This window comes from Eulemur rufifrons, chromosome 9 (genome assembly GCF_041146395.1).
Source record: "Eulemur rufifrons isolate Redbay chromosome 9, OSU_ERuf_1, whole genome shotgun sequence".
Taxonomy (NCBI): Eukaryota; Metazoa; Chordata; class Mammalia; order Primates; family Lemuridae; genus Eulemur; species Eulemur rufifrons.
Window position 1 is genome coordinate 33,776,334 of NC_090991.1, and position 284,474 is coordinate 34,060,807.

General features: G+C 48.4%; 5 protein-coding genes across 12 annotated transcripts; 3 read left to right on the top strand and 2 right to left on the bottom strand.

The window, feature by feature from the left end:
* Positions 1-19,747: 19,747 nt before the first annotated feature.
* FAM117A (family with sequence similarity 117 member A) lies at positions 19,748-63,446 on the top strand. 3 transcript variants are annotated; one of them, XM_069481238.1, is made up of 8 exons: positions 19,748-19,987; positions 44,767-44,936; positions 53,852-53,947; positions 55,395-55,505; positions 55,910-56,044; positions 57,213-57,414; positions 58,965-59,115; positions 62,206-63,446. In XM_069481238.1, exons 1-8 carry the CDS (start codon positions 19,792-19,794, stop codon positions 62,504-62,506), a joined length of 1,362 nt encoding a protein of 453 aa, XP_069337339.1. In that variant the 5' UTR covers positions 19,748-19,791; the 3' UTR covers positions 62,507-63,446. The 3 variants fall into 3 exon arrangements, with proteins under 3 accessions (XP_069337339.1, XP_069337340.1, XP_069337341.1); XM_069481240.1 differs by lacking the exon at positions 19,748-19,987 and adding an exon at positions 32,786-32,833; XM_069481239.1 differs by lacking the exon at positions 53,852-53,947 and having other exon boundaries at positions 19,800-19,987.
* A 2,695-nt stretch (positions 63,447-66,141) lies between these two features.
* Positions 66,142-73,095, top strand: SLC35B1 (solute carrier family 35 member B1). Of its 2 annotated transcripts, none has more exons than XM_069481241.1 (9): positions 66,142-66,374; positions 67,082-67,185; positions 67,771-67,901; positions 68,183-68,213; positions 68,808-68,965; positions 69,926-70,052; positions 70,787-70,893; positions 71,075-71,228; positions 71,717-73,095. In XM_069481241.1, the coding sequence occupies exons 1-9, from the start codon at positions 66,163-66,165 to the stop codon at positions 71,767-71,769; spliced, it is 1,077 nt and encodes a 358-aa protein (XP_069337342.1). In that variant the 5' UTR covers positions 66,142-66,162; the 3' UTR covers positions 71,770-73,095. The 2 variants fall into 2 exon arrangements, with proteins under 2 accessions (XP_069337342.1, XP_069337343.1); XM_069481242.1 differs by having other exon boundaries at positions 67,796-67,901.
* Positions 73,096-87,596: 14,501 nt separating this feature from the next.
* SPOP (speckle type BTB/POZ protein) lies at positions 87,597-154,317 on the top strand. Of its 5 annotated transcripts, XM_069481244.1 has the most exons (13): positions 87,597-87,822; positions 89,375-89,500; positions 95,600-95,647; positions 101,476-101,478; positions 133,430-133,575; positions 134,214-134,335; positions 136,229-136,380; positions 136,508-136,635; positions 143,844-144,021; positions 146,648-146,703; positions 147,214-147,336; positions 151,171-151,313; positions 152,638-154,317. In XM_069481244.1, the coding sequence occupies exons 5-13, from the start codon at positions 133,498-133,500 to the stop codon at positions 152,780-152,782; spliced, it is 1,125 nt and encodes a 374-aa protein (XP_069337345.1). In that variant the 5' UTR covers positions 87,597-87,822; positions 89,375-89,500; positions 95,600-95,647; positions 101,476-101,478; positions 133,430-133,497; the 3' UTR covers positions 152,783-154,317. The 5 variants fall into 5 exon arrangements, with proteins under 5 accessions (XP_069337345.1, XP_069337347.1, XP_069337348.1 ...); XM_069481246.1 differs by lacking the exon at positions 89,375-89,500; XM_069481247.1 differs by lacking the exons at positions 95,600-95,647; positions 101,476-101,478.
* Positions 154,318-170,486: 16,169 nt separating this feature from the next.
* NXPH3 (neurexophilin 3) lies at positions 170,487-173,600 on the bottom strand. Its single transcript, XM_069481249.1, has 2 exons — positions 173,547-173,600; positions 170,487-171,191 (listed from the first exon to the last, which is right to left on the bottom strand). Exons 1-2 carry the CDS (start codon positions 173,598-173,600, stop codon positions 170,487-170,489), a joined length of 759 nt encoding a protein of 252 aa, XP_069337350.1.
* Positions 173,601-221,001: 47,401 nt separating this feature from the next.
* NGFR (nerve growth factor receptor) lies at positions 221,002-239,429 on the bottom strand. The gene is made up of 6 exons (XM_069481250.1): positions 239,273-239,429; positions 232,720-232,861; positions 229,103-229,462; positions 225,249-225,501; positions 223,903-224,063; positions 221,002-223,240 (listed from the first exon to the last, which is right to left on the bottom strand). Exons 1-6 carry the CDS (start codon positions 239,342-239,344, stop codon positions 222,939-222,941), a joined length of 1,290 nt encoding a protein of 429 aa, XP_069337351.1. The 5' UTR covers positions 239,345-239,429; the 3' UTR covers positions 221,002-222,938.
* Between the last annotated feature and the right edge of the window lie 45,045 nt (positions 239,430-284,474).

Genomic DNA, 284,474 nt, shown 5'->3' on the forward strand with positions numbered 1-284,474 from the left:
AAGTGGTTCACATTTCTTCTTTCTTTGTATCCCCTCACCACTTAAGCATTTAATTTCACACTATTACTCTGTTATTTTGCACTTACTGGTATGTTCCTGAGGTCACTCTTTTTATGTTCTAGATCCCTAACTGGTGGTAAGGATCTCTTATATTATTGAGAGCACATCTCAATTCTTTCATACCATCCTTTCTAATAGTGCCCAGAGCTTGTTCTACCCACAGTAAATGGCTTGCTAGTCAATAAGAATATCATTAACATTTTACAGTCTCTGAATGTACAGCACTCAGAGATGATAAAGTATCCCTCCTTGGAAATTGGTATTTTAGAATAAGGTCTCATCCTGACCTAACCATCCATCATACAAATACCAGCATTACAAATGTTCAACATTAGTTAATCTCTTACACTGGATTCTCTAACACTACAGCTGACATTAAAGAGTTTACAATTTCATTTAGATGTGGTTCTTGTCCTTGGGAAGTGTACACTCTGGCAGAAAGATGAGAAAATTAACACCAGTAGTATAGAAATATGATCCTGAGGAAAAAAATGTTTACAGTACTTGAGATGGGAGTAGACTAGCTAGGTATATTTAGAATGGGGAAGTGGGGAATCTTTTTTTCCCCCCCAAAGACAGGATCTAGCCTACTATTTGCTCAGCTACTCTGGAACTCCTGGGCTCAAGAAATCCTTCCACCTCAGTCTGGAGTAGCTGGGACTACAGGTGTGCCACCATGCCCAGCTGGAAAGGGGGAATCTTAAAAAATTTTTCCCTTTTTCCTTTCTTTTTGTAAACCAAATAAAATCTTTTCTTTGAGGGACATTTTTATCACAACCCAATTAGCTCTCCAAGCAGGAATTCATGTTGGTTTCAAAGCCTTTGACTGGTTGCCCCCGTGCCGATCCAATTCACATAAGCACTCTCCACAGTTCTCCCTGCCTTTACACTTCCTCACAGGCTTTCCTTCCTGTCTGGATGCATCTCCCAACCCTCTCTAAAATTTTCTTTCTTTAGAAAATCTTTCTTGTTTTATTCTTTGTAACATAATAGGGCATAGTAATATATTATCTTGCACTTGCTGCTTATTTATACTTTATACTTATTGCTTATTTATACTCTTCCTTATACAATGTGGTAGATGTTCTGTTCCGTAATCCTCTTCTCAACAGATGATAGGAACATAAATCATATTGGTTTTATTCATCAGCACTATTAGTGTCCAATATGGGGCTTTGATGTCAGATCTGTATTTGAATCTCAGCTCTGCTGCTTTCTACCTGCATTGCTCTTGGACAAGTTTTTAAATTTATCTAGGCCTTCGTTTTTCTCATCTGTGAAGTGGGGACATTAATGGCCACCTCACAAGGTTGTTGTAAGGAACAAAGGAGATGAGTGTTATAAAGCACTTCAAATAATTCCTGACATGGAGTAATTGCTCCATGAATGGCTGCTGTTATTTATATTTCTAGTCACCCTAGTCATGGCTACAACACCTAATTTTGTGAATATATCTTTACATGGTCTCAGTGTCTGTTTGCTTTTGTCTGTTCAACCTCACTTTAACTGAAACGATACAGAGTGACTACCCAGGCATTACATACCAGGCATTGATTCACACCAAGATGGACAAAATGCCATCTTTCCCCTAAAGGAGCTTAGAATCCAGTAGGGAAGACAGGCCAGTAAGCTCACAGTTCCAAAACACTGCAGAGTTTTACATGGCAAAATAGAAGGAAAAGCAAGGTTCAGAAGACAAAGTGCAGTGTTTCATCTGGAAGGTTTAGGAAAGGATTCATAAAAGAGATGAAACAAGAGTGGAATTTGATAGGATAAATGTCAGTGGATAAGGAAAATAGGGGCTTTCCATGCAAAGAGAACAGCATGTGCAAAAGTACAGAGGTGTGGAACAGCATTGTCTATGGGGGTGACTGACTCGGCATGGGAAACTTGAAGTGGTTGCCAAAAGAAGAGGTGGGAATGGTTTGGGGAACCAGTTGATGTAGAGTCTTCAATGCCCTGCTAAGGAGACTGGACTGGAAGTGGTGGGCAATTTTTGAAGGACTTTAAGCAGAGAAGTCCCAAGATCAAATTTGCATTTTAGAGATCTCTCTCTGGCAGCTGTGAGGGGGACTGACCAGAGCGGCAGGGAGACCCAAGACAGGGAGACCAGTTAGAAGGCTGCTGTAACCTTAGCCAGAGATGAAATGGGCAGTGGTGGTGTGGGCAATCTTTTGTGTGTGTCCTTGTGTATTTTCTTACTTGTATTAGTGTCTTGTCTCCTCAGCTGCATTTATAAACTCCCTAAAAGATCCTTCAATTTCCTTTAAAATGTTTCCTTGACAGTAAAATGATAGATACCATATTTCAAATACAAAGTATAGTTGTTGTTTGCTTCTCCTAGAGGTTGGGAGCCTTGCCTAGCTGGCCACAGTGTCTCCAGCTTCTCCCTTACTGCCTGGCACCTAAAAGGGCTCAGTAAATGGGGTGGCACATTCCTGACCCCACTGCCAATTGTGGACTCAGTTGTGAAAGGCTTGCACGAAACCAGTCATCCTCTCTCTAAGCCTCTTTCTGACCAGAGAGTGCCCAGGAGGGGTGGGGGACAGCCATTTCCTCTGTGTGCAGTCTTGTAAGGTGGGGGAAGCATGCTTGGCCTTTTAAAGACAATGCTAATGTAGCCAAGCCAATCTTATAACTTCTGAGTCTAAGTATTGGTGTAGTCTCTATCCCTTTGGGAGAATCTTGGAGGCTGCTGATGTGACCATAATTCATATTAAAATATTTTTATTTACAGCTGCTTTAAAATTAGAGTCAGCACAGTCACTAATGGGCCTTTCTTCCCTACTCTTGCTGGAGATGGCCTGGAGCTTCTCTTACCCTCTGGCCACTTGTTAATTTGGTTCTTGTATCACCCTTAGCCCCCATGCCCAGCCCCACCCTGGGGGAAGTTATTGGACAGATCCCAGCAGGCTCAGGCACAGCTCCCCGCCTCTGCAGCTGGGGTTATAAATAACCACCAAAGCTAAACAGTCAAATAACCACATTTTGAAGATTGCTTAAAAAAATCACTCTGATCCCGATTCAATAGCAGTTCTCCTCCCACCCCTGCCCTTCATCTCCCCCCTTCCTCCACCTCTCTACCTCCGTTGCCTGATCCAGGCTCCCTAGGGAAGGCAATCGGGGCACAAAGCTGTCTTATGATGAAGACATCCTTTTCCATATTTGACGGGGCCAAAGCCCTCCAGGGCTGTAGTTATAGTTACAAGATGTTGTTATGGCAGCAGAGGCCTCAGGGCAACATATGTTCCTCACTGGTAATTGGGTTTTCCTTAACAGATTGTCTCTCCCGGGGCTCTCCATGCCCAAATTCACTTACCAAGAAGACCAGGGAATTGCCCTTATGGATGGGCCTTCATTTTTTGTTTCCAGCAAAAACCAAATTCCTCCTTATTTCGTGGGGTGGAATGTACCCAGTAACCATGGGTACGTTCTATAGACATGCAGCCTATAGACATTTAGACTGCAGGCATTTTCATTTATTCATTCAACAAATATTTATTGAGCACCTGATATGTGCTAGGCATTGGGCTGGAAGCTTAGTGTACACTGAATAAACAGACCTGGTTCTTCCCCTCTGTCAATTTAGGGCAAGTGTGTATAGGAAGGGGCTAGAGGAGTATGACTTTCACCTGCCCTCTACCCCCTCCTCCTTTTCAAAAATGATTAACCCAGTGTAAGAACACTAAAGACATTTTTGAGGAAAATAAAAGACATCCTTAATCTCACAGCTGCCCCAAAGCTATTTTTATCTTTTATATATTGCCTTCCAGTTTTTTCCACATGGATACATTTTATGTTCACTTTATTTATTTATTTATTTTGAGACAGAGTCTCACTCTGTTGCCCTGAGTAGAGTGCTGTGGCGTCAGCCCAGTTCACAGCAACCTCAAACTGCTAGGCTCAAGCAATCCTCTGCCTCAGCCTCTTGAGTAGCTGGGACTACAGGTGCACGCCTTAATGCCCACCTAATTTTTCTATTTTTAATAGAGATGGGGGTCTCACTCTTGCTCAGGCTGGTCTTGAACTCCTGAGCTCAAGTGATCCTCCTGCGTCAGCCTCCCAGAGTGCTAGGATTACAGGTGTGAGCCACCTCGCCCAGCCCACATTTTTTAATTAAAAAAATTTTTTTATATTTATTTATTTATTTATTTATTTTTTTCCGAGACAGAGTCTCACTCTGTTGCCCAGGCTAGAGTGAGTGCCGTGGCGTCAGCCTAGCTCACAGCAACCTCAAACTCCTGGGCTCAAGCAATCCTCCTGCCTCAGCCTCCCGAGTAGCTGGGACTACAGGCATGCGCCACCATGCCTGGCTAATTTTTTCTATATACATATTTAGCTGTCTATATAATTTCTTTCTATTTTTAGTAGAGATGGGGTCTCGCTCTTGCTCAGGCTGGTCTCGAACTCCTGAGCTCAAACGATCTGCCCACCTCGGCCTCCCAGAGTGCTAGGATTACAGGCGTGAGCCACCGCGCCCGGCCTATATTTGTTTATTTTTAAGAGACAGAGTCTCACTCTTTTGCCCAGGCTGGGCTCAAGTGATCCTCCCACCTCAGCCTCCCAAGTAGCTGGAACTACAAGCAGGGGCCACCACACCTGCCTTTTTTTGGTAGAGATGGGGTCTCACTTGTTGCCCAGGCTGGTCTCAAATTCCTGGCCTCAATCTATCCTCCTGCCTTTGCCCATGTGCACATTTTAATATAGATGCACTCATTGTTTACGTGAAATTTTGTATTTTATATATATTCTCAACATTTTCCATGTTTATAGTCTTGATAATTGTAACTGTAATCGCTGTGTAACATTGTATTGTGGTGCTGTGATGTAATGTGCTCTCATTCCCCCTTTGTGGGGTTACTGAAGCTCTTTCATGTCAGATAATGCTGCAGTGAGTGTCTGCATGTATTTAGAGCTCTTCCTGTTTTTATTTCTGCCTCTTGTATATTACTTTACTTCTTTCCCCCAAAGACTTGCACAAATTTACAGCATCACCATCAGCGTGAGGGTGCCACTTTAAGACATTGTTCCCAAAACTTAAGTGTTACCACTTTTTAAAATCTTGCAATCTTAATAAAAATGAAAACAGCACTTCAATGAGCTTTTGATTTAATTTCTAGTGAGAATGGACTTCAGTCTTTCGTGTGTTTATTTAGTAGTTTTATTTCCTCTTCTGTGAAATCCTAATCATTACTAATTTCTCCACTGGGTTTTCAATGATTTCCTTTAAGTTTGAAAGAGAGAGAGAGAGAGATCGATGCTTTATCTGAGCCACATTCAGTTATAGACCAGTGTTGTCAGGAAGGCAGAACGTTTGCTTCATAATTATTTCTTTAGTATTTTCTCTTCACTCTCCCTCTGGCATCCCAATTCCATCTAGTAATGAACGCTGTCAAGTACACGTGCTATTGAGAAAGAGTGAGATTGTAAACAACGTGTAGGTGGCGTGGATGAAAGCAGTGAGGAGGCAGGTTATGTTAAGGGGCCATTTTAGTAGCCATAGTCACTATTACCCACTATAAGAACCTTGAAGATGGTTCTGTAGACACCATTTTCCTGGTGACTGGGAGAAACCAAGACATTTCCCAAACCAGTCAACCTTCAGGAGGATGAAAAATAACCCTGCATTCTGCCATCTGTAAAATGTGGCTCTTTTTGTTTGTTGGGAGATGCTTTCCCAGGAATGGGGGCCAGGAATGGGTCCCTGTGAGTCATTTACACATGCTTACCCAATCTCCCTTGTGACTAACTGTACCCAAATGTGAATCAACTGGCCAGTGTGAGGGATGCGAGCCACAACTAGGAAAAACATTTTCTCTATTTAAGGCAAACCGGCCCATGCATGGCTCAGACCCATAACTTTAGACCTCTTAGTCTTGTTCTAACCAACTGAGGTTACTGACCCCAATCCAATCTCAGGGATTAAGGATGATTTTCTTGCTATTCTGGAAATTACAGGAGGATGAGTGGGCATCTGGTCATTTTATTACATACCTAGCCTTGCCAGCAGATGTCACTACACCAAACTACATTCTCCAAAGATACGCCTGGAAGGAAAGGAAGGGCTTCAGAAAGGCCAAGTCCAACCATTATGACCCTCCTCTCCCACGGCTTCCATTAATATCTCTGGAAAATGATCAAGGATATGTATATATACATGGTTTCCAACAGTACTGAGGCCTAACTCAGCAGGTCAAGACCCAAGACTCAGGGCAGAGTCAGGATTCTTATCCAGGGCCCTTCTCCAGACTGGGTGGGGAGCACAGCTGCTATAGGAAGGGTGGCAGGGTAAACAGACCATTTAAATGGGGGGTAAACATGATAGAGTTATCTAGCAACAAGAGCCATAGTCTTGGGGCTGTTCCAAACATCACTGCGAAGCTGATACTTCAGGCAAAGCACTCGACCCACCCTCCACCCTACCCCTCTGTCTACACTGGCAGCGCCAAGCCCTCTCCTGAGGGCTCTAGGCTGGGACTGATCTATGAGTTTTGGGGCCTTCCCAGTGCCAGCCAGGCATAGCCACACCATGCCAGGGCACTGGGAAAGTTCCTGGCAGTTTAGACCATCATTGCTGTTCTCCTTCAAGACAACTGTAAGCAGGATAAGTAATCTGGGAAAAGGAGCCATTGTTGGCTCTTCTGTCAAGACTTTCATTTCGTGTGCCTATCCACGATGGGATAAAGACCAAAATCCTTGCCTGGCCTGCAGTGGTCTGTCCTCTGGCTAACTCTCCAGGCCCATCCCATACAACTCTGCCTCATTCTCTTTGCTGCAGCCTCACTGGCCTTCCTGTCATTCCTTGGGAGTGCACTGGTTCCTTCTACCTCAGGACCTTTGCATTATTCTATTCTGCCTGGAATGTTCTTCCCTCATACTCTTCTTCACCTATTTCCACTAATCTTTCAATGTCAGCCCAAATGTTATTTCTCAGGAAACCCTTCCCTGAACTCTCCGGACTAGACTAGATCACCCCATCTCCGCCCCCCACCACACTCTTACAGCACCTTGTACTCTTCTTCATAGCACTTCTCTCGGTTTGTACTTAGGCATTTATGTGTGTCATATTTGGATTCTTTACCTTGTATCTTTCCAACACATGACGCCAGCATGTAGATTCCATGAGGGCAGTGTCCATTTTACTTACCATTGCATTCTCAGCACCTAGCAGAGGGCATGGCGCTTAGGCAATCAATAACTATTGGATGTATGAAGGAATGGCAAGTGGATAAATGAAGGAAGCTACAAAACATAGTGTTACTCTTGTACGCACATTTATATAGTATTTGCATATGAAATATAATGTCACTCTACCTGCTAAGGAAGAACATGTCAGAGTCCAGGGAAAGTCATTGAAATTGATCTAACTGGAGATTACCAGATGAGGCAAAGTTAAGAAGATTGTGAAAAGATGGAGGCTGAGTTACGATCCACATATATGAAAATATAAAGACGATAAGTGCAGATTTGTTTACAAGAATCCGAAAGGTCATCACTAAGGGAAATCTTTTGAAAGCTAGACTGTAGATTCCTCAGAGAAGGGACTGTGTGTTACTTATCTGTATATCTCCAGCACCTAGCATGATGCCTGGCACATAGTAAGGGCTCAAGAAATGTGTGTTGAACTATTTTGTTGTTAAAGATTAGAAGGAGACTTGGGGAGGGATAAATAAGGTAGTATGCAATTATTCACTTGGGAAACCCCAGAGCAAAAAAAGAAAAGCATGAATAGGGTCAAGAAGGGAGGATTCCTTTACGTGTATAGACAATAGCTACACAATGGACTGTTTCAGGGACATTAGGGCCATTCAAGGCCCATCCCTTGACCTTTTGAGATCATCCTCATGGAGGGCAATTACCATGCACTCTCACAAAATGCACCTTCTTTCCACCAGTAGGGACCATAATCTAAACCACGTAAGTCATTGCTCTCACCCTCCCCCAGTGCCTCAGTGTTATCTCTTTCAGTGCCCTCCAAACTCTTGGGCATAGGCCCTGTTGGTCCCTTGGGCGTATTCTACTCTGTTTCCCACCAGAGAAGGAAAATCCCAGAAGGTGCTGCCCTGCAATCAGAAGTAAAAAATGGCTGCATCTCTCAGGGCAACCAGTGCCTGGGCCTGGTATTCCTGAGCCCACAGCAGGGAGGCCATTAGCCCAGTGCCAAGAATCCCTGCAACCAGCATCCCTGGCATTTAGCCTTCCATCCCTGGCACTTAACCCCCTGGCCCCATAAGAAGGGACATTTCGCATAGTTTTTCTTGGAGCCATGGAGGGTTCAAAAGAATTCTTGTACATTAAAAAAATAAATCCTCCAAAAACAGCTATTGAGCTGCTTGACCTCACTTATTTCTTCCCTCTCCCAGCAGTGTGGAGCTCAAAGAAAAGGTTGAAGAATTGGACGTGTGTCCATTAGCCTGAGGCCAGCCAGTTTCACTGTTCTCATATGAGGTAGTACCGGAGTCTCGGGCCCCAGGTGGGGTGAAGGCTGCATGCTGTCCCCAAGCTGGGTCGGGAGCATAGGCATCAAGGAAATAGATCCCTTGACTCTTGTCCGTGGTGTGCTGATGCTTCATGGAAACCAGTCTTGGGGCTTCCCCTCTTGGGCTTGCCACCCCTCCCCTTCCAACAGCCTATAAATCACGGAGTATTAAATACTGTCTGGAGGACTGTGCTCCCCCACCCCTGCTCTGAGGCTCCCTGCCAGGCAGAAGGCTGCAAACTAAGCAGGGAGAAAAGAGAGAATGGGCAGCAGGCAGGGGTGCCCATCATTTATCAACCAAACACAGCAGTCAGTCACTCTTCCCAACAGTATTCTGGCAGGTTGGGCAGGCGATACAGCCAGTGTTTTCTGGCAAAGGAGAGCACAGTCCGGCAAGAGTTCCCCTTATTTGGCTGCCCCACCCCAGAAGTGGGGAGCCAGAGTCAAGGAGTGAGTCCTTTTCTCTTTTGGTGTTTGGTGATTTCAGAATTCAAACACACTTCCGGTCCTGTATAGATTCGTACGTCCTCTCCCACTCTCTTCCGCCAAGGCCCCCCAGGTCCTCCTCTTGCAGCTTCCCTTTTGACCCCACCGAGGGCTTTCTCACTTTCCCTGGCACTCTGCTGGAGTTTCTTAGGAGTCCTGGCTCCTTTACTCTGGCAGGCTTTCTGAAAGGCAGCCCCACCCTCCTCCTCCTTTAATCCTTCTCTGGTTTCTCTTTCATGGAAACCTCCCTCCCCCAAATTCCCCGGTCTTCCTCTCCTCCCACAGGTAGGAAGCTTAGGGAAAGGGAATGGATTTGGTCCCAGGCTAGTCCACTGGAGACAGCAAATGACAGTAATGCTTTCACAGAGAAGTTCAACTCCCACACCAGGAGCAGCTAGAGCCCACCAGACTTACCTTCATAATTTCCTAGCAATATTACAAAAATCAGAGTTCCAGAGAGTTTAGGGCTAGGGAAGGTGAAAGGGAGGCTGGGGAATGGGTTATGGCATGACTGGTCTGGCCTGTATTTCTAACTCATCTAAATCTGGGTCCCTCTGACCTAGTCTACTGAGCCCCCCAGTATTGGTTATACACACAGTCTTTGACAGCAGTTGACCTGTCACTTCTAGCTGTCTCAACATGTTTCCCAACGTCTCTGAACCTCAGTTTCCTCACCTGTGAAATGGGGATAGTTACACTAACTATCATGAGGGTAGTCATGAGGATTAAATGAGACCGTGTGTGCAAGTTGCTTAGGCTATAGTAAGCACCCAATAAGTGGAAGCTTTCTTCTATGCTGTGTAGCAGGGGCACGTGGCCTGTAGTATCATGGTTATGTCACTTCTCTGAGCCGTGATGTTACTGTCTCCACAGGTGGGGGGTTTCTTGGGCATTCTGAGAAATGTAGAACCATCACTGGTTCAGAAATCCCAGGGTTGCTAATTGAGGGAAGAATTCAGAATTGGGTATATATAGGGCCAAGAAATTGACAGGGTTGGTATCTAAACCCTGACTTGACATTCTGGGCAAACACCCAGGAGGCCGGAGAACTGGATGGAGCTTTTGGGTGGGACTTCCAGGGAAGGTGCCAACTTGTGTGATACTATCAAAATGGCAAGGAAGAAGCAAGGCCAAGCTGCTTCCTACCCCAGTGGAATACAGGCTACTTTATAGACTCCCAGGCCTTTGCCAAAGTTGAATGGAAGCAAGGGTCACAGAGGCCACTGGTGGAATGTACTGGAACATTCCAGGCCTTTCCACTGCACACCACAACTCCTCGAGGCATTGAGCCATCAGAATGGGGTTCAAGATCCTCACCCTGCACCATGCACAGCAGGAGAAACCACCTGCTCGGAAAGGAGCACTGTTCCAAGTGCCCCCAAGTTACTAAGTGGGAGAAGTGTCAATCAGCCCTCGGGGATTTTTTCATTAGATAGAGAGACTTGGCTGCCAAAGCCATTTTGTTGAGCCAGAGCCATCCTGTGCAATAGATATGTTAGGTACAGGAAATCCACAGGAGAAACCAGGAATAGACACCTAATTCAGTTGGCGCTGAAGAGCTAGGCAGGCCGTAAGCGGGCTTCATTCTTTCAGCCAGATGCAGATTTACAATGACACTAATTAAACTTAGAGCCCCTTCCTTGCACAGACCCCTTCCAAGGCCCTGTACCTAATTCTATGTTTATAATTTTTTTTTACTCTTTTACTTAAAGAGGAACCCCAAAAATGGGGAAAAATAAAAAAGGAAACATCAGGTCTCACAAAACCTGGGGCCTTCCCTACTTTCAGTCAGTAGGGCTTTTATCCTCAACTTTCAGCGGTGGATCAGCAATATTAGCTTGAGAAACAGTCAAATACTTACCCAGCATTGACTCAGCATTGCTGGGAGCAGTGGCTTGCACTAGTTGCTGAAAAGAAACACCAGAGCTAATGGGTCCCTTTGCTCAGAGTTGGGGAGAAAGAACACACATATGTAAAATGACTTAAGAGAAATTATAAAGCTACCTATAAGCTAGTACAAAATTATGGGCTACAAATGGAACCACCAAGCCCTGAAAGAATCAGTGGCTGTTGAGGTCGCTTGAGGAATGTTTGGGGGAAGTAGATCTATTTGGAAGTTTAAGCAAATGATGGTAAAGAAGTTGGAGTTGCAGGGCAGAGGGGAAATCTCATTTACCAAGGCACAGAAAATAAAATTGAATAAGAATCTGTGATCATATTTCGCAGTTATCTATTACAAAAGGCCCTTATAGATAATATTTTTGGCTCTGAAAATAAACTCTGGAGCCTACGCCCTAGGTCTAAAGGAAATCAGACTATAGACTAACTTTCAAATCACTCGTCCCTTCTGTTATACCTTTGAATTGGGTTTTCATGATATTCGATACCCGGCGTGGTGCATGGCGTGAGGGGAAGGGAGAGGGATTGGATGTGGAACCAGATGGAGGATGTCAAAGATACCATAGCTTATTTTTTGTCCAAGGGCAATTGTATTTTTGAGGCAGACCTGAAGAAGGTAAGTGGGAACAACAGTGCAGAAGAGAATAATCTAAAGGGGGGTAATGAAACAAAATAAGTTTTTTGGTTTGTACACAGCCTCCTGGGAATGTACTTAAGCAATATTTCCTATCCAAAGACTTTCATCTCTTTGGGAGGGGGTGGCTGGGAAAGTCAGATGTGGGGGATACAAACTGTTCCCACTAAGGTGCTGCTCTAGAAACCAGCTGGTTCCCCAAGGTACCCATAATCACACGACACTGTGAAACTAGAGTATATTTTAATTCATTTTCTGTGAAGCACCATCTGCACGGTGGTCACCGTGCTACATTTTGTGGGGTGATGCCTAAGACGCACCTGTTCTCTTTAGGAAGCTAATATATTCTAGTGTCAGGGGACATTTTTAAAAATGAGAAATGCCAGCCAGGGTATTACATAGTCTGAAGAGCCACATCTTCTGTCTCTCACAGTGACCCTTTAGGGGTATCATGGGGGCAGGTACATTTGTTTCCTGGGACATTGGCTTAAAAACATTAGCAGAGTGTCCCACACAGCATTGAGCTCTTATCCATAAATTTATCTAAATCCTTTTGTTTTGGGAAATAGCTTGCTTGATTGAGGTATAATTTACACACCATAAAATTTACCTATTGTACGTGTATAATTCTCTGATTTTTAAAGTAAATTTATAGAAGTGCACAAACATCGACACGTTACAGTTTAGGAACATTTCCATCCCCTCGAAACAATCCATTGTGCCTGTTCGCTGGGTAATCCCTGCTCCCCCACTCCCCAGCCCTAGGAAACTGCTTTCTGTCTCTATAAATTTGCCTTTTCTGGACGTTTCTTATAAAGGAATCATATAATACGTAGTCTTTTGTTCTGGCCAGCGTAGCACGTATCAGTGGTTGTTTCTTTTTATTGCTGAATAGTATTCCATCTAAATTCTTTTAGAGGGTATTTATGCTTTTAGGCAACACTGGACAGGATGCAGGAGGCCTGTCTCTCATTTGCTGAATGGTCTCTGGCAAGTCTTGCCCTTGTCTGGACATCTGTTTCCCGATCTGTGTAACATGAGGTGGCTAAATCATATATAGTCTCCAATGTGTCTTCCAATTCTTGTTTTTTTTTTTTTTTTTTTTTTTTTTTTTTTTTTTTTTTTTTTGAGACAGAGTCTCACTCTGTTGCCCAGGCTAGAGTGAGTGCCGTGGCATCAGCCTAGCTCACAGCAACCTCAAACTCCTGGGCTCAAGCGATCCTCCTGTCTCAGCCTCCCGAGTAGCTGGGACTACAGGCATGCGCCACCATGCCCGGCTAATTTTTTCTATATATATTTTTAGTTGTCCATATAATTTGTTTCTATTTTTAGTAGAGACGGGGTCTCGCTCTTGCTCAGGCTGGCCTCGAACTCCTGACCTTGAGCGATCCACCCGCCTCGGCCTCCCAGAGTGCTAGGATTACAGGCGTGAGCCACCGCGCCCGGCCCAATTCTTGTTTTTTAAATCTACTTTGGGCCAGGCGCGGTGGCTCACGCCTGTAATCCTAGCACTCTGGGAGGCCGAGGCGGGTGGATCGCTCGAAGTCAGGAGTTCGAGACCAGCCTGAGCAAGAGCGAGACCCCGTCTCTACTAAAAAAAAAAAATAGAAAGAAATTATCTGGCCAAAACTAAAATATATATAGAAAAAATTAGCCAGGGTTGGTGGCACATGCCTGTAGTCCCAGCTACTTGGGAGGCTCAGGCGGAAGGATTGCTTAAGCCCAGGAGTTTGAGGTTGCTGTGAGCTAGGCTGATGCCACGGCACTCACTCTAGCCTAGCCTGGGCAACACAGTGAGACTCTGTCTCAAAAATAAATAAATAAATAAATAACATTAAAAAATAAATCTACTTTGTACTTTTCATAGAATGCCACTAGGTTCAATATTCTAGAATTTTAATGTCTCTGGATCCCACATTTACCCTTTACCTGTTTGAAAATTTCCACCATACTCTTTATTGTTGAGTAGTCTTCATTTTTATTTTATTATTTATTTATTTATTTATTTTTTTGAGACAAAGTCTCACTCTATTGCCCTGCGTAGAGTGCCGTTGCGTCAGCCTAGCTCACAGCAACCTCAAACACCTGGGCTCAAGCGATCCTTCTGCCTCAGCCTCCCCAGGAGCTGGGACTACAGGCACACACCACCACACCCGGCTAATTTTTCTATTTTTAATAGAGATGGGGGTCTCACTTTTGCTCAGGCTGGTCTCGAACTCCTGAGTTCAGGCGATCCTCCCACCTCGGCCTCCCAGAGTGCTAGGAATACAGGCGCCTGGCCAGGACTTTCATTTTTAAAAGGCTGTGGTTTAGCAAGGAAATTAGAGTCCCACTGAGCACAGAAAGAGCGTAAAGGGGTGAATGTCTTCCAGTCTGAATGAAGAAGGAACGAATGAGAGACCTAAGAAGACAGAATGTGGTGGGCCATAGCAAGGGACTAACTGTGTCAGAGAAAGCACTGAAGGTCAAGATCCAGGCCATCTGGTTGCCCTGGGAGTAAGACGGAAGGGATACAGGGAGAGGGAGGCACCAGGGTGGGAAGAGGGGCTGAGGGATAGGACCCCCTCCCTACTGTGTTCCCATAACCTCATTGATTCCCTCCACCCTCCTTCCCAATCCTTCTTAGGCTGCTTTGCTCCTTCAGCTCTGACCCCATTTCCTCAGGATCTTGTTCCCTGAGGAGCCAGGCCTGACATTTCAGACAGAGGCTGAGTAAAGGAGGTAGGTCGGAAAGAGACACCGTGTATCTGCGTCATCTTATTTTCTGTTTTATTATATTGGAACTTGAGTGGGTGGGGGGTGGCAACAAGTTAGAGTTTACCAGGAAGTTCAGAGATAGTCCTCCAGGTACCAAGGAATATCAAGACCTCTAGTCTCTGCTGAATAATTGCTACCGGGTATCATATTTTGTTTTGTTTTTGTTTTTAGAGATGGGGTCCTGCTCTGTCACCCAGGCTGGAGTGCAGTGGTGTGATCATAGCTCACTGCAGCCTTGAACTCCTGGACTCAAGCAACCCTCCGGCCTCAGTCTCCTAAGTAGCTGGGATTACTCACGTACCACCATGCCTGACTAATTAAAAAAATTTTTTGTTGTTTTTTTAGAAATGGGGACTCGATATGTTGCCCAGCCTGGTCATTGATCTCCAACTCCCCTGGCCTCAAGCGATCCTCCCACTTAAGCCTCCCAAGTTGCTGGGATTACAGGTGTGAGGCAGGTGTCAAATTTTGGAGGGTAAAAATGGCGATTTGCAATTCCTATTCTTGTTGGTTATTGTGACATGAATGGATGCACAGGGTGGAGTTCACAGTGGCCTGGATGGAGGGCCAGAGAGTGCCTTCAGAACTGGAAAGTTCCTCTTGGGTGTGACAACCCCAGCCTTCTCCTGAGTCAGTAGCCACCAGGATAAAGCTTCCGTGCTGATCCTCTCGTCTGCCAAAATTCCCCACAGCCTTTTGTCCTTGGCAGTCTGTCAAACTCCTGCAGCTTTTAAGACCCCAAGCCTTATAGGGACTGCTTGGGGAATGACCACACCATTGATTCACACCTGTAGGGAAAATAACTTCAATTTCTTTCTTTTTTTTTTTTTTTGAGACAGAGTCTCGCTCTGTTGCCCAGGCTAGAGTGCCATGGCGTCAGCCTAGCTCACAGCAACCTCAAACTCCTGAGCTTAAGCAATCCTCCTGCTTCAGCCTCCCGAGTCGCTGGGACTACAGGCATGCGCCACCATGCCTGGCTAATTTTTTTCCATATATATTTTTAGCTGTCCAGGTCATTTCTTTCTATTTTTAGTAGAGACAGGGTCTCACTCTTGCTCAGGCTGGCTCGAACTCCTGAACCCGAGCGATCCTCCCCCCTCGGTCTCCCAGAGTGCTAGGATTACAGATGTGAGGCACCGCGCCCGGCCTAACTTCAATTCCTTGAGTCCTCATTTATTTGTGACAGATGTGGCCATCCCAAGAGGATGCTGGGATCAAAAGTCTAAGCATTTGCTGCCCATAAGGCAAATACGTCTCCTATAGGTGAAAAACAGTTTATTAATATACTTGGTATATATAATCCTCCAATTTTGATGTTTTTGGGTGCCTTCCTCCAACCCAGAGTCCCTGAAAGCGGGAACCAGGTCATGTTTCTCAATTGGAATAGCATCTAGCCCAGTGCTATTTCTGCATACACGCTTCAAGGCCTGCTGGGCTGTGAATTCAAGGTAGAGACCATGTCTCTGAACATTATTGTCATTCCTTAGTGCCTAGCTCGGGGTCTGACACATAATAGTCATTTCAATAATTTTGTGATGGGTGAATTAATCAATGGCAATGATGTTGATAAGAATGACAGTGGAGACAGTGACAAAGGTTTTCTTGCAAGCTACAAGATGCTCTATGATGCAAGGAATCTCCCTTAGCAGCACACAGCCTCCCAAAGCTATGACTTTCTTCATTGGCGGAAACAGACAGATGATCTTCAGATGAAGTCCCTTTCCTCCCACCATGCCCTCACCAGGAGAAGCTATCAGTGATAGCGGAGGGAATAAGAGACAGCTGGTCGGGCATGATACCTAGTAAGGAGAGGAACGAGTTCTATGCATGCCTGCCTTCTCACTTCTGCAGCTAGGATCAACTTTACTGTCTTTCGCCAGCAACTTATCAGGAAAGACCATGACTTTCTGGACTTAGAAGATCCACTTCTTCAGCTGTGCCACCTCCACTGGCTCTTTTTCTACTGTCCATGTCCTGACTTCCTGGTACCTTGGCTTTGGAATCAAGTTTAAACTGTGTGTCTTTGGGACCACACACATGACTCTCCTTTCTCTGAGAGAAGAAAGCATATGTACAATATATCATTTTATCTTTTGAACAAATCTGTGAGGTTGATGGAGCAGGGTTGATTCTGATGCAGAGGTGGGCAGCCAGTTGCCCAAAGTGTTTCAAGATTCTTCATCCCAGGGCTTTACCTCTAACACACGTTATATCACTCAACCAATAAAAAGGACTCATCTTCTAAGACTGAGAATTTACATGTTGAGGGATCCTAAAATAGTGTAAGTTGTCAGGCCAGAACTTATTTCAAAAGACCAACTAGCTCACACTTTTGCTGTCAGGCAGGGCCCATGGTCTAGAATTTGAGTGTTGGTTGAGAAAGTACTTGAATCTGGAGTCAGAAGACCTGGGATGTAAGTCCTGGGTCCACCATTTACTAACTGGATGCTCTTGGGCAAGTCATCTAGCCTCTGTGACTTAACCTCCTGAAAAATGAGGACAGTAATATCTGCATTTTCCCCCTTACATGCCTATGAATTAAATGAGATGATGTATGTGAAAGAAATAAAGCACTAGACAAATGTTAATTTTAACATTTGGTCACTTTTGCATCTTTGGATATTCTTTTCTTTTTTTTTTTTGAGACAGAGTCTGGCTCTGTTGCCCGGGCTAGAGTGCCGTGGCAGCAGCCTAGCTCACAGCAACCTCAAACTCCTGGGCTCAGGCAATCTTCCTGCCTCAGCCTCCCCAGTAGCTGGTATTACAGGCACGTGCCACCACACCCGGCTAATTTTTCTATTTTTAATAGAGATGAGGTCTCGCTTTTGCTCAGGGTGGTCTTGAACTCCTGAGCTCAAGCGCTTCTCTCACCTCTGCCTCCCAGAGTGCTAGGACTACAGGCGTGAACCACTGCGCCCAGCCACTTTGGAGATTCTTTATAGAAGATATAAATAGTAATCTTTCTGTGTTTTTTTTTTTTTTTAGACAGAGTCTTGCTTAGTTGCCCAGGCTAGAGTGAGTGCCGTGGCATTAGCCTAGCTCACAGCAACCTCAAACTCCTGAGCTTAAGCGATCCTACTGCCTCAGCCTCCCGGGTAGCTGGGACTACAGGCATGCGTCACCATGCCCGGCTAATTTTTTCTATATATATTTTAGTTGGCCAGATAGTTTCTTTCTATTTTTAGTAGAGACGGGGTCTCACTCTTGCTCAGGCTGGTCTCGAACCCCTGACCTTGAGCAATCCACCCACCTCGGCCTCCCAGAGTGCTAGGATTACAGGCGTGAGCCACCGCGCCCGGCCTTTTCTGTATTCTTAAGAAAGTTTTAGTATGTAACCTGAAATTCTGTATCCCCCATAATAATAAGATGAAATAAAAAAAAAAAAAAAAGAAAGTTTTACAAGCATAGAGATTAGGAGCTCAGCTCTGGAGTCAGGCTGCCTGAATAACTTTGGGCATGTTACTTCTCTCTGAAACCTCAATGAAGAGGAGATAACACCCATTTCACAAGTGTGATCTTGGGTATTAAATGAGATAATGTACGCACTGTGCTTAACATGTACCTGACATGGAGAAATTAATTCAAAGAATGTTAGTTGCTACCATTACTGATTTTATTAATGAAGATATGAAGCAATATGATGTGATAGAGATCTGAGCTAGGAATCAAAGGACTCACCATTTGGACCTCAGTTTCCCTACCTGCACCACAGTAAGAATCCATATTTTTCTTCTTCTAGATTGTCATGAGGATTTTTTTTAAAGTATATGAAGACTGAACTAGTTGAAATTGAAGAACAATATAAATGCAATACTTTTTCAACTCATTTTCATTTATAAAGACTGAGTTTTTCTTCATTTCTCTCTGCCTTTAATTAGGTTGTTGTCTTGATGGAAAAGAATACAGCATTCCTTTAGTCAATAAAAAAAATGTTCAAATGTCTGATCTTGAAGTAAATCCTTCAAACTCACAACAGTACTTTCTTTGCAAAGAAAACTTCCTTTGAGTATGTTCCATTGCCTCAATTCATTCAGTGTTATGTAGGCTAATTTTAATATTCAACCAACTCTAGAATTTCTACTTTGGGTATTATCTGCTTTCAATATTTAATCCCAGAATGACCTCTCCTTGCCTTGCATGTGCTCCCAGATTACCTCCTTTTCTCTGATTAGCTGTTATGGCTTCAGGGAATATCTTCCTTTTAACATTAAACTGGGCAGAAACAGAAATAGAAAGATAAATCTGCAGCAAGATCAAAAATAGAATTCATAGCTAAATATAAATCTGGAGGGAATTATCTAATTATTTGGATGGCCCCTTATCGCAGGCAATCCAGGGTTGATTGGCGTTTGCTTTTTCCATATATAGAACAAAATGGTTAACAAATACCAAGGGTAATATTTTTTTTCTTTTGAAGAGTAATAATTTTTAGTAGTACCTTAATTTCTTTCCCAAATGGCTTCCTCTATATTATGATATGTGATTTTCACAACTACGTGCATTCTCTTTGGGGACCATCCGGTCTCATTTTGACTTGTAGGTCAGAAAGCATTGAACTGGGAAGACCAGGATTTGCTAATGGAGTCACTGTGCAAACTCGGGCAAGTTTCTCGGCCACTTTGTTCCTTCCACTCTGCTGAGCTAGACTCGAATGGACGACTCTGAAGGGAAATTCCCCGCTCCTTTTCAGAGTCCCAATTTAATTTACAGGCTAGCAGCTGTTTTGTTAAGGTTGGATCCACACCAAGTAGGGACTTGGAAACGTGGAGAAAGACAAATGTGGGTGTCACATGAGGCAAGGTAGCCATTAAGTGCACAAATATAATGCAAATTGCATGCAAATGACATGCAAACTTTGCATTAATTTGTAGGATCTTAGTTTGGAGCTTGCAAGCAGCACTGAGATCCTGTGAGGATTTAAAACTAATGTTTTTAGGTTAAAATAAATGCAATGCTTTTTGAAGTTGTCCCTTTCTCCATACTGCCGAGATTCAACTTCTTAAAGTTTGACACTCCTCCCTACCCCCGTCCCCTATAATGATTTCACTAATGTTTCATTCCAACCTACACCCGGCCCCGCCCCCAGCTCAGCCTGACGTCATGTGACATATTTGCATACTACCTGGGACTGGGTGTGACGCTCCCCTTTTCTGCATCTTGTCATTGGTGGTGCTGGAGAACCAGCCCTCTTTCGGACGAACCAATCAGCGGCTCTTGGGACGTAGGGAAGCAGAAGGGGGCGTTATGAGGGTGGGATCTTGGCTTGGATCGCTAGGCATGCTGACCAATCATCCTCGAGGAAGGGAAGAGTAAGCCGCGGATTGGTTAGGAGGGGAGGTCTGGGTCTCCGTAGGCCAATGACAGTTCTGGGCTGAGGGGCCGGTCTCCGCCCCGTAGGGCAGATAAGCAGCGGCAGCGGGGGTTGGGGGGCTGTGTGGGGCTCGCTGTGGGGCCGAGGCAGGCAGTCGGGCGGGCGATGGCGGGGGCCGCAGCGGGCGGCAGAGGCGGAGGTGCCTGGGGGCCGGGGCGCGGAGGGGCCGGGGGGCTCCGGCGGGGCTGCTCTCCTCCAGCCCCCGCCGGCTCCCCCCGGGCTGGGCTGCAGCCGCTCAGGGCCACGGTCCCCTTCCAGCTGCAGCAGCCGCACCAGCGCCGGGACGGGGGTGGCCGCGCAGGTGAGCCGGGCCTGGAGCGGGTGCCGGGGGAGGAGCCGTTGGGGGAGGGGGGGCGCGTGACGGGGGGAGGGGTACTGGGCAAAGTGTGAGCGGAAAGTGGATGGGGGCGAGGGAAGAGAAAGGGGGGCGCTCAAAGTCTGCGAGGGCGGTGGGAGCGAGACGAGGAGCCGTGAACGTGGGGTGCACCGTCCGGACAGAGTGTGCAGGGAGTCGGGGCCCGGAGGTGAGGGGAGGGACCTGGCAGATGGAGGCTGGCTTTGGGGGCGTAACCGAAAAGTGGGCAGAGGTGTCGTGTGGGGGTGAGTGGAAGATGCAGTGGGTGGGAGCGAGGTGTGAGAAGGAGTGGCGCGTGGTGGGGGCGCCCTCGCGGAGGGCTGGCGCTGGGAGCGAGGAGCCGGTGGGCGCTGGACGCCTGCACCGGAGGGGGAGGGGCATGGAGGAGAGCCCCGTGGAGCCATGTGTTACTTCTCCAGCTTGAGTTTGGCCCCAGCATCCCTCTCTGCAGCTCTGGAGTTCCATTCTCCACCACTTCACGTGCGCTTCCCTTTATGCCACCTCCTGGAGCTGATTTCATTTCAGCTCGTTGGAATAAGTTAGTTTAACGGCTTTTACCGCGGTGCAAACTCTACGCTCCCGATTCCCTACATTCTTCTCTGTGTGGCCCAGAGGTTGTATGTTCCCAGATCATTGACCTGCTTAATATGGCTGTCTCATTCCAGCCATTGCGTGTGTGTATAGGACCTGGGCAGTTTGCCCCCTGCCTTTCCCTCCTCCCCCCACCAAGGCTGTTTTATCCTGTGCATTGCCAGCCAACGTGGCAGTGGGGGTGAGGGCTACAATCGAGTACACTGTGGCAAACACCCCACTTTCTGAACAGCACTGGAACGGTTTCTTAATAACAGCTTGATGTGGTGGGTGTGGGGAAACCAGGGAGGAGCAAGCCTAACCTTGCTTTCACACTCAAAGTTATGACGGATCCCACAAATGCAAGTACTTAGGAACGGAAAAGGAACCTACTTGCATGAGGAGGCTGGCAATAAGTTGAAAGTGAGGCTTGCATTTGATTCACACCAGATGTGAAAAGATCATTGCACACTTCCACAGCCGGAGTCTCTACCAAATGTACAAAAGTCATGGTCCCTGCCATCTTAATGGTTAGTGACATTCTCTAAACTGGAGTCTCTTGAGCTTCTGGTGATTACTAAACTTAGTTGCTGCACATCCCCCTCCGGCTGCTACAGTGCTACTATAGGTCCTTGCTAGGTAGGAATGGGATTAAAAGGCTCTCTGAGGTAGAAAACCCCCATATCTGGACCTCACCATATATGTTAGCCTCACATCTTGGAATACAGAAACTTGGTCAAATCTGGTAGCAAGATGGTGACCAAGTAGTCAAAGTATGTGTAGAAACCAGTGGCGTAGAGTAAGACAATGCCCAAACTCATGCCTATCATGAGGTATAAAGCAAACCACAAGGCTACAAACCTGTTGGTTTTGTTTGGGCTCCCTTGGAACCCAGGGAAGTTAGCAGAACAACAGGCATCAGAACCTTATTACTTTCAGTGGAAATCAACAGAAAGCCTGCCTGTGTAGTAGCAAGAAATTGATCAGTAATCATACTTTAAGAACAATTATTTTGGGTCTACTATAGAACTAATATTAGAAGGACAAACACTGGTAGGGGCTGTGGAAGTGGGGAATGTGGCCTGCTCCTTTTGTAGGGCCAGAGGCCCTAAGGTACTGGTAAAAATGTAGAAAGCTAGAGAGTTCTGTATAACTTGTCGGGTGGTTTAGGGCAAGTTGGGTGGATTATTGCCTATGGAGTGGGCTGATCGATCATTTCTGCACCTACTAATATCCCAGAGGTGTTAATATGGCATTTGCCTAGTGGGCAGTGGGATTATTTGTAGATTTTCAGTCAGGCAGGAAAGAGGAAAAGTGGAAGCAAAGTGACCTGAGTTGTCTGAGCATGTGGCCTTCTTTGTGGCCAAATATTAGTAGAATGTCTCTAGCCTTTGGTTTGGGGGCACATCAGGTCTTCTACATGTTAACTTCAGCCTTCGTATGTGTTCAGATTATTTCCATTCCTTGGCCTTGGGAAGCAGCAGGGGTGGTTTTCCCTAGGACGTAGGGTATATGGCATAGAGGGGAAACCCCTTGCAGTCAGGAACCCTTAAGAGAATGGTGCTGGGAGCCAGAATGCCTGGGTTTTAAATCCAGGTTCTGCCATTTACAGCTGTGTGGCTTAGAGGAAGTTACTTCTGTGCCTCAGTTTCCTCATGTATGGATAAGAATATCTACATTATAAGAATCCAGTGAGTTAATAAAGTGCTTAGAACAGTGCCTGGCACATGGAAGGTGCTATAAAAGTGTTTGCTGCTGCTGCTGATATTGTTGTTATTCCCTCCGCCTAGCCAAGGTGAGAGCACTGTTGGCCAGAGCCCACTGCCTTTTCAGGCTTCAAAGAACAAACCCAGATTGATCTGAAACCAGTACTGCAGGTTTCAGAATTTCAGGGCCTCCTCTTGCATTTTTATTCCCTCATCTTTTAAAATGAGCTTTCTAAACAGGGCTCTGAAACCCAGCTGTTTAAAAACGCATGGGAGGTGGGACTGGGTTTCAGGAACAATTAAGTGTCGTCACTGTTGTTCTTGCCTGTCTCAAAGTGATGTAAGGCTAAGGGCCGTGCAGTTATCTACCCACCACACACCCTGCTGTGTTCTTGACAAGATATAGTAGACCTTGGGAACAGGGTTATGGTGTGAAGAGCGGCATCTACCTTTGGCAACCCTGCATCCTTAAGGATGTCTTCATAAAGCGGGGAACGGCTTCATGTTTATGAGCCTGGACTAAAGAGAGCAGAGAGAAAAATGAAGGTCGACTCTAAGAAAGCTAAGAGCCACTAGTGGGTAGTAGAGGCTGCTAACTTTTATGTTCTTCCAGGACCACTGATGATAGACAAAACAGGACTAGGAGGTGAATTATTCTGGATTCCAGTCTTACCCATCCTGTTTAGTGTCTCTGTCTCCATAGCTCTAGAATGAAGATAATGTTTAATCAAGCTTTGCAAATGACCAGCCCCACTGGGGCCAGCTGAGTACCAGGGAAGCCAGTGCTGCCTCAAACCTCCTCTGCCCACCAGAACTTTCTTAAACCAAGGGTTAGCAATTATGGCCTATAGCCCATATCTGGCCTTCTGCCTGTTTTTGTAAATAAAGTTTTATTGGAACATAGCCACACTCCATTTCGATATTGTCTACGGCTGCTTTTGTGCTGTCAGTGGCAGATTGAGTAGTTGTGATGGAGACCATGTGGCCCACGAAGCCTAAAATATGTACTATGTGGCGCTTTGAAGTTTGCCTACCCTTGTTTTAAACAGTGTGCCTGACCATTATTCCTATAGAAAGATCAGTTTTAAATGTGTGTAATATACACCTCCTCAGAAAATCCTAAGAGAGTAAAGAAAACTAACAAGCCTGCATCCCCACTCATGTTTTAGGGAAAAAGAAAAGAGGTCATCTGCTTCCAGTCAGTTCGCAATCTTTGTGGAAGATCGTCACGTGTGATTCCAGACTCCCCACCCCCACCATTGTCAGGTGACATGTGTTCAGTAGACATAAGCTAATTTGAATTTACATAAAAGCTTAACTGTTAGGCAAATTTGCTCCCCCTCCTCTTATGGTCCCCCATCCCCCAACCTAACAACCCACAAGTACAGTGAACACACTTCAAAATCAGATAGAAATTACTTTAGGTTCATTTCCTGTTTTGAATTTTTCTCATCACCTTTTATTTTTCTGAATAGATCTTTGAGAGCTGACAGTAGTCATGGTTGCCCTAAAATATTGGCTTCCCCACAGGGACATAGGAAAGATAGTTTATATCAAATGTTGATAAGGTTCTCCTGGATGGCTGTTTTATGAATATAAGACAGCATTGTTATTAGCAATGCTATTGAGAATTATTAAACTCCCTGTCCTTGCAATGCTTTGAAAACTTAGTCCTTGGGGGATGGGTATTTAGATAGGTCTGGAACCACATAAAGGAGGTTGCATATTAGAGACCCTGAGAGAAAGCTCTCATCAAACTATGGTCCATGTGGCCCCTGGTGCCAGAAACAGCCTGGAGATTAGAACAGAGTTCCAACCTTTCTATACTAAGGAGCCATCTTGCTATAATGAGGCTTGGGGGTGCAGTTAAAATCCTTTAAGAACTACGGTTGTCCTAAAACCTGCTATTGAGCAGCTTCTGTTTGGGAAACATTAAAACACCAGGCACTTCCTAGTCCAACACTGCTAACTGTTGCTTTGACAGCTTTGCCAGCCTCAGGCACATGGTCAGCAAAATGTACTGCTGAAGCATCTGACTCTTAAATGTTATCACCAGTGATGACATCCTTGAAATTGGGGGCTAGTTGCCTAACTGCTTTATCTCTTTGGTACCCGAAGGAATGTAGGTCCATGTGTTCTTCAGTCTTTTGGCTAGCAAAGGATTATATAGTATGGGAAGGTCACCACGTATGTAACCTAGAGCTAAGAGATCTTAAACCATTCCAGATCAGTGGAGGAGGAGTAAGAACGACAGAGGGCAAGAGGACATTGTTCTCTCTGGTTCCAGACATAGGTCTATAGAAAATTTCAGGAAGGATTGCAAAATTTTTACGGTGATGGTGCTAATTTGGGTGTTGCCTGAGTGGTTGGTGAGCTTTAATAGCCAAGAGAACACCATGGCTGCGTTTTCTGTTGAATTTTGTTTATATGGAATGGCATGATAGGCACCAGGGCCTCACTACTCCTTGATCTTAATAGAACTGTTAGAAGTGTCCTCCTCCAGATTCTTACAAGACTCACGTAGAGCTTTCCTGCCGAAGGATTCAGACTTCAGGCTGTATCATATTCTGGGGGCAGGTCTGGTTTTGAAATTCTTATTGACACTATCACGTATATCAAATGCTATTTGCCGCTAGCTCAAGTGCTCTGACTAGACCTACCTGGGCTTATTCTTACTCCATGGGTGGTTTGGAGCCCTTTTAAGGGGCGAGAGGAGAAAACCTTGTGTTTCTTTCACAGTTCAGAGTGAAGGGGGATGCCCACCAGCAAGTTGGTTTAGTGAGAGTGGACAGTCTCTTCTTGGGTTAATGAAGCTCTGCCATCCTCTGAGATGGGTGTTGCCCTTTGTCACAGAAGAGGGAACAGGGAAGAGTGGAAGCAAAGAAAGGATGAGTGGGAAATCTGGTCAACTTTCCCCTTCTGCCTGAGTTGAATCTTTCCAGAGGGCTCTATAATTTGGTTCTCAGGGTATGAATGAACAAAATATTAGCCAAATCAATTCGCATTGTTAGGTCAAAAACAAATCTCGATCTCAGCAAGGAAAGAGTTGTGGATGATACTTGAAGTTTATGAGTTATCTGTGCTCCAGTTTTTCTCCAGTCGTGCAGAGCTTGTGAAGGGGCCCTTGTTCTTGGGAACAGCTGTATGGTGGGAGGTTCTTGTAACAGCTGGCTGCTAACACCCAGGCTCCAGCTCACTGTCCCCACCGAACCTCCTGGTCTGGAAAGTGCTTCCTGGTACTTTGCTTTCCCCTCAGGGTCACTGCAAAGCTGAGTGCCCAGCTTTGCAGTCATTTTAATGCTTATCCTCAGGCCCAAATAAGCCTCCCTTGACTTTTGCTGTGTGGGAGCACCGTAGCCAATCAAGGGTAGCTTTAATGAACTTAAAAGAATGCTATCAAAGTATTTCATAATAGGAAAACTTCAAGTCCAGCCCCTGGGGGACCTGGAACCAAAGTCTGGGCCATGTACAGACATTTACCCTGCCCTGCTCAGGCACACAGGTTTGTGGGTTTGCTCATGAGCCCCACGCAGCTGACCTGGGGGTGGATGGCACGCCTTCGGCTCAGGCCTGCCTGTGCATTAGCAGTTCGAGCTCCCAGCTCCCCAATAAAGGGGTGGAGGTTGGGGGAGGCCTGGGAAGACTCCTCCCAGGGTTTTGGTTGCTCTGAAGCAGCTGGCCTGTGATCAGGGCTTAAGTTTTCTTTCAGAGGGTGCCTGAATGTGGCTTCTTAGAGGATGGACGGTATTTGGTAGGGCAAAGTTGTAAGTTTGGGGTGTCTCCTCTCTGACCCCTGAGCTCCCTATCCTGCGAATGGCAGGCGCCTTTGCCAGGGGAGCCATGCTCGTTAGGGGACAGCCTGGTCCACCACTGGCTCTACGCTTGCCTCCCTTATCATCTGATCCCAGATGACGAAACACAGGAGAGCACTGAGATATCACCTCCTTAAAGGCCAAGGTAGGATTACGTGTACAACTCTAAAAGCAGATCACTAGCACATCCATATGTGAATAAAATATAAGTTGAAGCTGGAGGAGGCATAGAATGAAGGAATATTCAGTGTTTGGTGAGGCTAGTTAGGGAACTACTGGGATGTTTTGAGTAGGTTTTTTTTTTTTTTTAATCAGCCAATGTATTATTCTCCCTAAAGTTAAATTAAGTTTCTACTCCCTTCTCTCCCTTCCCTTTCAAAAGTGACATTGTTGTAGCCTTGTCTAGTCAGCTATGTTCATTAATTTTCTCAAACCTCATGAGTCCCTCCTGCCCCATTTTGGAAATTGTGTGCCTGCCTTTTTAAGAGGTAGGCACCTCATGTTTCAAGTTCAAGAGCAATGGAACTCACCCTGCAGCTTGAACAGATTTGAGTGTTTTTGCAGAGGGAGGGCCAAGGCAGTTGGGGAGTGTCATGCTCAATAAACACTTGTTGGATTGAGTTGCTGGAAAGGCAGTGGAGTGGGGAGAGTGAGCCGCACCGCCCCTGGGCTCACTCCTAATGGTCTTTCCCACTTCTGGTCCCCACACACTGTTCCCCCTCAAGACAAACCCCCCAAAGTGTTAGTGTTCTCTCTTTCTTTAAATCACTGGTCTCCTATTCATCCTGGTCATTGGGCTTGAAGCCCAGCTGGTGGCAAAGACGTGGCATTTCCATGGATGTCATTGGTAGGCCTGTAGGTTCTCTTCCTAACACACTTAGAGCCAGAGGGTGAGCTTGAGTGGTTCCCAGGTTGATCCATGGAAACCGCCAATGTGTAGGATTTTGTTATGATTTTGTTAAAAAGCCAGACTACCTGGCTTTAGGCTTAGAAGTGGACACGGGTGAGAGGCCAAGGAGACGGAGATGAATGCCGGATGTCTTTTCATTCCATGTTGATTCATACAAACTTCCTAGTAATATTCTACTGTATAGCAAGGGGACAAAGGAAAAAAGAAATGTGGATCAGTGACTTTTCTAGGCCAGGGAGCAGAATTATCTGTTGGCCCTAAGGTGGCCATAGAGGTGCAATCAGGCTGGAAGTCCACCCCGCCCAAGCCAGGCACCATCCTGTGATATCAGGCGCTGCTGTTTGTCCTTCTCCTCCCCCCCTCCGCGAAATGGGGAAATGCAGGAGAGAGATGCTGATTGTCATTCCCCAAGCCCTGGACACTTACACTGTCCCTGCCCTTAGGGTTGCCAAGCACGGGTCTGGTGGCTTAGTGAAAATGGTTTTATTAATCTGCCCGACTAGGTGTAGCTTTGAACAGCGTGAAAATGTGATTGGGAGGATAGGCAGCTTCTCCGACCTCCTTCTCCTTCCTCCTCTTCCCCACCCCACATTCCCTTCCCTAAGAGTTTTCTGTGCTCTGTGCATGTCTGATCGCCCACACAGCTTTGAGAGAACCACTGCTGATAACACGTGCGCTCCCTACCCTTCAGCTGCAGGCTGGCAGAAAACTGCCGCACAGCCCCTTTTGGGGGATTGTCTTTTTTAACTCGTGCCCATCAGATACGACATATAAGCTGGAGGTGGGGTTGGAGTGGGGGTGGATGGCATTTGGCATGGTAGAGGGGATGCACACAGCAGACTTTCACAATATTCTATAGTCTGGATTTAGAGACTGGGGAGAGGAGGGCAGCGTGAGCCACGTCCGCGGGGGATGTGCACATCTTAATGCCGAGAGCAGCACCTGGACTTTTCCCTATTGGGACTGTAACCTGGATAGTTCTGTGTTCATAGGGGAGACTAAAACAGCTGCTTCCATAGAAAGAGTGTGACTCCCAACTCTGGAAGGCCCCCAAATTTATCTGTATTTTTCAGGGAAATTGAGAGTATAGATAGCTTTAGTTTTGACAATGTGTTCCATTTGTTTAGCTCTTTGGTGCTTCTCATCGGAACTTTCAGATGTTTCTCATGCATCCTCACAACAGTCCTGTAGGTGCAGGTGACATTTCCTTGTTTTTGCAGATAAGGAAACTGAGGCCCAGAAAGGAAGTAACTTGCCCAAGACCATGTGACTAATCAAGCCCCTTTGCTTTAATTAGGCAAAGGGCTCTTCCCACATACATATGGAGAATCCATTGTGGATTTCATCCCAGGCTGGCATCTGCTGCTGCCTTCCCAGCATACCTCCAGCCTTTGTTTCCCTTCTATTTATATACCCGTATTCCAGGAGCAAAGACTCCTGTGTTAAATGACCAAAAGAGATTGGAAAATGGGCTGGAAGGAAGTCTGTTTCTTCCTTTAACACCCCCAGAGTGACTGTCCACACCATAGGTACTCACTTGGAAAATGATGGTTAGTTACTACATTATTTTATGTGTGATATGGTGGTAACCTTTGAGTGTTTCCAACAGGTTTAAGATATGCAATTTCCATGTGGATTAAGTAGCTAACCAGGGACAGAGAGGGCACAGGAAGCAGATGGGGTGTCTCTGACCCCACGGGGTCATGGTCATGGTCACTGAGCTCAGGGCCACGTCAGGGAGACATGCTAAGATGGAGAAAAGGATGTCTTTGTTATGTGTGATGTGAAACCCAGAAAAGCATCTGGGAATAAATGTGGGTGGTGCATTCCTATGGCAAGGAGTGGCTATAAGTGGCATTGTACCATCATGACAGTTTAGTCTTCCATATAGAGGACCCCTGGTGTACCCCCTCCCACTTCTGGTGGGAAAGAAGCCTGGGGGGGCATTGTGATCTGTCTGAGCATATCCGTCTCTCTGAGCTTTAGGCTCCTTGGGAGTGGGGTGTTGTGATGTGTGACAGTGCTCTTCTGAGACAGGCATGTGCCAGGAAGGGGAATAGCATGGACTCGAACTCTGACAGAAAGCTCCCTCTAGGGACTTGGTATCATGGAGAATTACCTAGCTTGCTTCTTAGAGATTATCTAATTTTCCCGGGAAGTTTATGTATAGAATTCTTTAATGTTTCAATAACCACATGCTTGTGTGAAGCCTTTTTTTCCCAGTTACTTCCCAACATCATAAGGTAAAATCCCATTATAACAAATACTACAAAAACACTTCTGTATAATAAAGCTTATTTCCATGGTTCCTATAAATGTTTTGTTGTTGTTGTTTTTTTTGTGGGGTTTGTTGTTTAAAAAAAAAAAAAAGAATAACCAACAATCTTGTGTAACCAGTACTTTTTCTGGTCCCTATCTGTGTAATCATTCATCTGTCGAGTAGAACACTTGAGTGTTTGCCGTTTGCATTGTAGACACAGAGAAGGGAACAGAACTGTGGAACCATCACCAAGTGGCAATGCCTCTCGTGCTTTCTGTTCATCTCCAGCCTCCCACTCTCCGATGGTTCCTGTTCTTTTCAAACAGAACACCACACAGAAACCCAACAGAGGAGTGTGGGTCTGTGTATGTATGCATGTATTTGAATGTAATTGTGTGTTTGAGTGTGTCTTGAGTGTGAATGTGTAGGTGTCAAGAAGTGCATGTGAAAGAAAGCAAACAGTAATGCAAATGGGCAAATGTTAATAGGTAATCTGGGTGTAGATTATGTGGGTGTTCTATGTACTATTCTTATTCTCGCATCTATAAATTTGAGATTATTTCCAGATAAAATGCTTAACAAATGAATATATGCTAGACTAATTTGACATACCAGAAGTTCTTTAGAATGGAGGTTTTCTTCTACATCCTCATAACATCTCTTATTCTGCCCCATTTAACAGATGGAACAACTGACATCCAGAGAAGTTAAGTGACCCCTCTGAGTTCACTGAGTCACACACTGGGGTGGAGGCAGGATTTGGGCCCAGGTATTAACCATTATAGTAGGCCACCTCTCAGGAGACTGCAGCTTATCCTTACTACTCGAGCTGGACATGGTTGGCATCAGATTCTGAGAACCGACTGGGTGCCCACTGCCATGTGTCCAAGCCCAGTCCATGCCCTACATTGACCCAGCAGTGGAGTCAGCAGGGTTGCAGCATTCTGCTGAAGCACACTCAGCATATTCAGGATGTCCAGGTACCTTCTAGGTAAATCTACTTCTTCACCCTAAGAAGTGCTCTCTCACTTTGCTCTGCACTCTGCGCTCTTCATTTCTTTTTTCTATTTTTTTTTTGAGACAGGGTCTTGCTCTGTCACCAGGGCTAGAGTGCAGTGGCATCATCATAGCTCACTGCCACCTCAAACTCCTGGGTTCAAGGGATCCTCCTCCTCAGCTTCCCAAGTAACTTGGAACTATAGGTGCACACCACTACGCCTGGCTAATTTTTCTATTTTTTTGTGCAGACGGAGTCTCACTCTTGCTCAAAGTGATCTCGAACTCCTGGCCTCAAGCGATCCTCCTGCCTTGGCCTCCCAGAGTGCTAGGATTACAGGCGTGAGCCACCTTGCTCAGCCCATTTCTTAAAATACACGAAACTGGAAGGCTCTGCTATACCAGAGCCATGGAATACTGTTACTTCGTATGTACATAGTAGAGATCTGAGGGTAAAAGGAGTTGAGTTTGGCTTAGGAAGTGATGGCAGGTATGAGCCTCGGCCAGACTGCTTTCCGCTGCGACTTGCAGTCAGTTGGTTGTGCCCCCCACCGCCTACCTACAGGAGCCTCAGCGGGAAGAGGGAGGTGTTTGTATGGTTTAGCACAGCATATTGTACCAAGTGGGTCTGGAGCTACAATTTCGTGCGCAAAGGGATGGCTCGCTTTTAGTCAGTGAAACCATTCCATTAACCACAGGGCCCAGGGAGGGGCGGATCTGGTAATCATTGCTAAGCAAAGAGTTAGAGGTTCAGACTCTGACATTTGTGTGCCAGCCCTCTCCTCTCACAGCAAGCCACATGTTACACATCTGTCTGTGTTCCTTGAAGGCCCTCGAATTATTCTTGTCATTTTTGCTCACTGATATTTTCCCCCAGCTTGCAGAGCCAGGTTAAGGGAGTGAGCCCTACTCTACTTCTTTTTTGTTTGTTCATTGCAGCCTCTCACATCTTGGCTACTTCTCAACATAGGAAAAATAGTTTTCTGAAAATCAATTTAGTTTTAGCATGTGCCCTTTATCTGAAACCCTTACCTGTAGCTGCCCTAGATTTAATTAGTCCTGACTGTGGTTAACTTGTCATCAAAGGATTTTTTTTTTCATGGGCCCAGCCAGTTTTATAAAATAGATGCATGAGCATTAATTATATTATTACCCCAGCTTTTATACTTAGATTGTTTGCCTTTAGGCAGCTATCAAGTTATACAGACTGCCTCACCATTGTCTGATTCTTCAGGCTCTTTCCTACCCCAAAATAAGTGCTGAGTAGATGACATCCAGAATCAGGGTAAGACGCAGGAGGAAGAGAAAAAGTTGTCCCCAGATTGCTGTTAGGTTGTCTGAAAGTTAGGGCTCTGTGTTGGAGCTGCGATGCAAATGCAGTGCTGTCTGCTTAGAGAGGACTATGACAGCTGAGCCTGGACTTTCCAGTACTTAGAGGCTTGGATAGGACATACCGGCAATTAATGTCTCACAGTTTCCCTGGATCAAATTCTACCTCTGCTTTATGAGGGATAAGCCTTTTCTTTACCTGACTTATAAAAGGAGATAACATTACCATTAAGCAGCTCCTGATTTCAGAGCAGATCCAAAGCCCGTCGTATACAGGGGAAGATGGTGTAACTTACCTTCCGGGGATGTGTGTTGCCGCCCCTCTCCTCTGCCTCTTCCCCTGCCTCTAGAAGCACAGGAGCGGTGACCTGACCAGCATCCTTCTGATGTGAGGCCATCAGTGGTCTCAGGCATATATTGAGGGGAGGCAGGATCTTTCCAAAGGCTCTTCCTTTCTGGAAGGGCCATCTAATCTTGCTTTTCAAACTAGGTTTACGCTGGAGGCACTATATAACCTTCGCGCCTCCCTTAGGAAATCTGAACAATCGGCAAGACCTTCAGAGCAGGGGCTGCCCTGGAATGTTGCCCAGCACACTTTGGGGTTTTTCCACAGCTAGGGCCCAGCAAGGGAATTTGCCACTGATTTCAGATCAGTCCCAGAATGTCATGGCCTAGGTAGGGAACCACTAGATGGGATGTAGTGGATTCTTAGGTATCTCTCCTTTGAAGGTAGGGATGTAGGAGAGCTTGAGTTAGGAGATGGAGATGATCAGGGAAGACTTTCTGCATGTGGGTCAAGATGGTTCACACAGGTTTTTAAGGATGTGGGGGTTGAGGAAAGTAACCCTACTAGGATCTCGGACCCTGAAGGCAGAGCAAACTCTGTGACCTTCCTGGCCCTGAGGAACCTAACTGAAAAATTCTTCCTTATAAGAGCCCTTCCAACCCCGCCCCCTAGCCCAGAGCAGAATGAATCAGCGTCGGGGTTAAGAGCAGAGGGTCCTGACAGAGTCCAACCTAGTGAGCTGTAGCAAGTGAGCAAACCTGCCCTCTGAGCTCTGATGTCTACTTGGTGGTTACTCCCAGTCATGTGACCAGACCTGCTTGTGGCTAGCCGCAGGTAAATTGAGCACTATTTATATTCTGCTTGGGGCAGGAGGTGGGAGAGATCACCTGGGAGCCCACAACACGGCTGTCTGATCAGCCTAGGTAAGGCAAACGCCCTTTGACTTTGTGCCTTTTTTTTTTCCCTCCTTAACTTATCTTGCCCCAGATAATACCATGGGCTCTGAGCTTTCAATTTAGCTGAGTTGGTCGGTAGCCGTCTCTCACCCTTTAATAGTTGGGGAATTCTAGACCTAAAGAAGGCCCAGACTCATGTGGTACAATCTCCTGCCTTCAGGGGTGAATACTGAGACAGCTGGGGGCATGTAATTATCTCTTCCTGGAACTGTTCAGGACTCTGCAGCCTCCTCTTTCAATTCTAATGAGCAAGTTCTTCCTTTTATCTAGCTAGACTCTCTCCTAGTCTAACTTAATCCTTTTTATTGTCCTTCATGTTTGCACCTGCACAGAAGACTACTGATAAATTCTAATTCATTTTACCCTCCTCCTGGGATGGAGCTACCTTTCCTCTAGCCATTTTGACCCCTCTTCCCTGGGATTTCCCTCAGTCTTGCTGGTTTCTCCATTCCTTTTGAAGAGCAATTATGACAAATGGTCATTTGGCCGAGTATTCTGAAGTTATATCCAACTCCAGTTATGTTTCTGGACTATAGGAAGCCCTTAATTCTGCCTGCAGTCTTGGTCTTGCTCCTGGGGTGACATAACACTTCTTTATTTAGTTTGATGTCTCCTTCATTCAGTATCTTGCATTAACTTACATGTTGCGAGTTTCAATTCCTTGACTCAGATTAAGCCTCATGCTGCTTTTAATTCTTGCCACCTTCAATTCCCCAAATTAGAAGTCAAGAGCAGTGACCCAGTTGAATTTGGCTACTACCTGCCAAGGTTCAATGCTGAAGGGTTTAGGTCCTTGTTGAAGAGGAAATTGAATTTCTATCTTCCCAAATGAAGCCAGTTCTTTTTTTCTTACAACTTTACAAACCTACAGAAAAGTTGGAAGCACAATGCATACCCATTTATCTTTCACCTAGACTTGTTGATATCTTTTCGTGACAACTGTCTTATCTCTCTTCTTTCTTTCTGTGTATGTACGTATATGTGTGTCTAGACATGGCCATGTATGTGCACCCATGTACATTTTTTTGGGTACGCTATTTGACAGTAAGTTGCAAATGTACTGGCACTTTTCTCTCTTTTTTTTTTTTTTTTTTTTTTTGAGACAGTCTCACTCTGTTTCCCGGGCTAGAGTGCTGTGGCATCAGCCTGGCTCACAGCAACCTCAAACTCCTGGGCTCAAGCGATCCTCCCGCCTCAGCCTCCTGAATAGCTGGGACTACAGGCATGCGCCACCATGCCTGGCTAATTTTTTCTATATATATTTTTAGTTGTCCATATAATTTCTTTCTGTTTTTAGTAGAGACGGGGTCTCGCTCTTGCTCAGGCTGGTCTCCAACTCCTGAGCTCAAACGATCCACCTGCCTGGGCCTCCCAGAGTGCTAGGATTACAGGCGTGAGCCACCGCGCCCGGCCACTTTTCTCTTTACTTTCGTGGCATCTCCTGAGAATAAGGACATTCTTCTACATAATCATAGTATCATTATTACACCTATTGAAATCAACTATAATTCTGTATGATCTAACATCTAGTCCTTTTTCAAATTTCTCCTTTGATGACTCTTTTGTTTTTGATCCAGGACCTAGTTAAGGTTCTCATCTGGCTATGTCTTTTAAAAAAAATCTCTCAATCTGGAATTACTACCCACTCCCATTTCTTTGCTTGGTTTGGTTTTTATGACTGATGTTTTGAAAAGTGGGTACCAGTTGTCTTCTAGCTGGATTTTTCTGTTCCACATTCTGGATTTTTCTGCTTCTTCACGGTGGCATCTAATTTGTTCCTCTATCCCCTGCATTTCCTATAAATGGAATGTTAGATCTGGGCCTGATTAGATTAAGATTAAACATTTCTAGCAAGAACATTTCATAGGTAAAGTTGTATACTTCATAAAATAACACTTTAGGAGGTACATAATGCCAGAATGTACATTACTAGTCATGCTAACTTTGATCACTTAAGGTGGTAACTGCCAGATTTCCCACTATGAAAGTACGTAATTCTCTTAGTAAGTGGTTTATGGGGTGATACTTTGGTACTATGTAAACCTTCTATTCCCTACAACCTTTGGCCCCGTGGGTTTGGCTTCTATTGATGACTTTTCCTGATTGAGATATTACTTTGGGAGTTACATAAAGCCAGTTCTGAGTTAACACTAATGGACGTGAATTTTGTCATGAGCAATTCAAAAGAGGAATAACAAAAAAATTTTATTTTGGCTTTTGAAATCACTGTGGGGAAGGTGACAAAACGGAACCATGAAATTCTGCCAAAATTTATAGGTATTTAAATTTAGTATTAGTTGCTTAAACATATACAGGTGGCCCTCCGTATCTGTGGATTCCACATCCATGGATTCAACCGAGGATCAAAAATATTTGGAAAAAAATATTGCATGTATAGAATTTGTACAGATTTTTTTTCTTGTCATTATTCTCTAAACATAGTTTAACACCTATTTATATATCATTTGCATTGTAATAGGTATTTTAAGTAATCTAGAGATGACTTAAAATATATAGGAGGATGTGCGTAGGTTATATAAAAATACTATGGTGTTTTATATCAAGGACTTGAGCATCTGTAGATTTTGGTATCCACAGGAGGTCCTGGATGGAACTAATCCCCCAGAGACACTGAAGGACGACTGTATATTGCTGTCTGGCAGTTTGCTTTAAGTCAGGAAGAAGGCAGGCTGGATGGAACTAAAAATAAGTCATAGTTTGTTCACAAAGCAGAAGTTATTTTTATTATTTGAAGGTTATCTGTAATCCTATTCTTATTTCTTTCTTTCACTTGCTTTGTACTTTCTTCACTAGAAAAGGGGTCCATCATTTTTTAATTGTCCTCTTCCTCCCTTGGCCCACCCAGCGCTCCCAGTGAGTAAAAAGTAGTGTTCCTGAGACCCAGGTGTGTGATCATCCTGGTTCCTAGCAAGGGAAGGGATAGAACCCTTTGGACCTATGGAGTAGGTCCTAAAGCAAGGCCGCCAGGTGGTCACCACACAGTCGAGTCTGACCACAAAGCACAAGCGTGGGACATGCACTTTCTCAAGTCTTCTCTTTGGGGAATGAAGGGCCTCAATTTGCTCTGTGACCTTGGAGAAATCAGTTCACCTCTCTATCTGGAGGTTTGTCATGGGCTTCCCCATCTGTAACACCTTGCAAGCTCTGCCCCCTCTTCCATGAGAGAATCCGCAGGTGTGTTGGAGTATACACATTCAAGACAGAAATCGGTGTACAGTCTCAATCACAGTTGTTCTCTTGTAGGATTATTGCAGATGAACTCTCTAATCTCTGGTTCTTCCTTCACCTTACTTATCTTTAAAGGCTACTTCAAAGCTTTCTGGGCATCGTGATTTCTTTTCTACTTGATCGAATCAGATTGCTGTGTGAGGTGAAGACAGGAAGGGTTTATGCCTATCCTTTGAGTTTATAGGCCACCCAGAAATTTATCACTTCCAAATAACCATGAGGTGGAGATTCTTTTAGGGGTACGGGGTGGGGGGGGGGGCTAGGCTCTGTGCTATTTATGCTATTTTTGTAAAGGCCATGTAGATCCCAAAGGAAAGCATGCTCCAATTAGTAACTGCTAGTGTTTTGTTTTAAGAATGTTGAAATCCTACAGAACTCCTCTTCAGAGAATTCAGATAAAAGGTGAAAAGTTCACACCACTTCCTTTTCTTCTAACTGCAGCTTCTTCAGAATTGAACAAATGTCTAAGTGACTGCTGTCTATTCCTTTTTTACACACACATGTACACTTTAGCATTGTTCTTTTTCTCCTTGCTGGTACAAGAGTTAGCATATTCCTTATTTTCCCCCCACAGCGACGTCTCCAGAAGAGTTTCTCTTGGCCCATCTCTCCAGCTGCCTACAGATGTGGTCTGCATCTTGGAAAGTCAGACGCGCAGCCAGAAATGCTCTCAGTGGCTCTCACTGGAGCTGTACACTTCAATATGGAATCAGTAATTAATTGAGGGTTTGACTGAGAAGTTTTTCATGTGTATACAAATATCATTGCTCTTTTTTCAATTGGGGTAATCAGCCTTCTTGGTAGGGGAAACATGTTACTCTTTTTCCTTCTTTCTTTTTAATCTAGTTTCTTTAGTTTCTTCTCCTCGTTAAGGTTGAAGTTAGCTAGTACTTAACGCTGAAAGAAGTGTTCAGAGCTCCAGATTTAATTTTCCCAGCTGGGATGGATGGGGTCTCCTTGGGCTTTCCAAGGAGGGCTTCTAACTCTTGTACAGTCATATTGGGGATTTCAGTTTCACCACAACTTCCTCCAAAACCCACACGTCCCTGAGTTAAGCAGTTAAGCAGCACTGGACCACAGGGAGCTCAGAAGACTGCCTGCACTGTTTAATCCCAACACATGCACCGAAATAGAAAAATAATCCCTGTGAAGCTGCAAGGAGGAACTTCCCCTACTTACTGCAAATCTGTTATTGGGGAAATGTTTAGAAATTCTGAATCCGTGTTTTACTTTGTTCTTCTCCAGATCAACATTTCCCTCCAACAGAAGTGCTGAAAAGGCAGGACCTGCTCCCTCAATATCCAAGCATGCTGCCCTGCCTCAGCCCCCTGGGCTGCCCTGGGCCTGCCTGCTTCTCTTTAAGTGAAGATTGTTATAGAGAAGTATGTGTAATATGACCTCATTTTATTGAAATTGTATGTGCATACATGTGTGCGTGGAGAAAGATCAGGATGGATGTGCACAGTGGTGGTCTCTGGGCACATGCGTAGTTTTTGTTTTTTGGGTTTTGCTCATCTGCATATTCTTATTTCCTCTAACATATGCTCAGCTTCTGTTATAATAAGAGTTATTTTTCTCTTTAAGAGGGGAGGTGAGAAGACTAGTGCTAATAATGCTTCAAAGCCTGACGACATGAGAAAATGACTCATAACTTGTTTGTTGAACCAGCTAGTTGTTGAGTTTTTGCCATGTGTAAGATCTCATTGGCTGTTTGTCTATTTTTCCTTTTGTAGTCCTCCTTGAGTATTTTGGGATGACTAGGATGGGTGGAGAGTAGCCTTGTCTTTATTTCCCAGGCTTCTCTATCCTACGTTGCCCCAAAGACAGTGAACTCGGTGGAGTAGCCCCTCTAGATGCTCAGCCAGAACCCACTGGTAAGGGGCTGGCTTCTCTTTGGAGTTTGCTAAGCCCCTATCTGGCAGTCTATCTCTGGCCATGCTGAGAAAAGTAGCCATCATGACTCAGTTCCTGCATCATCTGCTGCCTTCCTCTGACCCCATTCCTACCTTTCTAAGAGCTGTCACCCTTCTTGAGGTACCTGTGGTGGTGGTGATGTGCTGGTGTGGTCAGCCCTGAGCTGATTTTCAGCAAGGGATGTTGGGAACAGCAGAGACAAATTGGCGGTCCCTCTGAAGAGGCATTTGCTGGGGGGTAACCCCTAGGGCTTGTGCGTGGTAGCCTGGCACTTGTGCATCAATTGCATCAGCCTCCGCACTTCACCCTCAGCAGCAGCGCTTGTCTCACCCCTCCCTGTCACCAGTGTTTATCACAGAGCTGGCTCATAGTGGGCACTCACGATCTGATTACTGAAGGAATTAGTCAGTCTCCTGCCATGTGCCTGGTCCATCTTCCAGCATTGGTTTAGTATCTAGTCTGCTGTCTGTGTGCCCTGTCCACTCTCCCCCAACAGCAGACACTTGACCACTGGCCCTCTCCACTCATGCCCCTCTTGCCCCAAAGCCATGCAAATGGAGCAGTTGGGAGACAGGGCCAAGTGGCTCTGGAAGATAGCACCTAAGGCTTCTTATCTCCGGTGTGTGCTGTTTTGTTTTGTTTTTTCCATTCGCTGTTGCCCAAGAACGAAAGCATCCGCCACTGCTCAGCCGCATGGTGAAATGGCCTGGCCTGGCGCCAGGGTACTTCGCCAGGTGGTTGGGCTGTGGAGGCTGCTGCATGCGATGGGCCGATAATACCCCGTGGTGCTGTAAACAGGACACTCCACCCTCCCGCAGCCACCCAGCCGGTGCCCCAGCAGCCTGCTGCTTTGTCATGGCTTGTCATGATACGGGCTTCTCTTCTCTGATAGGGAAGACTATTGTCCTGTTTCCCTCCCCTATTTCCTAAATCTGAGAGGGGTACTTTCCAGAAATGAAACCAACCACAAGCAACCGTTGTGACTTCTCAACACTTCTTTAACAACAATCATACAAGTGCAAGGCAGAACCCAATGCCCAGATCTTTCCAGTATGCCCATGAGAGACAAGTCCAAGAGCCCCTATCTCAGCTCCACTCACTCGTGAGATTTCTTAGTGGATGTTCTCAACTGGGGTCGGTCTTTTTGGGCAGCAGAACTTGAGTGCTGACCTGCAGCTGCTGATGCCCAAGTCTACAGGCAGCGTTACATCCCCCCGTGTCATTTATTCCAGGTGGTGTCCGTGGCTGAGACAGACTGTCACTAGTAAAGGAAAGGGCTTTGACACTAAAAATGCACACCTTCCCAGGGGACCAGGAGACTGTAGGCCTGTGGATATAGGGGCTAGAACTTATTCTGCATGTTTTTGGGTAGTCTCCTCTTTTCTGACTGCCTCAACCTCATCTTCAATCCTAAAGGACATTAATTGCTTTGACATAATCTCTCTAATGAAGGGCTTAAATTGTATTTGCATCTCTTCTTTTCTTTCCAGCATCCCTAAGAGGTAACTTAGGCAGGGATTGTTTTCCTATTTGCCAGAGGGAGAGCAGGCCCAGGGAGGTTGTGTGGTGTTGGCTGCAGTCCCACCACAGGGAGGGCAGCTGCAATCAGACCTACCCTCCTCGCAGATACCTGGGGGCCGCTCTGTGCCAGCCTGTAGCCCCTTCAGGGATAGCACAAAACATGTCAGCGTCTGATTTTGGCTTTGGTTGTGTTGTGCATTTGGAGGAAATTGATGCCCTGGTTTATCCCTTAATCAGTTTTGGTGTCCAAAGAAGCAGGTGCTCACCAAACCATTTGCAAGGAGGTTTATGAAATAAGTGATAGATTTTTTTTTTCTTATCAAAATCTAATTTGTAAAAAATGCCCCCCCCCTTATTTCCTAGGTATGAACGAAACATGACATTTTAGTCTCCTCAAAAGGGCTGGGACATGCCAAGAATTTGGAGATTTGGGAGGGAGTAGAGCCTTGCTGAGGGCAAGGTAATTCTGTCATCCTGTGGCCAGCTAGCTGTGCCAGCACCCGGCACAAGGAGGTGGCCACTGTGGAAGAAAGGTCGAGGCCAGTTGTCTGTTCATTTAAGAAGAAACTGAGGCAAGCCCAGCCTTTCGACCCAGACGCAGTGAGATCCTTGCAGATCTGCTAGTGGAGAGGGAGTCAGAGGCTGTAGATTCTGCACTGGGATTACTTGGTCTCTCTTCATGCCTTTCCCTTCCTCCCGTTCTTCCTTTTTTATTTCTTTGTTGCTCTTTGTGTTATTTTTGTATATGGAGGAACAAGTCAGGACCCATGGCGTCCACAGAGTCTTAATAACTTTGGTCAGAGGTGGCTGGAAAGAATGTAGAACTGACCAAAATGGGTGGTTGGATTCTCATCCCAAATTCCAGGATTCTGGGTGCTCCGTAGTCCTGTGAGTACTGGGAGCACAGTACCACCTATGATTATTGCCCTTGAGATTGGACTCCTGCTGTAGCTCATTGAATAGGGGGGATGTGAAGGGTGATGTAAAAGGGGTTAAAATTGTCCCTAGGAGGTATTTTTTTTTTTTTTTTTTTTTTTTTTTTTTTTTTTTTTTTTGAGACAGAGTCTCACTCTGTTGCCCAGGCTAGAGTGAGTGCCGTGGCGTCAGCCTAGCTCACAGCAACCTCAAACTCCTGGGCTCAAGCAATCCTCCTGTCTCAGCCTCCCGAGTAGCTGGGACTACAGGCATGCACCACCATGCCCGGCTAATTTTTTTTCTATATATATTTTTAGCTGTCCATATAATTTCTTTCTATTTTTAGTAGAGATGGGGTCTCGCTCTTGCTCAGGCTGGTCTCGAACTCCTGAGCTCAAACGATCCGCCCACCTCGGCCTCCCAGAGTGCTAGGATTACAGGCGTGAGCCACCGCGCCCGGCCCCTAGGAGGTATTATTAATAGAATCCTTTACCCCAAGTTTCGAAGACAAACAAAAGCAAAAAAAATAAAAAATGGTCATTGGAGATGGCAGGGTCAGGCCTGCCATCTCCTATTTACTCCCTATCCCTGAAAAGCAGCTAAAAAAGCAATCCGTCCTCCAGGTGTCTAGGCAGGTGTCCCAGCAACCTCAGGGGATGTTCCCGACGCAGGAGGGAGATGAGCCTCGGTGAATAGTTGCAAGAAGATTGACTTAGGAGGAAGGAGGCTTAGATTTAGATCTAGGGCTGCTGCCGACTTAGAGGGTGGTGGAGTCTAATCAGAGGCTAAGCCTCTTTGTGCTTTAGTCTTCCTTATTGGTCTTTCCCTAACCCCTTTCAGAGCTGACAGCAGCGTAAAAGATTACAGCCACCAAAGTACTTCATGCAATGGGGCGAAACTCGAGAGTACAATATAAACACCACATAGTACTTAAGGGTCTCAGGAGGAAAAACATCTAGAGGGGATTTTTTTTTGGAGGGACTTCAGCGCAAGTGATGGGAGAGGTGGCTCCAAGAAATCTTTCTCCCCATCGCTGAGTTTTCAGGCCTAGAGTCGTAATCCTCTTCCTTCAAACAGCCATGCAGCAGCCTTTAAGGTGATGACATCCTGGCCTTTGTGCCAGTCACTTGCTCATCTGCTTCCCATGTGCCTCCTTGGTTATCTGTCATGTCATTTTCTAAATCTACTTTCCCGAGTCCCTGCCTCATCACTGGACTCAAACAGGCGGCTTTGGAGGCCCACAGGACAGCATTTTGGTGTCTGAGCTGCTGATGTGGGTCAGAAGCTCCCAGAAATACCCGGATGGCCACCTTTTGATCTTAAACCCAGGATAGGAAAATGAGTGTTTGAAGTGCTCATATAGGAGATAAAGTTGGGGTTTGAACCCAGCATGCCTGTCACTAACTTATTAGGGGACAAAGTCACAGGGAAAGTAAAAAAGAGGTTGGGCCTTCCCGAGCCTCAGAGGGAGGAAAACAGACAAGCAGCTATGGGATCTTTCCTCCAGGTGAGTGGGTTCAGTATGGATGCTTAAAGGAAGCCCAGAATCCATGGTATAATTAGTTCACTCCTCTAGTGAGGGTTTTTCAATTTTATCCAAATACTCACGTGCCCACAGGTTGTCAGCCCTGTGTTTTAGGCAGTGTGGGGGATATAAAGAGAAATCAGGGCCAGTCCTTGGCCCCAGGCTGTTTATTATCTAGGAGTTACAGAGCCCATAATCCCGCAGAGAAGGGTGATCAGTACTGGAAGAGTACAAAGTATTGGGGAAACTCAGAATCTAACTCTGAGACGTTGCTTCCAGGGGATTCCGGGGATACAGAAAGCTTGGTGAGGTGGCGGCAGTAAGGCTGGCCCTGACAGATGGGACAGATGTCAACCCCGGGCACATGTGCAAAACCTCAGAGGAGGGAAGGCCTGGGACGTGGGTGGGAAATGTTGCGTAGTGTGGTTTGTCCAGGATCTGGAGACCTTGAGGAGAGTGAGGTGTAAAGGAAAAGGTAAGTGGGACCAGAACATGAAGGCTTTGATTCCCATCTTCGAAAGATGGTTTGAAGCGGTGTAACCTAGAAATGTTAAGATCATTTAAAGTGATATGTTGTAGGTCAATATATATTGATTTGGAAAGATGTTTATGATATAAGGTAAAACATATAGCAAAACAATATGTACAGTATGATCCCATTTTAAATTTTAAAGCGCATATATATAGAAGGTAAGGCCTATGAGAATATATATCTCATAGCATATTAACAGTTATCTCTGGGTGTTGAGAGTTGAGGGTTTTTTCCTTTTTGTTTATATGTTTCTTGACTTTTATATTAATATAATTTGCACTTACTACTTTTGTTAACTATAAATCATTTTCACTTGTTTTAATGAGCATATATTATATGACAGCTGAGGGTGATGACCGAGAAATATGCCAGGGATTAGATAAAAACAGAATAAAAGTTGGCCATGCAGTAACATCTGTGGTATCCAAATTGGAGAGGAATCCCTCAAGTGTCCAATAATGTGGGAATGGCTAAGCTCACTATTGTGCTGGTGGAATATCATATAGTCTTCTAAAATGACAAATATGTAGATTGTTGATACTTGGAAATGGGTATATGAACTGGGTGGAACCAGGCAGAACATAATGTAGTACATTTCACATTGGTTACAACTATGTCGAAATGTATGCAAATACTCAAATGAATTTGGAGAATGGAGCTAGCATTGTTAGTCTTTTTTTTTTATTGTGATAAAATATAAATAATGTAAATTTTACCATTTTAAACATTTTAAGTCTATGTTCAGTGGCATTAAGTACATTCACAATGTCGTGTAAGCATAATCACTATCCATTTCCAGAACTTTTTCATCATCCCAAATAGAAATTCTGTATCCATTAAATAACTACCATTCCCCCTCCTCCTAAGCCCCCCCGGTAACCTCTATTCTACTTTTTGTCCCTATGACTTTGCCTGTTCTAGGAAACCTCATGTGAGTGGAATCACATAATATTTGTCCTTTTGTGTCTGGCTTATTTCATTTAGTGTTATCTGTATTGTAGCATGTGTCAGAATTCCCTTCCTTTTCAAGACTGAATGATAGTCCATCATATGGGTACACCACATGTTATTTATCTATTCATCCCTCCTTGGGTGCTTGGGTTGCCTCCACCTTTTGGCTATCGCGAATGATGCTGCTACAAACGTGGGTGCACAAATGATCTCTTTCAGTCCTGCTTTCGGTGCTTTGGGGGTATATACCTAAAGGTGGAATTGCTGGATCATATGGTAATTCTATGTTCAACTTTTTGAGGAACTGCCAACCTTTGGTGCCTTTCTAATATAAAGCTCTTCAAGTTTATTTATACGTACAGTCCCCAGTTCTTTTTCCTGTGCTTAATATACACACGAATTACCAAGGGATTACTGCAGATGTGAAAGCATTTCGTTCTGTTTAAAGGAAAGAACCTTTATCATCTTAAGATGGTAGAGTGTTTTGAATGTGGCCATGGAAAACGGGGTCAGCTCAGATGATTGCAACTTCCAGATGATTCCAGAACCCTTATAATATTTTATCAACAGTTTCAACTTTTACCTTCTCCCAGAAAGCTTTCACCAGGGTAAAAATAAAATGAATGGATTTATAATTGCTTTTTTTTTATTTTGGTCCCATTTAGATAGAAGTCAGAGATAGGGGACTAAAAGACTTGGGTATTTTCCTCACCTGGATTTCTCAATCCTGGACAGTTGAAAGTAGTTACAGTAAATCATTCTCACGTCTCAGTCACCCAGGTTCCCTGGGCGCTACCCAGCCCTGAAGGAAGTACGTAGAGGCCTTCAGTTAATGGGTTGAATTTGTGCAAGGCCCAGGAGCCTGCAATCGTGCTGGAGGGAGGAAGAGAGACAGGAGATAAAAGATGGAAGAAAACGTGGTTTTTGTCCCCTTAGAGTGCCCTCTTTAATGCTGGGAAGCAGCGCTGCTTTCAGGAAACTCAGTGTGGAAACCTAGGAGTTCACAGTTCATAGTCCATTAGGAACCGGAAAAGGATAGAGGACATTTATAAAGTAATCCCTAAGTCCAAAGTAGAATGGTATAAATTGTTTCCCGTGATAAAGTCTAACTGGTTAAGTCAGGAAAGCTCTCGTTAGACCTATTGTGCTTTTGCAGGCCACTTCAAATTCTTTTAGGAGGGAGGTGGGTCTAAGCGAAGACATGGCAGTTAGGCTCCCTAGAATAGAGAAGACTGGGTCCCATCTCCTTCCTCCATGCTGATGTCAAGGTGTGCGGGCTATGCTCTCTTCCAGCCAGTGTCCCGTGTTCCGTGGCCCCAGAAAAGCCAGTGTGTAGGCCTCAGCCACCCCAGGTCCGACGTACGTTCTCCCTGGACACCATCCTCAGCTCTTACCTTCTGGGCCAGTGGCCACGAGATGCTGATGGGGCCTTCACGTGCTGTACCAATGACAAGGCCACTCAGGTAACGGAGCTCTCTCCTAGTGGGATAAGGGATAAGGGTGGGGTGAGAGGGTTGGCTGAAAGGGCCTCTGGTCTACTTAACTCTGAATCGTTGCAACGATTTGTCCAGGGGTTTGGGTATACATATTCACCATGTAGCGTTTCATCTTCTAATGTTTGCCAGCTTGTTTTTCTTGGTAAACTTATAGGAAAACGAGTTTGCATTGCCCCCGACTAGTGAAAGAGGAGTCAGTCTGGGTCTTTTAGTCTGGCTTTGAGTACTTGGGTGTGGGTAATCAACAGCTGACTTTGGAATTTATTCTAGGTTTTAAAAAATGAGATTTACCTTGCTAAAATTAAACCAAGGCCAACGTTCAAATGACTTTGTGTTCCCCAGACAACTGGAATAAGTGGATAAGTGGCCAAAAAGTGTGCTGAGCAGGATAGGTACCATTGGAACCATAGGAATGGAAAGTTCTTCAGTAATGGAGAGTTATTCCTTGCCAGCAGCCTAGCCTGGGATTTCAGGGGACTCATTCAAATACTGTGGAATCCAGGTTCTTCTTCAGTATTTTTTGTTTGTGGGGTTTTTGTTTGTTTGTTTGTTTTGTTTTGTTTTGTTTTGTTTGTGACAGGGTCTCATTCTGTTGCCCAGGCTAGAGTGCAGTGGCATGATCATAGCTCACTGCAACCTCAAACTCCTGGGCTCAAGTGATCCTCCTGCCTCAGCCTCCCAAGTAGCTGGGACTACAGGCTCACACCACCACGCCCGGCTGATTTTTCTACTTTTAGTAGAGACGGGGTCTTGCTTTTGCTCAGGCTAGTCTCAAACTCCGTAGCTCAAGCCATCCTCCCTCCTCAGCCTCCCAGAGTGCTAGGATTGCAGGCATGAGCCACGGTGCCCGGCCTTCAGTATTTGTCTTTAGGTCTGTCTTTTCATTAATCCCAGTGTTGGAAGGAATCTCTGTGGATCACCCAGTCTGCCGCTTGTCAATTTTTGGACAAGAGAGTGTTAGCCTGAGAAGAAAGTCATCTCAAATGTGAAATTTTCGTATGTTTTAGAGACAGTGTCTCACTCTGTTGCCCAGGTTGGGCTGCAGGCTGCAGTGGTGTGATTGCAGCTCACTGCAACCTTGCACTCCCGGACCTAAGTGACTTCTTACCTCTGGCTCCCAAGTATCTAGGACTACAGGTGTGCCACCACTCCCAGCTAGTGTTTTTATTTTTTGTAGGGATGAGGTCTCGCTATGTTGCCCAGGCTGATCCCAAACTCCTGGACTCAGGTGATCCTCCCGCCTCGGCCTCTCATAATACTGGATTTATGGGCATGAGCTACTGCATCTGGCCCCTCATATGTGAAATTATACAAAGATATTTCTTAATCTGATTCAGTACTTCAACATTCTTAGCAGTTAAATTGCTAAGAGTCAAATCTCCCTTTTGATGTGGTTTAAAGCCATTCATTCCTATTAAACGTCAGAGCAATTGAGTTGTTCCTAGAAAAGTGGAAATAGGCCGGAAAGGACGCTGGGCTCAGAGTCAGCCCGTCTTCACCTCTGTGATGTCGGGCAGGTCAGCTCTTCCTTTGCAAACTGGGTGGACTGTGTCCACTCTGCCTGTTTAGTTGGTGGCATTATGGCCAAATGACACGTGAAAGTGCTCAGTACGGCTCAGTCTGCCGCCTCTTTTGAGTACATCATGTTGATTTCTGTCTTTTTTTTTTTTTTTTTTTTTTTTTTTTTATGAGATCCATTTTCAGATGTTGTTAGTGAATGTTTGAATGCCCAGTACTGCTCTTGGCATGTTGGAATGAAGAATAAGGAAATGAGGACAAGATTTGGCCTCTGTGATTCTGGATTCCAGTTCTGTGAAGCCCAGCGAACAGACAGCCAAGGGATGAGATGGGGCCAAATGTCTGGCAAAGTTTAGAGGAGGGGAATTCTCATGGGAATACCCGACCTTGAACCAACAAGAATTTGCTGCAGTTAACAGGATGGCGCTCTTTAGATCTATGAATAGATCATGAAGGGAGAGTACACTCCAGGTAGCAGACAGAGCAGGCCTCGTTCCTGGGAGCCCTGGGCATTGTTGTTGTTTGGGAAAAGCAAGTATGATAGATTATGCTTCCTCCTCACGGGCCTGGGAGCACACACCCATTGTCTTTTGAAGAGAGTGCTTAGTTCAAATGATGTATCTAGTCAAGGAGGACTTCCTGGAGGAGCAGGACTTGAGGTTGCTTTGAGCATGTAAGCTCATGATTGCATCTGCTTTTGTCAGCCCATCTAGCTCCGTCTTTGTCATTTCCTGCTACCAGCCTTCTAGGAAGTCACCATCCCACTCCTCAGATAGCTTTCTCTTTGTCAACTCAAGGCGGGGTTGGCCTCAGATGTTCCCTGGCCGGGTTTAGAGGCATGGGCTCTAGGCTGTGTGTTTGTGCTGAAGCCCCAGCTGCAGGCCAGATCTTTTATATAACAAGTCTGGGCTTCTTGCCACAGCAAGACAGAGGTCAGTGATGCGCCTCCGTGGGTCTGGCAAGGCCAAGCCATACAGCTTTCCTCTTTCCCTGGGATGGGCTCCAGCCCTCGAGGAACTCTTAGCAACCTGTCAATATTGTGGCTGCAGTCAGGAGGTGGGAGAATTCTGACCTACGTAGGCATCCAAACCAAAATATGCGCTCTGCACATCTTTCATTCCTGGTCCTCTGGGAAGTTTCTGCTTCTAGGTTTTGGGCTCTATTCAAATTCCTGCTTAAGTCCCCGGCCTGGCACAAGCTACTGTCTTCAACACTGGCATTACACTGTGAAGGCCTGAGGCTCTCCTGACATCTCCCTAAGTAACCGTTGTTCCTTCCCTACGGAACACTGGGATATCACTCGGAAAAGACTGGAGGTGGAGGAGAGGTTTTCCTGGGGAGATACGACAGCTTGTGGAGAAGGGGAGAGGGAAGGGAAGGTGGCAGGATCTACCAAAGTCCTTGAAAGCTTTTAAACTGTTAAAAATTGACTGATGCCAGGATCTTTCCCCAGTGGCTTTGAGCTGGAGGAGGGCTATTCACCTCTACGCCCACCTTCTGCCCTCCTTCTCTAGCCACTAGCGTGGTCATTTATTTTCTACTGCATCCACCCTAACTGGCAGGCACTCACAACTGACTGCTCTCCTACCTGCCTAACCTCCACCCCACGCAGAGCCAGCAGTCAGAGTATGTGTCTGGGGCCCTCGGCAGCCCTGGCATTCCCAGGCATTTCTTGCAGTGAGATCCGCGGCCACAGTTACAGTTCAGGCTAAGCAGCTCCTTCCTCTGAACCCCCAAGAGGAGGCCAGGGCCCTGCCCTTCCAAACCAGCTTCAGACCTGGGCAGCAGGCACAGAACACCTGCCGTTTAGGTAGCCAGGCATGCTGCGGACTCGAGGCTTATTTATAGGGCAGAAGATGGAGCTAAAATCTCTCAGTTCTTGAATATATCCCAATATTGCCAGCAATCCCGGTTATTTCCTTCCTGGTTGAGTTTTAAGCTTGTTAGGCAGGTACAAAGGGTAGTCTTGGCAATTTACAGTCTGCTATGGAGAGCTGGGTTGCCAAATATTTGGGGCAAGGGAAGAAGAGGGATGTGGACGGATCTTATTTGGGAAATTGGTTATTTTAGGAAGGATGAGGATGTGTGAATGTGGTAACTGGACAAGAAGTGCTTTGGAGATGCTGCATGTTTTGAGCCAGGAGGAGCAACAGGAGAGAGGGTGACCAGGTCAGTTGGTAAACCAGAGCTGGCCACCACCTGCTCTGGGCTGGCCCCTCCTAGTGGCTGCGCACAGGCCAGGGTGGGTGATGGCAGCACAGGCCAGTGGCTGTGGTCACCCCTCTCCCTTCTTGCTGTGCAAAGCCTTTGAGTTTTCCTGTACTTTTCTGGAGAGGGGAAGTGGTCTCGCTGCAGCTGGAATGACTATTTGGGCAAAGTCCCCCTCCTGGTCTCATCCTGCCTACAGATGGGACCCTGGGTACCTGCCCTGCCCAGCCCAGCTCCCCGTTCTGCTCAGCCCAGCCCAGCCCCATTTCCTCTGCTTCTCCAGGTCCGGTGGGGAAGCTGCCACAATATAATTTTCCTTTTAGCCTTGACTTACCCCTTGGGAAAAAACTAACCTAGGTCCTTAACAAACCGCATGCAGTGTCACGAAGGCCAGAGGCGAAGGTGGGCATACTCGTTGGGCGGACTTCCCTTTCTGTGCCTTTTCTCTCCCTGTGTCATGCTGTGCTCCCCCTTTTCCCAGCCAGTGCCTCAACAGTCAGTGACAGCACACGGTTTAGTCTGACCATCACAGGCCTTTTAAAAATGTTTTCCTTTGTGGGTGTGGGGGCTTGGGCACAGCGCCTACTTTCCAAACTGGCAGTCAGGACCAGTTGTTGGCATGTGGTTTGACAACTGTACCAAATATTTGAAAAGGGAGCCATGATGGAAAATCTGAGCATTGCATAGTCACCATCGGGCCAGAGGTGGTGGCCTTGGCCACCTGCAGCCAGAATTCTCAGGACTGGCTAGTGGACCCCCCTCAGAGCCTTTTCCTGCCTTATTGTTTGGCCAGAGTCCTAAGGGACGGGTTCCCTGCTGAATTTCGGTTGAACGCATAGTCACTGACCGTCCCCACCAGGCCAAGCACCATGCAGCTCTACACTCGCGCACAGGTGCAGCGGGTTACGTTCCCAGGGCCCAGCCCAGCTCTGCATGTGGAGCTTACTCAGGTGCCAAGGACACTGGAGACAGAGAGGACTGGGACTCTTCCTGCCTGTGGTCATGGAGTGCAGGTGGAAACTTATTTCAGCTGCGGTCCAAGAAAGAGACTCCAGTGTGGGGGGTTTTCACCCCCATCCTGCCCCTCCTCCTTAGTATACTGGGTGGCTCTCTGGGAAGCTGTCCTCCACCCCATGCCCAATTGTCCTTCCACATGTTGCCTGGGGATCTCAATCCCAGGCCAGGCTTCCCGAGTCTAGCCACAGCCACTTTTGCATAATCCAGGCATCGGCTGCACAGCTGGCTGATGCCACTCGTGGTTAGCAAGCAGCCCTGCTTCTCCCTCAGCTGCCCCCCAGGCCAGGGTGTCAACTAAGCCCGTTCCAGCACATGTGTCCCCTGGACAAACATGGCCTTGGCCCGTTCGTTGGCTGCTGAGCTCAAGCTTTAACCTGCTTCCAAAGGGTCATCTAGAATGAACACTCACAGTGCTGCCACGCAACATAGCCTGACCCCTGTTGTGGCCAAAGGGTTAGTTCTTAGAAGGGTGGCCTTCCTTACTGTGACTTTTCTGTGCTCTGAGATCTCAGTCTGGACATCTGTGGTGAGACTGAGAAGAGGAAGGTCCTGTCCACCCAGGGGCACTGGGAATAGGGCCATGGTCCCCACTCTTGAAGCCCCCAGTCTGGTGGGGGGGGGACTAAAGCCCACATCCGCATGCGCTCCTGCCTTAAGAACACTCAACGCCAGCGTGTAAACTGCTTCAAGCACAGGATAACCTACCGTATTAGGTTTCTGAGGCTGCTTTAATAAATTACCTCAAACTTAGTGGCTTAAAGCAACAAAAATTGTATTCTTTCACAGTTCTGGAGACAAGAAGTTCATGTTCAGTTTTGCCGGCCGAGATCAAGGTGTTGGCCGGGTCATGCTCCCTCAGGAGACTCTTGGGGAGATTCCACTCCTTGTATCTTCTAGTGGCTGCTGGCATTCCTTGGCTTGTAGCCACGTCACTCCAATCTCTGCCTCTCTGGTTATATTGCCTTATCTTCTGTGTGTGTCTAATCTCCCTCTGCCTCTCTCATGTAAGGACGTTTGTAATGGCATGGAGGGCGCACCCAGATAATCCAGAATAATCCTCCCGTTTCAAGATCCTTAACTTAATCATATCAGCAAAAACTTTACGAAATAAGGTAACATTTATAGGTTCTTTTTTTTTTTTTTTTTTTTTTTTTGAGACAGAGTCTCACTCTGTTGCCCAGGCTAGAGTGAGTGCCGTGGCGTTAGCCTAGCTCACAGCAACCTCAAACTCCTGAGCTCAAGCGATCCTCCTGTCTCAGCCTCCCGAGTAGCTGGGACTATAGGCATGCGCCACCATGCCCGGCTAATTTTTTCTATATATATATTTTAGCTGTCCATATAATTTCTTTCTATTTTTTAGTAGAGATGGGGTCTCGCTCTTGCTCAGGCTGGTCTCGAACTCCTGAGCTCAAACGATCCGCCCACCTCGGCCTCCCAGAGTGCTAGGATTACAGGCGTGAGCCACCACGCCCGGCCACATTTATAGGTTCTTAATGTCTTTGGGGGGCTATTTTTTAACCTGTCACACTTTCCTCATCTCCTACTACTCTGCCCCAGCCACACTGGCCTCATCATTCTCAAATATGCCAAGCTCACTCCTGCCTCAGGGCCTTTGCACTTGTCATTCCCTCTGTCTGGGTATCCACATGACTCACAGCCTGCCCCCGCCCCCGTGTTGTTATTCAGATGTTGCTTTTTCACTGGGGACTTCCCTGGCATTTCTAATCATGTCCTCCCTGCCTGGCATTCCTATCCCCTTTCTTTGCTGTGTTTTTTTTCCTTAACACTTATCAATGTTTAAACTGTCTCCCCAGTTAGAACATAAACTCAGAGGGGACAAGGGTTTTGTTGTTTTGTGCACTGTTGTGTCCCCAGCACCTGGAACAGTACCTGGCACACGGTATGCATTCAGTAACTATTTGTCGAATGCATGAATGATGTACACCCCGAGACCAGGCTTAGAGGTCAGGGATAAAGTAAGAAAAAGGAGATGGGGACGGGTTTGACTGAGTAGGACAGTCAAGTATGGAGAGCCAATGGGATGGAGGGTCAGGTGGTGATCTCTGTGACCGTGTTGTGGGTGTTGGGATCAAGTGATGGCCTTGGTAGCACAGTGCACACAGAGCAGGCACTAATTGGTAAAAGATGTCGCCGAGCAGAGAGACATGGGATCAGATGGGATTGAGAAAGATCATCCTAGCTGTCATGGTTTTCCCAACCTTCCTGAACTCCTGTGCAGCCTACACATCTCCTTCTACCCCTCACATATCCCAGAAGAAAGAAGGGACTTGAGTTTGTATGAGATCTTAGTAGAAGTGGTGGCAGCCTGAGTGTGGCTGTTTTTTCCTCTCTCACTGCCCACCTGTGAGCAGTGTCTTCCTGGAGGGAGGAAAGTGGGCATCATGATCACCTTAGCCTTAATCATCCGTCCTCCAGAGCCTCTGCACCTTTCCGGGGACAGTGGGCTTGCACGGGGCTCCGAGCTCTGATTGGCAGAGCTAGTCACCTGCAGGGTTGGCTTTGGAGCCCTGAGAGGGGAGGACCGTTTTTGTGTCCACTAGGTAGAGGTGGCTGAAGGAGAGATGGACTTTCTCCTCACTTTCCCGTACGAGAAGCAGCCTTTTCTGAGGGTCTGTCCGGTGCCATCGTGGTTTGGACAACACAGGCGTTTGGAAGTAGACCAGCTGCTTAGTTTCCATGTTCTGTCAGAGCCAGCTTCACCTTGAGGGTTTTGCGGGGTGTGCCCGAGACACGGGCCTGAAGGATGTGCTGCCCGCCCTTTTCCTAAAGGGGGGAATGGTGGGGGAAGCGGATCTCTGGGTGCTCTCCCTTGTGCTGCTAGCATGAGGACAAGGCAGCGGGGCGGTTGTCTCACCCTGGCTGTGTCACACAGCCCAGTAAAGGTGCTGATCCGTGGGCAGCTGGGAGAAGGCAGAGCTAGGGAGCCCCAGGCCGCAGCGGCTCTTCTCCCCTGCAGCTGTCACCCGGGGCTGTCTGCTCTCACAGCCCGCGCAGACTCCCCCGCCGGGCTCCTCTCGGCAGCTGTTGGGTGGTGAGTCGTTGAGTTTTTTCCCCTCCATCCTCCCCCTTTTCTGTTTGCAGCAACCTCTCGGGGGAGGTCAGCAGATCTCTTGGAGGAGATGGTTCCCAGGCCCTCATATTTTTGGCAGCATGCGCAGAAGTTAGAGAGGAACTGGTTCCACTGGAGCGCTCCCCCTTGGGCCCCTCCCTTGGAATGGAAGTAGGGATACTGGTGGTGGGGAGGGATCTGGGCCTCTTCAGCTTTGTGCTCAGAGCCACAGCTTCCCCCCTTGGGTGGGGGCCCAGGAGGTAGTTCCACAGCTCCCTGGCCTCCATCTTGGGCACTCTGTCTTCCGTGCAGCTGGGGGACAGGACGGCTGACTGAGAGCCCTGTTCTCACGAGGGGTAGGGCCAGCCCAGGAGGGGAGGAGTGACAGGGCCAAGAGGGGTCAGAAATCAGGGCTGGGCTCAGATCTCTGGGCCCCCCTTTCTGAAAATGTCCCCTCCCTGCTTATTCAGGAGGACTTTGGGGCCTCCAGCACTTATTCAGGGTGCAGAGAAAAAGCAAGGAACAAGCTTGAGGCATCACACTATAGGGCCTCCTGCTTCGGTCAGGGTGACCTACGTTGACCTTTTTCCTGTTTTGCCAATTAATGATTCCTTACTGCACTCTTGTCTATTAACTTGTTTTCATTGGGCTCCCAGGAGCCCGGGCCTGTGCTAGGCACAGAGGGTGATAAAATGAAGAATGCCAGCGATTTGCTGGGCCTGTGTTCTTTCGGAGCTCGTTGGGATAGGAGGGGCAGCACTTGTCCTCACCATTGGGGAGCACCTGGAATAACTGGGGATATATGAGAGAATGCGTCTGTAAAAGTCATAAAAGAGTAAAGGGAAGGTCGGCCCGATTGGATCACCAGGCCCTTTTTGCTGGAGGATGCTGGAAGGAGGCAGTGCAGGTGGAGAAGCCTGCAAGAACAGGCTAGGAGCGTGCAGGAGGTTGATGAGCAGATGAGAGAGAAGCCTTCAAAGGGCCACCGCCTCTACCCAGGAACTATGTGTCTGCTTCCCCAGCGCCTGCCCGAGAAGCTGCTCTGTCTCACTGTGTTTCTCTCCCGCAGACCCCCCTGTCCTGGCAAGAGCTAGAAGGTGAGCGGGCCAGCTCCTGCACACACAAGCGCTCAGCGTCCTGGGGCAGCACAGACCACCGAAAAGAGGTAGCTGCCCCCGTTTACTCCCTGGCTAGGGTAGCTGCCTCTTCTCTATGCCCCAGCACCACACGATGTGTTTGCTCCAAAGTGAAATTACATTTCTAGTCTCACTTGCCTCCACCTATCCTTTTCCTAGTGAGCTGGCTCCTTCATAGCTGACTCCCAGCCTCCTGGTGGCCAGGTCTTAGGGGCCCAGATCTTCCTGCTAGGGAGGGCTTGGCCAGCAAGTGCTGGTGCCAGCAGCAAGCACAGGGCTGGAGCTGCCATGGTTCTCACTCTACTTCGAGGTTGGATCCAGATATGCAGTTCAGAGACTGGAGGAAGGTGGGCAGTGAGTTCCTGGGAACTGGGAACCTCATTTTCTATTTCACTGTTCATTCAGCCTTCTTTTTAAAAGACGAGAAAAACAATTACGTGTTCCCAAGCACCTTTTCCTGGCCCTCCCTCTCCCTCAGGAGGGCTAAAGTCATTGAGGGTGAGTAGAGAAAGCCATAGGCTGGAATGTTCCAGGGCTCCCAAACCAGCTGCTCCTGACATGCTGTGTCCTGAGAGGATCAACTTGCTAAGACTCACCCTCGACCTTTTGCAAGAGGAAGTTGCTTCCGCCCTCCTCGTTGCTGAGAGCAGTGAGAAAATATGAAGTGAATGCACTGTAAGTTTAAGATGAGGGGGAAATAAAAAATACTTAAAGTTTTCAATGATCAGAGGACACAAGTTATTCACACTAAGGGTGGGGACTCATGGTGTGAGTGACCCACAGTAGCAAATCTAAACGGCACTTTCTTCTTGGCTATAGTTGTAAATCTTATGGGTACGGGCAGCAGATCTACTGTCTGAATTCTGTTTAATTTAGGCTCATATTTAAATAGCTCTACATCCCCTGAGCATTTTCCAGCTGAGGGCAGGGAGGTCCAGAATTACACATGTGGTGGGGATGATATTCAAAATCGTTAATAATCATCTATAATTATTACAGGATATGGACATCAAGGTGAAATCTGATATTCCTTCTTGAGAGCCTGGTAGTGTAGTCTACTTTAAAATGGGGGAGAATATTTCCATCCTTCCTGGTCTCAGGGCCTTTGAGATAGTTGTGAACGTACTTTGAGGAGTGAACTGCCGTTGGCACTCAGAAACATCATCTTCCGTTGCTATTAATAGAGTCGTATCCCAGGCCTTTGGAATCTGTGAAAGACAAGATGGTTTCAGTGTTGCATATTTTTAATTTTTTTTGGAAACTGATCCATCTAGTTCGTAAGGTATCCAACTTGTCTGAGGAGCTTATCATCACGGTTTTTAACACCACCACGCTATTTTGGGATGGAAGATTAGCTCCCATCTTCCTTTAACAGATCTTGGTGGGCCTCTGGCAGGAGCCACACCTGGGCGGAGGGACCCAGCGCACTTTTGCTTTGCTTCACCTGCCTCTCCTCTCCCTCTCTCGGGCTGCTAGATTACCAAGTTGAAGCAACAACTGCAGAGGACAAAGCTGAGCCGCAGTGGGAAGGAGAAGGAGCGGGGCTCCCCTCTGCTGGGGGACCACGCCGTGCGGGGAGCACTGAGGGTATGTTTTCTCCCGTGACCCTCCCCTTTGTCTTCCTCCGTGGCAGGTCCTTGTGTGGGCAGAGTTCTCCCGGGACTCCCAGCTACTGAGCCCCCTACCACACTGCATGGTTTTGTGAAGCTTCAGTCCGAACTTGGACTTGCTGGGTGACATTGGAAGGGCTTGGCTTCTCTCACCTCCACCCTCACCACTACACAATCGAGACAATGACTCGAAAGCACACTCCAGACCTCACTAGGCTCTGACTTCTGGAGAAACGCCCCCGAATGGACCTACTGCATGCTGTAACTGTCCCCAAACACTTTATTCACTTGGTTCTGCCATGCAGACGTGACCACTGCCCCTGGTCAGAACTGATGAGTCCGTGGGGCCTCGCGTGATGGCTTCATTTGCCTCCTCCTCAGGCATCCCCTCCCAGCTTCCCCGCAGGGTCCCCCGTCCTGCGACTCAGCCCCTGCCTGCACAGGAGCCTGGAAGGGCTCAATCAGGAGCTGGAGGAGGTGTTCGTGAAGGAGCAAGGTGAAGAGGAGCTGCTGCGGGTGAGTGGCAGCTGCGCCCTGTGTGCAGCGAGCGTGTTGCTGAGCCTGGGTGGGGGGAGCTGGGAGTCTCACTCAATCGGGCCTCATGGGCTGTGGCTCCGTAAACAGCAATTCACAAACACCAGCCTGCGAAAGGAACACACACAGAGTTTATTAGTCTCAGGTGGACTTAGCCATAGGGACAGCAGAGATGGGTGGGTGTCACTGGGGAAGGCTTTGTGGCGGTGAGAAGAAAGAGACGGAGCAAGGACTGGCAGAGAGGAGGGTCCCCAGCTGGCAGGGGTCAGGCTAGGCACCATTCTTCAGCCAGACTGCTGGCGCTCCCTGTTCCCCGCGTGCTCAGCACTGGAACCCACCTACGCCTCAGTTCCCGCCACCCCACAGCCTGTGTGACCATGTCCCTCCCTCCAGCACTACCTGGTGATGTGCCTTCATCCTTCATGCCCAGTTGCCCCTGCTCAGCCTCCTCCCTGCCCCACTCCCAGGCAGAATTCTGTGCCACCTTTTCTGCAGTCTCAGGCACATTTTTATCCTGACACAGTACAACTGGGGAATGCCAATTAGGCAGTATTAATATAATTCTAATGGGCACACTTCTTGGTTTATGATTTACCTACTGGTTGATTTTTAATGTGGATGCATAGAGGATTGTATATACACCCAAACACATGCACACTCTTTGGTGAGCTGCGGGTACAAGTGCCACCGAGTGTTTAAAAAGGCAGGCAGTGAAGCAGGTATTTCATACCTGACAGTCGCCTGCATGAGGGTCCTGCAGTGGCTCACAGCACTTAGGTTTGCCCCCATTGTGCCTCTTGCACGTACTGTTCATCTCTGTGTTCCCAGAGCCCGGCACACAGAAGGCCCCTGCCCTCGTGAGGCTTGCACTGATCAAACCGTACGGATGAACGTGCAGTCCTACGTGGGGCTACAGGCATTGCTGGGAGAAAGAACAAAGTGCTATGGGGAGAGACAAGAGGGAGTTTCTCTTAGATTGAAGGGTGACCAGGGAAATAAATGACCTGAGGAAATGGTGCTCTGCTGTCACTGTATGTTGCGGATAGAGGATGAGAAGAACGGCAGGGGAAGGACCCTTGGGGTCACGGCAGTACCACCAGCCTGGGAAGACTCAGGACTGAGAGTCTTGACCTCCCTTTTCCCCTGTCAGATCCTTGAGATCCCTGATGGGCACCGTGCCCCAGCTCCTCCGCACAATGGCAGCTGCGATCATCCTCTCCTCCTCCTGGAGCCTGGCAACCTTGCCAGCTCTCCCTCCATGCCCCTGGCATCCCCCCAGCCTTGTGGCCGGGCCAGCCATGAGGAACACAAGGGTGCCTTGGAGGACCTGGCATCCACCCCCAACGACAAAGGTAAGCCAGGAGGCCCAGGCAGCAGGGCCAACTCTGGGGTACAAGGGGGTTTCACTTCCTTTTCCACCTCTACTCAATTGCAGGCTCAGCATTATCACTCACTAAAATGACTTTATGAGTCATCTTTATTCTATATGCTGTACCAGTAATAATCATGGCCCTTTACATCACATTCTGATTTATAGTTCATAAAGTCTCTGCACCTATACTTTCATTTCATCCTCACTGGAATCCAGAGAAGCAATCCCTCCCATCCCATTTTTTGGCTGAAGTTCAGCAAGCTGTAGGGGACAGCCAGAGAGTCTCTGCTCAGATGTCCACTGTACTTAGTACCAGCAATAGGTTTCAAGGTGGTTGTGAGTGATATAAAATAAAAGAATGTGGTCTCTTGCCCAAGGTCGCACAGTTTGACCCAGACCCAAACCCCATCTTTTGGACTCCAAATCTCTCCTTCTCCTGTGCTCTGGCTGCTTCATGGAGAGGGTGAGATACAACTTTTGCCTCCTAACATGAGCCTTACATTATAAAGCACCATTGCCTACATCGTCTGACTTGATTCTCACAGCAACCCCATGAGGTAGGCTGGTCGAGGGCATGACCCAACAATACACATAAGTAAACAGAGCATAGAGTAAGAAGGAATAAATGTGAGATAAATTCAGAGAAAGTCAATATTTGCAACCTAGGCAAAGTACATTTGCTGTGTAGAAAGCGAGAGGAATTTTATCCTACAAGTGGGGTTGAGTAAGGACTGCTTCTCCGAGTTGGAGAGGAGCTCTTCCTGGAAACAGGGACAGATTTTCACGACTGTGGACGGGAGGAAGCCGTGGTGTGTTGGCAGGCAGGGGCTTGCAGCCTCGGAGGAAAGCAGAGAGAGACAGCAGTTGGGATTCCTTTAAGTCTGATATTTGGAGTTCCAGTCCCACTTCCTCCTGGGAACACAGACGACTCGATAGGAGACTTTACTTTCCCATCCGTTCGATTGTTTTTTTTTTTGTTCTTTCCTAAGCTCTTTTTTTTTTTTTTTATTTTGAGACAGAGTCTCACTCTGTTGCCCAGGCTAGAGGTGCCGTGGTGTCAGCCTAGCTCACAGCAACCTCAAACTCCTGGGCTCAAGCAATCCTCCTGCCTCAGCCTCCCTAGTAGCTGGGACTACAGGCATGCGCCACTATGCCCGGCTAATTTTTTCTATATACATATATTTTAGTTGTCCATATAATTTCTTTCTATTTTTAGTAGAGATGGGGTCTCGCTCTTGCTCAGGCTGGTCTCAAACTCCTGAGCTCAAACAATCCACCCGCCTCAGCCTCCCAGAGTGCTAGGATTACAGGCGTGAGCCACTGTGCGTGGCCTGTCCTAAGCTCTCTATTTTTGTAAGCTGCTTCAAAGGTTTTATAAGGTGGAAGACAAATAGACTGGATTAGCATAACTCCTGCCACCTTCCTTACCACATGTCACTCAGCCTTGCCCCTTTATACCCAAAGCCTGAGCCAAGAAAAGGGGAGGCCTTTCCTTCGTCTCCCCTGGACTCAGCCTTGCTCTGTTTGCAGCCTCCTCTCCAGGCCACCCAGCCTGCCTTGAAGATGGCAGCCCATCTCCAGTCCTTGCCTTTGCTGCCTCCCCTCGGCCTAATCACAGCTATGTCTTCAAACGGGAGCCCCCGGAAGGCTGTGAGAGAGTGCGTGTGTTTGAAGAGGCCACGTGAGTACATCAAGAGGACAGGGCGTGGGTGGGAGGGACGAGGGTGGAGGGTGAGCCCCACATTATCCCACCTGCCTGGCCCTTCTTCAGTCTTGGACTCTGTCATCACAGAGGCGTTGTCAACTCTAGATTATCAGTATTGCAGTTTTTCCTTGATCAAACTTGTTGACATTACCTACTCTGAGCACTTAAATCTTTGCTTATCATTATCTCCATAGAAACCTGCTCTCTGCCCACATGCCAGCCACAAGCGCAGCAGGAGCTGGAAAGGAAAGATATCTGAAACCTAAGCCCTTTGTTTCTTCTATTTTTTTTCCATCCCCAGGGAAGGTGTGAGAATTTGCTAGACCATAATCAGAGAGAGAGAGAGAGAGATGTGTGGGGAAGGGGAGAACACACTAGGAGTTCTCTTCAGTCAGAGGTTATAAGTGTTTCATCCCACCGGAGTGGAATGGGGACCCTAAACAGCTTTCCAGTTGCTTCTGAGTCAAGTCTTCATCCTGTGGCTGTAGTGGTTCCAGTGTCTTGAACTCCCAAACAGAAATTTCTAGTCCTTGCAAGTAAGGACTAGAACATTCCCAATCATAATTATCAGACTGGATAATCCTGAAGCCATTCTTCTGTTGATTTCTCTACAATTCCCTCCCACTAGCAAAGAGACCTTTCCAGATGTGCACACAGTCCCCCTTCGCCGGCACCAACGAGCTCATTTCATTTCCCCCTGCCAGCTTAATATTCATCGGGGCAGATTCACACTGGAAGTTGCGGTTTCGGTGGCAGTCAGGAAGTTTAGTCATGGTGTGTGAGTGAAGATTTAGCTGGGACTTTGCATCTCAAATAAGGAAGAGGACACCCTAGGGTGGTAGCCAAAGTACACGTATAACCCACAGTAGGTGCTACGGAGAAAAGCATTGACACCAGGGCTTTTGTTACTGTCATCACTGTTGCCTGGTGTCCCTGCAAGACTCCTGGGTCCTCTGATGACCTGTGGAGGGAAGAGGCCAGACATTGTCACTTAAGCAGATTGTAGGCTCTTGTGCCCTCTCTCAGTCCATGTTATAGTTGAGTAACTACAACTCGGAAAGGCAGGTGGAAATTAGGCTGTTGCTTGTCTTCACTCTTCCATAAACCCAGAATGCTAGAAGAGGTCTCAACAGCATCTCATCTAGCGGCCTCTCTCTGCATTAACCCTTTAAGAGAGGTCATGATCCATCATTATTTTCTAAGATATCCTGGGATTGAAATTCTACGGCTTATTGGGGTCTCTTCATTTTATCAACTTTCCTCTTGGGAAGTTCTCGTGTTTAGCTGTTCTTTTGCCACATTTTCCTCTTCCTAACTATTATCCCCTCAAAGGTAGCTTGGATTTTGCAGGCAGGGAATCAAGCTGTTCCGGGTCATGTTAGTTGCCTTTATGTTGGGTGTTGCTTGGTTTCCTCTTGGTTACCTTCCTCACATGTATATGCACACACCCAGAACATTCCTTCTCCAGCCATTCCCCACCCCCTCATAAAGTGGGATTCTTTTAAACCCTTTTCCGTCAAGGGACACCTTGCCACTGTGGAGTCTCAGGCCTTCCCAACCACGAGCAGCATATGGGCCTGTGACTTCCCTCTACCACTTTTTACTCTGCGCCAGATCTCTGCCCTTCTACCCACACCTTGCTCTTCTTCCTGGGCCTTGGAATTATCATCATTCTAGAATTAAAATGGCAACCAATTTATCAGTCTGTACACTGAGTGCATTTTTCTGAGTGTATATATTATACTTCAGTAAAAAAGAAAAAGGTGATTGATGGGAACCACTAGTGACAGAGCTTCATCACTCCCCACACCTTTGTTTTCTTTCCTGGAATCCTAAAACCATTAGGTTCTCGGGGCTGTTTTGCCCTCTGAGCATGGCCAGATACCCTTCTTTTTTTTATCATAAGGATTCCTTACTCAGGAACTCTCTGACCTAATCTCCTTTTATCCTTCCACTTTTCCTAAATGATCAGAAGAGAAGGGATGATTCTTCCCACATTAAAGGGAGACAGAAACGGCCAAGACCACATGGTGAATTAGAACCTGGACCTTCTTTTTTTTTTTTTTGAGACAGAGTCTCACTCTGTTGCCCAGGCCAGAGTGAGTGCCGTGGCGTCAGCCTAGCTCACAGCAACCTCAAACTCCTGAGCTCAAGCGATCCTCCTGTCTCAGCCTCCCAAGTAGCTGGGACTACAGGCATGTGCCACCATGCCCGGCTAATTTTTTCTATATATATTTTTAGCTGTCCATATAATTTCTTTCTATTTTTAGTAGAGATGGGGGTCTCGCTCTTGCTCAGGCTGGTCTCGAACACCTGAGCTCAAACGATCCTTCCACCTCGGCCTCCCAGAGTGCTAGGATTACAGGCGTGAATGGACCTTCTGATAAACTGCCTTTCTCACAGTTGGTGCTGTCCTTTCCTCCTGGCCAAAGTTTTGAAAATCATACCTTTCAAATGTGCTCAAGAATTAGATTCTTTAGGTCCACAGGTTTCAACAGGGGATATTTTTTTACCCCAAGGGGACATTTGGCAATATCAAGAGACATTTTTTAGTTGCTATATTGCGTAGAGGCCAGGGATACTGTTAAATGATCCATAGGACAGTACCCCCATCCCTACCCTGCAACAAAGAATTATCTAGCTCAAAATGTCAATAGTGCTAAGGCTGAGAAACCCTGCTTTAAAGTCACTTTGCCTTGATCTCTGCTTTCGGGCAAGTGGTCTGCCCCCAAAATAGTAATACCCTTCACTGATGAAATCTTTCAAATGAAAAGATCCTTCGTCTCCTGGAATCACATTGTCAGGAAGTTCTCCTTCCTGTCTAGCTTCAATCCTCCCTATTTCTAGCTGAATTGTATTTCCTGTTGTGTAGCCTATTTTTTAAAAAATGGAGAGCTGAGGGGCCTGGAGACTGTAGCCTTTTATTTTTTGGTCAAGTTACTGCCCTGTTTGAACAGAGATCCAGCTCCCCCGCTCCCCTGAGGCCGTGACATCTCTTACCCTCTCTCACCGGCTGTTTCTCTGTGTGTGTACGTGTGTGTCTGTGTGTCTCTCTCCATCTTCCAGGTCCCCAGGTCCTGACCTGGCCTTCCTGACTTCCTGTCCTGACAAGAACAAAGTCCATTTCAACCCGACCGGCTCGGCCTTCTGCCCCGTCAGCTTGATGAAGCCCCTTTTCCCCAGCATGGGCTTCATCTTCCGAAACTGCCCCTCAAGCCCGGGCTCTCCCCTTCCCCCCGCCAGCCCCAGGCCACCACCTCGGAAGGATCCAGAGGCTTCCAAGACCTCCCCGCTGCCATTCGAGCCATGGCAGCGCACCCCACCATCAGAAGAGCCTGTGCTCTTCCAGAGCTCCCTGGTGGTCTGAGGGTACCACCCCCCACACTTAACCATGGAGACCAGTGCCTTGGTGGCAGGCCCCTCCCTAGCTCCCCTGCGATGGGAGATAGGGGAGCCCTTCCCTCTCGGCCTTTGAGCACTTTCAGTTATTGTGTCAAAGCCCCAGGTCCTCTTCTTGATGGGCACCAGCCCCTCGGAATGTGAGGGGACCCGCCTTCTCCACTAGCAGCTGGGCAGCTCACAACTCACACCTGTGTACCTGCCACTTCCCTCACTTGGTGGAACACTCACCCAGAAGGTCCTGAATCTCCCACCCCTGGGTGTGAATCCAAATGACTGTATAGGAGACCCTTGTTTTTGTCGCAGAGTAAGCTGGCCGTGACCAAAGGAGAGGCGGGGGGATGCCACAGATTTCCTTCCCTCTCCTCCTCCACAGTCACAGAAGAGGAGACCAGAAGACAGATCCCCCGTCCTCTCAGCCCCATCCCCATGCCTCCCTCTCACTGGAGGAGCTGACCAAAGCAGCCCTGAAGGGCCATCACACTTGACCAATTCAGCTGCTGGCAGAGGGGGGGAACCAAGCATTTTCCCAAGTGGCATTTTCATCTCGCTTTCACCCTGACTAAAGATTGTCTTAAGCAGCAGCCCAGCCTGCCCAGCCCAGGTGGGTGGTGAGGGGGAGAGCCGGCATTCCTCCAGGTGGCAGATGACAGCTCTGCACCCCCCACCTGCCCCGGGGCCAGGCTGGATTAGAAAAATGCCTATTTTTCTTGTATCGATGTAGAAACTCTATTTTCTCCCAAAGACACTATTTTTGCAGCTGTTTGAAGTTTGTATATTTTCCGTACTGCAGAGCTTACACAAATTGAAGAAGAATGTTAATGTTCGAGTTTTCTTATCTTGTGTTTAGAGGTTGTTTTTTGCAGATCTTGGTGTTAATAGACCAAATAAATAAGTATTCCCAGCAACGTGAGGTTCTGTTAAATATCTGGGGTAGGAGGAGTTGGGTGGAGATTGAGGGGATTATGTTGATCACTTCATCCTTGTCTTCAAGGAGCCTTTAGTTAACACATCTGGTTGTTATATGGATGGACACAGAGTTCCTGTCCTCTGGACACCATGCTTGAACACTTTACATGGGCATATACACAGCAGACTCATGAAAAGGCTGTCCAGAATGAAGAGTGTGGTGTGTCCTGGAGGTAGGATGAGGGAGCCATTGGGGAAGTTACCCATTCTTGTGAGTCTGAGAAAGCTCCCTGGGGAAAGTGGATTTCATCTTATTTATTTATTTTTGAGACAGGTCTTACTCTTTTGCCCAGGCTGGAGTGCACTGGTCCCATCATAGCTTACTGCAACCTCAAACTCCTGTCCCAGCTTAAGTAATCCTCCTGCCTCAACCTCCTGAGTAGCTGGGACTATAGGCATGCGTCACGAGGTCCCACTAATTTTTAAATTTTTTGTAGAGACAGTCTCACTATGTTGCCCAGGCCTCTCTTGAACCCCTGGCCTCAAAGGAGCCTCTGGCTTGGCCTCCCAAAGTGCTGGGATTATAGGCGTGATCTACCATGCCTGGCCCAGAGTGGATTTCAGAGAGGAAAACAGGGTGACCAAAGGGAGACAATTTGACATGGTGGGTGTTCCTTGCTCTGGCAAGGAGAACAAGATCAGGGAATAACATTCAGACTGAACCTCTTTGCACAGTTTTAGGGAAGCTTTGGCTCCTTTTGGATAGTCTTCCCATCTCAGAGAGTACCCACAACAGAGGGTACAGCCTTGGAGGGTACAAAGACACTGTCCTTGTCCTTTTGCAGCCTCTCAGCTTTATAGTGCTCTACCTGTAAGAGCTTTGGGGAAAATGGGAAAAACCATCCCAACATTTTATTCTAATGGTGCTTTGGAATTTCCAAAGCATTTTCACAAAAGACACATTATCCCCATTGTTTGGCAGCACAAACACCCAAACCAGGCTATCCTAACCACCATTCATTGGTTTGGTAAACACCAGATAGGGCATTAAGTGCTTTACATAAAATGTCATTGAAATATGACAGCCACCCAATGAGAGAAATGTGGTAAGTCTCACTGTATAATGAGGGAAGGACAAAAAGGTTGAATAACTTTCCCCAAAAGACACAGATACGAAGTGGGGGGAGCCACAATTGGAAACCTGATCATTTGAATCCAGTGCCCATGTTTCTAACCGCAGCAGTCTCCTTCTTATTGTATTCCCATTAATTTCACATGAGGAAATCCGACTCAGGGGACAAGGGAATTGTCTGAGATCCCAGCTGGTAAAGAGGCAGAGCTGGGACTGGAACCCAGGTCTCTCACCCCAGCTGCTGTTTGGTGCCCTAGCATCACGGGCTGATTCAGTACCGTAAGCCACTGGGCAAGAGAGCAAATGGTGGGGATCCCCTTCCCCACTAATACAAAGGAGACAGTGGGCTGGGGACAGACCCTATCTTCTATCCCTTACCCTTCCCCCTGAAAGATGTCTGGCTTGCCCCCAAAGCCTTAGTGAGTCAGGCCAGGAGTGATGGGTGTGGTGCTGCCCAGAGTTTCCTTCCTTTGCCTGAGGCTGTGCCAAAGCAGCAGGCTGCTGTAAGAGAAAGAGCCTCTACCAAGATAGCAGCCCAGAGTCCACCAGGCGGGCTGAGATTTGGGCCAGTTATTAAGTGGGGGGCTGGGGATGGTAGTGGGAAGACCCAGGCTCAGTCTTGCACTGGCAATTTTGGATGAGTCCAGTGAGGAGCTCACTAACCAGAATGATTCCGGAGAGCTGCCAAAGGCTTGCTCCATTGTCGATGAGTTGTTAAGACCTTGAAGAAAATGCACTTCAATAAATTTCCATTTCCACCTCCAGGATGTGAGGAAATAAGATCAGAGTTGAGAAGGAATAATGACTAAAATATAATACCTTAAACTTGCACAGCACACTTTGCAGTTTATAAAACACTTTCACAAATCTCAGCTCATTTGCTCCTCAAAACAGTCTAGAGGCGACAAAGTGGCTATTACTAATTATCCCTAGTTTACAGACTGGGAAAACTGTGGCTCAGAACGTAGGTGACACGGGAAGGTTACCCTACTACCTTTAAGTGAACTAGCAGAGGCTTACTGTGCCACTCACCCCCTTGAAAGCCTAGTAATGTGCCCTGCTGTCAAAGCCAGGCCTCCAACGCTCTTCTCGTAGAGCAGGTAGAGTCGCTGACGCCGGGCAGTCTCTAGAGGGCGCTGAGGCTGCAGTAGGAGTTTCTCGGCGTTAGGACCCAGCAGAAGCCTGGCCGCCTGCCGGGAAAAAGACTATTTGATTTGCTTTGCCTGTCGCACCGCCTCCTTCCCCGCCCACCTGTCTGTCTTCGTACCGCGCAGCCAATTGGTGACCTCCACATTCTTATACGTCATCACTTTACGCCCGGGCATCTCCTAGGCCACATATCGAGCTCCGGGTTGCAGTCGCCCTCGGAGTTGCCTGACTGGAAAAAATTTCGAGGGCAAGAAATTACCCTTAAGACAGCTGGCTCCTCTCACCCCCAGGGATGGAACCAAGGTCCCAACGTGGGTTTTCTTTCCTAGAAGGGTTGCTGGGTTCTGAGGAGTTTCCCTCTCTGCAGCCCTGAGCTGGCAGTTGTGGCAGAGAACTGCTGGGCTTTGCTGAGCAGCGGTCGCAATGCAGCTCCTATGAGGCCCCTGCCGCCGGTCGGCGATGTCCGGCTGGAGCTGTCTCCTCCGCCGCCGCTGCCGCTGCCGGCTGTGAGCGGGTCTCCAGTCAGCTCGTCCGGTCGTCTCATGGCCTCTAGCAGCTCCCTGGTGCCCGACCGGCTGCGCCTGCCACTCTGCTTCCTGGGCGTCTTTGTCTGCTATTTCTACTATGGGATCCTGCAGGAAAAGATGTGAGCAACCCCCATGGCGGGAACGCACTACCCCCCGCACCCCCAATCCAGTCCTCTTTCCCCATCCTGTGGCACGTTCCTTGGGCCTTCTGCCCCTGGACCTGGGCTTTCATTTTTCTTCCCTCCTGATTCTCTTGCCTTCCCAGAAACCTGCTACCTTTGCCCAGAATTCCAAAACGCCAGAGTTGGTATTTGGATTTTCGGGACCTGGTTGTTTTACTTCCCTTAGCTGGATTTTGTTTGTTTGTTTTTGTTTTTTGTTTTGCCCTGTTGGTTGTAAAGGCCTGGATTTTACAGGCTGAGACTTCTACCACCAGATGGTCCTAAGTTGGCTCTTCTTTGGAAGTTCCAGATGCTTGCAAACAGCCTGTTCTTTCACCCTCAGCCTCTCTGCTGTAACCCAAATACCTTCTTCTCCTCTTGCCTGGGGTATCTCATTTCGCCAACTACTTTATCGTGTTTCCTCTAGCCCCATCCTTTATGGATATTCTCTCTCTAGGCTGTGGGATTAGTAGGCTGGGATGTCTAGTTTCTAGATCCAATAAAATCAGCTCCTCTTTAGATGAGCCTAACGGTCCTTACAGACTCTCCCTACATCCAAAAAGGCAAGATAATTTCCAAGCTTTCAGTGGCTGTGGACATACTAGATAACATTGAGTGAAACACACTAATTTCTCTTTTCTCTTTCTCATGCATTTCATTCTTAGAACAAGAGGAAAGTATGGAGAGGGAGCCAAGCAGGAGACGTTCACTTTTGCCTTAACTTTGGTCTTTATCCAATGTGTGATCAATGCTGTGTTTGCCAAGATCTGTGAGTACCTAGATAATAATTTATTGTATGTACAACCCCCTCTGTATCCTGGATGTTAGGCATTGATTAAAGCTTAAGTTCTAACTTACAGTTTCCATCCCCGTTAGTACTCACACAGCTTCTCTGTGCAGTCTATAAAACTAATGATTTTGAAATAGGATAAAATAATATTTCTTTAAATTATACCAACTTCTGAGTCAGAAATGTGCAGACAATGGGTCTTTGTGTTCCAAATCACCACTGAGAACACTTAAAACATTCTTTTCTTTCCCTTTGATGTTCCTTTATGTGTCAGCTTCAAGCATGCTTTGAGCTTGCTCTCTTTGTTCCCTGGGCACTAGCAGCAGGGCTAACTTTTCCCTTGAACTGATTGAGGCCCCCACTTCCACCCTGCATGTGGTCTAGTGTTAGGCTTAGGTGCAATTGGATAGTTAAATAATTTTCAGAGATTTCCCATTCTAAAAAGACAGAAATAGCTTATGTCTTATTTCATAGACAAGTTCCTTTCATGTGGCTTCATCTTTGCTTAGTGGTCCATCCTAGCCCCACCAGGTTTCTCTTGTATGTTTTTTTGTCTTCTCCCAGTGATCCAGTTTTTTGACACTGCCAGGGTGGATCGAACTCGGAGCTGGCTCTATGCTGCCTGTTCTGTCTCCTATGTGGGTGCCATGGTCTCCAGCAACTCAGCACTACAGTTTGTCAACTACCCAACTCAGGTGAAACCTCAGGGTGGGATGAGGGTTGGCTCAGAAATTATTTAAAAGGACTAAGGGTTTTTTCCTCAGGTCTGTGACTCCTAGGAGAGCGTGTTTGAGAAATTCAGAGTGTTTAGAACCATAGAGCTGGGGTTTAGAGGTTGTGGGTTGGGCCATGATAGGGCTGCTTTCTGAGGCTGAGGTCCCTGGTGTAGACCCTACTCATCTTAATCAAGACAGTACTTAGCACTGTACCTGGCACATCACAGATGCTCAGAAATATTTGCCAAATTTAATTTCAGGTCCTCGGTAAATCCTGCAAGCCAATCCCAGGTAAGCAAAGAAGATGGTCTTCCTCTTCTGTCCTCACTTTTCCTGTAGTAAGCGTACTCTTTTGCTAGAGCTTTGTGTCCCTGTGGGCTTCTTCATCCCATCATAGCTATCTCCAGGGACTTTTATTCCAGCCCTTGCCCCTGTCTGTCCTCTCATCTTTGTCACTTCCTGTGGTGTGCATAGGTTGGTAATCCTTAATGGAAGTTAGAGACTGACCTAGTCTGTGTTACAAGGTCAGTCATTTCATCGTCCCATGTGTTTACAATGTCATTAGACACCCTAAATCCCATTTTGATCATCAATTTCTTTCTCTCAGCCTCTTATCCTTCCTCATTGTTCCCCACCCTTACCCTATTCCTTCCTGGACCTTTCACCTTTGTTCTCTACCTTTTCCCTATCTTACACTCTGTGCTATCCTATTGCCCAATCATTTTTATCTAGTTACCAGCCTGGCACCCTCCTCTTGTCCTCTATAGGCCTTCCTTCTCAGACATTCTTTTCTCCCTGAGTCTTTCCTTAGCTCCTGGGAGAAGGGTATTGGGGTCATCAGTGCCTGTGGGTGCTTAAATTTTCTATTTTGTTTTTTCCCTCCAGTCATGCTCCTTGGGGTGACCCTCTTGAGGAAGAAATACCCACTGGCCAAGTACTTGTGTGTGTTGCTAATTGTGGCTGGAGTGGCCCTTTTCATGTACAAACCCAAGAAAGTAGTTGGGATGGAAGAACGCACAGTCGGCTATGGAGAGCTACTCCTGGTATGTGATCCTGTTGGGGAAGGCAGCCTTTTCCAACAAACTTAGCCAAAGGAGAGTCCATCTAGGCAGGCTGAAGTCTAGTTATATGTCTCGAGGGAGGTTGTGGTGCTCCTTGCCTCCCAATTCTGGTCTTTGCTGCAGGGCCCCTGGCTCTGCTGAGGCCATGGTGGGAAACCCAAAATATTTTAACTATAGCTCAGCTCTTCTTTTGGGGAAGAAATAAGTCTGAGACCTGTGTCTAAATCCTGGTGTGAGGTGACAGAGACCTGAGAGCAAAGAGGGAGGAGCAGTGTATCTCTCACTGTGGCTTCCCAAGAAATCTGGAAGCCAGAGTTAAAAATCATACAGAAGTAGCTACTGCTTATGTCTTAGGCACTGTTCTAAGTGTTTTACATATTATTTGACTAATTTTTACAACCATAATCCCGTAACATGGGTAGTATTATCTCTATTTCACAGATGAAGAACCTGAGGCACAGAGAGGTTAAGTGACTTGCCCACAGTCACAGGGCTATTTAAGTGGCAGTCAGGATTCCAATCCGGACAGTCTGACCACAGAATCCAGTTTCTGGAGTACTGTACTCCAAGCTAGGAAGCTAACCGTCTGGGACTAGCTTTCCCTTCGCCAGCTTTAATGGCAGAATGTGTACAGCTCACCATAGCCTGTTGTGGTGTGGGCCCTTGCACATCAGCTTCAAGTCATTATGTAGGGAAGCAGTAGGCTTTCTGCTCTACTCTGATTACAGACTCATTGTGTGGCTCAGTTAGCCTGTCAGTTCAGTGCCTGGGGGGAGGAGGGAGCTAGCATGGTCTCTCCCCACCCTCTACCAGTGACCAAATGACTCCATCTTAAGGCAACAGCTTTCTGAGGAGCCTGAGAATGAGGCTCCCTGTGTTCTGGGTTAGGAAGGGCCCCGTTGGTCGGCCACCTCACAGCAGGACGCTCCCATTCTTTCCCAGCTGTTGTCTCTGACCCTGGATGGACTAACAGGTGTTTCCCAGGACCACATGCGGGCTCATTACCAAACAGGCTCCAACCACATGATGTTGAACGTCAACCTTTGGTCAACATTGCTGCTGGGCGCCGGTAAGGAGCAGTTCTGCTGTTCTTTCCATGTGTCACCAGAGGGCAAACTTGCCCTCATACAGTTGGTCCCTGTAGCGGCCAGTTGTCCTTCTGTCCAATCCCTGTGAAACCTTCCTGGAAAAACTTGCACCGGCAGGATGTGCTTGCTGCTTATTACTAACACGGTGAGGGGTCGACCTGTGTCAGGGATCATGGGAAGATGCACAGTTGTAAACACATGGGGATACCTGGGAACTTTCCCTCTCATGAGGGAAATGAGACACAGGCATAGCGCTCACTCACAGGAAAGAGACTTGCCTCATACACTGAATACAGCTCAAACATAAATGCATTTGTTTTGAAATCAGCACTTCATAACTTTTCAAATCTGGGCACAGGTAGAAAGTGTTTTTGGTACAGCACACTGGGGTTAATGGAGGAGCTGCTGCTGCCTGGAGGCGATGTTGAGCTGGGGATGTATGCGCCAGCACCTCCACAACATCTGAGGGTCTCTGCTTTCAGTCTCTTTGGTAGAAGTAACTCATTAACTTTCAAGCCTTTCTCCCAAAATTGAGTAGTTTCTCTACTCAGAGAAAAATGAGAAGGCTGTATGATAAGACAATACAAACCCACTCCATATATTTTCCCATGCTCCGCCCTCCTTCACAGTATGTTAACAGGCCGTGTGCTGGAGTGTTTCGGGGATGGTATGGGCACACAAGATGTGCCATTTGTCTCCTGACATTTCTTCTCAGGGATCCTATTCACTGGGGAGTTCTGGGAGTTCTTGAGCTTTGCTGAGCGGTACCCTTCCATCATCTATAACATCCTGCTCTTCGGCCTGACTAGTGCCCTGGGTCAGGTGAGTGCTTGAGAGGGGATGGTTTGGCTTCCCCACTGTGGCAGCTGGTTCCCTAAGAAACACTGACCTGGCTGGAAGAAGCGGGGTGGCAAGATGAACCCTGGTGCCTGTTACAGACTTTAGACCTCATGGCAGTTACCTGAGAACCAGCCTAACTCCACCTTTCTCTGTCTCTCTCTAGAACTTCATCTTCATGACAGTTGTTTATTTCGGTCCCCTGACCTGCTCCATCATCACCACAACTCGAAAGTTCTTCACCATCTTGGCCTCTGTGATCCTCTTCGCCAACCCCATCAGCTCCATGCAGTGGGTGGGCACTGTGCTTGTGTTCCTGGGTAAGTTCCATTCAGAGCAGGTGTCTTTCTGGGCCACACTGGGACACACAGAGAGAGAGAGAGAGAGAGAGAGAGTGCGCGCTTTTGAAAGAGAAAAGGAAGGATTATTTCTAATCCAGCCTTCCTAATGCACATTTCATCTTAGGGATTCCCTTCCAATGACCTGCATTTCCCCAGACTTTGAGCAGGACAGAATTATTATGCTTATTCCCTATGAGCTTATGTGGCTAGAGATGAGTTTTGTATGCGTGTGTGTGTGTGTGTGTGTGTGTGTGTAATAAGCAGTATCTTGGTGGTTTTCTTTTATTTGATCCCATTCTGTTATCTCTGAGGATGCTATATAAAACCACTGTTCTGAAGTTTATTTTATTCAAAGCCTCAGTTTTGGAGAACCAAGCCTGACTACCCCCGTCCCCCACCCTCCACCCCATCATTGGTAGGTTTCATTCCCCCCAATAAAGCTAAGCCCATTTTCTCCCTTGTCATAGGTCTTGGTCTTGATGCCAAGTTTGGGAAAGGAGCCAAGAAGACATCCCACTAGGAAGAGAGAGAGACTACCTCCACCTCGAGAATATTTAAGTTATTGTCTCAAACAGTGACATCTCTTGGGAAAAGGGACTTCTTAGGAGTAAGGATCTGAGTTCCAGTCTTTTTTAAAAAACAACAACAAAAAAAAACAAACAAAAAAAGAAAAACAAAGGAAGAAAAATCACATATTCTTAAAAAAAAAAGCACCAGTTGGATTTTAACAAGACAGAGTTGGCAGTTTTTTTTCTCGATGCCCTGGAGCACAGTCTGTGGCAAATAAAGAGAGAAGGAAGAGGCAGAGCTTGATGCTCAGCACCCAAGCTGCTTCCCTCGCAGGTGTGGTTAACTTGGTTGGGTGGGTAATTCCCCCCAGAGCTTGTGCGGTAGAGGGAGGAACTTCAAGAGGTCATATATTGTGCCAGCAGCCTCCGTTCCAGTGGGCGAGACTCTACATATGCTAAGGCAGGTGGCTGTCGGTCAGAACCAGACAATGTAAAAATCACTTTATTTCTTTAAGCTCTCGTGGGCAAATACTTCATAAAAAACTGAAGATATGTTTTGTCCTTAAATGTTTCTTGAAGTTGGGGTAAAAAGCCAGCGCCTCTGAGCCTGCTCTGTTTTCCCTTTTCCCCACTACCTCTTCTTTAGCCAAGGCTTGAGCAAGACCAGAGTGGAGACCCAGTGCATATCACACGAGCAGCTTTGGAAGGTCTGTGCATGTACTTTTCCCAATCCTCTCCCTCCATCTCCCCGTCTGTTCTCGGTCTACCTCATCCCTTCCTTGGGAGGCTGGATTAATCCCTCCTATTCCCCTGCCTCCTTCAGCTGCTAAAGCGTTGCAGTCTTCTGCCATCCGGCTGTGCCAAAGTGTCACCACGCCAGCCTCTGCTTGTTGAAAGGGATGCTGGCGGAAGACACGGTGGCTGAATCCTGGCACTGCCGCTGTCGAGTTGTCTGGGTGGCAACAGGGGGAAAAGGCGGAGCATGGAGCAGAGCCACCTGCCCATTGCTGCCTTCAGAGTTGGAAATCGCAATCCTCCAAGGACCAAACTTTACACATGAAAGTGCATTTCCACCAGCTGCAACTTTCCCTCCATCTGTTCAGCAGCCCCAGCCCCTTGGCTCTCCAGATGGGAGCCCGGCCTCCTTCCTGAACGGCTGCCTTGCCACCCCCCCTCCCAGCCTTTCAAGCCCTGCCTCACTTGCACTCATCTCGCTCTCTAGGGGCCTAGATGTCACTGCAGCCCTGCCCCCAAAGGCCCCTCTCATTTTGAACTCCTTGAGAGGAGAGGCTTTAAGTACATCTAGCTAAACTTCCTTCCTTTCTCCACCCCCTCCCCTTCTCTTCTCTTTTCATCTTGAAAGTTGTATTAGTTAGCTTCTCTGCTAGATTTACAGTTCTTCCCAACTGTCTTCTGTGGATTGGTTAGGTGATTAGAGCATGTTCCCAGGGCCGGGGACCTACAAGCAATCGTCATCTGGGCCCATTGTTTTAAGAAGAGACATCTTCCCAGCTGTCAGACCAATTTGCTCTACCTCTTCCCCTTGCCGTTCCCAATTGGCTGTCTCAAAAATGCCTAGTACTAGCCATCATGACCTAGACAGAGTTTTCCACAGCTCAGCATGGCTCTCACCTGATACTAGAGAAACGGCTTGTAGAGCAAGCCTACCCTACCAGTAGTGGGCTGGGAGCCCAGTTCTGGTGTATGTGTTCAGTTCCCGGTCCATTCGTCTAACATTTATTTCCTTTTGGGTGCCACATTCTGGAAATGCCGGAAGTTCAAAGTTATGTAGGAGTCGCACTTATCCTTTAGGCGGTTCACAGTCTGGTAGGGAGATGTAACAACAAATCATTGCATCTCAGAAATGCCGGGATCACAACGAAGGAAGGTGTCCGGGCAAGGTGAGGCTTGACCTGGAGAGCGTAGGAAGATGAAAGTAGTAGGAGATGAAGCTTTGGCTCCGCTGCCAAGCAGGAACAGGGGTTTTAAACTGCCTCACTGCTCTCCCTTTCACCGTGTGCTCCTGCTCCGTCAGTTCATTGAGAGCACATGACAGGAGAGCGGCTTTTATGTGTGGTGTTTTGTTCAACTCCAAGATATCGGAAAATGTTTTGTAAGCTGCCAGCGTGTTCGGGGTGGCGTGTGTACCTGCAGGATCAGGATCACAGGGACTGAGAGTGCCAAATTTGACTAAAGTTAGTAACACTGTTAGCTTATAATGGGGCTGATAAATGTGAAATACCAGACAAGTTCAAACACAAGTGGTGTTGAGCACCAACCCTGGGCGGCCTGATGCCTCAGGTTTCTAAAGATCAAAGGACTTTCGTCTGCTGTTAATTCTCAGCTATGTGGAGGAAGGAGGGAACCAGCACGCGAATTTCCCCAGACAGTGTTTTCAGTTTGGGGTGTATCGTACTTATGTCTACTTCGGTCAAAACATCAGGTCCGCCTTGTCTGCTGTTTGTGCGCAGGCTCGTGTTAAAACGAGTTTTCATTTCCTGTGCACCTCTTCATCTACGGCAAGGGTAGTGACCTGCAAATGTTATTTGGGGTACAGTCATAGGGAAAGTTATTCTGGAGTTAAACATTGTTTTTAAAAGGACTTAAAGTGGTAGGAATTAAACGTTAACTGGGTAATCTACCAAGTGTGGTATTTAGGAACGGATGACGTGTTTTCTCACAGCCCTGCAACACCCTTGTGAAAAGTACAAACATCTGTACTTTTTAGAGATGGAAAGACCTAAGTGAGGAAGGTTAGGTGACCTGCAGAAGGTCCCTAGATACGTTTCTGAGACATGAACTAGGACTCAAGGTTCCCTGAGTTCTAGTTGCGTCTTGGACCTGTACCCTCTGAAGGAGGAAAGTGAAGCTCCCCAGGAGGCCCGTTGCTTCTGCCATCTGGCCCTGCTTGTCAGTAGAACAGTTTGCACGTTTTATGAGTAGTACTGGTCATTTTCCCCAGATGCCCTGGCAAAGAAATTGTTCCAGGTCTCTGTGGGATCATTCATCTCTTCCCACCAAAAACACACCAGCTGTCTTTCGGAACAGTAATCTCATGTATTTATAGAGCTCCTTCTTCCCCAGAGCTCTTTAGTACATGGCATTTTATCCTTAGAACGCTCCTAGGAGGAGGTTAGGCTAGAAACCAGTCTCCCCATGTTTGGAATGGGGAGCCTGAAACCCACCAAAGTGCATCAGCTGAAGGTCACACAACTCTGAGAGGGTGGGAGCCAGAAGTGGGCCTCCCATTTCACTTCAACCATCAGAAATCAGGGAGCTCTAACCCTCCGTGAGCTAAGCCAGTGGTTCCCAGCTGTTTGGATTTTCTGGAAATTCCCAGTAGAATTCCCAAATAATTTGAGAGACAGATATGAGTATGCTGACTTAATTATTTCAAGTAAGGACATTTTTAAAAAACCTGTTAAATAATTATCACCATTATGGTTTTAGAAAAGGACATTTGAACCCAAAAAATTTTAGGAAAAGCTATCCACTTCAGAATAAAGGACGCTTCCAAAGAAATTATAATTGGAAATCATACATTGTATTAATAAGGTCAAATAATTTTTTAATGGCAGAAAATGGTCAACATAAAATGTTATTCTATAATACATTATAGGGTATACCACTATAATTGTTTGCCTGACACAACTTGGTCGGTTTGGGGCCTATATTCCACAACGCAGTCCAGTATAGCTGGAATGTCACGTAAGCATGCTGAGAAAAATGGAAGCAAACCACAATGAGATTTTCTATAATTTAGAATGTTCTGGCCGGGCGCGGTGGCTCACACCTGTAATCCTAGCACTCTGGGAGGCCGAGGTGGGCGGATCATTTGAGCTCAGGAGTTCGAGACCAGTCTGAGCAAGAGCGAGACCCCACCTCTACTAAAAATAGAAAGAAATTATATGGACAGCTAAAAATACATATAGAAAAAATTAGCCGGGCATGGTGGCGCATGCCTGTAGTCCCAGCTACTCGGGAGGCTGAGACAGGAGGATCGCTTGAGCTCAGGAGTTTGAGGTTGCTGTGAGCTAGGCTGACGCCACGGCACTCACTCTAGCCTGGGCAACAGAGTGAGACTCTGTCTCAAAAAAAAAAAAAAAAAAAAAAAGAATGTTCTGAGAAAGCCCCAAACCAACATCTCCTGGCCTTGGCCTCTTCTGCCTTCCCTCTATAGGGCTTGGAGGACAGCAGGCTATCAAGGCTCAGAGGGCTTGCTAGAAAGGGCTGCAAGAAGGAGATTCTGGGCACACTGCTGAGACATGTCCCTACCATATTCAGACCATGGCTTTGGTCACCCAGCCGAGAGCATCCAGAATATATTCTGGAGGGTTGCCACCAACCGGTTAAAGTCAGTTCTGCCAGGCATGGCCCTCAGAGTGGGAGCTTAAAAGTGGGAAGGGGAACCGAGGGGCTGGGACAAAGACTGGCTTCATTCTGTGCCTTCCACTCAGCTGAGGCCCAAGTCCACCAGGGCTGCTGGTGGGTTTTTTGTCTGAATAGGCCTGACCCCCTGTGATTTCTGGAAGAGGTGGAAAAGGGAAGTGATTCAAGGCGTTTGCCAAGGGGCAGGATGGTATGTTTCTTCCTGGTCACTTCTGTGTTTTGTCATGGTGTGTGGGTGGCGAGAGCTAACAACAGAAGCACCATGTTTCAGCTTAGGTTCTGACCAGACGCCATTTCCTCCTACTCAGGATCCTAGAACTGCCACGTTCAGACGATAGCCCTACAGGGAATGTGTAACTGTTACATGTAGGCTGGGGACTCCCTGAAATTTTATGTGAAAGTGTGTGTGTGTGTGTGTGTGTGCGCGCGCATACATGTGAGAGAGAGAGAGAGAGAGAGAGAGAGAGAGACGTGAAGCTGGTAGGTTCGTTTTTTTGTAAAAATGGTTCGCAACTCTCTTCAGATTCACAAAGGGATCCATACACAGGATCCACCATAATCTTGGGACTCATTTAATTAAAAGTGATTTCCCAAATAGAGTTGTAGAACTTGGAACCACTACAAAATATGAGAAAGCATCGTTTCCAGCTCTGCTTAGGGGGAGGGATGAGGTCGAGGTTGCACAGATACCCAAGGTGAGTAACCTGTCCAATTTCATTGCTGGTTTTTTCCTAGACCCTCCATACAGTATCTAGAGTTATCAGATTTAACAAATAAAAATACAGGATGCCTGCCTAAATTTGAATTTCAGATAAATAACACATAACTTTTTGGTGTAAGTATATCCCTGGATTCAAATTTAGCCCGCCTTCTGTATTTTATCTGGAAACATGTGGCATTAGACATTATCGCAAATGTTCTCATGGCCTTTCTCGTCCTAGAAAAAGGAAGGCACACTCAGATACATCACTTGCAGTTCTGAGCAGAAGGCTTCCAGGGTTTTTTTTTTTTTCAGGGCCAAAAATTGTATAATTTCCCTGATGGCCCAGGGAAGGTGCAAGCCCAGACTTAGTCAGCAGGGGGCATCATTCTCTTAAAATAGATTCCCAGGCGAGTTTCAGGGGCTTCAGAAAGGGGAAGGGGGGCATTGAATTGAAGGTTGTATTTGCTGCTTCTGTCTTCCCTGTGGAGCTCACTTCTCCCACCCTGCCACCTGCCAGAGCTATTTCAGTGCAACAGGAATCTGATCCTGTCACTCCACTCCTTAAATCACTTCCAAGATTCCACAGTTACCTTCTTAATTCGGCATAAAAAGCCCGTCAGGATCCCACCGGAGCCTATTTTCTCTCCTTCCACTCCTGCGACTTACACCCTACTTGATCCCACCCACCTCACACTCCCAGCACCCCCATTCACCAGGAACTATTTGCGGTTTCCCTGTATGCTATTTACTGTCACGCGTTTGTGCCCAAAGTTCCTTCTGCTTGGAATTCCCTCTTCCATTTGGCACTTGTAGCAACTCTACTCATTCAACATTTTTCACAAATATGTCTTGAGTCTGACCGCATACAAGATGTGCTGGAGATACTGTGGAGAAGGCCAACTAGAGCCCTTCGCCTGTGACTGTCACAATGGGGCAGGGGGCGGGAGGGGCAATAAGCAAGTAAACAAATAAACAAGGCACTTGGGCTAAGTTCAAGGGCTAACTGAGCTGCCTTCCTCAGGTAGAGTTGACGATTCCTTCCTTTGGGTCCTCTGATGGGTTTTCATTTTAAGGGTCCTAAATTCTAAGACCTGCACAATCACTGCAGGGAACACAGATGAATGAAGCATGCTAGTTTAGGTCAATAGGAAGGGGCTTGGGTGCAGCCTGTGAAAAACCGAGAGTGCATGCCCCAGCTAAAGGGTGCCCTGCCTTTTCACCTCCTCTCAATTGTGTGGCCAAATGTGTTACTTCGAGAGAAGGTGGGAATCCTGATTTTTACGTGAACTCTGCCAATTTTCTGAATTCTTTGCCTATTTAAGCATACCTGCAGGTCCAATTTGGCCTAGGGCCACCCATTTACCACTCACCATATTGCAACACTTATATCATTGCTTTGCATCTGATTAGTATTTATTTGTATTTTCTCCCCCCACCCCCAAATGTATCTTTGTATCTTTAGCCCCTAACATAGTGACTGGCATGTGGTAGGTGTCCAATAAATGTTTGTGGAAGGGAGGAAAGGAAGGAGGAAGGGAGGAGACAACAGGGGAACAACAATTTGTTAATGAAAATTCTTATTGCTACAGCTCTGGACATGAGACAGGTGGAACAAGAAAGCCTGACACTGAATTTATTGCTGAGTGTGAGTGCGTGCATGTGAGTGTGAGTTCCATGTTAGCAGGTGTGACAGCCGGGAAATATGTCTAAGAATCATCAGCTCCTTTCTTGGTGGGCTCCCAAGCTATCCCTCCTCATTCTTGGAGGATGAGGGGGAGGAGAAGAATGCAGGGCTCAGGGTGGACTTCCTGGCTTCCTTCCAGGACCTGTAGCTGCTGGCATAGAGATCAGAAAGAGCTTACACAGGCTTTTGGCACCAATGATGCATCCTCAGGGGAAGGTGCCTGGCAGCTGCTGCCACCCACCACCCACCCACCAGAGTGCCCACTGCATAGCAAGCAGTTGTGTGGGTCAGAGTAAAAGCCTTTCTTTTGCTTTTCCAAAATGAAATAATCAAAGTGACTCTTTTGCCCTGCGTTGGGGAAGGAGACTTATGAGAGATCAAAACTCCCAAGCTTAAGAGAAGGGCGGGGGTGACTTAGCCTTCCCATCTTGGGCCCTAGAGGCAGAGCAGGCGCTTACTTGACCGCCAGAGCAGGCTGCTGATTTCTGCTAATGGCATGCTCTCCTTTCATCAGCAGAGGATGCTGCCTCACGCCCACGTGGAGTAACCCGTATGCATTCTTGCTGCCCTAGTGAATAAGGACATATCTTTGGAAAATAAGACATCTCAAACTTAGAAAATATATTTTATCTGATTTTTCAGGAGAAATAACTAGATTATTCAGGAATCAGAGCCTCCATCTTGGCCCTGAAATCTCTTATGAGGCTTGGAAGATGCGATTTTCTGAATGGGACAGAGTAGAGAGTGTAGGGGCAGCCTTAGTGGGTTCCAGTCACTCGTTGAGCTGAACTATGGAAATTTGTGTCCCATGATTCTCTGGTGAGAGGTACCTTGAAAGTCAAAGCCACCCCCAGTGTCCATGGTGCCTTGTGCTCCCTACCCAGCACTTGGCCAGCCAGAAGCTTTGAAGCAAGGCTTTCCAGGAAGCAATCTCTCCCACAGGCAATGCTGACTCAGCCCAGACTCCAACTTCCAAGTCTGGTTCCTATCCCAGAGTGGCTGACAAAGGCAGAGGGACAGAAGGGGGCTGTGATCCTGGACTGCAGGTGTGTGTTTCCAGCAGGGGGAGTATAGGGAGTTGAGTAGACAGCAGGGCATGGACCCTGAGTTGTTTAGGGTCCCTTTTGCTAAGGGAAGAGAGAGAGAAAAATCAATAGTGGCTCAAGTCCCCTAGGTTCCAGCATCCTCTGACAAAACCTATCTTTCCTAAATTTCCAGGAGCAGGGATGGTGGCAAAGTCGGTGCCTGGAATCAGGGAGTGAGAACATTCGTTCAGATCTTTCCCAGCTCTCATTTCTAATCCGCACATCCGGATTTCTAGTCACATCCGAGGGTGTGACTGACCATCTCTCTGGGGACACCACCTGACTCTCTAACGCCCTCTCTCCCCAATTTACCCTACTTGGATTTAAGGGGAAATGTACGCTCCCTCTCTCTTCCCCTTCTCTGAAACCATCTGTGATCCCTTCCATCCCTGCAGGGCTTCCTGCTTCCCTCCCCCGCCACCCTCCCTGCCTGTGGTCCTTTACTGTCTTTTTCTTCTCTCCATATTCCTCCCTCCTTTCTCTCTCTCTTCCTCTCTCCTGCTCTCACTGTCTGTGGAGAATCCTTCTGAATCCTTTCCTCAGCAGAGGCCCTCAACTTGCTCCCTAGCCCTGCTGGGTTACTCTCTTCTTTTTTTGTAGCTTCTGTCCAATTATCTCTCTGGCCAGGCTTGTTGGGAGCCCTCCCCACTGGCCACCCTGCCTCCTTCCTTCCATCCTCCAAGATTAATTTCCACTTGGAGAGGGGGGTGGGAAGCCAGTTTGAATAAACTGGGAGATGTTTGGCAATCCGCTCAGTGTCGTGCTCTGAGGGCCCCAGCAGAGTTAAGAGAGTCCTAGGGAAGATGACACCATTGCACAGACCATTAAGGGCTGCAGGATCTAATTTTAACGAATGTGAGATCAAAAGCTTTTTAGAGTCAGCCAGTCCTTAAAAACAAGGCCCAATGATGGCGAGGAACTGAGGCCCTTGCCACAGAAAAACAAAGCTGTGACTCAAAGGCATCACGAAGATGCTTCCTTGCTCATCCACGTTCCTGAGTTTAATGTCTTTGGCTTGGGAATTAACTTTGAGGCTTTCCAACATAGATAAAAATAGAGCTCATAAATGCCATCACTGGTACTTTCCGATAAGGTGGCCTTTTAAGGGAAGACTGGGCTCCCTGCAGAAGGTCTGAGTCAAGGAGACTGTTGGATGTGTGTTCGGGGTTCTCACAGGCTGCTCACCAGCCTGTGGCCAAACGGGATGCAGGAAGAGGAAGCTGCTGGAGGCTTCTGTGCCTGAAACTCTAGGAACCCAGTTCTTGAAAGGAATGTTTATTTCACTCATTCATTCATTTATTCATTTCACAAGCATTTATCTGAATGCCTATTATGTGCTAGGAATGCTGCTTGGCACTGGGAACACAACAGAGAAAAGGAAAAGGAAATCCCCACCCCCAAGGCTCTTATGGTTTAGTGAGGAGCACAGGGAGGGAGTCAGGCAACTGAGACACAGGGCACAATCCAGGCAGGGTGCGGTGGAAGGGGAAATTTGGGAGGACCTAGCTCAGGGCTGTGAGACACTTGCACAGCTTCCTGGAGGAACATATGGATAAACTGAAGCCTGAAGAATCAGCCGAGAATTAACAAGGGGAAGGAGGGTGGGGGGCAGGGAAAGGTGCAAAGAAGACTGTTCTGGGACCAGGGAACAGCATGTGTGAAAAGAGAATGTGTTTACTCAGGGAGTTGAAAGTACTTCTGCGTATCACTGGAAATCATATTGCCAAGCGGGATGGGGAGGGTGAGACAGCACCTAGAGACAAAAGCACAGGTCACTGGTAAAGGGCCCTTCGCCTCTATTTAGGAGTTTGGACTTTATTTTCCTAAGGGCACTGGGGAGCCATTGAAGGGTTGTATGCAAAGAAGTGACTTGATCCGGTTGGCATTTTAGAAAGGTCACTCTGGCTGCAGAATAGACAATGAAGTGGAAGGGGGAAGACCAGAGGCTGGTGAGGAGGCTGTTGTGATCCAGGGGAGAATTGGGGAAGTGTCAGTGGAGACAGAAGGAAGCAGGCAGAGCTGGAGATAACTGAAGTACGAATTGTCAGAACTCGGTGAATCGGATGTGGGCTGGAGGAGTCAAGGATACTTCCAAGTTCTCAGGCCTGAGCTCTTTGGTGAGATAGACGATCCTGGAGGAGGGGTGCCTTTTAGATCTGCTGACTATTAGGTGCCTATGAGATGGACATCTGACGGAAGATATCACGTAGATAAGTCTGGGGCTCGAGAAAGGCTTGGCTCAAAAGAGATTGGGAATGTTCTCTAGCAGATGGATGGCAGCGGAGCGATCTTGAGGATTCAATCCTGTGAATGAGCGATTCAAGGCAAGTGAGGACAGCGTGAAGAGGAGGGGAACTGACAGGAATCGGAGGAAAGCCGATATGCAAGGGATGGCTAAAAAAGAGCTCATGAAGGAGACAGAGAAGGAACAGCTAGAGGGGCAGAAGGAAAAGCAAGAGTGGTCGTTTCCATCGTTGGCTTCGGCATCCTTGCCCCCTTCTCGCACCAAGAGCACCCTGGCTGTCTTTTGGGGAATTCACCCGTCCCCTGTTCTCAGTCCTGTGGCTTGGATCCCAGGGGAGAAACGCTAGGCAGTTCTGCCTACCCCCAACCGGACCCCCCTCACACAGCCCTCCCACTCTCTGTCCTCCAGCCACGCTAATTTTCATGGCGTTTCTCAAAAACTCTATGTCCCTCTCCGACCTTAGGGTCTTTGCCTGTCTGGACTGGTCCCCCCCATTCCTCTTCTACACCCACTTTGCCTATCAAGCTTCCATTCATGCTTCCAACCTTTGCTCAGGTCTTCTCTGACAATCCAGGCAAGTCCAGGGCTTTCTGTTACCTGATTGTTCATTCAGTCCGTATGTACAGAGCACCTTCTGTCCACGTGTCAACATTGTGCTGGCTGCTGGGACATAATGTGGGCCAAACACAGAGGTCCCTGTCCCCACAGAGCTGACTATCTAGTAGGGGAGACCATAATAAAAAGGTCAATTCACAAAACAATTACAAATTGGCGGTGGTGTTGTAAAGGAAGTAAACAGCACCATGATAGAAAATGATGGAGAGTCCTTGTTTTGGACATGGCGGGTGGTCACAGAAGGCCCTCTGAGGATGCGACGATTACGCTGAGACCTGAAAGAGGCAGAAGCAGGCATGTGAAAAGTGAGGGGGAAAGTGTTCCCAGGCAGAGGGAACAGTAACCACCAAGGCCCCTGGAGGGAAAGGCCTTGATGGGTTCTAGGAATTGACGGATGGCCAGTGTGGCTGGAGTGAGGACAGAAAAGAACGCAACATGAGATGTGATTGAAGATGAGGCTCTGGCAGTGGGTGGTACAACGTTTGGATTTTATTCTTGTTACAATGGGAAGCCATTCAAAGGTTTTAAGGATCATTGCAACATTGCGACATGATCTGACTTAAGTTTTAATTAGATTGCCCTGGTTGTTGAGGGAAGAATGGATTGAGGAACAAGCAGAGAATCAGCCTTCCTAATTAGGAAGACTAATTAGGATCCTCTTTCTAGGGTCCAGGCAAAAGAGGATGGTGGCTAGAACTTCAGTGGAACAGGAGAGATAGAGAGAAAGTGCATGGATTCAAGAGATATTTTGAACCTAGAATTTATAGGAATTCCGATGGATTCAATGTGAGGTGTCAGGGGAATAGAGGAGTCTATAAGGATAATGCCTAATTTCTGAACTGAGTGAGTAGAAAGAGAACCAGGTTTGCTTGGTTTGGCCTGTCTCACCTGGTTTGGTCTCCCCCTTCCTTGGAGCCCCTGGGCTTGAGCTTGAGAAGCAAGCAACACTTGAGAACCACTGGGTTGGAGAATCTCTAAAGTCCCTTCCAGCTATCAAATTCTTTTATTCCAAACTGAAAAGTCTGTGAATAGGGACAATGTTTCCATTTCTTCTGACTCATCCTGGAGTACCCTGGTAGAGCTCTGTACCCAGGGAGCATTTGTAGTGCTGGTTGACTTTTCACTTTGGCACAGATCTTCCATAATTGAATTTTAGATTAAATTCCTTTTTTTTAAAAAAAAAAATAGGATTCTAAAATAAACTTTCAGTTGAAATCAATTCACCTTGATAAAGTAGAGCCATGGCAAGGATAATCTAAAATGGTAAAATCCAAAGTAATTCCTATTTGAATTGAGGTAGAAAAAATTTTGTTTTTGCTAAACTAATTATTTACATTTAGGTAAATGTTATTTTCGGGCAAATGCCAACAGATGGTGGATCAATCCCATTCGAAATAGGACCAAAACACCGTTGAAAATAATTCGTGACAGTGAATACGATCTACTTTTGGTAATATGTTCCTTGTTGAAAACAAATATTAACCTTCGTAAACTTACTTTGAAGTAATGACTTCAGATAATTTTTAGACCCAATTCTGGGAGCCAGCAATATTTCTTCAGTAAATTTTAGTTCTGGTTGATATAGCCAGAGTTAGTGCAGTTCTTGCACCCAGGAACTTTGGCTGATGCATGAGGAAACAAGCTCTGAAGTCAAAGAGCCTGTCCAGGGGTCACAGCTAGCAAGCGGCAGTGTTCTGGCTGGGATGTCTGTGCTGTCGTCTGGATGCCATGTTTCCCGAGGAATTCTAAAGAAGGGCACAGAGTTGGGGAGAGGGCATGCCGCACAGATTAGAATGCGGCTTGAAGACCAGCAGGTATATGAACATGTACCCCAAAATTCATGTTCAGCAGCACATCCATAAATAAGTGGGGTGTACTCTATACCAGGGACTGTGCTATGTTCAAATATCAGTTCAGTTCATTCTCACAACAAAATAAGGTGGGCATTATTTTCTCCACTATGAGAAACTGAGCCTCAGAGAAGTTTATCCAAGCTTATATTACAGTAAGTAAATGTTAGAGCAGGGTTTGAACTTGAGTCTCCAGACAAGGAGGCTGGAGCTCATTCATTAAGCCACAGCTGCCTCACTATGAAATTTAATCAATCAATAACAATTTCTCCACTGCCGATATTTTAACCCCATTGTGGCCCCAGCACAACTTCATCAATGTGTTCTTTCCTTGTGCATGTCCTTATACCTGTGGCCTGGTGTGTGTCATTTGTCTCTTTTTCTTTAGGCTGGGTATCTCTTGAGCACAGGACTGTACCCCTACTAAGGATCCTTCCTGTATATTTGTCTCCAGTGTCCATGAAGGGCTCCACCACAGCAGTCATTTGGTCAGGGACCAACTGACCAACTAAAAAGTTGGTCATTGACTAACCAAATGAACTGTACGGAGATGAGAGAAAGACTTCATCTTCCTACAGTGCTTACAGTCAAACTGGGAGTTTGTACTTGTCTTCTATTCAGTCCTACCTGCCTCCACTTCCCCTACAGGACCTCCCCTGTAGTCTTTTGCTTACTGGACTATGAAATGGAGCCAAAAATCCTTGTTGGCAAAATAAATAAATAAAACATCTCAGGGTCTTTTGGGAAGATTCCTTGCCCAGACCTAGCTCATGACAGCCAATGAACACTTTGTCATTTGTGTTTGGATTAAGAAAATGAGTTCTGCATGTTTCCTACCATCACAAGGAGCAGCGAATTGAATTGATGCCATTGTAAGCTTGATTGTTGTTGCATAGATAAAAGCCTCATTAAGTCCCTCAGGAGGAGAGAAGAATTTTGAGGAAAGAAGAACAAGGGGGGCTTCTTGCTTGTCGTGGTTACAACAACAAAACATTAAGTGGAGGAAATAATTAAATAACTGCACTTTTTTTTTTTTTTCCCAAACCTCAAGAGGCTGGGTGAGTTTTTAATTAGTGCTGCGTTTTCAATAAATCCGTATCTGTACGTGGTGCTGATTCTTTCCTGGATAAGGAAAGATAATAATGAGAATTCTATTTTTCAGTCCCATACTAAAGGGATGCCTGGTATATTTAATCATGCTGTAGAAATCCTGGCAGCTTTCTCTGAGCCCAGCCTCTGCTCTAATTACATTTCTAGATTTTAGTAAATTGAAAGGGAAAATGTAGGAACAAAATAATTAAAACCGAAGAGGAAGTGCATATTAAAAAGGAGAAGCTATTTAAAATTCTTCCACATAGTGCTTCCAAGGACATCTACAATCGTTTAATCAGCTCCACACCAAATCAAAGTCCTTTGTACAGAGGCTGATAGGATCACATCTCAGGTGGGCGGTATGGTCCTCACAGTATAATGGGAGCCTTGTGGCACCAGGTTACAGATGGGGATAGGACCTCTCATATCCTTCTCTAGATCGCTGGGGATTCAGAGCCAGCCTGGACAAGCTGCTGGCATAGACTCACTTGCCCTGAGGAGTCCCCTCCCAGAACCAAGGCAGAGTCCAGCTAAACTGTAATGACTAGACTCAATTGTGAGGTAGCTAAAGTAGGTTGTCCATGGCTCCAGTATTCTCTTTTTGCACGCCCTTTCCCACTGTTGTTTTCCTTCCTCCAAGGAGTACCCCTTTTCTTTCTTACCTGCCTTCTTGTGAAATCTGAAGTCAAGAGACCAGGTAACTGAACAGCCTCAGTGACACCAGGAACCTGTTACTCATAATTGGATACTAGATTATTTCTGGTGCATTCTGAATTTTCACAAGGATCAAAAGCCTTACTGGCTTCAGCTAAAGGAATGAATGTTTGTTGGTGACCCTGCTAAGCGAAACCTAATTGGAAAGTTTCAAGCATCTGCCTAATAGGTGACGAAAACTCTTTTTGTTTTGAAGGGGAGCGGTCACAGAAACCACATCATTGTAGAATTTAGGATCTCCGTTTCTTGATCATTTTGGCTGAAAAATGGGTTGTGCAAATTCTAGGAGTTTGGAGTGTTTTGTCTGTAATTCTTAGGAAGTTTTATGCTTTTGGATTATAGGGTCTACTTCTGTTTTTGAAAGTGGAAGACAGCCTGGTACTGTCAGGGGCTTTTTTTCCAAACCCCTGTGGCTTTGCTCATAGGCTCCCAGCCTTCCCTGCTGAACAGACTCACCAGCCACCTGGCGCCAGGATGCATGTGGCAGGAGACAGTGAGCATCGTCTCCTGGGGACAGTCTCACCCGCCTGGGAGGCAGCAGGGCTCCTGGAAGCAGTTTCCCAAGGCAGGGCTCACACTTTGTCACCCATGACCTATAGGTTCATCAGGTTGCTCTTTTACATCCAACGCTGTGTGCATTTGTGTGTGTGTGTGTGTGTGTGTGTGTCTATGTAATGTTAATATCTCAGTATGAAAAAGAGACAATGCCTGCTCTGAATTATTTGGCACCATTCTGCAAGAATAATTTTTTAAAGTTCAAGCTGATGGAAAGAATCATAGCAATAACAAATATCTCATCAATGACATTATTACCCTAACACTGAGAAGACTTTCTTTCTCCCAGGGCCAAGATGCTCTGAAAGTTGTGTTTTTTTTTTTAGCTCAACTCAGAAATGTCTTATGGCCCGTGGCTAAGATGTGAGGTAGACTGGGGCTCAGGTGTCCAAAACAACAAATTGTCACTGAATCAGCTTCCTTTCAGTTAGGACACCTATATATACCATGTCTTCCCCTAAAAGGATGGTCTTTCCTGTTTTTGTTTCCAAATGCTAAATTTAAAAGTTACTTCAAAGGGTGTCTATCATCATAAAGTCCAAAAAAATATTTCCCTGACAGGGTTGGTTTTAAATAAATGAGATAATGCATGTAAAACTCATTGGTAAGCCATAAACTGATGCCAAATATAAGTTGCTGTTATGAAATGCCTGTATTGTTACGTTGTCCACCCGGGTCTCCGACTGGGTACGCTTCAATGTGGTCCTCGCACCTCGGCGCGGCCTCCCGCACCCTGCACGCGACCCCTTCCGAGTTCCCGCCTCTTTCTACTCAGGCCCCTCCTCCTCAAATCCTCGGGCCCTGGTCAGGCCCCCGGGACGCATGCGCACTAGGGAGAGGAGGTGGAGTCTTGAGTAAGAGGAAGGAGGGGCAGGAGAACCCCGGAGAGGAGGGGCGGGGAGTAGAGGGGAGGAGGACGCGAGGGGTGGGGCTCGGCGGGTACGCGCTCGCTACGTCGACGTGCTGACGCCATGACGCACCGGTCGGTGTGTGTTGGTGTGTGTGTGTGAGTGTGCGCGCTCCGAGTGTGTGTGTATTTGTGTATCGGCGGTCTCGCAGGTCCCGGATGTTGCGGACAGTATGAGGCGAGTGCAGGGGTACGGGGACCAGCAGCCGTCGCCGCCGCTCTCAGGTGAGTGGGGGGAGGAGAGTCGAGGGAGGGGGTTGTCCTGTCGGACTAGGGGGACGCCTCCCTTAAGAGGTGACTGACCCCCCCACTCCCCCCCCCCCCCGCAACCACACACATATACTCTTTTCTGTCCCATTTCCTACACCCGGGTTACGTGGCCTGTCAATGCCAGAGCCTAATGAACCGTCTCTTCTCCCTCCCTCAAGCATTCAGGAAACACAAACGCGCCCCCTGCTTTCAGCACCCCCCATCATTTCCCAGCCCCCTCCCCCTTGCCAAATAGTGAGCTGTCGCCTGCGGCGAGATGGGTGACTGCGCATGCGCGAGTGTGAAGGCGTTCGGGGTGCTTGCTTGCTGCCCTCGGGGCGCATGCGCACCGCTGTGTTGCAGGGACCTGCGGGATAAAGAGCCCCTTGACCACGCGCCTCCCTTCTTCCCAGGCGGAGGGCTAGACGTGCTGCTCCACAATGAGCCTGTTGCTCCTATCCAAAAGGGAGAATTTAAATTATGTGAGGGACTTACGGACAAAGCACTATTCACATCTGGTGTTGCCCTAGAGACTCTCAGGCTACGAACGCCTCCCAGAGCCAGCGTGTCCCACGCTGACCCTTCTTTTGAAACTGTCACTGCAACTTCTAGTTCTAGGATTACTTTTCCTTTCCTTTACTGCTGTCGTCATGCTGTACCTTTAGTACAAACTTCCCCTAAATTTAGAAGTAGGTGCCCCAACCCATTCAATTATGCTGGCAGGGGATTTTGGTAGCCTTGCTAAAGAAGACTAAGGGTCATAAAAAAAAGAAACTAAAAGTGGAGGTCCTTTTAGTAAAATTCTTTAGTTATCACCACAGAACTAGATAAGGTGGAGATAAAGAGCACACGCAGTATAAAATAAAGCTTAGGGTCGTAACTGTAAAGACATCAGGATTCTCATCTACCAGCTCTCCTACTTTGTGTGACCTATTTGCCTCTTTTTTGTCAAAGATCTTCCTTAACACTTTCGTTTTAGCTGTACATTATTGATGTTCTGTGAATATCACATGAAAACAAAGGCATTCTGAAACTATTAGTGGACAATAACTTACTCAGCGGAGGTTTTAATTTTAAGTGATGAGAGTGATGTTTCTTTCACATTGGCAAATAACAAGAAATTAAAAATAATGAACTTTAAAGTACAGTAATATTTCAGTGATTTAGCACTTGGGTTTTCAGCTGGTGGATTGTACGTGGTCCTGTAATTTGCTCCTGTGTTGCCATTCTTTTGGATACTTTGCTGCTTCTACCCCTGCCATCAAAACCCAGGAATAGATAAACTCTTGCTAGCGAAAGGTTTGCTGGATAGCATTGAAATGAATAGCTAAATTGTTACAGGGCAGGAAGCGCGGGGTGTCGAGAGAGGGGGCATTTTTTTTGTGTGTTTTTCAGTTATCCTTACCAACTGTCTCCTAGCTGGATAACTGGGAATGGGACCTATTCGTGAGCTTTATTTTCTGTGCTCTTTCCTTTGTTGTTCTACTTTCTTTGGTATTCTTTTTTTTTTTTTTTTTTTTTTGTTGAGACAGAGTCTCACTTTGTTGCCCAGGCTAGAGTGAGTGCCGTGGCGTCAGCTTAGCTCACAGCAACCTCAGACTCCTGGGCTTAAGCGATCCTCCTGCCTCAGCCTCCCGAGTAGCTGGGACTACAGGCATGTGCCACTATGCCCGGCTAATTTTTTCTATATAGATTTTTAGTTGTCCATATAATTTCTTTCTATTTTTAGTAGAGACGGGGTCTCGCTCTTGCTCAGGCTGGTCTCGAACTCCTGACCTCAAGCCATCCACCCGCCTCGGCCTCCCAGAGAGCTAGGATTACAGGCGTGAGCCACCGCGCCCGGCCTCTTTGGTATTCTTAAGGCTTTTTTGGCTGCCATTCTTAACTGTAGGACCTCAATGTTCTTGGGCCTTAAAGTGTATATAATTTTTTCACTTCTCCATTTAACCCTGGCCCCTTACATGGTTCAGCTGTCTTTTGTGCTGTTTCCTTTTGCCATAGTTACAGTTGGAGCCAAGAGATAACACAGAAAGCGCAAGAATTTGGGGTGCATATATCATTCTGTGTCCTGGGAAGGAGCTAGAGACTCACCTTTTTTTACCTTGTATGAAGACTGAGGAGTAGATGTTATTGTGATAACCCCACATTTAGGGTGAGGGAAGTTGGTTTCCACTTGGTACTTTGGTGACTTCTCCTTTTAGAGCTCTTAATAGTGACTAGTTTGATACTTGAAAATGTTTAATGTTGCCTGTGTCCAGACCAGGTTCCGGTAAAATCTAGAAGTGAAACTATTGAGGTAATAAATGTCCATCTTCTCAGTAGGTTTCTGCCATGTATCTGGAAACATTTCTTCTAGTTAAATTTCCTGAAGCCTCATTTAAAATTTTGACAGTACAAAGGCATGAAATGTTTTTAGGATTAAGATGAATATAATTAAATAATTTGTATTGGTGCAGAGCCTTGTTTAAAAAAATTCTTTAAAATGGGTAACACATGTACATACATATGAAACAAAATTCAGAAGGTGGTACACACATGGTGAGAGAGTGAAAAGTCTTTTTTTCTATGAAAGTCTTTTTTTCTACTATTCTCCTTTCTTCCATCTAGTAACCCTCTCCAGAGGGAACAATCTTGTTTATTTTTCCAGAGATAGTTTATGCTTTTACAAGCATATACACCTAGATATTCTTTGTTGTTTTTGTTTGTTTTATACAAATGGTTACACACTATACCTATTATTCTGCACTTTTTTCCACTTAATTTACCTTGGTGATCATTCCATATGGTAAGTACAGTCCCTCTTCCTTTTCTAAATATGGCAGGTCCATTGTACAGATGTACGATCATTCAGCCAGCTCTTACTATTGGACATTTAGGTTGTTTCCAGCACTACAATTAATTCTTTGTGTGTACATATTATGTACATAGGTGTCTGTTGCATAAAGTTCTTAGTGGAAATGCTGCATCAGTGGGTGTGTGCATTTTTAATGTTGTTAGATGTTACTACATGCTTTCTACAGAGGTTATATGAATTTATATTCCTGCCAGCAGTGTGAGTCTGCTTATTTCCTCACCAAAAATTGTCATCAAAATTTTTGGTCTTTTGTGCAGTCTTTCATCTAAGATTTTAAAGTTCATTATTTATTTTGTTAAGCTCCATTACGCCAGGAGTTGTGTATAAGTACTGTCACTGTTTTGCAGATGGAGGGGGCTTTAGGATATTATTCCATTGAAGAATAAGATCATGAGAATAAAGTCATATGCCTGGATATCACAGCAAATCTATGACAATGCTAGGAAGACATGTAAAACCTGTATTCCAATTTCTTTCTTTAACTCTTAGATGCTAGTTTCTCTATGTGAAATTCTATAAGCCTGTAAATGATGTTTTATGATCTTCTTTTGGTAACTGTGACTTGAAATTGTTTATACAAGTTAACTGCTGTTCAGTTGAGAAATGGAAAAGCTAAGTTAAAATGTTTAACTTAGTTAGTTTAACTAACTAACCCAGTTAGTTAAAATGCTTTACTGAATGCCCATTGCCTCGGCACAGAATATAGGTACTAGCACTTTTTTAAAAGTCTGCTCATGGCAGAATACTTCACTGCCATGAGTTGTGAAGAAATAGAAAATAATTAAAAGATGTCTGTGCCTGAAGGAGCTTACAATCTTGTTGGAAAACGACTATATGCCAACAAATTGGAAAACTTAGAAGAAACGGATAAATTCCTGGACACATACCACCTACCAAGATTGAACCATGATGAAATAGAAAACCTGAACAGACCAGTAACAATGACTAGCAATATTGAAGCAGTAATGAAAAGTCTCCCATCAAAGAAAAGTCCAGGAACTGACAGCTTCCACTGCTGAATTCTGCCAGACATTTAAAGAAGTACTAAAACCAATTCTACTCAAACTATTCCAAAAACTCGTAGAAGAGGGAATACTTCCAAACTCATATAGAGGTCAGCCTTACCCTGATACCAAAACCAGACAAGGACACAACAATCTTGTTGGAAAAGCACATCTGCTGAATATATGAAATAAGAGAACAGTTAGAAAACAGAATGTGAATAATAATAAACTGTGTTCCATGTTGAGAAGACCTTGTAAATGAGTAATTAGGGATTAGAGGAGAGTTCATTTGGGAGGCCTGCCTGGAAGAAGTGCATTTTGAGCCTTTTTTTCTTTTATAACTGTTTAAGGGAAAAATTTTAAACATACAGAAAAATGGAAAGAATGGTACAATTATCACCTTTGTATCCATCACTTAGGTTCAATAGTTGTTTACATTTTACTGTGTTTCCTTTATGTGTATATGTGTTTATATAATATAAATTTTTGTATTGCAGACATCATGATACTTCATTCTTAAATACTTTAAATGTGTCCCCTTAAAATACATTGTTTTAGTTAATTGCACTTGCAATACTTGCCACAGTTAAGGCAATTAACAGTAATTCTCTAACACTAATATCCAGTTCATGTTCAGATTTTCCCAGTTGTCTTAAAGATGACACTTCTTTACCTGTATTTTTTTCTCCAGACATTTCTCTTTAGTCTCTTTTTAAATCTAGAACAGTTTAGAAGCTACATGATATTGGTATTTTGAAGAGACCAGGCCATTTGTCTCGTAGACTATATCACTTCTGGAATTTTCTGGTTGTTTCCTCACCGTTTCACTTAATTTGTTCCTTTATTCCCTGTATTACCTATAAAAAACTGGTATTGAGGTCTCAAGGCTTGATTAGATTCTAGTTAAACATTTTTTGGTAAGAATACTTTGTAGGTATTGCTTTTCTCCTCATTGCATCATGATACGAAAAACATAATGTCATAATATCCCACGATTAGTTATGCTGAGTTTGTTTGATCATTTGTTTAAGGTCTCTCCATTGTAAAGACATTTTTCTCCTTTGTAATTAGTAAGTAACCTGTAGAGTGGTGTCACTTTGGCACCATACTATTATACTTCTTCAGCAACCTTGCACCAAGTGATGATGATCCTTGCCTGAATCAGTTAATTCATTGGTTGTTGCAAAATGGTGACTGTCTAATTCTGCCATTTCTTTTTACATTGATTAGCTTTCAATCTTCTGCAAAGATTTTCCTCACCAGTTAGGAATAAATTGTAATTTCTATTAACAAATTGATGTAAATTCTTAATTTTGCCCCTTAACACTTTCTTTTCTGAATAAGGAGATGGTATCATAGTCATCTCTAATGGTGGTAAATGAATTGGTTTTTTTTCCCCTCTCTTTCTTTTAGTGTCATTATGAACTCATGGATTTTAATTTATTCTGTGTTTTACCAACAATTACAGACATTCTTTTGGTGCTCAAAATGTCCCATATTTGGCCTGTGGGAGCCCTTTTAGCTTGAGGTATGATGAGTGCTTCCTTGCCTCTGGCACAAGAAGTTCCTGGCTCATTTTGTATTTTTCCTGTCTCAGATGTGGAACCCTTACCTTACTTTTATATATATCATATTTTCTTCCCTTTCAGTAAATTAGGTTGTTCGTCTCCCATATGGAGCTTCTGGAACCAAATTCTAAAAACTAAAGGTGCCTTTATTTTAACCCAGCATACCTGGTGTTTGACTCACTTCTGTGCTGCTGCATTGCTGGATTCTAGATCTGAGAACTCACAGCTTCCTTGTCTTGAATATTCTTCAAGAAAGATGGTATTATCTCTGAAAAGAGCACTGACCCCCTCCTCCCTAACCTTAACATCAGGTTAGCTGTAGAAGAGACTGGGGCATTTCTTCTCTCATGAGCAACCTTGCTTTTTTATGAGATGAAAGATACACACAGAATGAAATTTAGAGATAGAAATTGGGTGTTTATAAGCTTTGTTGGGGATATGGGTTTTTATTGTTACATAAAAATATCTTTGCGAGTATATGCACAAGTATATATCTTTCTTCCCTTTTCCTCATCTCCATACAGTTTAGAATGTTATGTAAGATTATGCTGTAATAGCATATTTTTTTATTATCACATTTTCATCATAAAAAGAAGAAAAATTGTTCTTAATTAGGGAAAAAATTCAGATAGGCCATAAACCCTGATATCTAATTGTCTTAACTCGGAGTCTGGAACTGTGCTGAATCCTGTGGATTTCTATCGTGTACGGTAGACTCAGGAGAAATGTCGGTGCATCCGTAGTGTTTTCTGAAAATCCATCATGCTAATGAAGGTTAATACAAATGAAAGATACAGCAGAATTGCATTCTAAAGTGGATTTCAGGGGCTGGACTAATTCCTGCCTGAGCAAAATATGTTTTATTAGACTCCTACCATGAAGTTGTATTTGGTAATCTTACTGATTTCACATTACTCAAAGCTAGATGATAACATTATTCTGATATTTATCTGAAATTCATGTTTTAATTTTCTTTTTACCATCTTGTCATATTTACAAGGTTATTCTCAATCTGGTTTCATAACAATACTGGTCCCATATTAAATTCTGGTTGTGTAGTCAGGGAAGCACACCTATTTTTTGTGTTTGTTTTCAGGCGTGGTGAATCACCCTGAAAGGCTGTGCTGACACTTTTGCTAATAAGATCTAGTAGCTTCTTTTACTTGTGTTTTTGAAACGGTCCTGTTACAAGGAAAAAAAAAAATTCTAAAGTACAGACTCTTCAGGAAATGCTCGGGCTGTCATTCTTACAACTATGGTCATGTTTTAATAGAACTGGCAAGGAGTTTCAGAGGTACCCTGTATGGCAGAGGTGGATATGCAGCTTGGGGAGAACTGGATACAGATCTCACAGTGGGAAGTGAACATTCAACTCAGACAGTAACTCTTGACCACGAAGACCTTTATTCTTGGCTTTTTATTTTCTGAGAAGCTGTTAGCATGAATCTTCCTGCCATGGCATGAGCTACATCAGAAAAGGACTTGCGGTAGTTCTCTGAAAGCCTCTAATTCCTCTTTTTTATATATCTAATTATTTATTTGTAAGGGGAAAAATTTATGTGTAATCATTCATCTTCCTACACTGAGATTTATATACTCTTTTACTTGATATTTGGAAACAGGTAGCCATGTGGAAATTTGCTGTAAGTAAAAAATGACAGTTTTTCAATGTAGAACATCATTTGTGCTGCTTTAATTTTTAAATTATATATAGAAAAATATAAAGAATATGTTTCTCATATACTCATCATTCAGCTTTATCAAACCTTAAAATTTTGTTATATTTGCTCCCAGAAATTTTTTCTAATAAATAAAACATTACAGAAACAGTGAAGCCTTGGTATACTCCTTTCTTTCTTCTCTCCTTAAAGGTAACACTTATCCTGAATTTGGTGTTTATCATTTTCTAACTGTGCTATAATCCAATACGTACCATATAGTACAATATATACCATTTCTTTATCTTAATATTTGTGCTCAGTATGGTTTTTGTGATTAACTTAGATTGATACATGTAACTTGAGTCCATTTTCACTGCTGAATGGTATTTTGTTGTATAAATATACTGTATCTAATATCCATTTCCTGTTAATAGACATTTATGGTATTTCCATTTTTTATTACTACACATAATAGTCTTTTATTTATTTTTTATTGTGGTAAAAAACATATTAAATTTACCATCTTAACCATTTTTAAGTGTACAGTTTAGTAGTGTTTCATATATTCACATTGTTGTACAAAAAGTCTCTAGAACTTTTTCATCTTGTAATACTGAATCCCTGTACCCACTAAACAACAACTTCCTATTTCCCCCCTCCCAGCAGCCTCTGGGAATCACCTTCTACTTTCTGTCTCTGGGAATTTCATTACTGGTGCCTCATATAAGTGGAATCATACAGAATTTTTCTTTTTTGTGACTGGCTTTAGCTTAATGTCTTCAAAGTTCATCTGTGTTTTAGCATGTGCCAGAATTTCCTTCCTTTTTAAGGCTGAATAATATCCCATTGTATGGATCTATCACATTTCATTTATATATTCATCTGTTGATGGACACTTGGTTTGTTTCCACCTTTTGGCTTTTGTGAGTAATGCTGCTGTGAACATGAGTGTACGGATCTCTCTCCGAGATCTTGCTTTGTTGTTTTGGGATAAATACCTAGCAGTAGAATTGCTGGATCATATGGTAATTCTGTTTTTAACTTTTTGAGGAACCTCCATACTGTTTCTTGCACCATTTTACATTCCCAACAGGAATGTAGGTTCCAAGTTCTCTACATCCTCATCAACATTTTCTGAGTTATTTTGATAGTAGTCATACTAATGACTGTGTTTTGGTTTGTTTTTTAACTTTATCTTTTATTGAAACTGAGTTTCAGACTTTAATCAGATTTTTAATGTTCTTCCTTTATGGTTTGTGTTTTTTGTATCTTAATGAAGGAATCCTCCCCTATACTGAGGTAATAGTTACATGCTATACTTTCTACTAAAAGTTTGAAAGTTTTGTTCTTCACATTTAGGTCTCTAATCCACCTGGAATTTTATTTTGATGTTTGGTATGAAGTAGGGATCAATTTTTTTTTTCATAAGGGTAACCCTGAAAAATGGCTCCAGTTTTCTTTCCATAAGGATAACCCAGTGTCCCAGCATCATTTATTGAATAATCCATCTATTCCTTTTCATAATGCCACTTACATGTTTCCATATATAGGAGGGTTTGTATCTGTATTTTCTCTACTCTCTGCCATTGGTCTATTAGCCTGGATTGTGCTGGTACTATACTGATTTAATTATCATAGCTTTATCATAATTGTTCATTTTTGGTAAAGCAAGTCTTACTGCTTTGTTCTTTTTCTGTTCATCAAGCTCCTGAAAAACCCTGTCAGATTGTTACATTTTAATGAAGACATTTGTTGTCTAAAATATATTCACATGATACATGAATATATTATCCAGAAGATGATATATGAATATTCTTTTCCCAAAGGAAAGAAAACTTAGGCCTTCCTTATCTAATACCTGATTACTTGTTCTGAATGAGCCTATAATTTTCATTCAATTTTTAGTTTTGGGCCGGGCGCGGTGGCTCACGCCTATAATCCTAGTACTCTTGGGAGGCCGAGACGGGTGTATTGTTTGAGCTCAGGAGTTCGAGACCAGCCTGAGCACCCCGTCTCTACTAAGAAAATAGAAAGAAATTATATGGACAGCTAAACATATATGTGTATATATATAGAAAAATTAGCTAGGCATGGTGGCGCATGCCTGTAGTCCCAGGTACTTGGGAGGCTAAGGCAGAAGGATTGCTTGAGCCCAGGAGTTTGAGGTTGCTATGATCAAGGCTGACGCCACGGCATTCTAGCCCGGGCAACAGAGCGAGACCCTGTCTCAAAAAAAAAAAAAAAAGAGGAAAGTAGATACTTTAAATGATATATATAAAAAATTTTAGTTTTGTTGGAGTGATTTTTATTTTTATATAGAGATATGATCTTCAAATGGAGGGGAACCTTGTTATATTTTGGTGTTTTGCATGAGGACATCAAATAAAACAGTTTTGATAAAGGCATTGAAGTTTTACCTTGTTAAGGCATTCTTGATCATAAAGAAACGAAACCGGCCGGGCGCGGTGGCTCACGCCTGTAATCCTAGCACTCTGGGAGGCCGAGGTGGGCGGATCGTTTGAGCTCAGGAGTTCGAGACCAGCCTGAGCAAGAGCGAAACCCCATCTCTACTAAAAATAGAAAGAAATTATATGGACAGCTAAAAATATATATAGAAAAAATTAGCCGGGCATGGTGGTGCATGCCTGTAGTCCCAGCTACTCGGGAGGCTGAGACAGGAGGATCGCTTGAGCTCAGGAGTTTGAGGTTGCTGTGAGCTAGGCTGACGCCACGGCACTCACTCTAGACTGGGCAACAGAGTGAGACTCTGTCTCAAAAAAAAAAAAAAAAGAAACGAAACCTATTTAAACCAGCTCATGTAAAAGGAGATTTATCAAAAGGAAATAGCTGTTGTAGAATCCAAGGAAAAGCTGAACAACCAAGCCCTCAGAAAGTGCTGGAACCAAAACAGTTCTAGGGACTTCAGCAATAAGAATTAATGGTCTCTAGTGTTCTGCTATAAATAGACTTCAGTCTCCATGAGGCTTAATTCAGATTCCTAAGGGAGATCTGATTTGGTCAGTCTAAATATCTGCGCCAGGTTCTACTCCATTTGGGGATGGGGAAGGTGGAGATTTGGTACAAACAGAGTACTTTTGGGAATGACTAGAATCAGAAGCAGATTTTCTTAGAGCAGTGATTCTCAAACATTTTGGTCTCAGGATAGTTTACATTCTTAAACATTATTGAGGACTCTTAAGAGCTTTTTTTTTATGTGGGTTGTATCTATTGATATTTACCAAATTAGAAATTAAAATGAAAAATAATTTTAAAATATTACTTTAAAAATAATAAACCTATTTCATATTAATGTAAATAATATATTTTTACCAAAAAATAACTTTAAAAAAAATTAGTGTGAAGAGTGGTATTTAAAAAATTTTTACCAATTACTTAAATATCCAGCTTAATGGAGGATAGCTAGATTTTTCATGTCTGCTTCTATATTCAGTCTGATGTGATAAATTATTTTGATTGAAGTATATGAAGAAAATGTGGCTTCAAAGGATATATAGTTGGAAAAGGAAGAAGTCTTTTATAGCCTTTTCAGACAATTGTGTATATTCTTCTCTGATACTATAGCAAAACTTGACATGTGTTAGTTTTTGATAAGTTAAGTTGGAGTGTGAAATCTGAAATCATATTGATGTTACTGTTACATTAAAATCCATTGGTCTGTCTTGTGCTTGAATAGATCTTTTACCCATACATAATTTTATAATATGCTTTGGTCATTTGGGAAATATTGGTTCATTGAGTTAAACAGGTCTTCCAAGCATTTAAACATTCCATAATGCAATATCAGAAAGCCCGTATTTGTTATTATTACCACCCATTTCATCAGAAAAGTCTGTAAGTATTGGGAAGCTGTCAAGTGGCTACAAGTATTCCAAAATTCTAATTTTTTTCATTAAAAGCTCAATTTTATCATTGACAACAAATACCATCACTTGTTTTCCTTGAAGTAACAGATTCACTTTATTTTCAAGAAAATGTCTATTAAGTATTCATATCTGAATAACCAATTTGTTCTTTGTTCCATATAAATATAGTGTTCCATGAAAAAAGCAGCTAGTTCAGCTCAGGAGTCACAAGTACTCTTCTCCCACCCCAGACAACCATTGTTCTTAAGTATCCTGCAGAAGTGCTTCATGCATACTTCTCATTTCATTGCACAGAAATATGTAAAGGACCTATACTCATTTAATAAAATTAATAATTTCATTGCTTCATCAAGAACATTCTTAAGTGCAAGTGATTTTTTTTTTAAATCACCTATGCACAGTAGAGAAAGATACAATGACTCCAGTACAGTTTGATGCCATTATCCAGATTTATGCTAAGTCAGCAGCAGTTTTACCCATTATTGATGTGCCATCAGTGCAAATATCAACACAATGAAAAAGGCAAACAATTTCCTGTTATTAGGAAAATAGTTTTGACTTCAGAGGCCCCTTGAAAGAGATCTGAGGACCATACTTTGAGAATTACCGCCTTAGAAGAGAGTATGGGTGGGGAAACAAAGGGTCTATACTTAAGGTATACCAGGTGTTTGATGATGGAATTTTACTAGATTGCTAGTACAGTCACTTAACATCACTTAATGTCAGAATGAATGGGGTATTTTAAAAGATCATAAAAAGTTTCAAATTTCTGGTTAAACAGAAATGTTTTCCTAGGAATTATCATTTTCAAAAAGAATTTAAGGTGTTCAGATTTTCAGCCAGATATTCTTTCAAGTTTATGATAATCATAGGATAAACCATTTTACTTAAGTTTATGGAAGTTGTGTCATGTAGTAGTACATACAGCTTAACATTTTTTTCAAGCAGTTGAATATATTTTAAAAATCTGAGCTCTAAAAATTGCACTTGGGAAGGTCCTACCTTTCCAGAAAAGGCATAAAAGGGACAGTTAAGACAGAGAATCCACCATTCCAGCTTTATATATTTTGATCATTAAAGGGTGTCACTAAAGAGGAACAACATTCCCTCCCCCAACTATTTCAAAATGTTTTAAGACAGAGAAGGGAGTAGTAGCATTAACTGACTTCATTTCAACAAATATCTGAGTGACTATAAGCAAAAGGCATTGTAGAAGGTCAGGGAGGGATATGTTCTGAAATGAGTGGGAGATTAAGCCAGTATTAATTTGTTGTTTAGAAGAGGAAGAGATCATTTAGTTGGGGAAGCCGAAGTGAGAATCAGGACTGTTTTTGAAGGTTACATTTGAGCGGGGTTTTGAAGGTTGGAATTTTGATTGGCTGAGATGGTGAAGGGAATTCAGACAGGAGGAGTATCATGTGCAAAAATATGGAGATGGGGAAATGCAGTGTTTGTTAGTATAGGGTGTGTACTGGAAATAGTGTAGTATGGCTGAAGCAAAAGATGGGGTGATGGTAGAGAACATTGGAAATTAAATGGACTCAGAATGTGGAAGGTTTTCTGCCATGGCCAAACAGTTTGGATTTAATGTGGTAAGGCATGGGAGACTTTGAAAGTTATTGATTGAAGAAATAACATGCTTAAAGTATGCTTTCTGAAAATGTATTTGACCTCATCCATTTATTTATTTATTTATTGGCTATTTTTTGAATAGCTACCCTGTGCCATGTAAGTATGAGCTAAGGTGTATGTCAGGGTGAATCAAATAGAAAATAGCTACTCTTACAGAATTTGCGGTCTAGGAAAGGACATTTCAGAAATAAACATGAATAAAAATATAAATTATTACAAATGTAATGAAGGAAAGGAATAAATTTCTATTAGGGAGAATCATGGGGATGTGCCAGATGCTGTTCTAGGTGCTGGGAATATGGTTAAGGAACAAAACATACAAAAATCCCTGTTCTCATGGAGCTCATATTCAGGCAGCAAATAAGATAAAGTATATGGTATGTTAGAAGGTGATAAATCCCTAGGGGAAAAATGAAACCTGAGAAAGGGATGGGGAGTGTTGGGATGGGAGTGAGTGTTGCGATTTTAGATATTAATAGAATGGCCAGGGAAGGCCTCACTAAATCACTACAGAGGTAAAGTTTGAGTAAATGTCTGTAGAAGATGAAGGAGTGAACCAGCACTCCAGAGGGGATAGCAAAAGCCATGAGGCATGTCTGTGCCTGGCATCTCCAAGGAACCAGCAAGGCCAGCATGGCTGGAGTTAAGTGAACAAAACAAGGGAGAAAGTAGTAATAAGGAAGTCAGAGAGGTTAGTGAAGTCCAGATCTTGCAGTGTGGAGCAGTGGTTTCACCCTAAGCTGTTAGAATCACCTGGGCAGCTTTTAAAACTCTGGATGCCTGCTGCACCCATATCACTTAAATCAGAATCTTTGCAGGTGGGACTCAGTGGCAGAGGAGAGGGAGAGAAGTGGATGGATTTGAGAAGTAAGTTAAAGAAAGAATCTATTTAATTATAGATTGAATGTGGGAGTTGAAGGAGAGGAAAGTGTCAAGAATGACTCCCAGGTTTCTGGCTCAAGCAACTGGATGGGTAGAGGTGTCACTTACTGAGATGAGGGTGGGAGATAGAGAGGAGGGGAGGAGTAGGTGTGGAATTTGGAGGGAAGATCAGAAATCAGGAGTTCAATTTTAGACATGTTAAATTTGAGATGCGAATGAGGCTAAGTATAAATATGTTAAGTAGGCAGATATATGAGCGGAGCTTGAAGCAGAATCAGAGCTTGAGGTAATAAATTTTATATCACCTGCTTATTGATGGTCTTAAAAGTGTCTAAGTGACATCATATAGGATAAATTTGAAAGAACTGGAGATGTGGAAACTGTTTAGCCTATTCTAGTAATCCAAACAAGAATTGGTGTTAGTGTGAACTAGGGTAGTGGCAGTGGGACTAGAAAATAAAGAGTAGGTTGGAGATTTGAGGACTCTGGGGCCCATATATAATGAGGGTGGACAGTAGGCAAGGAACCAAAGGTAACTTTGAGATGTAAAGCCTGGATAAATGACTGGTCCATTAGCAGATATAAAGCAGTCAGGAGGAGCTGGTTTGGGAAAAAAGATAGTGTTTGGCTTTGGATATATTGACATTTAGGAGGGGCTGCAGAGCAGGCTGGCAGTTCAGTCTATTGCACTGGGTTTTGGAAGAGCAGATGAGGTTGAAAACAGATCTAGAATTCATTTTTATACATTGAAAATGAAACAGTCTCATTTGTATAAAATTGATTCACCATGGGAGCAGCAAAATTTGTGAAAATAACAACATCCATAGTCTTTATAATGACCTGTTAGGCCTTCTATGATACATGGTCCTTGCCTCATGTTCAAGCTACAGTGCCTTCCTTTCTATTCTTCCAAAATACCCAGCGAGGTTCTCCCTCAGGGCTTTTGTACTTTTTGTTTTCTCATTTTAACTCTTCCCTTCCTCTTGGTAGAGGGATAGGAGGGCAGAGAGAAAAATTCAGAAGTTGGTATCTGGGGAGTGGAGAAAGTTCCAAGAGATCCTTGCTAAGGTGTGAGAGTATTGGTGAACCTCTGAAGTGGAATGTCTGTGGGAGCTTTTGAAGTTGAAATCCTGTTAACACAAAGATACAGAGTACCATGTTGATGTTAGTGTACCCCAGTACTTAAATCTGTTGACCAGAGATGCCAAAGCAGTGGTGGTTTCTCTGTCTTGGTGGTCTGACAGTGGGGTAGTGCTGGTGGCAATGGTCGACTTTTGGAATATAACATGACTTAGCTCATTGCCGTCTATCCTGTCCCCACCTATGGAAACATCTGCATAGGTGAGAAACTCCCTTCAGTGAAAGTTATAGGTAAATTATTTCAGAACTTCTGATTTGAAGAAACATCATGAAAACAGTAGGGAAGTTAGTTACATGTCAACTTTGACACATTGTTAGGGATACTACTCTTTATGAGCTACTGTGTTATTCCTTAAGTGGTGATGATAGGTAGTGAGAGTGAGGTACTCCACACAAGTCCTTAAAAAGAGTTGTAATTTAAAAATCTATATGGCATTTATTTTCAGAATAAAAGCGTTTGCTTTTCTTGATTATAAAATAATTCATAGAAAAAAATAGGAAAGTATAAAGGAAGAAGTAAAAAATTATCCCAAATCCCATCACACAGAGTTAACTATGGTTAACATTATATGAACATCTTATTGGGTATTTCTTTAAATATATCTGTGCATGTAGACATTTATAGCTTTATGAAAGTTGGATAATGTTTGTTTTAAAAATTGCTTTAAAAATTCTATATATTCATAGACCTCTGTTTATGCCAATAAAAAAAGCAATCTCTTAAAGTAACTACATAGAATTATGTTGTATGGATACATTATATTTTATTTGGCCATTTTCCTACTAATGAGCTTTTTTCCTCCAGTTTTTGCTTATAAATTATGCCGTGATGAACATCCTTGTACATAAATCTTTATACACTGATCAGATTGATTCCTTAGGATTGATTCCTGAAATGGAATTGCTGTGTTAAAGGGTGTGCAATGTTACATTTTTTTCCTAATTATTTCTTAAATATTTTTATAATTAAAATGACATTTAAACAGCATTAAAGGATATTTTAATAAAAGAAAAAATCGATTTTATTCTTATAGTTATTATTTGCTTCTTTCCATCTGATAAGTTGTTTCATTTTGTTTTTTAAGTACCTATTCCTAGATCTCACTAGACCTACCAAAAGAGAGCAGGGATAGACATATATATGCAGAAGAACTAAAATTCTGGGCATCTTATGTTACTTGGCAGCTAAGTAACATTTGTTAACTGCCAAGAAAGTGACAATAAGTGTAGGAATTCGGAGTATACTGGGCGGTTAGGAAACACTTCAGGGCAGGGTAGGACTTGACCTGGTTCTGGAAGGATGGTATTCAGATATGAGGTAGGAGAACATTCCTGGCTTTCAGAGTGGTGTGAATAAATTTGAGAAAGGCATATGGTTGTATGTATGAGCTGATGAACAGGCTAGAGTCAGCTAATTGAAGAAGAGAGCTAATATTGTGGTATAGTGGAGAGGCTTATTTGGGAGCTAGGTTATATCCTAGGGGACTGATTTTATTTTTAGTACATCCAAAGTTATGTGTATGGAACTGTAAGAACAGATATATAGATATGGTCCAATGTTAAGCAAACTGCATACATTAAAGTCTCCTTTTATAAGAAATATAGAAGGGTTATTTCTATGTATAAATAATGAGCTTCTTAATATTTATTTTATTACATAGTTTGGCAGACATTTGCAACTTTTGTGGATCTCAGTTTCTTTTATAAACTCAATGGGTTTAGACAAGGTAGTTCTAAAGTCCTTTCAGGCACTGAGATTATCATATAACCTTTTAAGAATACCTTGATTTTTATGAAATAACTTGGCTTATATTCAGGCTGGTACCCATTTGTATCTCCTTAGGCACATGCACCCCCATATCTGTGGGAGCAAAAGTCCTCAATTGGATGATTCTCTAATGGCCTCCCAGATCTAGATTGATTTGCCTTTGGAAATTCAGTTGTTCTTATCTTTTGTTTCTAAATGACATTTAAAGATTTTCATTTGAAAGAATTTTATGGCTAAGACTGAGCTGCAAGAGGATGCTTTGAGGTCAAGAGGAATTACTATAGTTTTAGAATATCCTCATGTAAATTATCCATCAAAATTTATCTCATGCTGGCTTCCTGTTTATCTTGAATTAATTCCCATAATGTCTTTAATGTATGTCCATGCTAGGTAAATGATTATTAGTTCAGCCAAAATCTAATTTTGGATGTAAATCTATAGGAGAAATTACATACTGCATTCTAAAGTAAAAGGTTAAGGATTTCTGTTTTACTGTTTGTTTTAAGTTTTGATTACTTGTATCACTTTTTACCTCCCTTAGTATGGATAACTGAGAATTGACTAGTACTTCTTTAAACTCAGAAACTTTCTTTTTAAAGTACATTATCATGTTCAGAGCTAATCAGTAGCGTACTTTATCGCCCTCTTAGCATCACATTTTTTTCACTAAATTGTACTATTTTGACAAAAATATCACATTTTAGGAAGAACCAAGTAAACTGTCATAAGGTGACCAACTGGCTCTTCTGACAGGCCCTCTCAGGATGCTGTTAACTTGGTGGGGTCTTTAAGATTCAGGACCCATTGCTTAGTTTGATTAGTAAACTCAGTTGCTTCAATGTCACCAGAGTTAATTGGTCTTGGGAAAAGTAGCTAGCCAGATTCACAGAACATTGACAAAATTAACCAAAGTGCCATTTTATTAATGTACATGGTGGTCTTTTCTATGACCTAAAAAACGTATCTATTAGTGTCAAGGCATTATTAAAAAACTAATATAATAGGTAATATTTACTGAGTACTTACTGTGTGTTAGGCATTGCTCTAAGCATTTTATGTATATTTAACTCATTTAATCTTCACAATAACCCATGAGGAAGATATTCTTAACTGTATTTTGCAGATGAGAAATCTGAGGCACAGAGAGGTGTTTTTTTTTTTTTTTTTTTTTGTTGTTGTTGTTGAGACAGAGTCTCACTTTGTTGCCCAGGCTACAGTGAGTGCCGTGGCGTCAGCTTAGCTCACAGCAACCTCAGACTTCTCGGCTTAAGCAATCCTACTGCCTCAGCCTCCCAAGTAGCTGGGACTACAGGCATGCGCCACTATGCCCGGCTAATTTTTTTATATAGATTTTTAGTTGTCCATATAATGTCTTTCTATTTTTAGTAGAGACGGGGGTCTCGCTCAGGCTGGTCTCGAACTCCTGACCTTGAGCGATCCACCCGCCTCGGCCTCCCAGAGTGCTAGGATTACAGGCGTGAGCCACCGCGCCCGGCCCAGAGAGGTTTTTAAGTAACTTGCCTGAGATCATACAGCTAGCAAACATACTGTGCTGTGCTAATCAAAGGATCACTGGATGACTTAGTCCGTTTTATGCTGCTGTAACAGAATACCTGAGACTGTGTAATTTATGAAAAACAAATTTATGTCTTACAGTTTTGGAGGCTGGAAAGTCCAAAGTCAAGGGGCCCTACGTCTGGCAAGGCCCTTCCCGCTGTGTCATCCTATGACTGAAGGTGGAAGGGCTAACACGTGCCTTTGGTGGGAGGGTGGGTGAGGGTGGCCGAACCTTCTGCCAGTAACTGGCCCACTCCAGCAATAACAACATACATTTATTCTTGAGAGTAGAGCCCTCATGATCTTTTATCAGGCCCCCTCTCCCAACGGTGTTGCATTGGGGCTTAAGTTTCCAACACAGGAACTTTGGGGGTCACGTTCAAACCATAGCACTTGGTAAGCATGGAATCAGCAAAGGAAAGTAAAACTCCTTGAGGCCGTTTTATTCAGATCATGATATATTCACTCATTCCTTTTTTTTTTTTTTTTTTTGAGACAGAGTCTCACTCTGTCACCCGGGCTAGAGTGCTGTGGCATCAGCCTAGCTCACAGCAACCTCAAACTCCTGGGCTTAAGCAATGCTACTGCCTCAGCCTCCTGAGTAGTTGGGACTATAGGCATGCCCCACCATGCCCGGCTAATTTTTTCTATATGTTTTTAGTTGTCCAGATAATTTCTTTGTATTTTTTAGTAGAGACGGGGGTCTCGCTCTTGCTCAGGCTGGTCTCGAACTCCTGAGCTCAAACGATCCACCCGGCTCGGCCTCCCAGAGTGCTAGGATTACAGGCGTGAGCCACCATGCCTGGCCACTCATTCCTTTTTGAAACATTTATTAAGCACCTACTATTTGGGTAGGCAGTGCCTAGACACCAAGGTTAATATAACATGGTAAGTGCAGGTCAGGGACTCTGTCTAGTGAGAAAGAAAAGTAATTACAACAGCAAGGGATCTTATACATTGAGAGTGAGGAGGAAGCATTTAATTCTACTTGGAGAGATTAGAGTAGATGTTTACAAAGATGAGGGAAAAGGCATTCTGGGTAGAGGAAATATTATATTCAGCGATGCCATAGCAAAAAATAGCTTACTCTGTTTACAGGAATGGAAGAGGAAAGTATTACAATTAAAATGCTACAGTGTTCTAATGTCCTGGACTAAGCTGGTTGTTGGCTGTGGGGATCAAGAGAAACAGATGAGTTTGAGATGTATTACTGAGGTAAAACTGACAAGATGTGGTGACTGACTGAATTGGGAGTGGGAAGTGGAGGTTGGGGTAGTGAAGGAGAGTGGAGAGTTAAGTTACTGACTCCTAAGTTTCTAGTTTGAGCACCAGGATGCATGGTTGGATCCCTGGAAAACAATCAGGTTTTTGGTGGAAGATGAGCTTCCATTTTGGACCTGTTGAGTTCGAGATGTCTATGAGATCGCCACATGGAGGTGTCTGGTAGCAGGTTTGCAGTACAGAAGAGATAAGCAGGTGTGTAATTGATAACTGAAGCCATGAGAATTGATGAAATGGAGATTGTAGAATGTTTTGGATTGGCTAGAAGGCAGGAGCAAAGTAGAGAGGGACCAGTATTCCTCTATCTTCAGTAAATCTTTAAATTCTTAGGTCCTGCTTTGTCTGCTTTTAACTTGGTAGAAATCTTGTCTTTTGAAGTAAGTACTTTAGATAATTCTTCTTTCATTTATGGTTGTTGTCCTAAAATTCATCTAAAAATTGTTTTGTATCTTGATTGTGGTGGTGACATGACTATAGATATTTGTCAAAATTCACACAACTATATACCAAAAACTAAATTTTACTGTATATAAAAATTATTTTAAAGATACATTCAGAGTTTATTCCCAAGTTCTATGGATGCCGTACTCTTTTTTAATTAAAATTTTTTTGAATGCTCTACTATTGCATCCTTTTTACAGGATGTGATTGGCTCTTTTTACAGTGCAAAAACCTAATTTTAATACATTTTTCTAAACTTCTTCACCAGTTCTTTGACCAAGCTTACAAAAAAGAAAATGGGTGGATTTAAATTTATCTGTTCTTTTTCTCCTACTTGGTTCTCAATAATTAAAGAAAAGCAGACAAGAAAGGACCTGGGAGAGTCCACAAACTGGGTAGCAGGCACTATACTCATGCCAGTCTTTTTTTTCCCCCCAATAAATTAGGAATGATTTTACCATAGATAGCTATGGTTTATTTTAAAATAAATTTTTGAAATTTAATAATTTAGTAAGTTTTTTATCTCCTTCAACTAGGTAGGAATTGAAATAAAGGTCTTAATTTTATTTCAGAATAAAGAATGAGGATAACTCATGACTAGCCTGGGCAGCATGCTGAGGTCTTGTTTCTACAGAAAAAACTAAAACAAAAATTAGCTGGGTGTGGTAGTGCATGCCTGTAGTCCTAGCAACTCAGGCTGAGGTGGGAGGATCACTTGAGTCCAGGATTTGGAGATGACAAAGGGAGATCCTGTCTCAAGGAAGAAAAAAAAAAAAAGAATGAGGCTAACTGCATCATTTTTATTATAGTTGCACCAACTATAATACAAAGATTTTAATTTAAATTAGCTAAATTAACATCAGTTGTAGACGTGTTTATAGACATATCAATAGAAATGACTGGGTTAATTATAAACAATATGAAAGTTTCAAGAATATTGGACATTAGTTTTATTAATAAAACTACTTTTGGAAGTTATTTGCCTTACATGATCTGATTGGACAAACTTTTCTGTGGGCAGTAACCAATAAATATGCACTTTGGTTACCAAACTGTCTACAGCCAATTGTGATCTATTATTTTCTTTTATGTCATAGTAGTTTGTCATTTAACATAGCAACCAAGCAAACAGTGCTTTAGTTTGTTCTTGACAGTAGGAGCAAGCACAGTGTTAAATTGAATGTCTTTGGATTTGATTTTTAGAGTAGTTTGAAGGAGTTAGTAGTTTTTTTCCTACTTGCTCCATTGCCACTTAATACCAATCTAACTCCAAGAAACAGATTCTTATATGTCTTGGCAACTGTAGATTGTATTGAAGGATGTGATTATTTTTTCTCAGTGTAAGGCCTGTTTCTTTAATTGTGAGATTGGAATAGTTGGTTTGGGGGCTTTTTTTGGAGGGGGTGTTAAAATTTGTATTTGAAAACAACCTAAAATTTTTATCCACTAATCTGTGCAATTCAGTCTGATAACTGGGACGTTGAACTCTATTAGATAGAATTTGCCAGCACTTAGAAGACTTTAATTTTTCTTCAGGTGCAACCTATCTTAAAGAGCCTACACAGATCATATGCCTACAGGTAAGAGTTTCTTTATTAGTTATAGAATTTGGGGACCTCCCACATAATTTTTTCATAATATCACAGGCAGAACCTTTGCCAAGTATAATAACTCTTACATTGGACTTTCTGTCCCAGTTAATTCAACTCCCCCTCTCTTTTCCAGTTGATGCCCTGTTGGATACCTGAACTGTCTGCTCTGAGCCCAGTATCTGAAGTTGGGCCCCATAAGTAATCTGTGGTATAGTCAGAGCAATGGCTATTGGAAGAGATATTAGGACTTGTTTTGCTTGGTTACTTTTATGTGGAGGTGTATATAAGGTTGGCCTTGATTCTGAGTGCTTCCTGTTAATGCTTAAAATTGTGAGGCTTGTGGTTTAGTGATCCCTGATAATAGAAGAAACTGGCAGGGAAGGGGTGTGTGTGTGTGTGTGTGTTTTTTTTTTTTTTTTTTTTTTGAGACAGAGTGTCGCTTTGTTGCCCTGGCTAGAATGAGTGCCATGGCGTCAGCCTAGCTCACAGCAACCTCAAACTCCTGGGCTTAAGCGATCCTCCTGCCTCAGCCTCCTGAGTAGCTGGGACTACAGGCATGTGCCACCATGCCCGGCTAATTTTTTTCTATATATATTTTTAGTTGGCCAGATAATTTCTTTCTATTTTTAGTAGAGACGGGGTCTCGCTCTTGCTCAGGCTAGTCTCGAACTTCTGACCTCGAGCGATCCTCCCGCCTCGGCCTCCCAGAGTGCTAGGATTACAGGCGTGAGCCACCGCGCCCGGCCTGTGTGTGTGTTTTTAAGAGATGGGGTTTTACTATGTTGTCCAGGCTGGACTCGAGCCCTGAGGCTCAAGCGATCCTCCAACCTTAGCCTCCTGAGACGTTGACACTATAGGCATGAGCCAACATGCCCGGTAGGGGTCAGTTTTCTTAAGAGATTTAGTGTTGGGTATAATTGGTTTACTTGGATGAGGAGAGGAAAGAATGTGTTGGGAATGGTCTCATAGTGAATGTTCATGAATTGTTATTTTCTTACTTTTCTTATAAAGCTAGAGGGAGCTTCTGCTCAAGATACATATACCACGTTGGACTTTTTTATTTTCTCACTGGCTTTTCTACTTGAAGGTTTATTTGTACCTACTCTTTAGATTCTAAAATATGCATTTTTTTGGTTAACATTTCTTTCTTTCTTTTTTTCTGTCACCCAGGCTTGGAGTACAGTGGCCCAATTATAGCTTACTGTAACCTTGAACTCCCGGGCTCATGCGGATCCTCTTGCCTCAGCCTCCTGAGTAGCTAGGACTACAGATGCATGCTACTACACTGGGCTAATTAAAACATTTTTTTGTAGAGGCAGTGTCTTGCTATGCCCAAGCTGGTCTTAAACTCTTGGCTTCAAGTGATCCTTCCCCCTCCACGTGAGGCAGGAGGATCCCAAAGTGCTGAGATTACAGGCATGAGCCACCATGCCTGGCCTTATGTGCTTTATTAACACATTTATCACTTCTGGAATCATGCACCATCTCATTTAATTTGGGGGTAAACAGCTGAGTTAATGGGTATCCTTTGCCCATGACAAAGACAAGGAACTAAATTCACTTTTCACTGTGCTGATAATCGACTCTGGATGAAATTATATATCTCTGGCCAGATTATATGTGGGGGAATTTAGCCATACATCTTACTAAATCCACATCTTGATCTAAGACAGAACTGGGCCTTCTTGCAGTATAGGTAGCTCGCTTACTCTCCTTGAATAGAAATTTATTTTCTGTCAGTATCTTCTTTCACAAGCACCGCAAGGAAAGAACACAAATCTTATAAACAAACAATGAACCACATACCATGTCTGCTGTATTTTTGGTTGGAGTTTGTCCACTTAAGTATTCATAAAAGACATTTTGCACCCCCCCCCTTTTTTGTTCTAAATCTCACTGGCTCTTCTGCTTAAAGGTTTGTTTGTACCCACTCTTCTATGAATAGCTCTTGCCATCCTGAATGGATTATGTATCAAGAGGGTAGGTGCTAACAGGACATCATGTTGGAAGTACATACTGGTACATTTTGGAGGACAATTTGCCAGTATCTATCAAAATAAACAATGGCAGGCTCTTAGGCCTGCTTGTGCTTATGTTCAAACAATACACTTGTTTGCTACATTGTTTGCAGTAGCAAAAACCTGGAAACCACAGGGCAGAGTACAATGGAATTCTGTGCTACCATTAGAAAGAACGAGGTATATGTGTGCCTACAGCAAATACATAGATTTGCTGGTACTCACCTTTTTTGTTCATTTGTTTGTTTGTTTTTTGAGAATACAAAAAAATAGTGACTGTCTTGAGGCTTTAGCTGGATTTGGGAGTCTAGAAGGAAACTTTTACTTTCAATTATAGCTTCCTATAACTTTTGAATTATTTATGTTTTATATGTACTGCTTTAGTTTTTAAAAGGCATATATGAAGAGAGACAGATATAATTTTAACAGTATTTTCAAAGGGGCATAGAACTTTAACACTGGAAGGAGAGATTCTTACATAGTCACCTTCATTATAAAGATGAGAAAGTTCAGATTTAGGAGAGTATCTGCAAAGCTTGCACTAGAATTCAGGTCCTGAGGATAGCAATAGCTTATGAATGTATTGACTCTTCTATTCTTATTCTAACAGTTTATTCAACGGATGTCCATTTCTCATTGTGAAGAATTGATTTTGGAAGACCCAATAAAATGTTGACCTTTGTAAGACAGTTCTTAAAGTAACTACCTCTGGCAGTGATGAAAAAGTATGATAGTAGTGTTAACTCTACCCCTTATTTTGTAACTTAGAGGGGACCCAATCCCTTAAATTTATTTATGAGTTCCTTAAGTATTATTTGAGTGAAATTTCTATCTAGAGCCCAAAGCTTCCCTTTTTGATTGGAGTACCTAGCTGACTATTCTAGATTTTTAAAATTGATTTTACTTGTGTTTTTGTTCCATCTGATATCTAGGGGTGAATAAATGGGGAGAGAGTCTTTGTGACTTCTAAATGGCTTGCTCTTTAAAGGAAAAATCTACTGTAAGAGGTAATAAGAAATTATCTAAAGGAGAAAATTTTATATACTGAGGAGAAGCTCTCAGTTCTTGAAAATATTCAGATTAGGAAGGGTCAACCTGTACTAGTATAGGTAGGGAAAAGTTACTCTTCCAAAATTTAAATGATCCATATGCCTTCCTCAAAATGGGTACTCTAAATATTTGATAATAATTTGATTAGGCTGATAGGATGAATCTTTGCTTTGAAGGAAAGAGTTTTCAGGAAATAAAGATGACTTTTCACATATTCAGGATCCAAGTCAAATTATCTCTGTGCTGTTTTAATCAGTAAAGATTTGATTAAATTGAAAGGGAGAAAAGGTTATAGGGGTCAAGAACAAATAGAGTTGTAAATTTGTCTTTGTAACCCCTTTTCTTTAGAGAGAATCCACTTTGTATAGCTACTTTAATTGATTTTCTTGTGAATGTAGACTGAGCAGTGGAATTGGGTAGCTTGACAGTTGACTTAATTTGAACAGTAGCATTAGGTAAGACTGGAAAGCTAGGTTGGGGATGTCATTGTTGCATGTGTTTTCTGGTTTGTTTCTAGTATCCTTTCTGGTAATGTAGAGAATTTGGACCCTACATAATAGGTAACTGTAGTGCCTCACCAATGTCTTTGTTGCATTCTTTCTTTTCTTTTCTTTTTTTTTTTTTTTAAATGAGACAGGGTCTCATTCTGTCACCCAGGCTGGAGTATAATGGCCTCATTATATAGCTCCCTGCAACCTTGAACTCCTGGGCTCAAGCAGTCCTCCTGTCTTAGCCTCCTGAGTAGCTGGGACTATAGGTGTGTGCTGCCACACCTGGCTAATTTTTCCATTTTTTGGGGGACAGGCTCTTACTCTTGCTCAGGCTGGTGTCAAACTTCTGGCCTCAGGCAATCCTCCCGCCTGGGCCTCTGAAAGTGCTGGGATTACAGGCGTGAGCCACTGTACCTGGCCACATTATTTCAGTTTATCAATCATCATTCAGCCCAGTGTCCTTAACTATAGTCTGTTTTTCACCAATGTATTATCTTTCTTTTTTTAACCCACATTGAAGTTCTTGAGCCCAGCATCTCCTTTTTCCAACATAACGACGGGGACATCGTATGATAGCCTAGATTCTGGTCTAAGCTCTGCTGCTAGCCTCCTGTATGAAATATATCACTTTGGACAAGCCACTAAGCTACTTTGGGGTTCAGTTTCCTGATATGTAAAACAAAATAATTTGACTGGATATTATTAAGTCTTTTTATATCTGTAGAACTGTTTTATTCCTTTATTCATCAGGCATTTATAAAGAACCTTCTGTGTGCTGGGCACAATACAGGATGCTCTGGGTATAAGTCCCTTGTCCTCAAAGAGTATTCAGAACTCCTTTTACTTTATTTAGATCAGCTTAGTCTTTTACTCTTGAAAAATCAAGTAGTATTAGCAAGTTTTCTCGATTTTTACTATCACCCTATAAGGCATTTGTTAAAATTGTTGGTGTTATTTAGATCTTCATCTCCAAAAATACTCAAATCTCTACGTTTTGTTTTTCTATTTGTAAGCTAATTTCCCATCCTGGAAAACAGATCCCATTTTCCTGATCCTATTATGACCAGTGTTTTCTTTAACTGATAAAAAGTAAACTATGTACTATAGAGTAAGACTTAGTGATCAGGAAAAACTAGTGATTTCTTTAAGGCAAATGAAAAATAAAGGCAGAGTCTAGAGGCATGCTGTAATTTTTGAAAAGAGAGTCCTAAACAATATCATAGGAAAATTTTCTAAGATTAAGTATAGCTTTGTTTAAAAATTTTATACTGAAAGAAAACAGAAAGTTCAATAGAGATTCTGTTGGGCACTAAAAAGAAAAAGACCAGGGGCTGCTTCTGACATTGAAATGGGCATTATCTCACCAGGGACCCCACTGCCCAGGTTCGGAGACTCAGCCCTGCAGGACCAGAATGTCATTATTATAAGTGCACCCAGAAGATGATTAGGCTGTGTAGACTGTAGACAAAGTAGAGGATTAATTCACATGAAACAAATTGATAGAAGGGGTGGACTGGTCAAAGAAGAGCTCTTTTTAAAGAGGAGACTTTTGAGCTGAGACCTAAATTTCAAGAAACAATGGGAAGATCTAGAAGAGTCTTCCAGGCTGAGGGAAGGGTGCAGAGGCCCTGAAATGAAAATTAGCTTGGCTTCTTCTTAGAAAGAAGGCCTGTGTGTTTGGAGTGAAGTTAGTGATAAGAGAGAGGGATAGGTGATGAATTTGGTATAAGGGGCCAGCTCTTATAGGTTCAGATAAAGAGGTTGAATTTTAAGTGTGGTTAAGTAGAGGAGAGACATGATCTGATTTGCATTTAAAAAGCTCACTGTGGCTGCTCTGGAAAATGCATACATTGGGCTACAGAGGAAGCTGGGAGATCATTTAGGAGCTGGTTAATACTGTTCAGGTGAGAGAAAACTGTCACTTAGACAGAAATGGATAAATACGGAATATTGCAAAGCAGGATAGCAGACGAGACTTGCTGATAGAGGGGATATGAAAAGATAAGGTTTTTGGCTTGAGCAACTGGTTAGAAGATGGTGCCAGTTAGTATTTTGGTCATGTTAGACACCTGAAGTGAATATAATTAAGGGATGGTGGAAATTTTTCTTTTTAATTCTGTAAGCTTGCTGCACAGGAGAGAGTTCTTCAGGGAAAGATGCTGGTTTCTTGGAAACTTAGACTAGAAAATTACTCTGGCATATTAAAACAGTAGTCACTGTATTTATTTTTATTTATTTATTTATTTTGGTAGAGATGGGGTCTCGCTCTTGCCCAGGCTGATCTCAAACTCCTGAGCTCAAGCGATCCTCCCATCCCAGCCTCCCAGAGTGCTAGTATTACAGGAATGAGCTGCCACACCTGGCCTGTTTTTAAAAATTAATGATGATTAGGTGCAAAACCTTGAAAAGTCATTCTAAAAGTATTAGGACATAGGATTTGTCCCCAGGATCCAGTCTTGGAAGTAGGCACGAACCCATTAATGATTTGCTGAGGTCTCCATTAATAATAGTGCTTAGAATTCATTAGAACAAAAGAGTATACTTTTCTACAGAGTTACCACTTGAAAATGAAATTGGAATTGAAAGCTGGGAATACAAATGTATCTTTCTGAGGTATTTTTCCAATTCCTACATGTTGAATTAAAAAACCATACCTGATCTAAGAATCACCTAGTTAAAGGAATTAACAAAGTATTAGATTAGGAGTTAAAAGACTTGAGTTCTGAACTCAAGCACCTTAATAGCCATGTGACCATGACAAATGGGAACTCTGAGCTTCTGTTCCCTTATTTGTAAAATACTTGCTCTGCATGTCTCACAGAGCTGTTAAAAATCCCAAATAAGATCATGAATGTCAGAGTGCTTTAAAGACTGTGAAGCATTGAATACTGCTTGTGAGGGAGTGGTTATATAGCCTAAAGCATTTAACTGGAAAGGACTTTGGAAGTCCTTTTAAAGGAGGAGACTAAGAGGGTGAGGGTAGGAGTGCGCAGGTTGTTTCTACTGTGAATCTTTTTTTTTTTTTTTTTCCCCTTCGAGACAGTCTCGCTCTGTTGCCCAGGCTAGAGTGCCGTGGAGTCAGCCTAGCTCACAGCAACCTCAAACTCCTGGGCTCAAGCAATCCTCCTGCCTCAGCCTCCCAGGTAGCTGGGACTACAGGCATGTGCTACCATGCCTGGCTAATTTTTCCTATGTATTTTTAGTTGTCTGGCTAATTTCTTTCCATTTTTAATAGAAACGGGGTCTCGCTCTTGCTCAGGCTGGTTTTGAACTCCTGACCTCGAGCGATCCTCCCGCCTCGGCCTCCCAGAGTGCTAGGATTACAGGCGTGAGCCACCACGCCTGGCCTCTACTATGAATCTTGAGGTTATGGTTTCTACTATTAGCCTATAGTGTTCAACTATACAGACCCATTCTAAGTGGCCTTATGATTCTTAACCAAGGTGACTTGTGGAAACAGAGGATCCTGGATAAATTTAAATGCTGTAAAGATGATAAAATGTACAAGTAAGTTTGATTTTCCTTTTTTATTTGGTAATTAGAACTTTATTCCTAGCCATAATGCTAAAATGAAAGGCAGCAAAATATGGTTAGTATTTTTTACTTTTTGTTTTTTTCCTATTACTTGACCTTTGGGCTGTGGAATGGGATTTTGTTTGGTTTACCTGGGAGTATCTTTTACTTTAAGAAGTGAAAAGTATAAACATGCCAGAGGCTTGCTAGCAGTTGAAAGTAACTGTTGGTCAGTAAGAGAGTGGAAGGAAAAAAAACAGGTTGGGGATGGAAAAAGTAAAGAAAGGGAGGAAAAACGTATTTGAAAGTGGAGAAAAGGCTTAAGTCATTTCAAGGGGAGAAAAAAAATTCTCAGGTGTTCTTTTTAAAATTTTTCTTTGAGTTTTCAAGTACTGAAACTTCAGGTGATTAAAGAAGGAGGGATTGGTCCTTAGAGAGGAATAAATAAAATTAAGGAAAGAGGTAGGACGAGTTTCTTTAGAAGGTTAGAAGGTAGAATGGAGGCCAGCCTGGGCAAACAGAGTGAGACCCTGTCTCTACAAAAAATAAAAAAATTAGCCAAGTTTGGTGGCAGAAGCCTGTAGTCCTAGCTACTTGGGAGGGTGCAACGGGAGGACTGGCTATGTAAGGCTGGTGGTGGGCACCCCTCCCCTCCCTAATGCAAAAAGAAGCAGCCCACGAGACTTGCCAAGGACAATGCCTGCAAGGCTCAGGTAAGTTAAAGGATGACCACACCTGGATGGTTACCCTGATAAGAGTCTCAGTCCTAGAGTCCACACATACCACCGGCCCCTCCTATTTCTCAATACCCGCGCTAAAACTACAAGGGACAATTCCTTGCTCTCCCCACCATAAATCTTCCTGCCAAAGAAACCCCTATCCCCAGCCCTAAAAACATATATAAACCCACTCAGATTTCTGGGCGATTCGACTTTTCGGGTCTCTCTCTCTCTCCCCCCCTCTCTCCGGGGACCCAAAAATCTCACCCCGGTCCCTCTCTTGGGACTCGTTACCCTCACCCAGGAGCGCCCCAATAAAGCCTCTTTACTTATCCCTTTCAACTCTGCTCGTCTTTCTTTCTCTGGCGCCGGCCAATCCAAAAAAACCTTACATTTGGTGCCGAAACCCGGGAGGGTGCTTTAACTTTCGACTGTACTGCCCCTCCCGTGGACTCCGGTCTTAAAACCTTACATGCTAGAGCCCAGGTGTTCAAGGTTACAGTAAGCTATGATTGGGCCACTGTACTCTAGCCTGGGCAGGAAAGCAAGACCCTGTCTTCTAAAAAAAAAAAAAAAAACCAAACAAAAAAGGTAGAATGGTGGAGAGGAAAGAGAAGGTGCTCTATGTAAACATGATTCCTTATAAGGATTGACAGTCTCTATGAAGATAATGTTGGATTACTATGAGCATTATTTTTATTTCAGATGTGCTTTCTTACTAAAGCCAGTAGCCCTAGTGCTGTACAATTCCCATCAACTATAGCAAAAATATTTTACCAACATAGGATTTTTATTAGTAAGATGATCTAGACTGAATTCACTGGCTTTTTAAAAATTTGATTCAGACTACATTATTGTCTATTTAAAATATTGCTTTTCTCTCTTTTTTTTTTTTTTTTTTTTGAGACAGGATCTTGCTCTGTCTCTCAGGCTAGAGTGCAGGCGTCATCATAGCTCACTGCAACCTCAAACTCCTGGACTCGAGCAATTCTCCGCCTCAGCCTCCCAAGTAGCCTGGACTACAGGCCATTTTTCTATTTTTTTGTAGAGATGGGGGTCTCCTTCTTGCTCAGGCTGGTCTCCAACTCCTAGCCTCAAGTGATCCTCCCACCTTGGTCTCCCAAAGTGCTAGGATTACAGGCATGAGCCACCACGCCTGGCCTAGCTTTTCTAATTAAAATTTTTCCTGAATTCATTGGCTTGGAAAAAAAAGCCAAACAAAAAGGGATTGTAAAAAACACTGTCAGCCAAAGTCCTCTTTATTCACTTTCTGAGTTCTATTTCCAACCCTCGCTCCCAGAGACAACCTTTTGCCATTAATGTAGTGTGTATCCTTCCAGTGCAGTGTAGATGTGTATGTGTGTGTGTGTGTACATGAAAATGTATTGCTTAATGTGTTTAAATTTTTAGACAATAAATTATATGTGTATGTGTGAGTAAATATGTATATATATATACATGTACAGCAGCCCTTTTTTTAATTTATTTTTGTTTTCTAAAATCTATCCATGTTGATATATGCAGATCTAGGTCTCATTTTAGCAGTTTTATTTCACAGTATGAATGTTTCAGTTTTCCCACAACCCCATTTGATGGATATTTAAATTGTGTTCCTTTTTTTTTTTTGCCATCACAGAATTCCAGTGAACAATCTTATTCATATCCCTTCTGATCATCATCATCTTCTTCCTTTTCCTTTTTATCCTCCTCTTCTTCATCATCATCTTTTGCTTCAGTGGTTTGATTTTGTCCTAAATATCTCATTATTTGAGTTCTGCCTCTTAGTCCAACACTTTGGTACTTATAGCTGTATTCACGGGAGGGAGAGGGATCAGGGAAACTCTTCATAGTTTGAAATACCGGTCCTCCTTTACCACAGCATGAAAGATTCTGAAGTTTTCTTTCCTTATGGATTATTTTTGGAATTTGGTAAATTTCGCAACTTTGCATTTTAATATTTTGCATTTTTATTGTCTCATAGCCAATAACTGTTTTTCATAAACTTTAGTAACTACTCACCTTTTCTTCTCCTTCTAAGTTTACTACTTTTTAATTCCTAGAATAATTTCTACCCACTAAATGTGGAACCATTTAGTGAACTCCATTCCAGTTCATGCAATTCTTATATTCAGCATGATCCAGACATAGCTGATATTTATAGAAGAGTTTCTTGAAGCATTCTTAGCTAAAGGAAGCATTTTAAAAATATGGCTTCACCTTGCTATTTGATTAGAATTATTACATATAAATTTTGTTAAAGGACCATATGTTTCAATGACCAGTGGTTTTCATTTATAAATTTTTTGTCTGGAGTCTTTAATCCACAGTGCTTTTATTCAGTATTGTGAGGCTGAGTATATTTTTAATTTCTGTGCTCCATGTTTTTTCACCCTTTAAACCTGGATCCTATTCAGAGCTTTGAGCACTTGGAATCTTGAAGTGTTACAAATGAAAACTGTTACTCTTCTCTAATAACACACTCTGCCTGCAGCAAGTGTTTGAGTAGGACTTCCTTTCTTAACAACTAGTTTGGGCAGCCACCTGTCTCATGAATATATCAACTATTTTTAAGAATTTGAGAAGAATTTGTGTGCTGAGCATTTTTTTTAAAACAACCAATAAGACCTTAAAATGGAAATCAGAGTAATAAATATAACTAGAATATCAGATGTCTGTGTATTTTCTCTCAAATCTGTTCTTGCCTTAGGATTTGTTTCAGGTCATAAGTATTGTGGCTAGAAAGTAACCTTTGCATCTGGCTTCCTCTGATTTTAACGTGGATAAAGTGTTCTATCAAAAGTACTAGCACTGTATCTATGCTTAAAAATATTGGTCATGTCACCCAGTTTTGTTTAGTGAATTATCTTCCTTATGTCATTGTAATCACTGTTTGAATGGAGTTGGTTACCTGCTCTTTGCACATCAACCCCACATTTTATGCTGCAGAGAAATGTTTCTGTCTTACATCTTTCTTTAGAAGAAAATTATGCTCTTATACGGAACACTAACACCATGGAGTTTTGTTTTCCCTTCCACTCTGGAAACTCTGCCATAAAACTTTTTTTAGCTCCTAAGTCAAAAATAATTTTTTTTCCATCTATAGTCACCCTCTTGGGATATTTCATCTGTATACATAACAGAAGCCTGTGGGAGTCAAATTATAATATAAAGAACTTTTTTCTTGAAATTATATTTTGTTTACATAATTCTTTTGTTATAAAATACTTTTTCCTGACTATAAAAGTAACATGTTTATTTTTTACAAACTTAAGAAAAAGTATAACGGAAGCAAGCACTCAATTTTAATGCTACATATTGTCAAGTAATTCCCATAATAGTTATGCCATTTTACACCTGCACCAGGGTTCTTGTCTCTTTGTGCCCTCAATAGCATTGTTATTAAAAACAGGTATTACAGATTTCTTAGGGGAAAATATAATTATGTTTGTTTCAACTTTTTAAAAGTCTTAACCGTGACTCAGTAAGAGCATAAACCTGAAACTTGTTAGTAAAATAAACTGTTAATTTGACAGAGGGGAAACACTGAATGTGTATAGTTACTGTGTCATCTTTCAAGGATGGAAATCCAAAAGAAAAGATTAATTCAGTCACTCATTAAATAAGTATTTGTTTCTGGCCTTCCATGTGCCAGACACTGTCTGGGTGCAGCAATGAAACAGACAAGAACCTGCCTTCGTGGAGCTTGTTTTCCAGTTAGAGAAGACAGATTGTAAAAGATGCGGTATGGTAGATGACATTATGTGCTGTAGAAAAAAATAATGAGGCAGGAGTAGGCTTGTGGCTGTGGGTGGAGGGGATTACATTTTTAAGGGTATCTGGGAAGGCTCACAGATATGGTAACGTTTAAGGAAAGACCCAGCAGTGGTGGGGGAGTGCACCCGAGAATATTTAGAGGAAGAGTTATCCGTACAGAGAATAGTGAGTACAAAGCCCTGAGGCAGGAATGAGCCTATTCTGTCTGAAGAACCACCACAAAGAAGGGTGGTAGTATGGCTGGAACATAGTGAGCTCAGGAGAATGTAGTTGGAGATGAGGCCAGAGAGGTAATGGAGTCCAGATTGTGCAGGCATTTTTGGCCGTTGTAAGGTTTTTACTCAGTGAAATGGGAAATTATTGGATATTCCTCAGAGGCCATAATTATACTACTAAAACAAAAAAATACTTGTGTCTTGGCTTTGCTTTTTCAGAAGCTTTTGTTTCTTATAATAATTTGGGTATTAACTGATGGCTCCTACTGAGTAGTCATACATATATTTAAACATTTGTGTTGGTACAGAAAATGTCCCTGAAATAATAGAGCTTAGGTATTGCATTTAAATTCAAAGAAAGGGAGTATATAATAGGAAATCCTGTCTCTAGGCATTCATTCCTGGGTGGGCCCTGCTTTATTACTGAGTTCTCATCCTGAATTGTCTTTTTTTTAAAAAAAGATATATTCTCTGCAGGACATATTGGAAGCTAGCTAGCTAAAAAGATACCTGTTCTATTAGATTATTTTAACTATGCATGTTTTGAACATTTTTATTATGAAATATAACAGAAAAATACATAAAACATAACTCTGTAGTTTAAGGACTATTTGATAAAAGTCAAATACCTAAGTAACCACCAGTTAGACCTAGAAATATGTCATTATCAGCACCTAGAAGAAGCCTGCTGTGTGTCCCTTCTAGACATAAGCTGTACTGTTTGTTGCTCAAAGTAACCACTATTCTGACATTTATGGTAATCATTTGCTTATCTTTCTTTATGATTTTACCACCTAGGATTCATTCCAAACCAATATAGTTTAGTTTTGTCTGATTTAAAACTTTTTGTAAATGGAATAATACAATCTTTTAAATTCTAACACAGATCATCAGGAGCCAGGAAATTCTGTTAAGACAGACATTCTGTCTAACTTTCCCCTGTTTTGTCTGCCTGTGTGGTTTTACTTTTTCCTTTAGTCATGAATTTTGGAATGAACACTTAAAACTAAGAACTTCCTGACCATCCTTTGTTCCATATTTAATTTACTTAGGACCTTAACATTAACATAGAATTTGGCTTATTTTTCATAACTCTAGAAGAGAAGGAATTTATTGTTGGCAGATGGTTTGTAGGTAAGGCATGGTCCACGTAAACAATAGTCAGTTTTCTTCAGCTAAGACCATAAAGGAGAGGATTAAAAACATACATAATACCTTGATCTCTCTTTCATAGTTGGAAGGAAGTTTGGGTGCCTTTCAGAAAGGAAAATGTCTCCCGGGAATACTGAATTCTGTACTGCTACATAGTAATAGTTATTAATGCTGGACACAATTGGTTGTCCTTGTAGTAGACCAAATCCTCTGGAGCAGGTGAGCCTTTTCAGTTTATAAGTTCATGACTTACTCCAAATTGTATGCCCTAAGACTAATTTAGACTTTCTCCTTTGGAATTCATTCCTTGGGCCCTTTTCATAGCCAAATCATGTTAGCAAGAAATATTTTTAAATGGCTGACTAAAGTATAGATGGCCAAAGAGAACTGCCTGTTGAATTTGGCATCTATGAAGGCCACAGGACCCTGTGGGGTTATGCAGCCGCTGCCTATTTGTTTCATGAAATGACTTCTGTGTTTTAATTCCTTGCAGATTGGACACACTCAGTGTTAGGGCCAACCCTTTCATCTGTTTACTATTCAGACTTTATAAAGTTCTTCCTAGTCATAGTTGAGAGGAGAGGGTAAAAGACTATAACCTCCCAAATCTCAAAACAACTTTGGGAATATTAACTGTAAAATGAATAGAATCTTCTTAACCATAGGGTTTTGGCCCTTCTTCTCTTTTTGATTCTTTTTCATCTCTCATTTAGAATAAGTAAATTTTCTCAACCTAGAGAAGAAATCTTTGTGATAACATGTGGGATGTGTTAAAATCATCATCTTTCCCAAGATTGCTCTTTGTGGCCCTAGAGATTTTTTCCCAAGCCATTCAGTGGAATCAACACATGATTCTAATTTGTGAGAATGGAGAAGTCGCTGATTGCTTGCTTTTGCCTTTCTAACTTCATTTCTAAAGATGTTTTCTTTTGGAACTGAGACCCACTTTGAAGTGAAATAGCCCCTTTATAATTAGGTTTGTTTCCTGATTTGGATTCATGTCCTTCCATTGCAGACATCTCCCAGGTGATGGATTTTGAAAGTGATTGTGTGGAGAAGCTTAATCTGAGCTGCCCTATCTGTATGTATTTTGTTTTATGTTTTGTTTTTTCTGTTTAAAAAGCAGTTAGAGGAATTCTTCTTCCTAGCAGGGGTTTTGTAATTAATAACAGCAGCACATCACCTGTGAACCTGTACTTGTGGCAGCCATAGTTTATTCCTCGGGATCCTCCATCCAGGTGGAGGCAGGAGTTTTTTCCTCTGTTGTTCTTATGTATATGTATTTGGCTCAGTAGTTTTCTGTGCCTAAATTAAAGAGCAAAACGAAAGTTTAAGAAGTCTTTTTAAGGTCTAAGGAGTTGCATTCCTTTTCAGGACAAACCTCTGCATTTGGAGCAGAGATGCATTGCATTTTCCCTGGACATATTTTTGGGGGACAGAATAACTTTTACACAATGGATAGTTTTTAGGGAAAGGGAATGATCTCCCAGCCCGTGACTTAAATTGGCAATACATTTTTCTGCTCTTTTGATTTTTTTGCTAACTGGAAAAGTTGCATCAAAAGTGAGAATTATTCCATATTTTAACCTTTGAGCTGGCTGCTAAGGTCTCCTTGGGGACAAGGACAGTTTGTAGTTATTTATAACCTGTAAGAAGGGCATTAAGGCTGGTAAACAGCCAGCTCACACTGAGGCTTGGGAGGCAGTGGGAGCATTCTGTTGTTATCCTACTGTGTTTAGTGACTTGAGAGTCTTTCATGTACTTTCTTGTTTATCTTCAGCTTGACTTTGTCTGGATGAGCCTTACTTGCAAGACATTTCTGTAAAACTATCTTCCAACACTTAGATTGAGTTGAAGAAGGACAAATAGCCTTTTTAAATACAAATACATATCTAATCCTCACAATCATTTCACAATCTATACTTGCCTAAGAAATATCTGTAAATGGGGAAAATTTTAAAGGTACTGACTTTCATGTATAATACTATACTTGTTTCTGAGTTTTTCTTACATACAGCAGGTATAAGAGCAACTCTTAATTAGCAAAATCAGAGAAATATCTGTGCCAGAAATGTGTTCTGTAGCGTAGTCTGGTATAGAAAAAACTTAATTACATGCCTAGACATGTTTTTTTCTTTTTTAAGAGACACGGTCCTGCTCTGCTACCTGGGCTGGAGTGCAGTGGTGATGGGGTCTCGCTATGTTGCCCAGGCTGGTCTCGAACTCCTGGGTTCAAGTGGTCCTCCTGCCTTGGTCTCCCAAAATGCTGAGATTATAGGCATGAGCCACCATGCCCAGCCTAGGCATGTTTTTATGATGTGTTTACACATATACATTTACATTTGTATGTATTTCATGTTAATTATCTTTATATGTCAATTTTAAGAGCATTAAACCCAGTGTCAGATATGAAAATTATAGGTCAAATCTAAGTAAATGCTAACGATCTGCCTCAATTTGATCAATATATTGGAATTTTATTATATAGAATTTAATTTGAAATAACTTAGAGTTTCAGTCTTGGTTCCTGACGACTGCTGTAATGGTACTGTTACCAGGATTGATTATTCTGGGAAATGTGCTTCTCTCACTATTGTCTTGTGGATTCAGGAACTCCTCCCACAGCACTGCAGGTTTCCCTTTTCTTACAAGTTTTCTTGAATTAAAAAAAAAAATGTTTTTAATCAAGGAAGAATGTAAATAGTTTTGGAATGTAGCTAATAAGTTCTTTAAAATTGGAGTGAGATGAACTCATAGTTTTGTTTTTAAAATGTTTTATTATTTTAAAAGTATGCCTGGATTCCTATAGCTCCATTCATTTAGCAACTCCTAAACTTTAACTTATTAATTAAAACTCATTAAGGAAAAATATCCCAGAAGAGAAAGAGGCTAGTTATTCAGCAAAAATTTCATTGAACAAATATTTATTGAGTGCCTGTTACGATACCATTCTAGGCACAGGGGGATGCTGTTCTCTGATTGAACTTAACTTCTAGTGGGGAACACAATGGACAAGTGAAAAAATAAAAGCAAGGTGATTTCAGGTAGTGGTTGTAAAGAAGAAAATAAAATAATGTGATAAGAGGAACAGGCTAGAAGTGGGGGCTGCTTCAGACTGGGTAGTCAGGGAAGACCTCTCTGAAGATATTACATTTGATAGGAGACATAAATGATAAGGAGCCAGATATGAAAAGACGTGAAGGAAGAAAGAACTCTCCAGGCTGAGAAAAGAGCTTCGTGTGCTCATGGAACAGAGTTAAAGGCCTGAGTGACTGAAGCATCGGGATTGAGAAGGGCAAGTGTTAGGGGAAGTCAGGGAGGTGTGCTGAGGCCATGGTGATCCTGATAAGAAGGTCCCTTTTATTCAGATAGCAGTGGAAGCCCCTGAAGATCTCTTTCTGTGTCTCACGGAGTTTTGATTTATAAGTCCTCTCATGACTTGGAAAAACTAATTATAAAGGCTGCTAATTCACTTTTAATTTTTTTAATTTACCAATTGAGTAGGTAATATATTCACATAGTTCAAAATTCAAAAAGCAACAAAGGAATATAATAGAAATTCTCCTTCCCACAAAGATACCCAGTTTCCTTCCATGGAAATAACCAGTATCCCTAGAGTCTTGTGTAGCTTTTCAGAGATATTCTATATATTTTAAAACAAATACATATTTTCTATTTTAAAAAAACAGAGCTTCCCATTCTTTTTTTTTTTTTTTTTTACAGATGCTTATTATGTCATCTGCATCATAATTTAATCAATCCATTTTTGATAGACTTTTAGGTTATTTCCATTTTTTTGTGTTTATAAATAGTGTCACAGTAGAAAACCTGTTATATTTGTCATTTTAAATATATCAGTAGGGATAGATTTCTAGAAGTGGAATTGCTGGATCAAAGGGTATGTGCATTTCTTGCTCTGATAGACATTGCCCTTCACAGAGATTGTAACAATTTATACTCCAGCCAGAAATGTTCTTCTTACCCTGGGCAAGTGTTATCAAACATTTTGATCTTTGCCAATTTAGCGGATGAATCAATGTGTAGCTTGATTTGCATTTTATATTAGTATGAATGAGAGTTGAATATCTTTTCATATACTTAAGAACCATTGGTATTTCCATTTCTGTACATCATTGGTGGTTCTTTGCCTGTTTTTATGTTAGGCTGTTGACTTTTTTCTTCTTGATAACTAGATTCACTTAATATTGCTAAATCCTTCTATAGGTGCAGTGTTTAAGAATTTAAAAAATGAAAACAGAAAAGCAGTCATCTTTAACTTGTAAAATTTTACAAAGCATGAACCTGATAAAAGACTTAAGACATTGCTGATTGAGGTCTTTCTTCATTGCTCTTAGTTTCATTTTAGGAAGTGTCTCTAAACTAAAAAAAAATTAGTATTTTGTTAGACTAGATTGAACTGCAAAAATTTTACTCCTAACAAATACTCAAAAGTCACTCAAACCTTGCAATAGAGGAAGTCAGTATGACCCGTAATAACTGTCTTTGGGATAATGAGAAAGAAGTTACTACCTCCTGGGCTGTATATGACTTAGTACACTGTAACAGAAGACACAAAAAGCTCCTTTTAGGTCACATTAGTTTCTGAAAAATGAGTATACCCAAGTCTTTTATAGTTGTTTTTTTATTCTTATTGTCAACAATCTTTTTGGCATCTCCTGTTTTGGAAAATGCAAACGTCTCTCAGGTTTAAAATAGTTATGACACTGGGATTTTTCTTTACTTGGAAACTGTACAAGGCTTTAAACCAAAAAAAAAAAAAAAGAGTTAGGCTTTTTAAAAGTCCCAAGCAAACCATTCTCTGGCAAGAAGCTACGATCCTAGCCATCTCGCTTGTGCATGCTATGTGTTATGTTGAACCACACAGAATTGCTGATACTCACCTACTTTTGATATACAAAACAACATTTCATGGTTCAATGTAATATCTCCACAGTCTTACTTCTATCATTTTAAAATTGATGGATATAAAAGCTAACTCATAGATATCATGTGTGAGATTCATGCCTCTCTTTGTTAATTGGTTTATTTTATTTTATTTTTTAATTCTCTGGATGGGTAGATTAGATTGATGATGGAGAAATGCTCATGAGGAATAAATGAAAGATTTTAAAAAATGCACAAGCTGTCTATGTAACACTTTTCAGAGAGTGTTCTTGCCTAGCACTATACATACTTGCAAGATAAACTATTGGGACATTTTCCCTTATCGTGCAGGGAGTATCTTGAAAGAATTCTGATTATATAAGACTTTAGTTCAGATTAGTTACTGATTTGTGTTTTCAAAAAAAAAAAAAGGAAATAATAACCAGTCTTTCTCCCCTTGTAGAATGAAGATATACTTGATATTAGATGAAAAACTCATTTTTACCAGAGCTAAGATTTTTGAGGTGCCACAATAGGAGTTTTTGTCTTTGTATATAACTTATCCAAAAGAACAAATAAATGGTTCTCATTACATTGAAATCTGATATACTTAGCATTATTCAAAGAGCTGTTTTAGAGATATGTGGGGGGGAAAAAAACCAGAAAAGTTAATGAACTTGAATGCAACTGGATGAGCATTTCAGTCATCAGAGCATTTTTACTAAATACCTTTGGTTCCACGCAGGCTGTGCTAGGTGGTAAGGGGATAGATACAAAGAACAGTTGCAAGTTCTGTTTCAGAAGCTTAAAGTCTACTGGAGGCCGCAGAAGTGTTCTGCCTCCACTTAAAAGGAGGCAGAAAAGAAGTGCACTGTGTAGGTTCAGTTGAAAGCATTGTCTGTGTATCATGACAGCATTACAGGTTGAGTATCCCTTATCTGAAATGCTTGGGACCCAAAAGTGTTTTCGATTTAGAATTTTTGCAGATTTTGGAATGTTTACATTATTATACTTAGCGGTTCAGGATCCCCAATCTGGAAATCTGAAATGTACCAACAAGCATGTCATGTTGGCATTCAAAAAGTTTTGAATTCTGGAGCATTTTGGATTTCTGATTTTCAGATTAGAGATACTTAACCTGTAATACATTTTCTTTTTCACTTCTGTCTGCTCTCCAAAGTTTACCATTCTAGTTAGAAGTCATATTATATTGGTTGACTTGAATCTCTTGTCAGAATAGTTAATGGCTTCATAATATCTGCTAGGAAGCATTTGTTAGAGGTTGCTCTTAGTTTCTAGATGTACTACCTTCATTGGAATTTAAGCGGTGTTACTGTTGACAGAGATCTATTAAAGTATGGGGTTTTCTATCTTTTTTCTTTTTTTTTTTTTTTTTTTTTTTTGAGACAGAGTCTCACTCTGTTGCCCAGGCTAGAGTGAGTGCCGTGGCGTCAGCCTAGCTCACAGCAACCTCAAACTCCTGGGCTCAAGCGATCCTCCTGTCTCAGCCTCCCGAGTAGCTGGGACTACAGGCATGCGCCACCATGCCCGGCTAATTTTTTCTATATATATTTTTAGCTGTCCATATAATTTCTTTCTATTTTTAGTAGAGATGGGGTCTCGCTCTTGCTCAGGCTGGTCTCGAACTCCTGAGCTCAAACGATCCGCCCACCTCGGCCTCCCAGAGTGCTAGGATTACAGGCGTGAGCCACCGCGCCCGGCCTCTATCTTTTTTCTTTTTTGAAGACAGAGTGTTGTTGTGTCATACGAGGTAGTGTACAGTGGCATCATGGTAGCTCACTGCAACCTCAAACTCCTGGGCTCAAGCGATCCTCTTGTCTCAGCCTCCTGAGCAGCTGGGACTACAGGCACTTACCATGATACCTGGCTAATTTTTCTATTTTTAGTAGAGATGGGATTTAGCTCCTGCTCAGGCTGATCTGGAACTCCTGAGGTCAAGCAATCCTCCCTCCTCGGCCTCCCAGAGTGCTAGGATTCTAGGCATGAGCCACCTCGGCTGGCCTATTAAAGTATATTTTTTGATGAGACTCAGAAGAGGTCTGTCCTCACAAGTCAGAATTTAATAGAGTAAGCAGGAAAATAAATGGTGGTATGTAACAGATATGTTTAGCCTCAGCCTCAGAGTTGTCAGTATACTAGAAAGTTTGCTAAATAAATTTCCCATTAGAGAACTTGGACAGTCTTGTCTTAACTTGTCTAAAGCCAGGAACAATATATTTTGGCTTTAATTGTCTCCTACAAAGTTTTTCAAAGTATGACCCTCAAGTATATCTCTTCTTTTCTAAAATTGTTTTTCTGCTGGCATCTGCAGCAATTGGCATGAAGTGCTACAGAGTTCATGTAGCACCAGGCTACTTTGCTGATGAACGCCGTGCCCAGGGTGCCTGCTATAAGTGAAATTAATTAGACTTGTGCTTTCCTAGTCAATTTCCCTCCCAGCAGGTTGTGTGGTTAGAGCTCCTCAGAGTCTGAGACTGAGTCTCTAGTTCTACTAGCTGCGGGATTGGACATTTTAAAAAATTGGAAGAAAGATGATGTTATTAAAAAAAAAAAAAAAAAAGAACTTGGCTACAAAATAAGTCAGAAGCAAAAAAGATGGGAAAAAATGGCCAAGACCAAAATTTTATTTTTTTCTAGTTGTAATAATGGACCAAGCTTTGGTAGCAACAATTAAGGCATTAAAATAAACTGGGTTTTAAAAATTGGCCTTTCCTAGGTCTTAGAGAATTTGTAAATTGTTAATTGTTAGATAAATTTAAAGTATTTTTCTTGTAACTTCAAAATAAGCTCAAATTAGTATTTTATGATCGCTCAGTGTAGAGCTTTGCCTACAACCCACATCTCCAGAGCCAAATTTTTTGTTCTTAACTGATGTATAGAATGCACATATTCATTGCCACCCTTCTCCAAAGTAGGAATTTTGAAATTTCATTCTTGCCATTAATGGTAACTGGAATTTATAAAACTGGCTAAGTTGTATTTACTGGTTATTGGACAAATAAACAGTTCTGTGAGAATGTGTTTTCCATCAAATGCAAGCCTATCTTGGAGGTAACTACAGTAACATTTGGCCTCTTTTCTTGATGTTATGGAATCATGAATTCCAGGATCCAGGGAGGTCCAAATGCAACTTGCAGTGCTTAAGTTTTGCTACCTTAAGTGAGACAGCATACCATGTGTATAAGACTATTAACTTTATCTGTGATTACATGGTATGTTTTCATTGTAAATTCCTGTAGGATAGTTCTATGACCAATGGAAACAAAATTCCAGTTATTAATATATTACTCTGTGAAGGTGCAACTATACTTATTAACCCCCCTCATGTTTATTATTTCAGTAGTCACTGAATGTTTATTAATTGAACTAGTATTCAGTGTTTTTGTTATTCATTTATATCAATTTGTATAAATAATGTACTACACATGTTATTCCAAAACTTGCTTTTTTTTATTAGCACTGTGTTTGATGCCCATGGTGCTAAAGATCTAGTTCATTAATTTTAAGTCCTAAAATATAGTTTTCCAATATATGGAAATAAAACAATTTAGGTCTCTATTCCTCTGCTAATGGATTTATATTAATAGTTTGTTTCTAGCTTTTCATTGTAATAAGCAATGCCACATTGAAAACCGTTGTCTATATCTTCTTGTACCCATGTATAGAGTTTCTCTAGGGCAATGGTTCTCAAAATGTGGTTCCAGGACCAGCACCTGGGATCACCTGGGAACTTGTTAGAAATGTAAATTCTTGGGCCCATCCCACACCTCTGGATCCGAAACACTGGGGGGTAGGGTCAGCAATCTGTTTTAAATGGTGATTCTGATGCAGTTCTAAACTTGAGAACCACTACTCTAGTGCATCTATTAATACAGTTAAAAGTGGCATTACTTATTGTCTTAGGGTATGTGTATTTTCAGCTTTGCTAGATATAGTCAAATTCTTATCCAAAATATACTACTGATTTATTATCTCAGCAACAGTATATGAGACCTTCTATTTCCCCATACATGGCATGGTTCATTTTTTTTTTTTTTTCTTGCTGATCTGCTAGGTATAAAATGTTTAAGAGCTATTTTATTTCCTTTTTTTGGTGAGCAATATTTTTATAGGATAGTTGACCCTTTTCTTATTTGTAGAAACTCTTTATATATCAACTTTTCTTTTTTCTTGAGACAGGGTCTCATTCTGTTCCACAGGCCAGAGTGCAGTGATGTCAACATAGCTCACTGCAACCTCAAACTCCTAGACTCATGCAGTCCTCCCACCTCTCAGCCTCCCAAGTGGCTGGGACTACAGGCATGCGCCAACACACCCAGCTAAATTTTTTTTTATATTTTGTAGGGATGGGGTCTCACTACATTGCTCAGGCTGGTCTCGAACTCCTGGCCTCAAGCGATCCTCCCACCTAGGCCTTTCAAAGTGCTAGGATCATAGGTTTTAGCCACCACACCCAGCCTTAATTATTATATATTAATAAAAGTGTCCCTTTGTCATGCATTGCAAGCTTTTTTTTTTTTTTTCTAGTTTGTCTTTTGGCTTTGGTGCTGTAAAATTGTGACCAAATTCACCAATTTTAAAAATTGTATATATTTAAGGTATACAACATAATGTTTTGATGTGAATATACATAGTGAGACTAGTACAGTCAAACCAATTAGCATATCCATCATCTCATAGTTACCTTTTGAGTGTGTGTGGGGGGGTAAAAGCATCTAAAATCTACTTGTTTAGCAAATTTCGAGTACATAGTACACTATTATTAACTAATCCTAAATGTTGTATGTTAGATCTCTAGACTTACTGGTCCTGCATATCTACAACTTTGTATACTTTGACCTACATGTCTCCATTCCCACCCTCTCACCCCCAAATTCACTAATTTTTTGAATGGCTTTTGTATTTAGAAAGTCCTTGGAGGGGAGAATTTTGAATTGGATTTGATTTGCTACTGGGATGCCCCGTTGAGATGTATAGTAGTTACTTGCAAACGATCTGAGGCTTATGAGAAAGGTGAGAGTTGTAGAGATTTGGGAAACATTTGTATAAAGTCAGAATTTGACACTGTTGGGATGGGTAAAATTGCCATTAAGAGAAGGGAGACTGAGAAAATAATTGAGGATTAAACCATGAGAAGCAACAGTGGAGGAAGAGAATCCAGTAAAAGAGATTGCGGAATGATCACAAAACACAGAGCAAGGAGAAGAATCTGGAAAATCGAGTGGTGACAGTGTAAGCAGGGAGAGATCTCTAATGTTGCAGAGAAAGGTGTAAAAATGTTGTCTTTCGAGAGAGAAGCTAGCAATGGGCTGAGGAATAGAAGACTATTCAAGTTTGCAGCAAAGTTTGCGAGAAAATGAGGCAAAGTTACAGGGGTAACAAGAGTCATTTTGCTTTGGGAGTGGAATATTTGTGCCCCAAGAGAAGGAGCCCATGGTAAGGTTATGTCTAGTGTTAATTATGTTGTTTCCTTTTCAGGCAGCCTTTTCATAAATGTACTTTTATATACCCTTTGAGTAAATTCATTTGGTAAGATAATATTGAGTATTGTGCAGAGGATTAAAACAGGGTGATACACTTGTGACTAAGAGACTACATTAGGTGGACTTCTCTGAGGTTAACATTTAAATTTGGGACCTGAACACTAAGGAGCCATTTAAATGATAGGGTAAAACAGCGGTCCCCAACTTTTTTGACACCAGAGACTGGTTTCATGGAAGACAGTTTTTCCATGGACAAGTGGGTGGAGTGGGGGCGTTGCCACCTCTGCTCCACCTCAGATCATCAGACGTTGGATTCTCATGGGGAGCGTGCAACCTGGATCCCTCACACGTGCGGTTTGCAGTGGGTTTCCCCCTCCTATGAGGGTCTGATGCCACCTGATCTGATGGGGAGCAGAGCTCGGGCAGTGATGCCAGCAAGGGGTGCGGCTGTGGGTGTAGGTGGGGCTTCACTCGCCTCCTGCTGTGCAGCCCGATTCCTGACAGGCAGTGGCCCATGGCAGGCCTGGCCCTGGGGTTGGGGACTGTGGTCATGGAAGACAATTTTTCCGTGGACAGGGGTTGGGGGGGGATGGTTTTGGGATGATTCAAGCATATTACATTTATTGTGCACTTTATTTCTATTATTACTACATTGTAATGTATAATGAAATAATTACACAACTCACCATAATGCAGAATCAGTGGGAGCCCTCAGCTTGTTTTCCTGTAACTAGATGGTCCCATCTGGGGGTGACGGGAGAGAGTGACTGTAAATACAGGTGAAGCTTTGCTCACTTGCTGGCTGCTCACCTCCTGCTGTGCAACCCTGTTCCTAAAAGGCCACAGACTGGTACCAGTCTGCAGCCCAGGGGTTGAGGACCACAGGGGTAGAGCATTCCAAGCAGGAGACAAAGTTTCCTGTCTCTAGAATGTCAAACAAATAGTAGGATACTGTACCAATAATCTAATAAAGTCTTTTTGCTTCTTGGATCTGAACAGGGTGAAGAGAGAACAGAAGAAGTCTTTGCCCCCAGCTTTGGAAATCTCGTTTAACCTTCAAACTGGCGATGTCAAGGGTTCCAAGTCCTCCACCTCCGGCAGAAATGTCGAGTGGCCCCGTAGCTGAGAGCTGGTGCTACACACAGGTAAGTTCATGTTTTCACCCTGAGGAGGATTTGGTGGACAAAAGGAATAGGATTGCTTTTCTACATTGGATCCTGCTTTCTCTGGGACATAACCTCCAGATAGCAGCTAGATACTTGTCAGCCTTCAATTCCTTGGTTTTCCACACGGAATCTGAATCCATTAGGCTAGTGTTTTTCTTTGGACGTTGAAAGGGGGGGAATCTTTGAAACTAGAGCCTTGCATTCCCCTTGAAGGAATTGTGTTCTATGGTTCTTCTGTTGGGGAAACCAGGTTTGAGATTTGCAGCCCCAGGCAGTGGCATCAACATCAACAGACTCATTTTCGGTATGGTTTTGTTGTATGCTTTCCCAACCCTGTCCATGGTGGGGGTTGTTTTTTCCCTGTCCGTGTTTTTCTTACTTTCTATTCAGTGTTTCTCAGAACCGCCTGCCCAAAAAAAGTTACAAAAGCAGTTTGGTCAGGGTGAGATTTCTTAAAATGTGGGTGAGGGATCTAAGGTGAGAAAAGCTGAAAACAGTGCTATCAATCCTGTGGGGATTATGCAGAGGGAGGGAGGGGAAATGATTATCTGATCTTCCGCCTGTTTTTTCAGCTTGTCCACTTCCTATTTAATTGCTTCCTGGTTTTTTGTCAACAGATCAAGGTAGTGAAATTCTCCTACATGTGGACCATCAATAACTTTAGCTTTTGCCGGGAGGAAATGGGTGAAGTCATTAAAAGTTCAACCTTTTCATCAGGAGCCAATGATAAACTGAAATGGTGAGGAAGAAGACATCTAGCTATAAAAATCTTTCCAAAAGTTGCTGGTTTTGCTTGGTTTTATGGGACACTGACTAGAATGTCCTTGCAGAAACTTTGTTTTGTTCTTACTGTATTCCCCAGTGCCTAGCACAGTGCATGGCACTTAATAAGTGCTCACTGAATATTTGTTAAATTAATTCAATGAGTATATCAGGGATCAGCAAACTCAAGCTATAGGGTAATGTAAATGAGTAAAGAGAGCCAGGGTTATAAATGATATCCATACATGATATGAGTAGTGACTACTTGGCAAACTAGTGAGTGTCCTTCTAAAACCAGTAGTGGCTACTCAGCTCCAGCTAACCATAGCTATGTGTAAATGAGGGCTGACCGTTGCCAGATTTTCAGATTTTTCAAGAAAAGCGAGAAACCTAGATTTTAAGAAAAAATATCTGATTTTTAAATTGCTTGCTTTTAAACAATAAAGGAGATTCATCTGTTTCTGTAACGGGACTAACCAGGATGTGAGATGGTTTGAAGGTAGTTTGATCCAGCGGGGCCAGTGATTAGATTTCTTTCTCTCTGCTCTGTGCCACTGTCCACACTGTTGGACATCTCAAGTCTAGCTTCCCTTGTACTTGAAGGATGACTGGCAGTAGCAATGGCCATAACCTACCTCGTGCCAGCAGAAGTCTTTGAGCTTTCTCTGAACTAACTGCGTGGCCAAGAATATGTTATACATGTACTGACTGGTTTATGTCTGCATTCCCTGATCTATTCCTTGTGGCAAAGGCACCATGATCTGGGAACGGGGGTCAGTCCTATCCAAACCTTGTGTCGTCTTGAGGAGGAGCAACGGGCAGTTAAGGATATAACAATATACCCACCAAAACACATGAGTCTGAACCACCAGTTTTGACCTCTGATAGCCCACTGAAGAGTTGTTTATTCATTCATGTAGTATTTGTCAGCTGTGTACATTTTGCATTGTACTGTTAGGTTTTGAGAAAACTATTTATTCTTAGCCTTTGTATTTAAATCCACATCATTAGCACAGTGTATAGTAATGTATGTGGCATATGCACTCCTAGAGAGGCACTGGATTGGGCCACCTGTTTGAGAGAGGTGCCATAATACTGGCAAGGCCTAAGGATGCATATGGCCTGTGTATTACATGTGGTAGAAGCAGTGTTTGAACCACATACAGTTCAATAATGACCTTTACAACTCACTTGAACCTATTAAATATTTCTGAATTTTGTTTTGATTCATCTGTAACAGATTGGCATCTCTAACTATTTAGAAGTCTAGCTTGGAACTCTACTCTGTGTAATGACAGACTTTTGTCTGTGCTTCCTCTGTACTGCCTCCTTTATTTTTATCTTAGAATATTATTGCCAGTTTGATAAAATACCTGTAAAAGATTGTGTATTATTCACATAGTTTTCTAAAATTCTTCTTTTTTCCCTAAGGTGATATTAAAGGGCTTATTGACATTTTTTTCCATGGTGTTTATAGTCCCACAAAAATTAAGGGCTCCCTTTTCCTGAGATTGAGGATTGGAATAGAGCAAGACTAGGCTGAATTTTAAAATATTTTAGGGAGAAAAAAAGTGAATGATTTGGGAGATGATGAGGAAAAGGGCGGAGAAGTAAGGGATATGTTGTCAGATTCCAGAATGCCCCTTTGTTATTGTTGTTTACTTTGAAAAAGGTGACCCAGGTTGCTCTAGAAACGTGGTTCCCAAACAGTCATTCTACTGAATCATAATCTTCTGGTACAGGACCTGGACTTCTTTTTTTAAACATCTCCCTCTCTTGATTCTGATGTTCCAGTTCCGTCCTGTCACTTCATGAGCCTTTAAACGTGGATGCTTTCAACGCTTTTTTTTCCCTTCTCTGTTTTGGGCAGGTGTTTGCGAGTAAACCCAAAAGGGCTAGATGAAGAAAGCAAAGATTACCTGTCACTTTACCTGTTACTGGTCAGCTGTCCAAAGAGTGAAGTTCGGGCAAAGTTCAAATTCTCCATCCTGAATGCCAAGGGAGAAGAAACCAAAGCTATGGGTAAATGTTTTCCTTTCTTTGACTTTTAACTTTCACGTGTGGCAACTTCAAACTTCACACACTGACAAGTTGTGGATTTGATGTGGTTTTGAGTAATCCTAAATATGACTTTTTTTCCCCACCCCAGAGAGTCAACGGGCATATAGGTTTGTGCAAGGCAAAGACTGGGGATTCAAAAAATTCATCCGTAGAGATTTTCTTTTGGATGAGGCCAACGGGCTTCTCCCTGATGACAAGCTTACCCTCTTCTGTGAGGTGAGTCCTTTTACCCCACTATGAGACTAGCAATTCCCAGACCTGATGGGTATTGGTAGACTTGATATGTTGTGTCAGGGGGTGTAGAATGAGAACAATCCCCAAGTGGAGTGGGTGCTGTGCAAATGTTATTTATATGACTGAACTACTTCATGATTTCAAAGTTGGGCATCTCCGCTTTCTACTTGTTACTGTTCTTAAAAACAAAGATTATGTGCTATCTTGGTATATGTCAGTTTTAAGTTGCTTGGGTCAGGATTCTGGCTTTTTCACTGTGGGCTTTTTTTAGATGGCATTTGGAAGGACTTGGTCATTCAAGCTGAGGTGAATGGCTAGAACTAAATATGTGTATCTGTCCTTTAAACTTTCTGGTTCCTCCTTGAGTGTGAGGTCCATGTGTGTTTGACTATGGCTCACTTACCTTTTCTGCTCTTTGACCTAGATGACACTTAGCAGGAGTTGAGTGCCTGTGGTTTGTATTGCTGAAGTAATTATGAAATAGGAAGGTGAGAACCATTTTCTCTAGGGTGAAGGCTAGGAAAGCTCTCTAGCTCAGAGTTTGCTAGGAGAGTTAGCTATAGTCAGCTAGGAGAATCCTCTCACCTGCAACCTAAGGGCCTTTCCTAGGTTTACAGGAGAAGCCCTGAAGTAAAATTCCCAAACTAAGAGTGAGGTGGAAAGTGGTTTCTTTAATGAATATACTAATTAGTCATTTCTTGCTATTATGAATACATTTATAAATACTCACAAGCTCACAGTGTAATAAATGAACAAAATCTCTAGTCAGCTGGGGCATTAGTGTTCCCTGTGTGTCGTATGGTCGGGGAGCCACTTCCTGAGCGGCACCAGTTGATGATCGTCACCACTGTGTCATCATGGGGCAGGGTGCAGTTGTTCCCCAACTGCCAATTCACTCTGTCAAATAATAGGCTCACACTGTGAGTTAATGACAGTTTCAAAGGCATTTCACCACCTGTGTGGCAGGGAAGGGAGTCCCTTAGGAATCTTGCCCTTTTGCAGAAGAGGCCTGGCCAGCAATAACAGACTTCTGTATTTTAACGGAATAGTTGCTAATGATTAGAAAACTTTGGAAGCATGATTTATTAAAATACCACACTGTATATGTAAAATATGGTTTGCATAATCACTTTCCCTTCTCCTTTTTAATTGCCAAGTAAAAGAAGGAAATACTAGAGTGATAGCATCTATAAAAATACATAATATGTGGCAGTTGTTTTATGTCTGATAAACTTGAAATTTGAATTCTATCTAGGTCCAACTGGTCACAGATCATATTCAGTTGCCTGAATGAAGAAACAAGAACTATTAGGTAGTTTTGTATGAGGATAGGTGTTATTTAAACAGACCGTAGTGTTTTTCTTTTCTTTTGGCGGAGTCTCGCTCTTGGGCTAGAGTGTGCCGTGGCGTCAGCCTAGCTCACAGCAGCCTCCAACTCCTGGGCTCATGCAATCCTCCTGCCTCGGCCTCCCGAGTAGCTGGGATTACAGGTGCGTGCCACAATTCCTGGCTAATTTTTCTATTTTTAGTAGAGGCGGGGTCTCTTGCTCAGGCTGGTGTCAAACTCATGAGCTCAAGCAGTCCTCCTGCCTCGGCCTCCCAGAGTGCTAGGATTACAGGCATGAGCCACAGCTCCCGGCCCAGACCGTAATTTTAATCTTCACTTATCTTAGAGACTTGTATTTCAGAAAAACTTAAAAATAGTAGAAAATTCTAGTTTCTGTTGGAAATGAAAGCCAATCTTGAAACTGTTCTCTGAAGAAAATCTCCTCTAAATATTGCATCTGGCATTTTAGGCCGTGCCATAACCTTTACTGCAGTATTTTCAAGTCCACAGTGGGTCCAGCTTTTTCTTATATGCTCCCCCCTCCCTCCCCAATCCATTCCAGCTGCTCCAACCCCTGTCTTGACGTTCTTGATTTGGAAACCAATTGGCCTGCCCTCACTTGGCAATCTCTTATCCTGTGGTTAAGTCTGAGGCCAAGTTCCAGCTCTCTCTCTCTCTCCCTTCATTTCCCCATATGAAATTCTCTTAGGAGAAATCCTGTGGTTAAGTTTAGATTTGCCTTGACTTAGAAGGGAAGTGAGATGACACTTTGGAAATGAGGAGATGTTGAACAGGGAAACGTCTGCTGGGTTCTGCTGATGCCATCGGTTTCTTACCATCGAACCAGGTGTGCCATCTGTTCCTCTCACACTTCTTTGTTGGCCACAGGTGCTGAGTGTTGCTTCTCATACTTGGGCTTATGCCTAGTGAGACTTGTTTCTGTTCCAAGGCTCTCTGTGGACTTAGTAGCATTCAGCATTGCAAGACGGTTGCGTGGGGGTGTATATTGGATGTGTGGGTTTTAAAGATATCTGCAGCTCATCTAAGTTCTTAGCACTTTTCATAGCTAGATCATTTTCGATGTACTTTCTATCCCTTTGACCTGTTGTTTCCCTTCTATCAATGGAATATTTATAAACAAGTTTATTTTAACTTACATTTTATTTATTATTGGTTTAATTAGTATTTTCTTATTATTTAAAGGCCTTTATGAAGTTGATGTTCACCTAAAAATCTAGGTTCTGAGTACCCCACTGTGCTCCATTCTGCACTTATCCTTGGGCTCAGGTACTTCTCTTCTATCCTGATGGAATAAGTACAGTTGTTTCACAGAGGTTTTGATGCTCCCAGAGGCCATAAGAGGATTGAATCCCAAGGTGAAACACTGAGAATCATACATTTGTGTTTGGCCTTTATTTCAGTGGTATTACTGTTACTGAATGTTTAAATGAAATTAGATTGCAGTCTCTGAAAATGATGAATGAGAGGTCTTGTTTGTAATGTGCCACAGTGAATTTGCTTTCCGACAAGGTTGGGTGTGTTCAGGGTGGTATGGCTGTAGACACTGGGTTCACTTTCAACTCTCAGTGGTGTTTTGTCTATTAGGAAATGTGCTGATTCTTCCAGATTGATACTGCAGAGGTAACTTATTTGAAAGCATTTCCTAAGGCTTTCCTGAATTGTCCCTTATTACAATCCTTTGAGCTAGGTTTAGTTCTGTTTTCTTCATTTTGTGTTACAGAGGAAAGAAGCAGTGCTTAGGAAGGTCAGGTAATTTTTCCTAACATTGTGCAGCAATGTGTCAGGGCCATGTCAGCTCTCCGTTTTCCATCTCTAGTCTGCTATGCTACCCTAAGTGGAGCTGAATGCTGTTCACCCAAGGAAGCACAGGCTCTCCCAAGTTTTCTTGACAGAGGATATTTACTTTGGTAAATAAGACCTGGGTGCAGTGGCATGTACGTATGGTACCAGCTACTTGGGAAGCTGAGGCAGAAGGATTGCTTGAGGCTAGGAGTTTGAGGCTACAGTGCGCTATGATCATGCCTGTGAATGGACACTGCACTCCAGCCTGGGCAATATAGTGAGACCCTGCTCTGAAAAAAATTAAAACATAAAAAAAGAGAGAGAGACAGACATAAAAGCATGTTAAAATTATACTTTTAATTTTCTCTTTAATAATTTGGTCCACAGAAAATCTTCATGAAATGTTTCCGCTTCTATTGACCCATTTCTTCCAGTATTTATATTGAAAACAAATAGCTGTTAGCCATAAAAATACATGTATTCCAACTTCATTATATATGCCTTTGACAGGTAGAAGATCCCAGTGACTGTTTGTGATGTTGCAATTGAAGTTGAAATATGAAATAACATATAAAATATGAAATACCAAATATGAAATATCCAGATAGTAGTTAACTCAAAACATCCGTTTCCTTCTCAAACATCTCTCACAGCCTGGGAATATGTATTTTTTGCCAAACTTTAAATAAGTAGGTCTATTCACTTTTTCTTTTTTTTTTTAATGAATGGATTATTTGGATATATTTAGTTGCAGTATATGAAAATGCCAATATTTGATTGTGCTTGACCTACAAAAATGGTGATTTAATATGTAACATCATTGTAGGTTATGAAGCATGATAATGTAGTAAACCTGCACCACCAATCTAAGAAAATCACCAGTAACTTGGAACTAACATGTATGTGCTTCTCCCCATCCATGAGACTTATCTCCCCACTTAGAGGATGATAAATACTATTTTGAATTTTATGTTATCATTTCCTTGTTTATTATTTATATGCCTGAATAATATATTGTTTAGGTTTGCTTGTTTTTGAGCTTTATAAAAATGGTGTTAGACTGTGTGTAGTCATCTAGACTTGCTTTTTTCACGTTATGTTTCTAAAATTTATCTTTTTTCTTTTTTTTTTTTGAGACAGAGTCTTACTCTGTTGCCCAGGCTAGAGTGCCATGGGTGTCAGCCTAGCTCACAGCAACCTCAGACTCCTGGGCTCAAGCAATCCTGCTTCAGCCTCCCGGGTAGCTGGGACTACAGGCATTTGCCACCATGCCCGGCTAATTTTTTCTATATATTTTTAGTTGTCCAGCTAATTTCTTTCTATTTTTAGTAGAGACAGGGTCTTGCTCTTGCTCAGGCTGGTCTCGAACTCCTGAGCTCAAACGATCTGCCCGCCTCAGCCTCCCAGAGTGCTAGGATTACAGGCGTGAGCCACCGCGCCTGGCCAAGTTTCTAAAATTCATATTGTGGATTTAACTACAGTTCATTCATTTTTAGTGCTGTATAATAGTCTTGTGTGAATGTACAATGTATCCATTCTCTTGTTGATGGACATTTAGGTTGTTGCTAATCTTTTGCTAGTAGAAATAGTGCTGCTGCTATAAATAATTTGTATGCAGTGTCTTTATTTTTCTTGATTGTTTTAATTATAGAGAAGTTTAATGTACTTGCATGGATTTTACTTTTTTATTTGTGTAGATGAAATGTACAAGAATTGGCATAGTCTTTATAGTCTTTTATGAAATTTTCTTAAGAAAAGGAATTGACTTTAAAAGTGAGACCCTTTTACAACTTGAAATTTAGAGGATTATACAGCCTTCCTGAGACATTTTCATGCAGTCATTTATAAGATGACATAAATGTCACAGTCACGTCATCTTCACAGCTGCAATTCTGAATGAGTCTCTGTAGTCAACTTTATAGGCATTAAAAAAAATCTTTAGTTTTTCTAAAAATGGTCTCATTTTAGCATCATCATTTGCAGAGGAAAACAATCCCTTTCTAAGTTAAAAGTTTGGGCTCTGAAGACTCATTTGTGAATGCCATTTAAAATTTATTTTTAATTAAGCGTATTTAATGTTGGTGAGAGGTGCCAGACATTCAGAGCTCTGGAGACTCCAGGCATCTATACATCTACAGAACAAGCCTGGCTCGGATAGTAAAGGCACATTCTCTTTCCTGCTGTGGTCCTGTCTGTGTCCAGAGAGAGAAATTGCCCCTGTGAGAGATGTCACAGACTTGGGGCCCCACTCGTTATCAATTGTGCATCTAACCAGCAGAAGGCCCTCTGGTAACCAGAGTTTGATTATGTGAGATTCAGCTTAGCACTTCTTGCCAATTCATTTTACCCAGTCTACTAAATCGCCATCAAGTGTTAATGACTTTGGGCTCCTATCAACCTGGTTTAATTCAAGCCGGGAACCCAGTGCCAAAAGCATTCTTCATTCCCTTCATTGGCCATCCCAGGAGATTCCTGCCTTTCCCTATGAGGAAGTTGGATTTAATTGGTCTTTTCCTTTTTTTTTTTTTTAAATCAGCATTTTGGAGCTATAACTGGGAACCAGGCAACTTCTACTTTTGGTGTTATTGTTATATCAAAGAAGTGAGGGTATTAATATGAGAAAGTGGCTGACCCAGATTAGAGATCTTAGAACAAGGGAGAATCTCTGTGGGATGGTTTGTGCTGGGTCTTGGGCTATTAAAATAATGTTACAATCTGGCTCTGATAAATGTGCTACTAATGCCAAGCACATTCATAATTGATTAACTTGGCTGCTTCATTGCTCAAGACCATAACAGCTAGTTTTAAACAAATGAATAAATTTCTTGACCTAATAGTAAATATCTCACTCCTGCACAGAAGGGACTACAGGTCATTAACTTTGCCTCTAGGTTTATGACTGCGTTTCAGGGATGACTTGCATCTTGAAGGTTAAAAGAAATCTGGGTCATTAAAGGTGTTCCTAAGCTATCTTTCTCATCTGACTCAGGAACAGCAAGAGTAGAGAGCTAATTCTCAAGGTTTGTGAGTTCTGTTTTGAAATTAACTTTTCTAACCTATTGTGATATAGGAGATGAAGTATTAGAATGATTGTTAGGCAGACAACTGATCTGCAGGGTCTTATCTACGGCTTGGTAACTGACATTTATTTTATAATGTTATGTGATTTATAAATCCTTGTATTTGGTACCCTAACAAATTTATCGTGAGTTTCACTGACCCATCTAGAAGTTAACTTGGTTTTTATCTGGGCTGAACAGTTAATTCAGCTGGTTAAAACATGCCCCTGCTGAAGCCATGGTGGGAAGTTGGATTACTCTACAAACCTATTGTCATCATTCTGTTCCAAAGCTATAATTACATGTGTAGTTACACATCTTGTACGTCATTGTCACAAATGACTGAGTAAGGGTATAAAAGTTGTGGGAACCCACTAGTTTTCCCTACTGGAAAGATCTTCCAAGCCCAGTTCTTACTGGTAGTGGGTTAATGGTGTCATGTTCGGTAAACTAACAGTTTTGAGAAAGTACCAGTTATTTAATAGGCCTCATAGAAGCTGCATTTTATTTGCATGTTCTAGACCTAACTAAAATAAGTAAAGTGCTTTTAGGCTTACGTTACTGGATTTTTTATTTCTAGAGAGTTTAATTTAAATGGTAGTATCTATAGGAGTTGTTTTTAACTTTTTGCTTAAGGCAGAATAAGGTAAATAGTTGAGGTTTATCATTTGTTTCTGTAAGTTTTTTCTCCCTGGCAGCTTTGCACAGATTTGTAGTGCAGGGAATTGGCGCTTATTAGAAATTGGAGGAGAAGGAGATTTGTGGGTCTCTTTCCCCGTTGTCTTGAGATGGTATAGAATAAGTATGCTGTGACAGATAAGTTACATGATGCAGAGGATGAAGCCTTGATTTGTGGAGGTGGTTTCTAGAGAAGATGATTAACATTAGTATCTGAATGTACTGTAGCATGTAGCAATAAGGTAAGAGTCATCTCTCCGCCTGCCAGGAAAAAAATTCCTGGTTAACGAAAGCTTTGGTTTGTGTTTCCTTGTCTTTCACAGGTGAGTGTGGTGCAAGATTCTGTCAACATTTCTGGCCAGAATACTATGAATATGGTGAAGGTTCCTGAGTGCCGGTTGGCAGATGAGTTAGGAGGACTGTGGGAGAATTCTCGGTTCACAGACTGCTGCTTATGTGTTGCTGGCCAGGAATTCCAGGCTCACAAAGCTATCTTAGCAGGTTGGTATTTATTCATGAGGAGCTTGCTTTATAGTTTTGTCGAAACAAGGAAACACAGTGGCTGCATAATCACCTTTTGAACAATTTCAACTTTTTGAACTCAGCTGCAAAAAAAGCCCTGCAACTAAATATATTTTTATATTGCGGTGACATTAGTGCACATAACCAAAAAAGCTGCTCGCCATAAAAATAATATTTCTGTTTTTCCTCTCTGTAGTGGGCTTAGGCCATCATCTTAAAGGAATGGACGATGATGTACAAAGGTATTGAATGCCTTTACCCCTATAGAGTACATGTCAGAGCACTGGTTAAGAGCAGGTGTCAGTCCCTAGACAAGGGCCTAGAATGTAAAGGAGAGGATTCTGGACTCAGGACTAAATACCACCTAGCTAATTCCCCAGCCCTGTAATATAACACACCAAAAGAATGAAACTTATGCCCCTGACATGGAGGATCAGGTCTTGCTCTAATGGGTCCTTGGTCTTTAAGATCAGAGAGAATTGACATCGAGGACAAACTGATGAAGGAGGACTGACTTCACCACGCGGGAAAGGGGGTAACAGCCACAAACTCTTCAGACCATAAGACCTAAGGGAGAGTACATGAAACTCCAGATAACACACTTCCTACCAAGACCCTTGGCTCTATCATTCTAAAATACACACCTGGTAAAACCTCGATCTGCCAGTCTAACCATTTTCCTGTTCCCTCTCTCAATTAGGTGTTACTGGGTAATGCTCAAGGAAGCCATTAACTCTTAGGTTAGTGTCGCCACGCTTAGCTAGGCCCTCAGCACTGCCAGTAAATCTTTCCACAGATGTATATAGTCAGCTCCCTTTCTTTGTCTTAATGATAGCTATTTCAGACCTTAACCACTCCTCTTTAACTTCCAACTCCTAAAAGATGACCTTGCCTACTTCTTCCAAAAGAAAATTGAGGCCCTTTTGTCGGAATTCCCTCAACTCCTGCTCTCATCTCACATGCATTCTCAGAGGAGGAGGTGTTCTTCCTCGTGGACAAAGCAGACTGTTTTTCCTACATCTGCTCTGTTTTATATCCCATCCTGCCTTCTCAGAAACCTTAGTCTACCATTTATACCCTTGCTGTCTGGTATCTTTACCATCTCTGTTTCTCTTATTGTCTCTTCACCCTTAGCCTGTTATTCTCTCTCTCTCTTTTCAAGTTAGCACATTCACTCTCTACTTCTTTCCTCCCACTTATCCTCAGATCACCTCCATGCTACAAAGGCAATTTCCCAAAGTTACATGATCTGCTAGTTCCTAAATTCGAGACACTCTTTTAGTTCATATACTATTTGACTCCTCTCTCCTGGTTCTCTGGCTGCTTCTAATCTGTGGCCTCCCTCCCTCTTCCTCACCCGTCCCTTTAAACATTGGTGAGCCCTAATCGCCTGCCTCAATTCTGTTTTGACTCGCCTGTTCTCTCTGAGTGGTTTTACTTATTCCCATTGTATCAGCTGCTGTATACCTACTGATGACGCTCTGGACATATCTGCTGCTTTGGACCCTCACCCTTTTTCTTAAAAGCACCAGTCCTTTAGCCTTTAATTGCCGTAACATATTTATTTAGTACCCACCCATCTGAGATAAGAACAATGAGAATTAATATTCTTTTGCTATAGATTAAGAGATCGAGGTTCAGAGGTTCAGTGATTTGCCCAAGATTATGTGGTTAGAAAATGGCAGAGCTAAAATTAGTCCTTTCTGACATAAACCATAGGCCAAAAAGTTCCAGCTCTCTGTTAGCTCAAAGCCCTAGTACATAGTCTGTCTGTTCTGTCACTCTCAGGTAATGGTTGGTAGTCTCAACTCTGACCATAACCCCTAATTTATTCGACAACATGAAGAAATTTGAGTTCTTAGCCATTTTATTACTGTTCCTGGTTGAAATTTTTTACTTACTTTTCATGGTGTTCATGGGACTAGAATAGGTATGGGTTAGAGCACTGTTCCCTAATGAGAGAAATTAAGTACTGAGAAAGAAGATTTTATCAGGTAAGGTTCTTTCAAGGGCCATAAATCATAAAAATATCTTAAGATTTTTCTTCTGCCTCGTTGGGGCAATATCATCTTCATTAAGAATGGATAGCTTGGAAGGAAAGACAACCTGCCATAAATGAGCATGCACCTCATCTAGTTAGTAGATGCCATCATGCCCAGTTCTTGACGTTCTTGCTGTGTGGTCCCCAGAGGTGGAGAAGGCATGGGGTCATTGTTCCAGGCAAAACCCCCAGGCATTAGGACACCCTGTTTGGCCATGAAGGACTTTCCATTTGAACCCCAAATCTATACAGAGAATATATTAATAGTATTGTCATCTCACATAGATTACTCGAGTAATTAATTTCCTTAAAGTATGAATAGTTAGAATAGAGCTAATAAGAAATTATTTTGAAAGTAGTGGTTTCTTTTTTTCCTTCATGTATTATACTTCCTCATTATAATAGATGAAGAAAGGAATTTTATAATTCTGGTATAATTTGAGGCTAAGGCCTTTTTGTGTAGCAGTGGGACAGGAAAGAATATGATCTCTTCATTATAACTGGGAAGAACCAAGAGATTTCAATGTGGTAACTTTTTCTGTTTGTTCCTCTTTCACTTTGTAGCTCGTTCTCCAGTTTTTAGTGCCATGTTTGAACATGAAATGGAGGAGAGCAAAAAGGTATGTAACAGGATGAAGACATGGCTTTTTAGCCAGGTGAATAGGGTCAGATAATTTCACAGTTTGGCCACGGATTTGTTTTCCTAATTATTTTTTTCTTACTGTGTCATTAAAATAGAGTACAGGTCCCTGAACAGACATATTCTGAGAACAGAGAGAGGTGGTCTGGAAATATTCTAGATAAACTGGACTCACTCATTCCCCAGGCAGATCATCCAAATAGTTTTGGGTGAGGGTATTTAGACATGTGTTTCTATACAGAAAACTCAGGAAAAGAAAGGTAAAAAATCAAAGATAGAGTTGTTTGCTGCTATGTTTGAGAAAAACAAAGATAGAACATATGATGGGAGAAAAGTCTATTATAATCAAATAAGGCAAAGAGAAATTTTTCATTCATGTTAGATTTTAAATGTTACAAGCTTCTCTCTTCACCAGAGCTTAAAATTATAAAAATAGTTTAGGAATTTTTTTCTGTTGGAAGGTTTCTCATTTTCAGTTTTTCTGGCATAGAATCGAGTTGAAATCAATGATGTGGAGCCTGAAGTTTTTAAGGAAATGATGTGCTTCATTTACACGGGGAAGGCTCCAAACCTCGACAAAATGGCTGATGATTTGCTGGCAGCTGCTGACAAGGTGAGATAAGAATGGAAAAGTAATCAGAAAACTAGGAGTTATTGTGACCTCTTGAGTTTTAGTCCTGGTTTACACGTATTATTCCAACACGATTGTTCATTGTCCTGCTTTGAATAGTAAACTACATATGCTTACCCTAACTATGGAAAAAAGGATGAGTTTGATGTCTACCTCTCTTCTTTTCTTGATCTCAACTTTAACTATAGTGATAGTAAAAATTCAGGTAATACTAATGTTTGGATTGTGCTTTATAATTTGCAAAATGTTTGAGTTTATTAATTTATTTAAACTCTGTCAGTAAGAGAATATAGTCAGCCCTCTGTATCCACGTGGATTCAGCCAACCTTGGATTAAAAATATTTGAGAAAAAAGAAACAATATAACAATAAAAAACAATACAAATAAAAAACCAATATAGTATAACAACTGCATAGCATTTGCATTGTATTAGGTATTATAGATAATCTAGAGATAATGTAAAGTATGCCGATTATATACAAATACTACACCATTTTATGTAAGAGACTAGAGCATCCGTAGATTTTGGTATTTGTGGGCGCTCTGGAACCAATACCCCAAGGATACTGAAGGATGACTGTAATTTTTTACCTAATGTCCTGGTTAGCATTTTCAACTTTTACCCAAGTAGTTTTTGAAATACACAGTGTTTTTTCAAAATTATAAGATGATTATTAACTCTTTGAGTGCTACTGCAGTAAATGTATACTTTGTAAGACACATTTGTATTTGAGAGATGTTAAAGTGTAGAAATAAAAATGTGGCTCTTAGAATCAAAAAAATATGGTGATTACCTAAAACAACAGGTCAGTAATTCCAAAAATTAGGTGAAATATCATCAGATATTAGGTTGAGAGGGAAAGGTCTGTGAAACACTGAGTTTAAACAAGACAAACGGTTGCTGTTTTCCTGCAAGATTTCTCACTGTCGCATGTTAGTGTGCACTGTGAGTTTTCTAAAGGGGAGTATGATAGACAGCATCTCTCCAATTTAGTTAACCCTGGAATCCTTTTCTTCAAGGATCACCTGGAGGATTAGTGGTCCCCAAAACACACTCTGGGACACTGACTTCCATTGTGTAGGTGCATCAGAGAGAGCGCAGTGGCCTGCCCTCCCAGGCCCTGTGGTCTATGGAAACATCACCTGCAGAGGGAGGGATGAAAGGATTGGTATTTACCCTGGGGAAGCTTTTCTTGTGTTGGGGGGCAGGGGGGATTGGTGTGAGGGTGTTAGAAGGGCTTAAATCCTTGCCAGCAACAGACCCTGTGAGAAAGAAGGTTCTCTGCTGGAAGTGCTTTCTTCCTGCCAAGATGCTGCAACATCCATCTGAGGGAAAAGCGGATTCGGGTCTAAAGGCACCAAGAGCCTTCCCAGGATCGTCTCCTGGGAATGGTCTCCTTCTACCTGCCTTTGTGCCTCAGGACAGTGCCTGTGTTTATAGTGGAGGTTTTATCTTTATTGTTTAGCTTTTTGGAGTATTTGTAGAGGATGGGGCATGTAAACCCAATTAATGCTATTGATGAAGATTGGAATAATAACTGTATCCTTCTTATCACCTTTCAAGGCTTTATTAGTACAGTTAAGCAATGTGAAAATCCCATACCCTTTCAGTCCACCTCAATTCTGGCCAAGGAAAACTTGCTTTTAATGGAGACCGTAAGAAAATCTTCACTGCAAGCTCTGGCAAAGTTGAAGACATAGCCTAATGCCTGCCTTTTATAAAGTTAATATGATTCTGGCTGACCTGCCCTCTGGTTTTCAGTGAAGTGGTCCCTTATGCTTACACACATCAGGTGTTAACCCCCTCATCTTCTAGATCCCAGAAGGATAAGTAGAAGTATTGCAAGGCCCACCTTTAGACAGAAATACTAAGACTCAGAGTTGTGCATTTATAGAGCCAAGGTTAAACTTCTGTGTCCCTGGGTTTTCATTCTTGCTCCTCAGCCCGTGAACCTACTGCCAGCGGATTGTGAGTGCACAGGGCATGGGATGATCAGCCTGAATCACCATGCCAAGGATGGAGCGTTCAGAACAACATCTTAAGTTTTTAACAGTTAAAGGTGTTGAATCACAGCAGTGCTTTAAATTTATGAATGAGAAGTAACTGAAGGGTGCATTTTCAAATTCCATTCAGACATTCCCATTAGACAGTCTTTGCTCCAAGCCTATTTTATTTGAAAACATTTTTACCTTTACTCCTCTTTGTGAGTTTTAGGAAAACAGAATAAGATTTCTTTCATGGGAGGATCTAAACACCTAGAATTTACCCAAGAGGCTAAAACAGCTTCTTCTGAGCTTTTCCAGTCTCCTGGGGACATGTGTAATTAGACCAAAAACAAAACAAAACACGTTGGCCAGGCCTGGGAGACAAAATTTCAATCTCTCGGGTAAGTACTGCCATTAGGCAGGTTTTTCAGAAACATAATTAAGAAAAAAAACTTTGTCCCCAAGGGACAAGAATGGCTACTTTTGTCTAATTATGCAGTAGAGATCAGGGCTATTCACAGTAAAAATCTGTTTAAAAGAATGTATTGAGCAAGGATAAGAGGAATAGTCTGGGCAGCACTGTATAAGACTGAACATTTACTCAACCTTTTCCAGCCTTTTAAAACAAAAACAGCAACCTCATTTCTTGCTTGTCTGTTGTCATTCCTGTTTTCCGTTGAAACTGTTTTCCAGTTACTCAAATGTAAAAAATTAAAGCTGCACCAAAACCAATAAAAGTCTCTTTTTGCTGCAGGAGATCACAGTGCCAGCAGATATGCCTCCTCACCCAGAATTCATAACATTGAAATTGTCCTAGTTTGATTGCCATGATTCAGCCTGGAGGGGCCTTGTGTCATTGAGTTCTGGGGCCCTCAAGATGGGGCCTATAGGGAGACTGTGCATAGCCTCAAAGCAAACCTTCCTCCTGTGAACTGATTAAAGACATTTTATTTTGTGCCTCTTTCTATTTCCTTCCTCTTTCTTATCCCTGAAGTTCCTTAGTAAGTTCATAATCTCATATTAGAGAGCATGTAGTGGAGTTGCAACAAAACCAATCAGCTAGATCCAGTGTGCCCAGCATTAACCTAGGCCTTCTATTTTCAAGAACATTTATGCCCTTTACTTAGAAAATAGAGATTTTTAAAGTGAATCGGATTCAGGGTCTCTGCTGCTTTGTCCTTTTACCCCAAGAATCTTAACCTCAACCCCAAAAAAATAGGATTCCATTTATCCTTTTCTATTTAAAAGGAGACCTTTGGTTGACCCTCATTCAGGAACAACTAGTGGCAGAGATGTTGGTGAAAGTCACCACAGGGCTCCTTTTCACAGCCTGATGGGCCAGTTGGGATATCCTGCTGGGCTAGTGACAATGGTTAAGTAGAAAGGGCTGTGCTTCACTCTAGTCTGGCTGTAAATAAAAGGATTGCAGAAATTTTAAATGTAATGTCTTGTTGACTTGAGGCAGTCTAATGCCTCATTGTAAGGGTAGGTGGTAATGGTTTAAGAAAGACTTTAATCACAACCAGGAGGTAGAATAAACTTTAGGATGTGGGTCTGCTCTGTAGTTGCCATTTTTCTAATAGGTAGGCTGTAGAACTTGAATGGCAGCTCCCCAGGTTATTTTAGCTGTCTTCATTTCAAGCTTAAATACCTAACCTTCGGAGTATGGTTATGTTTTATAATTGCAGTAGTAGCTTTTCATCGTCGGTGCAGTTCTGTTCAGGTAATGCAGTTACATGATGGTACAGCTAAAGAAAACAACTTCAGTAGTGCTCAGCCCCTGAGCCGAGTGGTTGCTGCTCTGACTACAGCAGTGCTTGTGTTTTACAGTACGCCCTGGAGCGTTTAAAAGTCATGTGTGAGGATGCCCTCTGCAGTAACCTGTCCGTGGAGAACGCCGCAGAGATTCTCATCCTGGCTGACCTCCACAGTGCAGATCAGTTGAAAACTCAGGCAGTGGATTTCATCAACTAGTGAGTTGGCATCTTCAAAGTTCTTCTTTCAAAGTAGTTGGATAGCTAAAGAAATGAAAAAGACTTTGAATTAGTAAGTAAAACAGACAAAGTAGCTTCATTAACCTTTGGATAGTAAGTATAGAGTTTTTATCTTTTCCTTCACTTGACAGTATGGAAAATGGTTTTGCTTTCATGGGTTGAATACTGTCGGTGAGCAAAATGTTTTACTTCCTTATAGTGATCAGGACTGATGAAAATGATAACTTGCTGGCCTGAAAAAGCTGTGTGCTTTTGGTAGCATCTTTAGTTCACACTCAGTGACTTAATAAAAGACATAAAGATTTCTAGGAGAATAGAAGTGTTTCTATGAGTTACTAAAATGTATCTAATGTTCAACTGTGAAATTGGAAAAAGAGAAGGAATAATCAGTAGCTGCGGTTGTTTTGAGAAAGAAACATTCATTCCACGAGGTCTGTTCCTTCATCTTAAGTGACAGATGACCTGGCCATACTACTTTCTGAACTAATTGGAAGGGGCCAAGACGAGTTGTGACTACAACCCCATCTTCTCAGTGGGGCACGTTCGTCTCCCTTTCCTAATAGGGAAGAAAAGTTGGAAAAGACCCAAGGAAGCAAAGCCCTCACAGTAGCAGTTCTGGGGTAAGATAGGTCTAAGACATTCCAGGTAGATGAGTGAACAATATTCAATGCAGAAAATGCCCAAGGACAGGAAATAATGTCCTCTGGGTCTAGTTGTAAAATTGTTTCTGAGGAGTTACCGACTGAAGCAGAAGTGGGAAGGATGAGACCAGTAAATGTTAGTTCTATTGAGTGTTCACAATGGGCTGGACACTTGCTTGGTGCTTTTTAGATATTAACTCAACCATTGAAGAAGTGTAGTTATTATCTCCTCTTTTTTGATAATCAAATAGGCCGCAGGCTATGATCAGTTCTGTGGTGACAAGACTGGTAATGGCAAAGCCAGGTGGAAGCTCAGAGCTGTCTCACCAGGGGAACCCTTGCACCTTCTCTTTACTGGCCTCACCTGTGACTACAAAGAACATTGACAATGTTGACAAGAGCCTGAGGAACATTCCATTTTTTGTTTTTGGGAGTATAGTGGCTCAAAATCCTGGTTTTCTGAATTAAAACAGCCATAACTCAGTCACGAGTCTTCACATTGTCTAACAAGCAAATTCTCACGCGTATTAAGGGTTCTGTTTGAGTGTTTCTTGCATCCATACACTTTACACCAAACACTAGAAAATTAGGCTATCTAGGTAGCTGTGCAGTCCATCTTTTGCTCACTCCCTTGGTAACCCTTCTCTCCACATTTCTCCTAGTCATGCTTCGGATGTCTTGGAGACCTCTGGGTGGAAGTCAATGGTGGTGTCACATCCCCACTTGGTGGCTGAGGCATACCGCTCTCTGGCTTCAGCACAGTGCCCTTTCCTGGGACCCCCACGCAAACGCCTGAAGCAATCCTAAGATCCTGCCTGTTGTAAGACTCCGTTTATTTTCCAGAAGCAGCAGCCACTGTTGCTGCCACTGACCACCAGGTAGACAGCGCAATCTTTGGAGCTTTTACTCTGTTGCGAGGGGAAAAGACTGCATTGTGGCCCCAGACTTTTAAAACAGCACTAAATAACTCGGGGGAAACGGGGGTGGGGGGAGGGAAGGACCCAGGACTCGGGGCTATTCAACCTAATGAAAATCCTGTCGCTGCGTCACTGTGTTCCCTTTGGCCTGGCCGAGTTTGGTACTGTGGGGATTCAGTTTAGGCGCTGGCCCCGAGGACATCCAGCTGGTGGTACTTCGGAGAAACCTGTCTGCATCTGACTGAGCAGAAGAAATTGTCAGGTGCCTGGAGCAAAAAGAAAAAAAAAAAAAAAAAAGAAAGGACATTGAGTTTTAAGAGAAGGAAAAAGGAAAGAAGAAAGGACTTTTGCAGAATTTCTCAAAAATCAGTTTGCGGATTCCAGTGGTATTTATATTGAGAGAAACAAATTTTAGTCCTTCCAACTGTGCTAAAACTTGGATATTTGTGAAAATTTCTCACCACCATACAAGTATCAGAAGAGCTCTCTTGTTGTGTTAGCACTTATTGTTTGCAAGAACAGAATACATCCTTTTATCCTTTTATGAAAAATGACAAGTGAAGGCAAAAGGGGAAGGAGGTTATTTGATCTGAAAGATGAGTGTTTTGATGTGGTGGCTTTTGCAAAGATCTTTATGGTGTTGAAAACTGGAAAAAATAATTCATCCAGAATTCATACTGTCTTGACAAGAACCATGATTCTCTGTTTTTAGATATTGTGGAAAATGTTTTTTGGCATTTTTCTCTGATTTTATTTCTCCTCCTGCCCCCCTCCCTTTTTCTAAAAAAATGAAAACAAAAAACATACAAAACAAAAACAGAACGAGAAGAGAAGAGAAAAGGAAATTTTATTACTAATGCTGTGTGAAAAAAATCCCAGCCCAGATTGCTCAGCTGTTCATACCTGACTTGCCGCCTGCATAGGAGCCAGTTCTGTTCCTTCTGACTAGCCCCTCTTCCGACAGGGGAGAACTTCCAAATGTTAATTTTTTCTTTTTGAAAATATAAATAATTACTATTTTGTACTGTGTGGTATCTCTGGTCTTTTGTTTCACTCACCTGCCTTATCTCTTGGGTCTGCGTTCCTTAGGGGATTTTGAAGTCCTGGTTTGATCCTTCAGCTTGCAGAGATTGTGTTTGAAATGTCCCGTAAGTAGTAGGGATTTAGTGAGTCTCCGTAACCTCGCGCTTCCTCTGTAAGCTATCAGCATCTGCCAGTCTGTGTCCTTCTTGAGTATCTCACAGTCCACATCCTGCTGAGGGATCAAGCCCCTACCTCTGCCAAGGCAAGTAATGGTCGTGGGCTTTTTCTGCACCCTGTATGTTTAAAGACCTACCCCATCTCCCTTCTCTTAACCAAATATTAAAAAAAAAAGCAGGGGACTTGAATTTGGAGATTTAAATAAAGGGAAATTATTGTCTCTAACTGGTTGGTTCTGTCATTGACTTGGTATGTTTCCAGAAAAGTTAATGTCTGAACTCCAGTGAGTGCATAAGAATGCTCTGGGGCTCCCTATCTGCCTTTTCATAGCACTGTTAGGACAGTGGGGTACACTGAAGATTCTTTATTATTCTTTATTCTTTATTATTTCTTCTTTATTTCTTCTTTATTCTTTATTTCTTATTTATTATTCTTTATTATTCTCTATATTATTTGACCTTAGATGGAGCTTAAATTTCACCTTCCATTTTCCTTCAATGGACTTTAGCCTTTGCACAATTTCCAATTTTCATTTATCTTACCACTTCTAGAATGGATAGATACCATCTGTTATTAATATACTCAAAGGCAGGATTTGTTTATTAGAAACCACTCCATTGTACTTCCTGGTTTCCTAAGTGTCACCTATATGAGGAAGTGCCCAGTTCTCCATGTGCTGGCTGCTGTCCTGTGCCTCCTTGATCCTGGCATTCCAGATCAGCCACAGATCCAGGGGTGGGGGCAGACACAGGTCTTCTCGGCCCGTATTGTCTTTCAGGTAACTGCGTTTGCTCTGCAATTCTCAGTTTTCAGTTAACTTTCATATACAGTATTTCATTTGAACTTCCCAACAACTTGATGAGTTTGGTAGAACAGGTGAGAGATAGCATCTTCCCATTTCACAGATGAGAGAAATTGAAACCCAGAGAAAAGACATGCTTGAGATCATGCAACTATTGAGTGCCAGATTTTCTAATGTAGTATCCTGCAGATTGTGAAATGAGCTGGAGGGAAGTTCCATTTCTGAAATGTTTAGGTATAAAACTGGAAGCAAACCTTCCTTCCTGTGGGAATAGTAAGAAGCTCTGGAAAGGTGCCTCTGCTGGCCTGTTCTTCAGAGGTTCCAGGAGGACAAACTAAAGATTTGCTTTCCTCTTCATTCACAGAAAGCTGTGGGTTGGGGGCTGGGTGGGTTCGGGGAATATGCCCTGAGGAGAGTAGCAGTCTGGGCACCTGGCTCCTAGCAGGATGAAATGAAGGTCTCTTCTGGGATTTTCAATATTTACGGAATTTCCAACGTGGGCTTTACTGTGGGCACAAAACCATTAGAATTTCAGGTTCAGGTGAAGCTGCTCGCTGCTTCTCCTGTCATTATTTTATTATTTCTGGACATGTTTGTTTTTGTTTTAAATGATACAGTTGAAGCCATCTGGTTAGGACAACATCAGAGCCCCAGCATACTGTTCATAAACCTCCCACTGCCGCAACCCCCTCCCTTAGCTCCCCCACATCTGAAATTTAATTCAAGTTAACTCCACAATCTGGGGCATGTGCTGTCACTGCAGAGATGTCCGTGCCAGTGGAACAGTTGGAGATTTCAATTCCACAAGGATATGGCTTATTTATCAAAACAATATTTCAGGCAAGTAGTTTCACAGAACCTTTGAGGGGTTGCAGTTTCGATCCAAATGGATTATCTGGCATCATCGCTGTCTCCCCTTGTCCCCTGTTGTCAGTCCCCCTATACATCTGGCCACCCATGGAAAATTTTCCCCATCCCTGTGTAAAGATTAAACCTCTGCATTGTCATTAGGCATCTCAAACACCTTTATGGGTTTTTAAAAATGTGGGTAAGATACGGCCCTCTTTTCTTTTTCACTGGTAAGGAAGGCTACTGGCCTTTTAAATCTTAAAGAGCTTCCTTTTTTTGTTGTTGTTTTTGGTTTTGTTTTTTTTTTTTCCTTTTTTAAATTACAGCCAGGAACATCAAGATCTTTCTTAGGCCAGAAGATCTCTGGCTTGACCACAGCTCTGCGCATTCATTTGTAAATCTGGTTTAAATCTATTGTGGGATCTCCATATTGTATGAGTCTGTGCAGATGAAAGGAAACAGCTTGTATGTTTATGAGCAGAACAACAAACAGAGAGGGAGTTGAGCTGCACTTTGAAACTGACTGTTGCTTTGTTCTGGCTCTTCAACTCCTATAAAAGAACATCTAAATCCCCCCAACATGACTATATTGGATCCTTTGGTTTCTCTTTGTCAAAGACAAATTCTTGGCTGGAGCTCAACCTTATTTTCCACAACTAATTATCTTTTTAATCAGTCTGAGCCCTGTGTGTTTCCTTTATCTCATGACTTTTCACTGAACTCTGCCCTACATCATTTAGATTCATTTCTAATGGTTTGCTGACTAATCTAACATTCAGGTGAGTATCATTGGACTGCTTTTTATGTACATATATGCACAAGGCGGAGGTGTTTTCCCCCTTTTAATTTCAGAGGTGACCGTGCCATGTTGGGGCCTTTGACCCAATAGGTGGACACCTCATGGAGACAGTAGCAAGAAAGCCAATGTAGGACGATCCGTATTTGGGATAATGAGCTGGAAGGACCAGAAGCTTTGACCTCCAGATGAGAGCAGAAACTTGAATGTTGTTGACTGATGGGATCTTTATGCCGCTAAGCCATTAACAAAATGATTGCTCCCCCTCAGTAAATCCTAGAATGCGGGAGTAGAAAGTAGCATCTGGAATACCGTTTGGTTCTGATTTTTGCAGCTCTAGGAAAAAAAGAATTTTAGACCTGAGGGAATTCAGTACAAGCAACAGAAATGATTAAGGAGTTGAAAGGGGATCAACTTCAGTGGAAAAATGTTATGAAGATAAAATATTAGTAACTCAAGTATGGGAATGTAGCACCAGTACCTGCAGTTTACGGATCTCACAGGAGTTCCGAACATTAGCTGGCTTATCTTGCACAACTCTTGTTCGTTCCAATTCTGTATCTTGGGAAGGTGGTGATATAACTTCCTCAAGGTCACTCAGCCTGGCTCTGAGCCAAGAAACAACAGAAGGCCAAGGAATAGCTTTGGGGTTTAGGCCCAGAGACCAAAGAGAAGGCAAAAATGCCTGGTAGAAAAGTGGCCACATCCATGCGAAATGCTCACTTGAAATGCGGAGAGCTTTAGCCCTTGCAAGACCCTTAAAGGTTGAGCTCTTGACAGATTGAAAGAAAAAAGAAGGGACTCCACATATTTCACCTTCTTTTCCTGTCTGAGAAAACAGACATCCAGGGATGTGAAGTGATATGCTAAAGGTCACAGAGATTACATTCCAGACCACTGATTGAGCAAACAGTTGCTGAGCACCTAGGAGGCCCCAGACATTGTGCTCGGCTAGGCCTAGAGTGGAGGGTGGGGTTTTTGCTCTACTAGCTCAGTCTAATGGAGAAGGCAGAAACAAATAAACAGGCCATAGAACTGAGGACTGAAAAGAAGCTACTGAATTTCGCAGTAAGGAGGTCAGGGGTTACCTTAGAGCAGTTTCAGTCAAATGGTGGAGGTAGAAGCCAAGACTGATGAGGAGGTAAGCAAACATAGATTGAGCACTTTGCAGAGTTAGGCAGAGAGGGAGGAAGGGACTCTCTTCCACTCTTAAGAACTTATATCTCAATCTTGTCAACACATTTGTTTTCTTTCTAGAAGTAATGGTGTACAGGATTTTCCGTAAAGTATGGATACTGTAGTAACTGATGTTTGTAATGAAAGTCATGTTCATAGAAAAATTATAGCTTTCAATTGAGAAAAGAAAACAAGTACCCTCAGTCCTTACACAGTTTTGAGAATGATTTCCACAGACATGTTTCTAGGAAACTTGTTCAGCCTATCCATCTTCCAAGTGAAAGTTGCTTCACACCTTAAAATGTTTTCATGGGCCAGTGGTTTGGTTCAGTGGTGTGCTACTAAAGGTATAACGTTCAGTTCCCAAATATGTAAGCCCTGAATGGTAGCATGTGCCAGTTTTCATGGTGTAACTACTCTAGCCGTGACTGATTTCAAATTACCAAGGTTACTGAACTTGTAGGTGGGAAGAGATGCGCAGCACAGCATCATCTCTATCTCCACGGTGGAGATACAATAGATGGAAACAGCCTCAAGAGCATAGATGCTAGTAAAATGTAAAATAATTAGGAAGAGATGGATTTTAACCACTTACTACCTTTACTAATTGTATGCTAATACAATTTCATTTTTAATAATAGATGTTTAACAACCAGCTCTCAAAATACATGAAAATTGTACCGATTGACTCTAGAGAGCCTGTTTGAACCATCTCCATCCAGCACACCATGGGTATGGTTTCAAATTTGTCCTCTGACACTTGTGTGCCTCATTATTTCCTGTTACCCCATAGCACCTTAAAATGCATTTGTGTAGTTTAAAGGCAAAATGAAATACTGGCTTTTCAGAAATCTAAAGATACATTGACATTGATACATGAACCAATAGCCATGTTATGTATTTTATTCTCTCTGGTTAAATCAACAGACTTTTATTTCTATTTCTTAGCTTTATTGGAAGTGTGTATTGTATGGAAACACTAATGAAAAATAGGCATCCCAACTGACAAGTTATCCAACATAATCTTCAGTAATTCCAGGGGGTTGTGGTCCCCATAGTGCATCCTTCCTACTGCATTACTCTGAACAAAAGTTTTTTTAAAAGAGAAAGAAAAGGGCATCTGAGAGTGGTCAGCGTGCCTGCCAATGGTTGATCCCCAAGGTCTTCCACTTCAACCAGCACTTGAGAATCTTTGCCTTGGTTTGGCTGTTTAAGAATGAGTTTCTACAGCCCTTTCAATAGTTCATTTATACATTCAATATACAATGTGCCAAGACCGTGCTGGTTTCTAGGGGTACAACAGAGAGTAAAACTAATGCTCTCTGCCCTAGTTAGAGCTTGGAGTCTAATGGGGAGAGAGTATCCTTAATAATTCCACAAATAAACAATGTCAAGGCATGGTAAGTGCTCTGAAGGAAATATGCAGGGTATGATGAGAGCCTGTTAGTGGGACCAATCTCATCCGGGGTATCTGGAAAAGCTCACCCAAGAAAGCAGCTTTTAACGTGAGAGCTGAAGAACAAGGAGAATGTCAACTTGGGGAGGCACATTCTACAGAGAATTTGCATCCATAAAGCCTGTAGGCAGGAGGGAGTTTGGTATGTTGTTCTAGGAGTCCAGGGAAGGCTGAGTGGCTGGAGTGGGCAGAGGAGTGACAGCAAGGTGGAAGCCACCCGGGGCAGGAGCTGCTTCTTAGGTACATTAGGAATAAGGTACGTAGACCAAGTGCAATGGGAAACCCATAGAGGAGCTTTAGGCAGGAGGGGATGATAAGATTTGCATTTTAGTAAGATCTCTGGCTGGAGTATAAGAAAGTTAATATTGGGCTTGGGGGTGGAAGAGGCAAGAGATAATGGCACTTGAAGTAGGAAGGTGGCAGAGCTGGAGAAAAGTAGATGAGAGAGATTTCAGAGGCAAATTTGGCAGAACTTGATGATGAATTGGAAAGAGTGAGGATGAAGAGGTTTCCGGTTCGTGTGACTAGATGAATTCACCAGAATAAAGTCCCATGGGAAGACAGACAGGCTCAAGGGCAGTTAGGTCATTGGTTTTATTTTACCTGTTAATTAGGAGATGCCTTGAGAAATCCAAATGGAGGTATCACGTGACTGTCGAATTTATGAGCTTAGAACTCAGAAGAGAGGTTGGGACAGGAGATGGTTTGGGGAGATACAGGTTTATAGCTGTCACTGAAACAGTGAAGTGTTAGGTCACCGAGGAGGAGTATGGAGAGGAGAGAAGGAGCCTAGGACTAAATCTTAAGGAATGCTTAAAGGCTGATAAAGGAAGATATGCCAAAAAGGAGGAGAAGTGGCCAGGGATCTATAGGAAGAAAATAAAAAAATTAAGAGAACCAAGACCAAAAAAAAGTGTTAAGAGTGTCAAATGCTGTCAAATAAGAGAAAAAAAAAAAAATCTCCATTGGAGTTAGCAACATGGAATTCATTGGTGACCTTAGCCAGGGCCATTTCAGGGAAGGGACCCCAACTGGGGTGAGGTGAGGAGTAGGTGGGAGGTGAGGAGCTGGAGACAGGGAGTGTAGGTGTAGACAAGTTCTTGAGGTATGGCTGTGAAGGGAAGGAGAGAGTCAGGACAGTCGCTGGAGGAGGAAAATGAGCAGAGGGGAGAGTTTTGGTTCTTTCTATAGGATGAAAGAGAGGTGGGCATCTTTAAAGCCGATGGGAAGGATCCAGTAGAGAGGAAGCATTTAAAGCTCCAAGGTCCAGTAGAGAGGAATAATCTATACTGTGAGGTTCTGGGAGTGCTGGAGGAGAAAGGGCTTAGGTAGGGACAATTCCTCTCTGGGCATGAGGGGAGTCCCACAGAAACAGGTGTGTCTGATACTGGGAAGTTGAGTAAGTTCACATCTGGTGACTTGCATGTTTTTTAGTACTAAGTAGAAACAAGGTCAGTGGCTGAGAACTCCTGGGAAAGGGTCGGGGGTTGGAGGCGTGCTGTGAACTAGCTGCTGAGGAGGGGTTGGTAAGAGCGCAGACAGCACTGAGGGCCAGCCCAGGCCGGTGTCTGGTGAGCACAGCATCTGGAGTCCAGGAGCCTGGCTCTCATCTCCCGCCACCACTTGCGATCCTGGCCAAAGCTCTGGCCTGGGTAAGCCTTGGTTTTCTCATTTGTAAAATGGGTATATCTCATAGATTTCTTGTGGGGAATTAGTGAGAATATACGTGTTACATCTTTAACACAGCACCTGGCATTGAACAATGGCTCCAGAAAGTAAACTGCTACTAATGTTATAGTTATTGCTACGTCATTATTGTTGTTTTTCTAAACTAAGCTATATATGGCTTTTTGAGTCCATTTCCTGTTAGGATTTCTTGGATTGGAATATAAATCTATGATGTGACATTGAAATGGGCACCTTTGGGAGTGTGGGAATCTCCTGAATCAGGATTCACTCTGCAAAAAGCATCCTGAGTAGATTGGCTAGCCTGGCGTCCTGCAAGCCCAGGTGTCTCACCTGTTGTAATATGTGGAGGAGAGAGTCCACAGGAGTCCCAGGAAGGAGTCAGCCTACACCAAATCTTTTGGTCACCTGGCAATTGCTCTTTCATTCTTTATTTATGATCTTCGCTCTCATCATTGTTATGATCTCCAAAAGTTAGGAGATCAGGCATTCTAGAAAGGAAGGTAAGAAGCAGGGCAGAAGCACTTTGGCTTGTAGGTGTAAAAATGAGGGTTGGGGCCGGGCACAGTGACCTGAGCCTGTAGTCCCAGCTACTGGGAAGGCCAAGGTGGGAGGATCGCTTGAGCCCAGGAATTCAAGACCAGCCTGGGCAACATAGTGAGACTCTGTTATAAAAAAAATAAAATTTTTTTTAAAAAAAGTGTTTGGGAGAGGAAGTCACCTGGGCCCCAGGAGCCCTGTTTCTTGAGCTGTTGCTGCCTTCTGAGTGGCCAGAGAATGCTGGATGCCTCCCTGCTAAACCAAGGCCACCTTCTCTACACCATCTTCCTCCCTTTGCTTCTCTTTCCTTTCCTTTCCTTCCTACTTCCCCCTGTGCTTCCCTCCTGGAACATGAAAGCATCCGTTTACTTCTCCCGTTTTCCCAGACATTTCTCTCCCAATCTCCAATCCTGCTCACCAGAGTGACATCTTGAGCCTGATCCTGCTGAATTTAGGAAAAAAACAAAACCTGCCTACAACTCACCCTCCAGTTCTTTCTTTTTTTTTTTTTTTTCCGCCCTCCAGTTCTGATCTCTGCTGAGATGTGGCAGATGGCAGAGCCTGACTGAGCGGCAGCAGGCCCCTCCCCTCCCAGGCCTGAGCGCTGCCCGGACTGGTAAATGGGGCATTTACATACCTTTCCACACTCTTGTATACCCCTTTCACCCCCTATTTACCCAAACCACAATCGTTCTCTTCTCCTGCGAGTGCAGCCTGGCAGAGTTTAGCTGCCTCTTCACCTGCGTCTCTTCCCTTCTCTTTCTCCCTGTCCCCGGGAAAGACTCCCGCAAAAGAAATTGAGTCCAGTCCAACTGTGAGTCAACAAGACTTACTGACCAGGCCCTGTGCACGTGGCCCTTCTCACAGTGTGGGAGAAATGGGTCACACAAAGCCCTGTCTCAGGGAATTCACCATGTGGCAGAACAGACACGGTCCTCATCATCGAGGGTACAGTCCAAGATAGGGACATGTTTCACACTCCCATTCACAGAGGGTACCAGCAAGGGACCGTGGGGCCTCCGAGCTGATGAGAAACCGGTCCACCAGCTGGAGGTGATGAGGAGGGGTGAGGAGAGAGGGGGGAGCTGGGCTTGAGCAGTGCAGGGTTCGGGGGCAGTGGGGCCAGGACCCAGGACTCCAGGCAAGGTAAGGCAGAAGGGTGCCTTTGGCCCGGAGAGTCCACTTGGCAGGCTGCTTTCTGGGTGTTCCACTGTGTGCTTCTAAATAAAGACCCTTTGGCTGCTCGTATTCTCTGAGCCTTGTGTTATGTTTACGGGTGCAGGACCAGAGGTGAGTCCACAGGTGAAACCGCTCGATGCGCCGTAAGGGGCCTCTGGAGTGCCCGCACCAGTGGGATTCTGGGCCCAGGGAGTAGTAGGAATACAACCAAGTGCCCCATTCTTGGCCAGAGTCAAGGAAAACCAAAGTGGATTCCTTTTTATAAGTGTATCTTTTCTAGACATTATAGACTTCTGACCTCCCCTAGGGGTTTTCTTCCTGTACATTCATCCTGCAGCAAGGAATGATAGAGCCCATGGCCACTCTCTCTGCCACCCACCCAGGCTTGGCAGGAGCAGGGCGGGCTACACCGTGGGGCTGCGATCCCAGCAGTTCGTCCTGAGCACCGCCCCTGTGCCTAAACGTGGTCCCGACTGCTTTACATGCTCCAACTCTCAACAGCCCCCTGAGGGGGGCATCCCCACTTTCCAGGTGGGGAAATTGGAATGCACGGATTTGAATGTAGGCAACCAGGCTCCAGAATTGGTGGCCTCAACCACTGTGCTACACAGCCCGCCCTGAAGAAAGAGAAACCAGCCCTCTCCTGCTCCACGATGCCCGGGCGCCCCAGTGGTTGGGCAGATGGCCATGATCTGACACTGACATGGTACTCACCGTTGACTGGGCCAGTTTGTCCCTCACAGCGATCATGTGAGCAGGTGGTGGGAAGAATTGCCATCTAAGGCCCAGAGAAGCAAGGCCGCTGGATTAAGTTTACACAGCAAGTAAGATCAGACAAGCTCTCTTCAGACACGTTGGAGCTGGGCATGGCCTTGCCTTCACCCCAACGCGAGGGCAGCCCAGGCTCCCGGGACACAGTAGGCCATTCTCTCCCAAGCCGTGAAGGGGCTCTGGGGAGAGGAAGCCTGGTATCGTGGAAAGAGAAGTTACTGGCTTGGGAGCCAGTCCTATGACTGAGTAATGCAGGGTGAGACCTGCCCCCCACTGTGCCCCAGCAGCTAACCTGGGTCTCTGAAGACCTTTCTAGAGGAGACAAAATACAGTAGCAGGGACAGGTGGGCAGAGGGGTGCGCCAGCGCTGACAGGCCTCCATCCTCTCCCGCCTTCACCCTTCCTGCCCTACCCGCTCTTCCAGCCCGGAGGACCCGGGAATGTTGGAGTGCAAACCGTGCAGCAGCTTGTCTTCCTGTTGCCACTTCCTCTCCCACGCTGGCGGAGAGCAGGCTGTGATCACGCCTCAGCGCGGCGTCCAGCGAGGCTCGGCAGGGACGACCTCCCATGTGCAGTTGGATGTGCCAGGACACCTGCGCCCAGGTGGCTTATTAATGACACCTCAGAGGACCTCAGAGGAAGAGCCGTCCTGCCTTGGGGAGACTCCAGACCAGTGCACGGGGGGCACACAGCCCCGGCCCTCAAGGAGTCTCCAGTCTGGGGGCAGACAGCGCCTGGTCCCAGGCTCAGAGGGGACATCCGCATTTCCCACTCTGAGAGTCCCCGCGTTGGCGGGTACACAGCTCCAGAGGCACCCCGGTCCACACATGGGGGCAGGCCCTTTAGAGGCTGTGGATATTAGGGGATAACAGAGGAGGCAAGATGGCACGGGGAGTTGAAGCAGGATTCTGGAAAAGAGGAAGTGGGTGGGAAGGGTGGGAGAGCAAAGGCCAGGTATTGGGGGGGGGGCGCTTATTCAATAATGTAAAATACAGGAGAAGCTTTGAGGTGTGGAATGGCGGCAGAGCCTAGTGGGTCCAGCTCTTTCCCTTGGGTTTCTCCTTTCTCTGGGGACTTATTTCAACGCCAGCCACTGATATCACACCTGCTCCCATAGAGCATTTCTCTTCCTTTAAGGCCATGGCTCAAATGTGAATCAAAACATCTTCACCTGGATCTCCTGGCCCAATGGAGACCAGCTGGAACTTTCAGAGGCTTTATTAAACAGTATGTATTGAATGAACAAGTACTAAGGCAGAACAGAAGGCGTGCTAACGTATTATGTCCACAAAACAGCCCAGCTCATAAGTCTGGGTTTCTGAGTCTGCAAGGCTTGGCAGGCTGTGGCCCAGCCTTGGTGCCTTCCTTCCACCTCCACAGGGAGAAGCCAGCTGAGGCCCAGCACCATGGCGGGGGTGGGGTGGGGCTGTCCTTGCTAGACCCTAAAAAACCGCAGGGGTACAACTTTCCTTTGGTGGATACAGGGGTACTCTTGTTTCTTAAGCCAGGCCATTCAGGAGATGTCAGAACCATGCCTGCTCCTCCCCAGAGGGTCCCGGGCAGGGGCAGGGTCTGGAGAGGGCTCAGACCTGCCCCTAACGTGCTGTGCTGGTCTCAGTGTAAGCACAAAACCAACACTGACGGCTTCAGGCCAAGAGCCTGGCACTCTGCTCCCAAGGACCTCACTTGCTCCCCTCCCCTGTTTGGCTGTACCCTACAGACAAAGCCAGAAGCCCGGGCCGCGCTGTCTATTCCATGATGCTTGTGCCCATCACGGTAGGAGAAATGCCTCCAACCCTGGATTCGCTGAGTGCTGAAAGGGCAGCCCCTACTCTACCCTGTCAACAAGCGTCCCTCCCGTCACAGGCCCCTTTTGCATTGGACTTCCAAAGCTGTGTTGTTGCAGGTAATTAAAGGGTTTTAATTAAATTAGGATCCCATCTGGCTGGGATCAGTCAGGCCCTTAACAAGGATTGTGTGTCACCAACATCAGAATGTAGATGGGGACTAGACGTGTGGGGGATGAATTTGAGGACGGGAGGCCTTTCCGACAGGGGTAGAGAATCCTTCTGAGCCCCTCGGGGGCTCCCTGCAATGGACCAGCGACTTGTTCCACCTCCAGAATGGCGGCTGTGTGCCTGGACGCAGCCTTTCCCCAGGAGGAGGACTACTCTGGTGTGTGGCAAGATACGTGAGCATGCTCAGTTCTACCGTCGAGGAAGCTGAGGCCCACGGGAGTGAAGTGATCAAACACATCCGTTGAATCAGGCAGAGCTAGAAGTAACTGCAAGAACTGGAGACCCAAAGAACAGTGGCTTAAATAAGGAAGGTATTTTATTTTTCTCATAAAATCTGAAGGTAGGTAGCCTAGGGCTGGTATGGTATTTCTATTCCACAAAGACCAAGACTTCTTCCGGGTCCCTGCTCTGCCACTGCTAGGGTGTGGCTCTTATCCCCATGGTTGATGATGGCAGCTAGAGCTCCAGCAGTCACATTCATATTCCAGGCAGCAGGATGGAGGGTGGAACAAAGAAGGGGCAGGGGGTGTATATCAACTGTCTTAAGATTTCTGGAAGTTGCCATATAATCCTTTGGTTTAAATGTCACTGGCCAGATCTTAGTCATATGACCATATCTAGGTGCAAGGGAGGCAGAGAAATGTATTTATTTCAGGCAACCATATGCCCAGCTAAAAACTGAGGATCCCGTTACTAGGGAGAAAGGGGAAATGGATATTATGGGACAATTAGTGGTCTCTGCCACACGCATCATGGGGCAGAAGCAGGACAGGACCCAGGTCTACCTCCAGCCTGGGGCCCTTCCAGCTCTCCATACCAGGAGAAAGGCTGAAGTCCACGTAAATTCATCTCCAAAGACAAAGGAAGGAAGAGGTAACATTTTGGCGGCAACTCATTTCATTTTCCCAACAATGCACCAAGGTAGGTAGAGCCCTAGTTTTTCACATAAGGAGGCTCTGGGAGATTATGTCGTTTGTCCAAAGCCACCCATCTAATAAATTACAGACCCAGGACGAGGACTCAGAGAGACCTTCCTGCAGCACCCATGTTGCCAGTTCGTTGGCAGCCTCTGTGGTTCAGGAGGAGCCAGCTTGTCCCTTGGGGCCACCTAGCCAGGTGGCACTGTGATGAGGAACTGGGAGGCCTTGAACTAGACATGCTTCACTTGAATTATTATCAGGTCAGCCTTTGAGCTTGGCAGGCCAACAGCAAACAGGATCCCTGTGGAACCAGAACCCAGCCCCCAAGTGGTGAGTGCCAGGTCTCCTCTGGCATTTGTGCCTTGGTGATGTCAGCTGCCACTCCAGGACTTTGACATAATCAGCAGGTGCCGCCCCCACCCCATCTTGCCTCTGCCTGGTGGGGCTGGTGGTGCCTCTCCTCAGCTGTCCCCCCAGCCCTCGGTTCTCCTGGCAGGACCGCAGGACTCAGAGTCTCCGGAAGTAACATTTCTCTCTCCCACTCCCAGCCATGACATTGGATCACTTCCCAACACAGAGCAACCGGTTCATCGTGTCTCCCACAGCCCCGCTACCCACTCGATGAGCCAGGTCCCCGGTCACCCCCTGCCTTCAGCTGCCTCCGCCCCCACAAACACACCCCCCAGCTTCCCTACCCACCCGCCCACCTTGTGCAGCTCTGAGCCACGGGCCTCGCTGCCCGAGTCTGCCGCACGCAAGGTCACTGGCATTGCTGCCAAGGATGGGGAAGGGGGTGACTCAGTTCCCGCTTGCTCATCCCAGGGAAGGAGAATAGTGGGGGGCGGGGACCTGGACTCCTGTTCGATTCAGCCTTCAGCTTCACCGAAAGGCTGAGTCAGCACTGCTGCCAGCTGCCCTAACCTGTGTCCCTCCTAGTAACGTCACAGACTGCGAGGAAGGTTCACCCCATCGGAGACGGGAACACTGACGCCCAGACAGCACCTTCCTGTAAAGCCGAAGGGCAGAGCAGCCTTCCCCCTTCTCTGTCCTCAGAGACCCCCGGTCTGAGGGGCCATCCAGCCCCTGCCCTCAGGGAGTCCTCCGTCTGATGAGGGAGCCCCAGGTGCTCCTCAGAGAGTCCCCAGCCTGGTAGGCTTGTCCCAGAGGCTCCACTCTGAGGGAGGGGACAAGGCCCCTGCCCAGGGGGCAGCCCCCCAGCTGGGCTGAATGGATGGGCCTGAGGAGATTTCTGGCTGCCCTGAAGGGCGGTGGAGGAGGGTGGGGGGCAGGAGGTTGCAGTGTAGACCCGGACCTTCCCTGGGGTGGGGGTGGGGGTGCTCCTTCCTGAGGAATCTGCTCTCCTGTGAGTGTTTGCGTGGTGGCAAGGGTGGGAGGTCAGAGCACAGGGTGGTGACTGGGGGTCCCTCTCCACAAGGGACACCTGAGCACATTGCCAAGGGGGCAGAGGTGGGTGTCTTCCTAGCCAGAGGAAGTCGGATGGGCCCCTTACCCTTGGCACAGGAAGTATCTGGCAAGGATAGCAGGGACCAGAGGCTATTCCTAAGAATTAATATTTGGGAGGAAATCTGTTAGCAAAATCCGAGCTGAGGAGAGCAGTCGGGTTACTGCGGAAGGCAGAAGAGGAGGGATGAGGCGGCAGAGTGTGCATGAGGGTGAAATGAAGTTATTAAAATGAACCCACCCCCTGTGCAGGCAGAACTGTGTGCCAGGCAGGCTGGGCCCTCCAGCTGTCGGCAGCATCTGGCTCTCCACAGGAGGACAGGGGCAGGAGGGGGTGGGTCAGAGCGCCCCCAGGCCCTGCTGAGAGTTCAGCCAGGCCAGGGAGGGGAGGGTGCCCAGGGCCACCAGCCCCACTGTTCCCCCCTCCTTCGCTGCAGTCCCCTCGCTGGGTGGCGGTGCTCCTGGATGTGTCCGGTGGGCGTCCACAGGTGGAGAACACTCCAGATTCCAGCAGCTTCAGGCCTCCCATGGCAGAGCCCAAGTTCCTGGGCCTCCTTGGACTTCCCGGCATCTGTCTCCAGGGTGGAGGGGGTGGGTGTGTCTCCAGTCTGTGCCCAGGACAGCTGCTCCGGGAAGCACGGTGCAGGGAAAGAAGCTGGGAGGGGAGCGTGAGCATGAGTCATTCGCCCTGTCTGGGTCACTTCATACAAGGTGGGGCTGCCACAAGGTGGCCTCTAAGCCCCGCTGAGCTCTGCACTGCACTATGTGAGGGGACTGTCCCTGATGAGCGCTGGTAGAAAGGGGTGAAAGGCTAGGAGCGGCAAGACCATCTTACCCTCACGCCAGGACTCTCCCCTCTGTCCAAGAGAGCAGACCTAGAATGAGCGACCTCCAGAGAGGCACAGTGACCTTGGTAGTGGGCGCTTCCGCCCTCCCTTCACTGCGGCCCAAAGGGCCCAGCTAACTCCCAGACCAGGTGGCCGGGCGGCCGTCCTGGGGCCATCCTCCCGCCTGGGGGCAGGGAAGGGCTGCCCCACTGCCCCCCAGCCTGTGCCTTCAACTGGCTCGTTTTCAGACTGAAAACCCAGTACCGCGTATTCTCTGCAAGGACTCTTCCCCAGGAGAAGGAGATGGAAATGGCAGCAGGCAGAGAGCATCAGAGCTGTCCCCGCATCCTGCGGAGCCAGAGCCAGAAAGGAACTTAGAAGTCATGTGAGTGGTTCTCAAAGTGTGTTCCTGCGGCAGCGGTGCAGACATGGGCACTCACTAGAATTTCAAAATCTTAGGCCCCACCCAGACCTTCGGAATCAGCAACTCTGAGGCAGGACCCAGAAATCTGTTTGAACAACCCCTCTAGGTGGTTCAGATGCTCACTCACCTTTGAGAACCACCAGGCCGGGCAAGGCCCGAGTATCACAGAGGAAGACACGGAAAGAAAGCCAGAGGAGGATGGACGTGGCCAAGGCCACATAGGAAAATAATGACAGAGCTAGGACCCCACTGGGCACCAAGGGACACCCTCATCTGGCCTGTCCCACCCACTAGCTCCTCCTCCCTGAGCTGCTATGGCAGATGCCACCCCCTGATCCCCCCACACCAAGCACTCGGGTCTCCGGTGCTGATCAGAGAGCCTGGACACGGGGCTGGAGAGGGACGTGCTGAGGTCTTCACTGAGCCCTGGCTGGCTCCAAGGGCCACCAGAGTCCTGCTGCTCCAGGCCCCAGCAAATGTCCTACAGCCATCTGAGGAATGCTGGCTGGACCGAGGGGTGCCGGGGCCCTTTCCCTGGACAAGTCGGAATCCGGCGCCAGGGGCAAGATTTATTTCCTGCTCCGAGAACAAGATTCTGCACACAGAAGTCGGCAATCAGGTGATTTCACAAGACTTCCCGCCCCTCCCCCCACCCCCAGACAGACACACGGAACAGACAAGCCTTGCCCTGCCCCCTGCTGCTGGCCCTTCCCTCTCCAGGAGAGCCCCAGGCTCCCAGGTGACGCTGACTGTGGAGGGACCACCCTGTGGGACAAAGAAGCTCCCAGAGGAGCCAGCAGGAGGGTGGGGTGGAAGAGGGACACACGGCACACAGATGGGCTTCCACTTGTGGCCTTAACGCTGAGGACCCCACCGTCCTGCCTCAGCGTAAGGACAGGCGTGCCATCAGCAAGGGGGTGGGCGCAGTGGGGAGTGCTGCCAGGAGAGGGAATTTTGGAAAGGGGTGGCCTAGCTGGAGACACGTGGTCTATTTGCCAAGACATCAAAGACCCCGAGGGTCACCACTCATGCTGTGCTCAGTGCAGGGCAAGGGGCTCCAGGCTGCCCACTGGGCTGGGCTGGACAGCTCCCAGGAAGCCCTGTCTCAGCTAGCCGTCCTAAGGTGACAGGGTGTCCACACTGATGAAATCCCCCTGCTGCCTGTTAATGTCCTCTCTCAGGATGGCAGGAGCCAAGGGTGTAGGCTCCTCCCATGACTTGATCTGGGGCCACACAGGTCTGCCTGCCCTGGGAGGCCGCACAGAGAACCTACTCCTCCTCCAGCGCGCCTGTGTTCCTGTCGCTCCACAGCCTCAGGTTGGGGCCAGCACTTGGGACCCCCTTCCCTGCCACTTGAGACTTGGTCCTGGACCCACTTGGCATCTCCTCCTCTCCACCCCCCTCCCTGCCCAGTGTCCAGACAGATGGCCTTCTGCATGGGCAGGCCTGTCCTTCCAGCCCTGGTCTGGCCTCCGTGGCCTGCCCGGGGTCACCCAGAAGGGTAGTAGGGGGTCTCGCTATGGTAGTTGTAATCTGGGCACACCTTCTGGACCAGCCGATAGTCTGTGCTGTAGAAGGCGATGTAGACACAGACGACTTTGAAGGGCTGGGAGCAGCTCCAGGTGGCTGAGCTCTGAGCGTGGTCTCGGGAGCAGATCTTGGCTGGGTCGTGGGTGCATAGCGAGGTCCGGCGGCCCCGTTCTACCTTCTCCCACTCCATCCGGCAGTTGAAGATTTTGGAGGCCTTGGCTTCGATGAAGATCTGCTGTTCCTGGTGGAACTCTACAGCTTTACTGGGGGGCACGAGGCTGATGGAGATGTTGCCCTGGCCTGTGGCATTGTGTCGGAAGTGGACTCTGAAGGTCCCGTTGCCATGGTCCACAATCTTCCCTGTGACGAGCAGGTTCAGGGCCACCGTCTTGATGTTGGAGTAGAAGTCGCCCCAGCCAAAGATTTTCTTCACCTTGGCCGAGGGTGAGGGGCTGTGGTTTGGGCGGTTGGGGGGCTGCCCAAGGACCCCCCAAGACTCCCCAGGTGGAGCCAGCAGCCCTAGGAGAGTGGAATTGGCCATGGGGCGGGACTTAGGTGAGATGTGGCCCCGCTTCCGAGGCACCCGAGGCCGGGGCTGGCCCTCATGGTCGTCATGCTCAGGGTCCTCTGAGCCGGGGGGACCGTCATCCTGGCCACAGATGACCTACAGAAGGAGTTGGAAGGACAGTGAGAGCCCTGTCCCCAGAGAACCCAGGAGCTCTGGCCCCCCGCCCACCACCACCAGCATCACCTCTGTCCCGGTCCCTTCCACTCTGACTTGGGGCAGAGGGACCCCTGAATGTTGTCCACTTATGCTGGGGGTCATGTGTACACTCTAGCTTGTGTCATGGTCCCATCTCATGTTTTGACTCTCAGGTGAGCCCTGTGTCCTCTCTTCACTGTTCTGTCTCTGGCCATTATTCAAAGTATGAAGGATAGTCAAGAATTCTGTCCAGTGGACTGTGGCACCCGGGACAATGCCCCTAACCCTATGGGGTCCCCAATCTGGTGGGGGAAGCCCAGCTCCTGATTGTGTAAGAGCCCCCATCTGGTAGCCAAAGCATCAACCCTGTGCCGACAAGAGCCCCCCTTCTGACAGGGGAGGTAGAGTCCCTGGCTCTGTGAAACGGGGAGACATAATCTCTGTCCTCAAAGAGCCCTGAGTCAGATAGGGGAGCTTGGTTCCTATCCTGGGAGAGTCCCCAGTTTGACAGGAGAGGCCAGCCCCTGCCTTTGGGGACTTCCTAGTCTGTGGGGTGAGACACCATCCCTACCCTAGGATCATTTCTACCCTCAGATGCAAAGAGAACCAACAGGCAATGGAACAAGAAAACAGAACCCAGTGAAATTCTCAAGTACAAATGCGGTTTAGGTTTTGCAGGAGGACTAGAGAAGACCTGGAGTGAATGCCACACCCGGGATGGCCAAGGCTATGGAAAACCAAACGCTTCTCTGGGGAACACTGATGATGACATGCCAAGGCATTACTTGCATTAGGAGGTGGGAATTATTATTCCCATTTCACAGATAAGGACACAAGGGCTCAGAGGTTACAATGCTACAAGGCTAAGGTCACGTAGGGTCAGCCCTCCCATTACACCCCACACTCCCAACCTCACAGACCAGATGTGCATTTTTTAAAGGATTTCATCCAGGCCCCGTCCCCCTGGGAATCTGCCAAGGCTTGTCCTGCCTCTGCTGGATCAGCTATGGCGACAGGCCACACCTGGGGGAGGCTTGCCGGAGGTGCTGCGCAGAGAGGGACAGCGCTGAGGTGGGGGGGGGGACGGTATCTATGGGGCATTAAGGGAGTTTACAAGGCTTCCTCTGGGCAGGGACTGGGCCTGTGTGTGCTCTGCTTTTGGAACAGAGTTCACCAAATCATCTGGATTTGGTGGTGACCCTGGGTTGGGGAGGGGAGGGCTCCAAGGGGTTTTGGGATCCTCATGTCCCCTGTTCTTGGCGGTGCCTGCAACTGTGTGCTGTGGCCAAGCCCATCCCTGCCCCACAGTCAAGCCTGGCCCTGCCTGGCCCCAGGGGTTCGGTAGAGGGACAGCCGGGAGGGGAGGCTCCTGGGGGCTGGGTTCAGGGCTGCAGACCTGTGTGCACTTGGTGCTGGGGGTCACAGCTGAGTGGCAGAGGATAGAGAACAGGGCCACAGGTGTGGCCGCGAGAAGGGAAGGGCTCTTCCAGCCGTGGAATAAGGGTGGTGGCAGGGGGGTTGTGGATGTGAGGGAAGGGGCAGATCCAGATGTGGGGCCGAGGCTTCTCCACGGCAGAATTGGGGCGAGGGCCGGCAACAGCGCTTGGCCGGAGAGGAGTCGAGCCCTGGGCTGGGGTCGGGGTTGGGGTCCGCCGGCGTCCTGGGCCTCCGGGAAGCCCTGAGCCGCGCACGGGGAGCGGGCTCTGGGCGCTCCGCTCAGCTGCCGCGAGCGCCCGGGGCGGGAGCCGCCTGCCCAGGTCCTGTGGGGCTCGGGCTGCGCGCAGCCGGGAGAGGAGAGGAAAACAACAGGCGGGAGGGAGGGAGCGGGAGGGAGCGGGAAGGAGGGACGCGGGGGCCGCCCCCCGCCTGGACCGGCTCCGCGTGCTGGGGACCCAGAGCCCGGGGCTCTGTGGGTCCAGGGGGTCAGGGGGAAAGCCCACGCCTGCTGACCTGGCAGGTCACCAGCTCCACAACCCACTCCCCACCCCCCACCCCCCTCTGCGGTCCCGGGGCGCCGGGAAGGGGTCGGGTAACCCTTGGCCACCCGGCTCCCGGCCTTTTCCCCAGTGCTGGTCGCACCTCCCGCCACTCGCCGCGGAGTGGGTGGGCCAGCCCAGCACCCTCTTCCCGCCCCTATTAACCCTTTCTGTCCGGTCTCCGGCCTCGGACCCGCCCTCTCCCCCAGCCTCCAGTCTTCCCCTCCATCCCTGGGATGTCAGGGGAAGGGAGAAAGTTTCAGGGCTCGGAAGCTTCCCGCGCTCTCCCCGGATCCTGCGGGCCCCCGCCCCTCTGCGCAGCTCCCCGCGGACCACTCACCAGATAGAGGCTGCCCTGTACCAGGAACACGAAGCAGCAGCGAGTCAGTTGCATCTTCCTCCTCTGCTCACGTCCCCTTTCTCGCCTCTTTTCCTTTCGGGGTCCCAGGCCCCTTCCTCCCCGTCTGCTCCTTCAGGCGCGCCGTCCCATGCTCCAGTCCTCGGCGGCTCGCGGCCCTCCCCTCAGCCAGTTGTCCAAGACCGACCCCGCCCCCTTCGGTCCAGCTGTGCAGCCGCCGCCCCCCTCCCCTGGTCCAGCTGCGCGCGGCGCGGCCCCCACTCGAGGTCCCAGATGTGCGCCCCGAGCGCCTCGAAGGGGCCCAGCTGCGCCGTAGCTCCGCTGCTCCAGTTACGCGCTCGGCGCCCCCTTGGTTCCAGCGGCGCCGTTCTCTTCCAGATGTGCCGGGGACCTGCGCGCGCGCCCGACCTTGGTGCTAATTCCCCAGACCAGGCTGCCCCTCCCGCCCCTTCGCGGCGCGCCCCCTGGCGGACGCCCCGGGCCACTCTGAGCCCGGCCGCCCGCTCCCCGCGCTGCACCCCGCCAGACTGGAGCGCTCCTGGCGCCCAGGCGGCTCCTGCTTCCTTGTCCCTCCCACCCGCGGCGGCGGCGGCGGCAGCAGGTACAGTGAGCCCAGCCGGTACCTCCGGAGTTAACTCCTCCCCTGCCGGCCCGCAGCCCGGGGACCTTGGACGCTGGATCTCCGGCCCGAACGGGGTAGAACGCCGGGGCAGAGTAACTCCTGGAGAGGAAGGGACAGGGTGATGGCCAGGGGATAGAGACCCTACCCTTTCCACCCCTCTGGCAGGATGCCTGTTCCCACGTAGCGAGAATCTGCTGCCCTACCCCCAACCTCAGGAGTCCTGGAGATCGTTTTTTTCCAAACTCATTCCAAGGGCCAAAAAAGGACATATCCCTTATTGTAACCTATCCCCACGGTTGCGAGTCCATTGTCTCTCTGCAAGACTTGTTTCTGTGCTGAGGGAAGTTCTTCTAGGTGTCTAGCCTGAACTCCTTTTGTTATCGTGTCCATTCCTTTACTCTTCTACTTTCCTCAGAGGGGCTAGGATAATCCCTGAACCTGGTCAGTCCAGTAACTGTGACAGGAATCTTTGGCTGGGGCTTTGGACTGACAAGGCTGCTATGGCCAGGCTGGACTTTGGGGCTGGGGACGCAGGTAAGCCCCTGAGAAATTGGGGAGTGAGGTGGGCAGGTCTCCCTGGAGGCTGTCCCTTCATTCTTCACTACTACCCTCCCTGTGACACAGAGGGTCACCAGGCTAAGAGGGGCTCCTGTCCCAGTGTGGTCCCTGGTTACCTCTGGTCTCTGCAACAAAACTCCAGGGCAAGGAGGAAGAACAAGACCCTGATCTGAGATTCCCAAAGATGGGGGCCCATCCTCCATCACCCCCACTCTGTGCCTCCAGGTCTCCTTCCTGGAATTCCAGGGCCCTTTTAGTCTTTAGAAAAATAAAAGGTCAAGTTCTAGCACTCCTTGGAGGCTGTGAAGGTGAGGAGGTACCCCAGTATTTGGAGGTACCCCAGCCCGGGGCTGGGCCCACGGTGGGTGGACACTCTGCTCTTTGGCCCTCCAAGGCCCGGCTTGGTCCCTGGCTGCAACCCCAGCACGCACCCAGCCTCCTCCCCCACCATCTGCCAGGCGGGTGCTCGGGGAATGCAGATGAATCTTAATATCAGTCTGGGCCAAGTGCAATGAGGGAGACAGATTCTGCAGAGTCCAGACAGCATCACAGAGCCCCCTACATCCCCGGGCACCCTGGCCCACACCAAGGTGCAGCAGGTCTTCCCTGGTGGTGGTGGTGGTGGGGGGGTGTGCATGTCTAGTCAAAGACCCCCAGAGCCAGAGAAGGAAAGAGCAGGTAAATCTTTGGCTGGCCTCTGAGCCTCCGGCCCGGCTGGGAGGGAGAAGCTGTTGGCCTGAGCGTGGGCAGCTGGTTCCAGTGCCCAGCTAGGCAGAGGCATAGCTGGGCCCACTCTTTGTCCATTTCCAGAAGGTCCTGTCCCCAGGAGAGCAGTGTGGTCCAACAGAAAGAGCACAGGTTTTCAGGCCAGACAGTCCTAGATCCTACTCCAGACCTGGCTGTGTGACCTTGGGCAGGTTAGTTTGGTTCTCTGATGCCCGTTTCCTGATCTGCTGTTGCAAGAACGAAAGGAGACAAAATGTGCAAACAAAGCGCAGGCACAATGGCTGGCGGGCAGTCGTAGGAGTGCAATAAATGGAAGTTCTCGCTTTCCCACTTCCCACACATTTGCTCCGGCTGCCTGGCTTGCCCTCGCTCCCCTCTTGGCCATTCCTGGCTCTCACTTCCTTCCTTCAAGTTTCCCCTCTGCATTTATCCATCAACCACTGTCCGAGCCTGTCCTCAGTGCCAGGCGCCAGGCCAGGGGCTGAGATAGAGATGAATGGGACACCGTCCCTGCCCTCAAGGATCTCATCGGCTAGTGTGGAACAGAGACATGAAAATCGATAATTATAACTCAGTGTGGTGAGTGGAATAACAGATCCCTGAACAAGGCATTATGGATGCACCAAAGAAGCTGGGGGCAGGGGGAGGGTCAGAGGTGGCTTCCTGGAGGAGGTGATGACAAGCTCGTGAGTAAGAGTGTTCCTGGCAGGGGGCACTGAATGACCAGAGGTCCAGAGGCTACAACTGGCAGCAGTTTGCTGTTCTGAGCACAGAGGGGAGGAGGGGCGGCTGGGGCCAGATGATGGAAGGTCTTGTGTGTCAGCTGGTGGGGTTGGGACCCGTGTTATGAGGAACCTTTGAAGGGTTTTAAGGGGGCTGGTGAGTACAGTCAGATTTGCATTTTAAAAGCTTTTGCAAAATTCACAGGAAAGAGGGAGATTAGAGGGAGGGAGAGAGGAAGGAACCAGTTAGGAAACAGATGCGATGGTTTGGGGGGACAGGGAGCCTGAAGACATCTTTAGGAGGCAAAATGACCAGGATTTGGTTGTTGCTGAGGTGAGGCAGAAGGGAGAGAGGGAGTCAATCGAGACACGGGTGTCTGGCTGGGGCCACAGGCTGGATCAGTGAGGCAGCACCACGGGCAGGGGAGGAGGATGGGGTCTGCGGTGCGGGCGGAGGGGTCAGCTTTGGCCATGTCAAGTCTGGGTGCTGTTGGCCACGCAAGGGCAGGCGAAAGTCTAACCTGGGGTGCTGGAAATGTGTGTGTGGGGTTGCAGAGTAGCAGCAAGCATGGGTGGAGGAGCCCTGGGCATCCTGGCATTTAAAGGGTGGGCAGAAGAAAAGAACCCCCCCCCCAAAGGATCTCAGGGAGGAGCAGGCAGCCGGGGCCAAGGAGGAGGGATGGGCTCTCCCACACTGGAGTGTGCCAAGCAGAGTGGGCACAGTGCATGTTGTACACCCTGCAGATTCCAGAGTCCCACCTCCAGGGAGCCTTAGTCAGTAGATGGGAGCTCAGGACTAAGTGTTTTTTAAGCCCATGCCTTCCCCCAGGTGATGCTGATGGAGGTGGCCTCTGGACCCTACTTTGATCCACTGAGTGTGGGGACTGTCAGGAAAGAGGGCATGAGCGACAGGGCAAAGGAGCAGAGAGACCCGGCAAGGGAGAGACAGAAGAGTGACCACTGGGTTTGGCTGAGATTCCCCTAGCAGCTGTACCCAACCTTGGCCCCTCCAGCTGCTCCCAGGGTGGGAAGACAGACCACAGACACAATAAACTGTGTGCCCCAAGCACACTGACAGCCAGGCTGGAGCCGACATCCAGGATGTGTCTGCCATTAAGGTTCACTTCTCTGTATCCCCCAGCCCCTCCCCCACCGTGCCCTGCCCTCAGCAGATGCTCCAGTGAAGGGGGCAGAAGTGAACGCACTCGTCCCACCCCTGTGCCCCCAGCGCCTCTGTGCCTGTTCGCACCCGGGATAGGGGCTGTCGGGGCAGTTGCTTAGCACCTCTGATGCTTCCACCTGCTTCTGTCTCACTCTCGGAAGAACCCTGTCTGTACCGCTCCCCTCCTCCCTGCCTCCCCGGTGCTGCTGGAAAGAAAACACACAGTGGGCACTTGAGCGGGCTTAGCCAGAGAATGGGAAATGGGGCTCCTAATGGTTTGAAAGGCAGAGAGTGGATGCCCTTGAGCGAGCTGCAGTAGAGAGGTCGGAGAGAGGCAGAGGAGATCATTATTGTTAATAATCTCTCCTGTTTAGCTGGCAATGTGCAATTTTAAAGTGTTAGGAAGAGTGTTATGTATAGGATACTAACGGGGCCCCCTGAGGGAAACCCTAATTCAAATGAGGGGGCCAAGGATGGATTCCAGAGAGATTAATCTTAAGTGATGTGTGGATCAGCCTAGGTGGGAGGGGAAGGAAAGAGCCTTCCAGGAAGAGGAAGCAACTCATGCAAAGGCCAGAGATGAAAGAAAGCTTGGGAGTGGGGCTATGATGAAGACGAGATGAAAGACTCATTTGTTCCACAAATACTTGTCAAGTGTCTACTTTTATGTCTGGTCCAGGGCTGGGTGTGGGGTGCAGCCATGGACAGGAGAGACTGCAGTCCTTATTCACATGGAGAATTTGGGCTCTGGGAGAGGCGGAGGTTAAATAACTCAGCACAGGAAAGAAAACACAAGCTCTGAGATGTTGGCAGGTGGTAGGAAGGGAGAAGAACAGCACGTTCTGAGCCAGAGACACTAAGGAGGGGTCCCGAGTTACCTGGGAGGGGTTGGGAACGCCTCTGCAAGGATGTGACATTTCAGTCGGAATCTAAGGGATGAGGAGGCCTGGACAAAGGGAGTGGCACATGCCGAGACCCTGAGCCTAGGAAGAGCTCAGTGCTCTGGAGGAGCTGAAAGGAGCCGAGCTAGTGAAGGCGGGAGAGGGACGCCAGACAGCCAGCGAGGTGGGCAGGGGCCAGATCTCCCAGCGCGTCCTGGGTCTAGTTCAGGGTTTGGGGTTTCATCCTGTGATTAAGGTGTCTTGGTTTTTGTTTTGATTACGAGGTTTAAACAGGGGTCAGTTTGCACTTTGGGAGCATCACTAGAAAGATCATTCTGGCAGCGGCATGGAGGGTGGATCTGGAGGGTGGGTGAAGCTGGAGGCTGGCAGGTGGCTGGAATGAAGGCAGAGGCAGCGGGGAGGGGAAGGAGGGGAAGGCCTTGAAAGATGTCTAAGGGGGTGGAAGGGAGAGGAGTTGGACTCTAGGGCATGGAGTTGAGGAGTCAGAGCAGGCCCCCAGCTTTCTGGCCTAGGGAACACAGGTTTGCAGGAGATGTGGCACCCCTGGACAGGTGGCCTGTAAGGGGCTTGAAGGTGCTCCGTGCTGTGACTAGCAGGGTGCAGAGTGGGGGTCAGACGGGAGGGCCCAGACTGGAGACACGTGAGCCTGGAGAACCATCCAAGGAGAGTAGGAGGGGCTTGCAAAGGGCAGGCACTGGGAAGGCGGTATAGGCAGGAGTGGGGAAGGAGAGGGAGGACGGAGCTGGGGCCAAGCGACCCAGGGGACCTGGAAACCTCTGGCCCCAAAGACCCCGAGGGAAGCTGCGGCTGACATCCCAAACCGTGCATGTCCCAGGCCTGCAAGGTACTGAGAGGACCTGCTGTCTATCATCTGGCCTCTCATGGGACCTCACCAGCCAGAAGGGACCTTCTCCTGGCTGCCAGGGCTCCTGCACGTGCTCTGGTAGAGTGGGAAGGGGATGTGCAGGGATCAGGGGACTGGCTCTGAGATCTGCTGCCTGGGTGATCGGGGCAGTCTTTCCTCTTCTTGGGCCTCGGCGTCCCCATCTACAAACGGAGAACATCGTGCCCATCTCCTGGGGTGAGGACACGGTTAGCGTGAGAGCCTCTGGCTTCCCCTGGGCACGTGGTACTGAGTCTGGCTGGTGGGAAGTGCTTTGTAAACAGTGAAGCACTGAACAAAAGGAGTGTGCCAGGCTCCTTCCCGCTACATTTCAGGATCTTCGGAGGTGAGAAGCCGGGGAGAAAACAGGGCCTGAGCGGGCCGCTAGACAGCAGGACATCTGGCAGGGAGCCGACACCTGGCACCAGGTCACTGGCTGCCCCCTCGGCCACCTGTCGGCTGGACACAAGTCACTGCAGTCAACGCCGGCTCCGCAGGGGGCGGTGGGGAGACAGCGGGGGTGTGGCGCGTGGGAGGCCGGCGGGCTCCGCGCGCCACCTGGTGGGCACTTAGGCGCCTCCCGTGGTCGCGCCGCGGGGGAGAGGAAGGCCAGGCCCGCGCGCTCGCAGCTCTGTGCACCGGCCCGCCCGCTGGTTCGCACCTTTTCTGCTCACCGGTGCCCGGTGCACAAAGGCACTTAATAAAGACAAAAAAAAAAAGAATCCAGCCTGGACAACATAGTGAGATCCTATCTAAAAAAAAAAAAAAGAAAAAAAAAAGAAAAGAAAAGAAAGAAAGAAAAAGAAAAAAAGGGCCGGGCACGGTGGCTCACGCCTGTAATCCTAGCACTCTGGGAGGCCGAGGTGGGTGGATCGTTTGAGCTCAGGAGTTCGAGACCAGCCTGAGCAAGAGCGAGACCCCATCTCTACTAAAAATAGAAAGAAATTATATAGACAGCTAAAAATATATATAGAAAAAATTAGCCGGGCATGGTGGCACATGCCTGTAGTCCCATCTACTCAGGAGGCTGAGACAGGAGGATCCCTTGAGCTCAGGAGTTTGAGGTTGCTGTGAGCTAGGCTGACGCCACGGCACTCACTCTAGCCTGGGCAACAGAGTGAGACTCTGTCTCAAAAAAAAAAAAAAAAAAAAAGAAAAGAAAAAGAAAAAAAGGCCTGTGTTGTGATGTTCTTGAGCTCTGGAGCCAGATCGTCTGGGTCTTAGATTTGCGACCGTGTCTTCTGTGAATTACTTCACCTCTCTGTTCCTGTTTCTTCATGGGGATAGTGACAGTATCCACATATAAATAAGACTGCTGAGAACAGGCTCTGGCACATAAGTGCTCAGTAAGTGCTGGCTATTGTTATATTCGCATTCATTTACTCATTCAGCCCCGGATTTCCAAGTGACGATGTGCTAGGTGATCGTAGGGAGGGAGACAGCTTTGTCGGTGGAAATAACGCCGACCACAGGGGGACAGGGGTTGGTGCAACTGGGGTCATGAAACTGAGCCTCGGCTTCTTTATCTGTGAAATGGGTCAATACAACGTCTGCGGCAAGAAGTTCCCGCTCCCTTTGCGCGGAGAGAGCGCCCCAGGCCTGCACCCCTGGTTTGTCTCGTGAGTAGGGGCCCAAATTCAAGGGCGCGTGCTTCTCTGGACTCCCGACGGACACGGAGGCCAGGGCGCCGAGTGGCAGCCACCTCTGGAAGTCGAGGCTTCCATCTGGGAGCGCCCCGGCCACTGAGCCCAGGCCCGCCCCGGCGCTTCAGCCCGTCGCGGGCTGACAGCCCCAGGGCCCAGACGCGCCTGGCTGCGCCTTTCATTTACAGGCCGGTGGTGACGCCTGGCGGCGGAGGGAGGGATAACCGCGACCTCCACTGGACCGCGCACCTCCGACCCCCCACTGAGAAGCTCGTCTCCGTCTGGCCCTGGTGAGGGGATGGTCGAGGGGAGCCGCAGGCGCCGTCGTGGGGTCCAGGAGGTAGAGGTGAGCACTGACCTGCGCTTCTACTGGAAAGGTGGAATCTAGCATCATCCAGTTCCAAATCGGATCAGAGATGGGGGCGCGGGAGTGGAGGGGCAGAGCAGGGGGCAGGGTTAGGGATGGTACCCGCAGAGATGTTAGGGAGCTCAGAGGACGGCTTCGCTGGTTTTCTCTGTCCACCTCATTTGGGGTCCTCATCGTTCCTTGGTGCCCCAGCCCCTAAAGATTTCAGTGGGGCAATGTAGGGTAGTACCTCGAGGGAAATGGGCCTGGGAGTGACCTCAGCCTGCAAGTGGCCCCAGTTCAGGTGCTCTCTGGAGGGGTCCGCTGCAGCCACAAGGCCTAAGGGACCAGCAGAAAACGGCGAGGCAGCAGGAAGGATGCCTCCTGGAAAACACTTTTCTGACCCCTTCTCACCGCTGGACCACTATGGGGGTGTGGCTGCCACGTCCACTTCATGCAAATCTGGCATCTTCGGATTCCAAGGACCTGCGGGCTGGTGGGGGGTGGGGTGGGGGCTGACCTCAGCCCAAGAGCATAGCCCTCTCTCCTGAACCAGGCCTGTGTTCGCGTCCCTCCCAGCACCCTGACTCCCCCAACTCAAGATATAATATACAAAATCGGGTCCTCGGCACAGCCTGTCCCCACCCCTGCGTTCCCCTGTGTTCATTAGAATCTCGGTGCCAGATTTGCCTCTGGCCTCTCTTCCCCTGGTATCCAATCGCATCTTCTCCTCCACCCCGTTGTGAGCTTCAGGGCTCCATCATTGCTTCTTGGGACCACAGCATCCCCTGACGGGTCTCCTCCGGCCCTTCCTTGCCCTACAGCCAGAGGGGAGACCTAGTTGTAAGATGCAGCCTAGCTGGTGTCCCTCTTGGAGGGCTTTGCATCACTCCAAACTAGCCAAGGCATATTCACTAAACATTACTCACATCTCTCACTGAATTGCACAACCCGATGAGGTAGGTCTTATTGTTGCCACATTTTACAATGAGAGAACTGAGCTTAAAATGATGAGATGATGTCCCCAAGGACCCATAGCTAGTGTTCTTCAGAGCTGGGATTTGGACCTGGCAGCCTGGCTCTCAGAGCCCAAGCTTTTACCGTGCCAGTGTTTCCTGAGGTAAGCGCATGTTGGATGGGAGAGTCCTTTCTCTCTCTCTTTTTTAATAGTACAAATGAACATTTTAAATTTTAATAGAAATGTGTTTCTTTTTAAAGGCTTTTCTTCTATCTTATTTCTGGCAAGGGATACTGGTTTCTCATTTATGGGAGTGATACAAAATGTTCCTTTAAATTTATTTTGGGGGTAAAAAAAGTAGTTAATTGAAAGAAAAGTACTAGGAATGCGATAGCGCAGGTGGAACGTGGATGCGGAGAAACGCATGCTTGTCGCAACATACTGCTGCTCAGGAGGGAGTCCAAACTCGTCAGCACGACTACGCCCACCAGTGCCTCGGGGCTCACCCCGCCAGCCCCCTGCTCTCTCCTGTCCCCCGCTCCCCTCCTCCCTCTGCTGTGGCCTCTGACCATTTGCAGCTCCCCAGAGCAACGGGCTTTCTGTGCCTTTGAACGCGCTCTTCCCTCCACCTGCCCTCTCCTTCCTTCTTGGCTGTCTGGCAAACACCCACTCACCATTTGAGGCTTAACCTCGCTCAGACATCACTTCCTCCTCCAAGCTTCTCTGAAATGGAATTGACACCTCTCCCACTATTGTGCCCCAGTCACCTGTCCTCAAACACAATTATACTTCGTTCTCCTCCCTCCTGTCACCCGCTCCCACCCCCACCCCCACGACTGTGAACTCCTAGAAGACAGGGACCGTCTTTTTCTTTGGCCCAGCACCTGACACTCAGAGGAGCTCGATAAATGCACGTGCAATGCATGAATTCCACGGGAGGCCGGGTGGAGGGAAGGTGGGTTTCAGATGGGAGAATGGGGGCAGGTGGGTACAGCCTTTGAGGAGAAGGTGGGAGTTGACTTCTGAGCTGGATGTTGAGGGAGGATTGGGGAAGATAGTCTCCCGGAAGCAGATCCAGAGATCTTTATGGGAGTTTATTATTGGCCAAAGGGGAAATGTCAATTTAGGGCAAAAGTCAATTTATTTAATAAGTGATGATGCCATATCAGTGATCCATCTGGAAGAAAATAAAGCCAAATCCTCCCCTCCCAGCTGACACTATCTACAAACTAGATCCCAGATGGATTAAAGCCTTAAAGTAAAAAACTAAATATATTAGAAGAAACTAAAACTATTTGAAGAAATTTAGAAGATGAATTCTTTCACCTTGGGGGTGAGGGAGTTGTTAGGTAAGACAGGAAACTGAGAAGCCATAAAAAGGAGAGAAAGGGTGTGAGAAAGACTGGTTATGAAAAAATTATTCCTGAGTGACATAAGTTTCTGTAAACAAAATAAAAAGGTAAATGATAGACTGAAAAAAATTTGCAACATGGCTAACAGTAGAATAGACTTTTTACGAAAAAACTAAAAACCAATAAGAAAGAGACAAAAACATAAAATATAGGCAGAGGGGGAGGCCGAGGCAGGAGGATTGCTTGAGCTCAGGAGTTCGAGACCAGCCTGAGCAAGAGTAAGACCCCGTCTCTACAAAAAATAGAAAAATTAGCTGCGTGTGGTGGCTCACACCTGTATTCCCAGCTACTCGGGAGGTTGAGCCCAGGAATTTGAGGCTACAGTGAGCTATGATGACACCACTGCATTCTAGTCAGGATGACAGAGCGAGAACCTGTCTCAAAAAAAAAAGAAAAAAAAAATAGGCAGAGGTCTAGACAAGCAGTTACGGAACGTTCAGGCAGAGCTCAGAGATGCTGCAGATTTGGTTCCGGCCCACCTCAATAGAGTGGAATATTGTCAGAAAGCAAGCCACACACATTTTTTGTTTCCCATGCATGTAAAAGTTATGTTTACATTATACTGTACTCTATTAAGTATGAAATAGCATTATGTCTAAAAGAAACAATGTATGTACCTTAGTTTAAAAATACTTTATTGCAAAAAAATGCTAAGGATCATCTGAGCCTTCAGTGAGTGGTAATGGTTTTGCTGGCGGAGGGTCTTGCCTCACTGTTGCTGCTGCTGGCGGATCAGGGTGGTGGTTGCTGAAGACTGGGGTGGCCGTGGTAATTTTTTAATTTCTTAAAATAAGACAACAATGAAGTTTGCTGCATCAACTGACTCTTTTCACAAAATATTTCTCTGTAGCATGTGATGCTGTTTAATAGCATTTTAAAAATTTTTAATTTTTATTTTTTTAGAGACAGGGTCTTGCTCTATCAGCAATGCTGGAGTGCAGCGGTGTGATTATAGCTCACTGTAACCTCAAACTCCTGGGCTCAAGTGATCTTCCTGCCTCAGCCTCCCGAGTAGCTGGGATTACAGATGTGCACTACCATGCCCAGCTAATTTTTTCTATTTTTAGTAGAGACAGGGTCTCGCTCTTGCCCAGGCTGATCTCGAACTCCTAAGCTCAAGTGATCCTCCTGACTTGGCCTCCCAGAGTGCTAGGATTACAGGCATGAGCCACCGCGCCCGGCCTCACCCAGCCTGTTTGATAGCATTTTACCCACAACAGAACTTCTTTCAGAATTGGAGTCAGTCCTCTCAAACCCTGCCACTGCTTTATCAGCGAAGTTTATGTAATATTCTAAATCCTTTGTTGACATTTCAACAATGTTCACAGTATCGTCACCAGGAGTAGATTACCTCTCAAGAAACCACCTTATGGTGGTTACGGTTTCTCATCCGTGAGAAGTAACTCTTCATCTGTTCAAGTTTTATGGTGAGGTTACAGCAATTCAGTCTTCAGACTCTACTTCTACTTCGAGTTCTTTTTGCCGTTTCTGCACATCTGCAGTTACTTCCTCCACTGAAGTCGTAACTCCTGAAAGTTATCCATGCGGGTTAGAGTCAACTTCCCCAAACTCCTGTTAATGTTAATATTTTGACCTCTTCCCATGAATCACAAATGTCCTTAGTGGCATCTAGAATGATTAATCCTTTCCAGAAGGTTTTCAATTGACTTTGCCCAGATCTATCAGATAAATCATTCTCTATGGCAGCTATAGCCTTACAAAATGTATTTCTTAAATAATAAGACTTGAAAGTCAAAATGACTCCTTGATCCATGGCTACAGAATGGATGTTGTGTTAGCAGGCAAGAAAACAACATTAATCTCCTTGTACGTCTCCCTCAGAGCTCTTAGGTGGGTGCATTGTCAATGAGCAGTAATATTTTGAAAAGAATCTTTTTTTCTGACTAGTTGGGCTCAATGTGGGCTTAAAATATTCAGTAAACCCTCCTGTAAACAGATGTGCTGTCACCCAGGCTTTGTTGTTCCATTTATACAGCACAGGCAGAGTCGATTTAACATAATTCTGAAGAGCCCTAGGATGTTTGGAATGGTAAGTGAGCTTTGGCTTCAACTTAAAGTTACCAGCTGCATTAGCCCCTAACAAGAGAGTCAGCCTGTCCTTTGAAGCTTTGAAGTCAGGCATTGACTTCTCCACTCCCGCTATGAAAGTCCTAGATGGCATCTTCTTCCAATATAAGTCTGTTTCATCTACACTGGAAATCTGTTGTTTAGTGTAACCACCTTCATCAATGATCTTGGCTAGATCTTGTGGAACAACTTGCTACAGCTTCTCCATCCGCACTTGCTGCTTCACCTTGCATTTTTATGTTAGGGAGACAGCTTCTTTCCTTGAACCTCATGAACCAACCTCTGCTAGCTTCCAGCTTTGCTTCTGCAGCTTCCTCACCTCTCTCAGCTTTCATAGGACTGCAGAGACTTAGGACCTCACTCTGGATTAGGCTTTGGCTTAAGGGAATGTTGTGGCTGGTTTGATCTTCTGTCCAGAACACTGAAACTTTCTCTGTGTCAGCAATAAGGCTGTTTTGCTTTCTTGTTATTTGTGTGTTCACTGGAGTAGCACTTCTAATTCCCTTCAAGAACTTTTCTTTTACGTTCGTAGCTTGGCTAACTGGTGCAAGAGGCCTAGCTTTCCATCCATCTCAGCTTTCAACATGCCTCCCTCACTAAGCTTAACCATTGCTGGCTTTTGATTTACAGGGAGAGACTCGAATACTTACAGGCCATTGTAGAGTTATTAATTGGCCTAATTTTAATACTATGCCTAAAGGAATAAGGAGGCCCAAGGAGAGGGAGGGATGGGAGGACAGCTAGTCGGTGGGGCCTCAGAACACACATGACATTGATTCATCAAGTTCGCCATCTTACACGGACGAGGTTCATGGTGCCCTAAAGCAATTACAATTGTAACATCAAAGATCACTGATCACAGATCACCATAACTGACACAATAGTAATGAAAAAGTTTGAAATACTTTGAGAATTATCACAACGTGACACAGAGGCATGAAGTGAGCATGTGCTGTTGGAGAAATGGCACCAATAGCCTTGCTCAATGGAGGGTTGCCACGAACCTTCACTTTGCAAAAAACGCAATATCTGCAAAGCACAATAAAGCAAAGTGCAATAAAACAAGGTGTGCCTGTATATATGGAGAGATTCAGCCTCAGAAGGAGTCAGGGAAGTGCAATTTAAAACAATGAGATGTGTTGTTTTTTAAGTGAATTGACTTTATATTTTAGAATGGTTTAACACTTACAGAAAAAAATTGAGCAGATAGTACAGACATTTCCCATATACACCCCCCTGGATTCTCCCAGTTTCCCCTATTATTAACAACTTACCTTGGTATTATGCATTTCTTATAATTAATAAACCAATATTAATACATTAGTCTATAGTTTATTCAAAATTTCTCTTTTTTTACCTAGTGTCCTTTTTCTGTCCCAGGATTCATTCTAGGATGCCTGATTACGTTTACTCATCATTTCTCTTGAGGCTCTTCTTGGCTGTGACTGTTTCTCAGACAGGCCTTGTTTTCGATGACTTTGACAGTTTGAGGAGTACTGGTCAAGTGTGTTGCCGGGTGCTGGGCTACTGGAATTCATCTGATGTTTTTCTCATAGACTGGGGCTGTGGGTTTTTAAAAGGAAGACCACAGAGGTAAAGTGCCATTTTCGTCACACCGTATCAATGGTCTACGCCATCAACGTGATTACTGACTGTTGACGTTAACTGTGATCATCCGGCTGAAGTGGCTTGTCAGACGTCTCCACTGCAGAGTCACTGTCCCTTTCCATACCGCACTCTTTGGAAAGATGTCATGTGCAGCCACAGTTACGGAGTTGAGAGTTACGTTCTCCCTCTTTTAGGGGGAAGTATCTACATAATTTATTTGAAATCCTGCGTAGGATATTTGTCTCTTCTCCAACATTAATTTATTCAATCCTTTGTGCATATTAGTGTGGAGTCATGAATATTCATTTTATACTTTGGCTTACAATCCAATACGACTTTATTTTTGTTGCTCAAATTTTTATGCTGCATCTTTCCCCACTCAGATTGGAAAAATGAAAACATTGATTAACAACCAGGGCGGTGGCAGCTGTGTGGCTGCCCAGAGTGTGAACTGCTGTCCCTTTGGACTGGGAGCTGCATGGTCTGACCTGGACATTCTGGAAAGAAAAAGAGCAACAACAGACCAATGGGTGTTGTTGAGCCCATTTTTATTTTAAAAAAAGGACTCTGTCTATCTAGCTATTGATCATCTATCTATCCATCCACTATCTATCTATTGATTTATCTATCGACTATCTACTTACTGATCAATCTATATCCATCTATTGATCTATCAATTATCTATCTATTTATTGGTTGGTCCATCTCTATTTATTGATCAATTGGTTATCCTTATTTATCTCTCTATCTGACTTTCTCCTGGCATCCGCACTGCCCGACCCTCAATCCTCCACCTTGTGGACACCCGAGGGGTCCTTGGGCAACACACATCAGATCAAATCAGATTCCCTCCCTGCCCTCAGTGGCTTTTTGATACCCTTAGAATGACATTCAAACTCCTTCTGGTGGCCTACAGCGCCCTCTATTGGAGCTCCACTCAAATGTCCCTCCTCGGAGAGTCCTGCCCTGGCAATTGCACCTGGGGCAGCCTGGTCCCTGACCCAGGCCACATCACTCCTAGCCCATCACCCCGCCATCCCACCTCCCGCTGAGGATTCATCACTATTTGAAACATCCTCCTCCTCCCACTAGAATCTAAGCCCCATGAGGGCACTGGGCACCTTGGCTTGTTTGCTCCTGGAGCCCCGGCTTAGCCCAGGGCCCGAGGCGCAGTAGGTCCCAATACTTCTTACTCATTGGGCGAGTGCGGAACAACACGCTCTCAGCCACGTTAGTGACCTCCCGGTGTTGCGGGGGAAGGGGAGAGAGGAGATTATTAACTTTTTCTTCAGATACCTTTGGTTTGCTTAAGCTGTTACAAAGAACATGTAGTACTATGGTTTATAATTAAAAAGAAAATCCAATAAAGTTAATAAAAAAAAAGAAAAGAAATAAATTAAAGTTTTCATTTCCTGGGGACAAAATGAGAAAGCAGCAGAGGCTTTAGGAGGGAATGGTCGGTGCCTTGGGAGCGCAGGTGGCCTCCGGAGGCTGCGGCGGAGGGGGCGCAGAGGGCTGGAGGGTAGGATGGGAGAGGAGGTGGGAGGTTCTAGAATTGTTACGGACTGCGGGGCTTGCAGTCTGGGTGGGAGGGGAGGGAGGCCTGGCTGGGAGCTGTGTTTGCGCAGTCGGCTCAGTGTGGGTGGGGAGCACGGCTGGCGGGGTGCACTAGGGAGCCCCGGCCATGCCATGGCCCTGCCACTGCGACTTGGACAGCCCCACAGTTCAGGCCCCGGGCCCAGCCCCTTTTGGGCCAGTCTGCCCGCCTCTCTTGGCTTCAGTTTTCCCAGCAATAGAACAGGGGTTGACACAGGAGTCTCCAGGGGTTTCCCAGCTCGGATGACCTCCCCAACGGGCGCTGATTCCTGGCACCCTTGAGAACTTGGGCTGCGCCAGAGTCCTGCGGGCAGCCCAGGGCCCCACGCCCGCTACGCGCCTCCGGCCGGCAGAGGGCGCTGCGGCGCCGCCGTCCGCGCCGTTCCCGCAGCCCGGGCCGCGTCCACGGCCTCCCCGTCCGCGGGTCCTGCTGCGCCCAGCCCCGTTCAGGCCGGAAGGTGCGCAGGACTCCGGGGTCCGGTTCCGCGGGCCTGGGCCGAAGAAGGCAGGCTGGATCCGGAGCCTGCCCGGGAAGTCATTCCTTCCACGCCCCTGCCTCTGGGCAGTCTCACAGCCGGTGCTGCCTCTGGGCAGGGGAGGCTGCTCCTCTGGTGCCGCCCTCGCCCTACGCAGCCTGTACCCCTGGTGCCAGTTCTTGGCGTCCAACTCAATCCTCTCACTGCAGCTAAAAGCAACGTGGGCTGTTTTCAGAGCTGAGGGGAGCCACAGGTGAAGAAGCCAGGAGAGGGGGCCGGCCACTCTCGCAGGACCCCGAGGGGTTCCCTGGGACATCCCAATAATAAATCCTGCCGTCCTCTCCCCCAGCACAGCCCTCCTCCCTCTCCTCTCGGTGGTGGGCAACAGCTAGGGTGGGAGCAGGTGAATTGGGAGGCTTCTAACACACTCTCCCCAGAAATCTGGAAATGGCAAGGGGGCTGGGAGTGGCCGGCCTCCTGGTGCATGCCCAGGGCAGGTGACCCCGAGGCTAGAACACCCCTGGACAGCCCTCCCCAGTACGCTGCAGCCTCAGTCACAGGCTTTCCTGGGTCTCCTCTCCCCAGTTCCCTAGTACCCCCCTTCCCACTCCCCCCATAACTCTCCCCAGGCCCAGAGCTGGCTGGGCCCCCAGGGCAGGATCAGCCCCAAACTCAGGACTCTTACTCCCAGTCTTGCTTCATCTCATCCTGAGAAAGTTCCCGCTTCCCAATTTCATGCCTCATTGGCACTGGCGTCCCAGGCCTGGCAGGCTCTTGGGTGTGTGTTTTGTCCCAAGATCAGAGGAAGCTCCGCAGCCCCTCAGACGCCCAAATCCCAGGAGAGCTACCTCCCTGGAGCAGACTGACACATGGGTGGGACCAGGCCCACAGCAGAACATCTGGGGACCCTGGCCACCTGATGGCCGAGCCCCCAGCAGGGCCAGGGAAAGGGGGCTCCCACTGACTCTGGGGGCCAGGCCGGCCCAGACTTGCTGTGGGATATGGAGGGACCACTCTCTGGCCTGTTACCCGGATGTCACAGGGGAAACCCACGTGCCCCTTTCTCTCTCACCCGCCACTGTCTCCATGGCTCTCCCAGGCAGGACTGAGGGCCCCCATTGTCTGTAGGAGCGAGGTCTGGCCAGTGGGGCTGCCTGGAAGCGCATTCTAGGGCACGCTTCCCACAGGGGTGCCGGGCTCTCACTGTAAGGCACGTAGAGTGGAAAATGTCCCTCCAGCCGGGCCATCGGGGCTGGGATGCTGAGTGTTGGAATGGCTGAATGACCAGCACCCTGGGCCAGTGTGGACAAACGCCCGTCCCCAGGCCCTCACGCTGTCTCCCCCTCCCCATGTGGGATCCTCTTCTCAGGGTGGTACTGGTGAGCCCCTGCTGGCCATGGCAATGGGGCCAATGGGAAGCTCCTTCTCAGGATTTCCCTCGCTGCCATCCGTTGCAGAATCCAGATGGAGCACAGGCCTATGTGCTACAGAGACACAGTGTGGGGCATGGACACAGACAAAGGGCTGTATCAGGAGGCACTGGGCTGGACATGCGATCAGTTTGCCCAGAATTGTCACAGCCAGATCCCTGACTGGACGACAGGAGGGCATAGTGGTTAAGACTCTGCCAGATCCAGGTTCAAATCTGGGTTCTGATCCTTGCTTACTGGGAGACCTGGGCAAGGGAGCCCCTAAACCTTCTGAGCCTTGCTTTCCTACCTGCGCGTTGGGGTAACAGTATCTCCAACAACATGAGGTTGTGGTAAGAATTAAATGACAGAGTATACGAAAATAATTAGAATAGCAAACAGGGAGGCAGTCGCGGGGAGCTCTTCTAAGCACACTATGTGAGTTAACTTCTCTCCTCACTGTAAACCTGTCCTGTTATTATCCCCGATTTGCGGGTACAAAGGACATAGCCCTCGCCCTGAAGGAATATCCAGTCCACTGGGGAGACAGAGAAGTGAGCACAAATCCTTTGAGTCAAGTTAGTCTTCACTGTTGAGTGAAATGAGAATTCAGGTCACACATGTTCCGGTTCTAATTGGGTTCTCGCTACCCCCCACAGTGAGATACAGATAAGGAGACTGAGGCTCTGAGAGGCTGTGACACTCGCCCGAAGGTGCACAGCAGAAAAGAGCAGAAGCAGCATTGTCTGACTCTGGTGCTCATGGTCTTCCCCCCAAAATAAACACAAAATATTACCCAGTGCTTGCCATGTAATTGCAGTTTCCAAAAGAGTCTCCTGGTTCCTCCTCACAAGTGGAGGATTGCAGCCCACGAGCCCCTATGAAGACAGGCCAGGCCTGTCTTTCCACCACACTGTTCTGCCGTTGGGTGCAGAGAATGAGGAACGATTACTTCTGTCTGGTAGGATTGGAGAAGAGTTCACCCAGGGAGGTGACACTTGAAATGGGATTTGAAGTATGCATAGGAGTTCGCCAGGTAGGCAGGGAGGGAAGCCCATCCAGGAAGAGAGAAGAGCATGAGCAAAGGCTGAGGCGTGAGTGTTTATGGTGGAGGAAGGCGGGGGGTTGTTCTTGACGGGGAATAAGGTGAACAAAGGCAGAAGGCAGGGCCACCCAAAGAAACTGTATTTAGGGATCAATGAGGGTAGGGGACTTGAGCAGGTAGGGGGACAATGGCGATAAGACAGCAAATGCAGGTTGAATAGACACTTCCCAAAAGAAGACATTCAAATGGTAACAGGTATGTAAAAAAAACACTCAATATCATATTTATCAGAGAAATGCAAAGCAAAACTACAATAAAATCTCATCTCACCCCAGAAAAAATGGCTTTTATCAAAAAGACAGGCAATAATGAACGCTGGCAAGGATATGGAGAAGGGGGAGCCCTGGTCCACTGTGGGTGGGAATGGAAATTAGTGTAACTGCTATGGAGAACAGCATGGAGGTTCCTCAAAAAACTAAAAATAGAACTACCTCATGACCCAGCAATCCCACCACTGGGTATATATCCAAAGGAAGGGGATTCAGTATATCAAAAATATATCTGCACTCCCATGTTTATTGCGGCACTAGTCACAATAGCCAAGATTTGGAATCCACCTCAGTGTCCATCAACGGATGAATGGAGAGAGAAATTGTGGTACATATGCACGATGGAATATTACATAGCCACAGAAAAGCATGACATCCTGCCATTTGCAACAACATGGATAGAACCGGAGGATATCATGTTAAGTGAAACAAGCCAAGCCCAGAAAGACAAATCTCATGTGTTCTCTTATGTGGGAGCTAAATATTAAAAACAATTGCTCTCCTGGAGACAGAGAGTAGAATGACAGTTCCCAGAGGCTGGGAAGGGTGGAAGGGAAGGGGTGATAACATGCGATGGTTAATGGGTACCAAAATGTAGTTAGCTAGAGTGAACAGTATTTGATAGCACAGCAGAGTGACTATAGTCAACTATAAGTTAAGGCATACTTTAAAATAACTAAAAGTGTGGAATTGGAATGTTCCTAACACAAAAAAATGATAAATGTCTGAGGTGCTGAATACCCCAATTACCCTGATTTGATTAATTCATATCGTATACCTGCATCAAAACATTACAGGTACCTATAAAGATATACAACTATTATGTACTTATAATAATTAAAAATAAAAGAAAGAAAAAGAAAATGCAGGATGGGGCCATATTTCAGTGGAGAAAAGGCTCTGACTGACACTGACTGTGGGATTCCAGGGACCTACTTGTGAAAAAGCTACTGAAATAGCAATTCCTCGATCAGTGAGTCACACAGGGCGGTCATTGCCAATCCTGCCCGAGTGGGGGTCTGGGAGGGGTCTGGTGCTTAGAGCACCTCACGGGCAGCCAGGCCCGGCCCTGGGCCCCTATGTGAGGCTGCGTTGTGTGTGCTTATGCATCAATTGCGTGTGTAGAATGTGCTGGAGGCTACGGGGGTGTGTGTGTATAGAAGTGTAGACAAATGTGGGTGAATTTTGGGTGTGTGTGAAGACACATAACCGTAGGTGTCTGTGCAAGGGTATACGAGTGTGCATCAGTGTAGATCTCCATGGGGCGTGGGTGAGTGTGGACAGGGGCAGGCACCCAGGACTCTGTTTTTGCACGTGCAGGGAGGTGGGGACACTTTCGTGCATGTGTGCAAGTGCAGGTTTATAAATGTAGCTGTATGTAGGGACGGGACTCTGTGTGTGTGTGTGTGTGTGTGTGTGTGTGGGCTGTCTCTTAGGAGGTGTCTGGGTCAAGGGGGGATGGAGAGAAGAAAGCCCCAAGAAAAGATGTGAGAAAAGGCTCAGCATCCTGTGACATCAGAATTTTGGAGTTGCTTAGAAATGACCAACGAGGGGCACATGCAAATCAGATGTAAGGGACATGCAAATGAGAAGACCTCTTTCTGTCCTGCTCTGGGGCCCCAGGAATCCCCCTGGAGTCCTAGGGGCAGTGGAAAGTGGGGCTGTGGCAGTGCTGGGAGAGAGCTCCTTGTCACCTTGGTCCCCTTCAGCTCGTGGGTTAAGGCTCAAACCCGGCAAGACCCCATGTCTTCAGGAGACCCCATGGGAGGCTTCCAGCTGCCACGAGGTCTAGTTCCCGGCTGTGGGGTAAGGGTGGGGGAAAGCTGGGGGAGCTGGGGGAGAGCTCCCAGACCCCACCGCGGAGAATGGATGTCACAGTGACAGCTGGCCTGGCCTGCATTCACTGGCCTGTCCCAGTTGTTGGGGCGCCAGGGTGAGGGATCAAGGGCAGACAGAAGGCCTAGAGATGGGTGTGTAGGGCGCCTGGCGTTTTCCCTGGCGCTCAGAGCACAGACTCTGAGCTGGAGGAGCCTCCCACAGTCCTGTGACCCATGTCTGACATGCAGGGGACCCACGATCACTCAGCACGGCATCATCAGGCTGAGACGAGCCCAGGCTGGCGCTTGTGCCCCTGCCCGGGAGTATGCACCTGACTCATGCACACGTGCTGCACGCGCAGTGCACACGCCAACCGCTCACACCCCCAGGCCTTCCGCAGAGTGCGCAGGGCGTGATCACGAGCGCCGAGGACCACGCGCCCAGCTACCAGAACACCTGCGCAGGTGTGCTCACCCCTCTCCCCCATACCCATGCACGTGTCACAGACGGGCCCGGGGCAGGGGGATGCGTGGCTTCCTCGCTCCCACGTGCTCCCCCGGCTACCAGGCTCGCTGCTGGGCAGGCTGCCACCTCTGCTCCCCGTAGCTCCTGATCCAGTTTCAGATCCACATGCAGTTGGGGCACCAGCTGCCTCCAGAGCTGCGAGTTCGGTGTTTGCCTGACTCACGGGTTGTTTCTTCATGTGACAGGTCTCTTCCCTGAGGCAGAGGCCGCGGCTCCTTCCTTGACTGGGGCCCCTGAAGGCAGGAGCTGGGCTGGCGTATCCCCCGTCAGATTAGAGAGAGCTCGGAGGGACGCAAGACGGTCAGGGGTGTGTCTGCCTCTGCCCCAGCGGACACACCACCCGCCCCTCCCAGAGCCTGGCCCCGGGCTCTGCCTAGTCCTAGTGGTCTGGAACCAGTGGGCAGAAAAACGGCCCCACCCCTAGCCAAAAGTCAAAGGTCAAACCCCATAAATGCCAGGAAGGGAACCCAGCCCAAGCCTCTGGAGCCTGGCTGGAGGGCCAGAGCAGCCCAGGACAAAACCCTGCCATCCAGCTACACAGGGCAGAGGCATCGCCCTGTGCTGTCTTGGCCACAGGTCCCTCCCACTATACAGCCAGATAGAGCCCTGGAAAGCAAAAACACAGGGCCCATACCCCTTTCTTCTGGGAAGTCCTTCTGAGTGTCAGCCTCAAATTTCTCATGCTGTGGCATTTCCTCTCATTTGGCTTCATGGGGCTCTCACATGGGGTAACTCCTGACCTTTCAACTTTCCAAGATGTATTGTCCCTACTGAAATAAAAAAAAAATGTAAGGGCCAGAAGGGACTGCAATGACTGCCCCAGGCCTGTCGCCTCATGGGTCAACTGAGGCTGACAGAACGGAAGGGGCTTGCCAAAGGCCCCCAGGAGTCGAGGACAGAGGGTGGGGAACATGTCTCCCAGCCCTTGCTTGTTCCTAGACACTTTCTGCAGCCGTCCTTCCTGTCCCTGCCCTCGGTGGGGCGGGGGGGGGGGGCCGGGGCAAGAGTGACCCTTGTCTCTGCCCGGTGCCCCACCCTGCTACCCGCCCCACTCAGCACTTACCCCTGGCTTCAGCAGCTGAGTGAGCTCGGGGCGAGGGGAGTTATGGCAGTGGGGACTGAGAGCCTATAGGGACCCTCTGTGGGGTGGTCATCCGGCCCCGCCCCCGAGAGGTGCTTCTGAGGGAAAGCAGGTGGCCCTGGGTCCCGGAGCAGGGGGCTCGGTGCAGGAGATGGTGGGCGGCTGGTGAGTGTTCAGGATGACACGAACCACTCCCCTCTGTCCTGGCCCCTCGGGAGGTGTGGAGAGCAGGGGGGGCCGGTGCACAGCCCCAGCCCCAGCCGGGGCAGGAAACAGAGCCTCTCTGGGGGAGGCTCCAGCCTCACGGAGGACACGTTGCTCTGACCTCGGGCACCTCCAGAGTGGAGGGGGAGACGCAGGCTGCCCTCAGGGAGCTCGGGTGGAGAGCAGACAGCCCGACCCACTTTCCTTTAATAATTCATATGCCATCATCACTCCTGCTGCGGGTTGGTTAATGTCTGCTTGTCCCCACCGCGGGATCTCCGTGGAGTCCTCATCTGGCCTGTTCCTGCCTGTCTCTTGCACCCAGCACGAGCCTGGCCTGGCGCAGACTCTCGCTGAGGTGTGTCAGATTGAGCAGTGCGGAGTCACAGTCCAATTCCCAGGGAGAATCCAGTTCTTTCCTCTCTGCACATCCAGTCGGTCACCAGGAGCTACCGATCTTCCTCCTAAACACAGAGTTGGCCCCTACCTGGGTTCCTGGGCTCCTGGCTCCCCGTGGGCCAGCCCTTCCAACCCCCTCTCCCCCCAGCAGCCAGAGTAGTCCTTCCCAAACCCACAGGTGAGCAGTTGCTTCCTCAAGCCTTGCGTAGCTCCCCACTGCCCGGGGAAAATGCCCCAACTCCTTGCCTGGCATTCAGAGCCTTGCAGCCCTGGCCCCACAGGGCTGCCCAACCTCACCCCAAACTTTCTCTCCAATAGCCCCAAGCCTCTCCCTCTGCCTGCCCCGGTGAGGAAGGACCCTTCCTCTGTGCTCCTGTCACCTCGTGTGTCCCTCAGCATTTGTCAAGACTTCAAGGTCTTGGGGCAGGGCCTGGTGCCCACTCACCTTTGAATCTCTGTCTCCCAGCACACACCAGGACACAGCCCCCCGAGAGCTGCTCTCTAAACCCCAGCCCCCCTCCCCCCACGGCTGCCTCTTCCTCCTCCACCCAGGCCCCTGCTCACCCCCACTTTTGATTTCCTTCCTATGACTTGTCACATCTGGGATGACCCTTTTGCTGAATTGCTTATGTATTCAATGTCTGCCTTGCCCACTAGAGTGTGGGTTCAAGATGGCTTGGACTTCGTCACTACCTGGAGCATGCTCAGCACGTGCTATTGTCACAGCGATAGCTAGTAGCACCCGTGGAGCAGGTACTGTGTGCCACCAGGTATTACCTCCTTTCGTGCTCTGCGTAGCCCATGTGGGCACTTCTGTGCTCACTGCCATCTTGCAAACAGGAAGCAGGGACCGCAGTAACTTGTCCAGGCTTAGTTAGTGGGGAGGGAGCTGTGACGGGGCCAGCTTCGCTCCTGGCGCAGGTGCTGCCCCTGCCCCCCCAGCAGAGGCAATGCCCTTGGCACATGATGGCACTGGAGCTTCCTGCAGACCCTGCCACAGCTACTTTTCCCGCTGCTATTATTCCTAGACAGTGTTCCTGGTTGTCTACCTGGAGGTTGATCAGAGCTGGAGATCGGAGGGGAGGAGCCACCGGCCAGAGGGGGGCAGTCAGTAGCTGCCACAGTGGAGGGACAGCAGTGACCCTGCCAGAGTGGGAGCAAGGTCAGGAGAGCAGAGTCAGATACCCTGCGGGCAGTTAGGGCAGGGGTCAGAGGGGAAGGCCAACGGGATAAGAAAGTCGCAAAGATGTGAACATGCTCAGCTAAGGTAAGTGTAACCACTAGGGACCCTTCAGTTGTTTTACTTTAGCCATGACATCTTTATCTAAGGCAAAAGGGGGAATTCCTTAAATTGGGGCAAGTGCCCAGTTGAGGCCACAGTGTCCCTTAATGAAGTACCATTGTTAAGAAAGTAAAAATCACACCTACCAGCGCCATGACAGTTTACAAACGCCATGGCAACTCCCAGAAGTTACCCTAGAAGGTCAAGAAAAGGGAGGGTTCCTGGGTCTAAAACTCTCTACCCCTTTCCCAGAAAACCATGAATATTCCACCCTCAGCTTAGCATATTATTAGGGATTAGCATGAAAGGACCCACCCTAACCCTGGGGTGGCACTGCTCCTCCTTGGGCCAGTCCACTCTACCATCTTGGAGAGGGTACTGTGCTTCCTGTGCTCCAGCTTTAATAAATGATCTTGCTTTGCCTGTGACCCTGTGTTTGAATTCTTTCTCTAGCGAAGGTCAAGAACCCTCTGTGCCGTCGTGGGTGGCGGTCCAGTCCGTACTGGTACCAGTCAGACCCTGGCGCCTTGGAGGAAAAGCCTGTGTCTTACTTGTTTCTGTAAAAATGAGTGAACGAATGAACTTGTTGCTTGGCAAGCAGGGAAGGGGGAGAGTGTGGCCGGAGGCAAGGGAGTGGCAGCGAGGAGTTCATAGGAGGCTCCTTATGGCTGGGCTGGAAGAGAAGGGGTTAAGCCACCCCTGGCCAGCCCGCGTGCTGGGGCCTCTGCCCGGTGTATGCTTTGGCTCAGGGAGTCCTCGGATCTGTTTGTTGGAGGTGTCCCCTCTTTGCCCTCCTTCCCAGGGCTGTTGGCAGGCCCGTCATCCCACAGGCCAGCCAGCCAGCTGTGCAGCTGTCTGGAGCTGTGTCTGGGGCGACGGGGCGTGAGAACATCTGGGGCTGGGTGTGCAGGACATCGAGGCAGTGAGGCAGAGGTCCCTGGGCCAGCTGAGGTCGGCACAGAGGGACGAGCTGCCCCCGGGAGCTCCCACAGCCTTGGGAACACGCGGCTGGCTGAGGGCCTCTGCGCCCGTGCGGAGGGTCAGCACTCACTGCTTTTCCTTCACAGCGTGTGAGGTCAGGCGGAGGGCGCTGGCTCAGACTTGGGCACACAGGAGTACGTGGTGGTGGCCCTTGTTTTGAGAGAGGATGAGAATGAGAGAGGAGGAGTTTGTTTCAGACTGAATTTGCATGCATGAGAGCCCGGAGGGGCACCCTGTTCTTTCTGTTTTCTCTGCTGTGTGTCCCGTGATATATTGGGCACCACCGGGGCTTAGCTGACTCCTCCCGTCACACCCCCTCCCCCCAGCCCCAGGCCTCTGTAGACTTGCCGGACTAGGTCAGATCTCTGGTTCTTTGCTCCTATGATACCCGGTTCTTTAGTTCCTATTCCAGATGTAACTGATGATTTGGTTAATGTCTGTGTCCCGACTCATCTCTACGCTCCCTGAGGTCCCCTCTCTGCTGTTTCAATACTGCCTTCCCAGTGCCAAACACAGTGTCTGGCTCGTAGTGGGAGCCCAGCACAGGGAAGGAAGCGGGATTCTCAGGGGTGTCCCTGACAAGGTATCATCATGTCCTTCCCCGCCCACAAACGTGCATGGCTCCCCGTCTCCCCGCAGCCTGCGGCTCTCCCCCAGAGTGCTTTCCGCTCTGATCTCTCAGTCTAAACGCCTGCAGTCAACAGCCACGCTGCTGCCCAGATCCACTCTGCTCAAGCCACCCCTTAGCGGGCGCTGTCTTTCCCCTCACCACCGCCCATCCTGGCTGCCTTCGGAATCCCCCCAGGCCCAGTACAAAACATCCCTCCCCCAGAGGCTTTTCTGACTCCTCTAAGGATCTAAAGTGGCCTCTTTATGTGGGGTCAGCCTCCTCCATGATGAGGGGGCACCCAGAGCCCAGGGTCAAAGCCTCACCAACCCGCATACCCCCAGCTTGCCACGTGCACCGTCAATGGCGTTTGTGGAGTCAAAGTAGAAGAAGACAGGCCCCTCCCTGGGCTGGTGACGGGCCCGTTGTTATGGAGGGTGAGATGGCAGGAGACATAGGGATGTCACAAAGACCTCCAGCGGGATGGCATGGCAGAGGGAACCTAAGGGGACTCCCAAGGAGTCACACCTGACAGAATCCCTGCCCCCTAAGCGCAGGCAGGAAGTGTGACTTGCTTCCAGCCAATAGAATATGTCAAAGTTGAAGGGGTTTTGCAGATGTAATTAAGGTTCCAAATCAGTTGATTTGAGTTACGGAAGGGGAGGTTGCTCTGGTGGGCCTGACTTAATCAGGTGAATGTGCTTAAAAGACGGGTGGAGGCCGTCCCTGAGGTCAGCGCAAGTCTCCTGCTGGCCCAAGTCTGTGACCTGCCTGCAGTGAGAGGGCCGTGTGGCGGGGGACTGTGGGTGGCCTCTAGCAGCTGAGAGTGGCCCCGGGCTGGCAGTCAGTGAGAAAGCTGGAACCTCAGCCCTAGCGCCGCTAGAACTGAAGCCTGTCAACAACCGTGTGACCTCGGAAGAGAACCCTGAACTCCAGGAAGGAACGCAGCCCAGCTGTCACCTCGACTGCTGCCCTGCGCGACCCCGAGCAGAGGACCTGCACCCAGGCTCCTGACCCACAGAAGCTGTGAGATAATGCACTGTATTGCTTTAAGCTGTTAAATTTGTGGTTGTTACTCAACAGTGGATACAGGTGGGCTTGAGAGCAACCGGCCTCAGGGAGGGATGGTGGGGGAGGGTCGTGGACTGTGAGAGAGTCCCAGAGAGTGGGAGGCCGAACTCGGGTCTTCACACAGCCACCTGTCCCTGGGTCCCCCTGAGAGACCACCAGACCTGGCCTGGTGCGTTGGGTGCTTGGCTCCATGAGCCCATGTGGCCCAACTGGTCTCAGTGGGCGACTTGGGAGGTACAAGGTTTACAAGTCCCAGCCTCTGGGTTTCCTTGGGATAACACGAACCCTATCCCGAACGCACACCCCAACCCTAACGCCAACTGTGAGGCCCCGAATTACCATAGAGGCAGGTGAGGCACGGATCCCCCGCCTCCCCACCCCACCTCCAGAGCCCAGGCGTCCGCTGGTGGCCCAGACAGACAGCCCTGAGCAGACAGCTGCTGCTCTCCGGGCCCTTCTCCCGCTGCTGTGACCGCGCAGGCTGCGGCGAAGAGTTCACAGCCTCCACGGCGGGTCAGCAGCTGGGGCTCCAGATGTGGGGAGCCCAGAGCCCGGGATAGTGTTACGCCCAAGCGGCTGCTCCGCCTTCCCAGGGGGACGGGGGTGTTGGGGGTGTCTGGGAACGGAGACTCTGGGTGGGCTCTTTCCTACTCCCCCCTTACCCCCAGCTCTGCTCCTGGGCATCCCCCTGGGTGTGGGTAACCTGGACTCAACCGAAAGGGGGTCTTGGCGAGTGGACCTGGGTCCTCAACCAATAGGGTACAAACTGCCCCTCCCTTTGGGTCTTTCCAACCTCTGAAGAGAACTCGACCCAGATGTCCCAAGACCTTGCCGGAAGCCTCCAGCCAGAGCAGCTGGTGAGAGGAGCCTGACCCCCTCTCCGGCCCCTTCCTTTTGTCCACAGTGAATACACCAGGATTTGGTTTCTCTACTGTCCCCCCCCACCCGCCAGCCCCTGGCCCAGGGCTCCCATCCATCCTGTCCCAGCCCAGGCCTCTCCAGGGTGCAGACAAAGAAGGCATCTCAGGTTCCCTTGTCTGGGCGCCTGCCCTTTGATCTGCCCCCTCCTCCTGCCCGGGGGTCCTGGGGGTGCCCTGGGGGAAGCTCCATCCAGGGACAGGCACCCAGAGATAAGATCTGGGATGGAAAGGAGTCCATGGCACAAGGGACTTTAAAGAGGTGCCGACAGACCGCCTTTCCCCAAGCTCACCTCTGCCGGCCTACCCAGGCTCCTCCCCGCACCACCTGCCTGTCCTTCTCTCTGCAGGCCCTAGACTGCCATCAGGACCCTGACTGGCCACGTGTCCACTGTGAGCTGCCTCCCTACCCAGCCCCTGGCACCACATGGTGACAGAGTGGGAGCTCCAGACTTCTGTGGGACCTCAGGGCTGAACGCCTCATGTTGCAGGGGGCTCCCTCAACCTCCTGGAGGGACACGACCCCTCTGGGGCCAGGAAAACTCAGGTCCACCCTCCTTTTCTGCTCCCCTGGGTGCCGTGAGCCTCAGGCAGGGTTCTCTCTCCTTCCTTCACCTTTCTTGCCAGATTCTCAGAGCAGGTAGCGCTACGAGCAGGCTGGAGTTTGAGCTCCAGGGTCAAGCAGAGCTGGGGTCAGCCCCAGCTTTACCATGCACTGGCTTGTTTCCTGGGGTGACTCCCTGCACCCCTTGGCCTCTCCTCAGCTCCTCATGGAATCCCACCCACCCCTCTGCCATCTCATCTGCTCCCCTCTGGCCGTGGGACTTTCTCTTCCCTGAGCTCACTTTCTTCTCTTCTGTCTCCTACTTCCCTGTCCCGCACACACCCCGCCCTGCAGTCACCTCCTCCATGCCCTGCACACCCTGCCTGGCACACACTTGCCTTCCTGCACCCTGGCAGTCAAACTTCAAGCGAGATCTGTGTGGAGCAGGGAGATCGGCCAGAAGTCTTAATTAACTTTAAGACCTAAAGCTGGAAGAGAGTTCAAAAACCTTTAGTTGTAGGCTTTTGCCCAGGATGAAGTAACAGGGATTGAATTTGCCCTCCACTTCAAAGCAATCGGAGACAGCCAGAGAGACTATATATTAAATAAAACAATGCTTTCAAGATACTGGGCGTCAGGCACTGAAGGACAGGAATTCCTGAGAGAGAGGAAACAAAGGAGCCGAGCTCTAGGATGCCCCTGGCTCACTGCTTGGAGAGTTTGCAGGCTGTGGCGCAGGGAGAGAGGACTGAGGCAGAGCCCTAGGGACTCCTGGAGAGGAAGGGACGAAGAGGCGTGAGTCCAGGGAGACCAAGGTGACTCAGAGCACCAGGGAGGAGAGGCCTGTGCAGAGGGCAAGCCACAGGTCTGTGCAGTGGCCCTGGGTATTGGGCAGAGTGATCAGTGTGAGGACACTACTCCAGGCTGGGAAAAACTGACCCAAAAGGATTAAAGAACGGAGCCCGATACTCACCCAAGGCTGGGAATAGTGCCTGTTTCCACCAGCCAGACTGGGAAAACTCCTAGTCATGCGGTAGAATACTCAGGAATGTCTTACTTCAGCAATGGGGCACAATTAGCCCTAGACTAAGCACTGCTCTGGGCCTGCTTTTGAAAAAGAACCAAGTTGGAGGGCTAACAATACCTGATTTCGAGACTTATACAACTATAATAATCAAGGCAGCATGGGGCTAGTGTGAATGCAGACAAATACATCAATGGAACAGAGGAGAGAATCCAGAAATAGATCCACATGTACAGGCAACTGTACCTTTGACAAAGGTACAAAGGCAATTCCAATGGGGAAGGATAGTCTTTCCAAAAAATGGTGCTCGAACCATTGAATGTCCACGTTTAAAAAAAAAAGAACCTGATCCCTATATCTCACCACATATAAAGATTAACTCAAAATTTGTCATAGACCCAAATGTAAAACTTAAAATTATAAAACTTCTAGCGAAAACATAAGAGCAAATATCTATGACCTCAGGCTAGGCAAAGATTTCTTCACTTTATGGAGTGAATCACAGTGTATGCAAACTTTAAAAATCATTTAAGGCCAGGCGCGGTGGCTCACGCCTGTAATCCTAGCACTCTGGGAGGCCGAGGCAGGAGGATCGATCGAGGTCAGGAGTTTGAGACCAGACTGAGCAAGAGCGAGACCCCATCTCTACTAAAAATAGAAAGAAATGATCCGGACAGCTAAAATTTAAAAAAAAAAGAGTTTAAAAATCATTTAGAAGGTCGGGGGATCTCAGGAAAGAGTGCAGAATGTGGCAGTGCAATCTAACTATCACAAATGGAGGCAACAACCTCGCTAAGGGAGGTGGAGGTAAAAGATGCTGACCTAAGTAACTTTGGAAATGAGTGGAGTCTGTAAGACTAACATCAAAAGAAACTGTACCTAAGCACTGTACTCTGGTTGATAAAGTCATTTCCCAGAGGGGTACAGGTTAGCAATTCTAATACTGCCACTTACGTGCACTGGAATTAAACAATTAAGAAAATGGGTGGTGGATGGTAGGAGGCAGGTTTCTCACTGTGTAGTGGGAAGTCACAGGTAAGCAAAGAGAGGAGGCGACAATGGTAGAATCATCTATGGATTAGAATCGGAGATGTCCATATAAACTCATGTTTAGTTTAATATAAAGATGGTTACATGTAGAAACATTTATAGACACATCTGTATACATGTGTTAGCACACATATATTACTTCCTTGTCCTGTCAGCTGAGAAGGCCTAGATGCCCACATCCCATCACAAATGATCACGATCACACCTGTGCCCAGGTCTTCGTTTCTAATAGTAATTGCAACAAAAGAAACCAGGAATTTTTGGAGAAATGGCTGATTTTAGGATCTGGGCAGGAAACACACAAGATGAGCCTGGAGCGTGTTGTAGTGCCAGAGGTAAGCAAGTGCTCAGACAACAACAAAACCCCCACAATGATAGGGATATGTTAGAGAAACACAGGAACTAACTGAAAGAGCTCCCAATGGCCAAAGCTGAAATAATTTGAGCAAGAAAATAAATAAAGTAGTGTTCGATTATAACCCAACGTATAAAATAAATATCCATGAGTCCACACCGATATAAAAAATGATTGAATAAATAAATAAATGGGGGAGAAGAGACAAATCTCCCATGCAGAAGAGCTCCAAATAATTTATGTATACAGTTGTTCCCTTTATCTGGAATTTAGCTTTCCAAGGTTTCAGTTACCCGTGATCAACCGAGGTCTAAAAGTATTAAATGGAAAATTCCAGCAGTAAGCAATTTATAAGTTTTAAATTGCATGCCGCTCTGAGTAGCATGATGAAATCTCATGCCGTCCTGCTCCATCCCTCCTGGGAAGTGAATCCTGCCTTTGTCCAGTGTATCCACACCGTATGTGCTACCCACACGTGAGTCGAGTAGCAGCTGTCTTGGTTATCAGATTGAAAAACGTGTATATATAGGGTCTGGCACTTTCTGTGGTTTCAGACAATCAGTGGGGGTCTTGGAACGTATCCCTCGAGGATGGGGGGGGGACTACTGTATATTCTACTCCTCAGGTGAGCATAATTTTCCACTCCTTAAGTTTGGGCTCCTTCCAAAGAGTACAATATGGAAAGGGGGAAAAAAGAAATAACCTTACAGTGGAAACACTTGACCAACGCCTCAGCCAGGTGATCAAGGTTGACATCACCAGGGATAAGTCATGTTAATAGTATGTACCTTTGATCTAATGTGATAAAAACGGCACCTCTAAACCAAATCTAATTACGAGGAAAACATCAGACAAATCCCAATGGATGGACAATCTAAAAATACCTGACCAGTACCCCTCAAAATGGTCAAGGTCACCACCAACAAAAAAAGTCTGAGAAATTGTCATAGCCAAGAAGAGCCTGTGGAGACATGGCTGTGAACTGGGGTATCCTGGATGGAATAGAAAAAAATAGTAGATAAAAACTAAGGAAATATGAACAAAGTATGGGCTTTAGTTAATATTAATGTATCAATATTAGTTCATAAATTGTAAAACAATATTTCATATTAATGTAAGATGTTAGTAATAGGAAAAACTGGGTATGGGCTGTATGGAAACTCTGTGTACTGTCTTCACAATTTTTCTGTAAATCTAACACTTATCTAAGATAGAAAGCTTATTTTTTAAAAAGAGACAAGCTACAGACTGAGAAAAAATATTTAAAAAGCACATATCTCATAAAGGACTTATATCTAGAAATATATAAAGAACTCCCCAAACTCAACAATAAGAAAACAACTCAGGCTGGGCACGGTGGCTCACGCCTGCAATCCTAGCACTCTGGGAGGCCGAGGTGGGCGGATCCTTTGAACTCAGGAGTTTGAGACCAGCCTGAGCGAGAGTGAGACCCCGTCTCTACTAAAAATAGAAAGAAATTATATGGACAGCTAAAAATATATATAGAAAAAATTAGCCGGGCATGGTGGTGCATGCCTGTAGCCCCAGCTACTCGGGAGGCTGAGGCAGGAGGATCGCTTGAGTCCCAGAGTTTGAGGTTGCTGTGAGCTAGGCTGACACCACGGCATTCACTTTAGCCAGGGCAAAAGAGCGAGACTCTGTCTCAAAAAAAAAAAAAGGAAACAACTCATATTTTAATTAATCATTTCATGATGGATATATATATCAAAACATCTCATTGTACACACTAAATATGTATTAGTACAATTTTTATTTGTCAGTAAGACCCTAATAAAGCTAAAATAAAATAAAATAAAAATTCAGACATACACAAAAAAATTTTCAAAAGAAAAACAATGCAATAAAAAGTGGGCAAAAGATCTGAACAGACATTTTACGAAGGAAGGTACATAGATGGCAAATAAGTACATGAAAAGATGCTCGACAACATTACTCATCAGGGAAATACAAACTAAAACTACAACGAGATGCCACTACACACCTATTAATGGCTAAAGTAAAAAAGAAACTGATCATACTAAGTGTTGGCAAGAGTGTGGAGGAACTGAGGCTCTCATGCATTGTTGGAGGAAATGTGAAATGGTACAACCACTTTGGAAAACAGTTTGACAGTTTCTTAAAAGTTAAACATATACCTACTCTATGATCCAGGCATTCCCCTCCTAAGTGTTTATCCAAAAAAGAAAACATATGTTCATACAGAGACTTACACATGAATGTTTACATCAACTTTATTCGTAATAGCCAAAATCTGGAGACAATACCAACATTCATCCAGTGAATGGGCAAACTTTGGCACACCATGCAGTACTACTCAGCAATAAAAAGGAATGAACTACTGATAAAGGCAATGACATGGCGCATTTCAAAATAATTAAGCAGGTGAAAGAAGCCAGACCAAAAAAGAGTACATGCTAGATGATTCCATTCATATAAAACTCTAGAAAATAGAAACTAACGTATAGTCACAGATCAGTGGTTGTAGGGGGAGGGGAGGAATTACCAAGCACATGAGGAAACTTTTGGGGGTAATGAATATATTTACTATTCTGATTGTGGTGAGTTTCACAAGTGTATATCCATGCCAAAACTATCAAATTGTATACTTTAAATATGTGCAGTTTATTATATGTCAAATGTACCTTAATAAAGAAAAAAATCTTAAAAGAAAACTTAAAAATATCCTTCAGTTGAAACTTCTAATTAAAACAATTTACTTGGACATTTTTGTTTTAACTAAGTAATAAATGCATATAATTAGAAAATTAAATAGCCCAAAAGGGATTAAAGTGAAAAACAACTTCTCCCTATCCCATCTGGGGTTCTGCTCCCGAGGAAAAGCTTTTAATCATTTTTATTTTTAGGTATTCTGATGATTGCCTTCTTATCTCTAATTTTTATACTGTTATTTTTAAATAATTTATTAACTTCTCTTCCTTGACTCGTCAACTTTGGACATTACTGATTTAGACATCATTATCAAAATATGAATTTAGCTCTCAACTTCCCAATTCCTCTTCTCCTCTCAAATATAGTTACATTCCACTGTTCTCAGACCCTCTGCTTCTCACTCCTGCACCATCGGGCATAACATATCAGAACCTTCATTTCTTGTTCAGCCTGCCATAGACGGTATCTCGTGATTCTTCGCTTTGGAGGTGAGGACATTGGTTATCATGTCCCTTCTCTTGCTTCTACCTCCCAGACACTGTGAGCTGTACTTTTGACATCAAGTCATTAACATTTACCTTCTAGGATGTAACCATAGGCAAGTCTTCTGTGATTTGTCTGAAAGTTGATTGCTGTTTAAAAAAAAAAAAAAAATAAAGAAAGCATTTGACCATGTAAATATTGCTCACTGCAGAGCCACATGGTGTACTATGATTATAACATGACTGTGACAGCCAATTTTCATCATTTTTTGGATGGGGAAACTGAGATCAGAGAGGTTCTGTATCTTGCTGAAGGTCACATCGCTGGTGAGTGGTGGGGATGGAACAACCATTTTAGTTTCCCAGAACCCAGCTTCCAAATCCTCAGTTACCCTGGAGGGAGGGAGACCTGAACCAAGGTTTTTGTCACTTGGTTTGCAGTTACGGGTGGGGGAGAGGTGTGGTCATTGATAACCAAGATTTCAAGCCTGTGAAGATTTCAACCTAGATATAGACCCACATAAATATGGTAACCTTCTCTTTGACAAAGGAGCAAAGCCAATACAATAGAGCAAAGATAGTATTTTTAACAAACGATGCTGGAACAACCGGACATCAACATGTAAAAAAATGACCCTAGACACAGATCTTATACCCTTCACAAAAATTAACTCAAAACTGTAAAACTCCTAGATGATAACATAGAAAAAAACCGAATTGGCTTTGGGTATGGCAATGACTTTTTAGATATAATGCCAAAGGGTTATATCCATGCAAGAAATAATCAATAAACTGGACTTTACTAAAATTAAAGCCTTCTGCTCTGTGAAAGACAATGTCAAGAGAATGAGAAGAGACAAGCCCAGGCTGAAAGAAAATATTTGTAAAAGACACATCTGATAAGGGATGTGTCTTTTACACACATGATGAGTTGAAAACTTATGTCTACACGAAAACTGCAATATTTATAGCAGCTTTATTCTTGATTGTCAAAACTTGGACTATACAAAGAACTCTAAAATTCAGCAGTAAGAAAATGAGCAACCTGATTTAAAAAATGGGTAAAAGAGCTAAACAGACACCTCACCAAAGATGATATTCATATGGCAAGTAAGCTTATGAAAGATGTTCAACATCATGTGTCATTAGAGAATTGCAAATTAAAACAACAATGACATGCCATTACACACTTAATAGAATGGCTAAAATCCAAAGCACTGACCACAAAAAGTGCCAGCACGGTTGTGGAGCAACAGGAAGGCTCATTCACTGCCGGTGGGAACACTTTGGAAGACAGTTTGGTGGTTTCTTACAAAACTAAACATGCTTTTACCACATAATCCGGCAACAGTGCTCCCTGGTATTTACCCAAATGAGTTGAAAACTTATGTCTACACGAAAACCTGCAATATTTATAGCAGCTTTATTCTTGATTGTCAAAACTTGGAAGCAAGTGTAGGTGGGGAAGCTGAGGCCTTGGGGCCACAAGTGGCCTTCTGGATCCTTGAGTGTGACCTTTTGACTGAATCCAGATTTTACAGAACAAATCCTTTTAATAAAGGATAATACAGCTCATTATACATTTGTCAAAATCCATGGACTATACAACACCCAGAATGAACCTCAATGTAAACTACGGACTTCAGGTGATAATGATGCATCAATGTAGGCTGATCAAGTGTAATAGATGCACCACTGTGGTGCGGAACGTCAATAGTGGGGGTGGTTGTGTGTGTTTGGGGGGGCAGGCAGAACATGAGAACTTTCCGTACTTTCTGCTCAATTTTGCTGTTAACCTAAAACTGCTCTAAAAAATAGTTTATTAAAAAACAACAAAAACAACAGAGCACTGAGAGAAGAACTTTTATTATTGCTGTGTTTTTAGAGGCCTGATGCAGATAGGAAATGAATTCTCATTGCATTTTGAGCACGTTGAGTTTGGGGTGTTGGTAGAACATACAAACCGCAGTATCGAACAGGCAGCCAGAAAACCAGGTCTAGGAGAGAGACGGTGCCAAGCTAACAGACTTGGGAGCCATTTAGGGTGGGGTGGGGCCACCGTGGCAGTGGGTATCTTACCCAGGAAGACGATATGGCCCAGAGAGTAAAAGGCCAAGACGGGGACCTAGGAGCTCTGGCCTCCAGGCAGCGGGCACGGGAGCAGGCAGAGAGGTAATTCTGTGTCCTGGTCATGCAAGAAAGATGAGGCCTGGGCATCTAGACCTGGGCATGCAGGGAGGCTGGGGAGGCGAGGCTTGGGGGCCTCAATTGGACTCCACAAGGATGGAAACCAGCTTGGGGCCAGAGAGGAGGAAGGTGCTGAGTTGGAGGGGAGTGAGGTGCTGTCGGTTTCGGGTGGGAGAGATGAGGGGATGAACATTTTCCCCCAGAATCTGGAGTTTGGCAGGGAAGGCAGGAGGACGGATGTTTGAGAGGGTGGCAGAGCTCCGGGAAGGTGTTTATAGGGTGAGGGAAGTGGGAGAGTGTTTATAGACTTGGGAGAGACAGAGTCTTCAGAGAAAACCCAGGGCACAGGTGGAAGGAATAAGGGAATTTTTTGTGAGTTGCTTCAATTTATTATAGAAAAAGTACCACATTAACTCTTTAAAAAGGAAGAAAGAATGAAATACGCCCATAATTTCATCTCTCAACCTGCCTGATCTCTTCTGATGTCAGGAAGTTTTTCCTGGTGGAGAGACGGAGGGAATCCAAGGAGGGCCCATCCCAAGACCTCGGCCTGCCCTGGGAAGAGAAGACAGGGATGGGCAGGGTGCTGGGCTGGGCGCTGAGGGCTTGGAACAGCCGCGAGGGGATTTAAGAAGGAATCCATCAGAAATGAGTAAAAACATTGTTGCCCCAGCCCCCTCCCCTCTCCTCTCCCTCTCTTCCCTCCGTCCACCCCTTCTCGGGGACCCACCCCTGACCCCCACGAGTGGAGGAGGCGGGAAGGCCGGCCACAAGTTGGGGGTGGGGGTGCTGGCAGTAATTGAATCCAGGGGCCCCGAGACAGGCAGAGGCCGATGGTTTTTCCCGGCCTAATTAGAGCGATTTTTTTAAAACCCAGGAAACAAATCCATATGGTCTGCGATTCTTTTCTCAGGCTCTTTACCCTCCTGAAGTCGTAAATGTCGTGGGCTTTTTAGCACAGGGGGGATTGGGCAAGGGGAGGGGCCACAGGCTAAGGTTTCTCTCCCGGTCTAGGATCTGGGGCCTCCAGCGCCAGGGTCCTGCCCTCCCCCCTGCCCCCCAAGCCCCCTGGGTTCCCTCTGCTAGTGCTGGCAGGCAGCCTCCATCCCCCACCCACGCAAGCCTCCCCTTCTCCCCAGGCCTCCCTCCTGCCAAAACTCTCCCCCACCCACCCTGTCCGTTCCTGTTGACTTCCCTCTGCCCCCAACCCCCGCCTGCACTGATGCCCGCTGCTCTTTGTCTCTTTGCAGTCCCCCACGTGTGACCTGTTCTTGCCATCAGAGCGGGCAGACGTGGGTATGACCTGTTCCCACCATCAGATTGGTTGCTGACCAGAGGCACACAAATCATGCCATCAGTCTGGGGGGCTTCTTAAAGGTTGGGCCAAGCAATTTACAGCTGCCGTAATTTACAGCAATTTACAGCAGAAGGCACTGAGGTTAGACCTCAGGCAGGCAGAAGGGAGAGCGCAGAGCTCTGTTTTGCCTACAGACGGGAGCCTGGGAGCCGGAGCCCTGAGCCACCTTCCGGCTGCCTCGCTGGCACCGCCAGGGCCTCGGTTCCTCCTCTGTAGGGTCAGGGCAGCAAGGAGAGACGGGAGAGACAGGGATTTCTGGTAACACCAGGAGACAGGGACGTTCTGGTCAGCAGCTGAGTGACCTTGCTCAGGGCCTTCTAAGCAAGGAGGCCACTGTGGGGGTGTATGGTCGGAGGAAGTGGTCTGCTTTCTGCTCCTGAGTCCCCTAGAACCAGCTGAGCTTTGGGAGTTTGTTTGCAGAGAGTATCTTGCCCATGAGACTGCCTGCCCCCTTAAGGGGATTGTGGGAAGAGTCCAGAGTATTTGGAGGCACAGGGTCAATGGGTCCCCACCTCTGCTGTGTGACCTTGGGAGAGTCACTGTGCCTCTCTGAGCCTCCATTTCCTCATCTGTACAGGGGGTGATTGTACCAATAGCTGTCCATCAGGCACCGCACTCGGGTGGAGGATGAGTTACCAGGAGCCAGTCCCTCGTTCTCACGGAGCTCATGGTTCAGGGGAAATGAAAAGCGACTTGACTAGGGATCTCAGCGGGGCTGGCGCAGAGATTGTGCGGGAGGGCGGCCCAGGAGGTAGACAGGAGCCTGATGCATGAGGCTCCAGCCCTGTGTCAGCTGCAGCCAAGCCCGGAGATCGGAGATCGTTCCCATCACGGCCCCCCACCCCACAGTCTTCCTCCAGCTCTTGCCCGGAGGCCTAGGCTGTGTCTGTCTCACAAATCGGTGCCTGTGGGTGGCTTCTCCTTCTCGTAGTAGTCATTGTCCTGGGCCAAGAATGGGGGAGGCACAAGCTGCTGGCCTGGCTGGAATGGCTGGAAAAACTGTGAATGGCTTTTGCCAAAAGGTGTCAGGCTGGATTAAGTCACAGGCTGGCCCCTGTGGATAGCCCCCCCCCCTCTCTGCTCCCCAGCTTTCTTGCTCTGTCTGTCCGAGTCCAGCTGGGTCCCGGATTCTCCTCGAATGGCCAGCTCCAGCTCCGTCCTCACTGGCTGATGAGGCCCGCATGGTGCCAAGGCTCTGAGTGGGAGTGACTCTGAGCAGGCAGGAGGGGGTGAGCTGAACTCGCTGTCTGTGAGAGTGGACCCCAGGCAGCACCCACTGTACACGGGCCCTGGGGGAGGCGGTGGGGAGGAGGAGGCTGCAGAGATGGATCAGCTTATAATTTCATAAAAGATACAAAGTCCCCAAGTGGAGGAGAGTCCTTTCTAAGCAAAGTTCTGAGGAGGTCCCAGAGGGGGCGTGATGGGGAGATCCGGAGCGTCTGCAGGCTGGGCAGGGGGGCCCGGGTGGGAAGGTGTGGGCTGTGCCCAGGGAGCACACATTGCAGGGAGGGGGTTAGGGAGGGCAGGGAGGGAGACAGGCTGGGGCTCCTCTGGGGGCCTCTAATGCCAGGGTAGGGGCGATGATGACTCAGGTGTCCACTGTGACCCAGGATCGTGTTGGATCCCACCCCACACATATTAGCTTTAAGTCTCACAGCGAATCTCCAGGGTGGTGACTATCCCCTTTTCCAGCTGAGGAAACAAAGGCTCAGAGAGGATACGTGATCATCTTGCCCAAGATCCCAGAGCTAGTAGGTGGCAGGGCCCGGGTTTGAGCCCAGGACTGTGTGACTCCAAAGCCCACATTCTTTCCCCTTGTGTCCCTTGGAGGAGGGGCCAAAATAACCCACAGCGGAGGTGGGAAGAGTGTTCTGGCACGTGGGCCTGACGCACTTCATTTCAGGGACCTGGGGAGGCCCCCGTGGGGCTATTCAGTGGGACCCAGCAGGGCCCAAGGTAGGCAGGGGTGGGGTGTCCTGGGAAGGCAGACTTTTCTGAACTCCAAACTGAGGTCTCAGGCCCCAGGGAAGCTGGGTGGATGGGCAGAGTGGTGGGCATTTGGGGATGGTGCCGGGGTCCAGGCAGGGGCCTTCAGGGTGGGAGTCGGGGCTGCAGCGTGGCCATGCTGGCCCGGCCCTCTCCCCCAGGTCTGGCCCATGTGGCTCTGTGCCAGGCTCCTGGTGGCGCCAGGCTCCTGCAGCCCGGCTAGGGGGGCCGGGAATAGAGGGGAGGGGGTGCTGGTGGCGGCACCAAGGTTAAGACGCCAGGCTCTGCACTGGGATCCCCTTTCTTCTTCCCCTTGTGGGCTCCAGCTGTCCCTGCCACTCCTTGTGGAAGGGGGCAGGGGACCCTGGAAGGGGAATGAGCCTTTGGCAAAATCGAAATGGGGTCAGTTTATCTTCCACCGCCATCCCCCTCTTTGAATTCCAGTCCCACCCTGCAGACCTCCACCCCCCCCGCAAAGGCACCTCCACCTCCACCCTCAGCCTCTCGGCCGCAGAGTCAGCCTGGCACGGGGGGAGGCGGGAGGTGAGGGCGCTGGGGGCAGACCTGGCTCCCAGGTGGTCTCGGGCGAACCTCTGGGTTGCAGTTGTCTCATCTATAAAGGGGACCCAATAATGCCTCTCGGGCAGGACTAAGGAGATGATAACCTGAAATTGTGGCTGGGAAAGTGCTTTGTAAACTTTAAAATGCTGGGCAAATGTCATCTGTTGTCATTAAGCCGGGTCTCCAGAGGCCCCAGTGAGCAGCAGCTGTGTCGCTTGGCCCGGCCGCTGCAGTGGCTCTGGTGAGCTCCCCGTGCCCGAGCGTCCCCTGGGTTCTCCAGGGCCTTTTCCCCACCTCGAGGCCAGACTCTTCGCCCACAGTGCAGGAATCAGGCTACGAACCCACGGTACCCTCTGCCTGCTCCCTGCTGCCAGCCTGGACGGTGGCTGCTTTTGCCCTCGGTGGGGGCTCTCCGCTGATGGAGGGCTGCCTGGCATCGGGGCAGCCACTCTGACTTTGGGCCTGCCTGAGACAGCTTCTATGCCCATCTGCCAAGCAGACTGTCCTCCTGCCAAGGAGTGGCATTGCCACGCCCCCAGACAGGGGAACCAACCCCCGCTGCCCGGGCACTGCCAACCCTCCATGCCCCCACCCTGTCCCTTGGCTAGCCAGGCACCTGGTTGGAGGAGGGGGGCCCGCAATCTGGCTTGGATTGCGGCCCCCCCTCCCCAGCCTCCACCCCTCACCTGAGTCACTGTTTGGGTTTGCCCAGCCCTGGGGCTTCTGGCCGCCTCCCTGGAGAGGCGTGAGGCAGGCCCCAGCCTGACAGGCATGTGCGCAGCCCATGTGTTGCCCCAGGAAGAGGGGGGCTGGGTGCCCAGAGCTGTCAGGGTGGCTTCTGCATGAACCTAATGTGATTCTGGCAGCTTCTTCAGTCCTGCTCTGGCTTTCAGCCAACCGTTGCCCAGAAAGGGATGGCATAGGGGTCTCAGGGCTGTTCATTACAGTCTCAGAGAAGTAGCTTTTTTTTTTTTTTTTTTTTGGTGACAGAGTCTTGCTCTGTTGCCTGGGCTAGAGTGCTGTGGCGTCAGCCTAGCTCACAGCAACCTCAAATTCCTGGGCTCAAGCGATCCTCCTGCCTCAGCCTTCCGAGTAGCTAGGACTACAGATGTGCACCACCATGGCCGGCTAATTTTTTCTATTTTTGGTAGAGACAGGGTCTGGCTCCTGCTGAAGCTGGTCTCGAACTCCTGACCTCAAAAAATCCTCCCATCTTGGCCTCCCAGAGTGCTAGGATTATAGGCGTGAGCCACCGTGCCCTGCCAAGTAGTAGCATTCTGACAGATCTAGGTTGTGGTTCTCTTGGCACAACCCAATCCCATTTTGATTTTTAGACAATTTCCCTTCTTGTTTTACCTGAATTTTGAGCTCCTTGAGACAAGGCGGGGGCTCTTGCTAACTAGCGCCCACACCAGTGGCTGGGAGGGGACCTGAAGCAAGGGGTCTAGGACCTGAGGACCAGAGCTGGCCCCCTCAACTGGCCTGGACCTTCGAGCCTGTGGCATTTCACACAGAGGCACGGAGCTGGAGGGACTAGGCTCAGAGCCTGAGGAGAGAGGGGCTGGCTCAAGGTGGCCCAGCTTTAAAACCTAAAGCCTCCTGAAAGTAGAGATGCCGTCCTCCCTCCCAGTGCCCCCCAGCAAAGCCCCTCCTCACCCCGGGGAAAGCCCTTTCTCTCTCCCCTTCTCAGCAAAGCTTCTAGAAGGAGAGTTATACAGGGGTGTCTCCACCGTCTCACCTGCCACCCTCCCCTCTGGCCACTGCCATCGGTCCCCACAGCCTTCTCTCATTCCAGGCCGGAGGCTCGCGTAGCTCCCTCCCGCCTGGGCTCCCCACACGTTCTGCACAGGGATCTCCCGATGCCTCCCGGGAAGCTCAATCCTTTCTTAGGCTTCCCTGATGCGATGCGGCAAGATGCAGGCCTCCCGACTCACTGACCAACCCGTCTTGGTCATCTGCCTCCTCCTTTTTCTCTGGTCACCTAAGCAAGGCCTATCCCAAAGGCTCTGCTCCTTGTCCCATGGGGACCTCACTCAGAGGCTGGCAGATGGGTCGGAAGCCTTCCACTCTAACCCTGGAATCTCCCTGACCTCCTGACACATACAGCAGCCCCCTTATCCACGGGGGATGGGTTCCAAGAACCCCAGTGGATGCCTGAAACCGCGGTAGTACCCAACCCTATATTTATTATGTTTTTTCCATCCGATAACCAAGATGGCTACTCAGTGACTGAGGCCTGGGTGGTGTAGACAACACAGATATGCTGGACAAAGGGAAGATTCACGTACCAGGCGGACTGGAGCCAGATGGCGTGAGATTTCATCAAGCTACTGAGAACGACGTGCAATTTAAAACTTATGAATGGTTTCTTTCTGGAATTTTCCACTTAATATTTTTGGACAGCCATTGACCATCGGTAACTAAAACCAGAGAAAGCGAAACCTCAGATAAGGTGGGACCTCTGTGTGACCAAATAAATGCCTCCTGACCTCTCCCCTGATGTCCCACAGTCTTCTCCAGCTCAACATGGAGTTCTTGATCTTCCAGAAAGCCTGCTCCCCTCACCAGCTCCCCGTTTCTGTGAACAGCTCTATCGTCCCTTCGGTTGCCAAGGCTTGAGCCTGGGCGTCGATAGTCCTCTCCGCCACGCTGTCTTCCCATCTGATCTGGTGCCAAGGCTAGTTCATCCTCCCGCCTTAATATTTCCTGAATTGTTTCCCTGTTTCCCTCCCTGCTGCTGGTTCCCCCAGACCAGAAGCATCTTCCTGCCTCCAGTTCCTTCCTCTTTCCAGAACATTCTCTCGCTCAGCCAACCTCAACAGCTTCCTGTTCAGTCCACATTCCTCAGCCTGGCATTCGAGCCCCTGCTAGCTCCGGCCCCGTTTCTCATTCGTGCCCATCTTTATTTATGCCGGCCAACATTAACCCCTCCCTGCTCGCATTCTCTTGCCTTCGCTCTAGCTGTTTCCTCTCCCTGAAATATTCTCCCAGCTCTTTCCATCCCCAGTGTCCACATCTTGTCCATCCTTCCAGCCTCGATATAAGTGCCTCCCTTGCAGGACCATTCGGGTTCCTGCAGCCATGAAGACTTTCTCCCTCTTCGGGACCCTCTTCCACCACAATATCCATGTGGTTTCATTGTGATTCTTACTAGAAATTCACACTTTGGTCTGGGACTGGAGTCTCACTCAGTTGCCTGGTGCAAAGCAAGGAGCTCAAGTGTTGATATAGGATGGAGGCTACATTGGTTGTTTTGGAGGGGCCTGCTTTTGGGGACTGTGCCTCAATTTCCCCTACTCTCAGCTCCCATAGTTCAGGTAGGACGATATCCCTGCCCTGGGGACAGAGCATGTGACCTCCACCTTAGCCAGCTGGTGATGGCATTCCCAAGCCACAGGGGTGGGCCAGTCACAACCAAGGATACCTGGAGACTTTTGCTGGGATCAATAGGACTGAGGTGCTCTCTTCCCCATGACCTTGAACTTGAAGCTGTGCAGCCCTCTTGCCGCCACAAGGAAGGAGCCTATCCGAGGAAATGGAAATAAGGGTGGAAAGAGAGAAACTGGGTTCTGAGGATGTTGTTTGAGCCTGAGTCAAGCTGTGCCTAGAACCAGCCCTACCCATTTTCGCTTCTGATGGACATACGTTCCCTCAAACTACCCTGGGTTGGGTTTTCTCCCTCTTGCAACACAAGGAATCCTAACTGGTGTTCAGGGCGTGGAGCAAGGAGTGCCTAGTGGCTGGCTTATGGGCTCCTGGTGTCATCTTCTAGGAGGTCACGGTGTGGCTTCCCCTGGCTCTAATGTTGAGTGAGGAAGACTGGCTGTCCTGTGCCCATTCCCGCACATCCTGTGCTTAGCGCTGGCACCCCAAGGTCTGTAGGGGTACGATGAAAACCATCTGGACTCCTGATGGAAGCTCAGGCCCTGGGCTAGGGCTGGGGCTCTAGAATGTGAACGTGGAGCCCCGGCCCAAGGGCTTCTCAGGGTGGTCTTCAGCCTCCGGGTGGATGACTCAGAAGAACCCCCAAATCCTGTGACTCACTAGAATATGGGAGGGGGATGGGAACATTCCTAGACTTTTCCAAAGGGAGCAGTCTCAGCCCAGGGAGGAGACCCAAACCCACCTCTCCCAGGAGCCCTTTGGGAGTGTAGCTGGAAACAGCTGGAGCAGGGATTGCCGGGAAGGGACCACAGGGATGGGGAAGTTCCCGGATACTGTGGGAAGAGGGCAGGACTGAGTGCCCTGGGAGGGATGGGGGGTGAGAGTTGGAATGTTCCTGAATGTTCTTCCATGATGGAGCCTTTGGGAAATGTTCCTGGCCTCACCTCTGAGATGGTTGGGGGCTGGAAAAGGTGGATGCCCCACCAGGGCATCATGGGAAATGGGAATCATTGTGGAAAACCCCAACTTCCAGTCGCCCCTGGGAGGAATCACCCCGAGTGTGGGGATGAGGAGAGCTGCTAGGGTCTGAATGGGGGTCCCCTCGCGCCAGAGCCCCTGAGGGTGTGTGCTGAGAATGCCTAGCCCTGCTTCAGTGGAGCTGGAGCCCAGCGTGGCTCAGGGCAAGAGGATTACCCGGGGGCCTGGCGTAGCTGGGAAGGGTCAGCATGAGGGCCGGGGTGTTGGGAGGAGCATGGGGCAGGGCAGGCGACCAAGGGAGCCCTCCTTGCCTCAGCTCTTCTGTACCCAGATGCCTGCGGGCTCAGCCTTGTCCCCTGGCCTTCTGCCCACCAGCTGCCACAAAGCTGGGGAGGAATCTGCTTTGCATTATCAGAGAAGCCGCCTCCCCCAGGCATATGGTCAGCAGATCCCCAGCCTGGAGCATCATGGGAATGTCTTCTCTTGACCCCGGCGTGGGTCCCATCCCTTCTTCCTTAGAGCTCTAGGTTGCAGGCTTGGTGGCTCCCCCACGCCCCTCCCCATGGCACGAAGAGTTCTTGCACATTGCTCCAAGTCTTGTCTCAGCTTCACTGCCCTGGGTGAAAGAGGAGAGGGAGGCTAGGGGAAGAGACAGGGCCCTGATGGGCCGGCAAAGATGAAGGGTCTCTTCCTCCAGCCTAGAAAAGGAGAGAGATAGAGGGGCCCCGTGCCTGAGCCAAGGGGAGGAGGAGGAGGAGGAGGGAGAGCTACAGGCTTCAGGCCCGGTGACTGCTGGGTGACACAGGAGGAAGCAAGGGAGTCTCCCTCTGTCCACTGAGGTCACAGAATGAGTCCTACCCTGCAAGGTACGAATCTCCAGAGCTGAGCTACCCAGGAGTTGTGGCCACCAGCTCCATGGGCTATCGAGCACTTGAAACGGGGCTAGTCCAAATTGAGATGTGCTGTAGGACTAAAATACACACTGGATTTTGACAACTTGGGATGGAAAATATAAAATATTTTATTAATAATTTTTAAATATTGATTATATGTCAAAATGATAGTTTGGCTTTATTGGGCTAAATCAAATATATTATTAAGTTCGCCTGTTTCTTTTTACTTGTGTAATGTGGGTACTAAAACTTTTAAATTACATATATGTCAGTTGCATTATATTTTTGTTGGACAGAGTCGCCTCAGACCACACTCAGACATTTATTCAACGTAATTTTATTGAGTGCCAACTATATGCCAGGCAAGGTGCTAAGGATTAGAAGGTGAGCAAAACCAGACCCTGTCTCTGGTTTCTTGGAGTTTACAGTAATCAAATAATCACTCAGACAGGGGCCTAATTACAAAGAGAGATTAAGTGGCCTAAAGAAAGGGAGTGAACATGGTGTCCTCTGAAACTGGTGTGGGCCCAGAGTTGAGCGAGAGCTTCCCCAAGGAAGCACACACCTGGGAAAAAAGGGGACAGAGTGTTTCAGACAGAAGGGACAGCATGTGCAAAGGCCCTGTGGCAAGGGGGAGCAGCAAAGCTCGAAGAATTCTAAGGAGGCTGGTAGTGGGGGAGCACAGAGAGTGATGAGGAGGATGGGTGGAGCAAGGCAAGAGTCTGGGGTAGCTGTCAGGGGCCTCATGAAGCCCTCTGAGGCCACATGAGGATGGGAAGTCAACAAAGCATTTTAGCTGTTGAGAGAAAATCGGATGAGGGATGGAAGGAGGGCAAAGAGGGTTTCTCTACAATGTGGTGAGTGGGGGGGCTACAGAGGGGATCTCTTAAGGGAATCCCCCCAAAGGAGCCCTGAGCCCATGTCAGCCACTTCCCCACCCCCACGGCTCCCACTTGCTCCAAGGAGCTCTCTAAAACCCCTCTTCTCACCACCCCTATGCTCCCTCCTTGACTTCAGGCCACCACTGACTCCCACTCCCTGCCTGGCCTGCCCCGCCCCCCCTCCACTCTGCAGCCAGAGCTAGTGCTTTCTGAAATGTAGGTCTGTCCGTGGAAACCCACTGCTTAAGCCCCCCCATGGCTCCCCAGTGTTCCAAGAATGTAGTCCAGGACCCTCAGCATGTTTCGCAAGCCCTTTCCCTGGGCCCCACCGACCTTACTTCCCGTTCACTCTCTGGGCTCCAGGCCCCAGAGCCTCCCCAGGCCCTGGGTGCTCCGTGCTCTTCCCCCCCCAGGGCCTGTGCTGGGCTGATTCCTCTGCCAGAAGCGCTCGCTCTCCTCTCCCCGGTTGTCAACTGCTCATCCTGAAGGGCTCAGCGTCCACAGCCCTTCTCTGACAATCTGTCCCCGACCCCTGGGGTGGGTGGGTCTCTGCTGGGACCACTGTTACGGCAGCACACATCAGACGAGAAGCTGGCAAGGAGTATATTCCCCCATCAGGACGAGGCCCCCTTAGGAAGGAGCTGTGCCTCCCTCATCAGGCTAGAAGGATCCTCACGTCCGGGACTATCTCCTCCATCAGCCAGGAGGCTCCCCCAAGAAGGAGACTGTCTTCGCCAGCTGGAGGATTTCCGGAGTACCGGGATTATTTCTCTTACCTACACAGAATCCCTCCAGCCACACCCACCTTCTTCCTCACAATTCTTACAGTCTGGGGGTGAAGGGGAAGAGGAAGATGAAGAGCCCCTCTGGCCCCGACCCCATGTCTAACCCTTGGCCAGGGCTCCCCCCCCACCCCCAGATCCAGAAGTCAGGAAGGCTTGTTTGCTGTTTACTGGAAGCGCAAGCCTTCCCAGGCCTCCCCCAGTGACCACAAGCCAGTCCCACCAGAGGACCTGGCCAAGCCACCAGTAGGAGCTGAGAAGCTCTGACCACCTACCTGGCCAGACTTGGAGAGGGCACAGGCCTGGGGCTGGGAACCCTGCAGCCCTGGGAGCTCCCAGGCCTGGCCAGGTGGGGCTCAAAGCCAGGCTGGCAGAAGCCAGGGTTAGGACCTACCCACGCAAGGCTCGAGGGAGGAGCCTGCTCGCCTAACTGCAGGCCGGGCCAGCCAGCCTCCCGCCAGGCCATCTGGAGCCAGCTCCTGTGCATGTGCTTGTGTGTGTGTGTGTGTGTGTGTGTGTGTGTGTTGTCTCCCAGGCCATGTGGGTGGCTGGAAGCTGCGAGGTTGTGACCTGGCCCTCCTAGCAAGCCTCTGGCTCCCCTGTGGTCAGTTTCACTTCTGACATCTGGTCAAGTTCACAGCTGGCCAGCTTCCTGCATGGTCATTTTCACTTTCCCTGTCCAAGACCTGGGGGCAAAGGGCCCCCACTCCTTCCCTACCCCACTTAAATTAACTCCTCGTCTACACAAGTGAACTTTCTGGATTTTTGTTACAACTTCCCCATTTGGTGGAGGAAAAAATAGCACAAAAACTCACTGGGTTGGAAATTATACCTGGGTCCCTGCCACACACCCAGTCCCAGCCGACTTAATCCACATGCATTTCCAGAAAATCTCTTTGCACCATTTTTCTTTCTTTGCTATTTAATGTTCATCACTTATGTTTTATGTGAAGGTTTCAGGAGGGCCCAAGAAATGATTACACAGGATGCAAGGGAGAGGTGACAGGGAGGGTTACAGGGGGTCCACAGCTTGTAGGTCCCAGCTGGGGGGCCAAAAATGTTCCACCTCAGCCCAAGGGGGGGGCAGGAGGGGCCCCAGAACCAAACACATGCTAAAACATACTTGCGACCCCCCCAGCCCCCTCCCCCACTGCTGGGGAGGAAAATAAATACACTCGGACTCTGTCCCACTCGCCAGGTGCACAGGTGAGGGGCCAGCATGTGAGTTTCCTCCTCTCATCACAGACTGAGGTCCAAGAAATGCCATCTACATACAATGCTCCTAGTCCCTTCCACAGGGTCGGGAGAACCCTGGGTGGGGAGGGGGTGGCTGTCAGCGCACAGCCTGCCTGGGGCTCGTTCATGCTAAATAGAGGGAGAGCCACACTCATTCCAACATCAAGCAAAACAGAACAGACCAGGGGGGGCATGGAAAGGCCACTGAGACCTCAGGGCCCCTTTCTGGCCAAGCTAAGGAAAAAACAGTCCTTTGCAGGGCCCTCTAAGCTTGGGAAGCCCCTGGGGCCGCAGTCTATCTCAGTTCCTTCTTGCTGCGTTCCCACACTGGCCCACTTTTCACTTTTCTTCATCACAACCTCTGGGTCCAGCCAAACCCCTGCTTGCAGGGAAGGGGAGGATGGGGTGCATTCCGCATTCCTCCACGTGCACGCCCTTGAAGACAGACGCCAGCTCAAGCCTCAGCCATCCTCGGCCCGCCAAACCCAGGGGCGCGGGAAGACAGCCTCAATTCCCTCGGATGCTTCTCTGGCAGCTGCCCCGGGAGCTTATGGAGAAAAGCGAGATTTCTCATCCGGTGCCTGTGTGTGTGTGTGTGTGTGTGTGTGTGTGTTTTGCAGGGTGAGGGGTCTTTAGTCCCCGACCCCTAGGGCTGATTCTAGGGGCCAGTGTTGGCTCCGGGGCTGTGCCAGGACAGAGGGCAACCAACTGAGGCCACGCCACAGATGCCACACTGACACGCCTGGGGGGGACAGGCAGAGGGAAGCAGCACCCCTTTCTACAAAACCCAAACCTGACTCCGCCACGATGACCAATGGACCAGGCCTTGGGCAAGCATCCCATCTCCACAGAGCGGGGACGGGCGCCTGGAGATGGCAGAAGGCAGAGCGACAGCTTCAGGACACTTCCCAGAAGGCCACCTTCCCCCTCTCTCCCTTCCCTCAAGCAAGCCTGAGGCCCCTCATTTAGAGAGGAGGGTGCCAGCCTACACGTGGCCTCTCCATTGCTGTGTGACTTTGGGCAAGTCACTGCCTCTCTCTGGGCCTCACTGTCCTGAATGTAAAATGAGGGGGTGGACTGGGTTTCTGACAGTCCTCCGCTCCTCTTCACCTGAGGCCGGAGGGGAGGGGTAAGGGGGCCGAGGGAGGGTTTGGGCCACTGGGATGCTCCCTCATTCCCCAAGTTCACAGTGTAGAGTCCATGGCTCTGGTTCCTCAGTACCCCTCTCTGAGTCTCTAGGGCCTTGTCACTGCCCCCAACACCATCCTTGGTGTCAGCCCCCACCCAGCCACGACACCTGCTAAGTGGGCTGGCCCCCTTAGCAGCGTGGGAGGAAGGGGACAGTGGCCTGAGATGGTGACGGGGCAGGCAGGGTGGGGCAGGCAGCAGGGGGACTTCTCTCGCTGGACAGGGAGCGTGATCAGAAGTGAAGGGCCACTCGGGGTGCAGCGACAGGGCTGTGGTTTGGGGGCCTGGACTCCGAAGCCCTGCCCAGAGGAGAGGAGTTCAGCCCTGACGGGCTGGCCCACCCCAGCGGGGACAGGCTCCATGGGGCTTGGCTGGAGCATCAGTTGTCGGAATGTTGGGGTGGGGCAGGGGCTCCCCAGGTGGGCTCACACCGGGGACGTGGCCGTGGACTCGCTGCACAGGCTCTCGACGATGTCGGCGCGCTGGATGCGGCGCAGGGCGGCCAGGAGGGCATCGAGCGTGGCGCTGTCCTGGGCGGCCCAGCTGGCGAGCAGGGCGCGGGCAGGGCAGGCCTCGTGGGTGAAGGAGTCTATGTGCTCGGGCTGGTAGCCCAGCTCGCCGGCCAGGTGCCGCCAGGTGTCCCCTGCAGAGCCGTTGAGCAGCTTCTCCACCTCCTCCCGCTTGGCTGGGGGCAGGCTGCTGTAGAGGCCTCCGTCACCCTTGAGGGCTGCTGAGAACCCAGAGGGGCATCAGGTCCCACCCCCGCATCACCTTCCCCCACAGGGGGCACAAGGGCCTACGGGGAGACCCGAGAAGGGCCAGAGCATCTCTCCCCCGTTTCTGGGGGCCTAGAGGCAGAGGGATGGTCAAGATGAGGTCCTGGACAGGGCACGTGGCAGTGGAGGGGCCTGGGGGACGCTGACTCACTGTCCCTTCCTCACTGGTGGCTCCAGCAAGATCCGCACCACCTACTCCTCCTCCCCTTCCCCCAGCCATTAATCAAGGCAGAGGAGGTGACTGGACTTCCCAGTTCCAGACAACTGCCGTGAGTGTCCTGGTGCCGGGGCTCTGGGCCACTAATTAGGGTACACGCTTAACTACTTGTTCCCCAGAAGTCCAGGGCAGGAGGCTAATTGCAGCTACTTTGGAAAGTAATTAGCCCCCAGGGGGGACAATTAGCTTGATGAGTCTGGATGCTCCAACTTATAAAAGCCTCTGTTTCCCAGGTCCTTCCACTAGAAAACCTCTCCTACCCCTTCCCCCCAGCCAGCCTCTCCCAGCCTTCTGCAGAGGCCCTGTTCAGCCCAGCCCTCTGACAGTCCTTCCCGGAGTCTAATCTTAATCACGTCTGTCCTCCCGTCTGAGCTCCGCTGCCTGCCCGCTGCTCACCCTGGCCCGAGGCCGTCTGTGTGTGCGGCTGCTGGTCGTGCAGGCTCTGGCTGTCCACAGAGATGCCACTGTCACTGTGGAGCTTTTCTCCCTCCGGTGGGGGCGTCTGGTTCACCGGCCGGCTGTTGGCCCCTTGCTTGTTCTGTTTGCAGCTGTTCCACCTGGAGCCGGAGGACAGGCTGGTGTCAGGGTGACAGGCTGTAGTGGCCGATGGGCTGAGGAATCTGTGCTCTGACACCCGGGGGCCAGGGCAGGGTAGTTGCCCCGATCCATCCCCCCATAGTACCTGAGGTTCTTGTTCCTTTACATAACTGCCCCCAGCACCCCGGCCTACAACGAAAGCTCCATGAGGGTAGAGTGGCATAAATAAATGACTGCCTGGGACTTCCACTTTCCCCATCTACTCTTCTAAAATACTCCCACACGTGGGTAGTGATATAGAAAAAGATTTCCTCTGCAATTATAAGCAATAACAAAAAACTGACAACAAACCAAATGTCCATCAATAGGGGACTGGCTAAATAAATTACAATCCATCCATATTATTGAATGAGTGGTTACAAATGATCAGATAATGTGTATGTCCTGAGGAAAGCTCTCCTGATGGAGATTAAGTGAAAAAGTAAGTTACAGAATACTTATAGTATGACCCCACGGATCCTTAAAAATAAACCCTGCATGTTTACATATAATTATAAAAGTTTTATATACATGTTTATATAAAATACACACAGAAAATAATTGGGAAGGATCCATTGCAAACAGATTCCCATGAGGGGAGGAGCAGGATTCGGGGAGATAAAAGGGGGCTTTTACTTTTTGCTTTGAAAGCTATTGGTCTTGTTTGCATTTTCCTAAACAAGCATGTATTACTTTGATGATTTTTTTTTAAAAGAAAAATGGAAAATGTATTTAAAACTGTAAAATGCATTCCAGGAGTTCTAGCACATTCCAGATTCCCTGGTGAGGGATCCCGACTGTGATGAGGGAAGGGGAAGAGACACATGCGCACACGGTGACCGGTGACCGTGGGGCCAATGGGGCGGGGGGCTGAGGGCACAAGCAGTTGGGGGTGAGGGGAATCAGGGCGGAAAGCAGCAAGGGAGTGGGGAGGGCTGGAGCCAGGCTAGGCCGGCACAGGACAGGGGGCCCATCCTGTCCCCTCCCCTCCTGCTGCCCCGCCCTGCCCTGCCCTGCCCTGGAGCAGCGCAGCAGATAGTGAGTGAGGATGAGCTTGGTTTGGGGTTGAGTTAAAAGGGTGTGTGTGTTTTCAGGTCAAGGTCAGAACAAAGCCCTCCTTGAGGACAAACGTCCCCACTCTCTGTCCCCACCATGCCCCCTCTCACCTCTTGAAGGCGATGTAGGCCACGAGGCCCACAACCACGGCGGCCAGGATGGAACAATAGACAGGGATGAGGTTGTCGGCGGTGCCCCGGGTCACCACAGGCTGGGAGCTTCCCATCACTGTGGTCGCCACATCTGCCACTGTGCTGGCTATGAGGTCTTGTTCTGGAGGTGCCTCGGGCTCCTGGGTGCTGGGGGCTGTGCTTTCCGAACCCTCCGGGGGCGTGGACCGTGTAATCCAACGGCCAGGGATCTCTGGGAGAAAGGGCCACAGGAGTGAGGGCCCAGTCCCCAAAGGACCCTCCTCTTATGTCCTGACCCACTCCATGCTTCTTCCTGAGCCCCCATCCCTGGCTCCGGGTGCTCCTGTGCCCAGCCGTTATGCACGGGGTAGGGGCTGGGGCCATGTGCATGATGTCTCCATGCTACAGAGCAAGAGCCTTGCAGCCCAGAGACCTGCGTCTGCTGCAGCTCTGTCTCTGACTTGCTGTGTGAGTCTGGGCCAGCCCCTTTTTCTCATGAGACCTCAGTTTCCCCATCTCTAAGTCTCTAAGCTCCCTTCCATCTTGGGCTGTGGTCCTAAAATTCTATTCCACCTCCCCTGGGTACCAGAACCCTGGATGGGGACAAACACACGAGACTGAGCCACAGGGAAGCCTCAAGCCAGAGTCACTCTGCGGAAATGTGTCTCTGGCCCCTGGTTGTCCCAGATGACCCCAGTCTCCCCTGTCATAAGGAAAAATGGGGGTACCCAGGTCTGGTCAGAGAGGAGCTTCCCCCGCGCCACCTCCCTGAGAGCCCCTCGTCCTGTCTCTAATGTCCTAGGCTCTAGGCTTGGGTGGGGTTCGGGGGCGGGGCTGGATGGCTTCCCTCCCCCGTCCTTGGACAGTGGCCAGCCTTTGCCTCCTGCCCCGCTCGTCCCCGCACAGCCTCATCCTGCCGCCCAGAGAAGACAGTGTCAGGTAGCACGAGCCCTCCTCGGGCAGGAAGCACAGTGCCGGTGGAGAGGGCCGACAAGGCAGGTACTGCCCACTGCGTCGGGGGAGAGAAACTGTGCCTTGCCACCCACCTAGGCCCTCTCATGCCAGCTGGGCACTGCCAGCCTCCCTGGCAGGGCACCCAGCACTTCCTGGCACTGGTGGGTGGGATTTTCCATTCTGCCACACAGCGGGGCAGTGCGAGGGGTTGTGGGTTCTGGATGGCCTGGGGGGACTTGTCTGGGCAAAGTCGCCTACCCCATCCATCCTCGCTTCCCACGCCCAGGGCAGGCAGGGAAAGCAGACGGGATATGCTAAGGGGGTGAAGGGGAGGGCACCTTGCTCCCCAGTCTGCCCACCCAAGGAGGAGTTGAAGCTGCCCACTGGTCTTCTGGGCCTTCTCAACTCAAGACGCCATGCTTCAAAGGCCCCTGTTTTCAACACCTTCTGAGGGGTGAGGCCCCCACATGTGAATCTGGAATCCATCTGGCTGGCATTGGTGAGGGGGCTTCCCTCTGCCTCCCCCTCCTCCCCTTGCCCTGGCTTAGTCCTGAGACGGGGTGGAAGGAGTGGGGTGGGGAGTGGAGGAGACACCGCCCTGTCTCCTGGCAGCCTTAGATGGATCCCGGTACCAGGAAGGGTCTTCTCTTGGCCCCCTGCAGGACTGGGCGAGCCAGGGGGACAGCTCCAGCCCAGAGGTTGACGATATAGCTCAGCTCAGACCGGCCCCAACCCGGAGGCTGAAGGTGTGCGAAAGCGGTGGGAGGGTGGTGATCAGCCCATTACGGAGATGAGAGCCCGGTGGGGAGCGGCGAGGGACAGGCCAGACTGGAGACGGTGCCGACTGTCCAGGGCGCTTCCCTCCCTCTCCAGTCCCCTCTGACGGGGGTGGGGATGAGATCCAGATGTGGCCATGTCCACTAGCATTCCAACCCGCTAAGCCCTTGGCAGGTCCTGACAGCCATTTCCGGAATGGGGGCTGTCAGACTTGGGGGTGGAAGGACGGACCTGGTTACTCCTCCTAAGCCCAAACTTCACCAGGGCAAGGGGGGGCCCTTCTGCCCCAGGGTGGGTGAGTCACCATGTTGACACCTGAAATATATATGCAGCTAAGTATGGTCCACTGGAGGGGAGGGGGGCAACCAAACCAAGAATCAAATTCCATTTCCTGAAATGGTCCCTCTGTCCTGGAGCTGACACTTAACCCTTCAGAGGCTGGATCTGAAAGGGGAACAGGGGCAGGGATAAACACAGCACCCCCCTCCTTCAGGGTGGCTGGGAAAGTGGGGTGGTATCTGGGAGAACTCTGTGAACGCCCCAAAAGGTAGAGCCCGCCCTCCTCCAGCCACCACCTTTCTTTGCTCTAACCGCGCCCCGGACCGAGTCCCCCCACTGGCTGGTCTGGACTTGCCCGAAGAACCCTGCTGCCCGCCTGCCGGCTGCCTGGCTGCTGAAACTCCCTCCCTGTTCTGCCTGGCGCCTGATGCCATTTGCCTGTCTGCTGGCCCAGGGCAATCGCCACGGGCACTACCATGTCCTGTGCCCCGTTCCTCCTCTACCCTCCTCCGCAGTGCAGGAAACTTCAAACACATACCTGGCCTCAGCCTAGCTAACAGCCCTCTCTGCCCGGAGTTGCGTGGGCCAGAGATCACTGGAAAGGCAGGCATGGGTTGTCGGAGCCCCTGTCAGACTGGGGGGTCCCCAGGGGCGGGGGATCTATCTCTCCCATCTGAGGCAGAGGCTGTGCTGCCTCCATCAGAATGGGGATCTCCAAAGTTGGGGCTGTCTTCTCCCCCACCTGGGAGCTGGTTGTTTCTCTCTTGTGACACTGGGGGCTGCCTGCGGGAGGCGCTGTGTTGCCTGCTCAGAGTAAGGGCAACCTAAGGGTTAGGTCTCAAAGAGAAATAGCTCAGTGGGTGCACAGCCACAGGATGGACAGAATGTAAAGGCATTGACAGCCTCTCCTTGCTCTGGAAAAGCCCACTCACCTCCCCTGAGATGGATGTCACCAACCAGAGACCAAGACAGTTCTGTCCTCGCTCCCACGGTACCCCCTTCTTCCATCCGGGGAATTGCCCCACTTCCTTGGGGCCAGCTCCCACCCACTTGGGAGCCCACGTGCCTACCTGCCTTGGCCTCGGGCTTTGGGGACCCAGGCCTGTCCCTCCCATGGCCTTAGTGTTCCCTGCACCCAATCTCATCCTTCAATAAACTGCAACAGTGACTGCTGACCCCTACCCCAGATACCACAGTTGAAGTGGCCAGCCCCACTGTGTCCCCTAACCCACAACAACCCTGGTAACCGCATGCCCAGTGAGGAAACTGAGGTCCATAGACAGGAGTGATCACTCTAATGTCACTCAGATAGTGACAGGGTGGATTCCATCTCAGGTCCTGGAGCCCAAAGTGCCATGGACCTAGACCAGCCCTCAGAGCCAAAGGGGCCCAACTGCGGAGGGTCTGCAAGCCCCTTTTCCAGTTCAGAAAGCCTGTCTCAAGGATCAAATACGTCTGTCCTGCTCTGTCCTCCAGCCATGGGGGCCACCTTGGAGCCCTGGCATCCAATTGCTAGCTGGCAGCCATGGATGAACGTGAGCTGCAAGGTAGTAACTGCGGTCTGGGACCATGGTAATATTAGCTTTCCAAACACTTCGCCCGAAGAAGGAAATAGTGAAAGGGGTCCTTTGGTGAGATAGGTTAGGGAATGACATCCTCCCTCAGGTTACCAGGAATGCACTGAGGCTCAGGGAAGGTGTCTGCTGGCTCCAGGTCGCAGAGCTAACCCTGGCAGGCCAGGCGAGGCCCTTGTCCACCCCCAGGGACGCCCTTCCTCACGCTCCAGCCCTGCACCCGGCCCCTGCACGGGGCCCCGCGCTCACCCTCGCACTCGGCGTCCGCCCAGCGCGTGCACTCGCGCAGCTGGCGCTCTGTGTCCTCGCACACGGTGCAGGGCAGGCACGGGTCCACGTGGTTGGCCTCGTCGGAGTACGTGCCGTCGGGGCACTCCTCGCACACGGTGTTCTGCCTGTCCTGGCACGAGAACACGAGGCCCGAGCCCGCCTCGCACACGCGGCACGCCTCGCAGCGGCCCGTCGTCTCGTCCTGGTAGTAGCCGTAGGCGCAGCGACACACGGCGTCGTCGGCCTCCACGCACGGCGCCGACATGCTCTGCAGGCCCACACACTCTGTGCACGGCTTGCACGGCTCGGTGGCGCTCACCACGTCGGAGAACGTCACGCCTGAGCGAAGAGGGATGGGCAGGGAAGCAGCGGGCACAGAATTTAATCGCCTGCTTTTACGGCACTGCGGATACGGGAGGTGGGGGTTCCCCCCCCACTGCCTACCAGGACGCGCCCCTGGTTCAGCCTCGCCCCTCACTGACTTCCCACCCTCTTCCCAGGGACCCTGACCCCCAGCCTGTGAAAGCTGGTGGTGGCCGATTGCAAAGGGGGAAAGGAGCCAGGACCCCCAGCTTCCATGCCCCAGAAACGCTGGCCCTGAGGCTTCACGGGTAACCGGTGAATTTCTTGGCAAATTCTCTCAGCGAGTTCCCAGCCCTGTACCTTTGTTCCCAACAAGATTAAGGAATAATCTGAGCCTGGTTCCCACCCAACCCTGCCCGCAGGCCAGAGCTGGGCTGTGAACCCAGCCCAGGCGAGGCCGGCCTTCCCTAGGAAGCCTCCCTCCTGCCTCAGCGGCCTTCTGCTCCTCTCTGCACAGGTGGAGGTTCAGGTGCGGCCTGCATGGGGTGAGGAGGGTTAGACAGCAGAATTTCCCACCATGGCGCTTCCCCACGCTGCTGGAGGGCTTGGCTCCCGAGGGCGGGGACAGGACTGCAGGCAAGAGAGTGCACGTAGAGCAGGGGCCACTTAAGCTAGAAAGCAAGTAGGACCTGCATGTGCAGTCCTCTGCCCTTTCACCTGGCGTAAAGGGGAGATGTCCAAGCTCACGCTTGACTCATGGGCTCCTAAGTAATGGACGTGCACTCCAGAATAAGGGACACGTCAGGGTCCTCGCCTCCTTGTGCAGGGAGGGGGAAGGTGCAGAGCCCGATCGTCTTCACTCCCTCTAGCCCGGGGTGGGGACTCTGTGCTGCTGGATCTGGGAGGACCCATCCTTGCTGCACAGGCAGGCAGAGCATGGATTTAGGAACCTAAGAGCCAGGGGAGGCGGGATTGTTCAGAATGTGGGAGCGGGAATAAAGACTGGCTCCCTCAGAGGGAAACTGAGCCCTGCTGTGGGGTCTGGACATTATCTAAAGGCATCAAGAGACAAGATGGAGCACAGGGTCATTATCTTGGGGGAGAGAGGAGGCAAGGAAGGAACAGCCAGAGAGAAGTGAGAGGGGCAGAAGTTGGGGCCGGGAGAGAAGATAAGACAGACAGAGAGGGACCTGGAGGGAGCCTTCAGTTTCCAGTCAGTTCCCACAGAGGGACCCTGTGTTTCTCCTTCTAGGGAGCAGGCAGACCTGGATAACAAACCTGCTTCCATCACTTATTCGCTGTGTGACTCTGGGTATTCTACTTAACCTCTCTGAGCTATTTCTTTCTTTGTAAAATAGGGAATAATGTCTCCACTCACAGAGTTGTGATGAGGAATAAATGAAATTCAGCCGTAAAGCACTTGGCACGTAGCAGGGATCCTTTAGAGGTTGGGCCCCATGGGGGTGGGCGGCGATAAGTACAGTAAACTTTGGTGGTAGGGATATGGTCAGACAGCAGAAAGGACTTCCAAATATAAACAGCTGAGGCAGGATGTCCAATCTATGTGAACAAGAGGGTCCTATCTGGCTGGTGTGTGGCAAGGGAGTGGGTCAAGTCACACTGGAGGGGAGGGGGGGAGCCCTGCTCTTGGGAAAACAAAGAAAATTAGCAGAAAACTCCTGGGAGAGGGTTTTAGGTGGTGTGAAAAATGTGGTCGTTTTTGGCAGAGAATGAAGGCAGGAGCTTAATAGGTTTCCTTGTGGAAACGTTTTGAGGATAGAGGGAAAGTCCGCTGGGGTCGCCATCCCATAAAGTGGGCTTGTAAAGGCAGCCTGTTAACACAGCTGGAGGCGGGGGATGGGGAGAGGGGGAAGGAGAGGAAGGGAGGGGAGGAAGTGGGAGGGAAGATTCTCAAAGCTGCCTCTGAGCCTCCCCTCCCCTTCCCCAGAGATTCCAGAACTTCCTTCTCCTGGGCTACTGCACCCCACCTCCTCCTGAAGAGTCTTCCACTGAAGGGAGTGGGCTCCCATCCCAGGAGATTTAGGCCCAAGGAGGAGAGCCCTGGGCTTCAGTCGAGGAGGTGAGAAAGGCAGACACTGGAGGTTCCAGGATGTCAGATGGTTTGGCCAACCCTGCCCTGGGATGGAAACCCTGTTAGGCCAGGGCCAGGGCAGGTGGCCAGACATTGCCGCCCAGGCCCGGGCATCCTTCTGCTGGGAATGGGGTTACAGCACCCGCAAGCACAGAGATGGGAAGACTGTGTCTGGGGAACACGAAGGAGCTGGGGTGGCCTGAAGGAGGCAGGCTGGGGAGGGAAGCTTCCAGAGGTAAGACGAGGTCAGCAGGTGGGTTCAGAGTTCCCAGCCCTATGCCTTATTCCAAGCAGGATTAAACAATAATCTGAGTATGGTTCCCACCGGCCCTCCCAGTGGGCATTGAAGGCCAGGTAGAAGGCAGGATCTGATTGGCAGTAGTCAGGAAAGGGCACCAAGCCCGTGCCCTGAAGGCAGCAACCGAGGGCTGGGGCCTGGGGGCGTTAGCACAGACTGAGACTCCTGAATCAAAAGTGCACAAAATTCAGACCCTGGACAAGACTGGGGCCAAGGGGCCCAGAGCCCCCATCCCTCTGCCTCCCTCCTCCACCAGCCCTTAGGTTTTCTCCCCTCCTGAAGGAGATCCCAGAAAGGAATGGCCACAGCTCCTCCCCTCCTCCCCCACCCCACAGTAAAGACATCACCCCACAGTAAAGATGGCCTTATAGTGCTCCAACGCCATCCCTGCTGCTTGGGGAAGCTCTGCTTCCTGGCCAAAGCTGGAGAAGAGTTGGCCTTGGGGGAGGGGTGGCCACACCCTCCCAGGATCCCCCAAGGTCAGTCTCCAGGGCAGCCAGGATTTGATCCTCCTCTCCCTTCCCCCAGACACAGGAGGGTAAGTGGCAGCCATTGATTTTGCAGTGCAGATATTTTTAGCTGGTCTTAGCATCAGCTACTCCTCTCCACCTGGCCACCCTCTTCTACCAGGCCTCTCTGCTTGGGAGCTGGGAAGGGGGCACCCCTGGGAATCCCCCATCGGGTCCCCTCCTCCCTCTGCACACTTCCCTCCTCCATTCTCAGCTTCTCCTGTCGGCTCCCTATACTGGGTCAGACCCACTTCTGGCGACCATACGGTGGCGGACTGGGGACCCTGCTAGGAGGCAGAGCACTTATAAGGCCTCTATTGGGCATGCTCCTCCGAAGTCCCCTCTCCTCCCTCCTAGCCCTCTGCCCTCACCCTGCCTGCCACGGGATACTTACTGTCCAGGCAGGGCTCACACACGGTCTGGTTGGCTCCGCAAGGCTGGGCCACACCCTCGCCCAGGTTGCAGGCTTTGCAGCACTCCCCGCTGTGGGTGTACAGGTCTGTGGGGCATGCCTCCTTGGCACCTCCGAGGGACACCTGGGTGAGGGGAGATCAGAAGGTCAGACTGGCAAGAGAAGGGGGGGCTGTCTTCCGGGGGATCAACCGCCCCCCTGCTTAATGCCTTCTATTGGAACCACCTGGGCTGGGATGAGCTCACCAGGGAGGCATTAGGCACATCAAAGGTGGCAGGGAGAGGCAGTGGGGCACAGTGTGCCCCTGCAGGCTGCTGCATGTGGGAGGCCACAGCCTCAGCTGCTGACCTTCGGGAAAGTTCACCTTGGGGTTAGAGCAAGTCCTGGAATCCTGAGGTTACACCACATGGCGAAGGAGGACTGAGGCCCAGCAGAGGGCCTGCCGGCAGGGACGTCCTGAATGATTGGACAGGTTGCAGCTTGCACAGGGCTCCCAGCCAAGGGGGCAAGTAGGGCTGAAATCTAGCCCAAGCTCCACTCACTAGGCTTCGCACCTGCATGGCTGTGTGTATTCAAGGAGGGCCTTTTTCTAACAGAGGCCAGCAGAGCCCTATTCCAGATCCTTATTTCCACATATTAAATAACAAGTGGGAGGTGTCTGTGCCCAGGAGCACAGGGCACAGGCCTAGGGTCTTGGGCTGGAATCGTGACTCCGCATTGGGGGTCTGGCCTGCCCTGTCTTCCTGCTCCGAGTCTTCATGTCCCTACACAGATAGAGATAGCTCAGTGCCAGGGCAAAGGACCAGCCGACCGGCAAGAGTCTGGCGCCAAGGCAGGGAAACAGGGATGCTTGTTGTCAATGATGAGACGGTGGCTGCCCTCACCCTGCCCCATCAGGGTTTCATTACCAGCCACAACACCCCCCAGCCATGTGGCCACTGGCAACAGTGCTGGGACCAGGGAAAAGGGGAGTCAGATTCCTGCCACTGAAGCATCTTTGCTCATGGATGGAACGATTTAACACCAGATTCCCTAGAGGGAGGGGCTGCTGGAGGCTTGCTTTATATTTCTGTTCCTTAAAAAACAATCTTAATGTCTAATAAAACTCCAAAGCCTGCTTCACTGCCTCCAGACCATGCAGCCCCCATTTGATGTTGAGAAGTCTGAGCTCTTGGGTCATGGGACCAGGGCGGGGAGGGGGGGCGGAGGGGGGGAGCTTTACAAGGTTGTTTGGGGCATTCCTCTGCTTCCACATTGGCCAGATCATGGCCAAGACACTCCCTTCCCTCTAGTCTTTTAAAATATCCTGTGGTCTCACCAGGGTTTGGTGGGGGAAAAAGCAGAAGAGACAGGGGGATGGATACGTTGGACCAACCAAGGAGGCAACCTGCGGTCCCCACGGGACTAGCAGGGAGGACACAGGCATCAGAGGAGGGGAAACCTTGGGTGTTGCCACCATCTCTTCCTAGGTGACAGCAACACAGAGTGCTGGGAACATGTGCAGACCAGGAGCCTGGGAGGGTGATGTAAGGGGGGCCAGATGCAGGCTTCCCCCCAGGAGGAGAGATTCCAGAAGGATCTGTTCTGATTTCTTTTCATCCTTTAGGGCTCTGCTGAAATGTTACTTCCTCGTGGAAATGGTCCTGTTGCCCCCACCCCACCCAGATGAGGTGGAGCTGCCTCATTACACGTCCTCCCTGCTCTTAAGTTCTCTCCGTTCTGGTCTGGCCTGATACTTTATAGAGCCCTTACTAGCTGTCAGCTCCCTGAAGGAGCTGGGTTGCCCCAGTGCCTGACACAGTATCTGGCACATAGTAGGGACCCCATGTATATAAGTGTGGGAGTCAACATGAAAATATTCTATGACCTCAATTAACTAGAACACCAGGAGAACGACTCTTTTTGGACAGCTGAGTTTCCCTAGTCAAGGATTTGCTGCTGTTATCAGCTAGTGTTGTTCATTTTCACCATAGTGGCTGCACCCTTCTCTGTCTCTAGAACGTAGCTTCATGGTATCCCATGACTCAGGGACACAGTATTTACACCAGTGATTCCTCTGGGCTGCAATGCAGGGAAGCTCTTGTGTTCTTTATCCCGAATGACCACACTTTTGTCTTTTTTGAGTTCCCCCGTCAGCTTTTTTATAGTTTTTCTGCTTCCTCCCTTCCTGTCAAGGTATCAGTTGTCACTGCTTGCTGCTACCAGAGTGTGACCTGAAGCAGCCTCTCCCCCACCACTCTGATTTATTTAAGGTCTAATTGACTCTTCAGAGACTGTGTAACTGGCCTTGGTAGAAAGGCGTGTAAACAGGATCTAGACCAGGAGGGGGCAACTCTCTGAGTAAAACGTGTGAGCTACGGTGCCTCCCTCCTCCAAGGCTCTGAATCCTGGCTTCTCCCTCAGGAGCTCGGGGACCTGGCACAGGTTTTGAATTTCTCTGAGCCTCTGTTTCCTTCTCATTCAGTAATCATGACAGTACCTGCCTCATAGGATTGCTGTAAGCATTAAACGAGTGAATAAGGTGTTTATAATATGCTTTGAGACCCTGCTTTTCTCTTCCCCAAGGTCTGTCTTGCTGCTTTTGTGGCTCTTGGCTGTGTTCCAGTTAGTTGAGGTCAGCAGAGACCTGAACCCTGGATAGCTGAGGGGTCTGTCCCTGGTAGTGGTGGGCAGCATGGCAGCTCTGTGCAAGCCCCTCTGCCAAGAAACCCACTCTCCCTGAGGCAGCCCAGGGTCCTCTCTCTTCTCCCAAGACTTGCACTTGGAGACGGGATCAGATAACTAGTAACTATGTGTTTCCTGAGCTTGTTTTATATTCCTTCTGTCATCAAATCCTAGTTCTGCTACTTAATAAATAGTATGGTACTTTGAGTAAATTACTTAATCTCCCTAAACCTCAGTTTTCCCACCTAAGACACTGGGTTGATAATATCTACCGTGGCACGGGGTTGCTGGGAGCATCAAATGAAGTAATTTATGCAAATTATGTTTGGCATATAGTAGGAATTCAATAAATGTTAGTTATCTAAGAAGTATCTTAGGGAGAATGAACTGCTGGCCCCAGGCAGGAGGTAATGGGACGGGGGAAGTTTAGCCAAGCAGGGAGGGGTGACTAGAGTTCAGGCTAATTATTCCAAAAATCAGATCCAAAATGATCAATTTAGCAAAATGGCAGACACATTTGCCTGAAATTTGTATGTATTACATTTACTCATTTAAATTCGATAGAATTATTTCATCCCATTTTTAAGAATGTTTGCCAGCTTTGTTTATGCCATTTCAAGTCTTTCAAGGAACTAAGGTGGAAATATCCTTAGATGAAGTAACTTTTTAGAATCTTATTTTCTTTCAATTGGAGAAAAGAGAAAATGCACCAAAATAGTTGCAAGTATTTGAAGCTATATGACTGCTTCAGTGTGATCAGTCCTGACCACTCACGACAGCTTCGGCAAAGGGTTCCTTCGGTGAGTGGAGCCACCCTCAGAGCCATGGTGTTTTCAAATACCTGGAGGGTCTTTTGAGTTTGATGCAAACCCCAGGGGAGGCACTGGCACATTCCCCCCACCCGTTTTGGGTAGAGGTTCAGTTGGGGGTAGGAGGCAAGAGCTAATTACCTAGATGATGCTATATGGAGACTTGAGAGGGGGCAGGGGCTCTGCATGGGGAAAAGGGTTCAGGTCTAAATTGGTGGTGACAAAGGTATAGGGCATGGATCTAATCTCTCAGGCTAGTGGGAGTTCAGGGCCAGGGCTCCTTCTGGGCCCTAGATGGTGGGAGAGGGAGGGAGCCTGGCATATGGGGGAAAGGGTAAGCTCCAAGCCAAACATCCTGGACTCCAACAAGGGTGCCACCGCTTGCTAACTAGCAGAACCGAACCATCTCCTGCCTGCAAGTCTGGGAGATTCAGCTTCCTCAATTGTAAAATGGATTCCCATTTAGTTTCCCTAAATTATTTTGCTAGGACCGTATACGGATTAAATAACTCAAGAGAAAGTATCCAAGGCAGTGTGAAGTACATAGGAGGCACTCAACACATTTTATCATTCCCACCTCCCCACCGCGCCCCCCAAGGAAGAAGCGAGTCGCTTGAGCCATACTGGGCTGGTACAGTGGGGTGGGGGCCGTTCTCTCCCAGAGCCGCCTCCCCACCCACCCACCATCCACCCCAGCCCCGCCGTTCACGCCGGCCCATTTGCTGTCCTCGCTGCATCCCTCTTAGGCGCATTAGCCAGCCCGGCGGCTCCGGTTACAGACGTCTGAATGACAAAGTGCCTCCATTACCGGCGCGGCCCGCCAGCCGACCCGCCGGGACGCGCTCTGGTTTCAGCGCTCTCGAAGCGGCCCAGGAAGGGACTCGGACCGCCGCTGTGCGCAGAGCAGGCCCGTACCGCGCAGCCCCGCTTGGAGGCGGAGGCGAGAGCCGCAGGGGCTGCAGACGGCAGATTCTGCTCAGGGGCCACCTTCCCGAGCCCCCAGGCCCTCCACGCCCAGCTCCCCTCCTTCGTTGCTTCTGTACTCGGGGACAAACGCTCCTGCCCAGATCCCGAGCCCACGCCCTCGCCCCTCCAGGATCCGGACTACGGGCAACCCCAGTCCTTCCTCCCCGCCACCCTCGTCCACGCTCCCCACCCCACCTCTAACCAGAGGCCTTAGTCAGCAAACGTGCCCGCAGTCACTCCCAAAGCTCCGGACGAGCCACAGGTACTGACAGCTCCAGGGAACCGGGGCTGAGCCTCAGGGATGGGACCAGCGCCCACATAGGGTCTCTGCCCACCCCACTCGCATGTTCCGCCGCCGCCTGACTCAGGAGATGGTGTCAACCCCGCCGCTGTCGTGACACACAGCTCTTATTCCGAGCTGGCACGCCCGGCTGCCCCCTTAAGAGATGAGGGGAGTACCGAGCTGGGAGTCAGGTGCGGAGGGTCTAGCCCTGACTCTGGCCCGACTTGCTGTGGGATCTTGGCAGAGTCGTTTAAACTATCAGAGCCTCAGTCTCCATATCTGTAAAACGGAGATTTGGGGGGCAATGCTCAGACGAGAGATGAAGATGGCAGGAGAGTGAGGACGCCTCCTCCGCTGCCAAACTTTCCGGGGCACTCAAGTTCGTGGCCACACACACCAGGTCACATCTCCTAAAAATCTTGTTAGAACCACCGGGAGGACTCAGGTGCTTTGGAGGAGGACCCGCCCATCTCTGCCGAGTCCGTGCCTCAGGACACTGCGCGACAGAATGCGAGGCCCGAGCGCCCCCGTCTCGTTAGATGCCCAGCGGGATGCAGACGGGATCCCGACCCTCCTGGGCACTGGAGCCCAAAGAGCGCGGTGGGCGCGGCGCTCGAGTCGCGTAACTTAATGGGGGGCGAAGCGCAGCCCCAGGCGCACAGGCAGCTGCGGGTGGCATGTCCCGCGCCCCCCAGCGCCCCCTGCGGGCCGCCTCCAGCTTGCGCGGCCTGGAGCTGCGCGCTGCCGGGACGGTCCCCGCCTTGTGCGTCCAGGCGCTCCGCACCCAGTGGCCGCGGCCAGGCGGGTTCGGGGGACCCCTGCTCCATCCCTCTGGATCCGCCGCTCAGCTTCAAACCATGAGAACACGCGCGTCGGGGGAGCCTGCGGGCCGTAGGGGAACCCGAGGAGCGGGTTCGCCCCGGCGAAGTGGGCGCTCCCTTCCCATCCCCGATCCCCGATCCCCAGCCTCAATTCCCGGACTGGGCGAGGCCACGAGAAAGAGAGCGGGGACAGGCGCGGGAAACGTCCATGCCTCCGCTCCCTCTTCGCGTCCCACTGTCCCTCAGCGGGCAGGCGGGGCCCGACCACCTTAGCGTCCGAACCCCCTCTCGGTCCGCTGTCCTTTAGCTTCCATCTCTCTACCTCCCTGGCTGCCGTCCCTTTTCTGCCCTCCCTAACCCACTTCTGCTCCTTCAACCGCTCTCCGGCTCCCCAACCTCTCCCTCCGACGCCCCTCCCCCGCATTGTCTGGCCAGTCCCCATTGTCCACAGTGGGTCCCCATTGCCTCCGGCCCCTCCGACCTCCGCCTCCATTGTTCCATCCCCTCGTCTCTGGCTCCCCGCCCCAGCCCCGGTCACCCCTCACATCTCTAGCCCTCGTCCCATTCCCCCTCCTTCTCTCGCCTTGGTTCCGTCCCACGGCTCTCCAGAGACTAAGATGCTGAGGGGGAACGTCCCCTCGGGATCCCAGCATTCAAGTGTCCTCTTCCGAGGAACCCAGGCATCCGAGAGCTCCACGTCTCCTCCCGAGAGACCCTTCCCAGCTCTCCCGCCCCGCCCCGCGGTACCTGGGGACCGGCGTCCGTGCGCCGGTCTTGCCCGCATCTCTACCCTGGGGCTCAGGGTCGCCTCTGCGCTCCGAGAACCCCAGACGCTCCTCGGTGGATGCCGGCATCAGAGCTCCTCTTCTGCCACCCACCCCCAGCATCTGGGACCCCACTCCTCTCTTCTGTTTCCTGGGTGGCGGCGCCCGGCTCCCCTCGGGGTTCTGATCCCGGGAAGGGGAGCGGGCTCCCCTCTGGCTAGCACTCACCCCCAGGAGCAGCAGCAGCCACAGCAGCAGGCGTGAGCCGTCCATGGCGCGGCCGGCGGCACCTGCCCCCATCGCCCGCCTCCCGCGGCAGCGCTCGGCTTCCAGCTCAGTCCGCTCTGCGGACCGATAGGGCAGCGCCGCGCCGCACTCCAGCGCCCGCCCGCCCGCCGGAGCTGGCCGAGGCTCCGCTCGCTCTGGCTGCGGGCGGGAGGGGCCGGGTGAAGCCAGTGCGGCGGCCCCGCCTCCTCCCCGCCTCGCCCGCCCACCCCCGGAACCGCGCCCGCCCGCCCCGCCGCCTCGGGGTCGGGAGCGGAGGGGAAGGGCGGGCGTGCGGGGAGCCGCGCCTGCGCCCGCGCCCCCCGCTGCCCCATCTCCGCGCCCCGGCCCTTAGAGCCTCTCACCCACCCCGCCCCGGTACCCGGTGCCCGGCCCGCGCTCCTGCGCGTCCGTCCCGGATGCTGTGGGCCCACGGGCCAGGGCGTCCCCGCTGCAGCTCTTGTTCCTCTCTGGCTGCGGCCGGCCGCAGGGTTCATTCTCTTATCCATCTTCCTCCGCCTCTGGCTTCAGCTTCTCCGGAGCAAGGCTCAGGGAGATAACCCAGCCGTTATCAGCAAGAATGCCCGCTGCCCTTCCTGCCCTTCATCTCTGGGTCCATCCCCTGCCCACCTTCCCTCCCCTGGCCAGTGCGGGAGATCTCTGGGCAAGGGCCTAGGGGGAGGGGCGCAGGTGGCTGACTCTGACGATGTGGACAATCAAGGTGGAGTCCATCCCAACGTCATTTGCATAATCAAATAAGGGTTTGAAGAGGTCACAGGTGCGCACATAAAACACAGGAATACACACTCTCAAGCTCACCTGTATATACGCCCAAGTACTCACATGTGCCCACACCATCCTCGTGCACTCACATAGACCTGCATGTCCTACACATGCGCACCTCCACAGGCATGCACGCCTGCACACATGTGATCGAGACATTCAAACACGTACCTACACATTTACACATGCACATACACATGTAGTCACTCAAGTGTACACACATTCATGAGCACACACACTCCCAAACACAAACACACAGTTGCACCCTCAACAATATAGACTTCACTAGATTGTTAGTGTTTCTATGAGCTTATGAACTCTCTGTAGGCAGGGACTATGGTTTCTTATCTCAATGTCTGGTACCCAGTAGGTGTGCAGTAAAGTTCTGTAGAAGGGGATGGAAGAGGGGTTGAATGGATCCACATTCTTGTACCCATCCTTGTTCCCATCTATGTACTGTGTTGGCATTCCTAGGACCACACTCACTTTGCCCTAGAAACCTTGGCTGGTCCAAATCCTGGCCCCCTAACCCAGAAAGTGTGCCACCAGTACACCCCCACCTTGATGCTCACCCCTGTCTGTCCCCTCACTTTCCTCATTCTCAGACATCAAGCTCTGGAGCACAGAGCTGGGGGGTGGGGAACAAGTCTACAAAGCCTATCCCAGCACCCAGATCTTGGCCATGTCTGGACTTCAGTTACTTCCTTGAAAAAAACGGTGGTACCCTCCCCAATTACAGGAATAGGGGGGAGATCAAGAGTGTTTTTGAAGAGGGCATACTAGCAGGCAGTAGGAGATTCTGAGATCAGCCAAAGGTGATTCATTCATTTGTGGAGGGAAGAAAATCTGTCCTGTGAATTTCTTTCCCGTGTAACAAACAAAGTCCAGGGGGCAGCCCTGGAAAGGACAGATAGACATCGTTGTGGCTCTGAACATGAATGTTGGTTAATGAGCCATCACCTCCATGGCTGGGCACAAGAGGCCAGGCAGCAAGCACCTCTTTAAAAGTCCCTGAAGATTCACTCCTCCCAGAGAGGGGCTGCTTCTAAAACATCTCCCATTGCTTTTCTGCCTTCCTTTCAGCTGAATTCATAAAAGGCAGGAATGGGCAACATTAGTACTAACAGCACCATTGAGCTGCTTACTACCAAGGGTATCGACAGTGTGGCATTAATTTAAATACTCCTGTTATTAATTTATGATCCCAGTTACTATTATTGCCAAGGTTGTCCATCTCGACACAATTTAATATGACCCACACTACCATGGCTGGGCCTGGGTTATTAATAATTTCCATGGTCTTGATCATTTAAGCCTTACTTGAACAATTACAAACAGCAATTGTCACTATTATTAGCACTATTTCTATGATTAAGCCTGAGCACAAGCCCATGATGTAATGCTGAGTGCTGGCAGGTGGAGTGGCTGTGGAGTGGGTAGAGGAAAGAGCACTGCACTGGGAGTCAGACAGACATGGGTATAAATGCCTACCTCCCTCTTCCCCACTGCTTACCCCTGTGTGATCTTGGACAGGTTACATCATCTCTTTTGGCCTCAGTTTTCCCATCTATAAAATGGGAATTTTGAAGGAACCTGATCAGGATCAAATGAGGTAACATAGTGTTCATTGCAAGGAGGGACTCAATCCCCTTTTATTCATTCAATATGTATTTACTGAGCATCTACTATATGCTACTGTTCCAGGCCTTAGGTATTCTGCAGTGAGCAACAGCAGCTGCCCTCATGGAGTGTTAGTTATTTGATGTGAAGGGTTACTTTATAATGTGATACCTTGGCTTGACGGTACCATAGATAGCATAGCTGTGATCAGAATATTCCTTTGCAGGGACTTCCACCATCACCACGACCACAACCACCTACACAAAACCCAGCACCACCACGACCTCCACCACCCACAGCCACCATGGCCATGACCACAATCACCACCACCTATAACAACACGGGCACCACTATGCCCACTGTCACCATGCCACCACCATCAGCATCACCACTAGAACCAGCACAGCTATCACTGACTACCATGGCTGCGTCATCGCCATCACTATAATCACCATCACATGACTGCCATGGCCATGGCCACCAATATCTACCTTCCTGCATCTGTAGCACCACAAGCAGCAGGGATTCCTGTCCCTAATGAAAGCTGGGAACAATATCGAAGCCTTCCCGGAGCCACGGCCTGCCTGAGCATAACTCCCTAGTGGTTGTGACTCCTGGCCCCAAACATGAGTGGTCTTCAAAAATGTCTCCCTGGCCCGACAAGCCACGCTCTCTCCCCAGCCCCTTTTCCCTGCTTCTCAGCACTTGCAGCTACAGCTGTGCGGTGGAGCATTAGAGGGCTCTCAGGAGCTGACCAGCAAGTGGGATCCCACAGGGAGCAACAAGAAGGATTTTCACGGCGAGCCCCCCAGAACCATCTCCCATGATACAGCTGCACATAGAGAGGCCCCCGCTTCCCTCCCCAGGCTTCCTGGTCCTACAGTGAATGTAAGGCAGAAGGGTCGAGAACAATGCAGTTCTGGGTGGAGCTAGCAGCGGTGGTGCATCAGACTGCACCTTCAGGAGTCAAAATGGGAGGGCACCCCCTCCCTATTACCTCACCACACCACCATCACCACGCCCCTCCAGGAAGGCAAGCTCCCTGACACACACTCCCTGTCCTTCCGTTCCATTCGGGGCCCCTCAGCAAAGCACGACTCACATCTCCCTGTGCCCCACGTCCCCAGGGACACTGGGGAGCCAGCCTGCAGCTCCACCCACTTCTGGGCAGAAATGGGAGAGCAGACAATGAGAACTCACCTTCCTGAGACCTCCCATGGGCCAGGAGAGCCACACAACTAGTCCCCTTAATCCCCACCGCAGTCCCAGGGAGGAAGGACAGTATCGGGATCACCATTTTACAGATGAAGCGACTGAGGCTTGAAGAGGTTAAACCACTTGCCCAGGGGCCCCCAGAAGGAAGCAGTGGTACCTAAGTGGCCACTGTTCCACCTGAAGGTCCTCCGCAGTCACACTCCCAGGTTACTGCTCCCATCCACCCGAGCCTCTCCAGCCTTCGCCCCAGCTAGATCAGCAGCCACCGAGGGGTGGGAGGATGCGGGCGGGGAATAGAACCTCCATCCCAGAGGGGCTGAATTCTGCCCTCCAGCTACCACCCACACGCCCCCTCAGCCGGATGGGTGGAGGCAAGTCAGGGGAGTGAGCTTTGCCAGCTCTCACTTTTCCTGCTCTGCTCTGGGGGAATCACTTCCCCTAAACCCCAATTCCAATGTCCAACCAGAGAAGGGGTAGATCACAATTTCTGAGGGAGACAGTGAGGGAGAGAGGGAAGGAGGAGCTGCCGGGCCTCCCCCAGCTGCATCTCATCTGCCCTGGGCAGGTGGCCAGGCAAGGTAAGTGAAACCTGCTGCCCTCCATTCAGAGCTGGCTCAGTGGCTTTGAAGCGTGATGCAGTGATTACCTCCGAGCTGACTCCTTCTGGGCTGCAAAGGGGGCTTACCCAATGAGGGGACAGGGTGGGGCCTGGGGACTGGTTAGTAGTGAGAGGGGTAGCTGGGATTAGCAATGTTGGAGTCCAGTTAGATTAACTCGAGCATCAAAGTGGGCCAGCTGCATGGTGCCCTCCCCAACCGTCTGCTCCAGCCTCAGAGACTGGTGTTGTCTCCACTCTGTCCTGCAAGGAGCTCCATCTGACCCACATTCGCACTTCCTCCCTCTTCCAAGCCCTAGCATGGGTTATCCTCCCATGAGAACTGTCTTCTCTCTTCCTCTGACATGACAGCAGAGTTGGTCAAAGGCTTCCATCTTCCCGTCTGCAGTCTTTTCCTTCCAGGCCACCCTCCCTCCCACCCCACCACGTGCTACACCTTCTGTCGAGGACTCACAAGATCCCCTCCCTTCATCCAAACATAGGTGGTAGGGACTTCATTTTCCCCAGGCTTTGTGTCTTAGAAAAGGGATACCCAGGCCGGGCTCGGTGGCTCACGCCTGTAATCCTAGCACTCTGGGAGGCCGAGGTGGGCGGATCGTTTGAGCTCAGGAGTTCGAGACCAGCCTGAGAAAGAGCGAGACCCTGTCTCTACTAAAAATAGAAAGAAATTATATGGACAGCTAAAAATATATATAGAAAAAATTAGCCGGGCATGGTGGCACATGCCTGTAGTCCCAGCTACTCAGGAGGCTGAGACAGGAGGATCCCTTGAGCTCAGGAGTTTGAGGTTGCTGTGAGCTAGGCTGACGCCACGGCACTCACTCTAGCCTGGGCAACAGAGTGAGACTCTGTCTCAAAAAAAAAAAAAAAAAAGAAAAGGGATACCCAGAGTGGGCAATGCTAAACCGAAGTGCTTGAATGGAGAGTTCCAGGCCTGTGGGAAAGACACGGGGGTGAGATGCAGGGTACTCCGTGCCCCGGGGCAGCCATTTCCACCTCCCCACACCCCCACCTTTCGGTCTAGCCTCTCCCCTCACCTCTGCAGCACACAAGCATCCTCTAGTAGCCTTCCTCTGGCAAGTTCCTCTTGACTCCCAACTTTGCTTCCCCCCAACTCTGAAGGATTGCGGAGCTGCCCTGCAGTCCTGAAGCATCCGGTCATCTTTCTCACCTGGTATCCTGCATTCAAGGACAGGCAGGACATTTTGAAGAAGAGCTAGGTACGTCTACACCACGGCTGGAGCAGAGTGGAGTCAGCAGTGGGGAAGGTAAGAGGATGAGGCATCGGAAGACCCAGGTGCCAGTCTACTATTTATTTGCTGCGTGGCCTTGAGCCAGTCCCTTCCCTGCTCACAGCCTCAGTTTCCTCATTTGTAAAATGGGCATAAGATGCCAGTTTCACAGAAGTACTCTGAGGAGTCAAGGAAGTACTATATTGAGTTTGAATGTGCTCTGAAAGTCAGGCGAGCTGGAGGGATGTCAATTAGTCTTGTTCTATTTGATGCTGCCAGTTGATGGTGGCTTCTGGCCTGCGGGCTGGAGACCGGATGAGGGGTGAGATGACATTTCAGCACTGGAGACCAGGTCCGGGGTCCTTCCTGCTGCAGATAAGAGCCAGAGCTGTAACAGGCCTCGGGCTCCAGCGAAATTCCCACGGGAATCGCTGGGGGAGGAGACATCCCAGGCCCCAGCTTATCTTCACTCCGGCTTGTCTGGGAAGTGGGGTCAAGTGCAATTGTCTGGCTTGGTTTCCAGCAGGGGGGGGTAAAGGGCACGATGCACAGTCTGGATTAGGTCCCGCCTCCCCATCAAGGGAAGACCCCTCCGAGGGCTCAGGAAGGGGAGGGGCTGAAGGGGGAGGATCGCCTCCCAGTCCCATGCATCTCCAGGCTGGGTCTGCTGGGCCAGGAGACCCCTGAGACGGGGTTGACAATTTAAGAACAGAAGGCTGGGTCACCGGTTCTTCCTGCGCCATCTCATTCAGTCCTGACTCTGCTTGTCCAAGGAATGCCTTCCTCCCAAAGGAGGAGGGAGAAGACACAGTGCTGTCCTGGCAGATACTCCATTCTGAGGAGGGAGAGACAGCCCTTGGCCTGGAAGTCCCCCTACTCTGAGGAGGGGGACACAGTCTCAAGGTCTGCAGGAGCACAGAGATGGGTCTAAACTTGGAGAGGAACTTCGATGAAATAGTCCACTTGGGGGGTGGGGGGGAACACAGCCCATGGCCTTGGGGATCTCCTAGTCTAAGGAGTCCTTAATCAAACAAGAGCATGTCACACCTGGGGCAGGAACACAAGCGTTCCCAGGAGTGGAATTTCAGAAGTGGAAGACAGCCCAGGGGTCATCAACAGTTGGGGAAACTGAGGCCCGGAGACATGCACTACATGTTCCAAGTCACTCGGTGGCACAGTTGCAGAGAAGGGGATTTTAGAGCAGTTTCAGGGTTTCAGCACAGTTGAGGAAGGCCCTGGACAGGGAGCAGGCAATGGGGGCGGGGCGGGGGGAGGTCGCTCAGCATTGCCCCAATTCCTCATTTGACTGTGTGACGGGGGACTGTGCCCCTCCAGGCCTGTGTCCCTGCCTGTGACATGAGGGAAACTGTCCCTCCCACATTGCCCGTGCTCCTGTCCCTGGGGAGTCTGAGGGCAGGTTCTTGTCCAGCTCCAGCCCAGCTGAGCCCACAGGTGCCTGGGGGGGAGGGGACAGCTGGGGTGGGGGTGCCTCTCGGAGGAGCCAGCAGAGGAAGTGCTGAGTCGGCACTCAGAGCCCCTGCCACCTCCGCTCCTGTTCCATTATTCATCCTGTGAGAGGCTCACCCTCCTCCTTCCCGACCCAGGCCCAGTCTTGAGAAATGCCTTCACCCCCCCCCCCTTTAGCCTCCCCTCCACCTCAGCTGGAAACTCTTAAGCAAAAAGGTCGTCAAGATGATTAAATGCGAACAGATTTTCAGCTCTTTTTCCACTTTAATTAAAAATGTGCTCTCTGTTCAGAGGAAGCAGGAGACGGAATGGCGGCTCCCCAAAGGCCCCTGGGCTGAAAATCGAGGGAAAAACACTCCGAGGTGTCTGAGGGTTCACCCGTGGTGGCCCGAGGTCAGGGGCCTGGCCGGGAGCTGCCACATGCCACAGGGCCTGCGGAGAGGGCAGAGGGGCCTAGAGGCCAGTGGACACTGGAACAGAGCAAGAACCCAGGCAGGTGGGTGCGCAGGTCACCCCCAGACCTGGGCGAGGGTGGGGTGGAGAACGGAAGCCTCCACTTCCGCCGTCCCTCACTACTGGGAGCCAGTCTGGGGAGGAGGGGACCAAGTCGCTGTCCTCAAGGACTGGCGTCTGACACAGAGACTTCAGGATAGGAGATGGATAAGTAAATCCTAAATAACCTGGAGCAGACATGGACCCGTCCCGTGTACTGCTCCGCAGAGCCTGGAGAATGAAGAAGGAGGGTGCACGTGGGCGGCGAGTCTCTGCGGGCTTCCCTGGGGGACCCGACTCCGGGAAGAGGCGAAGTGTGCTTTGTTTGAAAGGCAGGGAGACGGGAGCAGGCAGGAGCCATCGGGAGAAGGACTGTGCCCTTCTCCCCTCCTTACCAAGGATCAGGAGAGAGGAGAGAGGGCAGGGGAAGGGATTTGGTCGAGACACCTGAGAACGTCTGCAGAGGGAGGAGGGGAGCGGGAGCTGGCACCGGCTTCCGGGCACAACAGGAGCCCACGGTCCTTGGTCACAGATCCCATTTCTGGTCTGGCCCCAGCCCTTGGCAGGCCCTGGAGTTGAGCTTCCCTCCAAGAGCATAAGACAGAGCGGTTGCATCTGAAGCTCCCCTTCATGTTCCAGACCCGCCTCTGTGCTCCAGTGGGACAGGAGACTGCAGAAGCAGCCTGGGTCCAGGGAGAAAGGCCTCCCACCACTTCCTGTACCTGCGCTGGGGTGGTCCCCCTGCCCTGCACTCTGGGTGGGAAGTTGGTCCTTATCCTGGGAAGAAAAGTGATCCCTGCCTCGTGAGCCACCCCGGTGTCAGGGGACAGCCAGAGCCCAACCCACTGCCCAACTCCCAGGCAAGAAGGCATCTCCCCGTCACCCCCAGGGACGGGCGCAAACTCCATAGTGGGACGTTCAGGACCCTTCAGAATCCAGCCCCCATGTCTTTCCTGTCCTGTCTTTGCCACAGCTCCCCCTGTCACCACCGAGAATCCCACCAGACGACGTCAGGGGAGCCCTAGAGGAGAAAAGCCATCAACTCAGCAGGGCTCAGAGGAGGCCACATGTGAGCTGGGCCTGGAAGACCATCCTGGGGGTGCGGGTGCGGGGAGGGCGTTCCGAGCAGAGGGGACTGCTTGTGAACGGGGTGGTGTGTGCGGAAAGGCTGAGCATCACTTTGGAGGGGGCAGCAAATGGATGAGACAGGTGCTGGCCAAGTCTGAAGGCCCCTTTTCCCGGTAGCTGACGGATCACTCCATCTCCTTGCAATGACCTTCCTGCCCACAGGCAGGCAGCAGGCTCCGGGTCAAAATGTCCTGCTTCTCCGAGAAGCTCTCCCTGCTCACCTTCTCTCTCCTTCCAAACCTGGTGGCTGTCAGGCTGTCTCGGGTTCCTGTCACCTTGGTTGGTCCGGCCTTTCTCTCCCTGGCTGCTTTGGTAGAATGGGCATCTATGCCCAGACCTTGGGTGCACCCTCTCCCACTCTCCCTGCGCGGTGGGCTGCCACGCAGAATGCCACCTGGACCGGCAGCCTGGCACCTGCTTCCCAGGAAGGACATCTGGCCAGGAGAGGGGAGGGACGCCCGTCTGGTGCTAGATGGTTGGACTTTGACAACATGAGTCCCCTACTGCGGCCCCCACACCTTTGGCCTTCCCTCCTTCGTTCTACTTTTAGAAAACCCAGGGCCTGCGCCGTGGGGAGTAGCCTATTTTGACAGAGTCCAAGTGGAGCAAGCGGGGAGGGGCAGCGAAGGGGCGGGAGCGCGTCCCTGTTGGCGGCACTGCATTGCCCGGAAATCGCTATTCTTCCCCAGTGTTAATTATCAAAATTAACCGAACACTATAAATAACCCAACTCCGAGACTTGAAGAGCCTCACTTCTAATTAATTCATTTCCAATCAAGACACTTCTACGCCCCCCTACCCTAGAATCTGAGTGATGGGAACCTCATTGTGCAGCTTTTCAAATATCGAATCCCACCGACCCCCTCACTCCCGAGCTGGGAAAGCTCAGAGAAAAGAGAGAGGGGAGGAAAAAACACTCTGCTTTCTTGGAAGGGGGTAGCCTATAAATAACCCCACATTGGTGCATTTGACGGACCACGTTCGTGTCTAGATTGGCTTTTGTTGGGATGAGGAGTATAGTGGGTGGGGGTGGGGTGGTGGAGACTTCCATCTGCCGCCTCATTCAGTGGGCAATAAATCTTAAAGCAAGACTGTGAGTACCGTCCAAGGCCTCCGTGTTGGCTAGAGCTGGGGAGACCGATCGATTGGTGAGGAGGAGGGATGGGGAAGAAGGGAAGAGAGAGAGAAAGCGAAAGAGAGAAAATGCAAGCCCTAGGAGAAATGCAGGTGGGGGAGAAAGTGAGGAGGTGAGAGGAAAAAGAAAAAAGAGAAAGGGGGTGGAAAGATAAGAAAGAGAAGAGGAGGAAGAGGAAAGAGGGATGGAGAGGACAAAGAAGAGGGACCTTGTGCCATGACTCTGGCCAGGGGACCCCGTGAGCTGCCCTCTCTTGCCTTGTGTGCAGCTGCCTCACGTCCAGATCCTCCCCTGTCTCCTCTGCCAGGGCTGCTGGCATCCTTCAAGAAGTCACATGGCCTGTGTGCCCCACCCAAGTGCCCTGGCAGCCCCCGACTTGCAGGCCCTGGCCCTGGCTTCGGGCTCCCAGAACAAGAGCACGCGGGGCTCCCCTGGGTCAGCTCAGCACCTTCCTGGACCAAGTGACCCGCTGGACCTGGATCAGGTGGGACAGAGACTGAGTCAGAGGAGAAGAGAGAAGGGAGAGACACAAAAGGAGAAGGAAGGAGAGACAGAAGCAGAGAGAGAGAGAAAGAGAAGGAGAAAGAGAGGCTTAGCCAGAGACGAGAGGAAGGAGAGAAAAGCAGCGATTGCGAGGCCGGCGGAGAGAAAGACAGGAGAGGGGAGAGGGAGAGAAGGTGGGGCTCACTGGCTCTTGGTCCCTCGGTGTCCAGATCACAGGACACCTGGAGCCGAGGCTGGGGAGGCCAGTCCTCAGTGGGCTCCCTCGAAGGCCATGTCTTTGGGCAAGTGACTTCCCCTCTCTGAGCTTTGGCCTCCTCATCTGCAAAATGGTGGCAATGTCAGCCCTTTCCTCCTCCTAAGGTGGTTGTGAAGATTAAATGAGGGTAAATGGGTGCAAAACTCTTAACCGGGGGCCTGGCACAAAGTGAGTGCTCGATTCAGGAGTGCTGTTGCTACTATTACTAGCAGTACTAGTAGTAGAAGTACTAATCCTAGCAGTGGTGCTAGTTTTGTCTTCCTTGTCTTACCCCCTTGTGAGGGCTTCCAGGTGGCAGCATTGTCACCTTTCCCAGCCAGGCAGACCTTTGCACCAGCCACCTGCTCGCCAAACTGGGGCTCCCCGAGGGCAGGGCTGTGATCTCCGTCCCAGGCTGGGGCTTCCGGGATTATGTCCCTTCCAGCACGCAGGGAATCTTTTGGGGGTGCAGACCAGGTTCTCTTAGTCCTGTGAATGCCCCACCCCGGCCCTTCATGGCCAGAGGGTCTCTTGCAGGGGGCAGGTAATTGAGCAAGGACTGAGGGGCCACCTGTGGAGTCCAAGTCCTGGGGCTGACTAGCCAGGTGCGACACTCTCGCCCCACCTCTGGCCACCTCCCGTTGGATACAGAGCATCTGGTGCTCCTGGTCCTCCAGCTTCGGTCCCTCAGCTCCAGCTGAGATTAAGGGATGGACCAGGTGGGGACAGTGGCCCTCTCCCATCTACATCCTGTCCCCAGGCCTCCCCTTTTAGCGCAGCGGGGAGAGGGCTGCTGGGAGCCAGCCCCGGGACAATCTGATCTCCATCAGCCTCTTCTCTGGTTCTCATTACTGCAGCCCAGGCAGCTTCGGAAACGTGTAATTTCCCTGGCGGCTTTTCTCTCCTTCCTCTGCCTTTTGAGGTTCCTCTCCCCTCCCAGTCCTCCTTAGAGGCCCTTCCTCCAGTGAGCCAGCAATGGGGTCACCCAGGCTTTAAGGGGGGGCCATGGTGTGACCCTCAATCTCGGCCCAACTCTGGATCTCAGGAGCAGAATGCTGCCTTTCCACGTCTTCCCCCCCACTTCCAGCATTCACCCCCAGAGTCCGGGAGAGGGCTGCCCACTGCTCCACGGGGTCCCAACAGAAGATCCCTGCTGGGCTGCATGGCTCCTAGCCTGTGTGTGGCACTGAGGGAGGCAGGTTAGAATGAATGAGCTGTGTGAATGGTCAAGCAAAGTAATGAATGAAGACATGGCGGCGGGGGGAGGGGAAAGAACTCAGCCACAGAAAACACTCTAAGCCAATGACACTCATCATTCCTCTTTCTCCAGCCCCATCACCTCACCATGTTCCCCTTTGGGATGGTCTCACTCCCTCCTACTCATCCTTCACAACCCAGCACAGGTATCACCTCCTGCAGGAAGCCCTCCAGTTCGCTCCAGCCTGAGCAATGAATGTGGACTTCAGGCACCCTGTGCTTCCCTGCCTGTCACCAGCACACTGTGGCATGGTTAGTGCTTTCCCCCCTCGTCCGTCTGGGTGCTGAGCCTCTTGAGGAGAGCAGTGATTCTGTCTGTTATCTGGGTGTCCTCCTTGTCTAGAACAGGCCTGCATAGCAGGTGCTCAGTAACCGTGGGTGAACGAATGGATGAAGGAACGAAGGAGGGAGGCAGCGGATGAACCAACAGCAACTTACGCAGCCACTGGTAGAGGATCAGGGATGTAGAAGGCGGCATAAACTATGATTAGGAAGCAAGGTGCAGGATGGGAGAGAAATAAGTAGAAAACAGTGGAATTGCAACTCAGTCTAAACTCATTATGCCACATGCTCAAGGGCCAGAAGGGAAAAATTGTGTTTTTTGCTTTTCAAAAACTCTCCTTTAATGTCAGATTATGTTTATAATTGACAAGTGACTTTTTAAGGACTTTCTGATGCCAGTGAGCGCAGGGAGGAATCCCGGATGAACAGGAGAGACTGTGGGCAGGGGGCTCCCCAACATCCCCTTCTCGCGTCTCTGGCTCCTTACTGCTTCCACCCCTTCCCCTGGGACTGGACAGTGGCCTGGCCCAGCCCGGATCTGCCAGGGAAGGGAGAGAACACCCTGCTTGCAGGGGAGGGCAGCTGCAGAGACCAAACAGCCTTGATTAAGTGTCTAAATGGACAGGCCTGGGCAGTGCCCAGATGGAGTGTGGCAGACATTGTCCCTGCCCTCTGGGGCTTCCAGGATGATCCAGACACACAGATGGGAACAGACACGGATGGACAGCCAGGGATGAGAATAAAACAGGATGTGAAATCAGACTGTGTGTGTACACATGCATATAAGGTGACTCTCTTTTCTCTACCTGGTGAACTCCTATTCACCCTTCAAGGCCCAATGCATTTATCCAATAATTGGTGTATTCATTTTTCATGGTCATCTGTTGCCCACCACCTCTTTTCCTTTTTTGCTTATGGGAAACCTCCTCTTCCCAATTCTTTTATGGGGAGAAGCTTACTTTCACTCCACCTTCACCTCTCTGCCCACTGCTGGGGTGGTCATGTGACCAAAGTGATCATGTGACCTGGTATATTAGCATATATAATAGCATATAATATATATTAGCATATATAATACGCCTGGCCATCTGATTAGTTCAGGGATGGGCACATCACTATATCCACCCAATGAGAGTCAGCCCTGGGCTTTCTTTGGGACTACAGGAAAGAAGTGCTTTTCTGTGCTAGGGGTGCTGCCCCTTGGGGAGAGCCTGACTGAGAATAAAGCCAGCACAGAAAAAAGCAGAGCCAAGACATGCTCAGTGGCGACATTTAGCACCTGCACCTAGCTTTACCTGGAACTTGACCTTAACCCTTCTCCAGGAACTTTAAGTTATGTTGAACCGTAAATTCTCTGTTTTGGCTTAAGCCAGTTTGAGATGGCGTTCTGTCACTGGCAACCCAGACACCTCATTTGTTTATCAAACTTCACTGTGTTGCTGCTCTGTGCCCGGCACTGCGCTGGGTGGTGGAATCTGGGGACGACAGGGGTGTAGCTCCTGCCTGCAAGGACCTCAGAGTCTCCCGAGCCTTGTCCAAATGCTGCTCCCCTGTGGTGACTTGGGCGGCCCCCACAGTAGCGAGCCCCCTTCTCCCCTCTGCTCCCCGGCAGTATGTTCACGCTATTCATTCAACAAAGGTACATGCCAGGCTCCGTGGTTCCTCTTATTGTCATAGACCATGTCTGCCTCTGCCTTTGGGCTGTATCCTCTTCGATGATGGGCACCATGTTGGTGAACCGCCAGTGCCTGGGGTAGTGCCTGGTATGTGCTAATTGCTTGTGTTTGTTGAATGAATGAAAGAATGTGTGTCTCTCTGTGTTTATGTGTATTGGGGTGAGGGAGTGAATAGCCAAAGAGAAGGACATGTGACATACAGCCCATTGCAGAGGAGATAGTCCTGGAAGGTTCTAGATCTAGCTAGGGCTTGGCCAGAAAAGCCAGCCCACTGCTCTGATCAATCCAATAAGCCTTCCTGCAAAAGGAGTCCCCACATTTGCACTGCAGGCATCCCTGTTTCTGCACCAACCCTGGAAAGCCCATCTCTGGAAGTTCTGCCCTTCTGCAAGCCCCACCCATTGTGTCCCACCTAGCCACTACCTGGAGCCATGGGAGGGTCAACATAGCTTCTCCCTCGCAGGCTGAGGGACCTATGGGAGTCCATGGACTGACAGCCATTCCTCCGGCTCTTCTGCCACTTTAGAAATAAGCACCAAAATCCTTTGATAACTTTGTCTCCAATGGTTTTGCAGAGTGAGCTCCTGACTGGGAGTAAGACCCGAGTTCTGATCCCATCCCTGCCACCATCCAAGGGTGACCGTGGAAACACCACTTCCTCTCCCTGAGCCTCAGGTTTCCATGTGACAACTGGAGGCAGCGCTGGTCAACCTGATGTTCCTCCCAGCTCCCAGCTAGACAGTTCTGCTCCAAATCCCACATGACTCCTGGGAGATACGAAGGCAGAGTAGATTGTCCCATCTCACAGACGGAGGCCGGGAGGGATGGAGGCCACACACTCAAACCCCTCCACACAGATTCTGCAGCCCCCCAAAGGCCTTCTGGAGTGGCCTGACCCTTGCTGACCTGGGGAAGCCACCTTGGAGGAGGGTGATCCATAGTTAAGTGTTCAGCCCTCCCGCTGGCCTAGAAAGGACACTCCTTTCTCTCCATCTGGCAACAATCCCCCAGTAATGCCTGTGTCTTCTGCTGTCCCCAGTCCTCTGACCATGGCTGGGCACCCGTGGCCTGGGTCCCCTCCACTGACAGAGGCCGCTCTCTCTGGGCAGTGAGGCCCCGCCCCTCTCCGCAGGTTTGCTCCCTGGCTTGGCCGCCTTCTCGCATTCACCTGTCTGTATTCTCCCTTCCCTCCCCCAGGGGCTGCCTTCCTCCACGCTTCCTCCTGACGCTGCCCCAGTCTGTCTTCAGCTACTTCTTTCTCATCCCATCCAGCATCCCTCCTCCTTCCTTCTCTTCCTTGTGTCCTTCTCCTCCCTCCTCCCTTTCCTCTTCCCATCCCTCCTCCCATCCTCTCCCTTCCCCTCTTCTATTTCTCTAGCTCACCCATCTTCCCACTGGGTCAGTCCTCCCAGTCCTGTCTGCGGCTGGGTCAATTTCTATAAACAATTAAGTTTGTAATAAATTCAATTGTATTACATCCTTATTAGAAGCTGATAGCATTTGGGAAGAGGGACTTGGGCGGCTAAGAGGCTGATATCCTCTCTGCCGGCTGAGTGCCTGGAAGTGGAGTGCTCCCATTTTCAAATTAACTTGAGCTCCACATATTTCATTATCTCCCCACATTTCCCCATGTCAAATGATCCCGAGCATCTCTCTTTCCTTCCTCTCTGCCTGAGAGTTTCTCCTCCTCTACCTTCCTCCAGTCCCTGGAGATATGCTGTTACAGCAGGAAGGATGCAGGTTCTACAGCAAGAAGGACTTCCCAGTGCACGGTGCATTAGAGTAAGCCTTGGATAGGAGAAAGGGAAGCAGGGGAGGCAGAGAGTCTCCATTAGGGGAGAGCTGTGGTCGCAGGTGGGAGGAGGGGAAGCCAGCCTCCTCACCCCAAACCTGGAGATCTGGGTCCCACGGAGCAGCTCACATGGGTCTCCAAGCCCAAGACTCTGGATGAGAAGTGGGAGCAAACAGCTGCACACATCTGGAAGAAGCTTGCCCAGCTCCATTAGCCCAGGCACCAGCCGGGCCGCGTTTGATGTTTGATCTTGCCCTCAGCACAGGGAAGAAGCCAATGAGATGTCAGGGACTACTCATGGAGACACCCCCCGCCACCAGCCAGGCTTCCCTCCCCAGTTCCCCTGACAGCCCAAGCCAACTTCCAAGCATAAATGAAATGCCAGAAAACCGAATACTGACCCCCGCACCCCCATCCCTACAACAGTGGAGCCAAAGCCAATTCCCCTTGATGGGGGTGGGGTGCCGGAGCCTCCTCCCCGCCTGCACCCTCCTGTGCCTTTCTTGTCTGTCCCAGGCCCTAGGAGAGAGGCTGAGCGCCAGACCACAGTCACGCCTCATTTTGGTTCTTTTTGCAGAGAGCAGGTAATTGATGGAGATTTTTTTTTAGGGAGGAGGGGAGAGAATCATGAAGACCTATTTGAAAGAGGAAATATTTGTGGATAGCAAGGAGAAGCAGCCGGACTATGATTAAGCAGGACTGGGATGTAGAGCAGGGAAAGCAAAGCTAATCTGCATTTATTGAGTGCCTGCTGCATGCATGCATACATATATACAGAGGTGAATGAGACGGTCCACTGGGGGAAGTAGGTATGTTGACATAAGCAGGGTGACAAGGACAGTAAAGGCACCCACGTGGAAGATGGAAAGCATTAATTCCTCCAAGAGAAGAAGCAGAGGGCTCCGTGGAGGTGACACTTGAGCTGGCTGAGGACGAAGAATGGGAGCAAGCCAGGCAGAGAAAAAAGGGAAGAGCCTTCCAGACAGTGGAAGCAGCATGAGCAAAGACTCGGGATGTTTAGGGGAGAGCTAGTGTAACCCCTGGACTGCACAGAGGGTGTGAGAGTGTGTGGGGGGCAAGGTGAGGGGACACAGCATTGGAAAAAGCTCATATCTACTAACCCTTCACATTTATACAGCACTTTATAATTTCCAAGGTGCTTTTAAAAGTCACAGTCTCATTGAGTCCTCACCAAAAGCCATGGGAGGCAGGTTTTAAATGCCCATTGTAGGGATGAGGAAACTGAGGCTCAGAGAAATCCAGTGATTGACCCCAAATCACACAGCAGTGCACAAGGCTGCATCTGAACTGAGTAACTCCTGTTCCGAGTCTTTGGGCCTTGCAGAGCTTTGAGACTGAGACAGGTGGGGTGGGGTAGCCAGACAGATGTCCCTGGGAAGCCAGTCTAGACCTAGGGACAGAGAAGCAGGCATGAGAATGAAGGGGGCAACCCAGGAAGGCTTCCTGGCAGAGGAAACCACACAGTTTGGTGGAGATACAGTGGAGGCAGGGAATAGCTGGTGTGGAAGTTCATGAAGGGGTTGGCTGGGGCACAGGGAGAGCTCACCTGGCACAGTGGAGCTGCCAGAACTGTGCATTAAGTCAAAATGGACCAAAGTGGGATGAGAGAAGGATTGGAAGACAGCCCTCAGGGGGACACCAGACAGTGGGCAGTGGCAGCTTCCTATGGGCGGAAGCAGCTGCTGGTATGGTCCAAGCCAGAGAGTTAGGGACTATTGGGGTACATTAGTTACCTATTGCTGCAGAACAAATTACCCCCAAAATTAGAGACTAAAACAATTTCAACCATTTATTATCTCACGTACGTTCTGTGGGTTAGGAATCTGGGCACACATTAGCTGCATAGTTCTAGCTAGAGGTCTCTCAAGAGGTTGCAGTCAGATGTCCCCTGGGGCTGCAGTCATCTGAAGGCCTAACTGGGGTGAGGACCCACTTCCAGGATGGTGCACCTGGTTGCCTAGGTGATGCTGGCTGTTGGCTGGAGGCTTCAGGTCCCCAGCACATGGGCCTCTCCATGGGGCTGCTTGAGTGGCCTTACAATATGGCAGCTGGTTTCCCCCAGAGCAAGTGAGCTAGCAGAGAACAAGGAGGAAGCCGTATGTCTTTTATAACCTAACCTTAGAAGTCACATGCCATCATTTCTGCAATATTCCCTTGGTTATACACATGAGCCCTGTATAATGTGGGAGGGGACACAGAGCAGGGACACCAGGAGGCAAAGTTCACTGGGGACAGTGCTGGAGGCTGGCTACCACAAGAGTAGATCTGATCACCTCCATTTTATAGATGGAGAAAACTGAGGCTCACGTAGGTTCTCCGGGTCACCGAAAGCAGAGGCTGGAATCCTGACCATCCGCTTCTCTGAGCCCAGCAACTCTCACCACCCCCAAGCTCCTGGGAGATGAAACCGCTGGTGGTGAAGCCCAGATCTGCATGCCCCCAGCTGGGCGGAGGGGAGGAGTGACAATCAGGCTTCCCAGGCCTGCGAAATAAATATAATCACATGTTTGCCTTTGCAGCAAGCAAGCTCCCAGGCGGTGGGGGAGGGAGGGACTCTTCATCTAAACATGCTTCTGCCCTGGTGGCTTGTGTTTCCCATTTAAAACCACACTCAAGATGGCTGAGAAAATATACTTGCTCCTGGTGCACTTTTCGGAAATTCAACCTGTTGGGCTTCTTGCCCCTTTTCTGGTGCCCCCCAAGAGTGGGCTCACCCCACACCCCGCAACAACCTCCATGGCTTATTCACAGGGTGGTCCCAGACTTGGGTCTTACCCTCTCTGAGCTCTCAGGAGCTGGGGTGGCTGCCAAGTCTCTCCTGATGTTGGAGGAATCAGTCTTCATGTCTTAATGTCAGTAGACTTTGGGAAGAGTGACTTTAGGCCAGGGAGACCTCTACTTTCAAAAGGGCCTGAGGGCAGGGGCCACGCCCCCTGCAGTAAACTGGGGCTCCCTGAGGAACAAGGCCTGTGCCTCCCAGCAAGTTGTAGCCCCCAGAGTGGGGCGGCACCTCCTTCCTCACCTGATTGATGGTGGTGGGGAAGACGGTCAGCGGCTGACGGCTAGAGCAGGATGGGAGGTGACTGAGGGTCCCACATGCCTTCTGCTTGTTCCTGTACCACTCCCAGCCTGGTTTTCCTTCTCCCAGTTAACAGGGTCAGGCATGGGAAGAAGAGAGCCCGTAAAGAAATGAAATGAAAAGGGCCAGAGAGTGCCCAAGTGACAGATGTCAGAATGGCACTGCAGTCTCCACCCCAGTCCCCTTTGTGGCCACTCCCCGTGCCCTTGTATGTGTGTTGGCCCCTCCCCCATGTTCCCAGCTGGACAGACTTCCCAGAACAAAAACCTGCAGAGCTGAAGGGACCCTTCCTCTCACTATGCAAAGGGAGAAACAGGCTCAGAGCAGGAACAAAACTTGCCTCAGGGTGCCCACTGAGTCTGCTACAGAGGCCAGCAGCCTCCCCCAGGTGTGGACATTGGGCAGAACCAGCAGTGGCCACCACCAGGGTCAAAGGTTGCCGCATTCCTTCAGGAAGCCCAACCCCCCCCTCCCCCTTAGGGGAGACAGGAGAAGAGAGAGGAAGAAGCCCAGGGAACTTCAGAAATCTCCGGGGGTGTCTGTGGCGGGAGCTTGGGGAAACCAGCGTCCTCTGGCAGGGGTGAGGGGGAAGCAGGAGCAGCCTGAGGAACCTGGTCCCCAGGTGGTTTTAGCCAGGTGGAACCACCCCTCCCGGCCTCAGTTTTCCTTCCAGAAAAATGGGATTTGTTCCTCCAGACTGGCCCAACTGCCAATTGTACATCAGAGCCTTTTCCCATTGGCCCTGGCCTCTGAGCACTGAAGACATGAACTTGGCCTCCTCTCTCCTGACCCCTGACCCCTAGTTTCCTGTGTGGTGGGGTGGGAGGAAGAGAAGTAAATCCTGTGGGAGGATTGGGGTCACTCGGGTCACTTGAGAGCTCAAATTGCAGCAGAGTGGATGGAGGCTAGGTAGAGGGACTTCCTGGCCCAGCGGGCAGCTGCCCTGCAGGGAGTGGCCACACCCAGCTGAGAGGGAACCCTCTCTCCTGAGACAGCCTCTTCTCACTCCTCCCCTGGGGGCAGGCGATGGCTGTGGTGGTGTGGAGGGTGCTAGACTCCTGGACACTCTGGGAGTGTCATTGCCAGCTTCACTAGTCCCCTGTCCCCTTACAAAGCCGAGAAGACACTGAGCAGGGAGGGACCACCTTCTAGTGGCCACCCTCCCACCACAGCTCTGGCCTTAGGCTCCTGCCTGGGGGAGAAGGGGGGCAGGAGGGGGTGGGAGAGAAGGTAGCTATGGAGGGGATGGGCCGGCATGGGATAGGGCCAGGGGTCCCACTGTAGGGGAGGCATGGAAATGACAAACTTCCCCATCCCCCCCAAAAGAAGAAATATTCCATTAGGAAAAGCTGATGGCAAGTCCTGTCCTTTGACTCCTTCATTCAGCCCTCAGAGTGCTAGGAGTCCCAGACACCCCCGAGAACAGCAGCCAGTGCAGGGAAGGCTCAGGAGGCAGGTCTGGGCGTGCAGGGCAGGATGCAGATTTTTAAACAAATCAATGAGAATTTATCAGATAGTTTTATTGAAGACAATAAAACAGGATGGCATGACAGAGAGTGCCCGGGGCTGTTGCTGGTGGTGTGGTCAGGGAAGGCCTCTCTGACGAGGTGCATATGAGCTGACACCCGAAGGCCAAGAAGGAGCCAGCCAGGTGCGGAAGGAGGGGGAAACACAATCTGGGCAGAAGGAACAGCAAGTGCAAAGGCCCTGAAATGCGAATGACCCTGAAATCCCTGAGCGGGAATGAGCTTGCCAGATTTAGAGTCAGAGCAGGAAGGCCAGGATGAGTGGGGTGAGACTGGCCAGAGGTGGGGTCAGAGAGGTAGCCAGGGGCTAGATCACACAGGGCCTGGGAAGGTAAGGCAAGGAGGTTGAATTGTCTGCTAAATGTGATGGAAAGCTCGAGAGGGCTTTGAGTAGAGGAGTGATGAGATCTGATTTGTGTCTTTAAAAGATCCTTCCGGCTGCCGTGTAGAGAATGGATTGTAGGTGCCCGCGTGGAGGCTGCGACCGGAGACCAGACCCAGACTGTTGTAGTGTTCAGCCCAGAGCCGCTGGCAGCCGTAGGCACAGAAAGAAGAGCCCGATTCTGGGTTCGGTTTAGAATTAGAGCCAGCGGGCCTTGCTGACTCTGGATGTGGCTTTGGGTCAAAGGGAGGAATGGAGATGATGCCTGAGCACTTGGCTGGAGGTGCCAAGAGGCTGGTGGTGCTTTGCTGCAGACTGTATTCTCCATTCATCTTCTGTTGCAAGCCCAGGCCTCCGTCTGCGGAGGCTGCAGGGCAGTGTTCATTCATGGATTCCAGCAGGAGGTATTTCTTGGGCTTCGGCCAGGCCCCTTTCCAAGCCCCAGTCCTGCCCTGCCCAGCCCCTGCCTGGTTTCTGCCCTGAGTCCGACAGCTGGGGTGGACAGCTGCCCTTCCCCTCCGGCCTGGTGGGTGTGGCCCCATACACTGCCTCAGTCCAGATGTGGGGTAGAGACATTAGGGGTGTTGGAGAGTTCGAAAATCTCTGCACGGTGAGATGCTCTGGAGGAGAAGGGGTGTGGGTGGGGGTCCTGTCCAGGAAGCAGGTTCCAACCCATCCCTGTACCAGGGAGGCCAGGCACCAGTAGACACTTTCTGTCACTGTGAAATGTACAGAATGACCCACAGTACAGGGGGTTTTGGGGGCTGGACAAAGACACTGCCAAAGGAAGCTTCCCCAAAGTGCCAGTGCCTAGGGGTCATTCTCTCTCACTGCAGGTCCTGAGACGTGGAGACTCAGACTGGGTAGTGACTTACCAAAGCTCACACAGCAGTTTCCCAAACGAAGCCTTAGGTCTGTTTTGTTCTGGACAACTTAAGATAAAGCTTAGGAGCACCACGTGACAGATCCCTGCTCCCTGAGTCACCACCCTCATCTCTCCCAATTCTCTGTCCCCTTTGAGCCCCGCCCTCTCTCCTTTCCAAGCCTTCGCCAAAGACTTTCCTCCTGTCCTCAATGCTCTTCCCATTTTCCCACAGCGCCCATCTCCTCCTCCCCTAGGAAGCCACCCCTCACCACTCACACCGGCCTGGATGTCCCGGTGTCGCTTGCTGGGACCCAGCCCGGGGCCTGGCAGCCCTCGCATGCCCCTCCGTGGCTGGGGTGCCCGGTGGGGTCGGAAGCATCGGAAGGTAGCTCCGTGTCGCCGTCCCCGCCCCCGCTCCCGCTCCCGCCCCGGAGCAGTCTGTCAGCGCTGATGGATGCCGGGCAGCGGTCCCTTGGAACGGATCCTGGATCTAAAAGCCTCACGCAGCCATCCTGGGCGGGAGGCGGGGTAGGGACACGGGGGTCCCCCAGAGCCCGGCTCCCTGCCATGAATCAGTCCTCCGGCAGAGCCAATTAGCGTAGACAAGAGCTCGGGGATGAATCATGAGCCCATTAGTCGGGCTGGCTCGTCCCTCCCGCCCACCAAAGTGGGGTCCTGGCCCTGGCGGGAGGGGGGAGCCTCTTCCCTCTGACGGCCCCCTCTTCCCCACAGCCCCTCCCCCTCAGAACTGCTGAGAAGACCCCCACGCTGGGGAAACTGCGGTGGGCGGGGCCGCACTTGGGTCATTTGCGTATCATTTGCATGGCATGCACCCACCAGCCCCCACCCACCTGCCCCGCCCATCCGCCAGACTGGTTCAAGCTGAGAAAAGGCCGGGCTATGACCCCTTAGCGCTGCCTGGGAGCAGAGCGACCTGCACCTTCCCTCCGTCCTCCAGGGTGGAGGGCTAGGGCTTTGGGGACCACCCAAGCCAACGCCTGTCATCCAAACATGCCCCTGCTCTAGCAGAGGCGGGAGTGGAAGCCCACAGAAGGGGCTAGCCCAGCCGGGTAGTGGACAGTCACACCCCGTCAGCCTAGCCACTGCCTAGTGCCACCTCTTTGAGCCCTTGGTGGGGGGTCTTTGTATTGATTTCATTCGCAACAGGCTGAAACCCCAACGCTGCACTCCAGTGACTGGTCAATGTTGACATCAAGCGGATGTCAGGTGCTGGCAGGGGAGGATGGGAGTCCTCTGCCTGGATCCTCGTAGGATCAGCTTTGGAGAACTAGAGTCTTACTAAGGGAGGCAAAGGTGGAGGGAGAAATAGCCAATGCTTTGGCTGCTATGTGACAATGACTTTGTCTCATTTGGTCCTCACTATTAATTTCCCCATTGTACAGATAAGATTACCAAGGCTTCCAGAGGTTAAGGGTCTTGTCCAAGGTCTCAAATTTGAACCCAGGTCCGTCTGACGTCAGCGGTTGAGCAGATGACCTCTGAGCCACGCGACTCTGATTCTGTCCTGAACTCAGCGTCATTTATCCAACTGCCTGCTTGACATCACCAACCAGCTGTCCCACAGGGACCCCTAACTCAACGTGTTAAAATCTGAGCTCATCATGTCTCCCTCCCCAGCCCACTCCTCTCCCCTCTGCAAAAGGTACCGTTGGCCACTGGCTCCCCAGGCCAGCAACCTGGGGGACATTCCTCCCTCCCTGTCTTCCTCCTCCACGTCTGACCAGACGCTTGGGTGTGGAGTCTGGTCAATTTTGCCTCGAAATGGGCTCCTCATTGGGCCCCTACTCCCCAGCTGTGTGGCAGCGGTGTGGCTCAGGCCTGGGCCTCTTCCCCCTGGACAATTCCAGCACTGTCCCCGTGGGCCTCCCAGACCCTTCCACTCAATTCCTTCCTCCTATTGCTGCCAGAGTGCACTTCCAGTACAATCTGATCCTGCACTTCCTACTTGAAAAATGTCAGCTCCCCATTACTTCAGGATAAAACATTAAAGGGTCTTCACAGGTGGGCCCAGGATACCTTTCTAAACCTGTGTCTGGCCACTTCTGCCTCAATACCCAGTAAGCCACAGGCCACATGGGATTGCGCACCTTGCCTCTTCTTAGCCTTTGCTCCTGCTGTCACCTCTGCTGGGAATGGCCTTTTCCTCATCCTCCACCTGGCAAACTTGTACTCTCCTTCCACGATTGGTTAAATGTCATCTCCTCGCTGAAGCCTCCTCTGCCCTGCCCAGGAAAGACGAATTGTTCCTTCCTCTGCGCTCCTACAAGTGCGTCGCTCAAACTGCTGGCCTAGCACTTCCACACAGGGCAGTGCGGTTCGTGTGTGTCTGCACCCCCTTGCCCGAGAGGCCTGGGCAGAGGCCGTGACTTACGTGCTCAGCTCTGTGATAGGGCCTGGCACATTCGATGTGTTCAGTAGAGGCTTGGTGGCTGGGTGGGCCACCCTCTCTCTCCTCTTTCTCTGTTCTCCAGCTTCTTGTCCTTTTGGGCCTCTCTCCCGAGTTGAAACCATCCAATTAAAGGGCTCTCGCTAGAAGGCAATCCTGGGACTTGGCCACGGTCTTTGTGACCCCCTAGACTCACAAGTACCTGATCGGGACAAGTGCATGGAAGACGCAGATTGGAGTCAGGGAATCCGAATTCTGAACCAAAGTGGGAGACCATGAACCAGTCACCTCTCTTTTGTGGGCCTCAGTTTCCTTATGTGTTTAATGACGTAGAGGGCAGATGGCGCTTCTGAGGTCCCTTCCAGCTCTGATGTTTTATGAATTTATTACTTTGTGGTTCCACGGCCTGTGGAGGGCCCCGGACAGTTAGCACGGTGTGTGCATGAGAAGCAGGAGCTGTATCTTGTAGGTGGGATGTGCAGGGCTGACAAGCTGTTGTCCCGGGAGGTGGCTGCTGAGAGAATGAGGGACCAGCTGGAGAGGAGGGCAGGGCAGGCACACCCTGAGAGGACGGCTCTAGCTCTGCTGAGTCAGTTAATTGTGGAAATCAGTGGTATGGCCAGAGGCAGGACACGGGGAAAAGCCTGGGGGATGGAGACTCCCAGGGAATGAGTTGGGTGGAGTGTGGCACCCTTTCCCAGGGCTGGTCCGGGGTTACTAGACACAGACAAGGTCCAGGGGGTTGGGGTTCAGGGAAGGAGCAATGCAAGGGGAAAAGCCTGGGATTAGAATCTTAGGGAGAAGGACAAGGAGAATGTGGGTACAATGAAATGTACGATATGAAAATGATATGCAAATTAAAGAGAACTCCACTGCCATCCGTTTAGATGGACACATGGTGCTGGAGACAAGCCCCCACAGCTCAGTCCCAAACACAGACTTGGATCCTAGTCCTGGCCCTGCCCTGACTCCTGGTTGTGTGACTTTGAGCCTCTGTTCCCCATCTGTGAAATAATGCATTGTTCTTGGCTATCCCCAGGGGCCATGGGCCTGGCACACCCAGGGTGCTCCCACCAAGGGTCCTTCCAGCCTCAGACCCCCCACCCCCACACGCTTACCACCTCTGACCCCTCTACTCAGGGGTCTACCACCAGGCTCTGGGTTCCTTCTATGCCTTGGTGACTTTCTCTAGGCTTTTTCCCATAGCAGCCCCTACCCCGCTCTGCTTCCCAACTTCCTGCTTCCGGGCAGGCCTCCCAGCTCTCTAAGATCCCGGTTGGGGCAGCTCAGGCTGGTGGGAGCACAGGTTGTTTCAGGCCAGCCCCAGCCTCCTGCCCTTTTCCGGGTCTCATCTCTCAGCTGATCCCACCCGATCCTCACTCATTCCACAGGAGGAAAGGAACAGCTGCGGGGGTGTCCTGGGGGGAGGAAGAGGCAGACCCTGGTGGTGGCTGGGTGGGGGGACTCCAAGGGGGCCCAGGTTGGGGGTGGTAGGACGGTGTAGGGAGCTGGAATAAACCACTCTCCTTTAATCAGCAGCCTCGCAGTCTGCAACACTCCGTTTGGTGGGGCAGAAGGGAGGTGCCAGCACTGACCCAGAGGTGGACGGAGCCGTCCCCTCGGCAGTGAGCCCCTGGCCCAGCCCTTTGATCGCCCCTCGCCCGCTCCCTGTGAGGCTGTTAACATCCTTCTTTATGGGGCTGGGGATGAAGCCAAGACTCTCACCTCATCTGGGGCCCCCGGGCGGCTCCCTTTGTACTTCCTCCCGTGCCCGGCGCCTGCCACGGAGGACCAGCCTGCCCCCCCACAGGACTGTAAGTGAGCAGTCCTCAACCTCCCATAAGGGAGGCAAACTGATGTTAGGAGCAGTCTGAGTGCACAGGGGGCTCCCTGTCTGATTGGGGGCAGGGGCAGGTAGAACAAGAGGCAGACAGTGCAGCAGGACAAGGCTGAGTGAGGGCCTCCGGAGGGCTTCCTGGAGGAGGAGGCAAGGAGAGGACAGAAGAGCAAGGACAGGGAAAAAGAGGGAGGAAGTGTCTATGTGAGGCTAGGAGAGAGAAGGGGGGGGTTCCCTGGGGGAGTATGGAGCGGGTTCGTCCATCTGAAGCAGAAAGCCCAAGCCAGGGTGTGCAAGGGGTGGTAAGGGGGCAGGTTGGCAATCTCAGAAGCTGGCATGGTGGTGCCGAGCCTCAGTTGATTCACCTGTAAAATGGGTGACACCTGCCTCCCCTAGTTGCCATGAGGATTAGCTGGCCGGTGCATTAAAGGTCCTGGCTAGAGATCACATTGCCTTCTCGCTCATTTCCTGTCCTGTCTTCATCCCCCGCCCCCTCCAAGCCCAAAGGGGCCAGTCCCCTCCCTGCTTCTCAGCATCTGGCCTCATCGAGAAACATCTGCCTCTCCCAGATAAGGCTGTGAAGGAAGAACCGGTGGAGGCCAGGACCGGGGCAGGGGCGGGGGCACATCTTCCTCACCCCACCTCCCCCAGGCCTCATTCAGCACAGATTTGCGGTTCATCTCCTCCTGTTCCCCTCGCTCCTGGCTGCCCCCAACACACACCTGTTTTCTCTCTCAACTCCCCAGCCTGGCCCCCCCCCGGCCCCCCAGGAGAGGCCTCTGCTCTGCTTCCTGCAGCCTTCCCCTCAGTGGCTGCCCACAATGGATTCTCCAGTTTTATTTCCAAAATTCTGGCCAATTTTGTATTCTTCTCCATAACATATCCATATTGTTTCTATATAAAAATATTTTATCTCCCAGTTAAATTACCAAACTTTTCCCTGAAAAATCTTTCCATGAGAAGCAGTGACATTTTTTGGTCCTTCATCTTTGCCTGCTGAAGACACCCAGTGAGGACTCAGGGGTCCCTGTGCCCCCATGTGAGCCATGCAAGCAAGGCTCTGTAGGTACAAAGAAGCACCCCCAGACAGAGCCCTCCATCCTGGATCCTTTGCACAGCCTTGGTCTCAGGAGCAGCAAGACTCTGGCTCAGTGGGGTGGGGGGCGGCGAGGGGGTTTGGGGATAGTCAGAGTTAAAGTTGGGGTCGGAGTGGGAAGGTGTCACCCATGGCAAGAGAAGGAGAGGGTCCTCCTGTGATCTGACCTCAATCCCTCCTGCTTTAGGGCTAGAATCCTGGGCTCATAGAATGTCCCTCGAGAGGACTTTGGGGATCCTGTGGTTCCATCCCTCTGATTACAGAACCCACGCCCCTGACAGGGAGTTCACTTGACATTTCAAAAATCTTCCTTATTCCCAAATTGACTCAGTTTCCAAGGTATGGTGGGCAGAATAATGACTCCCCAAAATGTCCACATTCTAATCCCCGGAGCATGTGAATGTGTTACCTTACATGGCAAAGGGGACTTCCGTGGATGTGATTAAATTAAGGATCCTGAGATGCGGGAGGATCCTGGATTATCCGGGCGAGCTCCATGCAGTCGTAGGGGTCCTTATAAGGGTGAGAGGGAGGCAGGAGAGTCCCAGAGATGTGACAACAGAAGCAGAGGTGGGAGTGATGTGAGGAAGGGGCCACGAGACAGGGAACGCAGGCAGCCTCTGGTCACTGGAAAAGGCAAGGCACTAGCTCTGCTGACCCACTGTAGCCTTCTGACTTCTGAGCTCAATTTGTTTATACATTGCTAAATTTGTGGCAATTAAGTACAGCAGCGATGGGTAACTAATTGCTAATTAATTGCTAATTACACAGGATTTGGGGGTGAGAGGCTTTGTGAGCTCAAGGGGGGACCCCAAGCACATTCTTCCATCCTTCCTTACCCAGCATTAATTGCACACCTATTATGTGTCAGGCACGTGCCTCATTGGTCATCACAGCCCCTGCCCTCAGGGAGCTTCCAGTCTAGTGGGATGACAGACATGCAAACACACAAGAACCATGTAGCAAAAGAGTGATCTTTGACAGGGGTGTGCCCAAGCTGTGGTCTGCATGGCACCAGGAGCTAGAAGTAGGTGAATACTCGGGCTCTTGGAGCCAGAAAGAAGGGAGCTTCCATCCTGACTGCTCAGTCTGGTGACCGTGGGCAAGTGACTTTTCCTTGCTAAGCTTCAGTTTCCACATCTGTAAAGTGGGAAGAAAAAATCACACCTGTGTCATGGGGTTGTGAGAAATAAATGACGGTGCATGGAGGCTGCTGGGCATAGTGACCGTCACCTAGTGAGTGCTCAGAACAGGGAAGGCTTTGAAGAGGAGACAGAATTTGAGTCCTGACTTGAAGGCCAAATAGGAACTTGTCAGGCAAACCCACAGGAGGAAGCTCTTCTGAGCAGGAAAAAACAGCATGTGCAAGACACAGGGGCGGGACACCAACCTTTAGGGGAATTGCAATGAGATTTAGGAGGCTGGAGCCTAATGTGGCCAAGACATAAGAGAGACACTTGGAGAGTAGGCAGGAGCTGGATCACCAAGGACCTTTGGTGGCAACCTAAGGATGGTTTTATCCTGAAGCCAAGGGGCAGCCATTGAAGGTTGTTGAAGAGGGGAGTGACCCAATTAGATTTTATGTTTGAAAACAAACCGGTTGGTTCCAAAGAGAGAGGAGAGACTTGGGGAGGGGATCCCATTCCAATTCAGCCTGTGAGGGCAGAGAGGAGGAGGTGTTTCCAGTGTCTCCAACTGTGAACTCAGAGTTGATCTCTGGGGAGGAGGGGAGCTTCAGGAGAATCACAGCAAGTCAAAGGACAAGACCCAAATTGTCCATTTAAGGAAACTGAGGCCCGGAGAATGTCACACAGTAGTGACAGAGGCAAGACCAGGTCCCAGGCTTCCGGACTCCTAGCCCAGTGCTTGCTCCAAGGTACCCCAACAAATACCCAAGCTGGACGAATATCCAAGCTGGAGACGGAAGACTTATGCAGAACTGGCAGTATCCCGCATCTCTTTTCTGGACTGCCTGATCCACCCAGGGAGGTGGAGGGGCTGCATTAGCCCATTTCACTATCTGCATGAACTGGAGCTGCAGAGTGGGTGTGGGATGGGGCAGCGCCTGGGATCAGGGGAGGATGCAGATATTACCACGTCCTGCCTCCCAGCCTGGCTGAACCTAAGGTGTCCTCAGTGCCAAGAGACTGGACCTTTGACAACACGACAGACTAAAAATAAACTAGGCATTTGCCAGTTAAACCTTGGAGCCAAGTCTCCCCATTTGAATTGCAACGCCCCAGTGGGGTGGTCGGCTGACCTCACGTTACTTTTGGGGGTGAATGCTGAGACCATCAACCCCATGAATGGGTGTTTAAAAAAAAAAAACGTACCACCTGACTTAATTTCTTTTTTTTTTTTTTTTTTTGAGACAGAGTCTCACTCGGTTGCCCAGGCTAGAGTGAGTGCCGTGGCGTCAGCCTAGCTCACAGCAACCTCAAACTCCTGAGCTCAAGGGATCCTCCTGTCTCAGCCTCCCGAGTAGCTGGGACTACAGGCATGCACCACCATGCCCGGCTAATTTTTTCTATATATATTTTTAGCTGTCCATATAATTTCTTTCTATTTTTAGTAGAGATGGGGTCTCGCTCTTGCTCAGGCTGGTCTCGAACTCCTGAGCTCAAACGATCCGCCCACCTCGGCCTCCCAGAGTGCTAGGATTACAGGCGTGAGCCACCGCGCCCGGCCAACCTGACTTAATTTCAAATCATTTATTGATTCCTGAAAAGAAAAACGAAAGGAAGGCAGCCAAAGCCATGGAGTGCCAGTTGAATAAGTTATCAGGAGTTTTTGGATCGGAGATGTGCTTCCGTTTGCAGCACTTAGCATCTTCTGCCTCCGAGGAGAGTTCCTGGTGGGTCCTCGGTCTACCTCGTTCAACTCCATGCTCACGGAAGACAGATACTCTGGTTTGGCGCAGTGCCTGGCTAGCAGAAGGGCTCTGTTCCTCTTTCACAGACTGTTGATTCAGCTTCCTAATCTGAAGACAGAGGGCACCTCTCTGCCTCTGTCTTGGTTCTTTCAGCCCACCCCACAGTCTTTCTAAGACATGATCAGGCCCTCTGACTGCTTAAATGCCTTCAGGCGCTCTCTCTCCATGGTTACAGCAATGATTCCCCGAGTGTGCCCAAGAGCACACCAGTCCTAAGAGATGCTCCTGAAGAAACAGTTTTGGGCCAAATAAATTTAGAAAATGCTTTTTAATTGGAGCTCCTAGCACTTGGAGATTCACATTCCACATGAGCACAATAAAGGCTCTGAGAAGTCCTGCAAGGTTAGCATGCAGCCAGGTTAGCACATTTGACACAGCTTTCCCAAACTTATTCCATCACATGCGATCTTTTTCGCAAGAAATGCCTATGAACAGCCCAAGACAGTAGGCCCACAGTGGCTGCTGTAGGAAGCAGTGAACTGAATGGTAGAACCTCAAGTTCAGTGGGGAGGGGAAGGGCAGTTGTGGCCTGACAAGTCCCTGCCCAGGGGAGCATGGGTCTGCGGGAGCACTCGGGGTGCAACGCTGGCCCTGGCTGCTGGAGGGGAGGTGCTGGCTGCGTGTAGATGCGACAGAGACCTGGGGGGCAGGAGACTCCATCTGCAGCTCTCTTCTCTGCATTCGGTTTCCTCATCTGAACATGGACATCCTGGGCAAGGCTGTGAGTTTCGGGACCTGGCACATCTTGGCCTCTCGTTGGACTGAGCAGCCTCCAACTAGAGAGCCACTGAGTTGCTGTGTAAATATGAGACACCCTCCTACCACAAAAGAATATTCCAGCTTGTCCAGCGGATAGTCATGGAGGCTCCAGTGGATTCTCCCACAGGCAGGAGCCTCCTGTGGTAGGAAAAGCACAGGTATTGGGGGCAGAATCCCAGGTTCCCATCCTGATCCCTTCACTGACTAGTTGCTGTGGGGCCTTGGGTAAGTCATTCAATGTCCCTGAGCGTTTCCTCATTTGCCTTCAGGTTGTCGGTGGAGTCAGGACTCAAACCGAGACCTTGCTGCCTCCAAAGCCAGTTTGGTTCGTTGCCCTGTGGCATAAGTCTCACCACTCCGAAGTTCTAGAAGTTTCCCAAAGGTAGGATTAAGTCTCACCATCCATTCATGCATTCATTCAATCCAAACATTAATCAGGCACCGACCACGTACCAGGAACCGGGGAAGCAGTGCTGAGCGGAGCAGGCCGGGTCTGTGCCTGCGTGGAGCGTGCGGTCTACTAGGGATCGGGTCGCTCATTCGCTCGAGACTGCGTGGCCACCTCGGGCAATGCAGGGTGCTGGGCTCGGGCCTTTTACGTGGTGTTTGCAAGGCCCTTTCGCCACCATTGGTTCCTTTGTTCCTCATGAGACGCCGATGAGATAGGAAGGGGAGACATTTCTACCCCATTTTGCAGACAAGGAACTAGAGCTTCAGGGAGACAAAGAGGAAAACTGGACTGTGAACCCAAAACTCTCTTCTCTCCACAGGTATTCACTGAAGTCCTACTCTGGGCCGGGTGCTGTGTTCCTGGTGAGGTGTAGATGTCCCTTCCGGCTGCGTGGAGCTGACAGCTGGTTTTTGCCTGTGTGTTGTCATGGTCCCTATTCCTCTCTGAGGCTCTGCTCTTCCCCCACCAAGCCCTCAGCGGTGGGCTTTCCACAAAAGCGGTATATAAATTGATTCCTTGAAGTCTAGCCCCTCAGCTGTCCCCTTTGCAGCCCAGGAAATCCTTCTTGCACTTGAACTTCTATACCTATAAAGGTATAGGCCAAGGCTAGTCCCTCCCAGGGGCCTCCTTTGGGTGCAGCAATGCTCAGGGAAGACCAAGATGGTTCAATCCCTCCCCAAATGCCAGTACCACTGGCCACCTGGGTGCTCACGCAGGGGGCCACCCTGGGCCTGGGGGGGAGGAGCAGGTGGGAGCAGAGAGCCACGAATGCAGATTTTCCAAAGCCAATGGGATGAGAAACTGGGGGAAGAGAAAAGGAGTAAGGAGAGGGCAGGATAATGAATGCTGAGGGCCTGGACACTGGCAAGATGGGATCCTGGAGGGAGAGGCTGAATGGCGGGGGGCAGTATCCCCTGACATCTGACTTGCGGTCAGCTTAAATGAGCACATCCCAGCTGAGCCAGAGAGGACTGACAAACCAGCATGCCCCAAACCCGTACTCAATGCCTTCTCCTCTGTGTCCTCCTCCTCCTCCTCCTCCTCCCCCTCCTCCTCCTCCTCCTCCTCTTCCTCCTCCTCTTCCTCTTCCTCTTCCAGGAAGACTTTTCAGACCATCTCCAGCCAGGAGTGCTCCCTGTGTGTCCGCCCAGTTCCTGCACCTATACCCGGCCCCCTGGCCACTGCGGCTCTCTGTGTTCTGGGCGTGCTCTATGTCCTCCATCAAACAGGGGTCCCAGAAGGTGGGCTGTAGAGGGTAGAGGTGTTTGAAGAGCATTTCCTGTCCAGATACACAGCATGGAATCTCTTTTGAAGCTCCCTCCACCTGGGCTCTCCCATTTCCCAGGCCAGGCCAGCTTCGCCAGATCCCGAGCCGTTCCAGGAGGTGTTTACAGCCTCTCTGCCGGGCTGCAGGCATGTGGCCCTCCACCTGGATCCTGTCTCCTCTTTCATCCCCTGCCCCTGGTTCTCCCAACGGTATTCCTCCAGCCTGTTGGCAGCGAACGGTCTGATCTAAATCATGCTCACTGCAGTGTTAAATGCACACATTCTTTCAGGTTCTGTAGGGGTATGGGTAGCCTGCAGGGTTTGGGGTAGATCCAAGGGACAACCACCTGCTGGGAGAAAGTAAGCCACGCCACCCTCACAGCTCACTCCAGTGCCTTCCTAGGAGAATTTTTGTCTCCATTAATTCATTTATTGCCAGGAGAAAGCAGAGCTGCTTCTTTCCGATTTACAGGTGAGAAACCCTGCAGGCAGGAATCCAGTCATCATCCTTGACACCGCCCTCCTCCCCTTATCTCATCCCCTGCCAACTCCTAGTTCAAGCCAGCAGCAGCTCTCGCCTGGACCACTGCCACCGCCTCACAACAGACTCCCACCCCCACTCCCATTACCCCTGATCTGCAGCCAGCCTGAGATGATCATGTCGCCCCTCCACACCCAACACAACTTCAAAACGCTAAGTTGCTGCCTCTGCTCTTAGCTCAAGGGTTTAAACATGATCTAGAAGGCCCTGCATTGTCAGTCTCTGCCCACCTCTCACTCCACTCGTCCCCCTTGCTCTCTGCACTCCCGTCTCATCTGCCTTCTCCCAGCATCTTGTATGTGCTTCCTCCTGCCACAGGGCCTTTGCATATACTGTTTCCTCTGCCTGGACTGTTCTTCCATCCCCTCAGGTTTCAGCTTGGACATCACCTCCTTGTGGAAGGTCCCCAGCTTTCCTGGCCGGTCGAATCCTACATACGTACTCTCAAGGCATCATGTTCTTCCTTTGCACGGACCACAGTTGTCATTCTGACCGCATTGTGTGGCTACTTGATTGATGTCTGTCTGCTCCCCACTAAAGGGCAGGCTCCATGAGGGCAGGAGGTAAGTCTGTTCTGTTCTCTTTGTGTCCCCCGGCTAGCACAGTGCCTGGCACATGGTTTGTGCTCAATAAATAGCGGTTTGAATGAGTGAGGCCAGGATGAGTGATGCACCTGGTAAAACGTCACCCCAGCGAGGTCTTAGTCAAGTTAGGACCAGGAGCTCAGAGCCCCGGGCTCCTTAGAGTGGGAGGAAGGTTAACTGCGGGGGCTAGGAGAGAAGCCACAGGCCATGCCCCACCGGAAGAGCATGATATCAGCTCTTGGGGCAGGAATTGGTTGCATTTGAAAACAGGGTTTGCTCCATAACAAGCAGCCCCTGGGGACTGGGTGTGGAGGAGGGACCAGTTAGAGAAACGGATCCCACCACAGTCCCCCGGCTGCTGTTCTCTCTCAGTGCTCTGGTCCTGGGGCTTTGGGAACCCGGTGCTTGCTCCACTTTTACCTTTGAAATGGTCCTCCCCAGGCCCAGCCCAGAGAAGGGACATGGAAGGCTTCAGTCCCTTGCTTAAAGGTGGAGATTCAGTGGGGAGGGGAAGGATGACGAGGCGGGACAAGGAAGATGGAAGCGTGCATGAAGACTCAGAGGAGAGGCTTGTGGGAGGCAGCATGTTGGCCATTTGGGGAGACACCTTGAGAAATTGACTCACCCTCTCTTGGTCCTTGGATTGCCCCAGGGGAGCATCACAATCTCTTTCTTTTAGCATCTCTCCCATGGGAAGGGAAGAGAGAAGGGAAAGGACATCTGCTGCCCAGGCAGAGTCAGACAGGCTCCTCTGTGCAATCCTGGAGGGCTTCCTGGAGCAGAGGGGCTTTATAGAAGCCACAGTCTGCCTGGGAGATAGTCGAGGTCCAGGGTAACAGGGAGAGAGAACCACATCCCAGGGTAGCTGAGAAGCAGGAGACAGCAGGACAAGGAAAGGCAGCGTGACCAGAGTGGAGGAGGGAGTGCCAGGGAGGCAGCAATCACCCCATTGCATTCTGTCCAGTTGTGTCACTCTCTGCTCAAAACCCTCCAGCGGCTCCCATCTCAGTCACAGAAACCCCGCAGACCTTGTGCCTGCGCGCCTCTCCTAGCCCCGCCCACCCCATCCCACTGCTGAAGCCCCTCCCTGGTCCTGTGCTCCGTAGGCTGGTGGCTCTGCCTGGGACGGTCTTCCTTACACAGCTCCGCGCACTCCCTCACCTCCCGCAGGACTTTGCTCAAGTCTCGCCCTCTCAGTGAAGCCTCCCTGATGCTGTTCTATAAAACTGCACCCTCCCCCAGCTCTGCTCCTGGCACTCCCGCTCCCCTTGCCTTGCCGTCTCCCCTCCCTGTAGAACTTACAGCCTTCGAACTCACTCCATGATTTACACACCCTCCCATGAGAAAGCAGGCTCCGCAGGGCAAGACGGTCGGTTTGCTGACTTACCATCAGCACCAGGGACAGTGCCTGGCACACAGTAGGTGCTCGGTAAAAACTGGCTGAATAACTAAGAGAGGTAGAGGGCAAGCGGGGCTGGAGCCTGGGAATGGAAAGGAAAATCATTCTTCCAGGGTCCTGGGTCAGCTGGGGGAAAGGAGGCCCAGAGTGGGTGGCCAGCTCCCAAGTAACCCCCCAGCACGCCAGGAACAGAACGGCCTCACTCCCTGTCACGTCTGTCCCAGCTCTCGCTCCTCCCTCCTTTCAGAGTCCTCCCTGGGTGACGGTGCCCCTGGCATCTGGCTTCCATCAGTTCCTTCCAGAAGTCCCTGTGAAACAAAGGGGGGTGGCTAAAGCGATCCCAGATTGGGGGCAGGAGGCAGTGTGGAGGCAAGCTGCCCCGTCCCCACCCGCCCCCAGCCCTGTCCAGAGCTACCAGCCCCCTGGCTCCCCCCTCCCCTCCCCCCACACCCCTGGGCCTGGGGGAGGTGGTTCCTAACCACACACAACTCTGGCTCTGGATTTGAGGGATGAGGCGGGGAGCTGGCGGGAGGGACCGGGCGAGCAAATGGGACCTGACAGGGGCTGGGCACCTTGGGCAAAGAATGTAAATAAAAATCAGTAAATATTTAGGGGAAATGGAGCGGGAAGTGGGAGAGGGAGGGTGGAGGGGACGTGTTGGATTTCCAACAACATCTGGAGGGCAGTCCTCTCCCCAGCCCCGTCCCACCCCATACGGGGGCTTGCGGTGTGAGAGAGGGTGGTGGCTCTTGGGGAGGCGGGGAGTTGGGGTGTCTGTGCCAGGCTGTCTGGATGCATGGAGCGGGGCGAGTTTGAGGTCTAGAGGGTTTGCCTGGCCAAGCCCATTCAAGGCCAGCCCCGCCCCCCAACCCCAAACGGAGCACTTGCCTCTGAGTCATTCACATCCTCCCTTCCAAAGGCCCTGCTGTGAACCAGGTAGTGGGGATTCTAGGGTGAAAAGAGAGGGTCCCTCTCCTCAAGGAGCTTCTAAGAGAAGGGGTGATGACAACATATAGGGAGGGCCTCAACAGAAGTCAGCGCAGGGGGCTATGAACCTAGGCCGGGGGAGTAACATAAAGTGGAAGTCAGGGAGGGCTTCCTGGAGGAGGAGGACTATGAAAGTGCAGGGGAGACATGAGTGAGAAAGAATGGGTGTGTGGGGGAGGTGAAGTTCATTTTCAAGAGGAGGTAAGAGTCTGGAACACCTCTGGGTAAGGCGATGAAGGAGGATGGAGCAGGGGGTCAAAGAAGCGGACGCTTTGCCTACGCCCAGGGGAAAATCTGAACCGAGAGCCCAAATGGGGCAGGATGGGGCGAGGGGCTTGAGGTCTCAGCCCCTGCCCCACCATTCCCACCACCTCAGCCACAGTAGCTCCTCTTCCATCTACATTACTGATCAGACTCTAGAAAGATTTTGTTTGAAGGGTCCCAACACTTTGGGGGGGAAATGGAAATCCACTGTTCTCTCAGGGAATGGAAGTGTTTGCCCCCTCCCTGCCAACAGAGGCCAAAGCTGGGAAACGGGAGAAAGTAGAAGGCAAAGAGTGAGCGCTTCTAGCTTCAGAGCGGCAGCCTTTCACGTCCCAAGACTGGAGTGAGGCCCTGGGAGGGGCTTCTTAACGGGCCTTCCAGGCTTTTCTCTCGAAGTCCGAACTGGGTCAGCGTCGCGTCCCGTCCAGTCCCGCCGTCAGCAGGACGCTGCGCTGGCCTGCCCGCCCCATGCGGAGGCTGTGTCGGGCACAAGTGTGGGGGCTCTGAAGAGGGTCCCAGGATCAGAGTGTCATCCTCTGCCTCCTGTTTCCAGTCTGGGGAACAATTGTCCTTTTGTCCAGCAGGAGGATGCCCAAAGGGTGAGGTCACCCCCGACATGGCTCTTTTTGTTCCAGAGCCAGGGAGACACCAAGGCTGAGTCCAGGCAGCCTCCCCTGATTCTCTGTCCCCAAGCCCCTGGGCACTGCCCCCTCCCCATGAAGGGCTTCCCCAGGGTCACAGGAAGGAGGCTGGCGCGGCGGGCACTGGTGGGCACGAGAAAGACACGAGATGAGTTTGGAGGAGGCAGGACAGGGAGCGGAGAAAAGTCTCCAGTGTAGTGGGCGACCCACCAGGAGCCAGGCGTCCCCACAAGGAGCGCCAGGCACTCATGAGCTTGCCCTGCAAAAATTGCAAACCTGAAAGGAAAAGCGAAGGGGTCTGAGCCCCAAGGCCCCAGTTGCTCGCTTCAACTTTAGACAGAAAGGCCCTTGGGAGCACGGAGACATGGAAGTTTCCCAGACACGTCAGAGGGAGGGCTTTAAAGGGACTCCCCCTGCCCCACAGAAGCGAAGGGCTCTCCAGACGGGGAGAGTGTGGGGCCCAGAGGACAGGAGGGGGGCGGGGCAGGGGGAGAAGGCAGGGGAGTGTCTGTGGCACAGAGCAGTGACAGGGCTGGAGTCTGAGCCCGGGTGTGGCTGAGGAGCTGCCATGGAAGGGCCTTCAGGAGGCTCTGCCGTCAGGATGGGCTGAGAGGGACAAGAAGGGAGGGCCAGCGGAGGGGGTGACCTGAATGGAGTTTGGCGGAGGTGTCGTGCGGTGCCAATGAGCACTGCACTGGGAAGCAAGGGCGCTGGGTTCTAGTCCTGACTCTGCCTCCTCCGACTCATCGAGGAGCCCCAGCTTGTGTCGTCTCCCTGCGCTGCGGTTGCCTCCATCTGTGCCATGCGATCCTTCCAGAGCCAAGGTTCTAGTCGTCTGGACTAAGACATTGCAGGCAGCAGTGTGCTGGAGTGCAGAGCAGAGGCTCAGGATGAGGGGACCCCTGTGGTCACCTGGAGAGACAAGCGGTGACACCCTGAGAGTTGCAGCTCTTGGAGCAGCTGCCCATGGGGAGGGAGGGGTTGCAGGAGCCACCGGTGACTGGCGGGGGGGGGGGGGGGGGGGAGGGGGTGGCGCTGGCCAGGGAGCACAGTAGTGCCATTGGTGGGGAGTGCAGCTGTCCACAGGCCCACCAATGTTGGGAGCGTGGAAGGGTGGGTCCACCCTCAGGGCTGAATGGGCGGCCAGAGAGGGCCAACAGGATGCTGGGAGCAGGGGCCAATGACAGGACAGGCAGCATTCTGACCAGGTCAGCCTCTAAATGTGGATTCTCAGACTTTGGGAGCCTCTGTCCCAACACCCTGCCTCCCCCCCTGCCCCATTCATTCTGGACCAGGCCCCAGCCCATCTTAGTGGAATGTTGTGTGAGCTGAGAATAGCCATTGCTGGGGTCAAGGAAGGGAGGGTCGCCAGGGACTAATTGCCCTAAATAAATGAGCAATTAAGGCTGTTACAGGAAGTATCCAGACCCCTCTCCACCCACCACCCTGAAAGATCACCATGGCAACCACTGCTGGCTCCACCCCATGAAAAGCTGAGCCATTTGGTTGGTCCACATGGCTGTCATTCAATCAATGAGGGTAGGGAGGGAGTAGCTTCAGCCAAGGTAACCAGAAAGGGTAGAGGAAAAGACCTCACTAACGGGGAGGCAGAGGGGTGACTGGGGTGACTTTCTGGCTGAGGACTCTGGGTGATTCCTCCCAGCCAGGCAGTGGGGAGAGGGGAAGAGTATGGCGCATGCTCTGTGGCTACCTCATCCTATCCCTACAGCCTGCGGGACAGCAGCCCCTGTGGTAGGGGCTGGCGGGGGTGGGGGTGGGGGAGTTGCCAGGAGAAGTAGACCCTGCCAGGTCCCCATCTCCTCTCAGCACCCCACCCCTCCCCCTACACTTCCTGTAATGGCGTCTCCAATGGGGAGGCCATTAGTCCTGCTTAGGGCAGCGCCTAAGTACTGTAGCTGATAAATATAACATGAGCCCATCGATTAGAATCCTCCTAGTCCTACAGCAACTCAGCTCCCTAATGGCTCCCCCTCCCCTCAGCACACTGGCTACCCACCCCTACCCTGGGCTGCTTTCTGGTTTACATGGGACAGTGAGGCGGACGTCGTTAGAGGAGCAGAAGTGGGGTGATGGGGGCAGCACCCAGGGCCCAGTCAGACAGGCCCTACTTGGAGACAGGCTGGACCGTCTGGGCCCCAGGGCGGCCCGGCAGCCCCTCTGTTAGTTGGGGCACCTAGGGGAGGAGCTGCCAGCCCGAGTTCACAGGGCCCTGGGCCAGCTGCAGGATGAGTACGGAAGGCAGGGGCCCCTGCCCTCTGTGGGGTGGGAGACACAGCTCCTGCCTTTGGGCGCTTCCTGGTAACTCTTACAAGGAGCCTGCAGTGACGCCAACCCTGTCACCACATACTCTTCTCCCTGGCATCTCCTGCCCCGCGTCTGCCGCACCTGTCCAGCCGAGCAGTCCCCACCCTGCCTCCCCCAAGCCTTCCTTTCCCTCATCTCCAGGGCACTCACACTCTCATCAGATCAGGAGTCCTGACGCAAGGGCTGTGTCTCCTCCGTCAGCTCAGGGCCCCGGAGGGGAAGGGACTGTCTTCCTCATGGTGGGGGCTCTGGAAGTCATGAGCTATGCCCCCTAAACCACCAGATGTGGACAGAGGACTGCATGGGGTGGGGTCTGCCCCCAATAAGGTAATCAAACCAATTAGGCCTTCAGACTTGTTAACCATCAGTGCCAGGAGCTGAGACAGCAGAGCCAGGACAACTCCGCACACCTCCCCCCAACCTGAGACCCCTGGAGGCTCTGGCCTGCTGCTCAGAGACATCTGGAAGGGCCTTGGCAGGAGGTGCAGGAACGGCTCCTGCCTGGGCGCCAGAGGGGGCCCGGCGGGTGGGTGGGGGCCCAGGCCTGGGAGGGGGGCTGCGGTTTTGCAGAGCTGTGTCTCTGGGTGGAGGCTGCCCACAGATTCCTCTAACAGGAAGGCTGAGCCAGGCTGGCTGCAGCCAGGAAGTTAATCCTTAATGTGCCTCTGGCCTTGCTACTGCACAAACTCACCGCTTAAACACTCGGCCGGCCGGGTGGGGACAAGCCGCAGGGCCCACATTCCTTGGGGTGGGTTTGGTGCCACAGCACGCTGTGTGCCAGGGATGCTGTGTGTCTGCGTGTGATGCGGTGTGTGCTCCCGGGGTGCCTGTCTGCCTGAGCAGCTTTGTATGCGAGGGGTAGGTGTCCCCCACAGGCCACACCTGTGCCTCTCTTAAGCCCGTGGCAGGCACTCCAACAAAGAGATGTGCTTTTGCAGGCTGGGGCTTTGGGCACCATTCTTCTTACCCACACGTCTAGTTGCAGCTGTAGAGATGGTGGTTAGGGTACGAGAACTTGCCCGTGTGCGTTGGGTGGGAGACAAGGATGAGCAACATTTAGGGACGTGAAGATATCTTAGTGAGAGTCCCCCAGAGAGACAGAGGCAATAGGAGACACATATGTACACACTTACACACGCACAATAAAGAGATTTAGTATAAGGAATCGGCTCGGGGGTTATGAAGGCTGAGAAGTCCCCTGATCCACTGTCTGTAAACCGGGGGCCCAGGAAAGCTGGTGGGATAGCTCCAATCTGAGTCTGAAGGCCTGTGAACCGGCAGCGCTGGTGGTGTAAGTTCTGATCCAAGGACAGAAGACCAGCGTCCTAGTTCAAGCAGTCAGCTAGAGAGAGCAGATTCTTCCTCACCCCACCTTTTGGTCCATGCAGGCCTCTGAGGGATGTGTGAGGCCCAACCGCATTTGAAGGGGTGAGCTGCCCTACTCAGTGCACCCATGCACATGTTAATGTCATCCAGAGCGCCCTCCCAGATACACCAAGAATAATGTTTAGCCAAATATCTGGGCACCCAGTGGCCCAGTCAAGTTGGCCCATACAATTAACCATCACAGGATTCCCCCTGGGAAAAGTTTCTGGAAGGGGAGTTGGCTCTGGGAGAAACGGATGAAAGCAAGAAAGGTGGATGGAGCTTCCGAGGTGCTTAGCGTGGGCTGCCATAACAGAACACCACGGACTGGGTGGTTTAAGCCACAGAAATCTGTTTTCTCATAGTTCTGGAGGCTAGAAGTGCAACATCAAGGTTTCAGCCAGTTCGGTTTTTGCTTAGGGAGCCCTTCCTGGCTTGCACATGGCTGCTGCTTGCCATGTCCTCGGGTGGCCTCTCCTTGGTGCATGTGCTGTGGGTGAGACGGAGTGGAGGGGCCAGTGGGCTGGGGGCGGGGCTGGGAGAGCATGCTCTGCTGTCTTTGCCTCTTGTTTTAAGGCTACTATCCTTTCAGATCAGGGTCCCACCCTTAGGACCTCATTTAACTTTAATTACTTCCTTAAAGGCCCTATCTCCAAATATGGTCACATTGGGGGTTAGGGCTTTAACATGAATTTTGGGGACACAGTTCAGTCCATAGCACAAGGTAAGGAATATCTCTTCTTTGTTCCCCACATTGTGCCCTCATTTTTAAAGATGAGCCAGCTTGAATCCTCTTTTTTTTTTTTTTTCAGAGACAGGGTCTGGCTACGTTGCCCAGCTGGTCTCAAACTATCCTCTTGACCTCAAGCTATTCTCCCACCTCAGCTTCCAGAGTAGCTGGGACGACAGGCCTGCACGCCACCATGCCCGGCTTCAGATTTCCCCTTCTAACTGGCCAAGCAAACTATCTCCTGCCCCTTCCCCTCCTCCCCACCCTTCTCCCTTCTTTCCCAGCCTCCTCTGCCTTCTGGGGCTGGGGCAGGGGCAATCAACAGGCCTCAATGGCCTGAATTCAGCCCCCAGCCCGGGCTATATTTAGCCCAGTGCCTCAGACACTGGACAAAGCCACTTCCAAGGGGCTGGTGGGACAGAGTTGAGAGGAGGCTGCCCTTCCTGCCCCTTCCCCTTCCTGATATGGATCCCCCTCGGTTGCCCTTCTGGGGTTACCAGGAATGCCGTTCCTGGGGCATGTCCTGGGACTGTGTGAATCGCATTCTATTTCTAGATCATCCGCCGGGAAGGGAGTTCTGAACTCGCTGCCCCCAGCCTGAATGGGCACATTCTGGAGCAGCTGCCCTTCTGCATCCTCCCTGCGCACCAGTCACCTAGGGAGCTTTTAAAGCTATGGATGCCCCGGCCCCACCCCGAAAGATTCTCATTTAATTGGTCTGGGGTGAGGCCCTGGCATCCTTCTTTTTCTTTTTAAAATCTCCCCAGGTGACTCTAATGTGCAGCCAGGCTGGCAGACCACTGTTCTAGATCCTGACCCCTGAGTGAGTGGTTCCTGGGTCCCCAGCATCAGCGTGGGGGCGGAGGCTTGTCTTGTTATTACAGAAATGCACAATTTTCGGACCCATCCCAGCCTGCTGAGTCAGAATCTTCCTTTTAACAAGGCCCCCTGGGGACTCTGATGCAGGCTGAAGTCAGAGAATCACTGCTCTAGAGCCTTCCACCGGGGTGGGCAGGACTCCAGATCCGTGCCTTGGAGGCTTTCGGTCAGGCTGGCGCAGAAAAGGGCCCTGGGGCTCACCCTCCCTGTCTCCACTGTAGTCGTAGGACAGGATTCTGGTTTCTTTCGATTCATACCCCTTGGGGGATGACTCGGTCTACCTCTCCCAGGTCCAGATTGTGGACTCAGAGTGGTATCTAGGCCCTTCCTCCCGCCCCCATCTGTGCTCACACTCACACACACGCACCCCCCAGATCTCAGCCCCATCCCCAAAGCAGGCGGGGTCTCTACTCCCGCAGGCCACGCGGAGACAGGTCCAGGGAGGAACCTGAGTCCTGTGAATTAACTCCCCTCCTTTCAGGAGCCACTTTCAGTCCTCAGCTCTCATTTCCACTGAAGAGCTGTCCACTTGCTCCTCCGATGTCAACAAAAGGCTCTGCCACTTCCGCCGCAAGAAATCCCAAGTGTCCCTAATCATCAGAAATTCTCAGAATCCAACCTCAATTCTTAAGATCCACTTAACTGAGAGTGTCTTATATGTAATTCATGTTTTGCCTTTAGCCAAAACCCTTCACTGGCTCCCCGCTGTCTGTGAGACAAAATGCAAAGTGCTTAGCAGAGCGTGGAGGCCCTGCCCGTGTACAGAGCCTCACTCCTGCCCTATCCCCACCTCGCACCCAGCTCTGGAGCCAGACCCAGGGCCTCCTGGCTGCCAAGATGCATGCAGCTCCCTTGAAGACGCTTCCTTTGCACTAGAGCATTTTGCATTTGCTCTTCCCTCAGCTGGAATGGCTTTATCTCTTCTTTCTCTGTCTGCCTCATAGGCTCCTACTTATCCTTCAAGTCCCACATAAGGTCACCTCCTCCTGGAAGCCTTCCTAGAACTCCAGGCACAGTAAGTGTTCCCACGGCTGTTTGCAAAGGCCCTCTCCCAGCACCTGCTGCACTGTGTCTGTCTAGTCTCTCTCTTCCCCTCGTCTGCCCAGGCAGAGAGGCAGCCTCGCTCATCCTTGTGACTCTGGCATCTGAACCCCGCACATGGCAAGGAGTGAAAAGTTATAACAATAGCTAACATTCCTTGAGTGTTCATTCCGTACTAGGCACCGTACAAACCCCTTCCTATGCATTCTAGCATGTGTTCTTCACAACCCTACAAAAGAGATGCTTTTATTATCCCTGTTTTATTGATGAGGAGTCTAAGGCTCAGAAAAGTAAAGCAACCTGCAAGCTCACCCAGGGGATCATGGCGGAGCCGGGATTCCAACTCAGTTTCTCAGGCTCCAGCTCATGTTCTTTGCACTCTATGGCCACTCAGTAGAGCTCATCGGATGGATGGCGGATTCATGCATGAACACCTTCATGACTCCGAGGTAGGAGTTTCCTGGATTCACCTCTTCACCAATACAGTCGTCTTCACCGTTACCAATCTCTCCTTTCTAGCCTCCTTGCTGCTTTCCTAGCAAGAATCCTGTGCAGGAGTCAAGCTGCTGATTGGCCCTCGCACAGCTGGCCTGTTGCAGGGGTTAGGGTGTCATTCGCGGGCTTCTGCTTTTAGTGAAATTAATCTCAGAGGTCAGAGGCTTGGGTCCAAATCCTGGCTCTACCACTACTTCATGTGTAAGTTCAGGGTGGCTTACTTCACCTCTCCAAGCCGTTGAGTAAGTTGCTTACCCACGCTAAGCCTCCGTTTCCTACACCGGGGACAGCGATGACATTTACCTCCCAGTGCAAGGATCAAGGGAGGTGATGTCAATAAAGGCCTGGCCCTTAGCAAGGTCTCAGTAATGTCAGCTGTGGTCATACCCCAAAGCCTGAGACAGCACAGCTGGGAGAAGGTGGACTTCCTGGTTCAGACTTTTATCTTTGTTCTGCTGGAGGGCCAGGGATTCCACATCTCTGGACACCAGTCTTGATGAGAGGAGAGCTGTTGTAGGGTGTTGGAATTCCTTTACTTGGACTAAGTGGAGCTGAGTGAAGCCATCCTTCCCCCTGGTGAATCCAGGAAGAGCTCCTGAGGGGGAGAGGAGAATTTTGAGAATGCTGGAGACGTTCCAAGATGGCTCAGAGGACTGAGAGGTCACAGGGAAAGAGGAGGGAGTGCCCCAGCCTGTGGCCACCACAAGCTCCTGTAGACTTTCTCCCCTGGTGGCCACCTGCCCACATCTCCACCTCACCCAGCGGCATTGTGGGGGCTGTACTAAAACCTGGAGGGGACCCCTCGCCACATCCCAGCCTCATGCCTTCCTTCTGGGCCCTGGGACGGACCCTCGTTGGCACCATTCCCTGGGTGGGCACCAAAAGGACAGAGAGCGGGAAGAGGGGACCTTTGTCCAAGCCCCAGTGACAACTGCTCCTCAGGTCAGGGCTAGGCCAAGGGACCAATGCACAGCCCCCTCCTTTTGTCCTCCCCTGCCCCAAGAGGAATGTGTCTTCTGAGACTCACCAGCTTGGCGGTCAGCTGCAGTTCACAGAGGGGGCTGTGTCCTACCACCCGGGCCCCTCTGAAGCCCCCATTGTCGGGTGGAGGGGAGGCTGGGGCAGGCTGGGGGCACATCTCAAAGGCCTGAATGTTCTCAGAGGTGGGAAGGCTGAGGGGCTCCCAGAAGGATTAGGCCATGGGACACCTGGCTCTTCTCCATCTCTCTGTGCTGAGCCCTGGCTGCCAGAAAGAAGGGTTCCCAGGAAGTGGGACAGTTATAGGAGCATCCTCTGCATTCACCTGCATTGGGCCAAGCTGTTCCCTAAGCCTGGCAGGTAGGCTCGAGAGGGTTGTTTTTTTTTAAGTGGATGGTAAAATAATATAGGCTGATTTAGTAAAGTTCTGCTGAGGACGAGGCATGATGCCATAGATTTTTGCCACCATCAGAGCCCACCTTCAAGTAGAATGATTATTGTCATCATCCCTATACTGCAGAGGCACAGAGATGTTGGGTAACCTGCCCAAGGTTACACAGTCATTAAGGGGCAGAGCCAGTTGAGCCCATGTCTCCAATGACTGTGCAAATCAGGCACTGCTGAAGGACACTTGTGGGGAACACTGAGGTAGATAATGCCCATATTTTGCCCTTCAGTGTCCCCCAAGGCCCATGCAAGGACCCCACAGATCTCCCAGACACACCTGAAAACGCTGTGCTAAATCTTCTCCCAGGGTCCTCTCTTGGTGGGGGTCTCCAACCCTGGCTCTTAGGTTGCTTTCGTCTGAGGCCTAACTGGGGACAGAGGACAATGGGCTCATGTGCCTACCCGCCCCTTTACTGCAGCTCCACCAGCTGCCAC

Bases quoted from the DNA above. Each gene is read 5' to 3' on its own strand.
- FAM117A (XM_069481238.1), top strand. From the start codon at position 19,792: ATGGCGGGGGCCGCAGCGGGCGGCAGAGGCGGAGGTGCCTGGGGGCCG. The intron at 19,988-44,766 runs GTGAGCCGGGCC...GCTCTCTTCCAG, and splicing joins GGACGGGGGTGGCCGCGCAG to CCAGTGTCCCGTGTTCCGTG. The intron at 44,937-53,851 runs GTAACGGAGCTC...TCTCTCCCGCAG, and splicing joins CCAATGACAAGGCCACTCAG to ACCCCCCTGTCCTGGCAAGA.
- SLC35B1 (XM_069481241.1), top strand. From the start codon at position 66,163: ATGAGGCCCCTGCCGCCGGTCGGCGATGTCCGGCTGGAGCTGTCTCCT. The intron at 68,966-69,925 runs GTATGTGATCCT...ATTCTTTCCCAG, and splicing joins GCTATGGAGAGCTACTCCTG to CTGTTGTCTCTGACCCTGGA. The intron at 71,229-71,716 runs GTAAGTTCCATT...CCCTTGTCATAG, and splicing joins CACTGTGCTTGTGTTCCTGG to GTCTTGGTCTTGATGCCAAG.
- SPOP (XM_069481244.1), top strand. From the start codon at position 133,498: ATGTCAAGGGTTCCAAGTCCTCCACCTCCGGCAGAAATGTCGAGTGGC. The intron at 136,381-136,507 runs GTAAATGTTTTC...TCCCCACCCCAG, and splicing joins AGAAGAAACCAAAGCTATGG to AGAGTCAACGGGCATATAGG. The intron at 147,337-151,170 runs GTGAGATAAGAA...TGTGTTTTACAG, and splicing joins TGCTGGCAGCTGCTGACAAG to TACGCCCTGGAGCGTTTAAA.
- NXPH3 (XM_069481249.1), bottom strand. From the start codon at position 173,600: ATGCAACTGACTCGCTGCTGCTTCGTGTTCCTGGTACAGGGCAGCCTC. The intron at 171,192-173,546 runs GTGAGTGGTCCG...CTCCTTCTGTAG, and splicing joins TACAGGGCAGCCTCTATCTG to GTCATCTGTGGCCAGGATGA.
- NGFR (XM_069481250.1), bottom strand. From the start codon at position 239,344: ATGGGGGCAGGTGCCGCCGGCCGCGCCATGGACGGCTCACGCCTGCTG. The intron at 229,463-232,719 runs GTAAGTATCCCG...CTCTTCGCTCAG, and splicing joins GTGTGAGCCCTGCCTGGACA to GCGTGACGTTCTCCGACGTG. The intron at 225,502-229,102 runs GTGAGCGCGGGG...CCTTTCTCCCAG, and splicing joins GGCGGACGCCGAGTGCGAGG to AGATCCCTGGCCGTTGGATT.